This window comes from Abramis brama, assembly GCF_963993115.1.
Source record: "Abramis brama genome assembly, chromosome: 12".
Lineage (NCBI taxonomy): Eukaryota > Metazoa > Chordata > Actinopteri > Cypriniformes > Leuciscidae > Abramis > Abramis brama.
Window position 1 is genome coordinate 26,065,528 of NC_139974.1, and position 285,207 is coordinate 26,350,734.

At 38.6% G+C, this 285,207-nt stretch overlaps 6 protein-coding genes across 11 annotated transcripts; 2 read left to right on the plus strand and 4 right to left on the minus strand.

Annotated features, from left to right (window-relative positions):
• Positions 1 to 75,084: 75,084 nt before the first annotated feature.
• rnmt (RNA (guanine-7-) methyltransferase) lies at positions 75,085 to 90,232 on the minus strand. The gene is made up of 11 exons (XM_084130417.1): positions 90,167 to 90,232; positions 89,636 to 89,793; positions 87,235 to 87,373; positions 86,973 to 87,095; positions 85,752 to 85,867; positions 85,427 to 85,608; positions 83,669 to 83,833; positions 83,291 to 83,408; positions 79,825 to 79,926; positions 79,711 to 79,744; positions 75,085 to 75,836 (listed from the first exon to the last, which is right to left on the minus strand). The coding sequence occupies exons 1-11, from the start codon at positions 90,183 to 90,185 to the stop codon at positions 75,799 to 75,801; spliced, it is 1,194 nt and encodes a 397-aa protein (XP_083986543.1). The 5' UTR covers positions 90,186 to 90,232; the 3' UTR covers positions 75,085 to 75,798.
• A 435-nt stretch (positions 90,233 to 90,667) lies between these two features.
• Positions 90,668 to 95,651, plus strand: fam210aa (family with sequence similarity 210 member Aa). Of its 4 annotated transcripts, none has more exons than XM_084132066.1 (5): positions 90,668 to 90,808; positions 91,099 to 91,138; positions 91,778 to 92,209; positions 94,039 to 94,150; positions 94,487 to 95,651. In XM_084132066.1, exons 3-5 carry the CDS (start codon positions 91,848 to 91,850, stop codon positions 94,751 to 94,753), a joined length of 741 nt encoding a protein of 246 aa, XP_083988192.1. In that variant the 5' UTR covers positions 90,668 to 90,808; positions 91,099 to 91,138; positions 91,778 to 91,847; the 3' UTR covers positions 94,754 to 95,651. The 4 variants fall into 4 exon arrangements, with proteins under 4 accessions (XP_083988192.1, XP_083988193.1, XP_083988191.1 ...); XM_084132067.1 differs by having other exon boundaries at positions 90,675 to 90,808; positions 91,096 to 91,138; XM_084132065.1 differs by having other exon boundaries at positions 90,675 to 90,808; positions 91,096 to 91,138; positions 91,820 to 92,209.
• A 2,904-nt stretch (positions 95,652 to 98,555) lies between these two features.
• On the minus strand, positions 98,556 to 194,197 carry ldlrad4a (low density lipoprotein receptor class A domain containing 4a). Of its 2 annotated transcripts, XM_084132068.1 has the most exons (6): positions 194,034 to 194,197; positions 165,015 to 165,475; positions 153,734 to 153,871; positions 104,264 to 104,418; positions 103,287 to 103,340; positions 98,556 to 102,303 (listed from the first exon to the last, which is right to left on the minus strand). In XM_084132068.1, the coding sequence occupies exons 2-6, from the start codon at positions 165,052 to 165,054 to the stop codon at positions 101,773 to 101,775; spliced, it is 918 nt and encodes a 305-aa protein (XP_083988194.1). In that variant the 5' UTR covers positions 165,055 to 165,475; positions 194,034 to 194,197; the 3' UTR covers positions 98,556 to 101,772. The 2 variants fall into 2 exon arrangements, with proteins under 2 accessions (XP_083988194.1, XP_083988195.1); XM_084132069.1 differs by lacking the exons at positions 153,734 to 153,871; positions 165,015 to 165,475; positions 194,034 to 194,197 and adding an exon at positions 125,131 to 128,837.
• A 1,534-nt stretch (positions 194,198 to 195,731) lies between these two features.
• seh1l (SEH1-like) lies at positions 195,732 to 214,656 on the minus strand. Of its 2 annotated transcripts, XM_084130218.1 has the most exons (10): positions 214,382 to 214,656; positions 210,537 to 210,587; positions 209,868 to 210,014; positions 209,042 to 209,253; positions 208,860 to 208,958; positions 207,875 to 208,015; positions 206,669 to 206,826; positions 205,479 to 205,626; positions 196,151 to 196,283; positions 195,732 to 196,005 (listed from the first exon to the last, which is right to left on the minus strand). In XM_084130218.1, the coding sequence occupies exons 1-10, from the start codon at positions 214,490 to 214,492 to the stop codon at positions 195,844 to 195,846; spliced, it is 1,362 nt and encodes a 453-aa protein (XP_083986344.1). In that variant the 5' UTR covers positions 214,493 to 214,656; the 3' UTR covers positions 195,732 to 195,843. The 2 variants fall into 2 exon arrangements, with proteins under 2 accessions (XP_083986344.1, XP_083986345.1); XM_084130219.1 differs by lacking the exons at positions 195,732 to 196,005; positions 196,151 to 196,283 and adding an exon at positions 202,610 to 203,769.
• A 35,626-nt stretch (positions 214,657 to 250,282) lies between these two features.
• Positions 250,283 to 267,195, plus strand: ptpn2b (protein tyrosine phosphatase non-receptor type 2b). The gene is made up of 10 exons (XM_084130423.1): positions 250,283 to 250,491; positions 251,566 to 251,656; positions 251,768 to 251,868; positions 258,575 to 258,673; positions 259,638 to 259,775; positions 259,939 to 260,148; positions 260,370 to 260,531; positions 260,632 to 260,828; positions 262,152 to 262,253; positions 266,515 to 267,195. Exons 1-10 carry the CDS (start codon positions 250,435 to 250,437, stop codon positions 266,537 to 266,539), a joined length of 1,182 nt encoding a protein of 393 aa, XP_083986549.1. The 5' UTR covers positions 250,283 to 250,434; the 3' UTR covers positions 266,540 to 267,195.
• A 3,444-nt stretch (positions 267,196 to 270,639) lies between these two features.
• psmg2 (proteasome (prosome, macropain) assembly chaperone 2) lies at positions 270,640 to 276,322 on the minus strand. The gene is made up of 7 exons (XM_084130873.1): positions 275,963 to 276,322; positions 275,663 to 275,834; positions 275,339 to 275,397; positions 273,388 to 273,506; positions 272,856 to 273,029; positions 272,659 to 272,779; positions 270,640 to 270,870 (listed from the first exon to the last, which is right to left on the minus strand). Exons 1-7 carry the CDS (start codon positions 276,017 to 276,019, stop codon positions 270,790 to 270,792), a joined length of 783 nt encoding a protein of 260 aa, XP_083986999.1. The 5' UTR covers positions 276,020 to 276,322; the 3' UTR covers positions 270,640 to 270,789.
• Positions 276,323 to 285,207: the final 8,885 nt, after the last annotated feature.

Sequence of the window (285,207 nt, forward strand, 5' to 3'; positions counted from 1 at the left end):
CAACTTAAAATTGAAGGTGTAGCTTGCTAAGAACATGTATATATATTCATATTTTTGCAGTGCAGCAAGACCAATGGGACTCCATCAACTCCTCAAATTCAGAGTCCCCAGTGGAAGTTAAGAAAAAGAAGAGCAAGAAAAGAAAGAAGAAGAAAAGCAAGAGAAGCAAATAAAAGGGGGGGATATAATGTGTTACTTTGTTGTTTGAGTATACTGTAGAAAAGACAGTGTTTTATTAAGATGAAAAGGTGTTTTGAATTTTCTTTGTAAAATAAAAGTCAGAAATTAAATGGGATCCTTTATTGTATATTTATTGCACTTACCCTGTAACTACACAGAACAAGGGGGTAACAAGCGCCACTTTAATTTACAGCCCGCAGGAGTTGCACTTACCCTGTAACTACACAGAACAAGGGGGTAACAAGCGCCACTTTAATTTACAGCCCGCAGGAGTTACACTTACCCTGTAACTACACAGAACAAGGGGGTAACAAGCGCCACTTTAATTTACAGCCCGCAGGAGTTACACTTACCCTGTAACTACACAGAACAAGGGGGTAACAAGCACCACTTTAATTTACAGCCCGCAGGAGTTACACTTACCCTGTAACTACACAGAACAAGGGGGTAACAAGTGCCACTTTAATTTACAGCCCGCAGGAGTTGCACTTACCCTGTAACTACACAGTTGAAATGGGTAACAAACACTACTTACTATGTAACAATACGAAACAACACTATTTGCACAGTAATTACAGAGAAAGGTACTCTTATTAAAAAAAAAAAAAAAAAAAAAACGTTTTAATTACACAGTATATTTGCCCTGACATTTAAGTGTCATTGCAATACAATGTGAAAAGGTAAGTAAGTACTACATGGTACGTTCTAAATTAAAATCATAGCAGAAACAATTTTTTTTTGGCTTAACGTTAAGTAGTTTAGTACACTGTAAAAAATTTGCTGTAGTTTTGCAGCTGTTTGCCAGTAACTTACTGTACAGGGTGGGCCATTTATATGGATACACCGTAATAACATGGGAATGGTTGGTGATATTAAAGTCCTGTTTGTGGCACATTAGTATATATTAGTACACACCACCCATCTTGAGGAGTTTGCCCCCTCACATATACTAATGTGCCACAAACAGGACTTTAATATCACCAACCATTCCCATGTTATTATGGTGTATCCATATAAATGGCCCACCCTGTAGATTTAAATCGATGTTATTTACTGGCAACAGTTTGCTCAAAGTTAAATGAACATTAAACATTAACAAGTCTTTGTCTTTACAGAATAAAACTATAAAATAACAACCTAATGCAAAGCATTCTGGGAACCAGAAATCTTCATCAACCTTTTTCTGTTTTTTTCCTTCAGATTTTGGTTCCCAGATGCTTTGCATGAGGCTGTTATTTTAGTTTTATTCTGTAAAGATAAAGACTTGTTAATGTTTAATGTTCATTTAACTTTGAACAAACTGTTGCTGTCAGGGATCACAGAGACAAGATGGTAAGGTTAATGCTTTTATTGCAGATAGTGCGGAGATGCAGACAGATGGTGAGTAACAGCAACACAGAATAACAGTGGATGCATAGCTGGTTGGTAATGTCTTTCTCTTTCTTTCTCTTTGCAGAAGATATCAGGCTGAAGGCAGAACAGGATGGCAGGCAGGACGGATCGGAGAGGATGAATGGCAGGTAGGTATCCAGGTAAGTGATAGGGAGTCTGTGGGTCATGTAATGACGAGACCAGACACTGAGTGAAGGGTGACTGTGGGTTATATGGGGAGTGCTGGTGATTGGACACAGGTGACGGTGATCAGTAGTCAGGGGAGAGTGAACGGGTGACTTGATGAATGGGCGGAGAGAGAGAATGAGTGGGCGGAGGTGAAAATGAGCGTGGTGGTGGAATCCTGATAGTACCCCCCCCTCCCGAGGCGGCTCCTGACGCCGGAGAAGAGCGCTGCCGGCGGCAAGGTCGACCCCGACCTCTGGGTGCTGGACGGTCAGGATGGTCTTCGTGGAACTGGGACAACAGGGCAGGATCCAGGATGTCGTCACGAAGAACCCAAGAACGTTCCTCTGGCCCGTAGTCCTCCCAGTCCACCAGGTATTCCAGACGGGAACCTCGCCGCCGGGAGTCCAAGATGGTGTGGACGCGGTAGACTCGTTCCTCTTCTACAGGAACGGGAGGAGGAGGTACGTCCGAGGAAGAGCCATCTGAGGGAACAGGAATGACAGGGTCAGTGAAGGGTTTGAGCAAAGAGACATGGAAAGAAGGGGAAATCCGATACTGGGGAGGAAGGTTGAGCCTGTAAGTGACTTCGTTCAACTGCCTCTGGATGGTGAATGGTCCAATGAATCGAGGACTCAGCTTACGGCAAGGCAGTCGGAGGCGGATGTCTCGAGTTGATAGTCATACCTTCTGTCCAGGTTGATACTGAGGTGCATCAAGACGACGACGGTCCGCATGTTCTTTGTGCCTCCGAACAGCCTGTTGGAGGTGCACGTGAGCTGAGTCCAATACCCTCTCGCTCTGATGGAACCAGAAGTCGACAGCTGGAACCTCCGAGGGCTCACCCGACCAGGGAAAGAGTGGAGGTTGATATCCGAGGATACATTGGAAGGGGGTGAGCCCGGTGGTGTTCTGCCGCAGGGAGTTCTGAGCGTATTCTGCCCAGGGGAGGTAGCGGCTCCAGCTGTCCTGGTACTGGTGGCAGTATGAACGCAGATATCTTCCTATCTCCTGGATCTTCCGCTCAGTCTGACCATTCGTCTGAGGGTGATAACCAGAAGAGAGGCTGACAGTGACCCCGAGGAGCTTAAAGAAGGCATGCCATACCCGGGAGATGAATTGGGGTCCCCTGTCCGAGACGATGTCCTCAGGGATGCCGAAATTCCTGAAGACATGGGTGAAGAGAGCTTCGGCGGATTCGAAGGCTGTGGGAAGACCAGGTAGAGGAATTAGTTTACACCCCTTGGAGAACCGGTCCACAATGACGAATACGCAGGTGAAGCCTTCTGAATTGGGTAGATCAGTCATGAAGTCTATGCTTATATGGGACCATGGTCGCCGAGGAAGAGGTAATGGCACTAGCTTGCCTTCAGGAAGTCTCCTCGGGGTGTTGTTTATGGCACAGACTGAGCATCCGCGGACGAATCTGGACACATCCTGGGAGATGGATGGCCACCAGTACCGTTGACTAAGGAGCGAAAGGGTACGCTTGCTACCCGGATGTCCAGAGCCCGGAACGGTGTGAGCTGAGACCAGAAGGGGTGTCCGAAGATGTGGAGGTACGTAGAGTCGCCCTTCTGGACCTCCCGGCGGAGCGGGTTGGCGAGCTACCTCCTGGGTGATCTGCTGGTCGATGTCCCAAAGGATGGGACTGAGGATCATGGCTGGAGGGAGAATGGGTTCAGGATGAGGGTCGGCTTGAGATGCGTGATGAAGCCGGGAGAGTGCGTCCGCCTTACAGTTCTTGCTTCCAGGTCGGTACGACACTACAAAATCAAACCGGGTAAAGGAGAGCCCAGCGGGCCTGACGAGGGTTCAGTCTTTTGGCTTTTCTGAGGTATTCGAGGTTGCGATGGTCAGTAATTACCTCAAACTGGTGGTTAGCTCCCTCCAGCCAGTGTCTCCACTCCTCCAGGGCCAGTTTGATGGCCAGCAGTTCCCGGTTACCGATGTCATAATTCCGCTCCGCCGGGGACATCTTTTTGGAGAAGAAGGCACATGGAAGGAGTTTACGTGACTCACCCTGCCGCTGAGAGAGGACAGCTCCTACCCCGGTGGAAGAGGCGTCCACCTCAACCACAAAAGGAAGATCCGGATCTGGATGGACGAGGATAGGAGCTGTGGTGAAGGCGTCCTTCAGATGCTGGAATGCTTGAATGGCTTCGGGGGATAAGGACAGAGACTTGGGCCGGCCTTTGAGAGCAGATGTGAGAGGAGCACTGATCTGACTGTAGTTTTGGATGAATCGTCTATAGAAGTTCACGAAGCCCAGGAATCTTTGGAGGTCCTTTACTGTAGAGGGTTGTGGCCAGTTCTGAATGGTTTCCACCTTCCTCTGGTCCATTTGAATGCCGTGTTGATTGATGATGTAACCCAGGAATTGCACGGTAGAAATATGGAATTCGCACTTCTCCAACTTCAAGTATAATCGGTGCTCTCTCAGTTTCTCCAGGACTTGAATGACGTGATGACGGTGCTCAGACATGGAAGAAGAGTAGATGAGTATGTCGTCTATGTAGACCACTACGAACCGGTTGAGAAACTCACGAAGGACCTCGTTCATATAGCCCTGGAATACTGCAGGAGCGTTGGACAGTCCGAAGGGCATAACCTGGTATTCGTAGTGGCCTGAGGGGGTCACGAAGGCGGTCTTCCACTCGTCCCCTCGTCGAATACGAATCAAGTTGTAAGCACTTCGGAGATCCAATTTAGAGAAGACGCTCGCACCACGAAGCTGGGACCAGAGGAAGGGGATAACGGAACATGATGGTCTGGGAGTTCAGTTGACGATAATCGATGCACGGCCGCAAGCCTCCGTCCTTCTTGGCCACGAAGAAGAAACTCGAAGCGGCAGGGGAGGTAGATGGTCGAATGAACTGCTGCTCCATGGCTTCCTTAACGTACTCCTCCATGGCCTTCTGTTCCGGGATGGACAGAGGATAAATGCGGCCCTTGGGAAGGATGGCTCCGGGTAGCAAGTCGATTGCGCAGTCCCATGGCCGGTGAGGTGGTAACTTCGTTGCCAGGACCTTGCTGAAGACATCCTGGAACGCCCGGTACTCCACTGGGATCTCGACTTTAATCTGTGGCTCGGGGCTTTCCACCGAGGTAGAACAGACAGGGAAATTGAACTCACCCATGGATGACTTGGAACGAGCTGAAGGTCGAGTTTTCTTGATAGAACTAAGACAGGATACGTGACAATCTTCACCCCAACGAAGAACCTCTCCGGATTCCCAGTGGAGTGTTGGCTGATGTTGTATTAACCATGGGCGTCCCAGGATGATATCCGCGGTGGACTCCTCCAGCACCATAAATGATATCTCCTCTGAATGCAAACAGCCGATACGAAGAATTAAAGTGGGAGTGAAGTGACGAACACGACCTCGTCCCAGTGGCTTGCCCTGAATGGTTTGTATGGGAAGATCTTGGGCAAAGCGTCGACGGCGAACATTCAGCTTCTCGAGACACTGGGTGGAAATAAAGTTCCCCGCTGACCCGGAGTCGATGAGAGCTTGCGCTGGGAGACACACAGAAGACGTCAGGATATGTACTCTGGTACGGTTTAATGATTCAATCTTAGGGGTTGTCTGAATAGAACTTACCGCCGGACGCGGTGGACGAACAGGACAGGTACTGAGGAAGTGTTTATCCGATCCACAGTAAAGACAGAGGTGATGCAGAATTCTGCGCTGGCGTTCAGAGGATGAGAGATGCGTGGAGTCGACTTCCATGGGAATAGGTGCTGGAGGAGTGTTGGAACTGACCGTGGGCGGAGAACTTACAGTGGGTGCATACTGATCACAAGCTGAGAGACGTTGAGAGATGCGGATGGACTTCTGGATAAGATTTTCTAACCCCATGCTGTCCTCATACACGACCAGCAGATGGCGGATGTTAGGGTTCAGGCCATGTCGAAAGGCGGTGATCAGAGCGGTTTCGTTCCAACCACTGGATGCGGCAAGGGTTCTGAACTGTAAGGCAAAAGAACTCACCGATGAATTTCCTTGACGAAGATTATACAGTTGATCGTGAACAGACAGCTCAGAAACAGTTTGTCCAAAAACCTCTTTGAAATGCTGCGTGAATTCCGTTATAGATTTTACCACCGTAGATTCTGAGTTCCACAAGGACTGAGCCCACTGAAATGCTTGACCAGAGAGGAGAGAAATCATGAAGGCGACTCGGGCTGCATCGTTGCGAAACAGATGTTCGTTCATGGTGAAGTAGAGCGATGTTTGAAGAAGAAACCCACTGCAGTTCTCCGCCTCACCGGAGTAGGTCGCTGGCCGGGCCATGGGACTCGCTGAGGCAGTGAACGAAGCAGCGGGTGAATGCGGAAGTGGACGTGTTGACATGGATGGAATGGAAGTAACGGAATCCGCTGTAAAATCTGTGTATAAGTCCTCGGAAGACTCCGCTTTCTGCATGTTGGGTCTGGTCTTCTGTCAGGGATCACAGAGGATGCAGACAAGATGGTAAGGGTAATGCTTTTATTGCAGATAGTGCGGAGATGCAGACAGATGGTGAGTAACAGCAACACAGAATAACAGTGGATGCTTAGCTGGTTGGTAATGTCTTTCTCTTTCTTTCTCTTTGCAGAAGATATCAGGCTGAAGGCAGAACAGGATGGCAGGCAGGACGGATCGGAGAGGATGAATGGCAGGTAGGTATCCAGGTAAGTGATAGGGAGTCTGTGGGTCATGTAATGACGAGACCAGACACTGAGTGAAGGGTGACTGTGGGTTATATGGGGAGTGCTGGTGATGGGACACAGGTGACGGTGATCAGTAGTCAGGGGAGAGTGAACGGGTGACTTGATGAATGGGCGGAGAGAGAGAATGAGTGGGCGGAGGTGAAGATGAGCGTGGTGGTGGAGATGGAATCCTGACAGTTGCCAGTAAATAACATCAATTTAAATCTACAGTAAGTTACTGGCAAGTAGCTGCCAATAATACTGTAATTTCTACAGATTTTTTTAACAGTGTAAGAAATTATTCATAATTTTTATCATACTGTGCCTACATACAGCCATATATATACATTTATATATATATGTCAAAATTACCCTGTAACTACATTGCACAAGAACATATTTTGCTAGAAATGTGATCAAAACTTTTATATACAACAGATGTACAATTTTTGCCTGGAATATATTAACAGAATAGGTACCTGTTAGTTTAAAAATAATTACATTATAAATAATTTGCTTGTATATCTGGTTGTACCCCTTTATTACCAAAAACTTAACATATTGTTCCCTTATACCTACACGGAGGTACACTATAATTACAGAAACGTACACCGTTATTTCGGTTTACTTACGAAGTTCTTTGCAGGTTGTATATCTGCTTGTTACCCCTTTATTACCCAAAACTTATCGTTCCCTTATACCTACACGGAAGTACACTATAATTACAGAAACGTACACCGTAATTTCGGTTTACTTACGCAGTTGTTTGCTGGTCGTAATATAAAGTGTTACCCTCTCTGTCATCTGATGGCTGTGTCAGCCTGAACTACAGCAGCACACACCTTGCCTACATTTTGATCATTGTGAGCTTGCAAACGGCTCCAACTTACTGCACACCCTTGAAGGTGTGTCTCACTGTTCTAAGGGATTTTCACATCTTTACACACACTTGTCCAAGGAAATGATCCCCGACCCATAATTTCCTTTACTTGCTTCTTGTAATCATCATAAGCAATACGAGGCTAAAACGTAGAATTTTTCAGTTTCTTTCTTTATTTGTAGCCAGTCAAGTTGTTGTTTATCTTGCCAATAGTAATCAAAACCCTGACTAAACATTTTCTTAGTTTCTGCAAACCTCTTTGAAGTGAGAGCTTCAGAGCGCAGCTGCTTACAGCGTTTTCTCTCTTCTGCCTCACTATTTATTTCAGAACTGATCAAGTTACTTAATTTGTCTGCCATTTCTTAATCACGATTCAAACTCACCTGAAGTTATTGCATAAATGGAAGTGGCGATCTTTGAACACAGCTTGGCTTCTGCGTGATGAAACTGCAAAGTATACTCCAAAATACTGGATTTGGGTTGCAACTTTTTTTATTTTTCTCTCGGGATCGTTCCTGATGCATCCCTGGCAAACAAACCTATTTTTGTTAGTATTTTTGTTTTCCTAACTAATAGCTTAATCCCTAACTGCCTGATTCACTAAATTTGGGGATCTCCTATCTGAGATAGAAGAGATGGAACAGGTTTGCGGTGCCACTGGACCTACAATCCAGGGACGTACTCTGCTGGGGTGGTGCAATGCCCAGTGGGGCCCCCACAGAGCACGCTTCGGTTGCGCTGTCTGCTACCGTCAATCGTAACAAAGCTATCAGCGACTTCTTATACTCTCAGCATAATTATTTAGCACTTACTCGTGCATAGCACTGCCTGCTGCCTCTAACGACGCCATCAGCGACTTCTTATACTTTAGTATAATTAATCCTCACTTAACCCCCCCTTCGTTGACCCAATCTTTTCCATTCAGACAGCCCTAACCAAATAATAAAATCTTTTTACCTTGTTTGCTGATTTGCCAGGGGTGTCACCGAGAATAATTGCCCGCGCATCCTCCACCATTACTGTTAGGGGTTTAGGACCCAAGGACCAGATGTTTGAAAGAAGACCCAGAGTCAAAATTATAATAAATTAAATTAAAGATTTACTGAAGATAGTTTGCTTGCAGTTTCATCAGCAGAAGTCAGCTTCAAGACTCACACAGGAGTTCATAGGCCGCCCCACTTACAGTTACAAAGATCACAGCAATTATACCCTACATCCAGAGGTGGGTAGTAACGAAGTACATTTACTTTGCTACATTTACTTGAGTATTTTTTTGGTAAAATTTTTAAGAGTAGATTTAATTGTGGGTACTTTTACTTTAACTCGAGTATATTTCTAATGAAAAAACTGTACTTTTACTTAGTTATGTTGGGTGGCGTTCCTCTCGTTACTTTATTTTAATGCAATACATGTTGTTAAATGCGTAGTTTTATACCAAGCGCGCTGTATCTTTTTTCTGGGCATGAGCGATGCTAAATGAATCACTCTTTTGAGTCGATTCTGTTCAAAGACTTCATCAAACAAGCTGGCAGATCTGTCTAAATCGGTATGCGAATCAGTTTGAATGATCTGTTCAGTTTCCTGCACACACTGAATCGTCTGAAGCACTTTCAATTCACACTCGACTCGGAGTCGTAACAGGAAGATTTAAGAACATCAAGAGCGTTAGATGAAGTGGCCGTGGACCTACAGTACAGTCAAGTGAAAGCAAATCTGCAAATGCATCATATTTTTGCCAGCGATGAAGATCTTTATTAGTTGAACATCTTCGTAAGCTGTCTGTGAATGAATGATTCCACAGGACGATACATTCGATTTCATTTCATTCAGGTAATACATTTTACAACCAAACAGATTATTACACCATGATAGCACTACTACAAAGTATGACATTTTTGGACACATTAATTTATACATTAAATAAGCTACCATTGTCCACAGTTTATGAAATGAACACCTGCCATACCGCGGTAATGTGTGTGCAGTAATGTGAATGCAAAACTCTGCAGTCACTTTATTTCGATTCCATTGTCTAATAATCCAAATGTAGTTGTATAAGTTACTATTATACAAACCAAAGGACAGGCAATGATTTTCCGGCTACAGATGGCAGGAATAAAGCTTGTCTCTATCTAATCTAATTATGATAATAATAGTCATTTAAATTAAAAATATCTAAATAATATCATGTTATACACTGCTCAAAAAAATTAAAGGAACACTTTGAAAACACATCAGATCTCAATGGGGAAAAATATCATGCTGGATATTTATACTAATATGGACTGGGTAATGTGTTATGAACGAAAGGATGCCACATCGTTTGATGGAAATGAAAATAATCAACCTACAGAGGATTGAATTCAAAGACACCCCGGAAATCTAAGTGAAAAAATGATGCAGCAGGCTTGTCAATTTTGCTGAAATTTCATTGCAGCAACTCAAAATTGTTCTCAGTAGTTTGTATGGCCCCCACGTGCTTGTATGCATGCCTGACAACGTCGGGACATGCTCCTACTGAGACGACGGATGGTGTCCTGGGGTATTTCCTCCCAGATCTGGACCAGCGCATCACTGAGCTCCTGGACAGTCTGAGGTGCAACCAGGTGATGTCAGATGGACCGAAACACAATGTCCCAGAGGTGTTCTATTGGATGTAGGTCAGGTGAGCGTGGTGGCCCTTCAATGGTATTGTGGGAATACAAATGTATTAAAATGTTTCATTTAGGTTTACATTGAATTTAGCATGTTAAGGTTAGGTATAAATTATGATTATCAGAGTTTTCTAGCAAACAACTCTGGTCAGTCCTGTTTTACTGAAACTCTTGGAGTTTGTGTTTTAGCAAGAAAGTCCAGCCAGTCCTGTACTCGGGTCTCAGTGTTTGAATAGATATGCTGAGTGGATTAGGGTGGGCAATGCTCTCAGTCTAAAACCAGTTCCTAAACCTGTCTTTTTCGGTTCCTGCCCCTAAATGTATATAAACTGTAAATGTATAATGTTTGAGTTAGATCATGTTGGAAGTTTCTACAGCCGCGTACAGCAGAGTTCTCAATAAAGAATAACTTCTGTTGAACGCGATCCCGACTGTCTCACTGGTCTCTGCTTCGAACAAAGAAAACTTTACAACAGATGGTGCCGTGACCCGGATGGAGAAGGAAACTCAAAGAATTTTAAGCTCAATGAACTGAATCTTGAAACTTCAAGCTCAACAAAAGGTTTGACAAAGATTGCCAGACTGAATCTTTCCAGCTTCCTCCAGATTGAAAACTGCAAGCTCAAAGATTTCAACAAAGCTGACTGAGTTCCAGACTGAATCTTGAAACTTCAAGCTCAAAGATCTCAACAAAGCTGACTGAGTTCCAGACGAAATTTTCTGTACAACCAACGATTCGGTGAGTTTACACTCCATTCAAAGAACCAATTCAGACCAGTACAAATGTTTTCCTCTGCGCCGTTCAGAGAAGTGGTTAACAAACAGCTGTAGAGTTTGGTTAACTAAAGATGAGCCTCTAAAAAGTTTTTCTTTTAGAGATGAAATTTACCCTCTGTTGTTGACAGGGAAGATTAACAGTTACATGTTAATATTGTGTGTATGCTCTTGCTAGAGAAGACCTATCTGTGAGCTAGAGAATTAGCTTTAGAATTAGATTTAGCCTCATGTGCTAATAAGATTGTACCCTCTGTTTGCAAGACAGTAGAGATAAGTTTTTTTAGTGTTTGTTTGTGGTAACAAAAATTCACAAAATGTTTAGGAAAAGTACTAGACAGATTACACCTTTTTGGACAGATAGTGAATTCAAGTCTTTGTTATCAGAGCACATGGACTCAATCGTGACTGAGAAAGTCAGATTGAATTTAACAAAGAAATTTAGCATTGATCCAGGCAGAGTTTGGTCAATCGAAGATTGTAAGAAGGTACTAGGAGAAAGTATTCGCAAGAACAGTGTCAAAGGCATTATCTTCTGTCACAGAGAATTCGGTTTAACCCTAGCTACAGAACAGTCTAAGCGCAACTCTGAGCTAGAGAAACAGATCAAAGAGCTCCGTGCTAGAATATCTTCGTTGACTAAGAAAGTAAACCGCAACAAAGATGCAGAAAAAACTGATGTGGAAGAAGTTAGTCAGCCTGATAACAATTATCCTGACTTAAAAGCTTTCGTTGAAACAAATGTAGCCATCCAATCAGTAACTGATCAGCCTGTAGATTCAGTGCAGGTTTGTGGGGCTAGGAGAAGATCTCAGGGAACTGAAAGTGTTACTCCGAACTCTTCTGTTGTCCAAATACAAACGGTTGCCAAAACATCTTTAGGTCCTAAGGATATAGATAGACTCTCCCAGAGTTTACCCTCAGCACGTACAAATTTTTCTGAATTTAGAAGAGCATTGTTCAGCAAAATGCATCTTTACGACATGTCGTTGCCGGAAGTCACACAGCTGATGTCACAAATTCTAACTGAATCTGAATTCAACAATTTTGAGTCTGCTGTTACTTCCGAACTGCAACATGTCAGTAAAGGCGATTTGAGAGAAGGTGTTTTGAAAATCCTAAAGAATATCTTAGGACCCAAAATCGATTGGTCGAGAGTTACTAGCTGTGTACAAGAGAAAGAAGAAACTGTGAGTGAATATACTGAGAGGTTCTGTCAGGTAGCGGTAACGTACAGTGGAATAGTGGATGATTCCGAAAGTGTGTTAGCTGACAAAGGAGCTCTAATCCGAATTTGGGCAGATGGTCTTGTAGCTGAGTACAGAACAGCCTTGCCATTCCTAGATATTACGTGGGCTAAAAGAACTCTCAGAAGTAACCTAGAAAGTTTAGCTATTTGGGAAAGAAATTCTGATGTCAAAGAGAGAGTAAGAATTGCAGCAGCATCCATTAAGGTCAACTCAGAGAAGCCAAAGAAACGCAAAAGTCCTAGAGAAGCCAGTTGTTCTTACTGTGGCAAGCACGGACATTTTGGAAAAGAATGTAGAAAAAACAAAAATAACTTAAGACAAGTTAACAATGTTATGCAGCTCTTACTACATTTGTTTGCTACTTTAAAGCAGCCCCTCCCCTCCTCGTTAAACTCGTGGGGCAACTTGATACGGTGTTAACCATTTAGGCTGTGAGTGCTTAATAACTCACAACAAAGATGAAAGACTTATTTTTGTTTAATAGAACAAAAGGAAAGTGACTGTCACAGCCTTTGTTTGGGGGACATTCAGAAAACTCACAGCCTTAAATGTTATGCCATAGAATATTGCAGTCAGACAACCATCCTCTGTTAATGATGTCTAGTAGGACTGATGTTTCACTGGAGAATGGAAATGTGCCAATTTTCTCACACACTGTACAGTGTGTACACAACACAGGGACAGAATAGGACACGGACAAGTGAGGTGCCCTGGGAAGAACTGACGCAACAGGCGTTCGGGGGTGAACCCAGGGTGAAGACACTACCTCGTAGGCCTTTCCCCATTTAGTCCATCCTTACCTCACTGGTCCATAGGTGTCAAATAAATTAAGAAATAGGGAAAGAATGAAACAACAACAGCAGACTCTGAAAACGCTACAACCCTAGTGTTTAAACAAATACTGCTACAACCGTAGTGTTTTGAAGAAATACTGCTCTCTGTTTTTCTGTTTTCTGTCTTACAGTGTGCAGATAAAACTTGATGGCTTTTCCGAGATCCATATGCAACGACCGTCTCATCTGCGTATGAAGCCCCAACCTCAAGAAGACAACCAGACCCACTGCTGAACGAACTATCACAAGAGAAAATGAAAAATACACAACGCAGAGAAATTCACGGACCCTAATTGCATGTTATGTTTCTGTGTCAGCATGCAATTACAGATGAACAACACAGAGCAAGTTATATGTGCCTGTAACTTACACAAGTTACAAGAATTAACTTTTAAGTGTATAAATTTGTATTTTGTGAGAGTTTTTTTTAAGACTCTCAAAGGGGCAAGTGTGGGAATACAAATGTATTAAAATGTTTCATTTAGGTTTACATTGAATTTAGCATGTTAAGGTTAGGTATAAATTATGATTATCAGAGTTTTCTAGCAAACAACTCTGGTCAGTCCTGTTTTACTGAAACTCTTGGAGTTTGTGTTTTAGCAAGAAAGTCCAGCCAGTCCTGTACTCGGGTCTCAGTGTTTGAATAGATATGCTGAGTGGATTAGGGTGGGCAATGCTCTCAGTCTAAAACCAGTTCCTAAACCTGTCTTTTTCGGTTCCTGCCCCTAAATGTATATAAACTGTAAATGTATAATGTTTGAGTTAGATCATGTTGGAAGTTTCTACAGCCGCGTACAGCAGAGTTCTCAATAAAGAATAACTTCTGTTGAACGCGATCCCGACTGTCTCACTGGTCTCTGCTTCGAACAAGAAAAACTTTACAACAGTATCATTCCTTCATCCTCGAGGAACTGCCTGCATGCTCTCGCCACATGAGGCCGGGCATTGTTGTGCACCAGGAGGAACCCAGGACCCACTGCACCAGCATAGGGTCTGACAATGGATCCAAGGATTTCATCCCGATACCTAATGGCAGTCAGGGTGCCATTGTCTAGCCTGCAGAGGTCTGTGCGTCCCTCCATGGATATGCCTCCCCAGACCATCACTGACCCACCACCAAACCGGTCATGCTGAACGATGTTACAGGCAGCATAACATTCTCCACGGCTTCTCCAGACCCTTTCCTGTCTGTCACGTGCTCAGGGTGAACCTGCTCTCATTTGTGAAAACCACAGGGCACCAGTGGCGGACCTGCCAATTCTGGTGTTCAATGGGAAATGCCAATCGAGCTCCCTGGTGCTGGGCAGTGAGCACAGGGCCCACTAGAAGACGTTGGGCCCTCAGGCCACCCTCATGAAGTCTGTTTCTGATTGTTTGGTCAGAGACATTCACACCAGTGGCCTGCTGGAGGTCATTTTGTAGGGTTCTGGCAGTGCTCATGCTCCTGCTGATGGGTTAAGGACCTTCTACGGCCCTGTCCAGCTCTCCTAGAGTAGCTGTCTGTCTTCCTGGAATCTCCTCCATGCTCTTGAGACTGTGCTGGGAGACACAGCAAACCTTCTGGCAATGGCACGTATTGATGAGCCATCCTGAAGGAGCTGGACTGCCTGCGCAACCTCTGTAGGGTCCAGGTATCGCCTCATGCTACCAGTAGTGACACTGACCCTAGCCAAATGCAAAACTGGTGAAAAACAGTCTGAAAAGATGAGTAGGGAAAAAATGTCAGTGGCCTCCACCTGTAAAACCATTCCTGTTTTGGGGGTTGTCTCACTGTTGCCCATCTAGTGCACCTGCTGTTAATTTCATTAACACTAAAGCAGTTGAAACTGATTACCAACCCCCTCTGTTACTTAACTGACCAGATCAATATCCCAGGAGTTTAACTGACTTGATGCTATTCTCTGATTAAAAAGTGTTCCCTTTATTTTTTTTGAGCAGTGTATATATGATCCGAAGTAAAGTAACTAGCTACTTGAGTAGTTTTTTCATTGGATACTTTTTAATCTTACTCAAGTAACTATTGAAATTATTACTTTGCCAATGGTTCCTTAACCTGCAACCAAAAAGACTAACACACACACTGACACACAGCTTTTCCAAGGTTGGATTTGGCCAGGCTCTAACTATAAACAGGAGAGTCGTCTAAAAACATCAAGATAATGCCTTCTTTCTCTCAAGGAGAGCTACACTTTAGTCTAACTGGAAAGTAAGGTTTTAACAAAGAGGTGGTCACTTAAACTACAGACTTCATTGACCCCTGTGACCACAGTTGTCAGAGTACACTAGAAACACAGATGTATGTATTGACACATGTTGAAGACCTTTCTCAAACAAAACAAAACATCTTTCCATATTTCATTTCATTTCTGGAAGCTGGGCTAAATGAGCAAGCACTGTTACTGCATTCGGATATCAAATACAGACATTAGAGAATACATGAAAAGAACATTTCAGTAATCACACTGGTAACTTCTATAACAAAGTAAAATCTCACAAGCCTAGATAAGTCATTCAACTCATGTGACATTTAGAGGAAAAATATTGATGAATACCTTGATTATAATCACTTATTACATTTACATTGAAGCAGCAGTTTATTCCAAAATCCACACCCTTCAAAATCTTATGCTATGTTATGTTATGTATTTACGCATGCAAATTATAATCTTTTATGACTGCAAATAACTTTAGTGTCACATGAGCATAACTCTATTGCTGCGTTAACATGTGAAGTGAATGAATGTCGTGTTGTACAGTATGTTGGGATGGAGGCACCTGAACTGCAAAAGATAGAATGTACTAAAGCACGATAGTATGGTATCGAATCACAAACGGAATCACAAACGAACCGTTTAGTAAATCTGTAAACGCAGCCCCTAACACATTCTTTGTATTATCTACCTGAATGTTAAAATCTCAAACAATTAATGCTTTATCGACGTTGACCAATAGGTCTGAGAGAAAACCTGAAAACTCTTTTAGGAAATCAACAAAGGGCCCTGGGGGTCTATACATGGTAGCCAAAGCAAGAAATAGTAGGGATTTTTTCGTATCTGAGTGTAATATTTAGCACAAGCCCTTCAAATGATTTAAACCTGAGTCCTGTTTTCTGAGTAACATTAAGAATATCTCTATAGATAGTTGCAACACCGCTGCCACGACCACTCAGATAGGGCTCGTGTTTATAACATCAAAACTATTATCTGTGATCATTTAATTTACAATAACCGCCTTAGGTATGAGCTATCTGATGTTTAGGAGACCTAGCTTTAGAAGTTGTTTTTGTTCACTGATTTTGAGATTTTCTGGTTTAATCACGATCAGATTTTTTCTAGATCCTACAGTAGATTTATTGTTTGACCTCACTAACCGAGGAATAGACACAGTATATATAATGAACTAACTCACACTTCTATCAATTAAGTGGATAGAACAAAAACTGTGATTTGAGCTTTGACTTACTAGTCGTAGCATCTTGGAGATGTTGTCTGACAGAAGATGATCCACTCCAATTCTGCTGGGGAGCAGGCCATCAGCACGGAAGAGCCTAGGTCACTCCCAGAAAAGATTCCAATTATTTACAAAGAGCAGCTTCTGTTCATTACACCATAACATTAAACATTAATTTAGAGCAAATAATCTACTGAACCTTTCATGTCCTCATCGGTACGTGGTGGGCGGAAGATCCTTTTCCTATTTAGCACCAAAACTTTGGAATAGTCTTCCTAGCATTGTTCGAGAAGCAGACACACTCTGTCAGTTTAAATCTTTGTGTCAACTAGACTATCCCCTGTAAAGGCCTCATCGACACGACAGCCAGTGGCACTGATCCTCAACAAACCCATCTCCATACCGGCTATCGGATGACTCCGATCTTCAACCAGATGGAACTGGATAAATATTCTGAATGTTCCGATCCAATCTGACTTTTGACCTGTAATGCAGCCTGAATCATAATCATACACTGTTAGGGTGTATTCACACCAGGAAAGTCCGCTAGCCTAGTTCACTTACTTTGGTCCGGACCAAATAAAATGTTGATTTTTTTTTTTTGGTGTGGTTCGCTTTCACACGACCCTTTTTTCAAGTGAACCAAAATTTGTAAACAAAACCACACTTGTGCTAAGGTCATCCATTCATTGGACAGAAATTCTCAACAGGGAAAAGCAGTCCAAAAACAGGCAATTTATGGAGATCTTTATAGTGCAATTTTTATTATTTTACTGAGTTGGTGTCATCAGCTATGAAGCACTGTGAAGAAACTTATGTGCATCATATGATACAAAGTCATATATATACGATGTTGTAATTAGGATTTTGCAAAGACGAATATGTGCTGGAAGACGGTTGTGGTGGAGAGAGCATGCTCTTAACCGATAAAGTTAAGAGTGCAGACCAAAGTGCAGACCAAATTTCTATGAGGCTCCGCACCTCCTCACAACTCCAAGTTTGTCCGCGAGCTGCCATGCTAAAAGTGCAAACTGTCAACAAACATTTGTCCTCATCCCATAATGCACAGCGCAGCTGACTATGGCAGCTGGTTTAGTCCAAAAATGTGCAGTTCTTTGGCATTTGGGTCTGTTCGAGGTCGGATCACGTTCTCACCACAAACGAACCGCTCCAGAGTTCGTTTGAAAGTGCACCGAGACCACCTCTTTGAGGGTATGTGCACCTCTTTGAGGAGGTCTCGGTACGAACTCTAGTGCGATTCAACCGAACTAAATGAGGCAGTTGTGAAAGCACCCTTAGTTCGTTGGCCAGTTCTCCGGACTGAGCCTGGTTTCTCCCAAGGTTTTTTTTTCATTGTCATCTGATGGAGTTTTGGTTCATTGACACTGTCGCCTTTGGCTTTTGGCTTACTTAGTTGGGGACACTTAATATTCAACAATTCACCATTCAGGATTTCGGGTACCTGCGCAACAACATTAAGAACACGAGCACCAGGAAAGCAGTGACTGCGCACCTTACCTTGGCCGGACGATGGAGCCGGATGATGGAATCACAGATGAAGCACCCAGGGCCCCTGGTGTTTTGGCGCTGGAGTGAAGGAGGCCTGGAATGATCGCGTTCTGGGTGCATGGGCCCTGTGCAGAGAAACACACTGAGTAGAGGAGGTCGGAATGATAACATTACTTACCACGGACTTGTGAGCATCAGCCCGCGAGGTTTCTTGTGCTGATCGCTTTTCCATAGCTTGGCCTTCTTATCTAGTAGGTCGCATATCTGCTTCTCCACTGCATGCAGCTCGAACGTGTCCTCACCTGTACTCAAAGATAGAAACACATCCGATACTTTCACCATCATAACAGAAAAACAGTAATTTCTTGAGTGATAAGAGCAAGAACAAGACGAGCGATAGGCGAGACCATGCTAGTGATACTAGCGGGCTGAAGCTAGTATAGCGGATGTTCGGAAAGTTTGATACAAGTACCGATATCAAAACAATCCAAAGCAAAGCAAAAATTGTTGACATGTTGACCTGCACAAATAGAACCAGACAGTGTTTACACTCTTCAAATGTCAACCATATTGCTTGCTTATTAGTATCACTTATTAGTCTTATGTTACACTGGGATATGAGAAAACATGTTAATCATTTTAACATTTTAACATTTCACTTACTTTAGACTCAATTTCCATTATGTGATTTATTTTTGTCTTGGGATCTCTATTCTGGCAGGACCACTATCGTCAAATACAATTTACAATTAGCATACAGTTTGGATTGGCGGAATGGTTCCGTTCTGGGCAAGAACTCCCTGCGCATCCATGCAGCCTAGCATGGATAAGAGCAGGGAGAGCAGCAATAACCCCCTTTAGGGTAAACAGAACAGAACCAACATGAATGTACACTGTAAAAAATGTTCGTAATTTTAACAGTAAAAAACTCTAAAAAAGCAACGAAAAAAAAAAAGTTAATTCCTTAACGGTATGTACCCTTACTATATACCGGTACAGTGAAAAACTGTAATAGCTCTCACGGGACATTTCATGTAATTTTACATTAATATACTGTTAAATGTACGGATTTTGGAAGTACACTGTAAAAAAAAAACTTACGGTTGCATTTACTGTACCTTACCGTAAAAAATACGGTAGCAAATGTTTACTAATTTTACAAAGTTTTACATCATCGAACTAAAAATTACGGTGAAAAACTGGCAGCTGGTTGCCAGTACTTTACCGTAAAAAATACGGTATAAATATTTATGTTTTACGGCATTGAACTAAAGTTTACGGTAAAAAACTGGCAGCTGGTTGCAGGTGATTTACCGTAAAAAATATGGTAGTAATATTTTAGGTTTTACGGCAGTGATCTAAATATTACGGAAAAAAACTGGCAGCTGTGGTTGCCAGTACTTTACCGTAAAAAATACGGTAGAATTTTTTTTGCTTTTACGCCACTGAACTAAAGTTTACGGTAAAAAACTAGCAGCTTGAAAGTGCTTTACCGTAAAAAATACGGTAGTAATATTTTAGGTTTTATGGCATTGAACATTGAACTGAACTTTTATATAAAAAATAAAAACCTGCCAGCTGTGGTTTCCTGTAATCTAATTATTGAGAATTACCAGAGGTTCAGACGTTGATGTTTTATTGAAAATAATAAAGTTTGAAGTTACCATTATGGAGATGAGTGTTTGCTTTAGTTGGGCTCTTGACCCTTGACTTTTTAACTTTAGATTTACTCTGACTGCCTTAACTGTGTGGTAACAGTTACATAAACAATAACACAAACGTTATGGCATGAAAATCAGAGAGAAAATGTGACCAGGTGATGATGGCAGGTTAATGATGACATAATCGTCATATTGTGGCCTGATTCACTGATCTCATAAAGAGTCTTATCTCTCACTTTATGAGCAAAGTGATAATATTAATTATAATATTAAAAATAAATATTTCATATTATTGAGTATAATATCTCTGTAAGCCAGCAGCGAGCAACAGATAATCTGAAGAACTTTAAAAACACATGGTGTAAAAAAAAGGTTTTGAACTACTGCTCGATTTAAACCAACACAGACATCAAGTTTCAGCGTATGAATCTCAACAACGGTGACAATCAACACAATAATCAGATAAAACTCTGAACATCACAAAACAAGCTACTAAAAAGCTGCAACAAAAACAACATAAAAAATAAAAGCAGATATAATAATAAAAGAAAATACTAAGGCAATTCAGCATAATGTATTCCTGCTGCAATGCATGCTGGGAGATACTGATGAGTTTTGATTGGAGGCTCCATCAAGTGCACTGCACTTTTATCATCACCATTGTTGAGACTCATACGCTGATTCTTGATGTCTGTGTGTGTCTAAAAGACACCGTAGTTCAAACCTTTATTGTACACAATGTTTTAAAAATTCTTCTGATTATCACAGCAATGGATCACATGCTGTAGAATCATAGGGCTACTACAATCAATAATGTAAAATTAATAACACATATAATCAAAGATAAGACTCTATAAGAGCTCAGTGAATCAAACATGGTGATTGCCATCACTGATACACAACACTGATACCTAGCCATAATCAACATGTCTTATAAACACAGAGTTACAGCAGGCAGAGAAAAACTAATGTCAGAAAGTCAAGGGTCAAGAGCCCAACTAAAGCAGTCACTGATCTCCATCATGGTGACTTCAAATGAAACAATAAATCATCAACATCTAAACCTCTGTTAATTCTCAAACAGAACTGTAGACGTCTGACAGAAATAAAGTCAGTCTCGTTAGTAATAAGTGAAGCTGGTAATGCTGTTTGTGGAGTTGTTTAATCCTCCTCTGCTGAGATCTTCACAGATTTAATGTTTTTTATCTTCAGTTGATTTCATCTAAGGCTGTGGCTGAAGTCAGTTGTAGTTCTTGTGTTTCTGCTCGTCTCTTTTTTCTGTTCCTGTTGTTTCTCTAAATGGACATTCCCAGAATTCCCTGTGTGACACTTCACATTTGATGCTATTTCATTTAAAAAATTATGTTTCTTCTTGGTTTTTGTTATCAGTTTTATACATTTGGGGTTTATATTACATCATATATTGTTTAATGAATGTTTATGGCATTATTTGGAGTCATGTGTGTGTCACCATGATGGTGTTTTGTGTTTGTGTCACTGTGCACCTTCTAAATATTAACATGTGCCTCAGTTTGTGGAAAACTAATGGTATACTTAAATCATTGTGTGCTTTTCTTTTTTACCACTTGTGTTATTATGATGGTTATCAGTATATTACAAAGATATAAAGCAGACTTTAATACTTTAGTGAAATTTAATGATAACATTTATCGGTTTATGTAATATAACGGTTGTCCTGTGAAAACTAAAAGGTTCCTACTGTATTTTTTATGGTAAAGTACTGGGAACCACAGCTGATGTTTTTTTTTACCACACATTTAAATCCTGCTGAAGGTTTTTTTTTTTTTTTTTTTTTTTTTTAAAGTAAGGTTGCTACCATATTTTTTACGGTAAAATACTGGCAACCAAGCTGACGTTTTTTACCGTAAATTTCACAGGGGTTTTTTTACATCGTGTTTTTTTGCCCGTAAATTTAAATCCCGTAAAACATAAAAGGTTGCTACCTTATTTTTTACGGTAAAATACTGGCAACCACAGCTGCCGTTTTTTTACCGTAAATTTCACAGTTTTTTTTTAACAGTGTATTGCAGATATCATTAATTCAAGATTTTAAAGTACAACATAATTCGAGAATTTATTCTGATTCAAGAGGAATCAGAATGCCATACTGACTGACGAGAGGAGGAGCTGGGGATGTGATAAAGCTGCTGATAATACGGAAGGAGTTTATATATGAATACAGTGAGTGATAGGCGTTGTATTCCTATAGGTAGACGTGGATCAGCTGAGAGTCAGCTGATGCGAGCTTGACTAACGTGACCTGCCAGAACTGACGCAACGCATAATTATTAATTCTTGAGATTTACCTTTTTATTTTAGGATAAGCCTATTTTAGGTCATCCAGATTCATCTGATGAGTGACAGCTCAAGTCAAGTCAAGTCATCTTCATTTATATAGTGCTTTTAACAATGTAGATTGTTTCAAAGCAGCTTTTAAGAGATAAACGTATAATTTAAGGTAACAGAGATTGTTTTGGCTTTATAGCGGTTCTTTAATAAAGTTATTTTCCAGCTAAAGTTAGTTTTGATTGACTCGCTTCCGTCGCAACGATCATTTGTTATTAAATTAGGGGCCGCTAAGACGACACCATTCTCTCTACACAGACTTTAAACGCGAACCTGTGATAAACGCTGATGGCGTTCACATGAGCATTAAGAACTGGTTCAATAGTTATGTGCATTTGAATATGTGCGCAGGTTTGTAATTCCCTATAAACCAAGCCTAAACAAAGTACTGGTCTTTCCTTATAAATTTTGATACAGAATTGTATTTTATTTTATCACTTCGGGGTAGGTACGCAAAACAAATTTCCCGAAAACACTTTATCTGTAGAGTGGTAAAGGGATCCTCCATAGGGAGAGACTAGTTGGCACTTCAGCACTGCGTTGTCATCGGGTCCAGGCGAAGGTCCTTCGTCAGATCTGGATACAGCCTGGATCCAGCAGGCTGCGGGAAAACCTCGGGATAAAAAAAGACACTAAAATTACCGTAGATGCCATTCTTCTTATGATATAACGAGTACATCAGGATTTATGGGAAGTGTTCCCGGTTCTGGCTGACCTAATCTATGCAGCCTAACATTGAATTATAGAAGTCTATAATGTATTATGTGAATGCTAGCTCAAAGAGATGTGAGGATCAACATCAGAATCAAAAATGTGAGGAATATGATGATAAAGTCTATATCGATTAGAATTACATTATAAATATAATCTACCTGACATGGCTCTAAGAACACAGATAATTCATATATCATTGCAATCATGTTTATTGTCTCCAAAACATCTTTATCTGCATGTTACAGCAATCTCTGATAAGCTTTGTGTATGTCAGGGAGTTCCTGGAATGTCACCTGAAATGGCTCTTCTTCATGTGTTCCATATTATGGACTAAATGTGCGTAGGGCGCCCTCAGGCTGCTAGTGTGTATTGAAAACACAGTACATCAGAGTATCCATACAGAACCCATGACTGTTTCATAAATGGGAACAAAAGGCGCATTGAGAAAGCAGGATCAGGACGATCTGTTACCACTGCCTGAAATAAAATAAAAAATCCCATATTGTACAACTGTAGGAGACAATTACTGATGACGGAAGCTGAAACAATAGTTGTCTCTAGGGATGTTTGATTATAAACTCATATATGCATAGCACTAAATGTAGCCTAAATTGTGATTATGGTCCTCAACAGGTGTCAGCTAACGAGAAACTTGTGATGGCAGTCACAAGTTTGTTCTTTTTTAAGATTTAGAGCACCATGGGTCCATAAATAACTCCTCTTAAGAGTTGTTATTCCTTTGGGGGAAAAAATCCCCCAAATGAGAACTGTGCCTGTAAAGTAACTGCAAACATGAAACTTGTTTGGAATTTTAAGGAACAAATGTTTATGTATCACTTTCTATGAACATAAGATTGCGTTAAATAGGTTTCTCTGTGGCATATGGGTTTTTGGACCCTACACCCTTGAGGAAGTACTTTACATAATCAAAGTGGGAAGTGTGTTGGAAAAATATTTGACAAAATAACGGCTTGCAAATTGAAGGGTAAAATACAAAAACAGTGAATTGAAAAAAACTGTGCTCTTAGAAAAGAGTGTATTGCACTCTTTGCCTGTTTCTGTGTGGAGACCTCAGAAAGCTCTTTAATGTTGTGTCATGGTCTTCTGTTTGCCATCAGATTTTTTTTCCAGCGTAATGACTTAATATTGCCATATGCTGCTTACACAGAACATCTTCCCTTCAGAGATGGCATGCTAAATTGTCTTTTTTATATATCTGATAACAAAGAGGCAAAGTTTATGACAATATCATTGTTAAAATCTCTCTCAATATTCTCTGAGGCACTGAGGAAGTTATTTTTAGTGTTCCCTCGGGTGGACAGACAATTTCTTCCATCAATAACTTCCATTTCCTTTGTATTTGATTAATCCCTTCATCTCTAAGAGAGGGAACACAACATTATACACAACTAAATTACTGCATATGGTCTTTATAGATGAGATTACATAACTAATTCATGTATGATTTAATACAATATCAGTTCTGTTTTGTGATAAAATCACTGCCAATCAAATTTACTTACACTGATAAAAATGATCATTTGGAACAAATTTTTTCAACTTCTATAATTTGCTATAGACAAATGTATTAGTTGATCTTAAATTATATTTATGCCATACCATACTTAATCTATTTAAGACCTGGTTGGCTGTAGCCTGTGATGTGTCCCGTCCGGCTCCTCACCTTTCTGTTTGTTGACAGTAGCTGCAGGTATGTGCTGTTAGCAGGTAGCAGGTAGCAGTTTGCTAACTTTTTAATTACTGTTCGTGTGACATTTACTATTTGTTTGTTGCATCCTAGCCTGTCTTTTCGTCTCTCTGTGTTTCCCTCGGCTTGCTTCAGTTGTGGATTTGACGACTGCTCACCTCTCAGGTACGAGTTAAAGCTGTTTGTCACAAGAGACGGTCTAGCTTTGCAGACTTGATGTGCTTTTAGTAATGTGCAGTTCCCAGTTTAGCAGCGGGTAATTTGAATGCTGTGTACTTTTGCATGTGAAAGGATAATAGAGCAGGGCATCGTCCATTTTAGGTAAGTGTTTTCTTGCATGTTACAAATGGGGAATTCTAGCAGGTGATGCATAACTATTAGTACCATTTTGATTTTCTTTGTTTGTATTTGCCACAGGATTCTCTCTCTCGTTCTTGACGATCATTGTTCTCAGCTGTTGCTATAGTTACAGCCTTTTCTCTTCTGCCGTGCTGCAAGAATGCATTTATCTCTCAACTAAAAGGGGATTGTTGTTGCCTGGTTTCAAGTGTCTGGTCCATTTGTCTGTTTCATTTGTTTATTTTCTATTATTATTTCGAGGCTCACTCATGATAACTGGGACCTGTACCATGATGGTGGTTGAACAAACTCCGGGTTACAGGATTAGTTTTGAGTTGACAAAACCAAACCAATCCAATCAGGCTTTGTTGGTACCATGATGCTGATCATCAACTTTCTCTATCAACTCCATAGACGGTAAAAGAAATGGACACAGCGACCCCATTGGATTCAACGGAGAAAAGTGAAGTCAATTAGAAGCACTCACTTCCTGATGGCTGAGCGTACTGCGCAGACTCAAACTGAGCTTGACGACGTAGATGTGACGTGAGCAACCTGTCTGTCTTCTAGTAGCTGTGCCAAGGGAAATCTGAATCATTCCCTTCCGAAACTTGTAGAGACGGAGAGTGTGAGTAGGAGGTGTCCATGAGCTAGGAGCAGGAACAACTTTTACTAAGTATTCTGATTAATTATTTTGTCATTTTGCCTCCACGTCCCCCCGATTGTTCGCGAGCTTCTCCTCCTGTCTATACGGTAATTTATCTACTGTGCGACAGAGAGTCGCATGGTTATGATGCAATCGTTAGCCTATTTTTACAAAAACTGCTTCTACGGGGCCATAACGTAAGATACAAGGTAATGGAGCCTTTTATATATTTTCGTGTTTCTTTAGAAATAAATAATGGACAAATGGAGTCTTTAAACGCCTCAGATGTGAAGTTATTCACTGTCAAAGTGACGGCAAAATGAATGGGAGTCAATGGAATGCTAACAGCAGGTGATGGTCTGCTAATCAATGGCGGCCCCCAGGGAAGCTTCAGTTTACGGCTGATGGATTACCCCCTTGATCAATTCAGAGTTTAGGAGTTTAGGTGTGACATCAGTAGTGAACAGCCAATCACATGCTGAGAAAGAGTGAAACTGCGATTCATTTCTCGTGAGAGAAGCAGCGCGATTCACTTCTCTCTTCTGCAGAATATTACGAGATTTAAAAAAAAATTAGGAATTTAAACAAATTTACACAGCAAGAACAAAAATAGCAGTCTATGAAAGAGGACAACTAAAAGAAAAAGTCTTGCTATATCAGTGCAAGTAAAAGTTGTGAAGTTAATTTATACTGTTGATAAAGGTATAGAGAGAATTGAACTTTTAAGCTCACATGTAGTCATTTTATAGCTTAATCTATTGATTCTAAAGCGTATTTATATTACCTTTATATATTTATTCCTTTAAATTGTGCGTAAAAATAATTGATAAACTAAAATTGTACGTGTGATCGATTAATAATTACATAAATAATATCTAAATCATACAAAATTATTATTCTAAATAAGTGTTACTAAAAACCAGTTTTGTCTTTAAAAATCATTTGCTATGTAGTGACCTTTAATTTGGAGTAGAAACAGGTGGAGTTACTTTATCCTTTGCTCACAGCTGATTGGTCCAATTCCGGTTTGAGATCTCTTACCTGGAACATAATCTGCCCCGGACCAGGTTAGCCGTGGAGCACAAGTTACTATGGCAATGAACACTGCTAAAAGCCAATCCACTTTCATGGTGCCTAAAACCCAGGGTTGGCGCAAACTAAACTGAAACATACCTGGCTAGCCGGCTTCATGGTATAGGCGTCTGGTGCTGGAGCACAAACTACGTGGTTGTCACGGAACGCACACGCAAACAGGTAAGATCCAAGTGCAGCTTTATTGGGGTAATCCGTATTCGTAATCCAGTCCAGGCAAGGGTCAAAATCAGAAAACAGACAGGGTATAAATAGACAGACAGGGTATAAATAGACAGAAACTAACAAGGTGACGGGAAACAGCTATGTGCAATGATCGATGAATAGACAGAACAGGATGATGGGAAATGTAGTCAAATGAGTGAATGACACCGTGGAGGAGGAGGACCTCTAGTGTTTACCCGGGGAACACAAACCAGACACTGTGACATTACCCCCCCCTCTATGGAGCGGCTACCAGATGCTCCATAACACAAAAAACAAAACAAGAGTCCAGGAGGGAGGTGAAATGGTGGAGGATCAGGGGGAGGGATGGGGTGCCAGGTCCATGAAGGGGAACAGGAACAGGGGGTGATGGCTTAGCCGGCGGCCAGGGCAAAACAGACAGTCCATCGGGCGGCCAGGGCAAAGCAGGCTGTGCAGACGGCCAGGGCAGAAACGTCAGTCCATCGGGTGGCCAGGGCGGAGACTTTCCCTCAGGCGACCATGGTGGAGACGACCCTTTGGGCGGCCACGGCGGATCAGGCTGTCCATCGGGCGGCCACGGCGGATCAGACGGTCCATTGGGCGGCCATGGCACAGGAATCTTATCCGGAGACACAGGCCCGGCTGCGGCCATCTTGTCCGGAGACACAGGATCGGCGGCGGCCATCTTGTCCGGAGACACAGGTTCGGCGGCGGCCATCTTGTCCGGAGACACTGGCTCGGCGGCCATCTTGTCCGGAGACACTGGCTCGGCAGACATGACGTGAACAGTCTCTGGATCGGCAGACGTGACGTGAACAGACTCTGGCTCGGCAGACGTGACGTGAACAGTCTCTGGATCGGCAGACGTGACCTGAACAGTCTCTGGATCGGCAGACGTGACCTGAACAGTCTCGGGATCGGCAGACGTGACCTGAACAGTCTCAGGATCGGCAGACGTGACAGGGCGCTGGGGTGGCGCCGGCAGGGTGAGCAGCCTTGGCGGAGCCGGCAAGGCGAGCAGCTCGGGCGGGGCCGGCAGGGCGAGCAGCTCGGGAACGGCCTCCGGGACGACAGCGGGCTGTTCGGGAACGGCCTCCGGGACGACAGCGGGCTGTTCAGGAACGGCCTCCGGGACGACAGCAGGCTGCACGGGGACTGCCACCGGGACGACAGCGGGCTGCTCGGGTACCTCCGGGATGACAGCGGGCTGTTCCGGGACGGCCTCCGGCTCTTGAGGGACGGTGGACGCCTGCTTCCTCCTCCTCCTCCGTTTATGATGGCGAGGTGCAGGCTCTGGGCTGGACGGGACCCCCCGGACCACCGGGCTAAACCCTGGCTCAGACCTGGAACCGCTGGACAGCTCTGGCTCAGGGCTGAAAAAAGACCGAAGCGGAGAGTGGTGTCGGGGTCCATATCCACCACCTCCTCTGCGGCCTCCACGGGTCCCAGGAAACCTGGCCAGACGGGTTCCCTCAAAAAAATTGTCTATGGACAGGGGTGTTGACCGCCATGGTCTCCTCAGTCCTACGAGCCCACAAGGCAAAACATCCGAACAGCGTCACACGAGGCTCCGACTCTCCAGATCGAGAAATCCCACTGCTGGATCTAGACATGGTGGATTCCTTCTGTCACGGAACGCACACGCAAACAGGTAAAAAGTGCAAGTGCAGCTTTATTGGGGTAATCCGTATTCGTAATCCAGTCCAGGCAAGGGTCAAAATCATACAGGCAATCCAAAAACAAGAACGAAACAAGAACGAAACAAGAACGAAACAAGAATCTGAGTGCACGGTGGTGTGTTTGGAAGTGTGCTTTTGGATAACTAGCTCTGGTGATCACTCCTGTGGGGAACCTCAGCCCTGTAGGTTGGTGTAGTTTGTTTTGATGTGTTTCTTTTTGTGAGTATGTGTGCAAATTAGTCTCTATGTAAAGTGTATGTATTTGTTTCTTTATTATTTGATTATTTGAAACCATTTAAGCCACAAACCTTTAACAGTGAGTGTATTTTGTTGATTTTCTGTCTTTACGTTTCTGTGAACTGTACAGTTTAGTCTTTATGTATAGTTATTTTTGTGTATTGTTTATTTCTTTTTGGTACTGTTGTTGGAGAGAGCTGTGAGACGTTATACAGTATCACTGAGGACACTTTAAAGTAATTTCTTCCTCCTTTTTAAATTAACTTTTGTACCAATAAAATCTTTGTATTTGTATACATTACCCATTGATTATTTTATCATCTGTTTTTTTTTTTAGGAGACACTGCCTCCCTTGCCTCCTCGGAGGAAACGCCACTGGAATGAGGGTACATGGAGGGAGGCCATCCTCAGATGTCTGGAGAGCGTATACCCCCAGCAAACACCATCCTCCACGTCACAGAGCCCAGAGCCCAGCAAGCCTTCACCTCGCCAGAGCCCACCGCAGACAGGGAGCTCAAGTCTGCCGCAATGAACAAGCCAGTTCCAGAGGAGAGGACCGAGCCAGCCATCGCCCCAGAGTCCCTTGCACCACAGTGTGTCTGACCAGGTGTGTGAGCTGGCTACATCCGTGCCAGAGGGGATATTAGTGGAGCTGGATACAGAGTAATGGCTGATTGACTGAGAAGTAGTGCTGCCCACCCACAAACCTTCTGTACCACTGGTCCCTTCCTGCACTAATGTCTGTTTTTTCGCCGCTGGTCCCGCCCAGCTCTGAATCTTTTGTGTCTTCATCGTTGCCACTGGTCCCGTCCAGCTCTGAATCTTCTGTCTTCATCGCTGCTGATTCTGCCCAGAACAAAGCCTTTTTTGTCACTAACTGTACTAACTCTATAGTCCGTCAGCAGCTCAACTCAGATAACAACTTAAAAACTCCCAAAGTGTTTCCCATTTTGTGTGCCAATATGCATCAGAAATTCAGCTGCAATGGGTGTCTGAGGCTTGGTTCGACCCAAGGGCAGAAGAATAACATGAAAGGAGGTTAAGCAAAAAGTTATTTACTGGAGATCCCAAGTTAAGTAAAGTTAAGTAAAACAAAAAGGAAGCCAAGCTTCCACAGAAAACTACAGTACAAGAAACAAAAGCTGGCCAAAGACTTAAAGGGGACCTATTATGCCCCTTTTCACAAGATGTAAAATAAGTCTCTGATGTCCCCAGAGTGTGTATGTGAAGTTTTAGCTCAAAATACCCAACAGATCATTTTTTACAGCATGTTTAAATTGTCACTTTTTGGTGCTCAGAAAAACGTGCTGTTTTAGTGTGTGCCCTTTAAATGCAAATAAGCTGCTGCTGCACGGCACAGGGGGCGGAGCTTCATGAGCTCGCGTTCAGTCTCAGGACAATTTCATCTCACGGAATGATGATAATATCAGAAACTCTCAGTAACGGTGTTCATTTCGACCCGGAGTCGGACAATAATGCCTACAGAGTCAGAGTGCTGTATGGAGATGGAACAGGTATAGTTTAGTTTAATTACGGTTATAACGTATTTGTCATCTGCTTGTATGTATCCACTATTAATAGCCTACAAGTCTGCTGTTTCGGACCAGGTCTGAATGATGATCAAAAATATACTGATGAGTTTAATAAAGTTTATTGTACATCACACAAAAGATGAAGCGTCAGTTTTACTCCAGAAAATCACCGTAAGAGCTGAGTAAACACAGTATAAGAAGTGCGTAAGTACATAAACGAATTTCGGAAGAGTTGAGGGAGCATTTTCTTTGAAAACAAAATAATTCCACCTCATCTTCAGCGGCTGCCTCAGATTTGGGAGTAAATAGAGAGAGCTATGTGGATTAATACATCCAGTCACACAACACCTACAACGCTTGGGAGACATTCTCGTCAGTGCAGCAATGGCGGATGTGTACAACTCGCTGTGAACTCGATCAGGGCGGATCTATGTTAAAACGGCAGTGTCTGTCAACACTCGTGGGCGGGGCCTGTGGCTTTAGTGACGTCACTAAGGCCTTGTCCACACGGACATGGGTATTTTTATAACCGTGACTTTTTTTACGCGGTTCGGCCGTTCGTCCACACAGAAACGCAGTATCAGGTCACTGAAACCGAACATTTTTGAAAACCCCTTCCAGGGTGAGGATTTTCAGAAACGCCGAAAATTAGTCTAATAATTATTCAACCCCTAAATAGAATCCCTCACAACAGCACAAATCTGCAAAACTACGGTTATAAAAATACCTGTGTCCGTGTAGACTAGGCCTAAAGCCGCATTCTGAAAATAGGTTGTTGGGAGACACTGCTTATGATTTATGGGGATTAATAAAAAAGGAGTGAGTGGATTTTTATCACTATTGGGTGGTTGTGTACACACACTGCCAACACACATTTATGTCCAAACAGCATGCAAAAGTGAATTTTGCATAATAGGTCGCCTTTAACTTTCTTGGTGAAGATGATACATGCATTGTATGCTAAAGACTAAACAGAGGAATATAAGAGGCATGCTTAAATAGGCCAATACACAGGTGGTGCTAATAAACTACTGAGCAGCAACACATTGAATTCTATAGCATCTGGGGCCACCTAATGGCTGGGGAAAGACATTACAAGGCAGAAGTGTCAACACCAGCTAGTGGCTGGGAGAGACATTAAAAGTCAATTCAAGAGTCATTACAAGCTGAGGCCTTACAGGAGCCCCTCCTCCAGGAACGACTCCCAACGTAGCCCTAGCTGCATATGGTCCATGGCGGTGGAACTCCCTGATGAGATCTGGGTCTAGAATATCTCGAGCTGGCACCAAAGACTGCTCCTCAAGGCCATAACTTTCCAAATTCACAAGATACTGGATTTCCCCACTGACCTGGCAAGAGTCCAGCAGTCGGCGCAAAGTGTAGGCTGGCTGACCACCAATGATGCGAGATAGTTGAGGGGGTTTCCTGACTGGGGACAAAGGAGAATATACAACAGGTTTCAAACGAGAGATGTGAAAGGTGGGATGAAAATGCTTGGACTTGGGTAGGAGGAGGCGGAAGGAAGGCGGAAGACTCCAAGCAGTCTGGTTGTTAGAGACCAGGCATCTGAAAGTCGTTTCAGTCTCCTGGTTGACCCTCTCTTTATGGCCATTCGATTTGGGTTGGAACCCAGTCTGATGGATACCCAAATTAGGTGGCTAAAAGACTTCCAGAACCGGGAGGTGAACTGTGGTCCCCGGTCGGAGACCATATCTTGGGGGAAGCCATGGATTCTGAAGACATTTTGCATCAGTAAGTCATTATTGTTTGGGTTGGAATGTTGTCTCTGGGTCCTCTTCACTGCCGTTTTTTTGATTCCCCACTGGACTGATGCCACCACTCGCGAGCTGGGTAAGATTGGTTCAGGATTGCCCTCCACTTCTGGTGAACTAAACTGTCTTGAGAGGGCATCAGGCTTTGGGTTCTTGGAACCTGGATGGTGTGAGAGAGTAAAGTTAAAACGGTTAAAGGAGGGTTCAACGAGCCTGGCGTGAGTCTCTTGGCCTTTTGGATGTAGGTGAGGTTCCTGTGGTCTGTCCAGATGAGGAATGGGTGCTTGGCACCCTCCAGTCAATGTCTCCACTCCACAAGTACCAACTTTACCTTCAACAGCTCAAAGATACCAATGTCATAATTCCTCTCGGCTGGGGGAAGTTGATGTGAAATGTAAGGACCAAGGATGAAGCTTGCTGTCGCTCCTCACTCTCAGACAAGATCCTACCCTGACATCAAAAGCATCCACCTCCACTACAAAGGACAGAGAGTCAGAATGGGTGTGTTAATGAAAATCTGCGTGAGTCGTTTCGAGTTGCTTCTCAGTCCACTTAAATTGCATTGATGCCTTCTTGGTGACAGCGGTTAGGGATTCTGCTATAGAATTGAAGTTCCTAATGAGCATCATGTAAAAACTGTAAAGTTCAGCTTTCTCAGTGCTTATCGCAATTCTCTTTCTGCGCCGACAAAATTTGTGCCATTGTCTGAGCGCATGACTGACACCTGTCCACTTCTACTTATAAAATGCCTTAAAGCGTTATGCATGAATCAGTGTTCAAACTATCAGCTATCTCAATGTTTACTGCTCTGATTGTTAGGCAAGTGAACAACACTTCATACCTTTTTACAGTACTCCGGACCCGTTTTACATCGAAGGGTCCAAATTAATCTACGCCCACGTTCGTGAAAGGGGGTTTATCAGGTAGCAAGCGGTCTTCTGGCAAACTTGCCATTTTTTGCTCTCCAATTCTCCCATTGAATCTGCGACAAACTGAGCATTTATGTATAAGCTTCCGAATTGCTGAGTTGGCTTGCGGGATCCATCATTTTTGTCGGAGAGTAGATAGCATGTAGTTTCTACCACAATGACCACATCTTTGATGAATGTCACTTAGAATGAGAGTTGAAACCCTGGAGCCTTTTGAGAGGATTGCCGGATGTTTAGATTCCTCTGGCATGGCTGCTCTGTTGAGCCTACCACCCACTCTTAGTATCCCATCCTGAAGCACAGGATCAAGCTTGTACAGCTGACTTTTCCTCTTAACAGGAATATTTTTTCTCAAAGCCTCAATTTCATTCTGAAATTGCTGTTTTTGACTGTATTGAATGAGCTGAATTTCTGCTTGATTCAAGTCCTTCAGTTTCAGTGACTTTTTCTCTTTTTCTCTGTATTTTTGCATATGCTCCTGTAAAAGGGACGATTGTTTTTCTGGGTCTTTCTCTGATTGTGCAACGGATTCTTGAAACTGTCTTCTTGCCTTAGATAATTGCAACAGTGTTTCCTTGAGTCTTAGCATCCATGCCACTGCCTTTTTCAGATGAAACCAGCTTGAGTAGTAATGAGTTTACTTACTCAGAATGTCATTGTTTTCTTTAATGTTGAGAATATTGACCTTGAATTCATTTTTGATTTCAGGGTCTTGTTGTGCACCTTGACTCATTTGATCCGGTCTTTGAGGCCATTCTTCTTCTGGTTTCAACAAAAAGTTGGGCCCTTTAACCCACGTCATCTCTTGTATAAAGTCCTTCGCTTTAAGACTTCCTCTTATTAGTGAGATCCTGTTTGCTATGAATGTTTTGAAGCATGCACTCTCATTGTCAATGTAGCTGAGCACTGTAGTGCTGTCTGTCCAGAAAACAGATTGCTGTAGTGGAATTTGAAGCTCTTGTCTTAGTATTTTGTCTACTTTTACGGCTATGGTTGCTGCTGTCAGTTCAAGTCTAGGGACTGTGATTTGCTTGAGTGGGCTAACTCTTGACCCACCACACTTGCCCTCAATCTGTTCATCCCATCCATATCCTTGTTTGCACATATCCCTTAGAAGGAGCTTGACTGGTAGAATGAGTGGCACCAGAAACCCAAGAGGATCATAGATTGAATTAACAACCGAGAGAATACCTCTTCTACTCAACAGCTTCTCCTGTACCTTGATGTCGTATGTGAAGGTGTCTTTTTCTGTACACCACTGCATGCCAAGTGCTCTCTCAATAGGCAGAGAATCCTGATCCAAGTCCAAGTCCTTTACTCCACTGGCCCTTTGTTCTTCTGGGATGGACAATAATACTTTGCTATTATTAATTACCCACTTTGTTAAGCAGAAACCTCCTTCAGCACAAAAATTTCTAACACCCTTTGCTAAGTCAGTTGCTTCTTGTTTTGTACACATATTTCAAGCAGTCGTCCACATAAAAATTGTGCAAAACTGTTTCAACAACCTTTGGAGATGCTACATCTTTTCTGTCCTCTGCTTTTCAATGCATAAGAGGCACAGCTAGGTGATGAAGCAGCTCCGAATAAATGCACCATCATTTCTTCTAAATTGCACTAAATTCTTCTATAAGTGCATCTAGATTGCCCTCTGGCCACCAAAGAAAGCAAAGCAGATCTGCGTCCTCCTCAGGAACCCTCACCTGATAGAACATAGATTCCACATCCGCCATCATGGCTATTGGTTCTTCCCTAAATCTGGTAAGGACATCAATAAGTGTGTTTGTGACGGTTGGACCTTGTAGCAAATGACCATTCAGAGACATGCCTTGAAACGAAGCAGTACAATCAAAAACCACTCAAATGTTTGTTTGTTTTTCTTTGGGTGGTATATACCACACTCTGCTGTCGCTGCGACCAAGCTGTTCTGTGGGAACTTTAAAGGAACACGGCGACTTTTTGGGACTTTAGCTTATTCACCGTATCCTCGTTAGATAAGTTAGATAAGTCCATACATACCCTTTTCATCTCCGTGTGTGCTGTAACTCTGTCTGACGCACCCACCGTTAGCCTAGCTTAGCACAAAGACTGGAGGTAAACGGCTCCAGCTAGCATACTGGTTAGAGCCCTGCACGGGGCAAAAAATCCAGCCCTAACCGAGACCTGGCCCGTGGTGTTCAAACCCTAATCTGGCCCCAGCCGAAAACGTCTGCAATTTTTCAGCCCCAACCCGACCAGAGACCAATATCAATATCACTTTAATCTCTCTCTGATATTAATACAGACTGTCCATTACAGAGAAGCATAAGCATGTAGTAGAGAATATTATATAGCCAAATGTGATCCAACAGTAAATAAAGATTTACAGCCTACCTTTTTTTTATGTTAAGTAACTTTACTGAAGAACAACGTTTCAAAGAACTCTTCGCCAACTGGCTAACGTTAAATAATAATAAAAATATAATAAATAAAAAAAAATCTGTTGAACTGAGTAGGCTCATTCACTGTTTATTCACGAGTGTTGTGAATAAAAAGAATAGCATCCACTGTTGAAGGCTTCAGGCTCATTGTTTGTTGTGGTAATCAAATCAAAACTATTTCAAAATGCAGCTTTTCCTGAAGTATTGGGAACTTTTAGTAACTCCCCACACTCCAACTTCTCCCTGATGCTCTCCATGGTCAGCTGTCACCTAATGCATTGCACTCGCGTAATCGCATATTGCGTTGCATATTTATAATATTATCAATACAGCAATATTTCATACAGTAGCCTGCACTCTGCACGTATATTATGGGCACGATGAAAGGAGAGAAGCTAAATGAGCCCGAGTCCGACCAAAGTCCGATCTGTAAAAAAAAAAAATGGCCCGACTGCTCCCAATAAGTGACAAAATAACGCCAACATTTTCCTATTCACATGTTGTGATCTGTATAGTCACAGCGTGTACAAATAACAAGGTCACATGAGACACATCTTCTAACCGTATACATCAGGGATGGGCAACTTCGGTCCTGGAGGGCCACTGTCCTACAGAGTTTAGCTTCAACCCTAATCAAACACACCTGAACAAGCTAATCAAGGTCCTCAGGATTACTAGAAAATTACAGGCAGGTGATTTTTTCAGGGTTGGAGCTAAACTCTGTAGGACAGTGGCCCTCCAGGACCGAAGTTGCCCATCCCTGGCATACATACTGGGAACTATATTCTCAGAAGGCGAAGCACTGCTACTTGGGTGGAGTGATTTGCTCGCAGCACCTGAGAAGCCCTGTGGTGAGGAGCAGAGAGTTCGCTCAGAGTTGGAGTAAATCACTCCACAGAAGTAGCAGTGTTTCGCCTTCTGAGAATATAGTTCCCAGTATGTATACAGTTAGAAGATGGTTGTGTCTCATGTGACCTTGTTATTCATACACGCTGTGACTATACAAATCACAACATGTAAATAGGAAAATGTTGGCATTATTTTGTCACTTATTGGGAGCAGTATGCTAGCTGGAGCCATTTACTTCCAGTCTTTGTGCTAAGCTAGGCTAGCGGCGGGTGCGTCAGACAGAGTTACAGCACACACGGAGATGAAAAAGGTATGTATGGACTTATCTAACTCTGGGGGATACGGTGAATAAGCTAAAGTCCCAAAAAGTCGCCGTGTTCCTTTAACTGCGTATCCTTTCTCTATTATGCTATTCATAAAGCTACTGTAGTCTTCAAGCAAACTTGAGTTCTTTTGAAGCTTTCTCTTCAGGATAGCTGCACGCAGTTCAGCAACACTTCGATTGTTTGGCATCTTGACTGCTTCATTTCTCAATGGTAGTTTCACACAGTAATGACCATTCTCAAACTTAGCCTTTTCCTGCACTGCTTGCATGAACTCTTTGTCCTCCAGGGACATTTCCTCTTTCTCTTCATAGTGGCGCTCTGGAAAATCAGTATTGTACTGCTGAATCAACAATTGCTCTATTTCCACCACTGAGAGCCAATTAACTGAATGATATGGCAGTTTGGACTTTTCTGAAGTGTTGCTTTCTTTTTTGATGGGTCCGTTCACTACCCAGCCCAGTGCAGTCTTTACAGCATACGGTCCATCTTGTTGCCTGTTTATGATGTACCACGGTTCCATTGTCTTTGAATTGTTGGCTCCAATTAGAAGATCTACATTTGCATCGATATTAGGTATGCTTACTTTGCTTAAGTATGGCCATTTTCTGATGTCTTCTTGTTTAGGAATGTTCTCATTTTGAACAGGGATACTGCTGTGTGTGAAGACTTTAGGTAACTCAAAGTACTTTGTGTCTTTCAATGTGCACACTTCCAAGTCTGTAAGGATGAAACTGTTTCCCAATTTCTGCTCTCTTGGCTCATCTTGACACATATGGCGCTTTTCCATTACCAGTACCAGCTCAACTCGACTCGACTCGCCTCGGCTCTGCTCGCTTGTCGCTCCATTTTCCATTGCAGATAGTACCTCCACAATAGTACCTTGTCGTCATAGCGACGCCGTAGGAAACTGCCGTGACTTAATCTTTTACGCGAGACGCGCAAGACACACCCGCTACCCACACACACAGGACAATGGAGGAAATTGAGTGTATGCTGTTTTTTGGTTTTGTTTTTGCTGTTTTTTATTCAGGATACTCCGTCTGGCGCGTGCAATGATGACGCAGTGAATAGTGACGATTCTCTCTGACCAATCAGCAGTCTGCCGTGTTTTCACGTCACATTTTAGTATCGCCTCAGCTCGCTTAGAACCTCGCCGGAGGTGGTACGAAAAAGGTACAACTTTTACACAGTGGAAAACCAAACAGAGCCGAGCCGAGTCGAGTCGAGTCGAGGCGACCCGAGGCGAGCTGGTACTGTGTAGTGGAAAAGCGCCAACAGTGTTCAGTAGAATCTGAGTTGGCTTCCCTTTCAGGTTCAGTTTCCTTTGCAATTCCTCAGTACAAAATGTAGCTGTACTTCCTGGATCCAGGAAAGCATAAGTTTCTACATATCTGTCACGGTGCAAGAAACACTAAATTTGGGATGGCCTTCATTTTACTTTTCCTCTCAGATGAATGACCTGGTGAATCGTCAATCTGCTCTGTTTTCAGGTCTTTTGGCTTCTGTTGGATTCCCCTTCTTGACTTAGATTGTATGCTGCATCTGCCATCTTCTGAGTTTTCATGTTCTTTCAGTACCTTTAATTTAGCATTGCTTTCTGCAAGTGCTGTTTCTATTTCAAGTTCCTCCATTTTGGCTTGGAGTTGAATCTTTTTGATTTCAAGTTGCTGTTTTTTCTTTAGGGAAGCTGCCCTTGCTAGCAGGGCTGCACGTTTTGATCCTTCACGTGCATATGCAGATGATACAGAGGAGGAAACAGATCGACTTTCAATATCTGAATCACACTTCTTTTTAGATTCACTCTTGTTCACAGATACTTGTGAGGCACTGTCATGAGGAGAAACATTGTCATCTTGGCCTTTTTTATAACCAAAAGCAGCAATCCAGTTTTTTGTTTTATTTTCAAAAAGTCTCATGGAATCCATTTTAGGCTGAAACCAATTTTGTTGATCTGCAATCTTTTCATCTTGAGGCAAAATATCTTGAATTTGTCAATTTAAATCCGTAAATTCGGTTAGCAATTGTACAAAGTCAAATTGCATCAAATATTGTACATTCTGCAGATTGTCTTCATCAAACATCAACTTTTCAATGGCATTGATCTTACTGGTAAGAGCTGATAATTTCGCTCTTCTCTGTCCAATGAGTTCTGACAGTCCTCTTGTGTTCAAAAACTGCAACGTTATCCTCTCCTCCTTCAGCCATCTTAATTCCACCAATGCAAAAACTGCTTGCACATGATTAAAGGCACGCTAAATACCTTTCTGTATTAAACGTGTGCATTTCAGCTTCTTCAAACATGCATTTGTAAACTTAATAGCTGGTTTAAAGTCCGTTACCTCAAATAATATAACTTTGTTGAGTGACAACGGTATTTTCTGTGACGTTGTTTAAATCCACCGTAGCATAAAACACCAATGTCCACTATTCATAATCCACGATCATGAAACGTTACAATGTTCATTCACAGATGAACCTTTTTCAACGATGTCCTTGTCACGGATTCAAGTGTGTGCCGTCCGCGCACCTTCAGTTTCACTTTCCATATCCACCAAGCAAGTTTTTTGACTTTCAGTGTTATAGCAATCTATCTAGATTTTCATCTTTGTTGCTTCTTCATCTTTAGGTGAGCGTGATTTGAACTCGAATAACATACCGTAGTCCAGCAACTTCTTTAAGTAAAGTTTAATAACAAAATTAACTGGAAAATGTTACACGGTCAAAAAACTGTATCGCTCCAATATTGCATCACAAGAAAACTAACTGCCATTGCCGGAAATGACATCATCGTCAATGCGAAATATTATATTAATAATAGGGTTTATTATAGGGGTTTGCAGGGTTGGCAAACAGACTTTTACTGCAAGGTATGGACCCGACAGTAATGCCACAACGTGTAAGTAACCGTGTTAAATTCTAATGCCTAATCTGTAATCATTGATTTCACTGATAATCATTCATGTACAGTCAGATGTTCTTTGTCTCAAAATCATTTAGTGCTGTTTAGGCGTCAGTAAATCCAAGTCAGTGACTAAACAATCAACTTCACATTGTTTCTCTTAGTAAGCATGAACATGAAGTGTTATTTAAATTGTGATTGAATTATTTATAGAAAGCAATTGAAAAATGCTCCCGTTATAATTGCTGGAGCTGTAAAGTCAGTGACTGAGTTCTGGACTCTCGCCAAAACTCCTGTTATAATGACACTGTTTACACTGCACAATGATTCTCTTATTTACATTGTGTTTGAAGAGTTAGTTATGATGAAATCATTTGTGAGAGTGCAGAGTTGCTTTGACTAGATCACTGCATTCATGCACTCCACAGACATATCTCTCATCGGCTACAATTCTCATCACTGCAACATTTCATGCAATGGGAGTGGATCTAAATATAATGCTATAATCATACTTTTCACGATTAAGTAATCTTGAAAGCTGTAATAGTAAAAATATAGTAAAAGATTTTGAGAGAGTTCCACATGTAATACGTATTTCATATGCAAAGATCAATCATGGGCATTTACATTCAAGTCTCACAGCACCCTGCCAACAGAGCTTTCAAATCAGAGGGCTAAAATCAGGGTAGAAAATTGCATTTTATTTCTAAATTATGACAATGTTTTATGCAGTTCATGACCCTTTAAGCTTTGGAATAGTTAGCACCTCTGTGGATTGGGCTGGTGGCTTGAGAGGAATGGGCAACAGCTCAGAGGTGGTTGGTCACAACTAGGAAAACAGACCTGAAATACCACAATTAGTTTCCCAACGAGTCACTACCTTAGTGGTCTATATGTGAATTGTGGAGGGATAACAATGGAAGCCAGTATTAAAGGGAACTCTGGTGAATGGATCAAGAAAAACTGTATATTTTCCTTATGACAACTAATTTGGAGATGGAGGAGTGTAGTGCACTGGCTTACCAGACCAGAGCCCAGGGGTCTCCCATCCAATGTGGTTATGGTCAGGGGTTCTTGGAGAGTGATGGGCTGAACTCTCAGGTGTCTAGCTAATGCAAGAGTATATACAGTATAGTTAACAATTTTTGTGTACTGTTTGTTCACACCTAAAAACTTGTTACATGAAAGATAACGAGTTATAATCAACAAACTGACAACAACATGAACAACAAAATCAACAACAGTGTATATCAAACTAGTGAATTGTCAAACAATGTAACCATATTAATTATTCATGTTGTGGTGCATGCTGGGAAGAGTGCGAATTGGATGCATTTAGACAGGAAAGGCTTATTCATATGTTTGATAGACACAATAATCTCTACAAAATGTGTAGTTCTATTCAAGACATTTTAAAATATTGCTTACTCTTGAGAAGCAAAAATATTTTTTTAGGAATATTGTTATTTAACATGTTTTTTATTATTCACAAATTTATTTATTTTTTTAATCTGTAGCTTAAAAGCTCCTGTATGCTGGAGAAAATCTTAAAGCTTTTGTTCCAGTGGCTACTTCTTGTATATGACCTTATCATTGTGCATGTTTCTGATCATCAGTACCAACTCAAAGGAATCATTATAAATGTGGCATCAGGCACTAGATCATTAAACATGCACTGCTGTGTTGATGAAGTTTTCTGAATATAAAATAAATGAAGCAAAGCTGCTGTTGTCACACCGCATGGAATTTGTGTTCCGCTTCTTGTCAGTTGTCATGGTTATTCATTTTGATTTCATCATTATGTTCAGGTGTGTGTGTCTCGTTATCTCCCCTATTTAAGTTCAGTTCAGTTTGTGAGTGTTTGTCGAGTCTCGTCTCAGTGTAGTTGTGTTTTGGATGTAGGCCTACCTTGTTGAATTTTATTGGAAATAAAAAAAAATTGGAATTAAAGCCTGTATACCTCTCCCACACAAGCCGTGACAGCTGTCTGAACCTATGTATACATATCATGGATAGTGCTTATTAATGCTTAATGGCACACAGAGCTTAGATGTGTGATGTGTTGTGATGTGTTCTTAATCAAAAACAACAGCTCTAATGAAGTACTTAGGGTGTATGCAAAACAGGTTGTTAGATTTAATTTGCCAGACACATTAACAGTGTCTTTTGGTTCATAAAGCTGTTACCTGCAAATTCATGGAAAAGAAAACCAAATGGTCTTCTTTTTAATAATATGTGCCTGACATAAGGAAAAGGCATGAAGAGTACAACAACTTGCCAAGAGTTATTTACCTGCCCTACCAATATTTTTACTATCCTCACTACACACACACACACACACAAAAAAAAAAAATGTTTTATATATTTGCTAGACATATACTACGGAGCCCCTAAAGGGACCTTTGCAATAGTAAAAATATACAGACTTTCACGTGCTCGCAAGAAACGTATCTCGTGTGCACGAGAAACTATTTATTTATGGTAAATTTAAATATACTTTAATGTAATTTCTACTGAAACTTGTATGTCTTGTAATTACACATTTGTAGGGATGAAGCTGAAATTTTGTATATTTAAAACATTAAATTTATAGGCTATGTAATAAAAGTATAACACATGAAAATAAGTGTAATTTAAAGCACTACAAATTATTATTAAGACATAATGATTTAAAATGTACTTTTAAGTTTTAAAACTTTTAATTTTACATGATCACAAAGTGCACTTTTTAAAAGTGTACATAAATGTTTTAAGAAACCATGAAAGTGGACTCTCTTTAAGTACACTTAAATGGCCTTTTATTTCATTAAAATGTTATTATTTATTATATAATTATTTACACTAATTGCACAGTCAGTTGCAGTACAGTTACAATACAGTTGTGCAAAAATGTACATGTTCTTTACATACATACAAAAGTGTGCTTCTTTTTCACAAGGGCACCGAAAAACAGTTCTTGTTGTTGTTTTTCTCCAAAATGAATGTACAAAAAAAATTGCATGGGACCTAAAAGCAAATGACAGGTCTGTTAACTGCCAGGGTCAGTCAATATTTCCAGCAGGGTCATCCTTATTACTGAGCCCTGCCACCTAGCAATGCCCTAGTAGCCACCCAGTACACTCTGGCAAAGATATACCAACACTGCAAAAACACTCAAAACACCTTAGTAACCACATACCTCACCCTGCAACCCACACCACCGTACCACTACTCCTGCTTAATGATGATTAAGATGAACTGTAGTGAACTAGTCTATCTGAAGATCACAGCAGTCAAGTGATGTTTCTGTTTGATCTCCTTATAACAGCCTTGTTGTTTTCCAGAATGTTCAAAAAGCCCCACATTGAAAGTTAAATTGTCGTTATTTATGTTTGGATATACACATGGATCAAAAGAAATCTGTTATTTTGTATTTAATATTTATGATTAAATAAAATGTATTCAATATTTCCAAGCTACTGATGTTCTTTGCAATCCTTGCAAAATGACCATGGTTCTGAGACAACGTTTAGAACACTTTCCCAGCTAACAGGGAACGTTCCCCCATAACTTTCACTAACGTTCTTTAAAAGTTATGTAAATGTTAGGAAAATCGTTCTTAAAATAATGTTTACGGAACATTCTTACAATGTTATTAATAGTAAGTATAGTATACATTCTCGTAATTTTGAAAGAAAACGTTTGCGTGAAACTTTGTGAGAACAATTCCTTAGAGTAAGTCAAGGCACAGCACAAGATAGGTGAGGTGGAAACACAGTCCAAACAAAAGGACAGGGCACACAACAGGAGAACAGGCTGGTCGAGGACGCTTACGCAGCGATGGAGACAAGCCAGCGACTCAGGGAACCAGAGGCTTGACACTTGGTGAAGCAGCTGCAGAAGCACCAGCCTGGCTACCAGAGAGACAGCGACCAGGGAAGACACAGGAAGTAGTGTCTTCCCTGGTCTCAACCCACTCCTGTACTCCCTGTACACACACGACTGGACTGTGCAGCTACACACAGCTCCAGCGTCATCGTCAAATTCGCTGATGACACGACGGTGGTAGGCCTGATCACTGACAACGATGAAACGGCTGACAGAGAGGAGGTGCACACTCTGATAAAATGGTGTCAGGAGAACCACCTCAACATCAACAAGCCCGAGGAGCTCCTCCCTCCAGGACATCTACACCATGCGATGTATGAGGAAAGCCCGGAGGATCATCAGTGACTCAAGCCACTATATTCTATGCCATGCCATGCCCTACACACGCTGTAGCACTTTAATACACTAATCTATCTTTATCACCGAATTACCATCCAATGCACATCATACTGGATATGTGTATTAAGGGTATGTTGTATAATCTGTAATTTAGTATATTCATTGTGTATATTGTATTGTGTATAATATGTACTGGTAACTGTTAAGTATGTCAACTGTATACTATGTATTGAGTATTCTAATTGTATTTTGAGCATTGTCATCTGTATGTCTTTTAGTGTGTAATTGCATTCTGAACTGTCCGGAGCACGCACTCAAGAATTTCACTCACCACGGCACGTTGCTGTTAGTGATGTGACAATAAAAGTGATTTGATTTAATTCGAGACACACACACACGACAAGACTCAAGACAACAGGAGAGACAAAAGATAACTAAAGCAGAATAAAACTGACAACTATGACAAGAGAAAGCAAAATAATAATAAAAACTAAATTATAACTGGAGTTAGCAAAGAAAAAAAATAAAAGAAATAACAATTCTAGAAATAAATAACTGGATCTTGAAAACTAAAAGAAATAAAACAAGACTGCAACCTTGCAGGGAACTAGAGAAAAAATAAATAAAAAGAATAGATAACAAAATTCAAATCCAGAGAGAAACCAAAAATAAGGCTTGAAAGAACTGTAGAGAAATGTAGTTTTCTATATAAAAATAAATAGAATAAAAACATTTTCTCTTTCTCTATAGAGAAAAATAAAGACTGGAACTTGATAAGAATTAAAAAAAAAAAAGAGAAAAAAAAGGAACAAATAAAAACCAGAAAAAAACAAAGGAAAAAAAATACAAAGCTGGAAATGACAGAGAAAACGAAATGCAAGAAACACTTTTTGTATTGCATTGTTTTCCACATGTGTTGTTAGATTTGTGTGCCGTCTAGTTGTATGTTTGAGTTTGTGTTCTTTTTTCCCTTTAAAACTTGTTGAGATTGTGTTTTTGGTTTAGAAAATGTAAACTTTGCTCATATGACTCCATGTTTTGGACTGTGTGCTACAGCAAAATGTGAATATTAAAGTAAAGTCTTATGTTATTCTTGTCATTCAAATATTTAATGCACTTAGCAACTTTTTGTAAAATGTTAACACTCTGGAAAAATATGTCTTAACAATTTTTGGAACTTAAAAATTCACACCTGCAGCTCAATTGCTTACAATTTATCCATTTTTATCACTTGAATTTATATAAACATAGCGGGTACAGACAAGACAAGTGGGTAGCACTGTCACCTCACATTAAGAAGGTCCCCGGTTTGAGTCCCGGCTGAACCAGGAATTAGCAGGTTCTCTGTGTGTCAGTGTGGGTTTCCTCCAGGTACTCAGTTTCTTAAACACTGCTGTAATGATACAATCCGGCAGTAAAAGGGTGTTGCGCCAATTACGGAGAAAATGCGGCTAAGGTTTTTCCAGTGGTATGGGCACGTCCTATGAGCAGGCGCTGCCGTGCCTACCACATCATAGTGGATGGGAAATGGCCACATGGACGACCAAAGCAAAGATGGCAGGATATAATTGAAGCAGATATGAGGACCACCAAATTACAAAGAACGGGATGTTAGCAAAACATTCTGAGGAATAAATTGCACAATAGTTTTGTTAGCTGGGTTCACACAACACTTTAGAATTATTGAACAGAAAATTCTGTTCTTGTTTCTAATTTAACCACTTTCCTTTTTCTCTCTCTCTCTCCATTAAGTGTTTGCTGTTTTCCCAGTGCCATATGCCCTTAAACACAACAAAAGTCAATTGCACATTACAATTTTGAACTAACTTTAGATGTTTTACCCTGAGTGAGTGTTTAAAAGATAATAACCCTCACTTTTCTAAATGTAATAATTTAGTTCATATCCTAAATATAACTGAATGAATTACATTTAATGATGACAGAAGATAATGTAGTGACTGTGATCCATGAGCACAATATGAGTAACTGGCTTCACAAAGGATCCCAAAGGAAGATGATGGAATCACTTCATCATATTACAAGAGCATTAGCACAGCAGAAAATTATCAGTATAATTAATTAGTTGCCTTGCTGACCACTTAATAGAGGCTTGACAGGAATGCATGAATGCTGACGAAGGATTATAATAATTGTTGCTTTTATAAGAGCTATTTTATTTATATCTGCAGGAGAGAATGCTATTTCCCTTTCTTCTGTTTTCTGAAGTAAATTTTCTGTGAAATTTTCTTTTAAAGAGACAACAAAAGGTACCTTTGAAGCCATTCACAAAGCTGAATGTCTGGATGCATGTGTAATAAGCAGAAAATCCTTCCATAACATTCAATTAAATGGGCTGTACTGCTATACTTCATATTATTTTCATCATATGACAATCATGAGAAGAGTTGTAGAAGAGCTGTTTTTTGTTGAATAACATGCATCAGGCTATGAAAGATGCTGTCAAAAACACTTTCTTATACAATAGGGATAGTTTACCAAAAAATGAAACTTCCGTCAAAATGTATGCACTCTCATTTAAAAACTGTATGACTTTCTTTCTTCTGTGGAAAACAAAAGACGATATTTTGAAGAATTATGGAAACCAAACAGACTTCCATTTTATGAACATAAACTCAGACATTTCAAAAAATATCTTCTTTTATTTAAGTGTGACAAAACAACTTCATAGTTATAGATATTCAGAGTATGCAGATAGTTTAGATATGCAGGATCTGATCATCATATTCTGAAGCTTAATAAATGGAAGGGAACTGGGTGAAATCGTTCCCTGAGATTAATTTCACTGTAATTTGCTTGTGGCCGTTTTCTCAGGACTTAAGCTTTCATGTGTTCCCAAGGTCTCCAGTGGCCTCATCAAACCCCCATGAGAGAGTATCTCAGTCTCCCACTGCGTAACACACATTGATAAAGCCTGCAGGCAAAATCCAGACTGTGAAGGTGACTCATAACTGAGCCAGTGTAACTTCTGTCAGCTGACTGAAGATGAGGAGGAGGAGGAGGGGAAATGGAGTGCTTCTGGAGGAGGAGGAGGAGGAGGAGGAGGAGGGGAAATGGAGTGCTTCTTTTCTTTGTTGTGAAAAATGATTGAGGATTATCTGCTGTATATGCGGATCTCCAAGGAATTCATGTTAGTCCTCTGTAGAAGACGTGTTTGTGGAGTCCATACAAGCAGATTCCTGGACTCCCAGACTCCTGGTCAAAGATACCAAATGTTTTGGTATTGTATATTAGATACCAAAAGTTTGGTCATGAGAACTTCCCGTCCTTGTTTTTAAAAATTAAGCAAATGGTATTGAAAGAACAGTAGTTCTGTTGTTGTGCAGTTGTCACTTGCACTTTTTTCAGTTATTCAGAAAATGCTTAGCCTAAAGCATTGACATTTTGCCTCAAAAACCTTTGACGTCAGCCGCCAATGTAATTTAAATGTTTTCATTCAGATTATAATAGATTCAATAAAAATAGAAGATTACGAAAGCCTATGTTACTTTCATAACACCCAGACCTAGTCATTTTATGGAAGGGATGTTATAATTGTGGCAGTGAATGAAAAAGCTCTGCAACAGATTAATAGATCCGATTTACAATGTATTTACAAAACAATAAAAATAAACTGTACATGAAATATACATGCATGTAGAGTAAACTGTTTTAAAGAGGAAAACATCATGTCACAATCCTGGTTTTGTGTTTTGTTAGGCCTCTTATGTTGAAATGTGTTCTCAGTTACCATTTGTCATGTTCCCGATGTTGTGCTTTTGTAATGATTTTTAAGTTGAAGTGTTTTCTGTTTCTGTTGTTTCTGTGTTCTCCTCTTGTGTTTAGTTCCTGGTTCCCTTGTTTTGTGTTATCTTCTTTGTTTGTTTCCATAGATAGAACATTGATTAGGTCTTAATAGTCCTTCAGGTGTTTCTTGTTTCCCTGTGTGTGTATATTTAGCCCTGTGTTTTAGTCTGTCTTTGGGAGTCGTTGCCTGTGTTTTGCATTCTTGTTCCTAGCCAGTATTATGTTCCCACACCTTGGTTGGATTATCTTTGTTTATGTTTTTTCTTTAATAAACTTTTGCTGCATGTAGATCTTTGCCTCACCTCGTCTTTGCCTACACCATTGCTTCTAGACTCACTTCCTGTGTTTGGTTTCCTATTCTCTGTGTTGTTTTTTTGTTCCCATAGTTACCGTCAATTAACACACCTGCAGTTAATTGTCCCTTATTTCTCTGTGTATTTAAAGGTACACTGTGTAGGAATTTCTCCCATCTAGCAGTGAAATTGTATTTTGCATTGAAACGAATAGAGCTCTCTATAGCGCCTCGCGTTTTTTAATGCGTGTTGCAACTATGGTAGCCATTATGTACCAAGAACCTATGACAACATGTCTTCCAATAGCACTTCATCAAGTTTAACTATACATGTTCTACTGTTATGCTGCCTATATAATGAATTACACAACCAAGCAATGAAAAAAGCTTGTAATTTAGACCATAACATTGACGTACCTGTCGAGAAGAAAGCAGGCAACTTCAGCATCCCTTTCAAAGTCTTTCTCCTTCATTAGCTCTTTCCACCTGGGAAAAGCAATCCCGATATTTACCCTCGTTTTTTGAATTCGCCTGTTACGTTTCCTTTTAGATTCAATTTTTTTGCTTTTTTGGCGACGAGGATTCCTTCTCCTGTGACTCGGTATAAGTATGATCCTGCATTATGAAGTACCGTGCAGTGCAGCCTTTCAAATTTGCCGGGGCAGTGACAAGCGCCTCTCACTGATCTCCTTGTCCGTTTCAGCTGGTTTCAGTCACATGACGCTGGCTCTGAACGAAAACGCATTGAGGTAGGCTAGTGCTTTTTGTCCCTCTCTGCTATTATAGTTTTTCAAAATGGCGGAACGACATGGAAGCCTCCTTGGACTTACCCGTCCAATGTAAATAAAGATAAGAAATTCTTCGCTTACAAGGATAAGTCAGATCATTGGCAGAGGTAATTTTACACCAATGAGGATGAATAAAGACATTGATTTTAGTTAATAAAATACTTAAAAAACTACACAGTGTATCTTTAAGCTGTGGCTTTTCAGTTGTTCTTTGCTAGTTGTTGTTTTGTGGTGGATCGTTCCTAGATGTTCCTGTCTTCAACTTCTTCCAAGTCATGTGGAGTGTTGTCATTAAAAGCGTGCATGCAAGGGGATTCTCTCTCTGCCTCGTCTATCCATGACATGTCAATGATTTGCTACTAAATCAGATATGTCTCATTGGAAAGAGAGATAACTGTTTATGACCTGATTTAACAAACCCAAAACTAAACAGATCAGACATGTCTGTGATGACATCATTGTGCATTAAGGGGATCCATTTATTGACCGTTATGTATGTTTTCTCCCCAAGAGTATCAAATTATAAATTTCAATATTTTTATTACTGAGGAACCTAAATATTCTGGAACCTAAAAGTTTATTTGGTGAACGAAAAACATAATTTTTGCCTGCAGTTTCTTGCCTTGAATTTCTTACAGAGGAAGCAATAGCCATATTGGGAGTGAGCAGGCAGAGGTGAGGATCTAAGTGTGTGGAGTACGTTTAATAAACAAACAGATGTACATTCAAAAACAGAGAAACACTGGGAACCAACATGAGAAACACGAAAAAACAACTGACAAAGCACAAGAGAAATACAAGGGCTATATATACACATGACATGGGGAAGCTTAACAAGATAACGAGGTAAACTTTGTTAAACTATGGTAAACTAATCAAGGGGAAAACTACAAAGAACTGCAACATGGCACTAAAGACAGGAAAAAACAAAAAAGTCCACAAACACACACAGACACAGGGAATATAAAACAGCAATTGCTTTTCCTTCTATTTTGCCCTTTAGCTAGACATTTAATTCTTTATGATTTAAGTAATGTAATTGAGTTAATGAAAAGGTTTGTTAATGGTATGCAAGTAGAAAAAGTGTGCTGCCATAATTGTTTTTTCTGAAACTCAAGAAATGCACACATTGTAGGTAAACATGTTTTCAGGGCATGCATTTACTGGGAATCAAACCCATTACCTGTGTTGCTATTTTGTCATGCTCCTGAACTGCACATGCTTGTGAAAAAGTGTGCTTGGTTACACTTTATTTTAAGGTTACTTTTTTAGACTGTAATTATACATTTCAGTACTGAGTAATATTAAGTAACTACATGTAATTACTATATAGTTAGGATTAGGGTTTGGTTTGGTTTAGGGTTAGTTGCATGTAATTGTGCATAATTTATTGTTACTATAGGGTTAGGGCTACTATATAATAAAATAAAGTGTTACAGTGTGTTTAATTATATTGAATTTACTTTTCGTGTGTACTTCAAATCTCAAAAGTATATTTAAAATGTCCCTATTATGCTATTTTAAAGGGATACTTCACCGTTTTTTTTCATATTAAACTATGTTATTCCCTTAACTAAGACGAGTTGATACATACCTCTCTTGTCTCAGTGCGTGCACTCAATCGCTCTGGCGCGCGGCGTCACTTTGATAGCACTTAGCTTAGCCCAGTTCATTCATTAGGTACCAAACAGAGATGAAGTTAGAAGCGACCAAACACCTCCACGTTTTCCCTATTTAAATACAGTTACACGACCAAGTATGGTGAGACAAAATAAAACATGGTGCTTGCACTTGAAGTTGGAAGCACTTCGACGCGGCGCAGTAAAAAGTCACGTTGGTTCTAATGACAGAAGTGAGAGGGAGAGGATTTTTCAAGCGTGACTTTTTACTGCACCGAGTCGAAGTGCTTCCAACTTCAAGTGCTATTCCGCCACTGTCTATAACCTGTCTTAACTGGTTTGGTGACTTTCACCATTTGTCTGTATGCTGGAATTAGCATAACAGTGGTGTGTTCGGAAAGGGCAAGTGGGGGAGGGGTAAAGCTTTGTATGCCCCTCTGTGGGTTGTGTAAACCAGGTCCAAGATATTGTCCCGCTGTGTTGGAAAGTCAATACGTATGTGTTTTTGGAAACACAGACCTAGGGTCTGCATGGTTGAAATCTCCAGCTAGGAGGAGAAATCCGTCTGGACGTGCTGTCTGTTGCTTGATACAGTTGACCGAGTGCCTCGTTCCTATTGTTGTTGTTAGGGTTGGGTGGAATGTAAACAGCTACAACCATGTTCACTGTGATTTCCCTTGGAATGTAGAAAGGTCGGCACTTGATTATTATAAACTCCACTAGGAGTGAACAGTGTCTGCAGACTACTACAGTATCATGGCACCAAGCATCATTGATGTAATCACAGACCCCACCACTGCAGGTCTTACCACCCTCGAACAAGACTCAAAGTCCACTAGGTGGCATGTTAGCTGATCAAGCTGAATAGGCAAGGCAAGGCAAAGCAAGGCAAGTTTATTCATATAGTACATTTCCTACATAATGGCAATTCAAAGTGCTTTACAGAAAGGAATTAAAATCACAAAATAAAAGCAAGGAAAATTAAAACAGTTATAAAAGAAATTAAAAGAGATATATGATACAGTTATAAAATGAACTAGAAGAGTAAAAAGATGATACATAGATAAACTTCTGGCAGCTTATCTGGCAAAACACCGGTGTATCATATTTTACTCTGAGATTTTCCCATGGTGATTACACTGCGTCTAGCAGAGTCTGAATAGCAGAATAGCAGAGTCTGGAATGTTGTCTTTGAGCCACGTCTCCGTAAATATAAAAACACAGCATTCTTTGACATTCCGCTGGGTATGTGGTCCATTTTATTGGCCAAAGAGCGTACGTTGGCGAGCAAGATATCTCTAGGGATAGCTGGCTTGTGTGGGCTAGCCGCTAGCCTAGCCCAGATACCTCCGTGCTTTCCCATCTTCTGCCTCCTCTCATGCCACCTGCGGTGCCTCCTCAGCGGTTGGAGTGCAGCATTCGAGGTTGATGTTGTGATAAGCCGGAGGAGTAATCCCAAGCCCCGAAGCTCATCAGCGTACACAGAGTTTAACTCGTAAATAGAAGTTCTGTTTGTCTCTAGCAGAAACATCCGATTGTATATGCGCCTAGAGATGGACAAATGTGACAAACACTCACTCACACTTAAACACAACAGCTCACACGAAGGTAAACATGCAAACATCATACTTTTGGGAGTGAGAGGAGCCTCTGCGTCTTCACGCGCCACCGCAGCTCAGTTATTATACAGAAATCCACTTATCAGCCCACAATGGACACGCACTACGAGCAATCATAATGTTCCATGATTTGGAAGTTGAGGACTCTACCATCACAGTACTCCCAACAGACAAAATAACTTCTTCTTTCAACCTTCCCCAGACTAGATGTTTGTGTTGCGGCTTAATAACACAGTACCAACTTTGTTTGGAATCCTATCTCCATGCTGACGGTCAACACTGGAGAGTAGACTGAGGAGAGGGTCATTACTGTTTTCCTTAACAGGCTGTGAGACTTTCTCACAGTACTACTTTGTATTTTCGATCTGCTGAGTCACATACCTTAAAACATTTGAGCCTACTATCAAGTCATCATCTTAACCCTGAATAACTAAAAAGTTCACAGTTATTTTGCAGGTAACAGGTTACAGATCCACTGTCTAGAAGGGCTAAGAGTTCTACTTTTCCTTCAACTTCATCCTCATCATTCACTTTTTTATAGATCGGTTTTTGAAGGAAGCGTGAACAACTATTCTCAAAGGTACTTGCTTCACTCTCATTGCTTGCCTTTTGAGTCAGACTGTCAACAATTTTGGTCTGAACATTAACAAAATTCTCTGGTGATTTTAGTTGGCTGGTACCCGCACTGTTCTCCTCGCAGTGCAGGCTTTCTAGCTTAAAGGCCGCTCAGGATCAGAAGACCCTCTGGATGTTTCTTTATTGGTTTTCTTTTCATTGTTTGGGGCATTGTGGGCAAGCCTCTGTGTCCAGTCGTGTAGCACCTGAAACACAGCCCTAAAGCAGTGTGTCTTTGTTGTGTGATCAAGGGCCTTACAAACTCTACAGGAATCTGAATATACACTCGACTCTCCAGACATGGCTTTGACTTGCTCTGCTTTTGGCTCTTGCCCCTTCTGTGAGATTAGGATCTGTTGTAGGAGGGACACTGCTCTACCAAGAAGAGCTGGATCAAGACCACTGGAAGGACTACTGCCAGAAGCTTGCTGCTGTCATACAACAGGCACCAGAGGGCTTTTCTTCAACTTGTTATGCTTTTTCCACACTGGCTGACTGCTTACCTCTATGATGGCTGTCTATCAGCGCTTGAACCTGCCTAGCTTTCCAACTCTCCAGTGGTTTACTCCACAGGACCATATAAAGGGTAGTTTCCAGACAGTGCCTAACAAACATCTTTGTTACTTCATGACTAGGGTATTCAACTCTTTTTCCCTGTCTCTGTAGGCACTCATCAGCAAGGTCAACAGCGTTATTAAGTCTGATACAACAATCTGATTCACTTTCTGATCGCCTGGGCAAGGTCTCATAAAAGTCTCTCAAAGGAGTAGTGGAGGAAATTGCATATCCAACATGCTGTCTTAAAATAGAGAAAATGGGTCTCACATTAATCAGGGGGTTATTGCAAATGCAGGTCCTTACAAACATTTTTAGCATGGCCCATCAGCCTATCAAGAATCTCCTGGCCTTGTTCTAACACACTGAATCCCTTCCTGTTCAGATATATTTGTATTAACTTCTCCCATTAACCAATGGGGCATCTGTCTGTTTTGTCACCTCTGAATGTTGGAGGTTCTTTGATATCCTGATGTCTGATAACTAGGTTGAGATTTTACCTGTCAGGTGGCTGAACTGAGGACTGTTGGGCATTTAGATAATCTCTCTGGGCAATTTGCGCTGCTGATGACAAGCTGGCATCAATCTGGTTACCTATTTCACTACCTAACTGCTTCATTAGGTCTGCCATGGTTTGCCACTGGTTCGCTTGGTCACCTCCTACAGAGTCATGTCTTTCACTATGAAAGGCTGGTGAGTCACACCTTACACCTGACTGACTTGTGTTCTTGATGGTGGAGAGTCTACTGGGGTAGCAATCATGTCATGCTCTAGCATACTATTCAACAAAGCCCCCTGCCCTAACCCAGTTGAACTCTTGATAAACTTCAAACAACATTCAAGGCCAAGCCACAGGTGCCATTTTCATTGATCTTTAAATTTTGGCTTTTGATATGGTCAATCATTATCTTCTTCTTGATAAATTGTATTCTATTGGTTTAACTAGAAATGTTCTTCTTTGGTTCAGTGCTTATCTTCATAACAGACGTCAATGTGTTTTCCAGGGTTTTCAGTCAGATTATGTAATTGTTGAAAAAGGTGTTCCACAAGGTTCTAATCTTGGACCATTGCTTTTCTCTATTTTTATTAATGATTTACCTCAGATATGCTCAAATTGTTTGATACATCTTTATGCTGATGACACTGTTATTTACACCACTAATTCTGATTTGTTACAAATTCAGAATTCTTTACAATCTGATTTTAATTTGGTTAAAAAATGGTTTCATAACAATATGCTTATATTGAATAAGAGGAAATCTTGTTGTATGATGTTTGGGACACGTCGTTGTCATTCCTATCCTTCTGATTTGAATATTATTTTTGATAATGGCTTATCTCTTGATAATGTTGATTCATTTAAATATCTTGGCCTTTGGATTGATCCTGAACTTACTTTTAAGCCCCATATTGATTATATTGTTAATAGAACATATTATTGTTTGTGTTTACTTTATCGCTCAATCAATTGTTTTACATTTCAAGTCAGGAAAATAATTGTTTCTCAGTTAATATTACCTCTTATTGATTATGCCGATATTGTTTATCAAAATACCCATGATATTTATCTTAAGCCTCTTAATGTTGTTTACAATTCTTTGTGCAGATTTGTGTTAAGGTGTCCATATCATACTCATCATTGTCATCTGTATGAATTGCTTAATTGGTTGCTTCCTAAATCTAGAAGACAATTCCATTGGCTTCTGTTTATTTTTAAATGTGTTTATTGTGTTTGTCCTTTTTATTTGAAACAATTTTTTATTCCATATAGTTCTTCTTATTCACTTAGGCAGTATCCTTTTTTTCTTGTTCCTAAAATTTTCAGTGATGTCGGATGAAGTCATTTCAGTATAAAGCCCCTTTTGACTGGAATAATCTTACTGTTTCTTTGAGATCTACTACCTCCCTTAATCACTTTAGGCTATCTTTATTTTCTTATCTTAAAATAACTTGTTCATGAGTTTGATTTTTCTTCTCTTTTTTTGAGAATTCAAGGATTTTCAGTTATTAACTGGTCGTATATGTTGATGTTACTGATGTATGATGTTGCATTTTTGTATTTCAACTGTGGTTTGTGGGTGTGGGGGACAGGTTGAGCATTTCTTTTGTTTTGTATGTTTGTACTGTGTGTTTGTTTTGTAAGGTTGTTGTTTTTTGTGTTATATTATTCTGTTTGTGTTTTTAGGACCCCCCTTGAAAATGAGATGTTACATCTCAAGGGGCTATCCTTTCAATAAATTCAAATTCAAATTCATTCAGAGGGGTAATTTAAAGTTGACTTAAAGTTTGCTGGAATGGTCACAAAACTCAAAACATTACTGTCACGTGCCAGTGTTTGTTTGTATTTTCATAGTCACATGTCTTCCTTTGTTCTGTTTTCTTCAGCCAAGATGGCTGCCGCCTCACCGTTTGAGCCCTCAACCAAGATGGCCACCGCCTCACCGGTTGAGCCCTCAACCAAGATGGCCACCGCCTCGCCGCCTGAGCCCTCAGCCAGGATGGCCGCCGCCATGCCAAGACATGTTCCTGTTCCCCATTCTGTGCATCGACCTGTTCCTGCCCCAAGGACTATCCAAATTCCCAGACCTGTTCCAGTCCCCGTTCCAGAGTCTCGTCCCGCCGAGACCGCCCGTCCAGAGTCTCGTCCTGCCGAGACCGCCCGTCCAGAGTCTTCTGTTCCCGAGCCTGAATCTGTTCCCAAACCTGAATCTGTTCCTGAGTCTGTTCCCGAGCCTGAGCCTGTTCCTGGCCCTGTTCCTGAACTCCCACCCAGCCTCCCTCTCCCACCTCCTCCCATCATCCCTTCCTCAACCACACTGTTGCCACCTCCTGCTAGCCCCACAGCTCACCCACATTCCACCTTAAGTGAGGTGAGCTCGCGGGTCTACCAGTGTTCTGCTCCAGCATGGTCTCCACCTCAACCCGTCATTCTATCAGCTCAACCTTGGCTCCTACCTCCCTCAGCTCCACTGTGGCCCATCAGTCCACCAGCTTCGCCGGGATCCCTCGTCGCCCCGGCTCCACCTTGGTTGTTCCTCGCCCTTCCCTCGCTTCGGGACTACACTCCTCTGGCTTCGCCTCATCCCTTCATCCCTCTGGCTCCGTTGGGCTCCTCACTCCCTTGGTCCTCTGTCACTCCGGTTCCACCGCAGCCTTCTGTGTCCCCGCCTGCACCTCGGTTGCCACAGCCTGCGGCATCGCTATGTCCAGCCGGATCCTCGGTGTCGCCTGGGCTCGTCGGCTCTTTGGTGTGAGTAAAAGTTTCTGGTCTTTAAAATAAATTAATACTTTTATTCAGCAAGAACACAATAAATTGATCAAAAGTGACAGTAAATATGTTTATAATCCTAGAAAAGATTTCTGTTCTAAATAAATGCTGTTCTTTTGAACTTTCTACTCATCAAAGAATCCTATAAAAATGTAAAAATTATTGTAATAATATTAATGTTTTTACTGTATTTTTGATCACATAAATCCAGCATTAGTTGAGCATGAAAGACTTCTTTCAAAAACATTCAAAAATCTTTCACAAACTGTGTTTCCTTAAACCAGAAATTGTGTAGAACATCAATATTACATAAATTTACACCGAAAAAAAGTCTTAAGATCACTGGCCCAATTAGAGTCCACCTCCAAGTCTCTATGATATTGATCTTATTATACTGTATGGTTTAGTCTGTGTATGTAAGTCTAATATTTTTCACCCAATTTATTGTCTGCCAAATTAAAATTAAGTCCAATTGCCTAGAAATGTAATAGCACACCTCTCTTCAACCAGCTGAATGATCTGTAGCATAAACAGTGTGGGACATGTACAACTCATCCACTTTAGCTTACTGGCTTTATGAAAGCTTCATTCTTAATGGCTTTGAGAGTGGAAATGAGGTTATGTGTCTGTCTCCTCCAGCAGAGCTTCAGTTCAGAGGAGCCCGTTAGTTTTTCCCCCAGAGACCTTCAGATAATGACAGCCCCTCAGTCTTGCACCTCATTTGTCGCTCTCCTCTTGCTGATACGTTACATAACATAACATGTTACTCTGTCTCAAACCAGCATTCTGCTTGAAGCTCCCAGTGGTGACTTTTGTTATGATATCAGTGCAACCTATTATATAATACTGTAGCATTCCTAATCTGTTATCTTGTGATTTTGAGATGACTCTGACCCTCATTAGCATACAGGCTTCGTTACATTAGGACTACTGTGCACATATACGCGCGCCTGCTTCAGCACATGACTGTCAGAGGACAGCTCAGTCACAGCAGCCAACAAATACAGTGCTGCAATTGTCATTTTCATAAATGTAAACAACCCAGTTTATCATGAGGATGATAAATTACCAAACGTCAACACAGCACTTCAAGCCTTTCTAGCCTTCAAGCTCCCATCAAGTTAAATAAATAAATAAATACTTACTTAGGGTTATGGTTCAACAGAAGTTTGTTTGTTTTGTATTAGTAGGTTATAGAGACTTGTGTTTTAGAATCGATTTGTGTTCAAATTTGATGATAGATCAGTAATGTGATCCTAACTAAAGTGATAGCCTACCCTACCCATTCATGACTCAGATCTAAAGATATTCTTCGTGGAGTTGTAACACACAAACCCCCAAATGCGCACATAGATGTTTATTATAGATGTAGCACTTATGTCGCGTTTTAACTCATAACTCAATGAAGCATGCATAAATTGTGGAAAATGGCACAGTATTATTTACAGCAGATTGTTAAGATTAAAAAGAGTCCAAACTCACCATAATCCATCACTCAGATCTAAAGATATTCCTTATGGCGTTCTAACACAAAAAATACCAGAGGTGCATCTATGAAGTAGCAATAGCAGTGATGCGATGTTGTTTTGATGTGACGTTTCAGCTCATAACTCAATGAAACATGCATGGATTGTGAGAAATCGAACATCTTTATTGACAGCAGATTCAACACAACATAATCCATTGCTTTTTTAGAAGATATTCCTCACGAAGTGATGCATACTTGGCTAAGTACGCGGGAGTTTTCCTCGCTCGTTCTCATCAGTGTTTACATTCCACCGCAAGCACACGTGAGTACGGCGCTGCAACAGCTGGCTGATCTGATCACAGAAACAGAACAACAACTCTGTTCTTATCATTCTCGGAGACTTTAATCAGGCAAAACTCACACGTGAGCTGCCTAAATTCAAACAGCACATTACATGCCCCACCAGAGACAATAATATCTTGGACCATTGCTACACCACAACAAAGGATGCATATCGCTCCGTCGCCAGAGCAGCTCTAGGACTTTCCGATCACTGCCTGGTTCATCTTCTACCAACTTACAGGCAAAAACTTAAAACTGCTAAGCCAGTAATAAGGACTGTAAAGAGATGGACCAACGACACAGAGCAGGTCTTACAAGCCTGTTTTGAATGCACTGACTGGAGTGTTTTTGAAGCTGCTGCCAGCGATCTGGACGAGCTCACAGAGACTGTAACATCATACATCAGTTTCTGTGAGGATTTATGCATCCCTACCAGGACTTACTTATCATTCAACAATGATAAACCATGGTTCACACCAAAACTCAGACAGCTTCGTCTGGTCAAAGAAGATGCCTACAGGAGTGGGGATAGGATCTTGTATAATCAGGCCAGGAACACATTGACAAAGGAGATTGAAGTGGCTAAGAAGAGCTATGCCAAAAAGCTGGAAAACCAGTTTTCCTCCAACGACCCTGCATCAGTGTGGAAAGGCCTGAAAGACATTACCAACTACAAGACACCATCCCCCAGCACCGACAGCAACAAGCATCTTGCGAACGAGCTGAATGTCTTTTGCTGTAGATTTGAGACCCCCGATCAGACTCTCTACACAGCCATCAACACCTCCAGCCATCCCCCTCCCCTCCCCCCCTGCACTTCAGATCAGTGAGGATAATGTGCGTCAGATCTTCAGGAAACAGAAGAGAAGAAAAGCACCAGGCCCAGACGGTGTTTCACCAGCCTGTCTGAAAACCTGCGCTGACCAGCTGGCCTCTATCTTCTCACTGATCTTCAACAGATCACTGGAGCAGTGCAAAGTCCCTTTCTGCTTTAAACGCTCCACCATCATCCCAATCCCGAAGAAACCAAAGATCACAGGACTCAATGACTACAGACCTGTTGCCTTAACATCTGTGGCCATGAAGTCATTCGAAAGACTGGTGTTAGCATATCTGAAGGACATCACTGGACCCTTGCTGGACCCCCTGCAGTTTGCCTACAGAGCAAACCGGTCTGTGGATGATGCGGTCAATATGGGACTGCATTACACCCTGCAACATCTGGACAAACCAGGGACCTATGCAAGGATTCTGTTCGTGGACTTTAGTTCTGCCTTCAACACCATCGTCCCACCACTGCTCCAGACCAAACTGACCCAGCTCTCTGTCCCTAGCTCCGTCTGTCAATGGATCACCAGCTTTCTGACAGACAGACAACAGCTAGTCAGAATGGGCAAAATCACGTCTGACAGCCGCATCATCAGCACCGGTGCTCCACAGGGATGTGTTCTCTCACCACTGCTCTTCTCCCTGTACACAAATGACTGCACCTCTAAAGACCCCTCTGTCAAGCTCCTGAAGTTTGCGGACGACACTACTGTTATCGGACTTATCCGGAACGGTGACGAGTCTGCGTACAGACAGGAGGTGGAGCAGCTGGCTCTTTGGTGCAGTTATAACAACCTGGAGCTGAACACGCTCAAAACAGTGGAGATGATCGTGGACTTCAGGAGAAACCCCCCTGCACTCCCTTCACTCACCATCATGGACAGCACTGTGACTGCAGTAGAGTCATTCAGGTTCCTGGGCACCACCATCTCTCAGGATCTGAAGTGGGACACTCACATAGACTCTATTGTGAAGAAAGCCCAACAGAGACTGTACTTCCTGCGTCAGCTGAGAAAATTCAACCTGCCAGAGGAGCTGCTCGTACAGTTCTACTCAGCTGTCATCCAGTCCATCCTCTGCACTTCCATCACCGTCTGGTTCGGCTCTGCTACCAAAACCGACCTCCGTAGACTACAGCGGATAGTTCGGACTGCTGAGCGAATCACTGGCACTACCCTTCCCACACTTAAAGAACTGTACTCATCCAGAGTGAGTAAAAGGGCTCGCAAAATCACTCTGGACCCGTCACACCCAGCACACTTTCTGTTTGAACTGTTACCGTCTGGTCGACGCTACAGAGCACCGAGCACAAAAACAACCAGACACAGGAAAAGTTTCTTTCCCCAGGCCATCTACCTCATGAACACTTAAATGTTCCCCTACTGTGGAACAAACATGTGCAATACTTCCCTCAGACATTTCATTATAGCACCTTATAACTTTATATATATTTATAATTTATAATTTTTATTTATTTATTTTTTATTTATACCTATGTTACTTGTCACTTGTCTTGTCACTTTATATTGTATGTGTACTGGAAGCTACTGTCACCAAGACAAATTCCTTGTATGCGCAAGCATACTTGGCAATAAAGCTCTTTCTGATTCTGATTCTGATAAAAAACAAGTCTCTCATCTTTCTGGGGTGCAAAGTGTTTTCCAATTTTCCCGGAACCGTCTGTGCTCGTTTTCAAACGTGGAATAACACAAAATATGTATCATCTTAAAGCTTAGAATCTCAGCTTTTTAAAGCATCCAACCACTTCGATCAACTCAGAACAAGTGCTGGGGTGCGTTTCCCGAAAGCATCATTGGCCAACTATGGTCGCAAGTTCATCGCAATGTCCATTGAACTCTATTGGTAACGAGGGAACTTGCGACCATAGTTGGCTAACGATGCTTTCGGGAAACGCACCCCTGACTAGTCTCTCTAAACCGGAGTGAACCACCCGTGGGCGCCACCTAGCTGCGAAAATATTCATTATTATATTTTTCAAAAATATTGCCTTTATTAACACAAAATTGGTGTCATTTGAAAGCTTAGAGTCTGAACTTTACAGTGAATATAGCCAATGTGAAAAACTCCTAAGTATTGCTGAGTTATTTGCTGACATAATCTATAAAATACTTTTTTGTACTATGTACTGCAATGTGTCAAAAAGATCATACATCTCATGAAACATTCAAAATAGTTGAAAATGGCACTTTATTTTTTACACAATATTATTACAATTAAAATGAGCCCAAAATTAACTTAATCTATTGCTTTTATGACAAGATATTCTTGTAGTAACTTTTGAGTACTTTATGCGATCACCGCAAAATTTGATCCAGATGCAGCTCACATTTAGGGGAACTTCCCCCAAAAAAGAAAAACCTTATTTCCTTCCCGAGTTATTGCATGTCAAACAAGAGAGATATGCAAAATCATAATAAAAATTATATATATTTTTTTGTATTTATCAGCAGTTTCTCTGCAGGAGAATGTCCAAATGTAATGTAATTTATATTTTCAAAAAATTTGAAAAGTTTTCTATCAAACGATACCTACCTTTTGACTCTCCTTGTTATAGTTTTGGAGTTATGAGTCTTTAGTTTTGTGTGTGTCACTCAGACAAAACAACTCTAAAAATGCCCTCAGTGCTTAAGGGGCTAAACAACAATCTATGGAAGAGCGTTTCCACCACACTGTAAACATTTTTGGAGTAGGCAAATAGTAGGCAAATTTCTAAATTTCATGTTTAAAGTCTGCAAGAAATGGAAGTTCCCTTTCAGTCGTTCGACGTGACGTCGACGTGATGACGTAATTGGGATCACTTCAGGGAGCCCTATCATCTTCGAGTGTCTACAGAACGAGCCAATGAACGTTGGCGTGCGTGAATCACGTCACACGCCCCGCCCCGCAGCACGGGTATAAACAGAAAGCAGTTTAAGAAGGGGGGAGCCATTGGGCCCACCATCTGTTGTATTAATTGTTGACATCTGCAGTGCCCTTGAGGCTTGTCCTCCCTAAGTCCTCCCACTTCTTTCTGACCTCCTTCCCTGATCTTTTAATGCCCCTGGTTGCAGTTAGTTTTGTAGCAATATCCTCCCTAGATTTTTTGTTTTTATTTATTTGTATGACTGCCCTTAAACCTGCTGAATATTTGTTTCGCTCGACCTCCTCTAAAATAACATTAATTTCCTCTTTTTGAAAAATGTATTTTCTTTGTTTTTAGGTTCAGCCATTTTTGCTGGTGTCTCCACCCTATAAGTGCTTACAGTATATAGATTTTTGGCATCATAGCAAATGATAATTAAGCTAAACATTTCAAAATACAAGCGTGTGCTACAATTACGAGCCGTTCTAAGGTGACATTTCAGCACTTAAAGCACCGCTGCGTGTGATCGTGTTAAGTGCATTTTTGTGAAACACGAAAAATTAACACGAACGTTCTTAGAATTGCTCGTAGAAAACGCTCTTAAGTGCAAAGATCCAACATTATCTGGAAACGCAGCCCATGAAAGTTCACTAAGAAAAAAGGTTATTAAGGTCCATGTTGATTTCATGTTTACTCTATATAAACACAGAAAACATATACAACAGTATTAAGGACATAAAGCCATGCTGTGGAGCTCTGGTGTGGACTATATATTGATCTCCAAGCCAAGAGTGAACACCTGCTCAGGGCATAGAGTTAGATGCTAATTACTTACATTAGCATTCAAGAGGAAGGCACATGAATAATCATTGATATACCAGAAGTAGAGCTCAAAATAAACCTCCAATCTAAATACAAAATCTGAGCACAAGCAAGTCTAATATTTAGACAGTGTGTTCAAGAATCAAACCAGACCCGTCAAGGAGGCACATCTCCAACGACAGCTTGCAAAGATTGATTGAGAAGGAAAAAAGTGTCATTATTGTGGAATCAACGTTTCTCCAGGGTAGAGACAGAAAATAATTGAGATGTCACCAACGTTTCCTCTGAAACCCTACAAGCAAAGACAGGTCAGGTAAAATGTCACAGCACCTGTAATGGGATTGTGGGATCATTGAGGTTCAAGACTTTCCAATTTCGGCAACCACCTGCAAGTCTGAAAAACAAAGAGTGCATAAATCACACACTACTACAACAAAGCTTTTCTTGACTGCAGTTTTTTAAATTTCCGCTCCAACAAGCTCCATAATGGACCCTTTTCACAGACTATGATGACGCATTTCCACAGTTATCAACATCGCAAATCTAGTAAAGGTTTTCATATATATATATATATATAAATTAATATACATTTATAACGCTAGTAAATTACAAAATTTGAAAAATGTAAAAAGGATCCATTATGGTACAGGAGGGGTAAGACTATAGATGGTACAAAATCTCATTTCAAAACATTTGATGAATGGTTATGCTCTTAATTTTGTCATTTTATTGGAGTATCAACATTAATAAGATTTAGTCAGGCTCCTCACCTCTAATACAAATACATTTTAAAATAAATGTATGTAAAAAAAATGTACTGAACAATAATAATGTACAAAAGCCATATAAGCATTAGAAGTTTTCACAACAAGAAATAGACAAGCAGACAGTTCAGTCAAAACTACAAAGGCAGCGCTCAAGTATATCATTAAAGTCAAATAAATATATAAAAGGTTATGAAACCTAACTTTGCTCTTTTCACGTTTGGTTTTGGGTTTTGTACCATGTTTATGTTTTCATGTGTTCTATTTTGTAATTTTCTTAGTCACAGGCTGAATCCGAAATCACCCCCTATACCCTTAAATAGGGCATTATTTGAGGGGACATTAATTTGTAGTGGTGTCCGAAACCATAGTGGACGTTATCGAGTGCATTCATTCTATCCCACATTGCACCGCAATAACGAGTGTACAGCCGATTTACGCTCAACGGCTGTCCGAATTTGCTCACTCGTTTTCATTCACTCCTTCAAGTGAACTGTATTAGTGGACTAATGTAGGGATGAGGGTTTGGGGAGCGATTTCAGATTCAGTCACGGTTCCTGTTTTTTTCATGTGTTTCGTTTGCCCTCATGTGATCATGTCATGTGCTTCCCTTGTCTAATGTGTCATGTTCTGATTGGTTGTTTTGGTCATGCATGAGGCGTGAGGTGTTTCTCAGTTCTGTTTTCTCATTGGTTCATTGTTTTGATTGCTTTCAGGTAGGGGTGCACCGATCCGATATTAGGATCGGATATCGGCCGCGATACTGATAAAATAGCTGGATCGGGGATCGGAAAAAATAACAGATCCACGGGCCGATCCAGGTTTTTTTTTTTTTTTTGTCGTCGCAGCAGAACCTACGTCATTCAGCTTCACGTGTGTCGCATGCTAGAAGCAACATGGAGCGAGCCAGAGGCCGTTTCTCAATACCAAGTACGCAAACTTCGGACTTGCGTCCGTCCTTGGTAGTTCGGACTTGCCAAGTTCGACTTTGGAGAACGAACTCCCGAGGACGAGAGGATGCGAGTCCGGTTATTCTGCAAATGGAACAGCAGCGCTCTTGATCGCGTCACTCAGCTCGCTCTGGCTACTCCGGTCATCTCTTTATGTATATTTTAGCCAACAATAAAACGAAGTATGTTATAAAACACCACTCTGCCTCTTTTCATTTAAAAAAAAAAAATTAAACATATTAATGGCCACATAAATGTGGTTCAGGCAAACGCGTACATTGATTATCTTTACTGCATATATTTATAACAACACGAAATATAAAACACAACCCTGCTTCTTTTTGTTTTCATTTTTAAAAATATGAAACATAATGATAATTAAAACTGACATTTAAATTTGCCATTGCTAATTAGGTGAGCATTCACAGGTCATGTTTGTGATGGTGGTGTGACACTGCACTACATTACAATGTTTGGTTATTATTATTTGTATGTGTGATCAAGTTGTTGTTCGACCAACTTTTTATTTTTTTATTCTCAGGTACAGCTGCTATGTTGCATTTTAAATTCCTGTTTGCAGGACTTTGCACTTTATATTTTTACATGTTTACAATTTTTGGAAACTGTCAGATTACTATTGTATGTTTGACCAATACACTGTTTTTTTGTTTCCACTGCTACATTTTTTTTTTTTTTACATTTATTTAAAGAAGTTTGATTATATTCTATTTTCGATTTGAATGCACAATTGTTTTTTAAATAAATAAGAATTCAACACATTACATACATCTGTTATTTTGTCTTAGTTATGTTTAGTTAGTAAAGTCTGGTGCCTTTAGTCTCTTCAAGGAAGGTATAAGGTGGAAGGTATACAGTTTATTATTAATTCAACTATAGTATCGGATCGGTATCGGGTATCGACAGATACACAAAGCCCAGGCATCGGTATCGGTATCGGGACTGAAAAAGTCGGATCGGTGCACCCCTACTTTCAGGTGTGTCTTGTTTAGTCAATAGTCCTTGTGTATTTAAGCCCTCTTTTTTGCCAAGTTACCTTGTCTTGTCCATGTTGTCCATGTCCATGTCCATGTTGTCCATGTCCATGTTGTCCATGTCCATGTTGTCCATGTCCATGTTGTCCATGTCCATGTTGTCCATGTCCATGTCCATGTCCATGTCCAGTCTTTGTTTTGCTCACTTTGGATTATTTTCAATAAACTGCACATGGGTTCAATTTCATCTCGCCTTCATAGGCTAGTGACAAATGGTCAAAAAGTGCTTTAGTTTTTGAGATACCCCTACCGGAGGTAGAACTAAACCCAACAATGTTTTTCCTCATCTCTAAGGTCTCCCATATATGAAATGGATTCTTGGCTCAAAATATTTTTCTGCTAAGATTGTTAAATTAACAGATATTGTTATACACCCCAAAACCAAAAAAGGACTAAAATATAGCCTGTCCGTATGGGAGTTAAGGCATATAAACTGCTGCAGATCAGTCACACAAGCTCTGAGAGCTTTGAAACTTGGCATGTTTGTAGTCAGGAAGTTGCTTTACCTACTAGAAAAGACTGGATGTGAATATCTTGATGTATGGAATAAATAGAGACATATAAACACATACCTAAAATAAGTGGACATGCACAAAATGAAGTTTTATGTAACAAAGTTCGGGAGGAGCATGTTCAGGTAATCATCCAATCAGCACAAGAAGAAACCAGTATAAATAAAGCCTTCCCTTACGTCCTGTCTCATGACAATTTTCTCAGCATCCCGCCACCACCCCATCACCTCACATTCGGCTGGGTCTACTCATAGATACCTATAATCTATACATTCATAGGGGGGGAGTACTCTGGGGTCGGGCCGAATTCCGAGCTCGGAGCCCTCCCCCCGGACAGCAAGCCAAATACGCATTATAATTTTATATCAGATTTCATTAACATGTGAACTCGTGAATTGAATATCTTTGCAGAATGTTTTCATTTACTTTGTGGTTGCTTTGCCAGGGATTATCATAGAAACACATATGATGACTTGTTGGAAAGATGAGGTTGTGCTGAATCCAGCAATACCAAAATGTAAATATAGCACGACAAATCAGGGTGTTCTGTCACTCAATGTATGAGGTGTCTAAAATGAAAGAAAATGGAACACTGACATAATTTAGTCCAAAGCCATTATCAGTGGTGAGAAGAATGTTGAGAAATTCTAATATAAGATACATTTAATAATGAAACTTTTCATATGGCACCTTGTACTATATGGAAACAAAGATTGAAATCGAAAGATAAGACCTTACCATAGCACAAACAGGAGACCAGGAGTCAGGATTGCAGTTTGACCTTAATGAGCCATTTAAAACTATAACTTTACTTAAAGGGTTAGTTCACCCAAAAATGAAAATTCTGTCAGTAATTACTCACCCTCACGTTGTTCCAACCCCGTAAGACCTTTGTTCATCTTCGGAACACAAATTAAGATATTTTTTGATTAAATCTGAGAGCTGGCTCACTTCTCCATTGGCTTCTTAGACATTATAACTTGCTGGCCCAGAAAATGCATTAAAGGGGTGGTTGATTATGATTTCACTTTTTAAATTTTAGTTAGTGTGTAATATTGCTGTTTGGGCATAAACAACATCTGCAAAGTAACAACGCTCAAAGTTCAAAGCAAAGGCAGATATTTTCTTATAAAAAAAATGCTTTTTAAGGACTACAACAAACGGCTGGTATAGGGACTACACCACATTCCTCCTGGGTTAATGACATCACTAACCCTAGAATTTACATAAACCCCGCCCCCTGAATAAAATTGATAGATTATCATGACAGAATATGCTAATCAATGACTAGAAGATAACTACACATAAGCTACATAAATTCACCAACTAACCAGAAATTCAGAAATGTCCTGTTGCATTCTACATGTTGTCACTTCTTGAGTCTCTCCATCTTTGTCTGGTTTGAACATAAAAGGCTAAAAGTTTTTGAAATTTTCAGTGCATGTGTGTGTGAGGTAAGAGGACATGAGTTGTTTAAGCTCCGTCGTGCGGGAGCAGCAGCTCATTTGTATTTAAAGGGACAGACACAAAAACGGTGCGTTTTTGCTCACCCTCAAAAAGTGACAGTTTTAATATGCTATATAAAAATATAGCATTATTCAAAATTAGCAATATAGCAAATTTTGAGCTAAAACTTCACATACACACTCTGGGGACATCAGAGACTTATTTTACATCTTGTGAAAAGGGCATTATACCACCCCTTTAAAGACATCGTTAATATAGTCCAAGTGACTACAGTGGCTCAATCTTAAGTTTATAAAGCGACGAGAATACTTTTTGTGCGCAAAAAAACCCAAAAATAACGACTTTATTCCACTATTCATTTCCTTCTCTCTGGGCCTCGAGTTTTTTCACGTAGTGTAACAGCGCAGCACTTCTGTGTTAAATGTCACACGCATCACACACATGACCAGCGTCGGCCAATAGTGAGCCTACGTGTGACGTACAACCCAGACGCGCTGCGCAGTTATACTACGTGAAAAAACTCGAGGCCCAGAGAGAAGGAAATGAATAGTGGAATAAAGTCATTATTTTAGGGGTTTTTTTGCGCACAAAAAGTATTCTCGTCGCTTTATAAACTTAAGATTGAGCCACTGTAGTCACTTGGACTATATTAACGATGTCTTTAATGCATTTTCTGGGCCAGCAAGTTATAATGTCTTAGAAGCCTATGGATGAGTGATCCAGCTCTCAGATTTAATCAAAAATATCTTACTTTGTGTTCCGAAGATGAACGAAGGTCTTACGGGGTTGGAACAACATGAGGGTGAGTAATTACTGACAGAATTTTCATTTTTGGGTGAACTAACTAAAGTGTTTATGCACTGAGTGTTTACCTGCATGCCACGCCCTCACGGGTTGTGACACCACAGGCAGTTTGTACAGAATTGGGAAGGCCACTGCCTTCACAAGTCTGAAGACCCATCTTTGTAAGTTACAGGAAATGACCAAATTTGGGCTCTCTGGTAGCCTGGAAAAGGCTTTGCCTGTGGCAAGAAGGTGTGCCCTCCTCCTGTATGGCAAAAAGAAAAAGGTGGATGGGCATCCTTGAACCAACCTGGATGGGCATCCTTGAACCAAACCTCTTCTCTGGAACCCAGTTGGTAGAGGATGGAGGCTCAGAGAAGATGGGTGCATTGAACCTGTAATGTTCCAGAAGGCGCCAGCACCTAAAGAAGTTAGAGACATCACCCACCTCTACTGTAAAGACGAAAACTGCAACGATGCCACCAAATGCCAGTGTCTTTCAGTAGGCTTGACCTGCACAGAGTTTTGCTCTTGCCCTTTCCCAGACTGTCCAAATATGATCCACTTTGTCACTGGTGACAATGTGGATGAGTGACATTGGTGTGTTGCAGTTGTAACATCATGGGGGGGCTGACCTCAGAATGGCTACCAAAAGCAGTTCATGTTCCAAATGGTTGCTGCTAGAAAAAAAAACAGCCTGAGAAGAGAGGGCTCATTCCCCCTCAGAGTGTTTGTTTTGAAAGATTGCCATTTGTTTGATTTAAGGCAGTAATTTAATTTGTATTGTGTTAAGTAAAGTTATAGTTTTATTAAAAGGCCCATTAAGGTCAAACTGCAATCCTGACTCCTGGTCTCCTGTTTGTGCTATGGTAAGGTCTTATCTTTCGATTTCAATCTTTGTTTCCATATAGTACAAGGTGCCATATGAAAAGTTTCATTATTAAATGTATCTTATATTAGAATTTCTCAACATTCTTCTCACCACTGATAATGGGCTTTGGACTAAATTATGTCAGTGTTCCATTTTCTTTCATTTTAGACACCTCATACATTGAGTGACAGAACACCCTGATTTGTCGTGCTATATTTACATTTCGGTATTGCTGGATTCAGCACAACCCCATCTTTCCAACAAGTCATCATGTGTTTCTATGATAATCCCTGGCAAAGCAACCACAAAGTAAATGAAAACATTCTGCATAAATATTCAATTTGTGCATATCCGCTTATTTTAGGTATTTGTTTATATGTCTCTATTTATTCCATACATCAAGATATTCACATCCAGTCTTTTCTAGTAGGTAAAGCAACTTCCTGACTACAAACATGCCAAGTTTCAAAGCTCTCAGAGCTTGTGTGATTGATCTGCAGCAGTTTATATGCCTTAACTCCCATACGGACAGGCTATATTTTAGTCCTTTTTTGGTTTTGGGGTGTATAACAATATCTGTTAATTTAACAATCTTAGCAGAAAAATATTTTGAGCCAAGAATCCATTTCATATATGGGAGACCTTAGAGATGAGGAAAAACATTGTTGGGTTTAGTTCTACCTCCGGTAGGGGTATCTCAAAAATTCAGGGGCATTGTCACTAGCCTATCAGTGGACTGCTGTGACAGCCCTCAGCCAAAACGATTTGCCCAGAAATAAATAATAGATTCACAAGACCAAAAATTGCCCGTCAGATATAGCCAAAACAAATTATATAATGTTTAACCACTACAGAGACATCAAAGCCAGCGGCAAATGTCAGAAGGACTAGCCGAGACATGGCTGTTCTCTGCGGGGTACATCTTCCAGACCTCACAACTCTGAAAATGTCTGAGCAAATTTTCACATAGGTGCTATAGATATAAATAAACTGCAGATTTTAGGTTTAAACAACAACAAAAAAAAACTCTTAAAACTACATTTCGCGACACAACAAAAGAAAATTAGATGAACAGTTCCAGTGCTGATACTGGTGAAATATCAGCACTCCTCGAAAACTTCTCAGCCAATCAGATTTGAGGACCTGAACTAACTGTTGTATAATATTCAATAATTCCATGAGTTGAACCTTCAGAAAACTTTGCTATTCATTAAAACATACAGTAGTGGCCAAAAGTGATGTCAGGAGGGGATATTTGTTTTAATGACTGTACAAGTTTAATTAAACCATTGAAATATGAGGAAAATATTAGATTAGAAAATTGTTTAGATTAGAAAAAATAACCAAATTGTTGTGGCAAAAATATTCTCATTAAACAATCATCAACTGCGTAAGAGACACTCTGAATCAAATGATCATTCAAAAGTATTTATTCTTGCAAGAAGGCCTCAGTTGCCGTACAGAAGTTACAGAGTACAATCTGTGGAGCAAGTGCTGTTTTATCACACCCTTTTTATATATATATATACACACATACATATATATATATATATATATATATATATATAAAATATGAGAATAGAACAAAACACTAAACTTTGTTAAGGTAGTTATATGACAAAAAAGGCAAACTAAAGCGACAGGTTTTATTTTATTATCCAAAAAAAAAAAAATCATAGAAAAACGAAAAGAACACAGGAAAAAGCATACACTGACTACAACATAATCAGTCATAATCAATCAAATAATAAAAGCAAAGAATTTTTAAGGAATGTTACAGATGACCCTGTAACATTGCCATTTTGTCTCAGTCTGCCTAATGGCACAGACAAGTACTCTCCATCTTACTCATTGATTTATTGTAGGTTATTTAAGTCTGGAAGTGACAAGAATCGATTTTACTTTGGTTGAGGAGACTATGTGTGAACTGTCAATAACCACGGCTAACTAATCACTTTGCACCCTCACGTTTGCCAAACAAATTGACTGAACCTAAAGAGCTTAAAGGACACAAACTAGCGTTTTTTCCCCATTCACCTTCTCAACAAAAACGCGTAAGGATGAGGACATCGATTTACAGCAGCAAAGGACGCTCCTGTGGAGCAATGAGTCAGCCTCAAGATTGTCTGATGTGTGCGTCTCACATAATTACAGATTCTATAAGATGTGTATAATTACTGACTGCATCCTAAATGCTGCATTCTCTGATTATATCTAGAGGAAGGAAAGCATCAAAGAACATCCAAATCTAATATTTGTGTAATATCCTGTCTTCTACAATGCCTAGTTGATTTTTAAAGGCTGCATTGATATGATAACCTATAACATCCTGTTCATAGAGTTTGGCAGTTGGTTAAAGAAGAAAAATGCAGTGTGATGCAGAATTTAGTTTATTAATGTCCATTTATTTAATATATTTTACATTTTTGAGAACGTTCTGAGAACTTTCTTGGAATCAAAAACTAGCATTCTCAGAACGTTCTCAAAAAAATGCATGTTTAGGGTTTTGTTTTCTTTAAAGAAAGAAAGGTGCAGTTTATTTACATTCTGATAACATGACAAGAACGCTCCCCTAACCTCCTAACTTCGCCCATACGAAAATTAACCATGGTTTTATTATAGTAAAAGTGTTGTAGTGTAGTACCATCCATGTGTTTTTTTTTATTTATTTGTTATTATCATTTGCATAACTACAGATTTACCATTTGTGCTATTTGTGGTAATCACCGTTTAACTATAATAAATGTTTTTTTGGTTGTATTTGTAAAACCATTGTAATTTTTCGTATCATGTAACCTGCTGTACGTCTGTAATCATTGTGCACTCCCGCAAGCTATATTAAAAGCTCTATGGTATGGACGGATGTCAATAATCAGTACTATACAAACCATGTCGTGTTTTGGTCTGTTCAGTTAATAAAAAATAATCTGAGCACATCAACCATCTGTTTGTTTTACTGACAGAGAAACCACTTCATGATTCACAGAGAGAGCAGTAAGAATGATTGCAGAAATCAATCAGACTGCTTTGCAAGTGTTTGGTCATTTCACTGAAAAGAAAGTACCGACTCAAAAGAATGTTTAATTAACAGTCGACAGAAATATGGGACACATAATAGTAAATGCGGAAATATTTGCACGGAAAACTTTTCTCAGGTCAGTTGGATGTCCAGCTGCAGGCGCCAATGGTTTTTGGTTTTGGCTCTCTAATACTGGGTTGGGCACCCCTTCAGGTGTGGGTCTCTGCAGGTCAGAGTGCCAAAAGGTAGGGGCCGTGTCGAAAGGTCTTTACAATTGGTCGTGAAAGCTGCCTGTTCGGTCAGGGGTTAATCTTTGTTGTAGCATTATGGGGCTGCATCTGAAATCTTTGAAATCAGTGAAACACTGCCTTCAGAGGATGCATTGCAAGGTAGGAAGGCATCAAGGCATGTACGAATCCAATGTTAGCTTGCTTCACTTCCTGTTTCCTGAGATACATTTATCTGATTGATTTTTGAAGGCAGCATAGATGTATCCTTCGCTACCTTTGAAATCCCACAATCCTGTGCATTCCATTCCGTGACAGTTAAGCTAAAACAGAACGATTGCATCTGAAAGTTGTGGTTGGTGGTCAGTTTATGTGTAAATGTTTTTGACCAACGTTTTCCACTTTTGATGTCATTTCTAGCGAGTAATCACTATTGTGGTAAATAAATATTCAAACTCAGCCATCTTGAAGGACATCTCAATTCTCTAATTGCACCGCAAGGAGGCAAGGAACAAGGAAGCTTGCTGAGGAGTCATGAGCAAGGAAACACCCTCACATCCTACGGAGGTGGAGCTGAGATGCGAGGAAAGGAAGGAAACCCTGGGTGCTTCTCATTTCTAATTTGCATCCTTGTTTCCTTTCCTTGTGTCTCAGCTCCACAGCAACAATACTCAGGTAGATTATGGGGAGAATTGTCCTTAAGGCAACAAATTGTATCAGAATACATAGTAAAATTCACAATTTCAAAAGTATCACAAGATTATTTTTAACATAAGATGAAAGGATGATTTGTACAAATTTATAACTCACATTTTCATACAGAGTAATTAAAAAATACTTTAAGAATACAAGATTCACATTTATGCATGTAAATCAAGTGTATTCATGTCAACATTTGTCAACAGATGTAGATCTTAATTTGTACTTAATCTGGAAAATTCCCTTAAAGTCGACATGAAACGGAAGTTGCGACAATCCTTTCTTCCCTATTGTGACGTATATCCAAGTAATGGCTTCTTGAACAAGAAAAAATGTAGGGTGGGACTTGATTTTGTCCAAAGGGAATTGTTTATATTATTGGATCATTGTGGTTTGCTATTGCTATGATCTAATGTGAGTGATACATCATCAGAGAAGAGATGTTGTTGCAAGAGAGAGGGGAAGTTATTTAGATTAAATATTATGAGGGCACATGGAAAAAAAGATAAAGAAAAGATGAATCAATTATAGGACTGCAATATCCCAATTTGAAATGTCTATTTTGATTTCATGGAGACTTAAAACTCAGTTGGTATTAAGTGGCCTAATGCGTGACAGAACAATACTCCTCACACCACTACACCACCACCAGTCTGAACTGTTGACTCAAGAAGGATGAATCCCCTGATCTTGTTTACACATTTTGATCCTGCCATCTGCATGTCACCACAGAAAGATGCGTCAGACAGGCATCATTTCTCCAATATTCTGCTGTTATTTTTTGTGGGCTTGTCGCTAGTTTGGCCTGTTTCCTGCTCTAACCTGACAGACATAGCAATTGCATGATTATTTTAGCTACTGTCGTCAGCTTCAACCATTCTGACCTCTCATTAAAAAAAGCAATTTAGTCCACAGAACTGCCACTCACTAGTTGGTTTTCACACCATTCTCTGTAATAACATGCTTGCACGATATACACTACCAGTCAAAAGTTTGGGATCATTAAAATGTTTTTGAAAGAAGTCGTTTATGCTCAGCAAGGCTTAATTTATTTGGTCAAAATAATAAAGATGGTAATACTGTGAAATATTATAATTTAAAATAAAAAATAGAATGAACCATCAAAAATCATTCTAATATGCTGATTTGGTGCTCAAGAAACATTTATTAATAATGTTGAAAACAGTTGTGCTGCATTATTTTTGTGTAATCTGGAAAAAAATGTTTTTTGAAGATTCTTTAAATTTATTTGAAAGACAAGAATCTGTATGTAAAGACATCCGTAAATGTCTTTACTTTCACTTTTGGTCAATTTACTGCATCCTTGCTGAGTAAGAGTATTTTTTTTCTTTTATTTTTTTTAATAGAGTATCACAATTTCCTTTGGTAAAGAACTTTTTTCAACATTAATAAGAATAAATGTTTCTTGAGCACCAAATCAGCATATTAGAATGAAGGATCATGTGACACTGAAGACTAAAGTAATGGCTACTGAAAATTCAGTTTTGCCATTATAGGAATACATTATTTTAAAGTGTATTAAAATTGTAATGTTCTAATATTTTGTAACATTTTACAATTTCAGAAAACTTTGAAATTGAAGCTCTACACTCACCTAAAGGATTATTAGGAACACCTGTTCAAAATCTCATTAATGCAATTATCTAATCAACCAATCACATGGCAGTTGCTTCAATGCATTTAGGGGTGTGGTCCTGGTCAAGATAATCTCCTGAACTCCAAAGTGAATGTCAGAATGGGAAAGAAAGGTGATTTAAGCAATTAGGCAAAGCAAAAGGTCATTGAGACATTCAGATGGTAGAGTCAGAATTTGGCGTAAACAGAATGAGAACTTGGATCCATCATGCCTTGTTACCACTGTGCAGGCTGGTGGTGGTGGTGTAATGGTGTGGGGGATGTTTTCTTGGCACACTTTAGGCCCCTTAGTGCCAATTGGGCATCGTTTAAATGCCACGGCCTACCTGAGCATTGTTTCTGACCATGTCCATCCCTTTATGACCACCATGTACCCATCCTCTGATGGCTACTTCCAGCAGGATAATGCACCATGTCACAAAGCTCGAATCATTTCAAATTGGTTTCTTGAACATGACAATGAGTTCACTGTACTAAAATGGCCCCCACAGTCACCAGATCTCAACCCAATAGAGCATCTTTGGGATGTGGTGGAACGGGAGCTTCGTGCCCTGGATGTGCATCCCACAAATCTCCATCAACTGCAAGATGCTATCCTATCAATATGGGCCAACATTTCTAAAGAATGCTTTCAGCACCTTGTTGAATCAATGCCACGTAGAATTAAGGCAGTTCTGAAGGCGAAAGGGGGTCAAACACAGTATAAGTATGGTGTTCCTAATAATCTTTTAGGCGAGTGTAATAATATTGTTTAATGATAATGTAATTTCCTGCAATGACCATTAGTTTTTTGTAATGTAAGAGTGTATACAGCAAGTGTATTGTACCTTGAAAATAATCTTAATAGACACAGGGATACAATTTATGTAATTCAAGGTTTAATATTCCTATACCAGGTTTTCATTCCCTGACAAACTGCAGGACTAACACCACTCTACATACTGAAATCAGAAGGGTAAAGACAGAAATAAACATATTTTCTGGTATTCAAATACATTTGGAGAGAAACACATTGCGCCATCATTACTAAAATGACAAGAAAAAAAAAATCCAGAATTTATGGATTAAAGTTCAGAAAACAGCCCAGTCATACAATAAACATATCATCAATTAAAACTTTACAGTTTTAACTTCACATAATATTCTTGAAAAACTGACAGCTTTGTTTTGTTTGTAAAAAAAAAAAAAAAAAAAAAAACTACTCAAGACAGAGTTCAGTCAGGCTTGAAGGGAAGGGTAGACCACAATTCAAGTAAAACCCAAAGGGACTGGATGACTATAAGATCTACATGGTTAGTACATTGCTTGACTTGAAGAGAAAGGGTAGCGGGTGAAAAGGTTACAGACAAACAGAAATCTCAGAATATTGATCATTTGCATTGTATTCACTTTGTTCACAACGAACACAAGCTCAAAACACACAAACACTCACGAAAGGAAAGCTCAGTTTGTATAAAAATATTTGATAGTTTGCAGAATGGACACACTCAGCAGGCTTTTGGAAACCGAATGAATGACAATGAGATTCCACTCATCCAGATACATCAGCTCGATGGTGAATCCCTCAGACTCATGACATTTTCTCAAACACATACACCAGGTATATGCCTAAAAACAAAGAAAGAGGAAGGAGTGTTGTTTGTCAAGGTTAAGGACGAGACATCATGGTAATCACATGCAAAATGTACTAAACTATCACTTATTTTGAAATATATTAAGACCAGAAATATACTCTATGGAAGTACACAAATGTGAAAGTGAATGCTGATGATACTACTTTGTGGACTAATCATAAAACAATGCACACATCCCACCTCTCCTGAAAGGCCCGGGAGCCTCCCGCATATTGATAGCGGCTCCCTGACGCCCACAAATTACAGTGAGGAAAATAAGTATTTGAACACCCTGCTATTTTGCAAGTTCTCCCACTTAGAAATCATGGAGGGGGCTGAAATTGTCATCGTAGGTGCATGTCCACTGTGAGAGACATAATCTAAAAAAAAAAAATCCAGAAATCACAATGTATGATTTTTTAACTATTTATTTGTATGATTCAGCTGCAAATAAGTATTTGAACACCTGAGAAAATCAATGTTAATATTTGGTACAGTAGCCTTTGTTTGCAATTACAGAGGTCAAACGTTTCCTGTAGTTTTTCATCAGGTTTGCACACACTGCAGGAGGGATTTTGGCCCACTCCTCCACACAGATCTTCTCTAGATCAGTCAGGTTTCTGGGCTGTCGCTGAGAAACACGGAGTTTGAGCTCCCTCCAAAGATTCTCTATTGGGTTTAGGTCTGGAGACTGGCTAGGCCACGCCAGAACCTTGATATGCTTCTTACAGAGCCACTCCTAGGTTATCCTGGCTGTGTGCTTCGGGTCATTGTCATGTTGGAAGACCCAGCCTCGACCCATCTTCAATGCTCTAACTGAGGGAAGGAGGTTGTTCCCCAAAATCTCACAATACATGGCCCCGGTCATCCTCTCCTTAATACAGTGCAGTCACCCTGTCCCATGTGCAGAAAAACACCCCCAAAGCATGATGCTACCACCCCCATGCTTCACAGTAGGGATGGTGTTCTTGGGATGGTACTCATCATTCTTCTTCCTCCAAACACGTTTAGTGGAATTATGACCAAAAAGTTCTATTTTGGTCTCATCTGACCACATGACTTTCTCCCATGACTCCTCTGGATCATCCAAATGGTCATTGGCAAACTTAAGACGGGCCTTGACATGTGCTGGTTTAAGCAGGGGAACCTTCCGTGCCATGCATGATTTCAAAACATGACGTCTTAGTGTATTACCAACAGTAACCTTGGAAACGGTGGTCCCAGCTCTTTTCAGGTCATTGACCAGCTCCTCCCGTGTAGTTCTGGGCTGATTTCTCACCTTTCTTAGGATCACTGAGACCCCACGAGGTGAGATCTTGCATGGAGCCCCAGTCCGAGGGAGATTGACAGTCATGTTTAGCTTCTTCCATTTTCTAATGATTGCTCCAACAGTGGACCTTTTTTCACCAAGCTGCTTGGCAATTTCCCCATAGCCCTTTCCAGGTGTACAATTTTGTCTCTAGTGTCTTTGGACAGCTCTTTGGTCTTGGCCATGTTAGTAGTTGGATTCTTACTGATTGTATGGGGTGATTGTATGGGGTGAACAGGTGTCTTTATGCAGCTAACGACCTCAAACAGGTGCATCTAATTTAGGATAATAAATGGAGTGGAGGTGGACATTTTAAAGGCAGACTAACAGGTCTTTGAGGGTCAGAATTCTAGCTGATAGACAGGTGTTCAAATATTTATTTGCAGCTGTATCATACAAATAAATAGATACAAATAAAAAAATCATATATTGTGATTTCTGGATTTTATTTTTTAGATTATGTCTCTCACAGTGGACATGCACCTACGATGAAATAGCAGGGTGTTCAAATACTTATTTTCCTCACTGTATATACAATTTCCCAGAAATCGAGTGAGCAAGAAAGCCTGGCCTGGCACCTGGTATTAAGATGCGTTTCACATTCCAGCACCAGGTCGCCTATTATTTAACACGGACCACTTGCGTTCGGATTTTGTGGAGACCCACGCCTCTTTTTTTTGTCACACTCAACTACACATTCACTTTCAAAAACCCTTGTATGTGGATGAATCTAATAGTATAATATATATAATACATCGCATTTCAATTGGATCACCCAAAATTAATGTTGATACCAGGTGTAAACCAGAGTTACCTTCAATTGTGAATAAATAAATCTCAATATTTTTATTTTAAGTAAACTAATATTTACACTAAATACAACATTAAAAAAAATTCTAAATACATATACCCAATATTTCTCCATAAATAACAAAAAATGATGCACACAAACTTGAATTAAATCTTTCTTTTTTTTATCTTTTTTAAATATTTAATAAAATAAATAAAACTTTTCAAGGCTACACTACCATTCAAAAGTTTAGGGTCAAAAAGATTTTTTAATGCTTTTGAAAGAGGTCTCTTCTGCTCACAAAGGCTGTATTTATTTGATGTAAAAAAAAAAAACAGTAAAAACAGTACTATTGTGAAATATTATTCAAATTGTAAATGACTGTTTTCTATGTTAATATATTTTAAAATGTAATTTCTTCCTGTGATTTTCTAATATGCTGATTTGCTGCTAAAGAAACGCTTCTAATTATCAATATTAAATACGGTTGTGCAGCTTCATATTTTTTTTATAAACTGTGATAAAAAAAAAATTCAGGATTAGTTGATGAAAAAAATACTTTGTATAAATGTAAATGTATTAACTGTCACTTTTCATTAATTCCTTGCTTATAAAAAAAGTATTTCGTTTTTTTCAAACTTTTGAATGTTAGCGTACATAGAAACAGAGAAAGAGGACCGTTAGGAGAGTGTGTGTGTCATGAAATATTATAAACATACATTTTTGATATATACTATAGTACTGAATGCAAACCACATTCATATCCATATTATATGTGGCGCTTCAAGGAAGGTACTAGCATGACATTACTTTTGTGTTAAGCCGAGTTCAGACTGCACGATTTTCAAAGTAGTCGGGTCACTGTTCTTTTCACACTGCGTGACTATCTGGGGTAACATTCAGTTGCTGGTGTGTTCACACTGCACGATGCATCGGCGACAGGAGGTTTCACACTGCATGACTTTCAGGAGGAAGAATCGCCGACAACTTCTGTCTGGTCCGCAAACTACGTTTCACAACCAAACACACGCGAGAAGTGATAAGGAAATAGCGCAAAATCCCACGTGCGTAGACCGCAGTTCTCGCGCGAGACTGAAATTGTTATTAAAAATTATAGCCTGCAAGAAGCTTGCGATCTAAATTGTCAAAAAAAACAGCAGGATTTTGAATCGCTGACAGGTCCAGATATTTAGCATGCCAAATATCTCACGGGCGTCAGCGACTCGTCGGCGATTCTCTCAGATCGCGTCTTTGCTCTTTCACACTGGGTGATTGTCACTCGCGTGAACGAGCACCGATTTGCCTGTGATTTCGGGCATTTGTCAGCGATTTCTCAAAACCTGTCGGCGAGCCAAAATCGGGGCTAAAATCGTGCAGTCTGAACTCAGCATTAGTGAAGATGCAAGTAAGCTCTTCAAAGTTAATCATTTTTTCTTTGATGGCCAAACCATATACTGTACTTCAGTAGGAGGAAAATATTAACTACTTTATCTTTAGAAGAAAAGAGTTTTCACAGCGGGTGTCTTTAATTGCTTGGCTTATATGCGGGCAGAGCTTTCAATACAAATGAGACTTCAAGCATGTCATACTTATGAATACGAAGATCAAACAAGCCAATCATGACTTCTGTATTAATATCTTACATCTTTCTGTCATGTTTTGTGAAATCGGAAAAACCTTAGAGACAACATCTGAGATGTTTCAGAAAGTTAAAGCGTCTTTCTATATCAAAAGACACCAGTGTTTAACAGGAAGAACATCACCACGTACTTGTAGCCTCCCACTCAGACTTGCTCAAGGTTCCCTGTGGAGAACACAACAATTAACACAAAAAAAAATTTCTTTTTGTTTTTAAAGAAAAGAAAAAAACACATCAAGGCTCACCAGTGGATGTCTAACAGCAGGATTCGCAGCTATTCTCTTGGCATGGTCATATTCCCCTGGACTGTCGGACGCCAGTCGGCCCCTCTCATCCGGAGGGTATTGCTATGACAACAAGATGACACAACACTGTTTAAAAGATAAGGTGATATGGTTCTATAGGCATCATTATCTACAGATAACACTAAATGCAACAGTTTCTACTGTTCTGGGTGACTGCAAGAGAGGCAACTCCAAAGTGTGTATGATGTTCTGGTACATAGATATGGCTGCTATACATTTGCTAGGGTGCTGTACATGATTGCTATGGTGTCTGTACACCTTTACCATGGTGATATTTTCAGTCGCTTGTCTATGATAGATAGATATATAAAGCCAACTTCTATGTCTCTATGATCTTGTAGAGCTGAGATTTGACATTCACGTTGGTGTACAGTTGCTAGGATACACTATGGTTGCTAGGGCGTGGCTATACAGTTCAACGAATGATATGTAAACTGCTTGCCTGTCAAGTCAAAACAGCCCACCCCAATATATCCCCATTTAGAAATTGTATGTCTCATCGTTTAGAACAGTAATAGCAGTATTCAAGCCAGACAATTTGATACCTTATACATGACAAAATGTGCGTGATATGCCATCATTTTTACAGAAGAAAAGGAAGAGGTCTGGCTGACAGTGAAATAGGTAAAAATCAAACCAGTTTCATCAGTTTCTTTTTCTAAGCCAGTTCAAGGGCCCATTCTCCATATGTGGATTACTCAGTTATCTGGATTTTACTGTTGACAATTTGACATGATCTAGGATTGTTAGGCTAGGTTCTTTGAAGCTCATCCTGGAATTCCTGTCAAAGCAACAAGCCTGTCAGCTCAAACCTGCTCAGGATCAGATGTATAATCACATAAACAAGATTTGACTGTTTTTAAAGGTGAAAGTCTGTCTCAGCCATTGCTACTTTCTTACAAGAAATATGCTGGTAACTTTACTTAAGGCCTTTATCTATAATGCATTATAAAGGTATCCATAATGCATTTATTTGAATGGTGACAGCTATTATATGGGTGGCCTGAAGCAGTGCACAACCTACAAAATGCTGTCTGATGTTCCATTAGAAATGTCATTGACCCTTATGAAGCATAATCTACTTCACAAGTAAATTTAAATGAATTGCTCATTTAAAAAAATAAAAAAAATAAATGTAAAGCCTGTACATATAGTAGAAATGTGAATTTAAATAATCGGGAATCGTGTAACAAACATTTAGGCTACACATTTCATTTATATATTAAAACTTATGTCATTTTTCCTGCTTGGATGTTTTCTTTTTTAATTATTTGATGTCATTATGTTGATGTCTTGATACCAGCCAATCACTGCATTGCTGATCATTGCATTGCTTTGAGGATCGATATATCTGCCCTCTCAATGGACACAAGAACACAAAGTAATATCAAACTTAATCCAGATATTTTAATCAAATCTGCAAATTTGTTTAAAGAACCAAATTAGCCAGAGATCAATAATCACAATTAGAAGATATGGAATCTGTTAAATTATCACAGATGTATAAAGCGAGGTACAAAGAACGGAACCATGGAGCAGATATATTCACATTGCCACTGGCATGCTAATGTGATTACAGCAGATTGTGAGGGGGATTTCTCACAGGCAAAAGAGGTTTGAAGTGTGTTAAATGCGCTCAATTTGTGATAATTTGCAGTTATAACAACTGCATTTGATTTGAGGATGTGCGCTTCTGTGGACGCAGTCAAACTCACTGAAGACATCAGTCATGCACAAGAAAATGCATGGACACACAAACAACTAATAAAACAAAAGTATGCCATAAAATAGTTATTTTATAAACAAATTAAATTAATTAATTCGACATCACTTCAGAGTCATGAAAATGTATGTCATCAAAACAAGAAGTTAAATTAATACTAAACTTAAAATTGATAAAATGACACTAAATACAACTAACAAATGAAAAAAAGAGAACACATTCCAAACTAAATAAGTTAAAACCAGCTGCATTTAGCCCCTTAAGCCCTGAAGGCATTCTAGGCCGTATGTCCACCAAAGCGTTTTTTCCTGCGGCTAGCTTATTTTTCAAATTGTTTTCAATGGGAGAGCCGCGTTTTTAAAACGCCATGAGCGTATTGAGGCGCTGAGCGTCTATCTTTACACTGAAACGCTGAGCGCTTGGCGAGAGTTGAAGAATGTTCAACTTTAGGTAAAACGCAGCGCTCATCACTGTCACTTTATACCCAGCTGTCCAATCACAGTGGAGGAGGGGCGGGACAAAAACCACACTGACAAACCATCACATTCTGCTTGCAAAACGTCAACAGATGACAAGCATAATAACGAAACAAAAGAATTTAAAACAAGAGCCAGAGCAAATACTCTACATTGAAAAGACATATATAGAAACAATACAGAATCAAACTATCTGTGAAATGAGATACTACAAACACTTCAGCGGATATTCCGTATCATAGCAAGCAAAGCATCTCATTCTCAACTGAAACGCTCTCAAGCGCCCACAGCTAGGAGTTTTCAGCAGAGCGCCTAGCGTTTCCAGCTGGCTTTGGTGGACACGCTGCCTTAGAGTTGTTTTTTTTCTGAGTGACATACATAAAAGTAAAGACACAACTACAAAACTATAGCAAGGAGAGTCAAAACTTTTCTAAAATTTTAAAAGTGTTCTATTTGGACATTCTCATGCTGAGAAACTGCTTATAAAAAGTCAAAAAATGTATTATAATTTTACATATCTTTCTTATTTGACACGCAATAACTCATGAAAGAAATAAGGTAGGAGGAAAATTCTTTTTTGGTGAGGTTCCCCTACATGAGAGTTGCATCTGGACAGCATTTGGAACCACGGTAGCTTTTTGTTTAACCCTTGACACTCCCTAATGGGCATTATGAAAATTGTTCCTTCATGAGGAATATCTTGTGAATGATGCAATGGATTATGTTGATTTTGGACTCATTTCAATAGGGAGCATTCACTGTATGTAATGATGTGCCATCTTCTACAATCTTGTGCATATTTCATGAAGTTATGAGCGAAAGGCCACGTGAAATCTATGTTTTCAGTTAGCGCCAGTGGAGTTTTGTGTGTTGTAACTCTGTTAAGAGTTGAAAAATGTATGTGTATGTAGGCTTAAAGGGTTAAAATATCAAGACTAGAAAGAGAAAGGCAATTATAGCACACATTAAAGTATTGGTGAGCGTCAGCTCGCATGTGTACTGTGACTGGTAAGGACAGATCATATTCTGAGAAACCTGATTTCACTGACTCACTGACAGTGACAAAATGTGTAGTTACGATGTTTTGCAATAATCAAAAACATAAGAATCAGATCAAATTGTTAAGAGACTAAAGAATGAATAGATAAAATAATCTATCAACAGATTCACCAATTATGAAAAGCCAGTGACAGTCCGGCACACATACCTCCAGCGCCTGCATCCACTGCATCAGAACCCTGTTCTTCTCATCTTTAACTTTCTCCTCAAAGAATTCATTGAAGGTTTTCTTGTAAACCAGGCGCATGTTGTACTTTTTTGCCATTCTGGACAGAAAAAATAAGTAAATTAATAAAATAATAGAAATTAAAGAATTGGAAATTATTGTTTCTTCCATAACACAAAAATTACAGTTGAATAATATGTTTGTATATGAATTTTCTAGAAGCAGAAATACACTTAGAAATCAAGACTCTCTCTGACACTACAGCACACATTTATGAAGCTGTTGCACCCTCTGCTGGCACATCAGGAAAGTAACAATCATCTTGATGCAATGTGTTTTGAGATGAGATGAGACACTTACTCCTCAAACAGGGGGAAATACACCAGAAACTCTGGGACATTGACAACCCCCTCCAGGTTAAAGTCATACTGACAGCCGAACAGAGGGTATTCCCCTTTCTTCTGGAAGGTCACACTGAACACTTCATTTCCAAAGCTGTTGGAGTCTGACTCCTCCAAGCGCTTCCTATTTAAAAACAATCAGTTTGAAAGTTTTGGTTATCATGAATAAATTACTGTTTTGTTCTGCTTTAGAACATAGCTAACATGTGTGAGGTTTAATACTTGAATAAATTGCAATATCAGTTATGTGGTTGGCGTTGTGAATCTCACAATTTTTTATATTGCACACATCTCTGATTTAAACATCAATAGCGAAAATGCAGATTGTGTTGGAAAGTTCGATTCATTTCTATGAATAAGTTCAAGCCGTCCATTTCAATGAATCAGTTTAAAACAGATTGAATGATTTGTTTGCATCAAAATGCTAAAAATAAAGTTCTGTAGGCTTTAAAACATTTGAGTAAAGAATATATGTAGGTCAATAATACTTAGGATCATCATGTTGCTGTATAGAAATAGATTATTAAATATGAATAATAAATTATAAATATTTAATATAGTTTTTGCTAACTGTATTTCATGCTAGTGTACAATTACACTTACTGTTCAAAAATTTGGGGTCAGTAAGATTTAAAAACAATAATAATAATACTTTTATTCAGAAAGGATGCATTAAATTGATGCAGTAAAGACATTTATAATGTTAAAAGATTTCTCACCGTTTCTACAAAAACATTAAGCAGACACACAACCGTTTTTAACATTGCTAATAATAAATGTTTCTTGAGCAGCAAATCAGCATAATTAGAATAATTTCTGACATTTTCAGTAATGATGCTGAACATTCAGCTTTGGCATCATAGGAATAAATTAATTTAAAATGTATTAAAACAGAAAAGTTATAATAATTTTTCAAAATTTTACAGTATTTTTGTTCATGAGAAATGCAGCCTTGACAATTTTTCATTAAAAAAAAAAAAAAATCTTACCAACCTAAAATGTTTCAGTAGTAGTGTAAATATTGAAGCAGATACTAGGGATGCACCGCTAAGAAAATTTTGGTTGATACTAATTACCGATTACTCTTTATATGTGAAAGCCGATAATAGATATATTGGCAGATAAATCTAAATCCAAATTTTTATATAATTTTTTGAGAGCTTGATTTAAAAAACAAAAGAATCACCATTAAAATCCATGTCCCAAGCCCTTAAACAGAAATCAGATTTATGCAGTAGTAGCCTAGTTTGAACCAGTGCAACTTTAAAAATTAATTTTACACACTAAACATCTAAAATGAATATTACTGTTTCAAATAACAGCACTGCTGTTTGAGCTGCACGCGCAGAAGCTAAAAGCTGAATGAACACGTGTTAGCAAGCTAATTAACTCAACGAAATACCGTACATCCTATAAGAGATGAATCAGATATTTATACAACATAAACATAATATTACAACTTATTCCTGCACAAAATGACGGGAATGCACAAGTGAACTTGAACTAAGTCATGTGCTAGTCAGAATGTGCAACTCCTGTTGTGGATGCGCTCCTCCTGTTACAACGCCCTGCAACACAGCAACTAAACCCAAATAATTCACAATGTTTAAATTCAAACCTAATATACACATCACAATTAGCCCAGCCCTACAACACATTGTGCATTTAAACCGTAATAGATATAAATATCATAGTAAGAGTGTTTGTGAGAGCTTACACCAGTTCATATGCATCTGGAGTTGTTCCGATGAAGAATCCTCCAGGCCGGAGTCTCTCACAGGCGTTTCTCAGCATGGTGTCAGCCTGCTGCTCGCTCTCAAAGGAATAATGACACACAAACTGACAGCTGCACAAGTCGAACTGCATCTCAGGGTCTCGCAACTTCTCCGACAGCAGCTCCTGAGAAATACAGAGAGCATGTGACCTTGTACCATCGGGTACCGAATGATGGCTTTCATGTTTCTCCTTTTTGACAATGAGTCCCTCTAAAAAATGAAACATGGTGTAATTTTTTGCACAGCTGAAAAAACACTGGCTCGTACCCTGCTGCAGTCTGCGGTGATGAACTCGGCAGAGTACGTGCGGTCGTTTGGGTGACCCCTCCGTCTGATGTCATTATAGCGCTGCTGACACTGCTCAATGGACACAGCAGCGATATCTGTGACGTGCAAACAGAAATACAGAAGTGTGATTCCCAATATGAAGACATTTTTTAAAAAGGATGCAGTTTATACATTTACGAGCAAGTTAGGCCCTGTTTACACCTGCTGTTAACATCAGGAATTCTGGAGGGACTGAAATGTCACTGCAACGTGTCATTTACTATTAGCAAACCACTAACATGCAATAATTGTGATAAAGGGTCTTTAAAGGACAAGTTCGGTATTTTACACTTAAAGCCCTGTTTACAGATCGTTTCTGATGAAATAGAACGGTTAAGATTGAAATTTGGACACATGCTGCTGGCCCGAGAATTTTCGGTTTCTGTGGTAGCACCCCCCCCCCCCCCCCACCTCCACAATGGCTGCATAGGTGCACTGGAACAATCCTTCCTAAAACGCATTAAACTTTCGTTTACATAGACGTGAAACTCACCGAGTGGTTAGGGGTGTTCACTGATATGCTCACACAAAAATCGCTGCAAAAGATGCTTTCCAACAGGTTTTATCATAGTTTTTGTCCAACTCCATTGACTTGTATTGGATGTGCTGTGAGGTACGGTATTACTCCGCCGCTGGAAACTGGACTGGAGTGTCTATTATTCAAGCTCTCAACGGAAGAATGTACGGGTGTGAGGCGTTTGGAAAAATAGGTCCACAGTTTTACAACGAATGGTAAAACACCTGTTGGAAAGCATCTTTTGCAGCGATTTTTGTGTGAGCATATCAGTGAACACCCCTGACCACTCGGTAAACGAAAGTTTAATGCGTTTTAGGAAGGATTGTTCCAGTGCACCTATGCAGCCATTGTGGAGGTGGGGGGGTGCTACCACAGAAACCAAAAATTCTCGGGCCAGCAGCATGTGTCCAAATTTCAATCTTAACCATTCTATTTCATCAGAAACGATCTGAAAACAGGGCTTTAAGTGTAAAATACCAAACTTGTCCTTTAAACTTTGTTGGTTAGGTACGGCTTTACCATTTCGAAAAGCAAAAAAAAAAAGCCCTAGTTTTTATTTTATGGCTCACTGAGAAATCTTAATAATGGTGTAAACAGGACCATGTAACAGACACTGGAACGTATGAAGAGGATTGTGTAGTTACCTGCACAGACCAGTTTATCAATGCGTCCTTTTTTCCATTTGAGAAGATCCCCACCTTTGCCACAGCCCAGGTCCAGCACGGTTATATCTCTCCGTCTTTGCCTCAACTTATCCAAGAACTCCCCTGAGGAGACCAACACACAGACCTCGGAACAGTTAATAATTCTCATCCCTGACTCACCCAACCACAAACAAACATGTGCCATGTACCAATACCGTGCCATGAAACATGAGAGATAAAAGTAAGCCTGTGCTCTTCTCACCAATAAGAACGCTCTTCAACCAGTTGTTGAAGTTACGCATGTGGACTATCCTGCTTTTATTACGCTCCGCCAGGCCACACTCCTGAAGTTTGTTGTAATGTGTGGCCACTTTTTGACTGTGTAATGATTCCTCTGTGACCTGCAAAACATAAAGCATGTACTGAACTGAGCAGGGGAGATCAGTTGGCACACTGAGACGTTATTATTACTAGCACTTTTTCTCAGTTAAAGCCCTGCATTTCAGCCCAGCCCAACGGGCCCCGACTTATTTACGCGCCTAGGGCCGGGCTTCGGGCCAATTTTCATGTCATAGTTCACATGCGGGCCGGGCCTCGGGCCTTTTTTTGGGTTATCCTTCTTTTTATATTTTTAGACATTAATTAAAAATATGAGAAGTTGACGTCGACGATAGAAAAACAAACATAGAAAGACATTTCAAACCTCATAACTTTCATAATCTTATAATTACACTGACATATGACTGACATGACAGTCTCACGCACGCACGCAGAAGGTTTCCCGTCAGCGCGACCCACGATTCACCTCATGAGAAAATAATGGAGAATATTAAGAGAAAAATCGCAGATGGCCAACTTAAAACGCAGCAGGAAGAGTGATAGAAGAGAGGAGGACTGGGTTAAAATCTTCCACTGTGGATGCTATTCTTTTTCTCCACGATGCTCTGTAAAAGACTGTTCTAACTTTTCGTTTGATTGGACTTTATTTTCGTTCGACTGTTGGAAACTACTGATGTTTTTCGTTTGATTGGACTATTTTCGTTTAACTGTTGGAAACTACTGGAAAAAAGAATGGCCATGTTCTGTGGTGCATTTTTGAGGTAAGATAACCTGCAAGTTTGTTTTTAATTTATTTAATTTAATTTGTTTAGATTTTAGGCTATTGCTCATTTCGTTTGCGAGCGCTGTTGCGAGCAGCCTGAGCCTGCCTCAGTATTTCAAAAAAATTAGTTTTACTCACTGTGGTTTAATAAATAAACATTTATTAGACTAACTGTCTGTGTGATATGCTTGAAGTGTTTTATATCTATGGATTTTATTGTAGCCAAGTAAAGTATTAGCGTTGATTTGAGAGGCTAAATTGATCAAACATGTTTTACTCGCTGTCGGCTCGGCTGCTTGGTCGTCATTTTTTTTTTTTTTAAATGCTCCAAACATTTGTCTAAATTAATAAAGAAATGAAAAGAAACATCACTAACAAAACTAATGGCTGCAAATATGGCAGGCTGCCGCTGTGTAATGAAGAAAAAAAAAAAAAAGGAAAAAAAAAACGGGCTCGGGTCGGACTCAGGCTGATAATTCTGATGAGCTGTCGGACACGGGTCGGGCTAGGACCTGGGCGTCTCGGGCCAGGGCCGGGCTCGGGCCTAGATTTGAGGCCCGTGCAGGGCTCTATTCTCAGTAACTAGATTCAGAGTTGAATGACCAGTTGCTTGTTTTCTTTTCTTCATTTGAATACTTGGTTTTATTGTATTATTGACATGTTTTAACATCTGGCAAGGGACAACAGATGAAAATGAGCCTGTTGGGGAAAATGAGCCTTATTTACAGAGTCTGACTGACTGTTGATTGATGAGCCCTGTCCCTATCAAATAAATCAATATTTGAATCTATCAAACAATGGTTTGATATTTTGTATGTGAAATTTTCTATTGTTGATGTTTGTAACACTATACTTTATGTTATATTGCCTTGCCATTAAATAACAGAAAACTAGTTAACGCTGCTGTTTGAGCGTTTCTAATACAATGGCTGAGGGAGTGACGGCAAATGATAATGAAAAATGATAATTGTTGTAATTTCCGTTCACAGCCATAAAAGTTTACCGAACTATGATGACTTCTGCTTCTGAGGACATTTGGAAAGGGTCCATTAAACATTTTATATATTTCATGCATTTTAAATGCATATATGTTGTGGAAATAATAATAATAATTATTAACCTTAGTCAAGGTGATCATATTGAATTTTATGAAGATTGCATTAGTCTGTGATTAACAGTACCTGTCAAGACTTTGGAAACATTACACTTTTTTTTAATGTTTTTAAACAAAGCCTCTTAAATTTTCAGAACTTCTTCAGAGTTCTTGTCTTATAGTTTAGTTTTATTAGGAAACAACTGAAGGACTTGCAAGTTGTTAAACAACAGTAAAATCTATTGAAACATATTGTACTTCAGTCCCTGGCTCGTTTTTATTTCTGTCAAAAAAATATATCCTGACTGAGCACTTCAACTCAATTTTAATAAACGGTAAATATCCAGAGAAAATTCCCTGGAGTAAACAACTAGCCCAGTCTTGAGTTTATAAAGAGTCAACGTACATTACATAGAAATATACATGTCTATGGAACATTACATGTCAATTATGATGGTGCGAGCTTACCAGCTTCTTCCTGGGAGAGTGATCTTCATACCCCTCATCACCGTCCCTGTGTCTCTTCAGTGAGGATGATGATGATGAAGTCTGGGAACCATCTAAAGATCTTATGCTGTCCTGATCGTCCTTTGGATCAGCATATTTACTGTCCGCCTCAAACAATCCTGTGCATAGAAAAGCACAGCATTAGTATTTATGTTATGAATGTGCATTCGCCTTTTAAAAATAGTAATGGACCACAGTGGGGGGAAACATAAGTCATGATTTCAATTATTTAAAATGAAAGCAATGCGTATATATGAAGTTTACGTAGATAGACTAATATAAACGTAAAATTGAAGTGCGACAGTGCTGCGTTCATTACAACAGCTCATGTCAAGCGTCCGTCTCGGCACGTGTTTCATCTGCAAAGACTGATTGAGTCTAGTTGAATTTGAAATGAAACAAACATAAATCATATTAAGAGTTTATGTGCTCAACGCCATGATTGTGTAACACACAGATCACTGAAGACTGAAACAATGTTGCTGCACTCACTTGAGTTTTGCGCCATCATGTATCCAACAAACAGCGCACTTCCCGATCTTCACTGCAGTATTATATAAGAAAACCAGCGCAGCGCCGCCTAAAGGACTGGCGTCTACAACAGCAGTCGAAATGCTTCAAGTGCACTGCATACTGCCAACTTGGAATACTGTTTTAGTAGCCTACTAGTTAATGGAAGTATGTTATTCTAAACATAACTTAAGTGTAACAGCATTATAAATAGATATAGACAGATAGAGTACATACATGGTATACATTTAGAAGAGGAGGAAATAGTTTTTTCTCTTTAAATAAATTACGAAAATTTCCGTACTTGTTCCCCACATACACATACATATCACCGCATTTTAACGTATTTTTATTTATTTTGTATTTAAACACGTCCATAAGCACGTGTAAAGACTAATCATTCGCGACGTTGCCGTGCATTCTGGGAAATGTATTTCCAGAGAGAGGACATTGCTCAAGGGAGAAAAGCTCCACAGCTCGACTGTACTACATTTCCCACAACACAGTGCGAGCACAGTCACCATGTGTAATGTCGCTGCGTCTTGTGGGGAGTTGTGAATGACAGAAGGGACATGAAAGTGTTTGTGGTGTGAAAATCACATCATGCCGGATCTAGTCACTCATGTATGTAACTGTGCATATTTCTATAATATCGTTTCTGTATGTTTAGACAGGAGGACGAGTGAAACTTTGATTCGTTTAGTAGATTAACTTAGACAGTAGACATCCCTTAGCAATGCTAGCGGATTCACTTTTGGTGCCTATCGTAGGATACTTCACACATGTGAAGTTATACTAATATATCTGAGTTTTAAATACGATTTTTAGGAGGTTAGTCTGTGATTATTTCCAGAGTTTCTTTATGAATGTGATTGAGCATGTGCAGATTATGTTTTCCTTAATGTTTTCAGCAGTTCCAGCACCAGTGACGTCATTCTCGATGGGATATTGAAGGTAGAGAAAGTAATCCACGTCAAACTGATATGATACCCGATATTTTTTTTATTAATGTACAGGGTTTGCCTGTTTTCATCCAAAAAATAAGTGAAATCCCATGCTTCAATTGAATTGCAGGCGTCAACACATTGTAATGTACAGTAGAAAATATGGACAAATGTTTATTAGTATTAATACACATTATGCATGTAAATATATGTGCTTCCAATATCAGTGTAACACCAAAATAAATAAATAAAGGTAAATTATGGTAGATGCTGAGATGCTCACAGATGCAGTGGCGTCCGAAAGTCTGAAAAAAATAGTTCAAACGTTTCAATTTTAAATTACATAGATGATTAGTGTCACAAATTTCTTTAATTATATATTTTTAATAATTTTAGTAAAAATATATAATTTATTTCATGTTTCTTTTTTTTCTTTTTTTATCCTTAAAACATATTTCAGGATTTGAATCAAATAATTATAAATTCAATGTCGTCTCAAGCTTTTGCACCCTACTGTATATTGAGCATCTTTAGTACTACTGGCCATCTATTTATATTATAAAGGATCCTTTGTCGATCTGTTTTATCTGTCTAGAATTCTTTTTGGATTTTTTGTGAGATGTATTTATCCATTGTCTTGCGCCCACAGTCAGGCCCCTGTCAGACTGTCTACTTGTTTTTATGCTGACAGACCCTAGTGAGAAGAAGCTTGTTTTGCGATGCAGCGGTTCGTGTGTGCTAGTGTCTTCAGGCAGACTGCTGTCCTGCTGCAGATCTGTCCTCCGTCCTGTAGCCGGACCGCACAGAGACTGCATCCCCCGACCCAGCAGTGCTGGAAACACGCACGATGGCTCAGCAGCTCCAGTGCGCTCTGCTCTCCGGCCTCTCAGAAGAACACCAGCAGTGATCATCTGGTAAACTCAGCTCCAGTGCAGGATGAGCCAGACCCTCTGCAGGACAAATCCATCGGCCTCATTCAGAGATTCAAGAAAACCTTTAAGCAGTATGGCAAAGTCATGATCCCTGTGCACCTGTTGACGTCTACAGTGTGGTTCGGTACATTTTATTATGCTGCAATGAAGTAAGTAGATGATGGATCACAGTTATGTTAATTTAGGTTAGAGGCTAAGATGGCGTATCAGAGTTACTCACTCCACAATAATAACCTGTTAGTCAAATCCACTAACTATTAACTGAGAACCGAGACGCTAGAAAAACTGGATCATGAGCTGTTCACGTGTAAATGTACACTGTGCGGCGCTTCACTCTGAATTACACAATGCATACATTTATTTAAATCACTTTGAGAAACACACTAAGCCATATCGTGATATCTAGAGAGGATGGGGGCTAATGACCAGTTATAAAAAAAAAATTGATAAAATTTATAATATTTTAATAAAAAATACATGTAATATGATTTAAATATGTATACATATTTAAATATAAATAAACTCTTTATTAATATATCGGCCTGCCAGATATATCGGTGTGTTGTTGATGATATTTCATTCTAGTTTATTAAAGTCAAAGAAAGTAAGAAGAAATATGACCAGTATCCCACAAAGAAGCACAACATAAAGTTAAATTCTGACAAAACAAACCGATAAATTAATAAGGAATGTCTGTCAGATTTCCTCATACATTGTAAAAGTCAGTGAGGTGTTGGTTCGCAGGCGGTAATCTGTTGACCAGGTGTCTGTGGGGTTATATAGGTAATTTTCTTTTTGCCTGGTCATTCTGTCTGTATATGGCGTATGCTGGATTGAGGTAAATGGCACACTGGAATGTTTACTCTGCAATACATCTGGCTGAATGTGGGTCACCACTGTCTAGACATTTCAGAAATGTGGGAGGTGGTAATGGATGCTTGAATATGGGCTATTTCATTCACCATGACTTCACCCTGCAGAGAAGCTCTGATTTATCAGTTTGCCTTGTCATACGTTCCCCACTAATCTTCACACTTGAATATTTTAGCTGTTTAAACATTTGATTATTATGTTAAGTGTTGTATTAAGTTGATATCTTTTTTTAAATACTTTTAAAAAACAATTGTTGTTTGCTCTAAATACTTCTTTCTGTTAATACCTATTCTTCATCTGAGTTACCAGCGTTGCAATATCAATATCAAAAATGTCCACTTATTAAATTGATGTGCTTTTTGAAGCTGTTTCACTATTGTGTTTCAGGACAGGTTTTAAATGGATAGTTCACCCAAAAATGAAGATTCTGTCATCATTTACTCCTCAAGTTGTTCCAAGCCTGTATGAATTTCTCTCTTCTGCTGAACACAAAAGATATTTTAAAGAATGTCGGTAACCAAATAGTTGATGGACCCCATTGACTTCCATATACCCATAGCAGAAGAAAGAAATTCATTGAATATGAAATATGAATATTATGAAGAAATATGTTCCACGAAAAAAAGTACGATTTAAAGGTATGAATGACAGAATTTTTGGGTGAACTATCCCTTTAAGAATCTTTTTTTTCTTTTCTTTTTTCTAATGATGGTCTTAAAGAGATAATTTCACCCAGAAATGAAAAGTGTCATCATTTACTCGCCCTTGTGTCATTCATACCTGTAAAACGTACTTTTTTTCGTGGAACATAAAATATTTTTCTTTTTAGAAATGTCTTTTTTTTTTTTTTTTTTTTTTTTTTTCTCCATACAATGGAAGTCAATGCTCAGCAAAATATTCTTCAAAATATGTTTTGTCAAAAATCTTCCACAGAAGAAAGTCATACAAGTTTGGAATGACATGAGGGTGGGTGAATGACAGAATATAATTTTTTGGGTGAATTGTCCTTTTAAGAAAATTTAGACTTTTGATTTAAAAAAAAAAAAAAAATAATAATAATAATAATAATAATATGATTGCTGTCTCTCTTTGTTTGTTTGTTTAGAGGAGTGAATTTGGTGCCATTTCTTGAGTATGTTGGGTTTCCTGACAAGGTTGTGAAACTCCTGGAGAACTCTCAGAGTGGCTATGCACTGACGGCATATGCCATGTACAAGGTGGGCCAAGTTATTTTTTAATAAATAAATTGTTTAAATATAATGATTTACTGATTTACTAATAATTAATCATTTAAGTTATTAATATCACCGAGATGCAAGCAAAATTAAGACAATTTAGGTTCAGTTTTCCTGGACAATTTGTATCATAAAATTGAATAAATAAAATGCATTTTCAGACAGAATCTTTTCACCTACACGACAGCTCATCTGAATTGAACGAATTAGAATGTCATTGGCTTCAAACCTTGTGAGAGTCACTCACTACATGAACAAACTTCTTTTCAGTTCAAGTTAATGTGACGCTGGTGGTTTAATTTTCTTGATCTCCTAAAGATCGCCACACCTGCGAGGTACACCGCGACTCTAGGAGGAACGTCACTGTCCGTGAAGTACCTGAGGAAGCACGGCTACATGTCCACTCCTCCGCCCGTGAAGGAATACCTCCAGGAGAAGATGGAGGAGACCAAAGAGAGGATCTCTGGGAAAATGGAAGAGACCAAGGATCGTTTATCTGAGAGAATGGAGGAAACGAAAGACAAGTTCACCGAAAAACTTCAAGAAACCAAAGACAAAGTGTCTTTCCGAAAGAAAAAGGAATAGGTTTATATACATTTACGACTTTATCTTCCCATAATGTCATGAAGATTCACATTATTTAACAATATAATACACTTTAAGGAAAGCAACCTGTCTTTAGTATTTTTTTAAATATAATGTAGGCTGTATGCTCTACACTCACTGTTCACGTAATAGCCTAAACTATTACAAAAAATGTGGTATTATGATTCATAAATTGACAGTAGATTTTAGAAATATTACAGCACAAAAGTCTATTGAAAGGCATTGGACTTAACTTGAAATACCTTTTAACGGACGAGAGTGTGTTTTCTAAGGAGAACAGCAGGTGTAATGTGCCCAATATTATATATTTAATGCTTTGTTCCCTAACAAATAGCACTGCCTCTTTCAATTCTTGCATATGTTAAATAATGTTTAAGTTATGGATTGAAAACAGTACGGACGTGTCATACAAGTTACTGAGAATGAAATGGTCATATTGTAAAATCTTGGAAATTGATTGTAACTTTAGTTATTATGCAAAGTAGTGTTTGTCAGAAAGTTGTAAATGTACGTTAAGATGTAACACAACTTGTACCGTTGCTTATAATGCAGGGGGAAAAAAATCATAAATTGTCCTGACAGTCATTCTTCAAATCATCAACAGCCTTTACGTCCTGTTTCAAATTCAGTAGATTCCTGCCATATTCATGTTTAATTTATGCAACCTTTATTTTCAGTTGGTACTGTCACATATTTTTCAAAGCCCTGTTTTTGCTTTAAATGAAGGTTGATAATTGAGCTGATTATTCCACAGCAAAGGTCTCTGCTGGTGCAGCACTTGGACTGTTTTAAGTTTGATGGGACTTCGAGGCCTTTTTGTCTGTTGAAGGATGTTCCACCTGGCTGTCAAGAGTAACAATAAACAATAGCGTTTTGATGTGTGTATTAAACATTGAGTTTTTTTTTTTAACATGCACATTGAACACATCACTTAAAAGAACATTTATAACTCATGATGATTAATGATCACCAGTAAAATGAAAATATAAAGGTGCAGTGTTTTATATATTTTTATACTGGCAGTTTTCAGCGTGAATACTTAGTTTATTGCCAGAGCTGTTTGGAAGTGATAATCTTAGTCAAATTGTAAGGCACAACTGGTCATTGGATCTCAACAAGATGGACCCCATGAGGAGGAAGCACATTTTTCTAGGCTAGTCATCTCAGCATGTTTTTTTTTTTAAGTCTTCATCTCAACAGTTTTTTTTTTTTTTTTTTTTTTTGATAGAAGTAACCGTTAGGCCTACAGTTCATTTATTTTGACTTGAGCTGCCTTCACGTGTTATCGAAATGATCGTAAACCGTATAGACCTTATTCACAGAAGCGCCATCTTTGATGTGAATGAAAGCGAGGCTGTGAGGGACAGACATTCATATCATCAATGGGCTGACGCTGTACTGTTATTTAATGCGTTTTTGGATTGTTCTGCTCATGAAACACTAGAAAAATATCTTGAAATTTCAGTTGACAAAAAACTCCCGACAAGCTGTGGAAAATTCTAAGTAATCTAGGAGCTTTATACAGCTTTTTACAGCGGATGCCATTGAAAACACGGCAAGTCTATCCCTCACAGCCTCACTTTCAATACCTGTCATGGCGCTGCTCTGAATAAGGTCTATAGGTGCCCAGTTCCTAGGACATGAACGCCCTCTCAAGTCAAAATTCGAATGCGATGAGCTCGTAATCACGACTTCAGAAGTGGGAAGTAGGAATTTTTCAACAGCAAGTGAAGGCAGCATTAGTTGGACCAACTAACTTTTTACTATTAAATTTAGAAAATGTATGTGAAACTGGTTAATTCACTCAATTTTTTTATTTTTTTTATTTTTTTTTGAAGTGTAAAATTGTTTCACCATATTAAAAATATTTAAACGTAGATGAGTTCAGGGATTAAAGTGAAAAAATTCTTCTGACTGAATTTTTTTTTTAGGCCAAGTCATATTCCTTTACCTTTTTAAATAGTCGAGACCAATAGCGTTTTAAGGGGAGACGTTTTAAACCGCTTTAATATTGCCAGTAGGCGTATCAGTGAACAGTTGCAAAATCAAATGAATAAATAATAAACAGGTTTCTTCACCTAAGTTAGTGCTGCACGATTATTACAAAAATCATAATTGCCGATTATTCCCTTCGAATTTGTAGGCTAATTGCGATTTATTAATTATTATTAACAAGTTTACATTGAATATATATATAAACAAATTTTGTTCAAACATGTTCTAATTTGCCTATATATATACATATATATAGCCTATATATATACATATATATATATACATATACATATATATATATATATATATATATATATATATATATACATACATATACACGTATATATTATATATAGGCAAATTTTAACACGTTTTACACAAAATTTGTTAACACACACAAGTACTTTTCCCCTTTACTTAAATTGTAAGAATATGACTAATAGTAAAGACTAGTACTAATAAATAAACATTATGCTAAAGCTATTTAATAGCAGTCCCAAACTAGTTTTTGTTAATACAATGTTGGTATGAGCCACTACAGTCATTTAAAAATATTTAAAAAAAACACAAAGAAAAATAGTGGCATTTTGGGGTTAATATGGAAACGAGTTACCATGGTGAATACACAATATTAACAATAACTGTTAATGAAACATGGAAACTGCTCCTGGTGAATAGAATGAAAATCATACCGGCATTACTTTTATTTCGTGTAATTTACAACGTAACGGCGTTGCATGCTCGTAGTTTCTTTTGCACTATATACAGTGAGGCGATACAGCGCGCGCCGCCGCATTTGCGCGTGCAATTGAAGAGTGTGCGCTACGAGAACAGGATAACGGCTGACAGGACAAGAAAGTCCGTTTTTCTGAGGTGAAAAACTTTATTTCAGCGTACACTTATGTCACTGCCTGGTAGTTCCTATTGTGCTGGGTTTTCTGAAGTAGTCATTATTCGCCTCTCATAACATAACATGCTCTAAACACGCACGCAGAGTGGAAAAGGAGGAGGGGCGCGGGGAGCAAGGATCACAGCGTAAATTTGAACTATATCGATATATGCGATATGGTCTAATTCCATATCGCATTTCAAAAATATATCGATATATCGCCCAGCCCTACCTGCATTATAAGTGTGTCCATGGTAACTGAAATATAGTTCTCTACCTCAGCGCTCAACTGTAGCCTGACATGCACTTTCCGTGAGCGGTAATTGAAAACCCGGAGTGGACCATCAGCGAAGTGATTACAGAATGCTTAGAGTGGAGAGAGGAACGTGCTTTTGCTCCACTCCAGGCTTTGATCACATCCCCCTCAGCAGGGTGAATACACCTCGTCTTTCCTTAATTTAAGACCTAATCAAACTAAAATTAAGACATTTATTACACTATTTGAGAAATGAAAGCCTATTTACGGCCTTAAAATTATGAAAAGTGAATTTAAGACATTAAGGACAGACTGGAACCCTGCAATTGACGGAAATCCGTCATAGACTTGCTGCAATTAACGGAAATCCGTCGTAGCGACGGAGAACTTTAATCCCTGTGAACTGCAAACGTTGGCAAAATAATAATAATAATTTGCAAAGGGTAGCTTGACTGTTTAAACTTGAGTTTAAAATAATGTGTAGTTTCCCTGTTTGTTTGTTTTTTTACAATGCCTATTTAAATTCTGAATCATTTTTATTCATTATTGGGAAAATTACTTTTTTCACCTATAAAGGAAAGTTTCACATCGCCTTCAGGAGCATAACAGAATTGACAAACACAAAGCACAAAAGAGACTCATTCTGGTTCTTTTCCTCAACTTTAATTGCTCTCTCTAGCCATTTGATGACAGCGAAAGAACAAGCGTGGAATCGTTTCATGAGGGACTACAACAGTATCTGAGCAATAGTTTCATTGTTTAGTTTTTTTCCCCGTGTGTTTATTTTTTATGATTTTTTTTTAATCATTTTTAGTCACCTTTTTCCTGTAAAAGTATTGCAATTACCAGACCTCAAACTGAAAACCGCTGACATCACAATTAAATAGAACAATAAAAATAAAAAGGCGTAAGGACAGCAGTGTTCCTCGCTCACTGAACTGTTTTCTTGTTTAAAAAAAAAAAAAAAAGAGAAAAAAAAAGAAAGGAAAAAAAGTTTGTAGTCCAAAATTTCATAGTCCTGTGATCTCGCTCAAGGCCAATGATGAACAGTGCTGTGGATTCGTCGGAGTTCCAGATCCATGGATCGAGATGCTGAAGTCAGCCAGACAGCCACACGTCAGTCAGGTCAGTCATTCACTCGTTGATTCGTTCATTCAAGCGGGTACAGGGAATAATTACCGAGTGTTCTGGAGAGGCGGATCCTTTTGGTGCGGAGCGAGACTGCTATGCCGAGGAAAATGACAACATGAACATGCAGTAACAATCAGCTATGGGCTGGATTCTCATGTATGCATTTGATGCTCTTTTATATACCACACAACTCGATTATGTGCATTTAAAAAAAGAACAAAATGTTAACCGTACCGTCACCGATCCAATAAAGCCTCACCCTGAGCTTCTATTTGATATGAACCACTAAACCATCTCTCGGGCTGGAGAAAAGGCCTCGTGGGAGCCCAAAAGTCGGCAGTCGGTTCCGTTCGTTTCGATAACTACGGTACAATTACGTCATGCCGTGTTATTTTCTGCGATCGGTCGAGCGTGGTTAATACACGTCCAAACAGCTATAGCAGTCACAAAATAAATTTCAATAAATAAAATGACAAGCGCTGGCATAATAATTCTTTCTCTGGAAGTTACAAAAGCAGCAGCTAGTTATCCTTTATATAACTGCCTCAGAATATTTTAATCACATAACAGATTTGCATTTACTGTATAGGAAAAAAAATATAAGAAGTCTTTTTGTATTTATGTGACCACACTGTAGCATTTCTCTTTGCAAACATTACTCTGTTTTACAAAAAAGACAAAGCACAATTGAAGGCATTCACAAAACTTGATGCCACCGTGTTAAAGTTTTCTTTTTAATATTATCTATACATTATATTACAGTATTAACAATGCTTTCTTGTGGTTTTCTACCCATTGGGTAGGATATGTGCATAATATATTCAAGTTATATACAGCACCGTACAAATAAACAGAGTCCGACTACTGAAAGAAGCACCATAGGAAGTGAGGCACAACAAAGGTGGGGACTTTTGAGTGCAAGTGGGTTTCTATGTCTGCTTAAACATGACTGTTAGGCACCGAATTTGCTCATGTAAATAGTAACATGCAAACCTCTCGGCTGCAAATGTAAAAAATACATTTGGATTTGTTTTCCTAGCACGACTATGACAGCGGAAATGCACTAATGTTAACGAAGAAAACAAAAACGGTTGGTAAGCAAATATAAAGTAATGGGGAAGCGGACATAGGCCTACATACCGAACGAACAACAGCAGCAGCAGTAGCAGCGCATAGCAGCAGCAGCAATACAGTACGAACTCAAACTGCGTGGTCAGAATGAGTGACAGAAGCAGAGCCTATGACAGGAGGCCGTTTCGGAGCCAAAGCGGATGGGTGATAGTAGAATCTTGCTATCTTGCTAGGGGTAAGAAGGTTGTATAAAAGCCTATTTTTGACTTTGACTAAATATCCTTTCAAACTGGTCACTTTAATAAATAGCTAGTTAATAAATAGGTTTTCTATGGTACTTTTTTTAAGGGAAGGCCAAAGACTGATGGTTTACAAAGCTCAGATGTGATCAAAAACACAATCAACATGTCTGAAAGCATTCCAAATGTGTGCCATGTGGTGATGATTGAATACAACTTCAAATAAAGAATAAAGGAAAAAGCGGGATGTACCTCGTCATGATTGGTACACTTTTTGTTTGGATGAAAATCTCAGAACAGATAAAAGAATAAATACTGGTGTTGAATAAACAGACAAATAACAGACAAAATGTGTTCCTGTGCTGCCTTGGAATAAAACGGCATTCCAGGAGATGAAAATAAGGGATAAAATATGAGATCCATATATGATTGTGAACTAAAGTATAGTATGGATAACTGGAAAAAAAAAACTATACGCATGCTTTTTATAGTGGAAAACAAACAGTATGACACACTCATTCAGAAAGGGACAGGATGTGCATAAGACTACAGTTCCCATGATTCCCTTCCATTGGACCCCATGACAATGCTGAAGTGACGTAAGTTTAAAGTGCTACTCGACAGAATGAAAGTGGCGTATGTGTCGTGACTTCCATCTGCAGATATCCATGCCAATATCTCTCACTTGGTCAGTGGAAAAAGTGAACTGGAATTTGAACAACCCTTTTTCTTTAAATAAGTGCCATAATGCAGTTCATTTGTAGAGATTTTAGGCTGGATCAGAGTTCTACATCTCCATTTCAGGAAAACGAAAAACATAAAAAGGAAGGAAATAATTCCCAGGAACCATCAAAGACCTGTGACAGATTGACATATAAAAACTAACTAAGGGTTGCTGTTTCTACTCTTTAGAGAATAAGTGCAACATAAAGACTTTAGTTGTTGTAGTTGTTGTTGTTGTTGTTGTTGTAAGTCACATCCCCAAGATTTAAGATTTTATCATGGCACTCAATTTGGATTTTGATTGATTATGAACAGTTTTTGTGCACAAGTCCTGGAAATGCACACAAACAAATAGAAAATTTCTCAATCCTATGACCTATGTGGTCTCTCACGCAAACAATCTGTGCCAACACGCGTGTTCTTTAAATACATGAAAGCATACAAAACCGAACAAAAAAAAAAGAGATTTAGCCAAGGAGCCCAAACATCCATACAAGGCCCCGAAGTTCTAGCAAAAACTAAACAAAAAAATACAAAAAAATAAACTTTGTAAGCTTGGTTCCGCAATATTCAATTCAAATTGTGCAAGGGGAGTGGTCTAACAGTGAAGCCACTCCCCTTTAGGTCCAGGAGGAAGTACCAGAGAGCACAGATGATGGCACGCACTCTCTATGGCCCTCTCCATGCCTCCTAGTCACACGGGTTTGTCTCGCCGGCTTTCCTTAACCTTGACGAACAGGGTTGTGCTTGCGCCAGGCTGGGGGGAGCGACTGGCTGTCCTCTGGTTGGAGGGTGGTGCATTATTGCTGTGCTGGTGCAGAAAGGAGGCGGAGCCTGGGCACGTCTGACCCATCACCTCGCTATAGGTGGGCGGCGGCCCCTCCACGTGCGAGTTCGAGGCACTCTTGCCAGAGTTGCTGCTTGGGGGCCGTGGCCCGCCTCCGTGCACATAAACGTCTATCAGGTCGCTGTCGAAAATGGTCCGGTTGGGGGGCGCGCGAACGGATGCACGGCTGAGCTCGAGCTGCTGTTCGGGGTCTCTGAGCTGCAGGGTACAGGGGCCCTTGTAGGGCGGCAGCTCCTCGCCATCTGACAGGCAGATGGTGGGCGGCAAGTGGATGTCCTGCTGCAGGTATGGGTAGGTGGGCTGGAAGCGACTGAATCGGTCCCTTTGCATAAATGAAGGTGGGTTGAAGCGCTCTCCGCTCCGTGGCCCATACATCACCTGAACACAGAGAAGAATATATATTCATTAAACCTTTAGAATTTAACCTAAGAATAAATAAAAAGTTAAAAATGTTTTTGTAAACATGCAGCCAGAATAATTACACAATAAATTAACTATACAATCAATATACTATACTTGTCAAAAGGGGTTGGGGTTTGTATGATTTATTATTATTTATTTTTTTAAGAAGTCTCTTTTGGTCACCAATGCTTCATTTATTTGATCAAAAATACAGTAAAAACAGTAATACTATGAAATATGATTCATATTACTTAAAATGTTTATTTTCTATTTGGATATATTTTAAAATGTAATTTATTCCTGTGATGGCAAAGTTGAATTTTCAGCAGCCATTCTGTGTCTCCAGTGTCACAAGATCCTTTGGAAATCATTATAATACACTGATTTGGTGCTCAAGAAACATTTCTTCTTATCTTCAATGCTGAAAACAGTTGTGCAGCTTAATATTGATACATTTGTTTTTTTCAGGATTATTTAATGAATAGAAAGGTCAAAAGAACAGCATTTATTTGAAATAGAAATCTTTTGTAATATGTCTTTACTGTCACTTTTAATTAATTTAACGCATCCTTGCTGAATTAAAGTATTTATTTAAAAAAAAAAATCTTACTGACCCCCAAACTTTTGATCAGTAGTGTATATTTTGTAAAAAACGAATAAAAAAAATTACATGTAGATGTAAAAAAACACATGTAAAACAGATTTTTATTATTATGCAGTGTTATACTGTTGTATATAAATAAAAATAATACTAATGTGTTTATTTAGTGGAAAATATAGTAATTTCAGAGCAAATATTGAAATAGATTAACTGTGTTTGAAAGGGTTAACAATATTGAGCTTTTTGAGCTATTAGCTCTTAGCTATGTTGCCCAGCCCTAAACATGACAATAAAACATTAGAGTAATAAATAACATTATGCAGAAAGGCTGAATAATAGGTCGTGTCAGCTGACTAACCTCAGTGGCTCCTTGTTGCGTCACCAAACTGTCTGTTGGCCATGCACAGCCGTCCTAGTATGATGCAGAAGAGAGAGGGCCGATGTGAGTCATGCATTAAAGACATCACATTAAAAACAACTTCAATTGATGCATTAGAGTTTTGAGTTTGGCTAGAAAACCAAATTTGCTCCAGACATCAGAATACTTGATCTAAATGCACATACAGTAAATATGAGAATACAATAATATATCATGTATTATTAATTCAGGGCTGCTGGTAAATTATGTGGCCTCTGAGAATGCAGCTGTAGAAAATGTGCTGTTCTCTAAATTTATGAGCTTGTTTCTAAATTTAAGAGCTCGGTTCCTTTCATGCTCTGCATCTGTTGCTAAATCACATCGTCACCTTCTTCCTATCTTTTTACGACTCTCTCTCATGCTAGGAGGTGAAATGGACTGCAGTCTAGACGAGCTTGTCTTGGCGTTCCCAAATACAGGACGTAAATCAACATAAAGAACAACCAGGGATGTGCAGAACTACGTAATTCCAAAATCGACTAGTCTGTGGGTTGCCTGAACAACTAGTTAGACTAATAGAAACCCTATATAATTAGGTTGGTTTAGCATTGTGTCCACTTTAAGACATGTTTTATTAATGAAATATGGATAACTGCAACTTTTTCCTCACAGAAAACAGGCCTGTGGATTATAATGCACAGTAAAAAAAAAATTGACTAATGGAGCCAGTTGACCGTCATGACCCATCCCTAGGAACTGCGTTATGCATTTGTGCAGGTGTACCGACACAAAGACCCTGAAGCTGGCACGCACATCGCCGAGTCCCATATGAACACGGTCACAAAGTCACACACATGGTGATCAAACAAAAGAACAGGAACTCTACACCCACTCAGAGCTCACACAGACAGGACACACATGGCGACTGGAGAATCAAACGAACACCCACTCAGAATAAAATTCACACGCACACTTACCGGCTGCATGCCCTCCTCTCGTCTTCGGGCCTGGCTGTGGCGTGTGAGGAAGGCCCAGGCCGACAGCCGATAGTGGTTCAGCAAACAGATGATCACAACTACCATTACAGTCATCACCACAATTATGATTATTATCTGAACAAACTCCAGTTCAGCTGCAAGACAAGAAAACAGAGAGAAAATTATTTGCATATTTCACACAATTGCAAAAAGATTTTTACATTTTCAATAGAAAATGAGTAGTGTTTCCCTGTGCAAAACTCCCTGCTAGGGTGTCGTGGGTGGTTGCCAGGGCAATGCTATGCAGTTGCTAAGATGGTAATTGTCTTCTTATAAAAAAATTAAAAAAATCAAATACCTCACGCAAAACCTCAAAAATGCCCACAATTTCAGGAGATATTATTCAAACAGTGCAAGACAAGTTAGGCATTAAACTTTAGGGGTTACAGTTAATTCAAAATAGTATTAATGATTGCTCTTAATGATTTATAAGCTTTCAGGAACATCAGAGAGGCAGCGTAAAGATAGACAGTTGAATATGGATGGATACAAGTATTGACACAGCAAGCACAACATGTTCTTCATTCTTACCACCAGGGGGCAATAAAATGAACACTTCTGAGAGTATTGAGATTGGGTGTGGGGAACAGACTCAAAAAGTGACGCAACAGACTAATCCACAAAAATGTGATAACATGACATTTCAAATGGCTTTTCTGACCTACATCAAGTCAAGAAGGGAGAAAAAGAGAAAGAGATTTTGGGTCATTTTTATTATTTATAGGACAGGTCAGAGGATATGATGGGGATATGATGCAAGCTAGATTTTAACTTGCACTGCCCACATGAGCAACGCAGCTCAATATGTCAAAGCATGTGCACTTACTGCTAGGCCACAGCTATGATTTTATGAACTGATGATTATGTCATGGGTAGACCTCACACAGTCAAAGGACGGAATTAATATTTTATGTTTCTCGTCATACTTCCTCTTCACAGAGGTGCATGTATTGGGAATCCTTTGAAAGGAATGCCTGAATGAACATGACAGTCTCCTCTTAATATCCTGTTTTAGACTTCTCCAGCAAATTGCACTAGTGTAAAAAAGGGAGCAGAAATGTTGTTACAAACAGGGTAGACCTCTCTTTCAACCTCCTGCTGACCACAGCCCACCCTGCCGACACACTTTCACACACAGATGGACCCAGTCAATACAGACTTGTTCTGCAGTCACATGAAAATCATGTAGAAATGTGCCACACGTATATTCAGAGAAATCTTGTTATCCCTGCTGCCCACTGAGGAACTCCCACAATTCACTCTGACACATGAAGGTTTATGTTTTGAGACAATGGAAAAACTGCTGCAAAGCTGCGGTACTAAAGTAAACCCTTACACGAACAACATTAGCTGTCTAACACAATCTACACTGATGTTAAGGGTAATCATTTTCCAACCCTTCGACTATGACATCAGCAACGCACAATGGACTTTGGTTTACGCAGGAAAGAAGATCTGAATGAAATGGGTGCTTTGATGGCTCTCTCCAAGAAGCTACAAACTCAAATTCATCCTCTTTAAATTTAGCATGCAATGAAAACTCACCTCATCTATTTTTCAAACGCCTGTCATAGATCTTATTGTGAACAATTTGTCCACATATATTTAATGTTTAATCAAAATGTCACAGCTGGATCTTCCGGTGAAAAACATCAGACTTCTCTCTGGTGACATATGCCGGACTTCTCCAATAATTTAGTTTGCTTAAACCCGCCTCTGCAAGCTCACGTTCATCTGCCTCCACTTTTGATTGCAATGTCCACATCTCAAAATCCAATCAACAACCAATGCACAAAACCAAGTCCCTGCCCTACATTTTTTTCTTTTTTGATAATCCATTACATTTGGATGCATGTCATAAATAATGGAAAATAACATGGAAGAAAATATCTGCTTCTTTCATTGCGATTTAAAAAAAATTAAATTAAATTAAATCAATCAATCTCAATAAACTACTTGTCAGTTGTTGAACAACTAGTCATCCATCCTGAGATGTCCAGTTAATAGTTTCTATAGGTGAGCCGTTTGAAAATTGAGTTACTATCATTTCCATCATGATCACTTTCTCTCTAAAGCAGAAAGGCCGTTCCCAGGATGCAGTTGGGCCATGTAGTGGCATTGTTAAATAAGCTGCATTGGCGCTGGCTCTTTGCCATGACTCCTCTGGAGAGAGTGCTTGCAAGACAAGACCCCATCTGTTGAGGGCTTGGAGGAGAGGACCAGAGACCAGACACATCCCAGGAGTTAACCCAACATAGGAGATAAAACGGCCCAAATCTGCTGCCCATAACCGGATTACGGCCTGGACCAGATCCAAGAGACAGACAACTGGTGGTAGATTGGGGGTGGAGCAAACATGTTGTAACTGACACACCTCTGAGATATTAAGTTTGTAATCTCTGCCAACCTACAGTACCAGGCACAGCTCTAGCACCATTCCCCCATCCAGGACTGCCCACTGCCGCTGTAACACAGTGTAACAGTTTTCTCATCAGAGTAGCCTCAATCTATCCTCCTTCAAAATGGCTTATTCGGACCCAAACAACCCAATGTGCAAACAACAGATGATGGCATCTAATATGGTCAAAATAGACTAGTCAGGTTTTGAAAACAATGCTGAGTGCAGATATACAGTCCATCCAATAGGTTGTATGTCCTTTGGTCATGTCTAATTTTCAGAACTGAAATGTTTTGCTCACTCAAACTGTTTTGGAAATATACCTTTTTCAATGTTTTGCCAGCTAAACAATAGACACCTGTATAAACTGTCCATCTATCCCTCACAGTCCTGCTTTAATTTGTCAAATTAAATATGGCGTCTAACCTTACTAGGGTCCATTAAAAGCAGGTGTGTAATTAGTGCGTCGGGCCCTTATTGGTTGTAGCCAAATTAGCTACTGCTCGGATAACAATGCAACTGAATTCAATGTGACTTGTGAGTCATCAGAACAGTTTATTTTTTATCTCTTTGCCAAGAGTGCAAGTTACATAAACTTGTAATCCTTATATAAAATCATATTGCTTGAGCTTTGTTTAACCTTCCCTGTGCTAATCGGAGGGCTCAAGAGTCTAAGTCAGACGTGACGGCATCCCGGAAGATCTGTTAATGTGTTATGATTACAGACACAAACCCCAGACAGAGCAGACACAACAAACCGTCGTCAGCCTGTTTGCAACAGGGCAGAAATGTAAACAGGCTGTGATAATGTGGCAACAACTGCACAACAGCAAGCCTTAGAGCGAGGGAGAGAGGCAGCTGGGCTAATTCGGGTTAGCCTTATGTGGACTCTCTGAGATTAGACAGCTCAATCCTCTTACCACTACGTATGCTGCCCCATTGTGTTGTTATAGCTAAGAGGAGATATGCACTAACACCTGTCACAGAGCCTCTAACAGACTCTTAGGTAAACTGGAACTTCGGTGAATGTTGTTCAAGCAGTCGTCACCTCGTCTCTAAGGTCGGAAAAAGACCTGGCTGCGCAGAAGTGTGCTAAAAGCTGTGAGGCCGCTCTGTTCTGTGGAGGCCATTCCATTTCTGAGCTGAAGGAAATGGAGGAGGCATTACATAAGCCTATCTGAAACTTTTTCCCCCCTTTCTCTCTCTCTTTTTTATACTGTGCACACAAGCTGCAAAGACAACCAAGTCTGGCCTCCAGATCTATATTTCATGAAGCCATTTCCTGTTTCCTCCTCTCCGCAGTTTCATAACAGAAGGAAAACAGCTGTGCTCTCACGATCTGGGAGTAAAGAAACGGAGAGGGTGGAGGAGGAGGGGGAGAGAGAGGCTGGAGAATGGGGACTGCTGCTCACTGCCAGCCATCTGTGCTCCGTCTCCAAATGTCTCTCCGGTACAGTACTATTCTCATGGAGTCGGGCACAGTATGTGGAGATCATGTCATGAGTGATCCAACAGTTGAACTCACAGCAGTGAGGGAAAGTTCTTAGACTGGGCTTTGAATTCCTACCAAAGCACACATTACACAACAGATTTCCACGGGAAAGATTGTGTGTGTGCGCGGTGAACGACTAATTTCCAAGTGACTTCATCGACATGGCAAGACAGCGAAGATGAGAGAAAAACATTGAAAGTTTCCTTGCGTCCTCTCTAGTTTGGGCCAGCTTGTGGTGCAGTGAGTACAAACAACACTAAAAGTGAGCATCCCCAGTAGATCCCATGCAACAACTGGACATGCATAAAGCCATCAGCCACCCATGTGGGCACTTATGACTGTAGGTTGTACCGGTAACAGGAGAAAAACTGAGATGGACAGTCATAACAGCACTGCTTCATCAAGCACAAGCCTTAATGTAGTTAACCATCCATTCAGCCACGTCACAGCATTCACCAGACAACAAAGGCATTATGGGAACTTAAGAGGGGACGCATTTCCCCCTCCTCCTTTGTTATCTGAGTTGTCCCATCAGAATGCCAGACAAAAGGAAAGGGCACATGCCAGACGCACATGTGCGATGGAGACTTGAAAGACGGCAGGTTTCACCCAGAAACACAATCATAAGGGAAGCCTGAACCTGGTGCAGTAAATGTCCCTTTCTGGAACATTCCCTAGCAACATACTATGAGTCATTTTATGAGAGGCTGTGGAAGGGGCAAATTAACGAAAGAAAGCCAGAAAAGAAATGTCTGTGGAAGGACGATAGACCAAAGTATTGCTATTTCAGTAAATATTTGCAGGCTTCAACAGTGTGTGGGGCTTATTCTATTTAGAAAAGAAAGAAAGAGGCATTTAAGCATTGTGGAATTTTCCCGTTTTTCTGTTTTGGGGAAACTGAGAGAAAGGGGAGGGAGAGCTTGTGAAGTCTTTCACCAGAGCAGCCCTTTTCTTGTGTGACAGACATTTTCCATTCACACACAAGGTGTATAAAAAACGCAAGAGACGGAGTGCAAGAGAGACTGAGAGAATGTGGGAGACAGAGGAAAGAAAAGAGAGAAAGTAAGGACACTTCAATAAACTGAGTCTCATGGAACAAATGAGATCAGAGAACAACTCAAAGAGCCACCCAAAAAAACAAAGACGGGCCAAATCTACGAACTTGAGGCACACCATAATCAATCAATGAGTTAAAAATGAACCCCGCTATCTAACGCATGGTCTTTCACAGTGGGAGAGATAGCAGGAAGTGTGATGGAGAACTAGGGTGATTTAATCGTACCAGTGGCAGGAGCTGTTCATCTGTGCCTCGCTAGCAAAGCGGCACTGTCACCTAAGCAGGGCGCAAGCCACTGACCTCGCTCTCTAATCTGAGATAAAGCTCTCGTATTAAAGAGACGCCCCATTAGGGCGCCAGACACGTCTAGACTCCCCATGCCATAACACCCACTTTTCTTTAATTATTTAACCTCCTCGTAAGACTGTACAAGATAAGCTCTGCCTGGGCCCAGACGCCACCTGCTACAGAGTCCCCCTACACCCACCCCCAACCTGCAGCTCATTTCATCCCACCGGTGACGCCGACTTACCACAAATATTGTTTTACACCCCTCTCCTCCTCTTCTTCTTCAATTCGACACCCCCTTCTCTTCCTCCTCCACCTCTCACTACCGTTCGCCCAGGCAGATTGAGTCATATCCCCTTGAAACTGGACCCAGCTCTGGGTTTAGTTCTTCATCAAATAGTGTTTGGTACATGATGTTCTCTCTGTAGTTCTGACGGCATGACAGAGCTCTTCAAGCACTCTACGATGCAACAGCATGTGTACGCACAACAGACAAATGCTGCATACAACATACATTGTCCAATAGAAACTAGAGCTTCACGATTAATCGTTAAACGAATGTGATTTCAATTCAAACATCTACACGATCTTACTCCTAAATGACCATTCGGATGTCTATTAAACCTTTGACAAGTACGATCACACTGGAACATTCAATTCTGCTTTGGCACTGCTGCTGACCCAGAGCGAGCATTTGTCATGTTAAGGTATGAATCGGCTTCACAAACAGTATTTTAAACTACATAGTATCATTATTTCTGTTATAATAATTTAAATTATCACAGAAGTACTTTGATAAAAGTCTATAGTTCAGATAAATACTACGGTAGCGATCAAAATAGAGGAAATCACCTTTTGAAAGTAACTTGACGCTTCAAACAAGGGTTGTATCAATTACATCATTATACTAGTAGGTGTGTTTGAATCAAGTCATTAAATCATTCATTCAATAGATTTGTTCATAATCACTGATTTATCCAGTAATGAAACAACTGAAGTCTTTATGAATGAGTAATTAAATCATTCATTCAAACCAAAATTTTAAAAAATAATTCAAAATTATTTAAATAGTTTTTAATATAGTCTGCAGCTGTTAACATTTTGTCAGAACCTCTAGTAAATTACATGTTATTTTGTTCCGTTGTCTATTCAAAATCTCTATTTTAAACAACAACAACAACAAGAAAAGTCATGATTCTCAACTAGTCAAGAATCGTGCAGCTCTAATAGAAACATTTGGTTCCTGTGCAAACAAAGCACTGACGGACTGCACAACAATACCAGGAACATGTATTAAGAAAAAAAAAGGAAATTTTAATTTCACTTGGATTTTAAATTGGTTAACATGCTGCAGAGAAGGAAACAACACAACACAATAGCAGAAACAACACAAACACATTTGCATATTCTGAACTGCACTGATATCAATAAGCCAAACTCTCATATTTGGATCAAAAGATTAAATTGCCATAGTTACCCTCATTTTAAAAGCTCCATTTTCCTCCATTTTGTTTATCTTCTCTGAATGAACCGAACAACATAAATGATTGGAGAGCAAATGGCTTGGTGGCTCTTACAACAGACACAAGTGACACAGAGCAAATTGCTCTCAAATATGCATGTGTCACACTGCCAAACCCCAGACAAACTCTACTTTTCCAAAGAGATAATGGAAATTATCACAGAGGGAAACCATAAAGAAAGAACACTAAACCTTGCTAGCTTTAGTCCAGGCAGGGGAATGTCTTCTAAACATAGCACTGAGAGACTCATAGAATAACTGCAAACATCAAGTCAACAACATGATGATTATGACTGGGTTCAGCATGTGACTTCACTGACTGCTGTAATATGAGATGTGAAGGTAAGAGCCCATCCAATCTGAACACTGACTCACTAGATTAACACACATACAACCCCTCGGCCTCCATGCACTCCCTGAGGAACACACTACATCCAGTGCATCATCTCCTACGCAGCTGCACGGCCATACACGCACAGAGAATGAGTGGTTGATGAACAGGACCAAAAAAACCCCAAAAAAAACAAGACCTGGCAATAAAATCCAAGACAGACTAAACATCCTGACCATGCCCTTCTTGATCACAGAATGGATATAATTCTCATCTTGGATGCTGACTGGTCAATACAGCATTCCAGTCGTGCTAAAATATCTCATATAGTAACATCTATGACGTGAAACACCAGTTCATTGCGCAGCACCAAAAAAGGCCAACTATCAACCTTAGTTTTCATATTTTCATGTAAGAGACTATATCTTCCAACAGAAAAATATCACTTCATGAATTTGCTTTTTACTTTATAAAAGCAATACGTCACAAACTTGTGCTATATTGTGATTGTCATTACTTTAGGGGTTGCAGTTACTTCACAGCTCATCACGCCTTAGGAGCCATTCACACAGAGAACATTTTTCCATTCCACTGCGCTACTTTTACATTTTTTTTCAATGTAAATGTGCTAGATGGATGTCTTTAATCATTGCGCCTTGCATCTTTTGCTGCATCTCTTGCAGGACACGGCATTCTAAAAACGCGGTGCTCAAGTTGTCTTTTCTTTTTTTCTTTTTTTTTTTACTCGTCTCTGGACCTTGCATTTTTTCCATTACACTTACTTGCAACTCGTGTTTTTAACAGCAAAAATGCCTTCTGCGTGGACCAGTCCTTACAATGCTCTTTAGCTGTGACTATACTGGCATCCTATCGTACACTTTTGGTTAAGAATCCATGAGGACAAAATATATTGACAGGTAAAAACAACACATTAATTGTCTGGTCATTCACTTATGTCCCAGTGTAGAAATCGATATTAGATTCTATAACTGCATGTTACAAGCCACTTGCAGGATACTTTGTAAACAGTATTGTGTGACATGTTGGGTCAAGGAAAGTACTAAAAACAATTTACTTCTTGCTACCAGCCAAATGTAGGTGATTAGAGAACATTTGCAAGCCATTAATAGATCTTAGCTTCCATGAAACTGTGTTCTGCATTTTTTTCAACAGAAATATTTTTGTCCTTAAGACAGCTGTTAGCAGTTTTTTTCTTGTCATCAAACAGTCAGGCAGTGGTGAACCAATCTTACTCTTTCAGTAAAACTGCACCTGTCACAAAAACATGAGGACAGACAGTGAATTTGTTACTCATATATCGGCTTAATTTGAGAAATATTCTATATACATGTCACCACATGGAGTTCTGAAGGGAAATAAAAAGGTCAAATTTTAACCTGCATTTGGCAGTTGTTGAGTGTTTTTTGGACCCTGTTTATATGTAACATAACATCTAATATAACATAGGCAGCATCATATACAGTGAGGAAAATAAGTATTTGAACACCCTGCTATTTTGCAAGTTCTCCCACTTAGAAATCATGGAGGGGTCTGAAATTGTCATCGTAGGTGCATGTCCACTGTGAGAGACATAATCTAAAAAAAAAAATCCAGAAATCACAATGTATGATTTTTTAACAATTTATTTGTATGATACAGCTGCAAATAAGTATTTGAACACCTGAGAAAATCAATGTTAATATTTGGTACAGTAGCATTTGTTTGCAATTACAGAGGTCAAACGTTTCCTGTAGTTTTTCACCAGGTTTGCACACACTGCAGGAGGGATTTTGGCCCACTCCTCCACACAGATCTTCTCTAGATCAGTCAGGTTTCTGGGCTGTCGCTGAGAAACACGGAGTTTGAGCTCCCTCCAAAGATTCTCTATTGGGTTTAGGTCTGGAGACTGGCTAGGCCACGCCAGAACCTTGATATGCTTCTTACAGAGCCACTCCTTGGTTATCCTGGCTGTGTGCTTCGGGTCATTGTCATGTTGGAAGACCCAGCCTCGACCCATCTTCAATGCTCTATCTGAGGGAAGGAGGTTGTTCCCCAAAATCTCGCAATACATGGCCCCGGTCATCCTCTCCTTAATACAGTGCAGTCGCCCTGTCCCATGTGCAGAAAAACACCCCCAAAGCATGATGCTACCACCCCCATGCTTCACAGTAGGGATGGTGTTCTTGGGATGGTACTCATCATTCTTCTTCCTCCAAACACGTTTAGTGGAATTATGACCAAAAAGTTCTATTTTGGTCTCATCTGATCACATGACTTTCTCCCATGACTCCTCTGGATCATCCAAATGGTCATTGGCAAACTTAAGACGGGCCTTGACATGTGCTGGTTTAAGCAGGGGAACCTTCCGTGCCATGCATGATTTCAAACCATGACGTCTTAGTGTATTACCAACAGTAACTATTTTATTTTTCAGTAACTATTAACTATTTTTTATCTAATTCAGGATAATAAATGGAGTGGAGGTGGACATTTTAATTCAAGGCAGACTAACAGGTCTTTGAGGGTCAGAATTCTAGCTGATAGACAGGTGTTCAAATACTTATTTGCAGCTGTATCATACAAATAAATAGTAGTAAATAAATCATATATTGTGATTTCTGGATTTTTTTTTTTTAGATTATGTCTCTCACAGTGGACATGCACCTACGATGACAATTTCAGACCCCTCCATGATTTCCAAGTGGGAGAACTTGCAAAATAGCAGGGTGTTCAAATACTTATTTTCCTCACTGTATATCTAACAGTCTTGTGTGATCTGATGTCCCCAGAATGTGTGTATGTGAAGTTTTAGCTCAAACTACCACACAGATCAGTTTTTATAGCATGTCAAAATTGCCATTATAGCATGTCAAAATTGTGCAAAAAAATGTGCCGTTTTGTGTGTGTCCCTTTAAATGCAAATAAACTGCTGCTCCCGGCCCCCTTTCAAGAAGAGGGCGGAGCTTCCAGAGCTCATACCGGCAACAAAACAGGACAATCTCACGCACTGAAAATGTCAGTACCAGTGTTCGGTTCGAATTGTAGTTGGACTACAGAGCCAGATAATATATGCTGCATGGAGATATAACAGGTATAGTTTAATTACGTGGTTATAACTTATGTTGTCATCTTGCTTTTGTCCACTATTAGTAACAAGCCTGTTGTAGCGGACCCCGTCCGAATGATGGCCAAAACTGTACTGATGAGTTTTATGAAGTTAATTGTACATCACACTAAAGATGAAGCGTCCGTTTGCACTCCAGAAAATTACACAAAATTAATTACAGTAAACAAATGGAGAAAACGGCGGACTGTGTACAGCTCACTGAGGGTGGGGGTCTATGCTAATACGCCAGAGTCCATCAGCAGTATTTTGCAGTATACGTATTTTGTGACGTCATAAAAGTTAGAATCTACAAACGACTTGTTCTGAGACAGTGCTTAAGATTTATGGGGATTAAAAAAAATGGAGCGGGAGAATTTTTATCATTATTGGGTGGTTGTGTACACTCTCTGCCAACACACATTTATGTTCAAACATCATGTAAAAGTGAATTTTGCATAATAGGTCCCGTTTAAATAAAATGTAAATATTTAGATAATAGAAATGAAAGGTGAAATGTCTGTTCCTAGACAGACCAACTGCTGACTTGATCTTAATAAAATTAGGCTCCCCATTCTTAGTTTGGGGTCAGGCGCCGAAAGGGGTGACCGACATAATCAGATCCCAGACTGACTTTCAAATGGGGGTCTGGACACATCCCTCATCCAAAATACCAGCCACACGACAACAAAGCTTTAATGTGATGAAGGTTTAATGTTGCTATAAGATATATGTAAAATATATGATAAACTCTAAAATATCATGTGAAAATAAATTAATATACAGTAAATACTGCAATGCAACACACAATTGTTCTGTTTCATGTGCGAAATAAGCACAATTGTGAACATTCCAATGACTGAAATGCACATTTTATTAGGCCATTACATTGATTTGTGCATCCTCACTCAAAAATGGAAGTCACTGTTGTGATATTATTCATGTAATAAAATGTATTAAAACATTTACATAAGTAACTATTACTGTTTATTACTGAGTATCATTACATTGGTGCATATACATCATTTTTCATTGAGTTCATTTAGTGAAAATCTATGGAAAAGATTCCATGAATTGCAGAAAACTCCACAAATCCAATCACCAAGTTAATTGTGATCTGTGAAATAAACCTAAAATATTAAAATTATTGCAAAAATAATCCTTTATGTTTACGCAGGGTTCTTTTCTGGTAATTTCCAATGCAGAAAAGATTGTTTTCATATTTAAATCAGGCAGCCGGAACTCCCCGATGAATAAGAAGCTAAGAGTTACCGAAGAGACCTTCTGACCTTTCAACTCTGAGAGCAGGGGGGTGGAGGAGTGATGTCTGAGAGCAGGACCCAGTGCATGCATGCCTGATGAGAGGGGATGGGTGTGAGACACACAGTCTGATAACATCACGTCTGATCTGATTCTGTTGCGTCTGCTGTCTGCTCGGCTGTCTCTCTTGCCCGGAGCACCAATGCACCATTTTACAACAACAACAAAAAAAGGCAGCGGAAGGGAGGCCAGATGCTGTGTGTGTTATGCGGACAAATCGTTTACATTCCTGGGTAAAAACTAAACAGGGAAGCTGCTTTAGATAGGTCTGCGTTGTGCCGTGACTGTTTTGAAAACCACACTCAGGATTTCTTTTAAATGCAACGTCTATATGTCTGCATTACAAAAAAATTTAAATCTTCTATAAACTTTACTGTAAAACAAATTATGCTGTTGCTTAAATATTCTGCTTTTGCACTCAGACAATAAAAGGCTTTCGATTTACAGCTAACCATATGAAAAATATTCCTGCATATACTTGATGCTTTAATTTTTTTAATTTTTTTTTTAATTTTTTACTGAAAGCTGCCTCAAAGAAATTGCAGAAAGGTGCTCATTGTATTTAACCCACTAAAACTTATTACAGAACTTGTGATAGATCAATATATATTGACCAGGCCACTAAATCTGATAATATCTGGCCATTTAGATCGAAAACCAAAATAATTTCTTATTATTATCAATGTTGAAAAAGATTGTGCTGCTTAATTTTTCTGGTGGAAACTAATATTTGTTTGTTTTTTCATGAACCTGGTCATTTTAACTGTAGTGTACATTTAGTGAATTTTTAAGAAATTTTGTTTAAAATAGAATAGTTAAAAATAACTTCATCACTTAACATCACTTTATTAATCACTCATCACATTCTTGATGCTGTATTGGCTATTTTTAAAACCTGTATCAGTTGACCAATAGAACCTTAAGGGAGTTCAGAAATTGGCTTAATAAAATAATAATAATATGCTGAACAAGACACAACTGCCACTGTGTTTGTGTGACTGCCTAAAGGAAACGACCTCTAAAAAAAAAAAAGGCTGACATCAGACACAAGTCTGGTCCTCTGGTTACACAAAAGCCAAACACAGGCGAGAGACGTGCAACTCTTAAACTCTATCCATTATCAGCACACCCCCATCCGACAGCATGAATACATACATGGGTCTGTCCAGATACGACTCTGCCAGACCCGTACAAAACACACAACATGCCTCCCTGCAGGGCTCGTCAAACCCCCAGCATGACTACCAATCTCCTCTGAGACGAGTCCCCTGGGGCCCATGGAGAATCCCAGAAGGTGGGTGCAGGACCAGACACAAAGAAGGGGACCATGGCCAATGTCAAGGCTGGCTGACTGCTGCAGGGTGAGGCTCAGCTGCTGCTGTCAGAGGGCAAGAGTGGAGGGTGACACCCTAAAGCTGCCCTCTTTTTGTCTTCCAAAGACACCCGGAATACGGTGGTAAAATGACCCAACAACACTCACATAAACAAAAAAATGTTGGATTTGAGTCCAAGGGGTAACTATCTAAAATAGTGATGGTGACTTAAATACATGTAATTTGACAGAAGCTCAATTGTTTTCCAAAGCTTTTTCATGAATGTTTCCATTACTTTTTCCAACAAGTCATATTGTAGTGCAATAAAGGGCTATAATCAGTAATAGGGCTGGGCGATAAATCGATAACGATATGTCTCGCGATAGACACGTAATCAATATCAATAAAAAATAAGATCGATAAAACGTTCGATTATTTTTTTTTCTTCGTCGGGAGAAACCAGAGGTTGCGAAGCAAGTTTGGTTGCATGAACAAAGGCACTCACTCTCTGGTAACCTAGCAACGTAGGGAGTGACACGCTAACAGCCAGTCATGTAACAGTATCAAGTTTGGTTGCGCCATATCATTGTCTCGTGTTGGATTCTTCAGTAACAGAACCGGCGTGGAGTGATAAGTGGAAAATGAGTGCCGCAGCGAGCGAGGAAATTGTTCATAAAACAGGAAAAGTCAGCTCGCCAGTATTGCAGTTTTTTGGATTTTATAAGTCTGACCGTAGTCAGACCAATGTCGTCTGCAAATTATGCAAGACCGTCGTCGGTTTCTCTATGTTTATATTTAACACTGCACAATTGTATTACACTTTATTAAGCATTTCTTACATATTCTTTAATTTTGCACCTTAATGTTAAGAGATAATTGTTAAGTGTTCATTGTGATTTTAGACTTATGTTTACATTAATTATTTGAGTGTTTTCCATGGTTGTGTTGACATTTCTGCCTTTATAACTGAGGGGATTATAATCAGAGGAAGGTTAAGTTTAAAATAAAAATGTTTAAATGTATATATATTATCAATATCGGCCGATATGAAACACTTACATCGTGATACAGTTCCCAGCCCTAATCAGTAATCAAATGTGCTCTCTTAAAATGTCCAACAAGATGTCATGACAAAACTTAACTATTTTACAAATCAGTGGGTTGTAAGCAGATTGTATGAAACCGTATAAACAAGATTGTATAAATTGATACTAATTTTGCCGCAAATTCACCAAAACGTCAAAGTTACGAATTGCCAAGAGAGTGTTGAAATGGAAAGGTCTTGGGAAGAAATGCATTGAAAAGTCTGATTCATTCTAGTGAATCAATTTGTTGAAGTGGAAAACGGAAAGCTATGACGCTGTCTCAGACTGAGTACAGAAGCAAACTGAAATTGAGCGGAAGTACGAAGTCTGACGTAGTCAGGCTAAGAAAATAAACCTCTGATTAAATTTTTAATTATTCCATTGCATAGTTATACTGTTGAAAATACATTTTCTTTATAGAAAGCTTTAATGTAGTGACCTCATTTTTATTAGTAGATTGTAGTAACTAATTAATTACATTTTCAAAAAAGTAGCTTGTCTGTCGTTCTAAGTAGCTTCAAAGTAGCTTGTAGCTTATGAAGCTACGGTTTCAAAGTAGCTTCCTGCCAGTCACAAAGACACACATTTTTTAAGTTACACATTTCGTTAGCACAGCACTGTTATCTTGGTGGAGTGGATCTTCACTACGTTTAATGGTCTGACGGAAATTGAATGGTGCATTTTAGTAGTGTTGTAAAAATGAATCTAGTTACCCCTCAGCAGGCTGACCCACCCCCTGTGTGCCTTAAAACCCTTTTGACATGACAGAGTGCGCACACACCCTCCTAGGAGCGCGAACAGGCCATACAATGATTAGCAGGAGGGGTTGACAGCTGACCTCCGCTGTGACCTCATCACACTTGCTCACAGACGTGCACGCACACACCCCTCTGAGCTCATGCATTAGGTGCATTAGATTATTGGATGGAGCGCTGTTATGGCCAAGATGGGCCTGTAAAGTCCAGTTTTGATTGCCCTGCCCGGGGTTACTGGGGCAGGGGTGTGACCTTGAGTCTACCCTGGAGCGATGCTGGAGAGGAAGAGTATGCATATTGTATTGGATAAAGTGCTAGGGCCCATGGGGTCGCTTGACTGACACCTCTCTAACAAGGCAATTACTGATCTCACCGATGTGTTCGCACACTTCACACAACTGCTTTGCTCACAAACACTTACACACACAATGTGAATCACTACCACATTCTTGGCAACTTCACTTAGTCAAAAGCTGGTAGTAATAATGAATGTGACTAAAATGTTGCACAAAATATTGGTTATCATACTGGATATCTGGATACATATTCAATATCAGTGAATTATTGTTGTCTGATTAGGCCAAAATTTGGTGAATATACAGAAAATAATTTGCCCATTGACCTCTGTCCATGGCCTCCTAATCATCCGCATATATTTATTAGCTCTATCACTCTGTCTCCTCTCCACCAATAAGCTGGTGTGTGGTTGGCGTTCTGACGCAATATGGCTGCCGTCGCATCATCCAGGTGGAAGCTGCACATTGGTGGTGGTTGAGGAGATACCCCCCACTATGTAAAGCGCTCTGAGTACCCACAAAAGCGCTATATATAGCCTATGTAACGAATTATTAATTATTATTATTAACGATAACAAGAGTGAAGAATGCAATTTTTTCAGCCAACTGGCTTTTTTTGTAAAAAAATGTATGTACAATTGTGATTTGTACTAAACAAGCCTAAACAGACAGCCAGTCAGAGAGAGATATCGACTGAATGTGTGCGATTACCTGCGTCTATCCTTCTTCAGGTCAAGTCATATATTGGTAAAAAAAAATGTTTGCCATGTCCAGGGAAGTTAAATCTTTGTCGTAGCATCCTGTCAATGGCGTCAGCGCTGGTCAATGCATTGAATCAATGCCATTGGTCTCTATGATGTGAAGATGATCAGTCAAACAGTATATATTTAAAATAAGGGTGTAAAATTACTCACGGTTTGGTTTGTTTGTATCACGGTTTTAGGGTCACGGTTTCGGTACGGTTCGGTATGTGCTATGTTCAGGAAAAAAAGACTACTGTCAAAAAGAAATAAAGAAAATAAGAAAAAATAAATACAGTAGAGCAAAGATACAAATAAAATAAACAATGCTTTTCAGGTTTTTCAGGTAGGTCTAACATTAGTTTTCAGGTAGAGAAATTTAACAAAATAATCAAATCTAAAATAACACTGCATATAATCTACAATGTATAAATTTAATTAAGATTAATAGAACTAAAGCTAAACTTAAAAGTTATTCAATCAAGAGCAGTGAGTGATTTCTTTGTCTTTTGTTGTTTGGTGAACAGCAGGAATATTAGGCTGCTGTCACTTTAAGACATAATGCACGGATCCAACATACTGATACTGATACATATGCGTTCTTTCTCAACTATTTAGGTTCACTTAAGACATAACTGACTATGTTTGCTAGGATACTCCCCAATATGGGCATTTGACATCATTTTTGTATGAATTTGTCTGTTCAAGCGCAATAAGACTCATTAATACTTAATTTAGTATTCACGTGCTGTCTGAGATGTGGCTTTCCATGTACGCGCTTCGCATGTGTGCGGACACAAATCTTCTCTCACAGTGCGTGCAAGTTTTTCTTCTTGCACTTGCATGTTTAAATTGGTGCAAAAACAAGAGCAAATGATAAACTTCTGTGACAATGTAGCACTGGCCCAATCAGGACAGTGACTCTTTCGACAACTGTCCCAAGCGTCTTTCACGCTGGCCCCAGGCCATCAGGTAGTCCTTATTGACGAGCCCTGCCCAGCGCTTTCGTTATTGTTTTGTGCCAGTCCAAATTAGCACTGAGTGTCTGTTTAAACACAGAAGGCAATGTGTGCTGTTCTGGTCTCACCTGCGCTCGCGCACTATCAACACCTGGGTAATGACAGCATATATGAGTGTTCATATTAGAGCATATGGCACTCGCATCGAACAAAGTTTACAAAGAGTGACCGTTTATTCCCCGTTTATTTTTATTTTTTCCCCCTGATGTAACGCATTGCGAAGTCAGAATGATCCCAGACAGGATATTTATATGACAAGCAACTTGTCTCCTTCGCTTGCCATGCTGAACTGCAACACACCAACATGTGAGGAACTGTGATGTCAGCAATAAATTTACATACTAATAGTTGATTGGACTGCTCCGCTACTCTCGTGAAATCCATTGACAGAGAAATACATCAGCTGAATGTATGTTCTATGTGTTATTATAGATGCCTCGTTAGATTTGAGATTAACTGAGGTGCAAGAGTGTGCCGAACCATAGGCTAAAAACGGTAAGGTTTGATTTTTTAATAAAATTTTAGTCCAATTTTATCAGTTATAACAAAATAAGTAGAAAATTACTGATATTGGCCGAATTTGGCTATTCATGCAAAAATTGTCTTACATTATGAAAAAGTATGTCTAACAACTCAATGTTTTTCAATCCTAAAATATAATCTTATGAATAAAAGCTGACTGCATAAACTTTAATGACATTTTAAAACATGTTAAATTAACCTTAAAAACACAACATCCTCCCACGCTAAACTTTTACTACCATTTTTCTAAAGCCAGCATCTGTAATAAATAGTTAACAACACAGACAGAACCTCTGGCCTCTGACAATAAACACTCGATTCTTGTGTACCGTCTCAGGCCTCACCCTCTAGGTCTGGGCCAAGCTTCGGCCCACCAGTGGAAAATAAGAAAGGTGCCAAATTGATGCAGAGATCAGATATTGAAAAGGATGGTGTTTTTGTCCCCTGCGTATTCGTTACATACGAGCTGCAGCACACTAGTGAGATGAATGCCAGTCCAATATCCTGTTTCTCCATTCTGGAGCTTGACTTTGGCCACTGCCCCACTGGAAATGGACTACACTAACCCTGTGTGTGCAGCCATTTGTTAGTTAGAGCAAGACAGCGAGAAAGAAAGACGCATTTCTTTTTCCATGCAGCACGACTAGCTATGCAACAGTGCCGTTATACACGGCGGTCTATTAATAGCTGTGTTCTGTTTTCACTTGAAATAGCCGTATGGTGTAAGGCCTTTGTCAGATAAGATAAGCAGCCTTTAGCTCGCAAAACCTCAGATGTAGACTGTGCCTAAAACAGCAGACAGAACAATATGGGGCCGGACCAGGAAAAGACAACAGGGAAGGAAACTCCTAGAATCCAATAACGTACACACACAGAAGAATCTATTCCACTCGTTTGATGTGTGCTGAATGCTAAGGCTAATACGACACTGATTATACTGGCAAGTTTTGCATGCTGAGCCCTTGAAAGGTGTGTCATTTTTTGCATTTTGTGTGTGTCTGCTGTGTCACTGGCTCCCCCAGTTTTCCAGCCTCACTGGATCTCCGGCCCTGAATGCAGCCAGCACTGCAGTAGAATCTAAGCGCCAAGTCACCAAGCATTCCACTGTCTGCATGGCCCGTCCTGAACACCACAGCACAGACACGGAAACCACAAATGCGCTCTCACATTCATGTGCCAACACACTTATATAGGCTGTTTTGACACATATTTTTGCATTGTGACATTTTCATGACATTTAAGCAAACTGTTTTTGAAACTGTTCAAAAAACGGCTTTAATTTATGATGATTTTAATTAAACAGTCATTGTATTACAATGATTTATTTCATTGTATTATGACGTTGAGAATTACCACAGACCCTTTACAAATTTCAAAGTCATCATAGTTGTGTAAACTTCTATAGTGGTTAACGGAAACTACAACACATATCGTTTTTGATTATGAATCATGATTGTGTCTTTACAAAAGAGGAAAAAAAAATATTGAGAGATTGATTACGTTGGTAAGAAGAGATATCAAATTTGCCATCACCCCCTTAGCCACTGTATTAGAACACTCACACAGCAGCGTTAACTAGTTTTCTGTAATTTAATCCCAAGGTAATATAACACAAAGCATAGTGTTATAAATGTACACTATTTTTACAACAACAACAACAAAAAACCTCAAAAGTAAACTTCTTTTTGGATTTGTGGTAACGCAAAATGTGATGGGGGATTGTTATAGAAAAAACTGCCATGAAAATAATGCAAAATTCTAACTGGCCGATAAACAATGCAAACTTCTAAATTATGCTTAATATTCTTTACACAAAAAATATTTATTTTTTCTCTCTCTCTTATGTAGTCCTCACTAGCTGAGGGAAACTGCATCATACATCTTACAGAACAGAAATCCATTCAAGTTCATGAGCAAATGAAAAGTTTCTGGGGCAAGAAGACATCAGTGCCATCTACCAAGGGGCTTTGAGAAGAGGGACAATTCTTTCATATGAAGGTTTACTTTTAATAATTCATCCCATTTGCGGCAGAAATAGCCAGTGCGAGTACTGATTATGACAGGCCCTTTTGTCCTCTGTGGATTCAGACAGCCCAGAGTCTCAGCCAGTCTGGGCTGAAGTGGGGGAAGGGTTGACTGACTGGCTGCCCGCTCCAGACCGCAGTGAACCAATTCCCAGCAATAACGCCAGCGGACGTACACACAGCTTTAAGATTTTCAGCAACATCTTACCCTACAGCTTCTATGTTAAACAACAAGAGGCAATTACAAGAGGTTCTACAAAGTAATATCACATTAAGTAGGCCTACATGCAGTTCTCATGTATAGCATAAATGCTAATAGATTAAATAATACATTCATGGAGGGAAGAAACACATTTGGACAACTAGAGGTGTGTTTGTCTGGGAACCCGACAGAAAGGATATAGTTAAAGAATGTGTGCACTATGGCAAGCTAGTTTAACATTTGCCCATAAAATTATTTTTAAATATTACCTTTTTTTCCCCTTCAAATTTACTAGTAACTATCATTATGTACTAACACTTGTTCAAATAGTACTTAGTATCTTTTCAAAGTTACTATATAGAATTAAACATAGAAAATCTACTCCAGTTTACCTGGTGTGAATTACATAGACGATAGGACCTTTATTAGACGCTAGTGTATTCCAATTGTTACTAGAAAATGTTTTACAATAAAAAGTAAGATTTCATCCGAAATGCAAAGAATCCATTCTGACTAGTGAGAACATGGGGCATAAGTAAAAAAAAAAACAACAACTGTAACTAACGCGATAAGAAAAGCTACTAGTCACAATTTTTTTCTCATAAATCCGTGCTAGTAGCTATCTAGTAAGTACTAGTGACAAATTGAAAATACTAAATCACTATTGCATTACCTACTCATAATTAAGAAATAAGCACTTCTAACATAAAACAGACACCAGTTCGTTTTCGGGGATAAATGTTTAACGGCTTGCCATATTGTGCGCAGCCCCCACAGCAATACCAGCAATATCCAACTGATGCATTGAGTTGTGTTCCAGTGCCAAACACTCCCAGACGCCCGAGTCATCAGCAACACTCACTTGTATTATCATATTTAATTGGTCAAGCTGTTTAAAATACAACAGGGGCTTATCAAAAAGTCGTTTTTGACAAACACGTCGCATTTTGGGGGGGCTGAACGAATAGTTTAATACGCCACAGACAAATTCAATGGGTGTACAAGTCAGATAGTGGCAAATAACGGCCAAATACTGTAATAATTAGACCTGAGAATGACATTTACACTCAGATAAATCTTTAATACGTTCGCGTTTGACATTCGCACTGCTTCCATAATAACGGATTCGAAACTGCCACAGTTACATTTGATTCATTTACTAATGCAGAGCGAATTAAATTATTGAATTTAAAACTGTTACATTGCCACCAGGGTGAGTTGATAGCGGTAGGTTAAAAACATTCTATTTTCATTCGGTACACGTCCGAAAATTGATCAAATGTAACAGTTTGCGTTCCCTCCGCATTCGAAAACGGCTCAGAAAAACCCGCCCTACTTACATATATCCATTCCCTGTGGCTGGGATAGGGTGCAGTTGCAGGAGCATGTGTCATTGGAGTTGGCGGCGTTGTTGTTGTTGTTGCTGGAGCTGCTGTCCGGGACCGTGATGTTTCGCATGGGGGCTCGGGGAAGTGACGGGACGGGGGAAAGAGAGCCGCCGGCCGCGGCCCTCACATGAACTGAGGAACACTTCCACAGCAGCAGCCTGCGGTCTCGGTGCACGCGCGTCTCATGCCATTCTCACGACTCTCTCCGACGCATTTTCTGCTTCTAGACTACGGTAAATACGTTCCCCGCATCTTGACGGCCTTTTCCTCTGCTTTCATTCAGTAGAATGGCTTTCTGTGACGGTCTCAGGCTCACAGCCCACCTCCTCCTGCGCCTCCCTCCTCCGAGAGGGGAGCAGCTCCAGACAGACAGACAGGAGCGGTGGGAGGGGGGACTGGCGCTGACAATGGCGATGGTGAGAGAGAGAGAGAGAGAGAGAGAGAGAAGTTGCTCTACCCTCAATGGGACTGTGTGTGTGTAGAAGCGGTTAGAATTACACACACACACACACAGACACACACACACTCATTAGTGCCAGCCACGACCAATCAAGGCAGGCATTGAAGAGGCTTTAACCTTGGGCTGACCCCGCAGTCTAGCAGATATTCAGCAGATGTGTCAGACACCCCCCTTCTTTTCCAAACTGTCTGCGGTCTATAAATATCCGGGGTGGTTTTGGTGTGGGGAATGTCCGGCTGAGTGGGCAAAAGTGAAGTAACATCAACACCACCAAAGTATTTGGACTCTCAAGTCACTTAAATTTGTGAATACAAAATATCAAACCAAGTGTGTCATCAAACACAATTCTAGAGCTTTTATCAAAACTTATCACATAACTGATGTCGCTGATGTGCTTTTAAGTGGATGTATGAGGTCAGTTCTCCTCCAGAAGAAATTTGTGAAATAGCCTACACAAAGTTTGTCTTTTTTTTTTGTAAAATATTTTGCTTGAAAATCTTAGTTTAAAAAGAATGCCACTTGCTTTGATATTTAAAATTCATAATGTTTTTGGGCTAACTCTTAATTGTTGAATTTCACTTGTCATGCACATATTTCAGTGTCTATTATAAATTATTTAGCGGTGCTAGGGGTAATATCTCAATATTTCCTTGGATTTTATTGATAATAATTAGATATTTTTAATGCATTATATTAGATAATTTAATGGAGCTCAGAGGGGACATGAATGCATTTAACCTGCAGTTACGAATGCATAAATAATGTTGTGATTTTTTAAAAATAAAACATTAAATACTGATATTTGAAACCATTTAAAAAAATGAAAAGATACTTTAAATGTGAAATCCGCCCGTAGGTGGCAGCAAGTCACTGTTAATGAGTGAGTCATTGGGATTCAGCAGATTCATTCAAACGGCTGATTCATTCAGGAATGAACATAGACAGTAAAAGAAATGGACACAGCGACCCCATAGACTTCGACAGAGACCAGTGAAGTCAATTAGAAGCACTCACTTCCTGATGGCTGAGCATACTGCGCAGCCTCAAACTGAGCTTGACGACGCAGATGTGACGTGTGCAACCTGTCTAACGGTTGTAAGTCTTCTAGTAGCTGTGCCAAGAGAAATCTGAATCATTCCCTCCGAATCTTGCAGAGACAGAGAGCGTGAGTAGGAGCTGTCCATGAGCTAGGAGCAGGAGCAACTTTTGGCAAGTATTCTTGAATTTGTCGGACTTTATGCCTCCGTGTTCCCCCGATTGCCTGCGAGCTTCTCCTCCTGTCCATACGGTAATTTATCTACTGTGCGACAGAGTCGCGTGGTTATGACGCAATCGTTTGCCTATTTTTACAAAAACGGCTTCTACGGAGCCATAACATAAGATACAAGGTAATGGAGCCTTTTATACATTGTTGTGTTTCTTTAGAAATAAACAATGGACAAATAGAGTCTTTAAACGCCTCAGATGTAAAGTTATTCGCTGTCAAAGTGACGCCAAAATGAATGGGAGTCAATGGAATGCAAACAGCAGGTGATGGCTTGTTGGCTTGTTAGCCAATGGATGCCCCATAGAAAGTACGCTTTCCGGATGCTGGATTACCCCCTTGGGAACGAAGCACTTGACTGTATTAATGAGCGAGTCATTGAATCATTCATTCAACCAATTCGTTCAAAAAAACTGATTCATTCACTAACAAAACGCCACCGTGTGTTACTTTTACGCAAAACAGTGCTAAAACAGGCAATATTGCATCTAAAATGCAAGTCTTCTTGTTTATTGATCTGCTGTATAAAAATGAATGTCACATTTGTAATCATGATTATATTTGGAGAAAATTGTGACATTGATTAACTATATTAAATGATATAAATATAAAAGACATTCAGGAGCATTTTGTCTCCTTGTCTTGAATTTTGATTTTAATAGACTAAATCACGCAGTGAATGTGCACACGCACTAGTCTAACCTACAAGACTGCATCGCGTAGTGTATGCGTGCACTCTCTGAGTGTGTATTTATAAAGTGAGGGACAAGCTCGATAATGTCAGATCGCACATCGTTAAAACAACAATTTCGATATATTCGTAGACGATATATTGCACACCCCTAATCCGTGCACCCCTAACATAATTTTGTGTCATGTGTCCTCATTATCTTTAATCAAAATAACTTCCCCTCCCTCTTGCAGCGACATCTCTTCTGCATGGATCCTGTTTGGTAAACCCCAGAGATGGTCTTATTAGGGAGATGAGTATGAGGTTTTTTTTGGGCGTATTCAAACTGAAATAGGAGGTTTCCCACCTCTTTACCTGATTTGCTAAAATTGAGTGGCCGATTCCCAAATACATTTTTTCCCCGTCAACCCCAATATTTGATGCGGAGAAGCACAAGCACCGTCTGCTACTGAGAGATCATTAGCAGCACACATTTTTTTTTATGATTCAAGCTTTTTATTTTAGCAGCACTAATTTAATTCCATGCCTGACCCGTTTGACAAAGACCGTGACCCGAACTGTACCCACATTAAATCTACAAATAGATATTATAGAATATTTATTTTCTCATGTAACACAACCAATCTAACTCCCATTAGGCATTCTGAGTTAATGCTTTTAAGAAAATAGACATGCAGCCCAACAGCGCGAATGGCTATACTCAACGCTGCAAATCGCGTTGTAATTAGAAACATTGACGGTCTTCAGACTACAGAGCGTGAACACAAATAAGCACGAGACCATTTGAAAGCATTTGCCCAGTGGGTACAGAATTGAGTCTATTGATTCCCAACCCGCACTGCAAATGACAACATAAATATTATTCCACCCGTTACTTTTAAATATTAGAGGTTTACCCGTTGGGTACCTGTCCACGTTCAGGGTAGGACAATCTGTCGCATTACATGAAATTACAGCAATAGCAAACCACAACAATCCAATCGATTCCTGATGGACAAAATCAAGTCCCGTCCTATTTCTTTTCATTTCTTTTTGAGAAGACATTTTACTCGGATATACTGTACGTCACAATAGGAAAGAAAAGACTATTGCAACTTCTGTTTCATACTGACTTTAATTCCAAACCTTGGATCATCTTATTTTATAATGATATATTGTTAATGATATATTTGCCTTGATCATATTTTTGGGCCACTGTATGTGTAACTCTTAATTGGTGAATCTCACTTGTCATGTACATATTTCATTCCAAAATCAAAAGAAAGAAATATGAATTTATTTTTCTTTAGAGAAAGCGAAGCCAGTTTTAAAAACATTCCATTTTAAATCATTTGTGTGACATACAGTTATAACAATTTAAGCATTCGGGTACTCCACGGAAATTCTCATTACTGTAATGTGAAAATTATTATATATTATTAACACTATTTATCAGTGTTATTTTAGTATTATTTATATAATATTATATTATTTATTAATGATTTTTTATATATTTAGTTTTCATTTTCATTTAATTTCTTAATATTTCTATTTAGCTTTATTTTAGTTTAATTTCTATTTTTTTGTTTTTTTGTTTAAGTTTCATCTATTTAATTTGACCTATTTCAATTAACAAAAATTATTTGTAATATTTTTAGCTTCAGTTAACAATAACAACACTGTTATTTATATATCATAGTATTTCTCTCACTGTCTATATATACTGATTTAAATGTTTAAGTTAAATAAAAAAATATATATTGTGGCAGTCAAAAATTACTATTACAGTAATGATAATCGCTATTGAAAATGATGGGGAATGCAAAAATTCCGTTTAGACATTATTTTGAAAATGTGTAGAAGATCATTTGAAAAATCTTTTCATCTTCTTCTTGACTTTGATGTGAAATGTGACCTGGACTTGTTGTTGTGACACTCTGGCCAATGTTCTAACTCTAAATAAAGTAAACGAACACATACTAGCTGTGAATAGACAAAACAAAGAAATGTTTACGTCTCAAAAACAAAGGACATGCTGCTTCATTCAGTCGTGTTTACAAAGATGAAACGTTTACACGATTTAACTGTTGTCGTTTTTACGGAATGTTTGTCAGACTTGAGAGCTAAAATTGGCCTTGTTATGACTGAAGTTGAAAGAGATGCAGGTTTTGCTTTAGCGCCCTCTGGTGGCATCTGGGGGTCATGGCACCACTGCATTGCTTTAAATGTGGGAAGAGTGACCGGTGTTTGTGGCCTACTTTCTCCTGTGACCTCTCACTGACGGTGTGATGGTCTGAAGTGTTTCAGGCCGAGTTGCGGTAACAGATACGTGAGTGTGTGGCTGTGAGGATATTTACAACGATAAGACAATCTGTGGTGAGACGAGCTTTCCCCGTGCGACTGCGAGCCGGTCACAGTAAGGTCAGACAGATAAGAAGAGTTTATGACAACCTCTGATTTTACTGGGGTACTATTTCAATGTTATAACTATTAGTCTTAAAACACTTACACTTTATACTGTTTTGCACGACTTTGTCAGCCAGGCAAAAATAAGTCTGATAAGTAAGACAAATGATTTATGGTATCATTAATGACCATAGCACAAACAATTACACGCCAATGATTAGTAATTGTGCAAACACCTAACCTCAAATATGAGCAATAGTAATGCCTTAGTTAACACAACTGATGAAAACTGACAGGAAAGAAGAAAATAAAGTTTCCCCCTTCAAATAATGTAGCATCTTCTGTAGCATATTTAGAATTTTTGATTTTTGATATTTACTGTAAGTCATTTTTTAACGGTCATAATAAATATATAATATCATTTTTAAATATTTAAATCAGTATATAGGTGGCACAAGAAATACAATGATGATGTATAATACCAGTGTTGTTACAGAATTAAAAACTATTAGAAATCCTTTTCTTTAATTGAAATAATAATAAAATATAAATATTCAATGAAACTTAAAACAAAAACATTTAGTTGCTTTGGCAACTTACTGAAATAACAGTTAATTTATTAAAATTAACTATATAACTATATATGAAGAGTTCAAATGCAAAAGCCTCTAAGTGCCATCTGAAATTTTCTTGTAGAATGATCATTTTTATCAAGCTTGTATATATAAGTTCAGTATTCAGTCACTTAAATGACAATACATACGTAATTTTCATTGCCATTTAAGTGAAATTACTGAACTTAAATATACAAGCTTGATAAAAATGATCATTCTACAAGAAAATTTCAGATGGCACTTAGAGGCTTTTGCATCTGAACTCTTCATATATATACACATTAACATGTTTAAAAAGTTAAAATGAAAACTGAAAATATATAATAAATCATTCTATAGTTACCCAATATTAATCAACCTTTCTTACAATATCACCTCACGCCACAGACGACTCCTTTCAATTCTTGTCAGTGTCTTTAGGGATGACTCATAGCGTCTACTGCTTGAGGCCAAGCTTCTTACAGCTGAGACACAGACACATCAGTCTGCCTCCGTCACACCACCTGTGATTGCTCAGGTGGAAGTCTAAATCACACTGCCGTCAGCCATCACATCAGCAGAGATCAACATCACAGTTAGACCAAGTCTAGCCAAGTAAATGTGCCTTATATTCGTGGAAGCAGGCAGGGACTTTAGACTGATATATTGCACTATGTATTTGGACACTATAAGATGGGAATAAGAAAAATTAAACTAACTGAACCAGGATCACTTCCTCACAGCAGGATCAGAATTGTAGGATCAACACAAACTTGTACAGATTCACTAGTGAGAACCTTCCATTGACCACTAACGGTTTTTATATATTACGTTATACTGATTATAATACAACACGGAATACAGTTCATAATATATTTAATTTTATATAGGTCACTGTAAAAACATTTTTTTTTTAAACGCTACAGTATGTTAATTGGTTAACTGTAAGTTATCTTATACCACATGGTTTAACATCGAATTATGTAATTTTACTGTAAAATACTGTCAAATTTATAGTTTTGGGACTTCAAGTAGCTTGGTATAGGATCCATTAATTCTAAAATGTATTAAACAATTTTACTTATAATCAACACTTAAATAATTAAACATTTAACAGTAGCATTTTTACATTATTTTTTCAGTTCAAATTACATTTTTAGATTTAATTAAAAAGAATATTTGGGCCATTTGACAGCTGCTTGACATAATTTGACTCAATAAAACCTATAGTTTTTTTTTTTTTTTTTTTTTTTTTTGAATAATAATGATAATAATATTGAACACATGAATAGGCAACAGTATTGATTAGAAGTGATTAGAATAGCTGCAGTCAGCATGAACTAATGTAATCCTCATTAATTCTCTCTCTCTGACTAGACTATCAACTATGGTAATACCCCAAAATGAGCTACTAAAGAGTAGAAAGGAAGAAATGCCAGACACTGATAAATCAGACGGGAACAAACCAATACAAGTACAGGTACTTGTCAGTTTGCACCAAGACTGCCAAGTGTGTTTGTGTGTGTGCGTTTACCTGAGGATGGGAGATATTGATAGGCTGTAAAGTCATGGGCGTTGAGTGGCCGTTCCCCTGGGAGCTATGCAGTCTCTCACTGCTGGTGTGATGAAGTGTTTACATGAAGGGATCACCCTGAGGGGGCGGTATTCATTAACCAGACTTACAGACTCAGACTATTGACTTTTCGCTCTAGACTGAACCTCTCTCTCTCACACACACACTTTTACCTTTAACACACTTTCCACAACTTCTGTTTGAGTAGCTGCTCTTGAACATGGACTTTTGTTATTGAGCTCTGTTTCCACTTAGAGCTCCACAGCACCTCATTTTATTCATTTACAGACTTTACAGACCATACCTAAACTGCAGCTCTGGGGAGTCTTTGATGCATGAGCAATAAGAACATTTTTACATGTTACGAGGAAAATATGTTGAAATCCTCATGGAAAAACTCACTGTCAATGTGAAATGACGTTCACAAACGATTTTACTTCCATGATCTTATGTACTTCATAGTGAAACAGGATCTATCTATCTATCTATCTATCTATCTATCTATCTATCTATCTATCTATCTATCTATCTATCTATCTATCTATCCATCCATCTATCAGAAGTCGCGTTAACCTAAAATTTTCTGTCATTGGCTGAATTTTTTAGCAGAAGGCCATCTGTAATTTTGGCAGATTACACTGAGGGTGATCTATTGTAATTTGTTACAGTAATTCCCACTCCTGTCCAGTTGGTGGCAAGTGAAATCCCACACTGCAGCTGATTCTAAAGATTTCATTGGTCATGTCAGTCACTGTACTGATTGCCTACACCAAACACTGATCCCTGCACCTTGCCGTCACTGTAACATTAACCAATGAACAGAGGCGGACAGAGTACACAGCTACATTACATGAGTAAAAGTACAGATACCCCTTGCTAAATTTTACTCAAGTACAAGTAAAAGTACTACAGTCAGATGTCTACTTAAGTAAAAGTACTAAAGTACTTGTTTTTAAAAGTACTTGAGTATCAAGAGTACAAAAGTACATTTTCTAAATATTGCATTACTACTGCCACAGTGCTTACATTGGTAAACACAGCAAACACTTGTAGCGAAAACTATCATTAACTTGTTCAGAAAATTTAAATAGTCTGGCGAGGTGGGGCCAAGGGTTGGCACATTCCCGGGATGGTAGGGGAAGACTCATGAATATTCATTAGGGAAGTCATCCCTGATTGGTCTGATGACCTACCCCTAAACCTACCCATCACTGGGGGTCTTATGACCTCCCTAACCCCGCCCCTAAACCTACCTGTCACTGGGGTTAAGACCAATCAGGGATGACTTCCCTAATGAATATTCATGAGTCTTCCCCTACCATCCTGGGGAAAAAAAAATATCGCTCCCGGGATGGACCTTCTGCGTCTTCATCCATTGTTTCGTCCATGGTTTCGTCTCTTATCTAAATCTGACCATGGAGTTGACTTTGGCGGAAAGCTGAAGGTGATTGCTGATAGGCTGTCCCAATCAGTGGTGCCTGCACAATCCAATCACATTTGAGAGGGAAACAACAAATTGAGGGTTTCCGAGATGTTTCTTTTTTCCTTTAGAAGTAACGGGTACTCACAGTTATGGATAGAAATGTAGTGGAGTAAAGAGTACAATATTTGCCTCTCTAGTGAAGCCAAAACATTTCGATCAACCCAGGTGGGTATAGGTCATAAACCACACCCTCTCCGTGTAATCAAATGGGACGTGAGACACACAAAAGAAAAAAAAATCAAATTACACTTCAATTAATTTATTTCCAAAGATGGTTTCTATCATTCTGACGTCATGATTGAGAGCTGTGAGAGAAGTAGTCACTGAGGCACTTTAAGGAGCTTTAGGAGCATTAACTTTAATTTTTATACATTTCCATAACTGTTTGTTTCACACAGACATAATGAGTTGTTCTGCAGTAAACTGTATTAACCGATTCTGCGGGAGTGTGGGCGGGGCCTTGATACCACGGCTCCCCTTCACGCTCACTACTGCGCAGACTCGGGCTCCAAGATGTCAGCTCCATATTAAGACATTGGCGGCTTCACTTTTCTACAATGGAGAGTGAAGGTGAATCGTCCATCTTTTTTTACAGTCTATGGTCCAAGCCGATGCACAGATGCAAAATCTAATCTAATGACAATTGCCTCTCAATCTCCCTTAATGCATTTATCATGTTATAATAATACAATTATAATACTACTAACTAAATAATTACATAGGCCTAATTATGTTTCTACTCCAATTCGTTTTTGTTTTTTTATATAAACATTTAAATGGTGGATGTCATAAAAACTTGACTGATTTATTCAAACATACATTAAATATTGAAGAACCGTAAAAATATATATATAATGAATATGTAATATGGTGCATATATTTAGAAAAATGCTCCTATCGATAGTTAATTGTTAGTTGGGGTCAACCCTAAACATTTCACAAACTTCTGACATTCTTTGACACGGTTTTAGAATAATTCTCCATCCAAACGGCTCCAGTGTTCTGCTGCTTTTTCTCGTTCCTCACAGGACACTCATGGTAAGTAAAACTACTCATAAAAAACCGCACACAATCTACCAGGGGAAACATATGCCTATGTTTGTCCTCACTGACTGTCTCGTCTGGCTTTTAGCAACCTTTAGAGTCTCTGCTACATGACTGTCACCTCAGATCAGGACACATCTCCTTGTTTGTCATTTCTTCTGCTCTAAAGAGTGGGACAGAAAAATACTTTCTATGAAGCTCATTATTAGCCATTTCCATCTTTTTTCATGGATGGATACATTTCAATAATTTTTTTATTTAAATTGTAATTTTTCTAAGAGAAACTAGAATACAAAACAAATAAAAAATCTTTGTGGATCCTAGGGGAGTGAGTCTTTGGGTAGACAGTGAATCGCTATCATTCGATTCACAATTCAATAGTTTATGATTAATGATTAGATTCCCTGCATTTATAGGATTATTCAAATGCTGATAGTGCTGGAGTGCAGCACTTCGTTACATATTACTATACTTAAATTAGTTTTGGGGGCTTTCAATTTGGTTAGCTTTTGGATTAACAAAAGTGTATTAAACTATACACTACCGTTCAAAAGTTTTGGGTCGTTAAGATTTTAAGTTTTTAAAAAATAATTCTCCTGGTTGCATTTAGGCTACTTGATCAAAAACGCTGTAAAAACAGTAATATTGTGAAATATTATTGCAATTTAAAATACTGTTTTTTTTATTGGCTGAGGCTGAATCCCATTCAGCCAGCCACCAGAGGAAGCCCTTTCCTAAGTACTAGTCATAGGCCTGTTCTACACTGCTCATTTCCAAGGATACTTCGCGAAGTATTGCCAGTTTCACTGCACTACTGAGCGTTTACCATTGCCTGCTGTTAATGTTGCTTGTTATGATTATTGTGCCTGTTTACTGGATATCATCTCTTGGATTACTGTTTTCATTGTTTACCTGGTTGGACTTTACATGTAGTTAAAGGGCAGGATGAATATCAAATCACATCTCATTGCCTCACGATTTGGGTTTGTCTGCTCTATTTATTTTCAATAAACTGCCTCCATGTCGAGTCTGTCACAGAATACTTCGCCACCCATGAATTCAGCGGAAGTTTCTCAACTCCAGGCCACATCTGCTTACCAGAGCGAACTGCTCAAGAGATAAGGGGCAACTATCTACGAGCCACCAACAAACACCTCATTCAATATGTCTACTCTTTCCCATCTATTAAAGCTCAACAGGTAAGATTTCCTGAAAAATTTGATGGCTCCGCTGCGAAATGCAGGGGGAATCTACGCCAGTGTAGAATTTTATTTCTCTACTCAACCTGAGTCATTTGTTTAAGAATCTAAGAAGTGTGCACTCATGATATCCCTACTCACCAGAAAAGCTTTAGACTCGGCCACATCCATTTGGGAGAAAGATTCACAGTTTCAAACATCTTTTGATTACTTTGTGCAACAAGTTAAAGAGGTGTTCGAATATCCAGCTGGGGGTAAAGATGTTTCTGTTCAGCCGCTTCACTCATGCCAGGGCCATCGATCAACAGCTGAGTATGCCATCACATTCAGAACTCTAGCGGTTCAGAGCAGATGAAACAACGTGGCCTTCAAAACTGTTTTCCGAGAGGGGCTTAACCACGAGCTACAGGTCAAGCTTGCATGCAAAGGTAAGAATGCTACTGTAAGAAATTGGAATGTGGGTCTGCCTCGATTTTTAGAATGAGCTCATCCCTAAAATGGCTTAATTATCATAGAGATGAAGGAAGTGAAGTTATATTGTTTCTTCACCATTTGGGTTGATCACATCCTGAGCAAATGGTCATCATCAATTGTAGAATGGGACTGGGTGTGGGACACACAGAACCATCTCAGACAATGGGGTGTCTCAACTTCATTGACATACAGACCACAGCTGTTACAACAAGAGCAACTTCATTTACATTAAGAGTGGTAAACTGTAACAGGATAAAAGGTTTAAGGTTTGGATCTTCTGGGTTCATTCTGACACCGGTGAACCCAAGGTGCTTCGTGTTCTTTGCCACTGCTATGCTGTAATAAACTTCATTTTTGAGATCTTCAACGTCCACATCATTTTTTCTTACACTACTGTCTGAATTCATAAACACTGCTATCAAGATTGATAACTTGATTCATAACTCATCACGATCCAAAGTACGCCCCGTTTCCCAAGCCACAGTCTCTATACAAGCATGTCCCAAATCTGCAGAATGCCACGATGAAAAGCTCTGCTACTACTTTGGTAAACCCGGTCACCAGAATGCCAAATGCCCGACACTAAGGCATCAAGTTTACAAGTACTACAGATTTCCCCTCTCCTATTCACCATAGTTTTTCTCTGCCTGTTGATATCTCCTTCAATGAAGCTTCCAAATGTATTACAGTGCTAGTGGATTCAGGAGCAGCTGTTAATTTGATTCATGCAGATCTGGTTAAAGAACTCAGCAGGGATACATGGAACAGTGGGGATGCTATCAACATCACTGCTGTTAATAAAGAACCCACTGGCACTGGAATAACCCATCAAACTGTTCCAGTTACCCTGCAGTCATTTCACTGTTTGTCATTGACACTCTCAAGCAAGTATTCATCCTGGGCCATCCATGGCTAGCTGTTAATGATCCATCCATATCCTTGAACCAGGGTGAGCTCACACAATGGTCAGATTACTGTCAAGCCAATTGTCTACATGTCACCGTTTCCATGCCATGTCTCACTATTAGCATTGAGAGCCCAGAGGTCTCCAAAGAAATCAAGTTTCCCAGTGAGTACAGAGAATTGGCAGAGGTATTGAGTAAAACCAAGGCAACCCAGTTACTACCTCATCGTCCATGGGACTGCGCCATTGAACTGTTAACCAATGCAGCCCCACCTGCGAGCAGAGTATACCCTCTCTCACATCCTGAAAGCTTAGCCACGGAGAGCTACATTGAAGAGGCCCTAACATCTGGGTTCATCCGGCCCTAAACCTCACCAGCAGCAGCAGGCTTGTACTGTATTTGTGGAAAAAAGATGACGGACTCCATCCATGCATTGACAATAGAGGTTTGAACACTGTCACAGTTAAATACAGGTACCTCTTCCACTTGTCCCATCAGCAGTGGAACAACTTCATGAGGCACAAATTTACACTTAAGGAGTGCTTATAAACCTCATCAGGATCAGAGAAGGGAATGAGTAGAAAACTGCATTTATCACCATTAGGGGGCACTACGAATAACAGGTCATGTCCTATGGTCTTTCCAATGCACCAGTAGTGTTTCAGTCATTCATAAATTAGATCTTCAGAGACCTAATTAACCAATGTTTCATTGCTTATGTTGACGATATCCTTATATATTCACAGAGCAAAGCTGAGCATATCAGGCACATCAAGACAGGCCTCTCATGCCTCCAACAGCATCAACTGTATGTGAAAGCTAAGAAATGTGTTTCATACCACCCAGACTACATTTATTGACTATAACATCAGTCACCAAGGAGTTGAGATGGATGTGTCAAAAAATCCAGGCAGTAACTGAGTGGCCCAGTCGGGGCTTTGCCAATTTCTACCAGAGGTTTATCCGAAATTACAGTCTCATTGCAGATTTCGTTTCTAAAAAACTGAATGCAGCCGAATGAAACTACAACGTGGGTAATAATGAGTTACTCTCCGTGAAGGCCGCTTTAGAGGAGTGGCACCACTGGCTAGAGGGAGCTGTTCATCCATTTCAAGTAAGGCATGCTAGCCATTGTTTTTCACATGCTTCCAATTTACCGTTACTTACCGCCCTGGCAGCAAGAACAGCAAGGCCGACACTCTCTCTAGAAGGTATGATCCACCTCATGCACAACCACATAATGATCCCATTCTACTATCATCTGTCATCATTGGCCCTATCAGCTGGGACATTATGAAAGAAATCCAGAGAACACAACAGACGGACCCTGCACCACCAGAATGCCCACAGAAAAAAACACTATGTACCTCAAGTACCATGTCAGAGAACCATTCAGTGGATACACACCTCTCTCAGCACTGTACACACAGGTATTTACAGGACAGTCTCACTGGTACTTAACTTATTCTGGTGCCCATCAATGACTCATGTTGTAACTGCTTATGTAAAGTCATGCCAAGTGTGTGCAATGCACAATCCAAGACCCCCAAGGAGCTACCAGTCGGCTTGCTGCAACCATTGCCCATTCCCTAAAGATCATGCTCCCACCTGTCCGTAGACTTCATCACTGATCTGCCCAACTCCAACAGATTCACCACAATACTGGTAATCATTGATAGATTCTCTAAGTCATGCAGGTTGATACCCATGAAAGGTTTACCCACTGCAATGGAGACAATCTGATAGAGGACCCTAGTTTACTTCCAGAATCTGGCAGGCCTTCTGCAAACGACTTGATATTAACATCCGTCTCACTTCAGGGTATCATCCACAGGCTAACGGACAGGTGGAGAGACTTATCCAGGAAATCGGCAGATACCTCAGGTCCTATTGTAGTCAGGAGTAACAAAAGTGGAGCGACTTCCTCCCATGGGCTGAATATGCACCCTAACTCCCTCACTCATTCTTCAACTGGACCCACTCCATTCCAATGCGTACTGGGCTACCAACCTCCAATGTTTCCCTGGTTAGGTGAACCCTCTATGTTGCCAGCGATGGATGAATGGATCAGGCGTAGTGAGCTGGTTTGGGACTGTGCACACGTCAGTCTACAATGAGCCATACTCACCCAGAGGATTCAGGCGGATAGGTGAAGACGTCCTCACCACAACCATCAACCCGGGCAAAGGGTCTGGTTGTCCTCACGTGACCTCAAGCTCCGGCTACCCTGAGGAAGCTCAGCCCTAGGTATGTGGGTCCTTTCAAACAATGATGTCAGATTAACCGTTACATAAGTTCTAGAGCTTCCTGCTCATTATCGAATATGTCCTTCCTTTCATGTCTCCCTCATGAAACCGGTCCCCCGGGTGGTACCTGGTGGACTGGGAAAGCTATGGACCAGAGGAGAGATCATGGGTAGCTGACTATTGTTATGTCTATTGTGCTTGTTTACTGGATATTGTCTCTTGGATTACCGTTTTCATTGTGTTTGCCTGGTTGGACTGTTTCCTGTGTTTTAATCTTTGGCCTGCCTTTCGACTGTTTCATTACCTCATGATTTTGATTTGTCTGCTCTGTTTATTTTCAATAAACTTCCGCATTTAGATTCTAAACCTGTTACGTCTGTCATAATTTTCTATTGTAATATATTTTATAATGGAATTTATTCTTGTGATATCAAAGCTGGGTTTCACTTTATTTTGATGGTCCCTTTAACACATTCTGCTGACTATAAGTAAAGTTGCACCTACATGTCTATTAACTATCATTAGAGTATTAGTAGAGTATTAGTAGACTGGTTGGGTTAGGGTTAGAATAAGTTGACATGTACAGTAGTTGCAAAGATACTTATAGTCAATAGAATGTCTGTTGGAGAACCATCATGATAAATAGTTAGTAAATATTAAGCAGAAAGTCTACTAATACTCTAATGAAAGTTAGTTGACATGTAGTTGCAAAGTTACTCATAGTCAACTAAATGTTCAAAAGGGACCATTAAAATAAAGTGTTACCCAAAGCTGAATTTCAGAAGCCATTACTCCAGTCTTCAGTGTCAAATGATCCGTCAGAAATCATTCCAATATGATGATTTGCTGCTCAAAAAATATTTCTTATTATTATCTCTCTATTAGTGTTACTCGATCTTAGTGCTGCATTTGACACTATCGACCACAACATTCTTTTAAATAGACTCGAAAATTATGTTGGCATTTGTGGAATTAAATTAGCATGATTTAAATCATACTTATCTGGCCATTATCAGTTTGTAGTAGTAAACGAAGAGATGTCATATCGATCACAAGTTCAGTATGGAGTACCACAAGGCTCAGTACTAGGACCGCTGCTGTTCACTCTGTACATGCTACCCTTGGGAGATATCATTAGGAAGCATGGCATTAGTTTTCACTGTTATGCTGATGATACTCAGCTCTATATTTCTTCACGCCCTGACGAAACTTAACAATTAACGGAATGCATAGCTAATATAAAAAAAACTGTATGACTAGTAATTTCCTACTAATTAATTCTGAAAAAACAGAGATCCTAATTAGTGGACAAAAAAACTTCCTCACGTAATAAACCTAGAATACTGTCTAACACTTGAAGGATGTTCTATCAAGTCTTCGTCGTCGGTTAGGAACCTGGGTGTGCTCTTTGATACCAATCTTTCATTTGAAAGTCACGTTTCTAGTATCTGTACAACCGCATTCTTCCATCTTAAAAATATATCTAAATTACAACATATGCTCTCAATGACAAATGCGGAACAGTTAGTTCATGCGTTCATGACCTCAAGGCTTAATTATAGTAATGCTCTTATGGGTGGTTGCCCTGCACGCTTAATAAACAAACTATAGCTGGTCCAAAACGCAGCAGCTAGAGTTCTTACTAGAACCAGGAAGTATGACCATATTAGCCTCGTTCTGTCAACTCTGCATTGGCTCCCTATTAAACATCGTATAAATTTAAAAATATTGCTGATTACTTACAAAGCACTAAATGGTTTAGCTCTGCAGTACTTGAGCGAGCTCTTAACAAATTAAAGTCGTTTAAAGTCTATTGCAATCTCAAAATTCCGGCCAGTTGATCCTTTTCCTATTTAGCACCTAAAATTTGGAACAGTCTTCCTAACATTGTCCGGGAAGTAGACACACTAATCTAGTTTAAATCTAGACTAAAAAAAACACATCTCTTTGACCTAGCATACACATAACACATGATCAACTTCTATAATTCAATGTTAGGCTGCAAAGATTAGGTCAGCCGGATCCGAGAACACTTCCCATAAATCCCGATGTACTCGCTGCATCATAAGATGAATGGTGTCTACACTAATATTAGTCTCTCTGTTTATCCCGAGGTTTACCGCAGTCCGCCGGATCCAGGCCGTATCCAGATCTGATGAAGGACCTGCGCCTGGACACGACGATAACACAGCCCTGAAGTGTCAACTACTCTCCCCCCTGTGAAGGGTTCCTTCCGTTCCTTCACCTCTGTACAGATAAAACGTTGTCAAAATGATTCCAGTTCACATGGATACGAGGAAGCGACAAAAAATAATAATTCAGAATTTTTAAGGCCGGACAAGTAATTTGGTGGGGTCAATTTGTAAAGAAAGACTACACGCCTGCGCACATCTATATTCAAACGTGCATACCTATAGACTGAACTGGTAGACTGGTATGCATGTACAAACCGTCAGCGTCTTTACAGATTCACGTTTTTGAAGTTTACGCAGAGATGATAACATTTTTCAAAAATTTTCAACGCTTCCACCTTGGAACCTATTTCAAGGTTTGTGTTCTCGAGCTACCAGGCACTGTTGTGAGCAGGCCGGAGCGCATTAAGGGTTTTCTGTTAGAACGGTGTCGTGTAAGCGCCCCCCTAAGTAAATAACTAATGATCTTTGCAACAGAAGTGAATCAATCAAAACTAACTTTAGCTGGATAATAACCTTATTCTAGAGCTGCTGTAAAGCCAAAACAATCGCGGTTAGGCTACTTTAATTTCCTATTATTACTGTAAAGCTGCTTTGAAACAATCTATATTGTTAAAAGCACTATATAAATTAAGGTGACTTGACTTGACAATGTTATGCTGCTGATAACATTGATTGTTTTTCCAGGATTCTTTGATGAATACAAAGTGGAAAAGAACAGCATTTATTTGTAATATAAATCGTTTGTAATATTAAGCATTTAATTTACTTTACTGTCACTTTTTATCAATTTAATGTGTCATGTGTCCTTGCTGAATAAAAGTTTTAATTTATTTAGATTCATTTATCTAACTGGAACCATGCATCGGATAATTTTATTGATTGTGTACTGAAAGCAATCATAAACTATATCTTGTTTAGTAAGTGTATCTGATTTTACAAACTGATTTTAAAATGAATCACATATATATATATATATGCATGCATCTAAAGCAGAGGACCAACTACAATGGCTACATTCAGAAAACAGACACTTCCACCTTAGCAATAGCTGTGGAGATCCCAATCCCTTTTTCATCACTGCAAGAAATCACAGAAATCTTAACTGTAACTCAAACGTCATTTAGAAGACTAATCCCATCCGAACAGTGCTTATGGGAGATGTCTGATTTGTGGATGACAGACCACACCCAGAGATCAGCTGACAGCTGCAGGAACATTCTCATTTCTACCCCAGGAAAAACAGTCTGTCTCTTCCATCATCACAGAAAGAATGGCCGACCAGCAACTTGTTTTCTCTCGTCACTCCTCATTGCACATAAACTGCAATGTTCCACTCGCTCTTTAAAAACTTTATTCAATCTATGAAAGCATGCGGTTTTATTCATCCCATGTGAGATTAGATAACTTCCAAACAGTCACATGCTTAATCTAAAATCAGCAGTTTCGAGGCAGACTCTAGCTTTAAAATCAAGTATCTGCAGTCTGCCGTCCCTCCTGTTGCTGATGCGGTGTCTCTGACTGTTTGGGGGTTTGCTGCAGAGAGAGAGAGGGAGGTAGTGTGCACTTCACCATCGACACACTCACTTCCTTCCCCAAACACATGAACACACTCTGCGCACAACTGCCAGAGGGAGGGAGCAGAAAAATATTTAAGGGCCGACTCTACCGGACTGACAAACAACAGGCAGACATCTTGAACGCCAGTGACATAAGCACAATGAAACGTTATCATATCACAATATTTTTCTGCACCTCTCCCTACATTAAAAGAGACAAAGACAGACTGCAAATGCAAAAGAGACAATGATTTTATCTGATAATGCAGTTTTAGCTTCCCTTGTGTTCTGTGTGTCTTATATTGTCTTATAATTTTGGATTATTCTTTCAAGAGCATACAAATCCTCTTCCTATTTGCAGGCTGCACTGGTCAGGATATGAGTGTTTGTTTGTGCAGAGCAGACAGACAGACAGAACACAGCGACAGTGCTTTTCAATTCACTCCAATTACATCCCACAGACAGACTCAATGCTCTCATTCCTTTTGTGTGTCCAGGTGCCACAATGTCAGGAGATTTCCACCTCCCAAAGTTCACTATAGGATAATATGGTAAAGACTGAACATACATTGTGGAAAATTGGCAACAGATGCTCTCCTCAGCTCACACAGGGCACGTTCTTGTGTTCCATCGGCACTATTTTTCAATTGTTAGTCTACTTACACATGCGGTAGACGAACGTCTTTATTCACTGTATTGTTTTTTTCAGCATCTTGCGACATGAGTGCCACATTAAAACACCTTACCAAGTGTTATCAACCAGCAGGCTGTTAATGGGAGTTAATGCAAGTTAAAACAGCTCTCAAAATGAAAATGTAGTATGAATTTATATTAAATGCAGTTAGATGAACTTTAGTCCTTTTTTGACCCACTTAAGCAGCAGGACATAAGTACATCGTTATATAATTAGTATAATTATAAAAGGTTTTATTTTACTAAACAAAAAAATTGCATAGAAAAACAAAAAGCTCAGCAATGAAACAAGTCAAATTGTGCGAAAATAATTTTTGGCCAGGCTATCATAGAAAGAAATTATGAACACATGCAAAAACAACCAGCGAAAGATTATGTTGAAGTCAATGTATGCTTTGACTTCAATGTAATCTTTCAAAATGCATACATTGACTTCAGCATAATCTTTCGCTGGTTGTTTTTGCACGTGTTCATAAATTCTTTCTATGATAGCCTGGCCAAAAATTATTTTCGCACATTTTGACTTGTTTCATTGCTTATCACAAATAAAACAAAATGACAAATTATTAATAATATTTTAATAAAGCCCAAAGATTTTCCTAGGTCAGACAACACTTTTGGCCACTACTGTAAGTAATTTTATTTATTTTTTCTGTAGTTACTATTGTCTTTGAAATATGCTATAAATGTATTATCAAATGTACTGACAAGCATTTATGGGGTAAACTAAAATATACTTTAAATGTCACTTCTATTTAAACTTTATTTAAATACATTTGTAATTACATATTTGTAAAGATGAATTTGCAAACGAGTACATTTAAAATATATATTTACTTTAAATGTGATCTCAAATAACACAAAGGAGTTGAATTAAAACTATAATTATAAAATTATGTTAATTTAGTACTATTCACAAGCTTTGACTACATGCTGAACTATTACAGTACTTGCTTTCCTGGGTGCAGGTCATGTATTCTTCTGTTTCTCAACTGATAAAGTTGAAAGAAAACAATCACAAACTTCTGAAACACAGGGGGTATTTTTGCTAAACAAGCATGTGGATGCATACTTTAACTGAAACTGAAATAAAAATTTAACTGAAATAAAAATAAAACCATAATTACAAAAAACTGAAACTCAACAAAAAAAAATATTACAATTAATAAAAACTAACTAAAAATAATAATAATAATAATAATAATAATAATCCACAGGGATCTATTTTAGCACCAATTTTATTTTCCATTTATATACAGTGCAATGCATAAGTGAATACACCCATGCTAAAGTTGACTAAAAAGAGGAATAAAAAATCATATTTTGGAAATTGAACTTAATGCCTTAATTTAAAAAAATAGGAAAAATCCAACCTTTAAGGACACCAATTTTCTTTGTGAATGAATAATGTATCGTAAATAAATAAATGTTCTTCCTTAAAATACATGGTGCATAAGTCTGGACACCCCTATGTTAAATTCCCATAGAGGCAGGCAGATTTTTATTTTTAAGTATTTTTTTAAATTTTTTTTTAGGATACTATGCATCCTGATAAAGTTCCCTTGGCCTTTGGAATTAAAATAGCCCCACATCATCACATAGCCTTCACCATACCTAGAGATTGGCATGGTTTTATTTCAGTTAGCCTAAAAGCTAGTTTGATTTGCATTGAGAGATGATCTTATGGAAAGTACCCCATGCCAATCTCTAGGTATGGTGAAGGCTATGTGATGATGTGGGGCTATTTTAATTCCAAAGGCCAAGGGAACTTTATCAGGATGCATAGTATCCTAAAAAAAAAATAAAAAAAATACTTAAAAATAAAAATCTGCCTGCCTCTATGGGAATTTAACATAGGGGTGTACTCACTTATGCACCATGTATTTTAAGGAAGAACATTTATTTATTTACGATACATTATTCATTCACAAAGAAAATTGGTGTCCTTAAAGGTTGGATTTTTCCTATTTTTTTAAATTAAGGCATTAAGTTCAATTTCCAAAATATGATTTTTTATTCCTCTTTTTAGTCAACTTTAGCATGGGTGTATTCACTTATGCATTGCACTGTAAATGACATAGGTCATGAGATAAACACAACAAAATTAATATGCTGATGACACAATGTATCTACACAATAGCACAGTCCATGAATCAAGCCATAGAGCTATTACAAGACTCTTTTTAGTCATTGCAATTTCCATTGTTAAATTTAAAATTGGTTAAAAAAAAAAAAAAAAAACACTAAAAATATGCTCTTCTGTCGCACTAAAATATCTGTTCCAACTATTTTTACCATGGAAGGGGACTGTATAGAAAGAGTTAATTGCTTTAAATACCTGGGCATAAGGCTTGATGAAAGGCTGGGTTTTAATATACATATTGAAAATCTTTCAAAAAAAAGCTTAGACCTAAATTGGGTTCTCTCTTTCGTATAAAGAAATGTTTTCCCTTTGAAGCAAAAGAGAGAATTATCCAAAGTTGTTTCCTCTCAGTTTTGGATTATGGTGATGTGATTTATATGCATGCAAACCTATCTTTACTAAAGAAGCTGGACTGTACATATCATGCTGCAATACAATTTGTGACGAATACATCTTCACGTACCTATCATTGTACTTTGTACGAATTGGTTGGTTGGTCCTCCTTGTGCCAAAGGAGAAAAATGCATATGCTGCTGTTTATTGCCAACGCATTATTAAGTAAATTGCCAACTTATTTTTATAATCTCTTATCGTATTATACTTGTAATTATAGGACTTCTAAATCACTTTTAATTGTTCCTAAATCATATTCTGAGTTTGGCAAAGCTGCCTTTTCCTCTTATGCCCCTAGGTTATGGAATGAAATGCAGTGCATTATGATGGTCTTTATCTTTAAATATTTTTGGAAACCTTTTGGAGTCCTACCTGAAGGAAACATGTTTTATGTAATTTTTCATATGTTTGCCGGATGAGACACTGGTTTTATGTGTTTGTAATCTGTTTATGTGAAACCTTTTGTGCTGCCATTTTGGCCAGGATTCCCTGGTAGTATTATTCCTGTTAAAATAAAGGATAAATAAAATAAAATAATTTATGGTATATTAAGAATGAGGAACATTTACAGCTAAAAGTAAACACACTTAAATGTAATTAGTTAAGACATTAACTTCGGCAGCCTCAAAGTCAGAAGTAGAGACAGATCTTGCCGTCTGTATTGCGACACATTTCATATTTAAAGTGTACAAGAATTGGAATATAGCTACTGTGACAGTGACCTCTTGACCTCAAACATATATCACCGCTGGAATCCAACCACAGATAAACTGGTAGAGTGTAACGAGTACGTCGATATCACGCACATACTTCTGTGGGAAGGTCATGTTGAGCAGGAAAAAAACCTGGACTGAGTCACTGCAGATTTTCCACCTCAGCGGGCGTCAGCACATATCATCCCCTCTCACCAAGACAAGCGCGCATATACAGCTGCAATCAAAATTATTCAACCCCCCGGAGACTGTAATAATGTACAAATTTAAGATACAGTTTTTAAATAATTGCATCTATAACAGTTTAGTGGCAAACTAAAAGTGATAATGTCGATATATAATGTAATGCTTTTATGTTATAGGACTTTTTTTTGTAATACAGCCATGTCATAATTATTCAACCTCTATTCAACGCTGCTGTTTTTAAGTCACTTATTTGTATGGCATGAGACAAAATTGTGTTAAAACACAATTAATCCTTTGGGAAATCTATATCAAAACAGAATTAGCTTTTGCTGTTATACATGCATACATTTAGCCCATGCATGTGCTAAAGTTGAGTAGCAAATATGGCATAAAAGCTATCGAGAACAAATTGTTTTATTACATTAGTCTATGGCTACAAGAAGATTTCCTAGAGTTCCTAGAGACACAGCTGGCAGCCGTATTCATAAGTTTAAGTTTCATAAGTGCAAGATGACCTGATGAAAGGACGGAAAAAAACATTTCAATGCAGAGTATTAATAAGAACACTAGGCAAGCATAGCCTTCATGTTGGGACATCTGGCCAAATGCCACTCTAGACTAAGAACATAAAAGGCTGACTTGATTATGCTAAAATTCATGTGGATAGACCTGTGGAGTTCTGGAAGAATGTTTTATGGGGTGATGTGACCAAACTGGAACTTTTTGGACCCATGAATCAGCAGTATGTCTGGTGGAAAAAAGGCTAAACTTAAGAGCAGAAGAACACCATCTCCATGGTCAAACATGGAGGTGGTGAAGTCTTGTTATGAGGGTGCTTTGCTGTTGCAGGAAGTTGTATAAAGGACATCATGAATTCTTTGAAGCATCAAGCCATTTTGGCAAAGATGGTGATGCCTTAGAAGCAGAGACTGAAGCTTGATGATCAATGGACTTTTCATGCAGGACAGCCATCCCAAAGTATCCATCCAAATCTACTTAAGTTTGGTTCAGGGAACAGTCGTAAAATGTTCTTCAGTCTTCATATTTAAGTCTCATTTCTTTCTTTTTTTTCATACAATAAAAGACAATGGTCATCAAAACTCAAGTAAAGCATTATATATAGAGCGAATCTCAACTGCTTGATTGTATCATTGCAAAATGCAAACATATCGCACAGCTCTAATCTGCTAAATGCAACTATAAGGCATGAAGGTATTAAGATATTAATATTATAAACATTAGCATCATGATTTTCTGTCAAGCTGCTTTGTAACAATGTGTATTGTGACATGACTTGATCATTCTGTGTTCTACAGAAGAAAGTTTGGAAAGGCATGAGGGTGAGTAAATGATGATAGAATTTAAAAATGGGTGACATCTCATTAAGACAAAATGTCAGGGATTATGTTTAACAATTAACAATGTTGTTAACAATTGTTTTACATTGTCTGTTTCCACCTTGTGGCTCTTCAGTGAACCAAAAATCCCTGTGCTCACATCATTCTCCTGTCTGTTTGATGAGCGTATGATAACAAACATTTATTTTCTGCCTGAAAACGCTTTCATTTTCTCAACTCACAGAGTTGTGTGTGTGTATGTGTGTGTGTGTGTGTGTATGTGGGGGTGGGGTAGTGTGAAGACCCCTCTCGTACAGGGCCCCCCCTGACTCACCCAGACACCAAGTGTCTAGACCATATTCATGATCCATCTGTCTGACTGAACGCTACACTACCGCCGTAGCCATTAGAATTGAAATAATTTTTCAGTCCCCCCCCCACCCCTGTCTGTTCATCTCTCGTTTTGCCTCCTCTGCGTCTCTCTCGCTTGCTGTCTCTTTCTTGACGTGAAAATCAGCAGTCCTCAGCCTCTGAAAATTCAATCACAGCGCACACAGGTGTCTCTAAAATAGCAGCCAACCGCAGACGCTTTCATTAACATGCGGCCCAGACTGCTAAATATTTTAAGTGCAGCAGTTGGACTTGTTCCATCGGTAAAGAGTGGCCCTTGTCCTGCAGACAGCAAGGGAAAAAATAGAAAAAAAGCATGTTTAAAAAAAGCACATAAAACCAAGCGATCCCAACGTGGGGAGTGCTCATGAAGAGATGGATGCTGGGGAAGGAGAAAGAGGGAGGAAATGGACACAGCCAATAAAAGCTGAGCTGTAAAAAAAAAAAAAAAGAAAAAAAAGTTTTTACAAAAAGTTCTGTTGGTTATAGAAAACTCTGTAAAAAACAAACGCCAGAGCCATTTTAAATTTTCCTCTTCCATCTGAATTGATTTTATTTACAAATATCATGTGTGAATTCACTTCACTGAATTTTGTCAAATATGTTGATAACATCACATCTAAGTCAGTTAATGGCAGAGTTATTATCATCAACAAAATGTACAACGAAAACTAAAACGAATACATTTTCATTCCCTGAAATAAAATAAATCCATAATTACAAAAAATCGAAACTAAAATAAATTTCCAAAAGTTATACAATTATGACTTCATACCAAAAACCCTCTGCACAGCCCTTGCCATGTATTCCTTTTCATTTTCCCAACTGATATAGCTGAAAGAAAACAGTCACAAACCCTTAAAACGCGAGGAATTGTGGGTAATATTAGCTAAACTATCAAGTGGATGCATATGGAAATTCAATGAAATTAGTATCCATTATCAGCTTTTGTAGCCATGCACATGGCAGGTTTGTTATCATTAATAACTCGCAATTGCTACTTTATATCACGCCAAAAAGTCAGAATTGCGAGATGTAAACTCGCAATTGTGAGAAAAAAAATCTGAATTGTGCGATAAAAAGGTTGCAATTACCTTTTTTCATTTTATATTTTGTGGCAGAAACAAGCTTCCATAGAATACAGAGTGGATAGCATTGCTGAATAAAACCAACTAAACCCACTTATATACACTCAGTTCAAAAAAATGAACCTTGAGCACATTTGTTGAAGTTTTAAAGAGTTAACCGCCTGTATGGCCTTGAGTGAGTGACATCATGCAAGAAAAAGAGAGTGTTTATGTATGCGAGTAAAACAGAGAACTAAAGCACACACATTCATAAACAAATAGCATCCATCCACATACAAACACAGATTCAGACACCTATGAGCAACGCATTCATGCACAGGATGTAAGGGGAAGGTCATACAAACAACTATACAAACCGATTCGGCAAAAGCCCCTGTTAAACAAACACAAAAACGCAGTCTACTAGCAAAGGATAAAAAAATAAAAAAATAAATCAACCTTCAACAACAACCAGTGCAACACTGATGCAGACAGAATCAAATTAACATCAGCATAACATGACAGCTGTTCAGTACCAAACACTTTTCCAAAATGCAATATCTAATAAATTTGATGAAATCACTAATACTTGCTGATATTTTTATTTAGCAAGGATGCATTCAATTGATCAAAAGTGTCAGTAAAGACTTTTACATGGTTATGATTTCCATTTCAAATAAATGCTGTTCTCTTTTTCTCCTTCTATTCATCAAAGAATACTGAAAATTCTGTTTCCAAAGCAATATTAAGCAGCACAACTATTTTTAATATTCATAATAAGAAGAAGTGTTCCTTGAGCAGAAAATCTGCATATTAGAATAATTTCTGGAGGATCTTGTGACACTAAAGACCGGCGTAATGATGCTGAAAATTCAGCTTTGCCATCACAGGAATAGATAATATTACAGAGAGAATTACAGACCCCAAACTCTTGAAAAGTATAGTGTCATATTCTTAAATTGCAATAATTTCCAGTTAACACATCACATCAACCGAATTATTAAATGTTGCTGTCTGTGTTATACTTCAGTACTTTCTGCAACAGGAAGGGAGTGCAATCATGAAACAATATTTGTTGTTAAACGATCACATTTGGGTTTTAAATTGTCCGTAATTAAAAAATCCTATATATGCAACGCAAATCATGATGTTTTACATGATATTAACTTTAATTGAATTACAGAAAAATATTGAGTAGTGCCTTAAATGACTGAATGTTGACATTAAAGCTGGGACCGAGATGGGTCTTGTGCATGTTGCCCATTTGGGTCATACCAAGTACCAAGTGCAATCCAACATGAAATCCATCTGGGCAATTAACATGGGGCCATTATGGAACCCGCGGACAATCCTACATGGGGCCCATTTTACAGCCCATTTCAAACCCACATGGGCCCCAAATACAAATGTTGGCTGGGTTCAGAGGTGGGAATGTGTGTGTTCCAGCACATTTTTACCTTGTAAACTTGTAAACACTTACAATTGTGGTAGGGTAATTTTGGTTATTTAGAATGTTCTGTTCCTTTCACATAATATTGCAACCTTTAGCCTATATTTTAAAACAATGTATACTATACATTACATAGACTTCAATTTGAACATTGTTTGAAAGAGAACACTGATCAAATTTAAGGGTATTATTTGATTAAATCAGAATAAAGAAATTGACAGATTAATAAATTATCAAAATAATTATTAGTCGCAGTTCCAATAAATAGTTCAAACTCTCAAATCTGATTGGATAAGCCACTTTCTTTGTAAAACAGCTAACACACATCAATTAACATATCTGCAATATCATTTACAGTTATGCTTACTGTATTCCTCAGCAGAAGAATTGTTCTCAGTATATTAATATTACACTCTATATATACTACATGTTTATAGCCTAAAAGTCCTTGCACACGGAGTTTCGTATTCGTTTTTTTGTTTTCGTCATTCGGTGGCCCTGAATTGTCAAAACACCTCTCAAAATGCTTGCTACAGATGCGAAAAACACAGAAAATCGAACCCGATTAAAAAAAATGTATGACGGATGAAAGTTTCGGAGGAAGTGCCAGTGTGTAAACGTGATTGACACAACATGAGGTCGTATTTATTTTTTAACGTGCAAAAATTTTGTACAAGAATTTCGGACAAGGACCTTAACTGTGGTAAATTAAAAGTACCACACCTCTCTTGGCATTATTGTTGTTCAAAATATCAATAAAGCAAGATGGACCAGCAAAGACAACAGTAGAGAACACACAGCAAAGAGATCAAGGCGACTAAAAGGCTGTCTGTGATCTCAATCCCGTGCGAATCGGCCATGTCTGTAATTTGTAAAGTAAAAATTCCCCTGCAAATGACCTACCATATTTCGCCAAACACCGAGGTCCTGTGATAATATTAGTCCCGTGCGTATCGGCATCTCTGTGATTTGGCGGGGTCGTTTATACTTTTTTCAAGGTTTTTGTTTTCTGTGCACTTTTTTATCCATCTTTCGCGAAGAAAGGTTGGAGTGTTTTGATAGTATTTTGGGTGCTGGGTAATATCGCTATACACCATACAACTATACAATTTGCAGAAAGAGAAAGCTGAAAATCATTAAAAGAGCAAAAACAAAAAGAATGATTAGATGGAGGTGAATGACATGTATAGCAGCATGTGGTAAGGAACATTCTTCTGTTTATGATATATCATACAGCTAGACCTATAACGGCAAGACATTTCCAAGCAATAGCCTATTGACATCATATCCAGGAGATAAGTCAGTAAATTCAAGTAAAAACACAGGCTTCGCTTATCCCGTGCGAATGCGCCACACGAAATTCAGACGTGGGGGGGGGGGTATTTCTAAATCACACGAGGTCCCCAGATAATATTAGATAATAACAAATTTTTCAGTAGCACAACAGCAGTTCAGCTGTTTTCATAATAGTGCAGCTTTTCCAGTAACAAGCTATTTTTTTCCAACAAGCAGTGTTATACTGCTGTTTTTATGTCACATTAGATTACACATTCAGCTTTGCAACCAATTGTGACAGTAATCAAACACTCTGGTATTCTGTCACGCTCACGCTCCAATAGCATTGAGAAGTCTGATTCAGTTGCTTAGTTTGGACTATCATAAATATACTAGTTCAAAGAAAGAAAAATTTATTCAACAATTTTTTTTTTGTAGTGACAAATATTTAAATACTGCTGTTTAGTACTATGTTGTCAACTCAGGTGTATAAATTAGGGTAATTTTGATTTGTTTAGTGTAAATAATATGTGTATTAACACATTGATTAAATAAATGCTTTGTTAATAATGAGGATGTCTTTTTAAGCTATGAAACTTCAAAAAAAAAATCAAGGCAAATTTGATTTCTCATGTCATCATGACCCCTTTAATTTACAGACACTAACTCGCTTCAATGTAACTACTTTTGGATAGTTTACTACCGTCTGCTCTAAAAGGACAGTTAGCCGAGCATTCAATTCTGAGAAGCTTTCTACAGTAGCTTCCCAAACACTGATGCAATATCACCTGCCAGAGATGCAGATGTGGTGTTGAGACAGAAGTGGGCGGATGGACTTACACTGGATGGTGTCTGGGGGTGGAGGTACAGCATCAGGACAATGTTCCTCATCACTGTTGTCTCCACATTCATTCAGATGATTACAAATCAGCGAGAGAAGTTTCAGACATCTGCCATTGGTGCAGTGGAACTTGCACTCTGCAGTAAGACAAAGAGAAAAATGTGCCTTCAAGGGTGGATGGTTAGGATTGTTAATACACAATGCGGCACTATTATACAACTGAAGGCATCACATACCAGACAGACTGAATAATTAAGTATATGCAGGTTGATGTAATACACCACATGGAGGAAAATAACAATTATAATTTGGCTTTGGGTGGAGTGCTAAGATAAAAGAGATATTTCAAAACTTTATAGCACATGTGAAACATTTCTACCCGGTTGCTCTTTGACTAGTCTAAACCTCAGACGGTACGCCCATAGACCATTCACGGGCTGTCTGATGGATACTGCACACAAAAATGGTATGAGCTGGCTAAAACAGTAAGCTCCAATCTGACTGGCTGGTTTCTAAACAATTTATGGGATTCAGAGTCCACAGGTTTTTATTCTGATTTAACTGCTAGGCCATGATTTCAATAAGTGACAACATCTTTGACTGATAATTAAGTCTTGATAACAAATAATTATGGAATATTATTGAATATATTAATTATTTTATATATTCTAGTGTCAGCACAATAGAACAAAAATAAAATATACATTAAAATAAATGTCGGTAGCAATGGAAATATTTTAAAACATATTAAAAATGTTTACATAAACCTATTACATGCTTTATGTGAGTAACTGGCCAGAGTTATTTTAGTCCTATTTATATACCAATATTGTATTTATTAAGATTTTGAATTGGCTTTTCATTTAAAAGGTAAGTCAGGTCATTTTTGGAGAGGCTAGCAATTGAATAAACTCACCTGCCTGTAGCCTTAGTAATCCTGAAGACATTGATTAGCTAAACTCTGCAAGACAGCGGCGCTACAGGTCCGATGTTGCCTAACCCTGATTTAGGATCTGTTTCTATCAGTTTTAATGACAAAATAAAGGCAAAGAACCAGTTTATTTGTAGTGCACCGACAACATAGTTTTATATAATTTGTTTAATAATAAGGTAATAAAAACTTTTTTTTAAATAAATACTTAAAAACAAAAAACATTTGAGCTGCATATGATAACTTCACACTCGTTTGAAAGTGACCTATAACATGAAATTCATCTAAATTTAAAATATCTCATGGATGTGGCTATTGTGCTATTTGACGTAGTTCTTTTACATTTACTCGCTTTAAATGCAGATTTCCCGCTGTGCACAGTTGAGGCCAAAGTATATTTTTTACACGTACGCGAGGGTCAGCGTACAGTGCGCGTGACGCAAATGTCATCATTAGAAGAGTTTGCGCATACTATACGCGCACCGCCGGATTTTTACGCGCAGGTCGCATATGCGAATAAAACATTATTTTTTTGCAGTAATTGCTTTATCCACAAGGTTCCAACCGTAACCTGGGGGTTTCGATTCACAAGATACTTTGAAGAAAAACAGCGTAAACAGAACAGACTGGAACGCATGCAAGCTACAGCGGCAATGGAGGCCTAGATGAGAGATTGTGCGAAGTTAGAAAGTACCCTCATTTGTACAACTCTAGCATGAAAGAATACAAAGATATTTAAATGGGTTGTAACTCGTGGCGACAGATTGTACGCATACAAGTCAAATAAAGTATACTTTGCAAAGCTGTGCGTTTGACTGTGCATAAAAAAAAGGAAGTATACTTTCTGCTTTGTCCTAAAGCCACCAGGGGTGGCTGTGGCGCCAGGGCTTGGGCCCGTCAACGCTGCATGCAGCTATATTTTTAGTTTAAATCTGAGATATTTTGATGGGGTTTTTTTATATATGTTTTGTTAGGGGTTTTTTAACAATTGTATTTAGTTTTATTTTATTTTGTTTTTAACTTAAAATTATTTTATTTCAGTAGTTGCCAAGAACATTTCACATTTTCACATTTATATCAGCAATATTATTAATAGTTTTAGTTAACAATAAAATTGGACCGGCCCAAATTGAAGTCATTTTTACCTGTAAATCATGGTACTTTTATGGTAATTTTTTATTTTATTTTAAACAATATGTTCTATTTTTAGAGCTCGAAAGTGTGCAAATATGGCTTATATCATTATATAGAAAAGAGCAGCTTGGACATTCTGCAAAAAAAAAAAAATAAAAAAAAAAATAATAATAATAATAATCTGCTCGTCTTACAAGGAAGAAATCAAATAAGTTTGGAACAATACGAGGGTTAGTGAATGATGACATAATTTACATTTTTGGTTAAACGGTTCCTTTAAGGATAAGATCAACACCACTGAAAAGATAACATGTACGATAAAAATTTTCTTTCATTGTAAAATTCGTCATCATTTCTCCCTCCAGTCAACAAAAAAGAGCCTTTGTTAATCTTTTGTACAGGTGCATTTAAAAGATCCCAAGGAAGAGAACATACGAGGCAGTTGTTCAGCAGGCTGCTCGGAATAAAAGAGGTCAGGGATGCTGTGATAGAGTTTTACATGTCTCTAATCTACCCAGACTCATGATGCGTGACCTGACGCCGCACCGGATGACATAACATCTACCATAAAACATTCACTTCAGAGCCATTATAGCAGGCAGGGATTTCTGCAAGCTTGTATCAGGCTGTAAGCTGGCCGCTGTCTCGTCTGTGGTGTTAATCGCAGATTTGATCACCAGCAAGGGAAATGAGACACCATGTTTAAGACGCCAGTCTCTAAACAACGGCCAAACAAACTTGAACACATTTGAATGTCTGGTTGAGGACAGACAACCATCTATCTGTCCTGAGCAGACAGCCAGGCGTGTCACTCAATTTCAGGATGATCTAGAAATGCAGACCAAAGTCTGAGCCATGCAGACATTGCTGCTATTATCTCTGTGCATTGCAATATAAACTAGAGCCCAACCGATATATCGGCGGTAACCGATATATATTTTCCTAACTATCGGTATCGGCATTTATAATGGCCGATAAATTAATATTTAAAAAAATGCAGCGTGCAGTGATTTATGTAAGGATGACGCTGCCAATAAAGCACCTAAAAGCTGTCACAAAGAACTGGCAAAAGTGGCAAAAAAATAACGGCCGTGTCCGGTGTAGACACAGTGTTAAAGCTCATTCTGCTACGTTACAACATCAAGCAATATTTCAATAATTTATGTAATTATAACACTTCATATAGGGCCATTTTGCATTAAGAGTATCCTAGTTTCACGTTTAGTACATTTTGCTTACTACTTATTTAAAATAGTATAAAACTACTGTACATATGTAATTATAAACGTTTTCATTATGATATTATTAATTTTACTTAAAAAAGATCTGAGTTCTTCCTCCACTGGTAGATATTAGAGAAATTAAGATTAAAAATAGAAGATAAGGTTTTGTCAGTGACACTTTTGATATATTTATTGATACAAGTTATGTTTTAAATAGCGTGACTAAATTAAAAGACAAAGTCGTTAGTGAAGATTATGCAACAGTATTTAGAATATAATATAATATAAAATGCAATGCAAACTAGTTTGGTTACAGCTCAAATTCTCATTCTATCATTCACCCTGCCTCCATTACATATCTTTGTCACACAAGTGTTTGATCACCACATTTGAGTGATCATTGCAAAACGTTTATATATTTATTCTGTTTATACTGTGTATTCTATATACAGTACCCATCAAAAGTTTGTACACACCAATTGGAAAGTGTGTCCAAACTTACTGTACTATAATACACATAAATAATATTGCTACTGTATTATAATATACACATAAATAATATCGGCGGATATATCGGTATCTGGCTTTTTTTTATCGGTATCGGCGCCCAAAAATCCATATCGGTCGGGCTCTAATATAAACTAGATTTTTACAATTTCTAAACAAAATGTGAGTGGTGCTTGTTGTGTGCAAAACTCGCTGCCATAATGCTAGGGTGTTTAGGTTTGTGGCTTTCAAGTCACTTTGCAGTCACTTAGTAGAACAAACAGATCTGCATATCACAACATTTCTTTATTTTGTCTATATATTTTAATTGTGTACAGATTTCTTCAGTTTTTTTGTACAAATGTTAATGAAGACACAATATTATTTTTCCAGCCAGTCCAATTTCATATTTCAGATTTAACTTCACCAAAAAGTAAAATAAAAACAACTTGTGGTTGGTTGCTTTAACATTACGGTCAAACGCTAAAAACATCGTCAAATTTACTTGCATAGCGCTTTTCACAGTATTCATTGTTTCAAGCAGCTTTACAAAAATAAAATTTAATTCGTATAATATCTTAAGACATTCAATCCTTGTAGTTGCATTTAGCAGATTAGAGCTGTGCGATAATATTGTTTACATTTTGTGACGATAAACAAGCAGTCGAGATATGCTATACAATATGTATCGCTTTACGTGAATACTGTATAATATGTATATGAATAAAGTTGGACAAACTTGTATGTCTACTACCTTTATAAAAAGAGCTGGGCATTTATAGTTACATTTTGCAATAAAAAAAGAAAAAAGGCAGTTGTGTTGTGCTATATATTGTACATTAATTTGTGCAAGTGTATGGGGGAAAAAATTATAATTTTATAATTATAATTATAATTCCAACTTTATATAAAGAGATGTGCGATAATACAGTTTATATTTTTTGACGATATAACAATCGAGCAGTTGAGATTTGCTATAGAGTACCGCTTAATTGAATATACTGTTTGTAAGATTGGAAGCATTTATTTACAATGCTGAGCTATTTTTTCAAGTTAAATGTAAGTCTAATCACTAAAATTAAATTATTAAAGCTTTAGTCTAATCTTTTAGAAAACAGCATATCTTTACTCAAAAAACTGTATTATTTGAGGTATCAATCATGTCTGTATCAAAAATAGTGAAGGGCGAGTAACACACCAACGTTTAATACTTCAGATAAATAGTTTGTCTACTTCACTAACCCATAAGCAACAGTAATAGTGATTTTTGCTTTGAGGTGTGGTCATATTACTGAAATTTTAGCGAAATTTCATGAGCAAAAATGGACCATTATCGACTGTCAATAGTGTAGTGATGTATGTAACACAGCAGGACCAACTTGAACCTAATGTGTCACCTTCACTTTAAACTCCAGATTGAAATGTATTTCAAACGCAAGATTTCGCAGATCAAGAGTAAATGTAACCTTTAAAATGTGCCTTTAGACTGTCATTTGGTACATTGCCAGTGTGTCTGATGCAGCAGTGTTTTTGTCCTGCAGTTGAGCAGGACACTTTCTCTCGCTCGCTTTCCCCTGTCTGCTCAGCCAAACTGATGCTCTCTGACCGTTCTCCGTGTCATCGTCTGCCCATCGCACAATCGCCTGCCATTCTCATGACTCATCCGACCCTGATAAGACCTCAAACCACCCTGCGTGTCTGGGTTCTCTTCCCTGGCCCGGCTGTTGAAGTCACCTGCCCTCCACTCCCCTGAAGCAGTCAGACAAGGCCATCTGTGTGTGGCGGTGGAGATCATGGGACGGATGGGTGTGAGAGAAGCCTCAGTGCCTATATTTACCCTGCACCTGGGATTTGGAGTCCGCCAGCAAGTTCAGGCCAAGTGTGTCAGCTGTTCATGTCTGCGGTTTGTTGTCTTTTTTGTCTTAATTTTCCATTTGACATCATGAAATAGCATTCGCAACCCACTTTATTTCCACAATGTAGTCATGAAGTGAAACAGGATATTCGAAAAGAAGAAAAAAAAAACAATGAAAAGTAGGACTTGATTGGATCATGAAAAGTGGGCATTCCAGTTCGACATGGGCTACTCCCATCTTGGAGCACAGCCAACACTTACTTTTAAGACGTTTTGACGGCAAGTATCAAAATGGTAATACTTATTTTCCAAATGATTCACTATTATTGCAGTAAACTTTATAACATTATCATTTACTGACATTAAATTACTTTGTCAACTATTGTCAAGACATCAGAAAGCATGCAATGCCTACAACATTAGCCATGCACAACTTTTGTTTCAGTCGGACTGAATTCATTCCGATTGATGAATCCTAACATGGTGTTTACATGAACGCTAAACATGTGATAGGATTGATGTGCGCGTTTATATGTCACAAGCTTCAAACAGAAATAGATTTTTTGACATGCGCACACTGCACGAATATATAGAGTTTCCTGCTGTTTGTGCATAATAACTACTCTCCTACATTGGTTCTTTGTTTGTTTTAAACGGCAGACTTAAAATAGATCCATTTCTGGTCATAATTTGGAGACAAAATTGAAAGGAGTGAAAGGAGAATTTTAGAATGACGGGACACTCATTTATATGACACTTTATTGAAAAGGAAGAACCGCTTGTTCCGAGCGTCATACGTCATTTATGCTATTTCAACGTCATTGCACATGCGCAGTCCTTTCAGTTTTGTTTTTCAATCTGATCAAGTGTTTACTTTACATGTTCTCTCGATCGGATTAGAAAAGGAATAAACCACCCCTTTCAATCGGATCGAGCTCAATCGGATCAATTAAGGTGTTTACACGTAGGCTTTTCAGTCCGATTGAGCCGTCAATACGATTACAAACGGATTATTAGGTTGCATGTAAACGTAGCAAATGTCTAAACAGCTAATTGCCTATTGGTTAACACATTAACCAATAGCCTAAACAGCCTGTTGAAAGTTAGCATGAAATAGAAATTCATTCTTTCTACTTTCTAAATGCATCTAATTGATCTCATTGTAAATTATTCATCCATCCATTTTTTGAGCTTGTAATTTTTTAATCAAAAACTCGGTACTGGTCACTCGACAATGCTCTTATTAAAATATTTGACCAATTTTATAGTCTACCAATGATAAAACTGTGCTAGATGCGTTTTGCGACGGAGGGACAATGGTAGGGAGCCTTTGAGCTCCATTATGATGATAGACTGTGATTATGATCACAACTATATAGTGATTTTCAAGTTGAAATTGTGCATAACGCACAACAGTGACTGTAAAATATGTATTTTAGGTATGGGAGTGACATATTTTGAGTTTTGATATTTGGGATACGGTCATTGGCTAATTTTGTGCTATTTTTGATTGGCTATTAAACTAGTTCTGTTTTGCAGACCTGGCAACCCTGGTCCCACCCCCAAATCACATCATTGGTTGAGACAAAGTTTCTATGTGAAGCTATGTAGGATCTTCAAACAAACAGAGCAGTGTTTTGAGCCACAGAGCTTCTGTATTTACAAATCCACGTGCAAACGGCTTTACTGATAATTGTCTCTGCGTGTTAAACGGGGATAGGAGAAAGTCAAAAGGAATTACACACACTACCTTTAAAAAGATGGGAAAAAAAATACATAATTAGCCAGAATCAGATATTATGTATTTTGATACTTTGCCATCTAGTTTGGATAAGATGTCTTGCTGCATTACACAAGTCTTGTGTACTTCTCCACTGGATTTCTCCTCCAAGGCTGCGAAATGAGTTTTGTTCTTAATACCTTTAATCTTATTTGGACCTTGTCTCCCACACATCACGCTATATCTTTTGTCACTTTCAACACTCCCCTCCCTGTCTTTCTCCCTCAGTCTGTGTCTGTCGCCGCCTCCAGGTCTTGGCTCCTTTATTAAGAAAAGAAAATAAGAGCGAGGAAGCCTGCGAAAATTTTCTGCGCCAAATTCCCCAGCACATTGAGGGGGAGCAGTGTGTGTCGTGGTGAGAAGAGAATGACCTCCGCCGGCTGAGCTTGGATAATTAAGTGTGCGTGCATAGCAGAACCGAGTCAAAAAGTGCGAGACGGAGCAGCCGTCGCAATATGTTCTCACTTTATTAACATTTCTGAGTAAAATGTAAAACAGACAAGGGCTAGACGATGTACTACATATAGCTGGTGTGATGGTCTTTTTTTAAAGTTGAAAACTATTAAGCTAATTTTGTCAGACTCTGAAACGCCTTTAACTTTAGATTTAAAGTGTATGTAATTAGACGGGAGCGTTTAAATAGGTCAGTCCATCGCAATGGCTCAAAACCTATGAAAACAAGCCCAGTTTAACCTTGCAAGTATCAATTGTTTTTGTGGTCCCACAATTATTAGGTGTCTTTAACTATGTACTAACATTTAAATTAATAATTTGATACAATACACTTATTGTGTACGCGTATGTTTATACAATGTACTTATATTTTTTTTAAAATACCTGCATGTAATCACAGCTGTAATTAATCTCTATAATTACATCTGTAATTAAGCTACTCTGTTGACCCTTCCCTTACCCCTTAACCCACCCGTAAACCTACCCAAACCTGTCCCTAACTTTACCCATATCCCAGTGTTTTACAATACAAAATCAACACAATAACTACATTGTACTAATTTTTTTAAGTACATAGTAGTTAAGGACACCTAATATAAAGTGTGACCAATCTCCCCCATCCTGTTTGTTTAGTATCACCGTATTCCCCGGCATTTAGCCCACGGTAAACTCCCCCAACCTATCTGAATCTCCCTACGCAAACCTGCGTGCTGTGGGCTCACAGAATGACGGGAATCGATTTGGAAGCTGTCCACACTCAAAACGCCTCTGCCATGAAACACCAACACAATTCCTTCTTCATGAAGAATACGTGTATGTGTGTGTGTGTGTGTGTGTGTGTGTGAGAGAGAGAGGGAGAGCAAGCACAGGCATCAGTAGTTTCAGTCTCTGTTGCTAGGCAAAATCATGAGCAAATTAAATCAAATCATATTGACACAAAAACAGTGGCAGCATACATTTCTTTGATTAGGATCAAATGAACTTTAACAGATATTAAATGAAAATCGACTTGACTGAACAATGCCAGAGACGTGCATCTAACAATTTACATGATACTTGGATTGTGATTTGGTAGTATTTGTATAAAAAGATTTACTAAGCTTGTCTCCATCAAATATTTTAAAGCAATAAAATATTGTCATTCTGAATTTTAGTTAAACTTATGTTAAAGAATAGTTTACAAAAAAAATTATTCTGATACTTACTCATCCTTATGTCCTTCAAACCTAAATTTCCTTTATGCATGGAACACAAGAGAAGATGTTTGGAAGATTGTTCAAGCTGCTCTTTTCCATGCAACAAAAGTTCCCTAAAATTAATCTTTTTTAAAAATATGGCAAACTGAAGCTTTTCTATAGGTGATGTGGGTTAATGCCATGTTTGAATTGAGTGAAAAAATTAATACAGCACACAAGTAATGTGAACTACTTTTCAAGAGCAGGTCTGACATTTTGCAGAATTTCTTTCTGAGCTCCAGAGAAGTCATACAGGTTTAGAACGACATGAAGGTGAGAAAATTATGACAGAATGTCAATATATTTATGTTTATGTCAATATGTTTATATCTGAATATGTTTATTCTGAACACCTATTTATGTCTTTATATTTGTTATTTTATTCTAAAATTTGATTATGTGTCTTGTTATATTTATATGTGTATACTGGAAGCTTCAATACCAAGGTAAATTTTGTGAGTGATTTGTGAGTGAAATTTTGTCACACTTGACAATAAAGCTTTTTCTGATTCAGATTTTAGTGCAAACTTTGTTTGTGTTAAATTTTAAACCAGCTTTGTAATGTTTGTTTGGTTTTGCTAGTTTAAACGTTTCATTCTGTTGTGACTACTTTGACTGACAGGTTGCTCAAGACCGTGGGCCGGCGCTCTTCCCCCTCAGCTGGAGAGCCCATCACATGCTTTTGAACAAAATGTTCTGGTTTTTCATTTCTCTCCATGATGAATAAAGAGCAGAACAGTGTGACCCCGGCTCAGCTTGGGGGCCATCCAGTTGTTAAAACAATATCCTCTACCTCAGGTCTCTCAGGAATTTTTGGATGTATGGGTCCAAATTCCACTCCAAGTTCAAATTCCACATCTGATATTAAAAACTGGATCCTGGAGAATTTTCAGTGTCAGCACTTGGCTGGCCCCGGACAAAGACAGAAGTTTCATTTTCTGAAAACATTCTCTTTTTTGATTTTTGTGAAACATAACCTCCTAACATGATAGTGACTCCTTGCAGTTTAAAAAGATGCGATGTGCAATTTCGGAGAGGCTAACAATAGCAAGCTAGCTTTGAAAGCATAAGATCCTACCCTCCCTTCAGAGCGCTCTCTAAAGTCACGTCTCCTCCAAAACACATGAACGCGCACAGCATAAGTCAGCAAAGCATTACAAAAGATACCGTTAAATTACCTCATGTCTCAAAGCACATAACATTACAATAATAACGAACGTAAACAACTTACAGAGCTCTTACTTGTACCACCTGACTGCTACAGATTCATTTCGGCATTGATAGAGTTGACATAGAAACGCAAAAAGGACGTGAACAGCTCCGAGTAGAACGTCATGAGTTGCCATCTTGTAATTACGGTTACGTAGCATAAGCTTTTCTTTTGGTTCAGGAGGAACTGTAAAAGGTGGCTGCTGTTTGTTTGTGGCGCTCAGTGATTGTCTGTCTAAAAACTCTGCATAGCCTCATGAAACGTGCTGATGACGCAATGATTGGATGAAAAATGTTTTGGTCCTGTGACTTCCACAGAAGACATACAGTATGCACATGTGTTAATATTTAGACCACTTCTATTATTGATTGCTATCAGAGTGTGAACAGAGTTTAAACCAGTATAACAAAAAGTGTAAAAAAAAGTCATGTATTCTCAAACAATTAAAGGTGAACTAATACATTTTTTGATACTGACACCTACATCATGCACCCATGTTTTTAAAGTGGCTCACTTCTTTCCTTGACCAAGTAAATTTGCACCTGAACCGCCAGCAATCAGTATACAATTGAGTTTTATGGAAAAGCTATTTTGTTGGTATTGCATGGAAATTCTTAATTTCAAGTGAGATTAGATGATTTTCAGTTTAAAACATGATTTGCGGAAGGTGTAACTCAATTGGACCTACTTTACACATGAATGGGAGATTTCTTATTTCTTATTGTTGTTGTAGATATAAAAACAGGAAGTTGAAGTAACTGGGAAGTAACTGACTGGTTATGTGATCGTAGCAGCAACTACAAGGACTCACCTTATATAGAATAAAAGTGATAAATGATGTGGAGTCTTAATCAGAAGCAATTGTACATCAATTTTAATATTTCATATACACTATTAATTTATTTATGTGTAAAACTTTAAGGAGAAACTTAATTTACTTAGTTCACCTATCAAGGGGTAAAGTGATTCTTACCTGTGTTATTATATGTGGCTGGGTAGTCAGCTGCCTGCATACTGCCCTTGCAGTAATGCTTTTATCTGCAGCTTTAACCAGTCCAGTAGAAAGAGTGTTGCTGTGTGACCTCCATTTTGGATCCTCTGGTTCAGCTCATGTATGGCAGTTGTTCTTTAAAGTCCTCCTGGCCAGAGGAAGTGCTGGATTTGCTAAATGACCAGTTACAAAACTCACTATGGTGAAAATGCTTGCTAAACAAGGGACCCTATCCTCCAAGCCATGGATATGCAGCCATGGCCAACTGTGCAAAGTTTCACTCTAAAGCTTGGAAGTGTTCAACGTGTCTGCTAAAACTGTCTTTCTTTCCACTTTTCAGGCTTGGCATGTGAGTGACACAGATGCCCATAGGCACCGTCCTATCCAATGTGCCATGGGTTTCATCCTTCCTCAGGAGTGCTGGAGTTTCTTCTTAGGAGAAACTGTAGAGAAAAAAGAAAGAGAGAAAACTGGTTAACATGATTATATTTGAACAAGTGATTCCTGTTCCCCTTGGCTGGTTGATTTCGGAAGAGAGCCATATGGAAGACTACACTGGAGAAACAACCTTCTTTATTTGTTCAGATGCAAAAACACAGCAGGGTGGCACTTTGAAGTCTGGAGATAAATATAACTGGGGGTGGCGTGCACACCTCTGAAAGTAAAATCATCTCCACTTCAAACACTACAGGGAGAAGAGAAGCCCGCTCAACAAGAAAAGGCAAATGAAACATTGTTAGCAAAAAGTACAAATGCGTAGAAAAAAATATAAAGGATATGTGTAGGGCAGCTATGGACACAGCAGTCTGGTTTTGACTGCTCTTATCTATCAAAGCACCATGTAACAGTCAAGTCATTAGGAACCGGAGACTCTATAGCCATCTATGATAGAGGTCTGCATGGGCGTTATATTGACCCTAAAGTCTAGGAATGTGCATATTTTCAAAATCGGATGCCTTAACGACTAGTTGACTAATCATTCTTAAGAAAGCTCTGTATAATTAGGCTGTTTTTAAGTTCACTCCACCCTGACTGTACATGGTTTTAAATGGGTGCTTATATAAGGCACATTCTTACATTCAAAAACAGCTGGATGGAGGGCAGCAGAATGTAAGTGAAGTTGTGGAAGACTGGAAGAATATAAGAGGAAGATTTTAAAAGAGGAATTCTTTTTAACACGAACTCTCATGGATGCACAAAAAAACAGCACACGAAGCAATGCAATGGACAAATACATTATTCTGAATGCATAGGATTGTAACAATAATAAAAGTAATGTGAAAGGGCTTAAACCAGCCCGTAAACAAGCCCCTGTGACCTGACCGACCAAATCAGTGCTGTAAAATGTTAACACCATATTCCAATAGTCCAACTTTGAATGATTTTATCTTGAGACGTCTGCAGCACTAAGTCCAAATGTTTTCAAACAGAAGAACTATGTGAACACTCACTAAGAAACATGTCTGCTCGCTGTCTAGTCTGACTATGACCCTGAGTCTGCAAAATGACACAAAGCTCAGGGTTCAGACAACCAGCTAGTCAATTTTGAAAATATTTAGGTTTTCACATAGCAAGACCTGATCAGGAGACAGACTACTAATATGTGGATGCAGATTGGCACAGACAGTGTGTTTAACTCAAGGATGAGAATGTCTAATTTGAAAAACAGTGGATTTGATTTATAGCGATAAGGATGTGGAGGCAGTTAGGAAGGAGCGTGAGTGAAGTTTTCTTTTTGTCCCCAAGACAGAGTTTGTTCATTGTTTGACTGACAGCTCCGATATCAGCCAGCACACACAAGCCAAGACTCTCTCTCGCTCCTCTCCTCCTTGAGGACAGTTCCTCCTTGTGTCAGCATTCTATGCGACGAATATCTCTCTCTGGAGATCGGCCAGAGCGCCGCGGCGCACTGTGACGAACAGAAAATGGAAGATAGGGCCTCAGTGCAACAACTGCAGCAGATATAGAGTAATGTGAAGGACTGATCTGCATCATTTCTGTACTCATTTCTGTACTGTTTTGAGTGTTCCTGATACTTTCTGAAACTTCTTAAACTTTTTGAGAAGCTGACACCATCCAGGAATCATTGTACAGAAACCCCAGGTGTGTCTCTTTGCAGCACACAATTCATTCATATCAGTACATCTGACCATAGATCTGTTCAACAGGCCACATCTTGTTCCTCGAAACTAGGCCAAAAAAGCACATCTGAAGCTGAGGCTATCCAGGAGATATATAAATGCTTTCTGGTCATGACTGAATGATATACAAAAGGTTCTATGAGACAGGAATCTTGAGGCTTGGCTTTGACATACTATACTGACTAATCCTTGAATTCGCCCATCAATGGCTGCCCATACATTTCCATTATGACACAGCCACATGGCAGCACTCTCCTTTGAGACGAGAAACGCCATAGGGCATGTTGCTCTTCTGACATTGATTAACGATCTAACAACTTCCCACCATGCCAGATAAAGGCAGTTTGGCTGAGGGGCAAACGAAAGCACACACACAAACTGTACAGTGAAGGTGAAACCTTCACCCACACACTATTGTCGTTCCACATACAGCCATGGTGTGGAGACCAAACGCAAATTTGTGAAAACATTTCAGTGCTATTTCAACTGATCATGTGACATATAAAACTTGTACTTTGAGTAATGACTTTAAAGAATTCTAGACCTGGACAAGCAGAAACCCTCTGTTTGGAGAGATGGATGATGGAGTGTTTGAAGGTTGTAGGGGACCAGGTTATTTGCGCCACTGGGATGATGTAGCCTAGTATTAAAAGAGCTTGGTTTGTAACAAAAACATTGTACGTTAAAACTCCCTAAGAGTTGAATCATGAACTACCACATTTGTACAATCCCTTCCCAAGTTGCTACAGGTGTATTTTTAAATCACCTTGGATAGAAGAATAATCTAAATGACAAAATAGTAAATTAGACATTAGCATTGCAGGTCAGATACTTTAATGTAATTCTTGCAGTTAATGAGAGCTGAAGTACAGACCCGAGCAGAGGCTTGACATAAGAGAATTTAAGGAGGTTAAACACAGGTAAAGTTCCAGTTTTCTGGGGGGCTTTTGAAAGACGCAAGTAGGTCAGCAAGAAGTGAGTTGTATTAGCCTAGCCATGAAATAACTACTGCCTGAATGAGCAGCTTAAAAGCTTGAGCCAAGAAAAGGCAGAATTGCAGACCACATATCATTGCAAATGGCCAGTTTCCGTAAAGTGGTCAGCAAAGTCTAGGGTGACTGCTACTGTTTTAGGGAACTGGTAGATATGACTGTATGACCTTTAACTGAGATGTATTAAGGGAAGTTCTAGGCTCAGAAGAAGAGCAGATCAGGCTTGAGAATCGAGATTATTATCAAATTGAGAGAGTCTTCATCCAGTTTGATATGTTAGAAAGGCATGACGAGATCCACTCAAAAGATCATAGGTGGAGAGGCAGAGAGGAGGAAATGAGATGTGCTGAGATAAGCAAAATACTTTAAGAGAAGCAATGAATGCATTACAGTTTTGAGTGCAAATGGAGAAAAGTATGGGCCAAGTACCGAACCCTGTGGTACCCCAATGCTGAGGAGACAAACAAGACAGCGTAAAAGACGGGCCAACTTTTTACCAATGGCCGCTTGCACCTGCACACCCTTTAACAACAAATTACAGAAGTGCTCCTAGACCTTCACCAAAACCCCACGTCACTCTCATTGCAATTGTATGTTATTACATAGACACCTTATGAGCACTTCACTAGCAGCCTTCTGCACACACCTCAGAAGGTAGCTGATGAAGAAGATAAACTGAGAGCAGGGAGTCAACCTAACTTTGTCTACCAAATTAAACTCTGGTTTCACTCTCTTCAGACTAGAGGTGGGCGATATATTGTTTAGACGATAATATCCAAATTGTTGTCTGGACGATATGCAAAATTGGGATATCGAATATTTCATAATTTGTACAATCCGACCCCCCAAACATGAAAACAGCTAAAAGAAGTTAAAGAGAAAACAAGTAACGCACACTATAACCTTCTAAACAATTATATGTAGCGATTTTTAATACTGTAGGGAAGTACTATTCCCGGAAGCACCCTCCGAGTGGCCCAGCCCATGGTCCCATGTCGTCAAAAACGCACATTCATAAGTAAATTCGAAATAGTGCGCGCAGAAGCACATGCGCAAAACCGTTTTGTAAAATGATTTAAGAATCAGCAATCAGTAGCAATCAGAGGAGGACGCGCTGAAAACTGTAATGCTGTTCTCTTCCTTCATAACTCGTACTGAGAAGGTTTGAGCTGCAGAGGAATTTGTGACAGTTTCACCTGTTCAACCACATCAAAGTTTCGTAATTAGTAAGTCCGTGCTTTTTCTCTTTTTTTTTTTCTTATGTGCTGAAGGGCCGCTGTGCCTTGGTGAAACGGTGTTTGTACGTGAAGAGCTCTTTTCCAAAACGCCATAAACCTAAAAAGCTGCCTCAAAGAACCAGCAAAAGTAATGATTGAATATGTAAAATATTGCAATAAGATATTTTAATTGTTTATTAATTTCTGTGTCGGCTGCAAAGATGAAGTCGACGATAGGCTATTGACTCGCGATCTTCGCAGTAGGCTAGTGAACGCACCGGAGAAATGCACATTTATTATAGTTTTATTTTGTTTTGGATGGTTTTGTTTAGAACCAGCTTTCTGTAAATATATTTCACATTTTTTAGGCCTGTGAGGCGAGTAGGCTACGGTTCGGTTCATGATGATATAATCTCCAGTTCAAGCACTTTTGTTGTGCTAGCCTATACTTTTTATGTATGAAATCCAGGAAATTGGTTAATGAAAAAATTATTAAAATTAAGATACAATTAATACAAAACGAAATTCGTTTTAAAGAAAGGCTTTGTGCTTTCTGTTTTGAGGTCTCTGTGAAAGTTTGGAAGTCTTTTAGTGCCGCTTTCAGAGCGCTTGCGTCCACAATGGAGAACTGTCACGTGTCACGTGTTTTTTCCTCATAAATGCAAACACGAAAAATAAAAGACAAAAGACTTTTTTTTAAAGACAAACCATAAATTTTTGGGAAAAATTATGGATTTATAGCGTTTTGGGGAAAAATGGATGGATTTATAGCGTTTTGAAAATATTTTTTTTTACTCTGAATTTATCATCAACAATATTGTTGTTTGATTTAATAATCACTGTTGCAAGAGGTGCCTAGTTCCGTTTTTTTTTTTTTTTTTTTTGTAAGTGGAAAAAGTAGGGGCTACCTCAGATTCTGTTTAGTTAGCTCCTTTATTGTTTTTTTTTTCTTTCTCCTACAATAATAGGTCAAATGCAGCAAGTCAAAATACCAACTGGACCTTCTTTGCCAGTTTGCACAAGTTTCTTTGAAGGATGGCAAAAATATCTTCTGAATATCGATATCAAGATATTGGAAAAAAATATCGAGATATTCATTTTGGTCAATATCTCCCACCCCTACTTCAGACTCAAGACAAAACAGAGGAGTTCCCTCTATCCACTACTGCAAGGCTAGTGTGCTGTTGATAGTACCCTTCACTGTCAATAGGTAGTAAGGAATTTGCCAGAATTTACAGAGAATTAGTTTCCTACAAATTATCTTTTAGTTTCAGTTTCACTATGTCCCCCCCCCCCCATGACCCAAGCCTATTGAGAATCCCTAACCCTAATTCCTGACCCTAATCTTAATCTTAGATTTGCCTCTGGCCACACTTAGGATAACCTCCTCACTCACGCTCCCAACATTTTATGTAACCAGCTGTCTTATGTAACCGTGCATACTTAACAGCCAGTGTGCGAAGTACACAATGACTTCCATATATATATTTTTTTTTTAAAAGCTAAATTTCAGGATACAATCTATTGAGGTTTCACAAGTCTCAAACAAACCAAGTTGCCTTTTGGGCAATCTTGAAGACTTTTAAAATAAAACACTTTTTGTGTTTGCTTGTCATATATACATAATCTAGAGAGTCAAGGACCAACAATCTGCAACTGCAATGGGGGGCTCCATCTCGTGTCCCCAGGACTACCAAGACTCAATTTTTAAAGAGGGGGATCCCTTATTTGGCACCAGGTGAATATTCACCTTCTGAATAAATCGTAACCTAACTTTTGTGGTTACAGAAACACACTCTTAAAATATTTCCTTGTGTAATATAAAGTATGTAAATGTTTAGAATTTTGTTTACACCACCTTTGTAGAGTTCAAGCATTAAGTAGGGTCTGTCAAACCACCCCAATTCGTGCCCAGATGAAAATGTTTTAAGTAACTGTTATTAGAATCAAAAAGAATATAGACCGCTAAGCACTCATGCTGTTCAGCCATTATTTGGCATAGTTCCTGCTTCTGGTGTAGGAGTGCCCACGTAATAACCCAGCAAGAATATTTGATGAATCTTTTATCTTACGTAAGGTCCCAAAACCCATCATCGTCTCCCTATCTGCTCTCCAATGAAGGATTTCCTTCTTAGTCTCTGTTGTTCCTTATTATAAGGAGCTGTGAATCAGCCCGGATGTGCCAAGCTTAGATTTCATCCTCTCAGGCATATTCTGCCACCTAAACAGTGCTCAAACACACATTGATACGCATACACAAACCTGCAGATAACCTGCAGTACCCCATTTATAGAACATCCACCTACTCTCAAACTATCATTTTTAACATTTTTTTTTTACCACTTGTCTATTCCGAACTGGACAGACACTCATACACACCTGTTGTCCTCCGCAACCACTGATTCATTACAGTCCTGCCATGCACCCAAGTGTGACACAAGCCTTTTGCCTTCTCCATTAGATGAGTCACAGCTCAATTAAACCTCCCCTGGCAGACACACACACTTTTACCAGACTGAGCGCTCAGGGGGGTGGCATTGGCTGTAGCAGACCTGGCCTCAGGCAAACATCTCTTTCAGACTTTTAATTATGGCCATAAAGTCAGGCCCACTTTGAGCCTTGTGCGGGACTGTTTTCTTAATCTCGCTCCAGCCCCCTCCTGCTGAATTTCTGACCATTACCACACGCTCCGGCAATGTTTGTATCCACTCCCACCCGCACCTGCAAACATTGTTATAGCTTGTCGAAATTGTGAAAAAAATTGCACAAATATTAGGGCTATGCTAAATGATAAAATATTGTGATCAATTAAACTGACAAGATAAAGTAATGCTAGCACATTTGGCCAGCTTTTTATTAAAACAAAACCACAACTAGTGGAGCATAAAAACATATTTAAAAGTATGCGTAACAACACACACCTAACCATAACATTTAAATTATGTTAACCTAACAAGGCACAATATTTAATTGAATTACTTATAAAATAAATAAATATCAAATTAAATATAAAATAAATAATACTAAAAACATTAAATGTACTTAAGGATTGAATTAAATAATGAATCACTTGGCCTAGCCTGCTATGGAGGAAGAGAATGTTACTGATCGAATGCGATGAACTTCATGTGTTGACTGTTACGCGGCAAATTGCGGGACCTGCTCTGTATTTTTTGACCGCCCACTCCCACCCGCAGCAAAGGTAAAACTGCCCGCTCCCGTGAGATTTCCATTGGGATCCAAATCTCAATGCAGCCATCAACTTTGCAGCTTATCCCTAACCAGGCATTATGTGACAAAGCGACAAGCAGTAAATGTAAATCAGTTTCTATTCTAATCAGACACGACTGCAACAAGCAACTTTATCGGTTGCTCAAGGCCCCAGTATACTTACAGCAAAGTTTTGGGGGTTTTTTTGGTTCTTCGCAGTAAATGTAAATCAGTAATGTAAATCAGTAAATGTAAATCAGTTTCAATTCTAATCAGACACGACTGCAACAAGCAACTTTATCGGTTGCTCAAGGCCCCAGTATACTTGGTTCTTCGCTTAAGGGTAAAATAACATTTGAAATACCTCAACAGCGGTACACTGTTAGCAAACATCTTACTGCTGAGAGTGCCGTTTAATTGAATATGTAAAATGCAAAGTAAACGCACAAAAAAAACGACAGTGGTGAGAAAACAGCATCTGATCATAGAGATGTGGATATGTTTGCATAAACTCTGCTATTTGGCACTCCAGTCAAGTCACATTTATTTAACATTTTATACAAAAGATTGCTTTTAAAACGAGCAGTTTACAGTATTAAACAAAAGACAGTGCCAGCGTTGCTTTCAATGAGAAATACAACCTCAATTTCTACTATAAAGCAGCTCTCCAGTGTGTTTTTACTCGTGTCAGACCTCAACAAACTGAATAAAAGGGATGAACTGGAGAAGATTTCTACGTCAAAGGCGGCGGAGCCACAGAGCACACCTACCTATTACTGACTAGTTTGAAGTCGTTTATGGCCAGAAAGTTTGCTTTTCTAAGCAATTTTAAACTCCGAAAACAAAATATTTTTGGCCTGATTCTCTACACTAGTCAGTGATTTCATTTTGCTTGAAGTATATCAAAGCCTTTAGTTTCTAATTCTGTGGTGTCACACTGGGTAGCCCCACCACAATGAAATATAATTCATCCAAAAACACTCATTGTAGCAGCCCAGTACCATGTAAACATTTTATTTTTAATAACCTGAGCCCTCTGACCCCAGGAATTTATTTTGCCGGCCATTCAGAAAGCATCTTAATTATATGGCCAATATACATTAGTTTGGGGTGCCCAATCCTGCTCCTACCGATCGACTGTCCTGCACAGTTCATCTCCAACTCTAATCAAACACACCTGAGGCAACCAATTAAGGTCTTCAGGATCACTTGAAAATTAAAGTCAGGTGTGTTTGATTAGGGTTGGAGATGAACTGTGCAGGACAGTCGATCAGCAGGAGCAGGATTGGGCACCCCTGAATTAGATGATATTCCATGGGAATGTGTTGTGAAACATAAAACATGGAAAAGATTGACAGGTCTAGAAATGTTGTGTACTGTCTGTATTTGCGTCTCACATTTGGAATTTGTGTATCATTGTATTGTGCAGAGGTCTCATTATTGTCTGGGTGTGTGTGTGCACAGGGGTTCAGGGCTGAATGGTGCCAGTCTAAGAGTGTCTCTGTGGTGCCTGCCTCATCTGCCAGCCTCAAGATTGATTTATCAAGACATAGAGAACGAGGCAACACCCCCCTCACACCATCTTTCTGTCTCAAACACAAAGTCCCCAAAACAACCCCAGCACCCCACCCCCATCACAATCACATTTTCCCCTCAGACAAGTGCTTTGCAGCCAGAGCTAGACACCGTCTCACACACTCATGCAGGGTGTGGGCTGATGGGGTGGGGGATGGCTGGCACAGAGGGGAATCATAACACTTGATGGTAGCAGAGCATGTCGGATGTAAACAGCATCATTTTCTCTTTTATTTCATTTACGACAGAATAAAATATGGAAATAAAAAATGTGGGTGGATGTGTCTCCCCCTCCCTGCACAAAAACTTCCGTCTCTCGCCCGCATCATTATCCGTCTGCGTCGTTTTCAATCGGCTGGCGAGACTGAAAGCTCACGGGGAAAAGAAAAGCCAGCAGAACGTTTAATCTCTACCCTGTTCCTGACAAGAAAAAATAAAAATAATACAAAAAATAGGAATGAAAAAGCAGAGGAGAGAAGAGTTGCAGTCTGGGTGGAGTTATGACGGGGGCTTTTTTCTTTTACAAACAAAGTACTGTAGAGGTAATATATAGTACAGTTATGATATAGGAAAGTAACATCATGGTATTTTGATTTATACCATTGTACCAAATTATTACTGAACTGCATAGTTGGACATTATCAGCATCAGAAAATATTTTGTCAGTTTGGCTGATTAACAGGAGTGCTCTTTGAGTCTTTTTCCAAAATCTAATGACAGCCTTGTCAACAACTAATAAACATTTTCTGTTTTTAAATGTTTTTCATGAGTTTTGAGTAAATATTGCATAAAATAAGTGAAAATAACATTTCATTTCATGTGTATTATATCAGTTTATCTATATTAGCAGGGTCCAAAGTAAACATTGCCCAAGTGCCAAATGCAAGTAAAATTTGGCTTAGGTGAATAAATAAGTTGGCCATGTTGGCCGCTAATTTTATTGGGAACTGAAAAAATTTGTGATTTGAGTTGAACTGAAGAAAATAATTCTTACCCTCAGTGATGTAAGGAACAAGAACGATTCAAGGAGTACAAACTGTCTATCAAATAAAACATATGTAGAGACTGACTTTGAAAAAAAATTAACATAATTAAATTTGTTTGTTTTTTCTCCAGAACTTTTTTCCTTCCTGAAATATTCCTTTTATTAAAACACAAAAATGTACTGAGAAAGTCTTTACGATTTGTGACAAGGTGAGAGACTTCTTTTGTATGATGCTACAAGTGACTAAACAAACCAGCACAGTTCAACACAAAAATGAAAAATAATCGCAACATTGCTATTTTTCACATGAAAATAGCAAAATAATCCCAAAGGACAACAATGTTTAAAATTGATTTATATTATATTATATTATATTATATTATATTATATTATATTATATTATATTATATTATATTATAATTGAAAACAAATCTAAAACACTTTAAACTAACGTTTCATGTCAGATTAAAAAAATTTGCTGTATATTTTCTTCACCCATCATTGTCAAAACACTGATGTTGGACAAAATTACCATTAAAAACCATTTTTATTAAAAACTACTAAATACTTCAAAAAAACACCATGACATTACCATGATACATGTTAAAAAAACATGGTAATACACCATGATGGTACTCTTTTGGTACTTTTTTATTTAGTTACAGTTGTAATAGAAATTATTCAACCCCCATTGCAAATCAGGTTTATTGGCAGAATTTACAGACATTCAACTGTTTGCAATGAACAAATCAAACAATAGTAATTGAAATAGCTCAACACAACACAATAAATGTTTCAAGTGGTTTCCTCAAATTCAACTGAAAATGCAAATTCAAAATTAGTCTCATAATTATTCAACCCTTGAATAGAATCCCTCACAACAGCACAAATCTGCAAAACAGGTGTCGTCTCAAGCACACCTGATGCAACTAATCAAGGGCTTTATTAGTTGCATCAGGTGTGCTTGAGCTAGAACACATGAAATATCTGAACTGGCTAAGTTTGTTGAGTGTCACGTTTTACTGCATGTTAGAAATATGGCTAAGTCAAAAGAATGGTCCAAAAAGTTAAGAGAAGTTTTCATCGCCCTTTACAAACAAGGAACAGGATACAAAAAGATAGCCAAGGCAAGCAATGTTCCTAGAGACACCGTTGGAAGCATAGTTCGCAAGTTCAAAGTTAAAGGAACAGTGGTTACACTACCTGGAGGGCCAGAAAAAGGAAGCTATCAACGGCTACAACCGGATTTCTGAGAAGGCATGTTCAGAAAACCCTCGAGTGACTGCAAAAGACCTGCAGCAACACTTGGTGGCAACAGGCACTGAGGTTTCAGCTTGCACAGTAAGGCGCATACTAAACGCATAACAGAACTCCAAGACATACACCACTTCTGAAACAAAAGCACAAGAAAAGTCTGCTCCAATTTGAAAATCATATAAATAAGCTACAGATGTTTTGGGATTCTGTTCTGTGGAGCGATGAAACAAAACTGGAACTTTTTGGCCCTATGGATCAGCGGTATGTCTGGAGGAAGAATAATGAAGCATATGCTGAAAATAAAACTCTGTCTACAGTTAAGCATGGTGGGGCTCGGTGATGCTCTGGGGCTGCTTTGCATCCTCTGCCACTGGAAACCTGCAGTGTGTGGAGGGCAAAATGGATTCATTAAGTATCAGGAAATCCTAGCAGAAGCTGAAGCTTTGGCGTAATTTGACCTTCCAACAGGACAATGATCCAAAGCATACCTCAAATTTCACCAAGGCTTGGTTGCAGAAGAAGTCCTGAAAGATTCTACAGTGCCATCACAGTCACCTGGCTTGAACCCCATAGAAAATGTCTAGTGGGATTTGAAAAAGGTGGTTGCAGAACGCAAACCCCAAGAATATTACTGAACTGGAGGCCATTGCTCATGAAGAATGGGCTAAGATTCCTCAGAAACGCTGCCAGAATCTGGTAATACATCTCGTTTGCAGCAGGTCATAACAGCAAATGAGTGTTCTACTAAGTACTAAAGATGCTTGCCGTGAAAGGGTTGAATAATTTTGAGACTGCAGAAGTCATTAAAAGTTGCATTTTCAGTTGAATTTGGGGAAACCACAACCTTTGTTGTGTTAAGCTATTTCAGTTATGTTTGTTTGATTTGTTCATTGCAAACAGCTGAAAGTCTGTAAATTGCCAATAAACCAGATTTGCAATGGGGGTCTAAATCTCTCCCATATTGCAATAAAGAAAATAGACGCAATGAGTTGAAAGGTTGCTTATTATGACTCCAGAGAACTTTAAGCTCAAGACAATGAGAGTCAGATCAGTATATAAGGAGATGAATCACATATCAGATAAATGCTAATGCAGCCGTGTCAGCTTGATCCCTCATTTAAAGATTGTATCAGAATGTACTTGTTTCTAAAGGACAGGTTTAAAAAAAAAAAGAAACTGCGTCTGGTTCAGCCAGACAACACGATCTTATATATCTGCAGCAGAAACTTTCACAGATCATTGGTTGACGTTATTGGCTGGAGAAGTGCAGACCTGGGGTTCATTTCGTCCTTTCTAATTGACCTTCTATTCTTGCTGATGGGGTTATTTTATCCGTTTCTGTCTTAAAGGAATAGTCCCTCCAAATATAACAATTCTGTTTACAAGCCCTATTTATTTATTTATTTATTTATCCATTAATATATTTATTTATTTATTTTATGTGGAAACAAGGAGACGTTTTGTGGTTGTTTGATTATTGTTGTAGTTTTTCTCCCCCTTTTTGGAGTTTAACAGCCCAAATATATCTTCATTGTATGGAAAATAACAATTTTGTGTACCATTAAAAAAAAGAACGTAATTCAGGTTTGGAATGACATGGAGGTGAGTAAATGATGACAGAATATTCATGTTTGGGTGAACTACCACTTAAATCCATCTCAGAGATAAATTCAAAACAATAGCAGGTGAGATGTACTAAAATAATAGTCTAGACAGAAAATGACAGAATGCGTGTTTGTCTGGTGCATGAAGACATGAGGTGTCTGTGACCATCCTATGGCCCCCTCAGGTGTCAGCTGAGAGCCTGTCTTTAGGGGCAGCGAGAAGACAAGAGAGAGCAAGAGAGAGTGCATGGAAAGGGCACAAGCACATTATCGTCTCGTTTGGTACCGAGGGTGCCAGACTATAATGAATAAAGGAGGCGATATTAAAAAAAGAAAGAAAAAGAGGTGTGAGGATGCCAAGCCCTTGGAGAGACACAAAGGGACACGATAAACCCTGATAAAGTCAAAGAATGTTGGGAATGGAATACTAGTATGTGCTTTCTTCATACTGCACTCTATATACTGTGTGCTACCTACTATTTTAAAACAGTGTGTGAAACAATGCAGTATGCAGCAATAAACTTTTCAAGAATTTAAAGTTTAAAGGGTTAGTTCACCCAAAAATGAAAATTATGTTAGTAATTACTCACCCTCATGTTGTTCCAACCCCGTAAGACCTTCGTTCATCTTCGGAACACAAATTAAGATATTTTTGATTAAATCTGAGAGCTGGATCACTCCTCCATAGGCTTCTAAGACATTATAACTTGCTGGCCCAGAAAATGCATTAAAGACATTGTTAATATAGTCCAAGTGACTACAGTGGCTCAATCTTAAGTTTATAAAGCGACAACAATACTTTTTGTGCGCAAAAAAAACTAAAATAACGACTTTATTCCACTTTTCATTTCCTTCTCTCTGGGCCTCGAGTTATTTCACGTAGTGTTTTAGCGCAGCTCGTCTGTGTTGCACGTCACACACATGACCAGCGTCGGCCAATAGTGAGCCTACGTGTGACGTACAACACAGATGCGCTGCGCAGTTATACTACGTGAAAAAACTCAAGGCCCAGAGAGAAGGAAATGAAAAGTGGAATAAAGTCGTTATTTTTGGGGGGTTTTGCGCACAAAAAGTATTCTCGTCGCTTTATAAACTTAAGATTGAGCCACTGTAGTCACTTGGACTATATTAACGATGTCTTTAATACATTTTCTGGGCCAGCAAGTTATAATGTCTTAGAAGCCTATGGAGGAGTGATCCAGCTCTCAGATTTAATCAAAAATATCTTAATTTGTGTTCCGAAGATGAACGAATGTCTTATGGGGTTGGAACAACATGAGGGTGAGTAATTACTGACAGAATTTTCATTTTTGGGTGAACTAACCCTTTAATAGAAAATTTGTATGTCTTAAAGAGTTAGTTCACCCAAAAATGAAAATTCTGTCAGTAATTACTCACCCTCATGTTGTTCCAACCCCGTAAGACCTTCTTTTTTTTAATGGTACACAAAATTGTTATTTTCCATACAATGAAGATATATTTGGGCTGTTAAACTCCAAAAAGGGGGAGAAAAACTACAACAATAATCAAACAACCACAAAACGTCTCCTTGTTTCCACATAAAATAAATAAATAAATATATTAATGGATAAATAAATAAATAAATAAATAGGGCTTGTAAACAGAATTTTTGATGAAATCTGAGAGTTGTCTCACTCCTCCATAGGCTTTCTATGTGATTGAAACTTTTATTAGTTATTAAAAAGTTATTAAATAGACCTATAATATAGTCCAAGTGACTACAGTGGCTCAATCTTAAGTATATCAAGCGACGAGAATACTATTTGTGCGCAATAAAAATAAAAATAACGACTTTATTCCACTATTCATTTCCTTCTCTCTGGGCCTCATAGTGTTTTTGCGCAGCGCATCTGTGCCATGCATCACACACATGACCAGCGTCAGCCAATAGTGAGCCTACGTGGTGACGTGAAACACAGACGCGCTGCGCAAAAACACTACGTGAACCAGCTCGAGACCCAGAGAGAAGGAAATGAATAGTGGAATAAAGTCGTTATTTTTTTTATTTTTTTGTGCACAAAAAGTGTTCTCGTCGCTTGATATACTTAAGATTGAGCCACTGTGGTCACTTGGACTATATTAACGATCTCTTTAATAACTTTTCTGGGCCAGCAAGTTTCAGTCACATAGAAGCCTATGGAGGAGTGAGATACTCTCAAATCTAAGATTTCATCAAAAATATCTTAATTTGTGTTCCGAAGATGAACGAAGGTCTTACGGGGTTGGAACAACATGAGGGCGAGTAATTACTGACAGAATTTTAATTTTTGGGTGAACTAACCCTTTAACTCATGGCAGTTCTATCAAATAATGGATCAAAAAGAAAACAAATATGATATTGCTTTTGGTTCATTGGTCACACTGGAAATAGAAGATTGAGCGCATTGTCCAGTATCCAGTGCACCCTAGATGTATACTACAGTATTTTGCCAAATGTACTCTAGAAGGTTATCCGGTTTTCTATACTATGCACACAATACATGCTGCATACTCCAAAACTAGTTTGAGTAATATGTTCAACTATGTTCAGAATACTAGCATATTGCTTACTGTATTATACTATACTCTGTTATTACTCTAATATTCAAAACTAGCATGTGAAATAGTATGCAATATCCAATGATACTGTATGTTTCAAACGTGCTACTTGCTGCCACATCTCTATAGTTAATACTTAATTTTACATTTTTAAAGAAATTGTGTCAAAAATATTTATCGTTTGACAGCCTTCAGATTCATTCTTCAAACTGGAATAGAAGGTCACATTGTGCTTTGTCGAAGATTGCATTGTAGGATACAGTATTCCAGTGTGTTTCGGTTGAATAGCGAACATTTTGACAAATGTAGCAGCATGTAACCCAGGTATTTAGTCCATACTGAATTTAAATAAATAAAAATAACAAAATGTGCATACTGTGCTCAATACATATAGCAAATGTAAGTATTTAAGGTCATATTAAAAAAATAAAATACTTATTTTACAAATTTACAAGAAATGTGTAAAAAAAAAAGTCCAACGTTTAACAATCCAATTAATACATTACTCATTTTGACAAATGTATAATTCAGGTAATCTATGCATACTACAAACTTAAAATGTGCATACTGCGCACAATAAACATACTGCACATGTATAGTGTGTAATTATTGAAGGTCATAATAAAAATAAATAACCATTACTAAATAAATAAATAATTTAATAAATTAATAAATATTACTTCCAATTTATTCATCAAACTGAAATTGAAGGTCATATTGTGCATTGTGGAAAAGTGCATTGTGGGATACAGTATCCCACGTGGTGTGCTTCACCTGAATACTCAACATTCTGATAAATATAGCATGTATTCTGTGCATACTGAAAAAAATGTATACTACGCACAGTATACATACTGCAAATATAACGTTCTGAATATACCAAAGGTATACAGGATATATGGGCATGTTACATGCATGCCAAGTCATGGCAAGTCACAGCTGGTCATAAGGTATTACACATAAATATTCACAATGTATTACACATAAATATTCACATATTTAAATGATCATACTTAATCTATATTTAAAGGTACAGTAATATCCTTTGGGAGTGTACAGTGCATGTGATGCATATTGTCACCAGAATAGTGCACGCATGCCACTCGACTTTCACAGGTTGCACTAAAGAGAAGAAAATAAAGAGACGGAAGAACAACAACAAAATACCAAAGACTGCAACAACAACAACAGACGCCAACATTGACAAGCGCTTGTGAGAGGGGGTTATGAGATAGTCAGAACTTTTCTTTAAAAGAGTACAAAGACATTTTATCGGTCATAACTTCTTGAGAAAGATAGCGAGGACTTTGGAGAAATATGAACATTTCTAGAGTGCAAGCGTCGGCTGCCTGCATTCGTGCACGCATACAAATGGAGGATACTTTGAAAGGCTACGTGTTCGACTGTACACATACGCTAGAGTAAAAAACACGAAGTACACTTTGGGCTTTAGTACCACAGCACTCCATAGGGGACTGGGGAAAAACACCCTGGCAGGTCCCTACGGTGTGTGCGCGTTCATGGAGGTGTGGACAGCAAAAAGGCCCTGACATTAATGCCGGAGTGGAGGTGTTGGGGTCCAAACACTCTGTTGGTAGCACTCTCTCTCTCAGCAATGCTGGAAGTGTCAGCTTCCACCCAATCAATGGTTCTTACGGTAGCACTAACAGCGTCTAGACGACAGGGTCATTGACTGCTCTTCAGAACTGTGTGTGTGGGTGTGTGTGTGTGTGTGTGTGTGTGTGTTTGTCTCAGTACAGAGGTCGCACACAGGGCACGCGCTCTCTAGCAGGACAGACAAGGCATTACATTGACCGTGCATGTGGGGGGAGATTGCTATCTTGTCTCCACATACCTCGACACACACACAATCTGTTGGCAGACTAAACATTTGACTTCAAAGGCCATGTGGTGAATTAAAGCATGTCTGTTCTGTCTGCGCGTCTTCTGATGTATGAGTACACTAGAAAAACGAAACTAAATTCTAAACGTGTGTCCTAAAAGGCCCAAGTTTAGACACAAAGATGGGTGGGCCTGACATTACAAAGTCACATCTGACATTACTTTACAAAAGTTCACCAACACATACTTCATTGCTTGGTTCAAGCATTGTAAGAGCATTTTCAGTTCCTAAAATGCCTGTTGAACATCATACTTAACGTGCACTCTTGCGTTACTGTGATGTTACAAACCTCAGTGCTCAAGGGAGTAATAGTTAACTTCAAATGTCTGTCGTTAAACCCATTCAGGTAGCTATAAACATAAAACATTCTTGTTTCGGAAAGATTATCTAACAGACACTACTAAGCATAAATTGCATAATACACAAAAATGTCGGGTAAATAGGAGTTAAAATAAGAGTTGAGAGTATATTTATGATTTTAGGCGAATCACAACATTACAAATTCTGATTTAAAGCAAAAAAGTATTTAAAGGAATAGTTCACCCAAAAATTCACCAAAAAACATTACTTACTCACCCTCAAGTTGTTCCAAACCTGTTTATTTCACACAACACATTATTGAACACAAAAGAAGATATTTTGAAGAATGCTGGTAATCGATGATGGTAAACATTGACTTCCATAGGGAAAAAAATACTATGGAATTCAATGGGTGTCGTCAACTGTCGGTTACCAACATTCTTCAAAATATCTTCTTTTGTGTTCAAAAGAAGAAATAAACTCATAAAGGTTTGGAACAACTTGAGGGTGAGTAAATAATGACAGTTTTTTGGTGAATTTTTGGGTTAACTATCCCTTTAATACTTAATGGCTTTAATGCTAATATAAGGGAAAAAACTCATGAAGCATACAGTACATGTATATAAACACATAAATTATATATTTTATATATATTTTATATTATATATATATACATATATATATAAAAAACACACACACAGACACACGAGTAGGGTTTTTTTGACGATATCGATACAGTGTATTATCAAGTAGGCCTATACTGTAGGTGACTTCCTGAAAATAATTTTCAATACCTTTTTCAATACCACAGCAAAAACTATACTATTCTAAATAATGTTAAGACTAACTAATCTTCACTGTATTAATTAAAGTTACAAATTAATTAATAAATAAAAATTTAAATAATGCAGGCTGATGACTTCTACAAAAGTATTTATCATTGATTAACAATTAACAACCTCATATAGCATCACAGTAGGTTTGTCCTAATGGTTTATAAATAATCATTTTTAAAAAATCTATAATATTGTTATCTTCTATACAGGACAGCCTTAGAAATGTTTGACTTCCTGAGCAGTGTACTCACTAATAAACTAGGGTACAGACAGAGACACACCCTGGGTAGGCAGCCCACCAGGTAGTGAAAGAGAGCTCTAGTGAGGACTATCAAAACATGGGCTTATGACATGGATCATGACATCATAACATCCATCCATCCTTCAATAGACCTCTCTCATCACTTCATTTGTATAGGGGAAGAAAAAAAGGACAGCATGTACTGTCCTACATCCCATCAGGTCAAGCAAACGTCATACAATTTCTCTTAAAAACATAGAATACAAAACAGATTGTTTTATTTATTTATTTATTTATTTAGTCAAAAAGCCCCATCTGCTTAAACATGGTGAGTTTTGACATTTAAAACTCTGCCGTTCTTTTAGCTAAAGTGTTTTTAAGATTTGCCTGTTCTGTCTCTCCGTTCCTGAATGCATCTGATTGTATTCACAATGTTCCGGAGCATGCAGCCTCTTTCTAAAGACGCCCTGTGTTAACAGATGACGAGAGACACAAGCCACAGCTGTACGTGCAGTACAATCTAAAGAATGAGGGCTTGTACAGTGCTGTTCTGTTCCGTTCCGTTCGCAGACACACACACACACACACACACAGATCTCAACTGAAACCATGCCAACTGCAAACACAGTCTGCCACAGCACCAGCGAACATTTATAGCACAGTTTTCACACAGGAAAGGTGAGGTTTGTGTGTATGTGCGTATGTGCAAGAGAGAGAGACACGGGAGCATTAATGTGTGTTGGCATTTACGCATGGCTATTTAAAGATTTTGCAACAATTTTCACCCAAACGCCTCTATAAGAAGTCAGAACACATGGTTTAGAGGTCACCCCTCTCACTCAAATAAGGCAGAAGAAGAAAGTGTCTAATTTGCTGCAAACGTAAGATCAGCGCAAGTCTGCCTAGCAGCCTTGTGCGGTTCAAACTAACTAACGCCACCACATTGGCTCAACGTATAAGTCGGTCCTCTGAGAAGGCGCACCAGAGGGGTATGGCCTGGGTCATAGGCTTTGCCCCGGGAGGGGATTAAAAAAAACACTATGCAGGCCTGAAGCGTCTCCATCTGGACTTTCTATCAGAAATCATGTCCCACAGGCGCTAACTTGGGGCACGTCCATGCAATATGTTCCGCAAGAGCTAGCCAGATCTTAGCAGCACTGGCAGAAGACAGACAACGCTACGAAAAGACAAAGGCTTAATTTGTGGTATGAGACACAAAGATGGTCTGTACTGAGGGGTATAGCTAGAAATACTGAAAGCATGTAGAGCTATGCTGTGCTTCAAAATACAAGATACTTTTTTTTTTCCGGTGAATCATAAATTCAAATTTGACCACATTTAAACTACTTTTTTAAATTAGTCTCTTATGATTATCAATGCTGCAATTATTTGATCAAAAATACAGTAAAAACAGTATTTTTGTGAAATATTATCACAATTTAAAAGAAACCGTTTTCTATTTGAATACATTTTAAAGTGCCCGTATTATGGTTTTTCGAATATTCCCTTTCATGCAGTGTGTAATATAGGCCTAGCTGTTTGTGAATGTAAACGTTCTGCAAAGTTGTAAAGTCAAAAGTGCACGATAAATAAAGTTATTGTCTCTTAAAAGAAAGAATCGACTCTGAACCGCCTAAACGAGTCGTCTGTAATTTGAAACTCACTGTGTTACGGTTCTACGTCACTAGAAAATACATTTGAAAACGCACACTTATGTTGTACATTGTCCGCCAACGTAGCGTAGTTTTACTGATGACTGCTTCTCAAATCTTGGAGTTCAACTCGGGATTCACAAAATACTTGCTCTTGAAAGATGGGTCAGTACCCAGTTTATTTGGACCAGCTTGCTCCTCAGAATCACAACCTGAAAGTATGAATAATTATTGATGTATATATTTTCTACCGGGTGTTCAAAATACATAGTTTTGTGTTTTATATTGTGTTAGTTTCTAGCTAACTCACATTATTACTGTCTTACTTGAAATACTTCTGCTAATCAGCTGTGGGCCACTATTACCTAAAACTGTGTCTATTAATGCAGATTGTCTGTCGTTCTTACTACTTTGAGTAAAGATAAAGGATGGAGCAAGATTTGTTTTGCAAACTTTAATGTTACATCAGTCATTCACGTTAGTGCTCGGCTAACGAATTGCCTGTTATTGATAAGTTAATACAGTTCCCACATCTGCCCTGCAATAAATTAGACATTTTTGGGTGGACTAACCTTTTAATATAGGACCTACATGGTGAACGGTACTTCCAGAGCAGGGCTCCCTGGAGTGAATTTTGCAATTACTGCTGATAAGTACAAAACTCTTATTAGTATGGAAGAGATACCTTTTATCACATGTTGCTTCATCACTTCTTAATAGAACAGGGCTTCTCAACTCTGGCCCTCAAGGTCCACTCTCCTGCAGAGTTCAGCTCCAACCGCAATCAGACTCACCTGCCTGTAACATTCAAGTAATCCTGAAGACCTTGATTAGCTTGTTCTGGTGTGTTTGATTAGGGTCAGAGCCAAACTCGGCAGGAAATAGGATCCCGAGAGCCAGAGTTGAGAACCCATAGGACCATAGACTGTAAAAAAAGATGGACAGCGCGTCTCCACTTCCTTTCACTGTAGAAAAATGAAGCCAAAAAATCCAAGTAATGGTCATTGCTGATTACGTCATTCAGAGCCTGAGGTGGAGCCACGGCATCAAGGACCTGCACATACTCCCGCTCACGCAGACTCAATCACAAGCACAGTTGTCAATCATGACATTATGCCCTGTTTTTATAGCATCAAATATCTAACTAAAACCATACTTTTTGAAAAAACGATTAACATCTACATACCGTAATAAGAACTAGCCTACCTAAAATGTCAGAAACCATCTTTGGAAAAAAAGTATTTGAACACATTTGGCACACTTGGCTAGGACAAGGAAGCAGTAGCCCTGTCCCAAATGGCACCCTAAGCACTCGCGGTCTTCCTACAAGTCTGCACTTTTGTGATATAATGCCGCTTTTACTGTCAGGAAGAAGTCTGCAGCAGAGATCGCATCAGTGCGGGCTCGGCAAAAGTGTGCTTCGAGGGCGCATATCGACCGCAAAGGGGGGCGCTTGCGAGTACCCTTCTGAAACCTAAAATGACAAATGGGAGACCCTACGGTCTCATGGACTTAACAGACACACGCACACGACAGCTATTGTAATTCCACAAGTCCGAAAGTGCATATGAAGTTTGCCATTTGGGACAGGGCCGGTGTGATATACACCAAGTATTCAAAGACGATTTTGCGAGAAATCTTTTATGACCCCCGAAATTTTACTTAGACAGAAAAATCGTTTTAAAAAAGGCCTGGACGATTAATTTAATTTTCTTTTCTATTTCAATTTTGGCTTCCAATAGTTGTGAAAATAAGATAATCAAAATAAAACTATTATTGTGCAGCATTCTGTTTTGCAATGATGCTCTCAATTTGTGTTGTATTATAAATTCAGTGCACAGCTTTCCTTTACAGCTTGTCCCACCCTAAAAAAGCACAAACTTAACGTCCTGTTTACTTGTCTTCAATAGTTGTTCAAGGACTTTTTACTCACATTAGTTTGCCTAGTAATTTTTGCTGTGATATCTAAATGATGAAATTTGAAATTGAAATTTCACCAGCATCTAAAATGTTGGTATCATTAAAACCATTAAAAAAGGTTGGTTGATCAAAGGGTAGAAGAATAGTCTGACTCAGAAGTGTGTGTCGTGCACTACACTGTGAGACCTTTCCCCTTCAGGCCAACCGAGTTTGGCTGAACACAAGGCATGGCGCGAGTGCTGTCCCGAGAGCAGTTTGACCGCACGGTCGGAGAGGGACGTCACGCATTCCCCGCCTGTGTCAGGAAGCTTTCCTGCTATGCTGTAGGAATGCAGGCTTCTATCGGCTTTCTCTCCTCGAGCCAGGAAGAGAAGAGGGGGAGGGAGGCCGTGCGAGAGAGGGAGAGAGAGACGTGGGCAGGCTACAGGCGAGGAGCAGTCTGCCTCACCACTTATGGGCATGTTAGGTGGCAGCAGCACAAATGACCATACATGAGTCTGAAGCTGGTGGAAGGAGACGATCACGATGACTGTTGATGTCACAATGCAGTTTTGTGGCATCTGTTGCCAGGTTTGGCCATCAAGCAGTCAGAGTTAAAGTACAAGTCTCATGTCATTCCATGAACTGTAATCAGGATCCCTGACCCCAATCTTTGTCATAGCCATAGCCATGTCTCAGGTCAGCTGATGAATGCTGCACCACCACAGCTGGCTGAATGATGTCTGCATGGATCAGCAAAGTCATCTAGACTCATCACACCACAGCGATCAGATTACAGGCCTAGTCTGGCTCACTCGCTCACCAGACGAGACAGGGTTGGGAATGTTTTTATTCTATTTGTTTGTGTGGGGGATCGAACTAATGTACATGCAATTTTTTAGCTGCGACAATGCGATGCGGAACATCAGTGCTCCGTGCCCCAATTGTATATTATCTGTCCAAAGTACTGAAGTTTGCAAGGTATGTATGAATGTGCAAAACTTAAAGGTATAGTGGAGGATCTTTCCGAATTTTAGATAAGACCCGCCCTCTCCACTTTTTGAATAAGTTTGATTGATTCACCAGAATGATTGACAATTAGGAGGACCAATAGTATAGGTGATCCACCCGGAAGTAAAAAATCCTCCGCTATACCTTTAACTACATGTTTTTAAAAGTCTAAAGATTTTTAACCAGACAAACCATTTTTAAAACGCAAAAGTCATGATGAAAGATGCAATGTAAAGCCCAGTCTTAAGGCTTGTTTACAAATGACAAATATTCTGTGCAGACATTGTGTGCAACAAACACTTGAATTTGAATCAATAGTTGTTAAAGTGTACATATTTTTAACCTTTTTTCTTTTTTTTTAATCGCACAGCAAATAACTCTTGTCAACCAAAAATATTTGGCCCTTGTATACTGCTGTATTTCTGCTTTTGCATAAGCACCACCTACTGTCAGAACATGTGCATTGCTGTGAACAGGCCTTTAGGCTTTGGTCGCTGGAGCGTTGGAGCTTTTAAAGAGATTAATTTAAGCACACAGAATGTCTCAGAGTGGGTTTTAGCATGCTAGCATGGAGTGATGCAAGTGGCACAGACATTACACACTTTTTTTTTTTTGGGCTAATATTAACCACATTTGCATGAGCAATGAAAAGGAAAATGTTCTTAATTTTTATTTTTATTTATTTTTTTTCAAGAATTTGTAACTTTAAGTTCCAATTTATTTAATGCTAATGGATTAAGCTTAGAGGTTGAAAAGTTCGCAAAGGGGTCAGTGGCATAAAGACACTATTTTTTATGTGCTACATGCTACACTAATTGCATAGTATTAGAATGTGAATTGTGACATATCCAAAATTTCCAGGTCCTCTCCACTGGGGAACTGAAGAGTGGCAATGGGACGTACGAATTTAATAATTCTGGTTTAAGAGCCATTCAGCTGGAAGACATCAGAGACACGGCTGAGAACAGACTACACTTCAATGGACACAAGAGAAAGCAGGAGGGCGTTCTCAGATTTAATCTCCATGAATAAATATGTTGGCAAGCAAAGGCTAGATATGCATCAACACTCTCTCAACATATAATATTTCATTCTGATCTTTCACTCGCTCTGCATTTTGGATGTGTGATTTATTTGGATGTGGCTCCCAAAGTAAAATCTACAATAAGTATATCAAAAGAATAATATTATAACCGCAGTAAATCCGTTCAGTTAAAAGTCTTGAATTATTTTTCAAAAAATATTAAGATTAAAAACGAAAGACCTTGGCATTCTTTCCAGTGCTGTGCATCCTCACAGGCTTGAGTCAGGCCTTGAATAAAGACTTTCGAAATCAAGCTCTGTCCCAAACACTCCCTCTTCCTGCCCAATGAATTATTCCTGCAGGAAACTAATCCATCAATAAGCCTTCAAAGCAAAAAGATGCGTTGAACCAGGACTCTGATCAATATTTATGGGGCATACATGAATAAAACTGAGGTTCTTCAAAGGCAGCTAAGAGAAACCTGCAGAAAGACAGAAAAGCCCTTTTTCTCTTCCTCGCCACAGCCTTAGATGCTAAAACCTGGTGAATTTGGAGTCTTAGCCTGAGCTAGAACAGAGAGACTCCCTGGGTGGACTGGGAAGGGTGCCTAAGATGGCTAAAAATAAAGATCGAGAAGGAAGAAGAGGAAAAACAGCAGCCTGTTAGTCCCTAATCAGTCTCCCAAGCTTAGGAACAAGTACATAGATGGCTTGTTGCTAACAGGCTTGTTCCCTAATGCTCCAGCAACACAGGAGTGTAGATTTATGTACCACATCTATTATGATGTAGTGATTGTTGATGGAAAGCATGTGAATGAGTCACAATAAGCACTGCTTGCTGGCTCTGCTCGATACATTACACCCCATGAAATCAAAAGTGAAGCTTTGGTTTTAGTAGAAGTCTGGTATATATAGGCATTTAGCATATAGGCCTACACATGTTTACAATACCTACAGCCTTTCCCTTCTATGAAAATTAAACAAATCTTCATCATCATCTTTTCACAGGCATATAAAAAATGTATCTGTTGAAATGCTCTCTAAAATGAGAATGCCCCCTCTCTCTGACTAGAAATAGCAAATTATGGGCTGTTCAACAAAGTGAAACACTAGCTTGCTATTTACTGAATACTGTGCCATATTCACTGCATATTGAATACTATTCTTTAAAAATAGCAGGCAAAACAGTAGGCATTAACCTATCGAGAGCATTTCAAACAGTAGTATGCCACACGTAGTTATACAGTTTTTAATTAATTTTGTGTATACATTTTGTAGCTTTTGTTAGTCCAATTAATGGACAAGTCAAAACAAAAGAAATGTTAAAAATTACAGCTGTAATCACTCATATCACACAAAAAAAATAAAAGACCATTCAATTCACACACATTGCATTTGATAGACATTCAGGCTATTGCCTAAAAACCAAATTTTTCTGTTTCAAATATAAAACACATCAACAGTAGAAAGAAAACTGAATTTGCAAACCATTTCATTGCATCTTCAACATGAAATTAAAGACAAAATCCTGCTACAAATAAACCATCAGCCATATTATATCTGTATCAAGCATGAATGGACTGCATAAATACACTGAAGGAGTGAGTCATGCTATCAACATATTTGTGGTAGGATTAAAAAGATTACTGTGTATATTTGCTCCAAACTGGACTGCATTTTTATCAGCTGTTTTTCAGTGGACAATGGCAACAATATAAGGTCACTGGCAAAATACTGTGATGTAAAAACAAACTCATGCAAAAGAGAACAACAAAAACTGCAGCACCCAGCATAAACAGCTGGGCCAACTTCAGACAGGTCAACAAAAAACAAACCTTCAGGGAGGACAACTTTATTTTTCATATCCTCTCAGCACTATCTTTATACAGTCATATCAGAGCAGAAGACTCTCTAGAGCAACATTAGCTGCAGGAAGTGATCCAGGCTTCGCTCGTGCACAGGCTCAGATGGAATTTCAGGAATTTATTCCCCAATTTTGAGTGAAAAACTGTGTAATTATGATCACACTAGACTTTGAGCATGCAAAATTTCACTGGAAACTGCAAAGAACGAGAATGACGCCTTTTTAAAAACACAAATTTGACATAAATAATAAAAACACAAACTGTACAAAATTCCAGTGTCCTGCATTTGCATATGTATTAATAGAAGGCAATGGATTGAAAAGTGTAGTGTGAACACCCCCTTTATGTGTTTGAGGCGGTTTCACAAACAAGACTTAGATTAAGCCAGGATTAGGCCTTAGTTCAATTTGGACATTTAAGTAGCTTTTATAAACGTGCCTTAGAAAAAAAAAAAAAAACATTACTGGTGTGCACCTTGAGACAAAACAATGGCACTGACATGTTTTAAGATATGTACAAACATGAATTTTAGTCTGGGACTAGACTTAAGCCTTGTCTATGAAAACGGGGGAAAATTTTTAAACTGATTCTTACTTTTAGCTGAGAGCGTTATCCAAATATTCAAAATATTCAATAAATGAATATTTTCTGTTAAAAAATTATTATTTTTTGTCATTAATTACTTACCCTCATGTCATTCTAAACCCATAATTCCTTCGTTCAACTTCAGAACACAAATCAAGATCCTTTTGATGAAATCCGAGACCTTTCTGACCAATTTTTGACCCAAGCTTTCCAAATTTTCTGAAGAGACACGATTGCTTTACATGATGAGATTGAATTTAGGCTTTTATTCACAAATAAACATTCATCAACTCACACATGAGTTCTGGTAAATGCATGACCGCTTGACGTGCGAGAAACAATGAGGTTCATTCCCGTTTGTTACGCAACACATTTGAGCTTCCGCAAGAACCAATGAAGATCGTTCTCATGAGTAAAGCAGGTTCGGTTGAGCTTCTGTTTATGTTCGCTGATCAATGTTTAAATGTGAATAAAAGCCTAAATTCAATCTGTTAATCATATAAAGCGATCAAGTCTCTTCAGAAAATGTGGACTAAACCGCTCAATTCATATGGATTAGTTTTATGATCTCTTTATAAACTTTTTGAAGCGTCAAATTGGTAGTTGTGTAGCTGTCAATGGAGGGACAGAAAGCTCTCAGATTTCATCAAAAATACCTTAATTTGTGTTCCAAAGATGAATGAAAGTCTTGCAGGTTTGGAATGACATGAGTATGAGCGATTAATGACAGTATTTTCAGTTTTGGGTGACCTAACACTTTAATGTTGTTTTTGGGTGGGGTAAAATTAAGTGAACATTTTGTTCACGTACCCCCTCTGTCACCTCACGTACCCGAGTTTAGGAACCACTGCTCTACAGGACTAAACAAGACCAAGAGTTTCCATGATGTACTTTTTGCTGGGTGTTTAACAGAGGTGGAATGAAATGGACATTGAGTGAGACAGAAAGTAGAGGGGTCAGGAGTATCGCTTAATTTGGCAGCTTAAAGGGAAAGCACAGGCTCTGTTCCAAAACCTATTGAGCCGTCTTGCTGTCTACTGCCTACAAAGGCAACTGCCTTCTAAGGCAGCATCTGAAATGGAACATCACTTTTTGTACCAGCAGTGTTCCCATGATGCTTTAAAATAGTGCCTACTCAGGCAGCTCACTAGTTTTCGGAACAAAGCCACATCCGTGTTATGGCGCTGGACTGTGTGCATCACTAGGAACAAATGAGGGAATCTGGGGCCTGGGGCTCCACATAATGCCACTTTATGTTACTTCAGCCATGCAAAATGACCCCAGGAAAGAGACAGAGGAAGTTTTTTCAAGAATTACTGTCTAGCCACATTTTAAGGTACCAGTATGGGCTGAATTATGCATCTTTGTGAGACTGAAAGAGGTTGCAGCCATGGTCTCTGATTCACCTCTCTCAGACATGATGAATTATGAGTCTTCAAACTGGCCCCTGAGGATGTTATATACGCCTATAAGGGAATAACAGTGCAAGAGCGCCATTACATGCCAAAAAGACACAACCCTGCAATAAAAAATAAATAAACATTTTGAAAGCTTCAGGATTTATCTTATTGTGTGTGTGTGTGTGTGTGTGTGTGTGTGTGTGTGTGTGTGTGTGTGTGTGTGTGTCAGTGTTTTTGTCGCATAACATGAAACATTGCATAAAAGCCTTATTGCCCCTCTTACAACAAATCTATAAAAATAATGCAGAGACAGCATCCTGATATGTCTATTGCATAATACAAACTGACGTTAAACTGTCACAGAGAACTTATATTTCTAAGTGCATACTGTGTTTACCTTCTCTACAGAAACTTTTAATTAGACGAGGATACTAAAGTCCTGACTTTGCAGCAAATAAAAATAAAAACTTGATATTAGACCAGAAAGTTTAGAATGGCACAGCCCCGTTATTTACCGCGCATTTAACCTAAGAACACCGCAGTAGTGCGAGGTGGAATACTGAACATTTATGCAGCATTAATTAATAAGCGACGGTCCCTTTAAGAACATGAACGCGTCTTTTCCATTGCGACTGTCTGCAACAACTTCAATTGCTTTTTCCTTGCAGAAATGCAGCACATTTACTCCCTCGAACCACTCCGGGCCATCATCAAATAACTCCATATGATAGATAGAAATGGCTTACGTTTGTAAATGTGTCGTCGTGATGGGGACAGAGCCGCAGAGGGAAGTGTCTCTCCTCCAGACGAGGCTGTCAAGAGCGTCTAGACTGACTGTCTCACTCTCATGGCCAAAACTCAGCAGAGCACAAACTCCCGTTGTGTTCCAGTCAGTCCAGCCCTCTGTCTCGCTCTATGAGTAATTTGCAACACACTAGAGCGACATCTGCAGGACAGGAGTACCAATGAGCGCACACGAACGTCATTAACAATGTGTCCTAGGATGGATGGATGGATGGATGGATAGATGGATAAACTTAAAAAGTAAGTTTCCTGGTTGTCTTAAAATTTTGAGTTCATTGAAATTAAACATTTTAGTTAATACAATGAAGGAGATTGAATTAATGAATAGAAACTCAAAATATTATGTTATCTGAACCACATAAATTATCTAAGTTGATTTGACAAAAGATAAAAAATTGTGATGATAATTTTTTACAGTGTTTAGATAGATAGATGATGGATAGATTAGATGGATGGACGGACGGACTAGAGTGTATATGTGTATAACAGACAATAATGAGGATGAAAAAGAAGGTATTTATTCAGCAACCTGTACAGCAATGTCTGCCTGTGTGTGAAGACTGAAGGCCAGACATCACCACCTGGAGTGAGTTTAACTGCATGAGTCCTCTGAGTCTGTAAGTCTGTCTGGAGGGATGAGACAGCATTAGGAAGGGGAAAGGGAGGTGCTAATTTTGCAGAGGTGTTGTGTCATTTACCCTCTTAAAAACTAATTTACCAAAACATGACTGAACCCCCTGGCAGGGATTTAACAAGTGTGTTTGCCATTACTGTATGGTTGTGTATGAGAGAGTCCTTGCCAGCCCAATGCAGACATGGCCACAGGGTTGGCAGGTGTGCAATCAGGCCACAATATTATGTTCTCTTGATTAACACACTCTCAGCAGCCTGAGGGCCAAAGCCCTGACCAGTTACATCTGCCACAGACAGAAGAGGAAAAAAATAAATAAACCCAGAACTACTGTGACCCAAATTGTTAGATCCGCTCAGTATGGATGGCTAAAGCAGGGCTTAAAAAACAAAATCACAATCTGATATATAGACACTATTCAATTTGTAACTTCACTGAAAGAACAAATTCATATATAAATCGGTTTTAACCTCACAAAATGCACAGTACAAAATTATTTCTTTGACAGTGTTTTTATTATTATTATTATTATTATGAGACAAACATTTGGATCATATGTGAGGAATAATTTCAAGGACATGCCTCAAAATGTACTTTCCTAAAACAATGCCCATTTTAGAACTATGATTTTTGTTTTGTTGTTGTTGCATTGTTCCATTTTCATAAAAAAGGACAATTCTCTAAATCTACAACGCAAAAAATCGAATTCTTATAACTAGAAGATAAAAATATTTTAATACAAAAAATATTTGAAATTATTTATGCAGTACATCACAGTAGCGTCTGTGTTTACTGCCCTTAATGATTATTTGAATAAAAAACATTTAATAACTGCATTTTTTTTACTGTAACCCAAACTCAAAAATATTACAGTAAGGTATTACATTACACTAAGAATGTAAAAAATATCAGATATAAATATTATTATATATGGTTTAAAAAATGTTTTTCATGCTTGTTCAGTGAACCATAACTAATTATTGCACATGCACCTGAAGAGTCCATGACACTAACGGTTTACAGGCAGTAGACAATAAAGGTCACAGTTACAATAACTTTGAACACTAAAAAGACCCTTATACTAACTCTGATATATACCAGAAGATGCTCAGGGTCCCGGATCACCTGTGTGAACATGCCATATTCCTTCTGCAGGAGGACTGCAGATGTGGACCGAGTTTGAAATGTAAGATGCCCAAGACAGTGCTATAGGGAGACAGGAAGGATAGCTGATTGTCCTTGCAGTACCAAACCCCCAGACGTGTTCGAGAACTTGCAAGTGTCTTGGTGGAAGAGTGGAGAAAAATCTTGTTTATGTCTCAGTTGTTGAATCTTTTTATTGGGGGATGGGGTGAATATGATGTGGACATAAAGACATTACTGATCATTTAAAAGGAAAATGTCAGTGGGTTGACTGGCGGATTTCACCATGTGTCGATGACGTAGCTGAGGTGCATGGTTGGGATCAGGCTCATTCATTTGTTCGATGAGAGAGGGAGGAGGCAGGAGGTGGCCCAGTCGGGATCCAGCTCTGGGGGAGTCCAAATGAGGGAAGAAGTACCTGTAGGAACAGAATGGGAATGAAGCCCAACAAGCAACAGAAACGAGAAACGCCCACAACACAGACACATAAGAACAACAGAAAAATGGACATTGAGGAAAAACAAAGAAACAAAGGTGAATGATGATGAATGAAGCCGGAACAGGTACGCATCACCCAAGATCAGGAGGAGAAATGTTCCAGTTTCAATGCAATGAAGGTTTATCTGCAGAATCTGAGACATGATGTTAATAAATTACCACAAAAGTTAATTTCAGCTCATCCTTCAGTTTGTAAAAACCACAATCATGTTTATCGACATGCTTTTACAATGGAAGCCTATGGGGCAAGCCAAAACAGAACCAGAAACTTTTTTTAAAAAGGAGATACTTAACTATAAGAGCAATTTTAGTCCACATGATTTAATAGGGTTTATCGTTTTCATAATTTCATTAACCAAAAATTGGGACATTTGCATCCACCAAAATTTGTAATTAATAGTCTACAAACTAGTTTTCTGTGATTTTGTCATTTTCCACTTCTAAATATTTTAATTAAAAAGACTAAAATAATACAATTAAAAATGATTTAATAAACATTTAGCCTAAATTAAGTTGCCTCTCAGTATGTGACTACCTAGTTTGGGAATACATTTTAATAAAATGGAATAAAAGGTTTTCAGTTGCTGCTAAACTAGACAATAAAGAAGAAATGACTTGTTCAGTAACTTTTAATAGAAAAACTGCAGGACTGAATGTTCGAGCCTGCAGTCAACAGTGATTTGTGTAAAAAATTAGTCTGTGCTTTAAATGTATAGGGGTCATGTCATCTGACTGGGACTGAATCAGGATTTTGTTCACAGTGAAATTTTTTTTTATTAAAGGGATAGTTCCAAAAAATGAAAATTATCTAATAATTTACTCACCCTTAAGCCATCCTAGGTGTATACGACTTTCTTCTTTCAGACGAACACAATCGGACTTTTGTTAAAAATATATAATTGCTCTTCCAAGCTTTATAATGGGAGTGAATGGCGGTCCTGATTTTGAAGTCCAAAAAAGCACATCCATCCAAGCTTTGATGCCTCTTGCGGTTCAAACAAACAGGACTGGGCAACAAACTCAAGCTCCTCTTCTCTTATACCAAAAATCCTCTGACATTTCTCTTTAAAAATGATCGTTTTAGACTTCTTATTTGTGACCGGTGTTTTGTTTTGCTTTGCCTTCTTCGTTTTCGCATTCGTCAATACGTCATGCGTCAGGTCAGGTACTCTTTCGCGAATAACAATGCTTACAGCCATCTGTCAGAAGCTAGTTATTTTGGCTTATAAAGTTATAAATATGGATTTTTTTTTCTTACACTAACGCATCGCTTCGCTTCGCTTCAGAAGGCCTTTATTAACCCCGAGCCATGTGGAACACTTTTATGATTGATGGATGCACTTTTTTGGCCTTCAAAATTTCTAAACTTGATCGATTGCTCCTGTCTTCCTTGCTGCTGGTTTGCGTCTGTATGCTCCGTATAGCTTTCTGTTTTGAATCTCTATTTACTATCATTCCTTTTTGTTTATATTGCTAAATATATCTTACTCGTCATCAGCATATATTAGATGTAGTCTAATATTGCCACATTATCACATTAATCTGACATCGCTAGCTTTTATCTAAATCGTTATCGCTAGCACAACACGCTAGTATCTCGCTAGCCTGTTAACCTTCCATTCGTGCTTGCCGTCCTTTTTTTTTTTCTCGCGCGCACTCACGCTTTTTACGAGTCTATCAAACAACTGTGGTAAGTAGGATCAGTCAACAAACACAGTGAGTAATGTCTTCTCCTGTTATTGTCACTTGCACTTTGTGTCACATAAATAGCATAGCCTTCTCTGTCAGCACAGAGGGCTTTTCATGTGATAAATGCAGGGAGATAGTCAGGCTGACGGAGAAGATTTCTGAACTAGAGACACGCATCCAAACTTTAATCGATGATAATAAGCATGCAAGGGCTTTAGATACTGCTTTGGATGTGACTAGCTTAGTGAACTCTGTACATTGTTCGGTTCTGACTGTAGAGCCCGTGCAGCAGGGCAACTGGGTGACCGTGAGACGCTGTAGTCGCGGGACAAAACACTGCTCTTCTGTTCTGATTACCATAACAAATAGATTCTCCCCACTCAGTGAAACACCCTCTGAAAATCCTGTTGAAAGTGCCCTAGTTATTAGCGATTCTATTACACGGAACGACACCAGCCACCATAGTCACATGTTTGCTGGGAGCCAGAGCGCCTGACATCAAAGCAAATTTAAAAGTGCTGGCTAATGCTAATCGTAAATTCTCTAAGATTATTATTTGCGTCGGCACTAATGATGTTCGACTTCGCCAGTCGGAGATCACTAAAATTAATGTTAAAGAGGTGTGTGAACTTGCAAGTACGATGTCAGGCACTGTAATTTGCTCTGGCCCCCTTCCTGTTCGCCGGAGTGATGAGAGACTGTCCTCACTCAATGGCTGGCTGTCTAAGTGGTGTCCACAAAATAATATAGAATTCATAGTCAATAGAAAAGTTTTTGGGGCAGACCTGACCTGTTGAAAAGAGATGGTATTCATCCCTCCTGGGATGGTGCTGCTCTTCTCTCTAGTAATATGGCACATAGTCTTAGAGCTCAAACTTGAATTGGGGCTCAGGTCAGGAAGCAGACAGACTGACTAAACCGACCGTCTGCTAGCTGTCTCACGTCACTGAGGTCAGATAAATCCCATCACATAGAGACTCTATCACCTAGATGTCATCATATACAGACTGTGTCTGTTCCCCGAATTAGGAAATACAAACAACTCCCAAACCCATTTAAGGGTAAAAATGTAATTGATGTTCAACAAATATAAAAAAAGATATAATACAAATGAACAAATGATAAAGCTTGGGTTGCTGAATATTCGATCCCTTACTTCAAAAGCACTTATTGCTAATGATATGATCACAGGTTATAACCTAGATGTGCTGTGTTTGACAGAAACCTGACTAAAACCAGACGATTACATTACTTTAAATGAGTCCACCCCCCAAGATTATTGTTATAAACATGAGCCTCATCTGAAAGGCAAGGGGGAGGTGTTGCTGTCATTTATAGTAATATCTTCAGAATTACTGAGAAGTCTTGCTTCAAATATAATTCTTTTGAAGTGTTGGTGCTTATCTAATAAATAAATTAGACTATCTAGTGTAAATGATAAATCACGTTTGAGATTTGTGCTGGCTACTGTATACAGGCCACGAGGGCACCATACAGACTTTATCAAAGAATTTGCTAATTTTCTATCAGAGTTAGTACTGGCTGCAGATAAAGCCCTAATTGTTGGTGATTTAAATATAGAGACACGTAAGTAATCATACTCTAGATCTAATATTATCACATGGAATCAATGTTGATGCTGTTGAAATTCTGCAGCAGAGTGATGACATCTCAGATCATTATCTAATCTCATGTATACTCCATTTAGCCAAGGCTGCAAAGCCGACTCCGTGTTACAAATATGTTAGACCTATCACTTCTGTTACTAAAGATTGCTTTATTAATAACATTCCTGATCAGTTTCATCTCCTCAGCAACCCAGATAGCTTAGAAGAACTCGATATTGCGACAGAAACTTTTGACTCTCTCTTTTCTAGCACTTTAGACAGTTGCTCCTTTGCGCTTAAAGAAACTTAAAGAAAATAGTCCAACGCCGTGGTACAACGAGCACACTCAGACCCTTAAGAGAGCAGCCAAAAAAATGGAGCGCAACTGGAAGAAAACAGTTTTTTTCCCGCATTTCATGGAAAGAGAGCACGATTGCGTACCGAGAGGCCTTAAAAACAGCTAGATCTGCTCATTTTTCAACCCTATTAGAAGAAAATAAACAAAACCCTAGGTATTTATATGAAACAGTGGCTAAATTAACGAAAAATAAAGCTTCAACCCCAGACGTTTCCAAGCAGCATAGCAGTAATGACTTTATGCACTTCTTTACTTACAAGATTGATAATATCAGGGAGAAAATTATAACTATGCAACCATCTACTACAGTATCGCATCAGACATTGCATTGTAGTCTCCCTGAGAAAAATTCGATTCATTCATTGCTATAGGAGAGGAAGAATTTTCTAAACTCGTTAAATCATCTAAATCGACAACATGTATGTTAGACCCTATACCGACTAAGCTACTGAAAGAGATTCTTCCAGAGGTCATAGATCCTCTTCGTAATATCATTAATTCATCTTTGTCATTAGGATACATACCTAAAACTTTTTAGCTGGCTATGATTAAACAGCTTGTTAAAACAAAACGCAACTTGATCCTACAGATTTAGTCAGTTACAGGCTGATCTCGAATCTAATCTTTTTAGAAAAAAATGGTATCTGTGAGGATTTCCAGTCAGGATTTAGACCGTACCATATTACTGAGACAGAGTCACATCTCATTAGAGAGTCACAAATGAATTGCTCTCATCATCCGATCGTGGTTGTATCTCTCTATTAGTGTTACTCGATCTTAGTGCTGCATTTGATTCTATTGACCACAACATTCTTTTAAATAGACTTGAAAATTATGTTGGCATTAGTGGAATTGAATTAGCATGGTTTAAATCATACTTATCTGACCGTTATCAGTTTGTAGCAGTAAATGAAGAGATGTCTTATTGATCACAAGTTCAGTATGGAGTACCACAAGGCTCAGTTCTAGGACCATTGCTGTTCACTCTGTACATGCTACCCTTGGGAGATATCATGGCATGGCAGGAAGCATGGCATTAGTTTTCACTGTTATGCTGATGATACTCAGCTTTATATTTCTTCAAGCCCCAACAAAACTTGCCAATTCACAAAATTAATGGAATGCATAGCTGATATAAAAAACTGGATGACTAATAATTTGCTAGTACTCAACTCTGAAAAAACATAGATTTTAATTATTGGACAAAAAAAACATCCTCAAGTAATAATCTAGAATACTGTCTAACACTTGATGGCTGTTCTGTCAAACCTTCGTCGTCGGTTAGGAACCTGGGTGTGCTCTTTGATACCAATCTTTCATTTGAAAGTCACGTTAGTATCTGTAAAACCGCATTCTTCAATCTTAAAAATATATCTAAATTACGTCATATGCTCTTAATGACAAATGCGGAACAATTAGTTCATGTGTTTATGACATCAAGGCTAGATTATGGTAATGCTCTTATGGGTGGTTGCCCTGCATGCTTAATAAATAAACTACATCTGGTCCAAAACGCATCAGCTAGTTCTTACTAGAACCAGGAAGTATGACCATATTAGCCCGGTTCTATCAACACTGCATTGGCTCCCTATTAAAAATCATATTAATTTTTAAATATTGCTGATTGCTTACAAAGCACTAAATGGTTTAGCTCCCCAGTACTTGAGCGAGCTCTTAACGCATTATAGTCCTTCACGTCTATTGCGATCTCAAAATTCCGGCCAGTTGATAATACCTAGAATATCAAAATCGACTGCTGGTGGTAGATCCTTTACCTATTTAGCACCAAAACTCTGGAACAGTCTTCCTAACATTGTCCGGGAAGCAGAAACACTCTTGTCAGTTCAAATCTAGACTAAAAACACATCTCTTTGACATAGCATACACATAACACATTATAACCTTCTATAATTCAATGTTAGGCTGCATAGATTAGGTCAGCCGGAACCGGGAACACTCCCCATAAATCCTGATGTACTCGTTACATCATAAGAAAAATGGCGTCTACGCTATTAGTCTCTCTTTTTATCCCGAGGTTGACCGCAGTCCGCCAGATCTAGGCTGTATCCAGATCTGATGAAGGACCTGCGCCTGGACACGACGACAACGCAGACCTGAAGTGTCAACTAGTCTCTCCCCTGTGAAGGCCTCCTTCCCTTCCCTTTACCTCTGTACAGTTCAAACTTTGTCAAAATAGTTCCGGTTCACATGGCTACTCGGAAGTGATAAATAATTCCGCGAATGAGCAGGCCGGAGCACATTAAGGGTTTTCTGTTAGAAAGGTGTCGTGTAAGCAGCCCCTAAGTTAATAACTAATGATCTTTGCAACGGAAGAAAATTTACTAACTTTAGCTGGACAATAACTTTATTCTAGAGCTGCTGTAAAACCAAAACAATCTCTCTTACTTTAATTACCTATTAATTTCTTATAAATTTTACTATAAAGCTGCTTTGAAACAGTCCATATTGTTAAAAGCACTATATAAATGAAGGTGACTTGACTTAAGATATTATTTTATTTCTTTTAAATGTCTTTTCAGACCAACTTCCTCTTATAAGGGGTCTTTAAATGAGGACCACACAACTCAGAGAAACCTCAGAAAGGTTTTTATTACATAAATCAGAACTGAAAAACAAACTTTATTTTACACCAAAAAAAAAAAGACAGTTGCATTAGTCTCTAGAACTGTTTCAATTTTCTCTTTTTGAATTCCCAATTGAAGAGGCAGCACTACAAAGAATGTCATGGATGGATATTGCCAATATACAGAGTTAAATATCAGATGCCAGCTTTTCATTTATTCATGCACCAAAATTGTGAATTGAAAAAACTTTTGGTGATGGTTTATTAACGGAAGCGTTTAGCAGGTCAAATGTTTCTTCATTGAATATTAGGCTTTTTAGAGCTGCAAAACGTTCCTTGTTTCAGCACAAACAATCTGTGCCTACACCCTAAAATACTTACTGAAATACAATAATACAGTTAGTTTGACAAATTAAATGTAATATGCTAGTAATTCCAAAGGCATATTTGGAGACAGAACTGGGCTGAATGATACAATGCCTCCCTCTACTGTCCACACCACAGAATACATGGTGATCAGCTTCAAACTAACAGCGCAAACATGTGTAGTGTTCTTTTGAGAGCCTGAAGTCCATTTACTCACCTTCATGCTATTCCAAGTGTGAATTATTTTATTTCATTTTTTTAAAATGAGGTTTTAGAATGTTTCCTTTTGTGCATCACAGAAGAAACTCAGTTGTAAAAGTTCTGGAACAACATGAAGGCAAATAAACAATGACAGAATTTTGAGTTATCTGTTCCTTTAAAAGCAACTATAACAGTTTTTGGATATAGTCAGTGGAAATGGGTGCAGACAATTATGCTTTGAAACTTCAAAATGACCTAAATGTAAGTATTAAAATAAATAATTAATACTGCATCACATCACAACAATTAATAAGAATGTCAATATTGGAATCATGTTTAGTGTAATTTGTTAAATAATAAAAAAAATGCTCAATGTCAGGTGAGTGCCACTGAAGAGAACACACAAGCACAGTTCCTTTAACAGCCACACAACAGATCGTGCCGTCAGCACACGCTTCTGTCAGATTAGTAGCTAGAAGAGTGTGCAGGTATCACACCGTGCAGAGGAGGGGTCAATGAGGTCTCTGTCCAATCCTGTGCATGCAGCAAGCAGCCAATCAGCATGTTACGCCATTAGCCTGGCATCAGCTGAGCTTTTTTTCTGTTAAAATTAAGACATTTAATTATGAATAAACCACAAACTTGCAATGCAAAATGCAAATGCAGTCAAATGCATATATAATAAGATTTTTAAAAAAATCTTGGCTTTAAAAAGTCAGAACTCATTAAAGGGATACTCCACTTTAGAGTTAAACAGTTGAGTTTTACCGTTTTCGAATCCATTCAGCCGAACTCTGGGTCTGGCGGTACCACTTTTAGCATAGCTTAGCATAGATCATTGAATCGGACAGGTCCATTAGCATCTCTCTCAAAAAAATAACCAAAGAGTTTCGATATTTTTCCTATTTAAAACGTGACTCTTCTGTAGTTACATTGTGTACTAAGACCGACGGAAGTTGCGATTTTCTAGGCTGATATGGCTAGGAACTATACTCCCATTCCTGCGTAATAATCAAGAAACTTTGCTGCCGTACCATGAGTCCAGCAGGCGTAATGATATGACGCAGCGCCTGAAAATAGTCCCCAGCTCGGTAACTTCCAACGTGACCGGGACTAAGTTTGTCTAACCTATTAGACCTATTTTCAGGTGCTGTGTCATATCATTACGCCTGCTGCACCCATGGTACGGCAGCAAAGTTTCTTGATTATTACGCAGGAATGGGAGTATAGTTCCTAGCCATATCAGCCTAGAAAATCGCAACTTTGCATTTTCTGTCGGTCTTAGTACACAATGTAACTACAGAAGAGTCAAGTTTTAAATAGGAAAAATATCAAAACTCTTTGGTCATTTTTTTGAGAGATGCTAATGGTCCCGTCCGATTCAATGCTCTATGCTAAGCTATGCTAAAAGTGGTACCGCCAGACCCGGAGTTCGGCTGAATGGATTCGAAAACGGTAAAACTCAACTGTTTAACTCTGGGGGAATTGTAAAATGAGCCTATTTCCAAAAAAAGTGGAGTATCCCTTTAACACTTTCCCCGCCATTGATGGAAATTTCTGGCTTTCCCTGTTTTCACTGTTATCACTGTAGGGGGCACTATTACGCATCTTACGCTAGTACTGAATATCTTGATCAAAACACAGGCGAAGGAGTAGCAGAAATAAGCGATATCATATTTAAGCAAATGGATATGTAAAATAATGCGATCATTAAACAGAATATAAATCAAAACTGCCTAATGTTACCGAATGAAATATCACCCAGGATGAGCTATAGGACTGTACAGCTTACGGGGTGTTGATGGACTCAATCAACCCCATATATGTTTTGATCATCATTCTGAATCAGATCCATACGTAGTCTTTGACAAAAACGTGATTTTCTCAGATTTTCGCTCAAAATGTTGCTTTTTTAATGAATCATACCCACATTCAAGTTATGATAAAGGTAGGCATGAAGCCAGAATAAAACTTTTTTTGTTTGTTTGTTTTTTAAAGCTGAGGGTCTGTTCTTCATACGGCAAAATATTCTGGAGGCCATGAACCTTTTGTGAAAATGATCAAATGCTGGCGTTGGCTGGCAACTTTTTTCAAAAACACTGGCGGGGAAAGAGTTAAGTAATGTGAAGCAGTAGTTTTTGTACCTAAAAAAAAATAAAAAAATCTAATGAATATACCAGACCTATTCATTTGTGATGAATACTTATCTAAATTCTATCAACTTTCATATTGTAATTTAATATTTTAACCGTTTTAAGCAAAAATAACTATATCGAGGGTCATACTCTACATCACAGCACTGCCACATACCTGCCAGCAGAAGCTGCCCCAACAACCATCTGAGCAGCTCCAGGGACGCCCACAGTGCTCAGAGCAGCAGTGAGTCCAGAGGAGCCGTTCACTGGGCTCCCGTCTCCTCTCAGGATCCCTGTGCACTTCCAGTTGTCCATATAATTAGCTGCAGACAAGATGAACCAGAATGCACAGCATAATTTACATTATGTGATGTATATCATTAAACATGTTAGTCTGGGATATTATTAGCCCATATAATTTCCCCCCGCCTGAGCAGCCTTATTGTCAGCAGAAATTAAAAGTAGTTTTAGAGGTTAAAGTTTAAAAGGGCTGGGTTTATGAAGTCGTTTTTTATCATAAGATTGGGTTATGATATTAAGGTACAATTTAAAAAAAAAAAAAAACATGCATGTATAAATCGTTCACAAAAAGATACATCATATAACATGTATGTAGAATATTGAGGTGAATTTTCATTTTATGCTGACTTTAAAGTAGAGTTTTTTTTTTTTTTATAAATTTCATGATCTCGATTCAAAACACCCAGGCGATCTTATTTCTAAATGACAACGATGTCTTTTAAATATTTGATTAAAAAAAAAAAAACAATCACAGCAAAACATTCAGATCACTGCCTCTGACCCAGAGAGAACAGGTGTCATGTATAGGTATGAAACAGCTTCACAAACAATCTTTTCAACCTCACAGTATTATTATTTCTGAGTTTTTCTAAAAGTTTATATAAACACTGATGTCTAAGGTAGCGATCAAAATAGAGCGAATCACCTTTTCAAAGTAACTTGGTGCTTCAAATAACAAATGGTATCAATTACATCACTATTAACTGTTAAAAAATTGATTTGTCATTGAATCATTCATTCATTCAAGAGATTTGTTCAAATACGCTGATTCATCCAGTAATGAAACAAGAAGTATTTATGAGCGAGTGATTCTCAATTTATCCAGAATCGTGCAGCTCTACTTTAAAGTTAAAACATTTTGATGTAAGCTAAAACCTATTTGTAATATTATATTACAATTTTCATAATAAATGAAAAGTAACACTGGCATTTATAATTATAAAAAAAAAACATTAAAAGAGTTGGACTGTAAAGAATATCTAAAGCAATGATAAAGAGTTATTAATTGAGAAATGTTTTTCAAAAGATTCACTCAGCAGGAAGTAGATTGAGTTGACGGCTGACCTTTCCAGAGTCGCACACAGCCATCGTCTCCAGAGGAGGCCAGGAGAGTACTGGTGATGTTCCAACTCACGCGCCACACCTGAGAGTTATGACTGTCAAACTGAGCCATCACTTGCACCTCAAACTTAGTGGGACCAGAGCTGTTGGCACTCTCTCTCCTGTCAGACACATAACATGAATCAACTGTTCCAAAAAGATTCTTACCGTCAGAGTAAAACATGAGTGGCGTTTACCCATATAAAACTCAGCACAGTGAAGCTAGGGCGTTGACAGGTGGTGGCTTAGAAGTACTGAGATGTTAACTCATCGTTATTGTGAGTGGTGCTTACTAGGGCTGCACAATATTGTAAAAAACTGCCATTTGTTTTTCTGAAATATAAATAAATGTGTGTATGTATATATATATATATATATATATATATATATATATATATATATATATATATATATATATATATATATATATATATATATATATATATACCTTCTGCCATTAATTGTTATAATCCAGTGAAATATTTGTATCCACAAGGAGTCTGACAACAGCCGATATGCTCCACACAGAGATCTGATCTCAACGTCAGAGTACATTTGGGATTACATGAAAAAAAAAAAAAAAAAACTTGACTAAATCCAGAAGAACTGCAGCAACATTTTCAAGGCACTTGAAGAAACCTACCTGCACCTATGACAAAAGCCGTTTTAAACGAAATAGGTGGTCACACCAAATATTGATTTGATTTAGTTAATAGAAGTTAATTGATAAATAAAATCTATTTATGACATTATTTTTGAAAGCATCCTCACTTTATAGCATTTTTACACAGGTGCCTAAACCTTTTCACAGTACTGTAGCTTTGCAGGTAGGCTTCTTCAAGCGTCTTGGAGACGTTTCTGCAGTTCTTCTGAATTTAGTCTAAATGTAAAATTACATAATATTTAAGTTTCTTTATTTTCTTTCATTTCTTTATTTTCAAACCTAAAACCATTAAGATTTAACACTGAAACAAAAGACGCATCATGAGCTGTATGCATATAAATGAACACAGTGCTGAAGATCTGACTGAAGATCATGTTCCACAGAAGATCAAGAGTGATACATGTTTGAAACAAAATTTATTTCAGAATTTACTTTTTGGGTGAACAATTAAGATGACCAATTTGACTGCTTAGCTTTCTTACTACCGAGAATGATATCATATTTACCTCAATGGTATGAGTTTGAAAATGCGGACGTCTTTGGTCGCTATCGCCAGCACATGGAAGGATCTCCCAAGATTAGGAGCAAAGGCGATGTCATGTACTGGGTCAGTCACAGTCATCAATGTCTCTGCTTTGGCATACTTCCTGAAAGTCAACATAAACCCATTAGAAACATGATTATAACAGAAAAATAGATATTAAAGACCTGGGCCCATATTCTTAAAGCTTCTAAGAATCCTCCCAGAAAGCTCCTAATTTATCTTAAGAAATCCTAAGAAATTTTAAGTATAGGGTCTATTCTAAGCCTTCACTTTGAAATTACAAGTGTAATTTTTCCTATTTTACCATACTCTCTGACACACACACGTATTATATATATGCATGTATATTCTTTTTTTTTTATTAACCATGCTGTTAATGTTGTAACGTATAGGAAATGAACAGCCACACAAGGTTCTGAAAGTGCTGTAACTGTTTGTGCGATCACTTTGCTTATAGAAGGTTGTAACAGACATAAATCATTGCTACATAGTTGCATTTTTCCAGTTGCCAAATATGATAATGTAGTTAATATAGTGATTACTTACATTTCTGCCGCTATGGCATTTCTGTGCTGTGTCGGAGATGTTTGCGTGTCTCTAATAAGATCAGTCACAAACATGATCCCTCCACGACCTAATGTGTAGCGTCTTAACAACTCACTGACATGCATTATGTGCAACACATTTATTCTCCCTTGTTTCGCCCATTTTCTCCGCTGCTAAAGAAACTCTTAAGCCTTTTAAAAGTCCTTGTCCGTACTCCTAAAAATGTTGGACCTTAAGACCTCTTTTAAGGGTTATGATGCTTTCTGAATGACTTATTTCTTTACTAGGATATTTCCTTTAACTTTGAGGAAACGGCCACATTTCTAAAAAACTTCTAAGAATTGTCACTAGAAGCAACTCTTTGCAGTAAGACGTGAAATTCCATGAAGCGAAACTCATACCTTGTATTTTCATTATACTCATAGATTTGCACTTTGCCACTGTATGTGACATTGCTGTCGTCACTGCCCACAGCTATCATTGGAGGATGAGCTCGAGAACTAAAAGGCAGAACAAACAGTTGTGACAATCAAGAATACTTCTTTCATATTCATATGTTATTGTGTGTAGATGGCGTTCAGACCTGGATGGGTTCCATGAGATGCAGGAGCATGAGAGCTTGCAGGAGATCTCGTGCTGCAGTGACCATTGGCTGAGGTTCATCACATCAGGGGCCTCGTAGATGCGCACCACACCGTCTGCAGAGCAGGTGGTCAACATCAGGCCCATGTGCTTTGGTGCAAACTTCACATCAGTCACTGATGTCCGACTGTCCACAAGTGTGGTTCTCTTAATCTGGAGAAGCACAGAAGAAATGAATAGAAGATCTATGACACTGCTTCAGATTTGCACAAAAACATGATTGGTTACCAACTTATTTTTAGAAAATTCATAAGTTACCCTCAAAAGCAACTCTGAAATCAATGTATACTCTTGAATTATACCATAATTTTCACTTCATTTGATTCCCTGGGAATCAAACCCATTGCTAGCACCATGCTCTATTCTTTGAGCAACAGGAAAAGCAAGTAGTAAGGGCCTATGACATGAAAATTGGCAAAATCCAGTCAAAAAGAAAATTGTCTATGTTTTAATTTAAACAGTAAACCTCTATTATGCAGAACTTTCTTTGCAAAAAAGGAATTTAATGTTATGAATTTATTTGATTACATTTTAAGAGACTAATTCAATTGTTGAAGTTTTATGCATTCATTTGATTACCATCATTTTTTTTAAATCATAAAACACAGAATCCAGAAAACAGACAACACAAAATTTCTGAAAAGATAAAACATTTAATAGGGCACTATTATTGTTAAAACTTTAATGAACACAGAATTTGGCCTAAAAATAAAAGTGATTTTATAGGGCTGTAAATAACTTGTAAATAAATAATTAATAATACATACCCAGTGACTCTGACCACGCTGTTTATCATTGGATTCACCGACTATCTCCTCCCATACAGCCGCAGTGCGGTCAAACGAACAAGATGCCAACACTTGACCAAACTCAGGGTGCGCCCATGTCACCCTCCAAACAGAACCACTATGGGTCTAAAACAGACAGAAAACAAACCGTTTTAGGAATTCCTCAAATAAGGTGTCTTTGATCAAATTAATTAATTATTTTCACATTTAGTGTGCTACTTTTTATTTTAGAGGTACAGAAAACTTTCCCCCAGTTTCAGAGACAAGGTTTAAGCCTAGTCCTAGATTAAAATGAATGTTTGAGAATATTTTAAAATATGTCAGTGGCATTGTTTTGTTTCAAGATGCACACCAGTAATGTTTTTTTTCTAAGGCACGTTTATAAAAGCTACTTAGATGTCCTTATTGAACTAAAACCTAATCCTGGCTTAATCTAAGCCCTGTCTGTGAAACCAGACCTTTAACTTTAAAATGTTTGTTTGGCAAAATAAAAAAAGCGCTATAATGAATTAAGTATCTACTTGTATCCCACCTTTTTAACCAAGGTATGAATGAGGGTGAAAACTAAAGTCAGTTATGCAGTTTAGGGTTACATGAAGATTTACCCCAAAGCACATAAAAGTTTAAAAAAAAAAGTAAAAATCATACCTTCCAACTAGCAGTGCAGTGCCATTCTCCATCATCACCTTTGTCCCAGACCTAGAACAGTTCACAACAGCCAAACGTTTGTCAACAATATAAATAAGCGTGCAAATAAGCTAAAGAACCACAGCCTTAACCTCAGCTCTTATCTGAAGCTGCTATCAATTGAATCCCCAAGCTCTAAATCTGTCAGTCCATATCATGTGATGAACAGATGCTGCTTGATCATTTTTGGTTTTCCTAATTTTTGTTTACCCATGTATGAACACTATCCGTTTCTTTTTTTCTTTTCACTTTATTTAACCCTAAATTTTGAGAGTTCTTGATCATTACATTTGAAGTCAAATTTTAAGTCTAAGGTACAAGAAATTGTTTCAATACCTTTAAATTTGATCTCAGTTTGTTTGTTTCAAGCAGTTTAGACCATTCCGAGCTGAAATATTATTGAGGTTTCCGTAAACATCTGTATAACCAAAATTTGTTGTGGGCCATGACACAAAGATGGCTGTCACGGTTAAAGTCTAAAATGGAAGTAGCAAAAGTTTTTTATTCCCTATTGTGATATACAGTTATAATCTAAATTATTCAACCCCCATTGCAAATCAGGTTTATTGGCAAAATGACAAAACAACATTTTCAGCTGTTTGCAATGAACAAATCAAAGTAATTAAAATAGCAGTTTAACAACAAATGTTTCAAGTGGTTTCCCAAAATTCTACTGAAAATGCAACTTTTAATGACTTCTGTAGTCTCAAAATTATTCAACCCCTTCATGGCAAGCATCTTTAGTACTTAGTAGAACACTCATTTGCTGTTATGACCTGCTGCAAATGAGATATATAACCAGAAACCAGCTTCTGGCAGCGTTTCTGAGGAATCTTAGCCCTTTCCTCATGAGCAATGACCTCCAGTTCAGTAATATTCTTTGGTTTTGCTGCAACCACCTTCTAAAGGGGTACAAGTCAGGTGACTGTGATGGCCACTGTAGAATCTTCCTGGACACATTTTCCCTTAGGACTTCCTGATACTTCAATGAATCCATCTTGCCCTCCACACGCTGCAGGTTTCCAGTGGCAGAGGATGTAAAGCAGCCCCAGAGCATCACCGAGCCCCACCATGCTTAACTGTAGACAGAGTGTTTTTTTCAGGATATGCTTCGTTCTTCTTCCTCCAGACATACCGCTGATCCATAGGGCCAAAAAGTTCCAGTTTTGTTTCATCGCTCCACAGAACAGAATCCCAAAAACTCTGTGGTTTAAATATATGATTTTGAGCAAATTGGAGCAGTCTTTTCTTGTGCTTTTGGGTCAGTAGGGGTAGTAGTTCTAGCATGTGTTTAGTATGCGCCTTACTGTGCAAGCTGAAACCTCAGGGGCTGAAACCTCAGTGCCTGTTACCACCAAGTGTTGCTGCAGGTCTTTTGCAGTCACTCAAGGGTTTTCTGAACCTGCCTTCCCAGAAATCTGGTTGCTGTTGTTGATAGCTTCCTTTTTCTGCCCCGTCCAGGTAGTGTAACCACTGTTCCTTTAACTTTGACCTTGCAAACTATGCCTCCAACAGTGTCTCTAGGAAGATTTAGTGTCTTCGCTATCTTTTTGTATCCTGTTCCTTGTTTGTAAAGGGTGATGATATCTTAAAGGTCCCGTTCTTCGTGATCCCATGTTTCAAACTTTAGTTAGTGTGTAATGTTGTTGTTAGAGTATAAATAATATCTGTAAAATTATAAAGCTCAAAGTTCAATGCCAAGCGAGATATTTTATTTAACAGAAGTCGCCTACATCGAACGGCCCGTTTGGACTACATCCCTCTACTTCCTTCTTTAATGACGTCAGTAGGACAGTTTTTTGACTAACCTCCGCCCACAGGAATGCTCCCTCAACTCTACCGAAATTCGTTTATGTACTTGCGCACTTCTTATAACTTACTGTGTTTACTCAGAAGTAAAACTGACGCTTCATCTTTTGTGTGATGTACAATAAACTTTATTAAACTCATCAGTATATGTTTGATCATCATTCGGACCTGGTCCGAAACAGCAGACTTGTAGGCTATTAATAAATAATGGATAGGCTACATACAAGCAGATGACAAATATGTTATAATAACCGTAATTAAACTACTAAACTATACATTTTCCATCTCTATACAGCACTCTGACTCTGTAGGCATTATTGTCCGACTCGAAATGAACACCGTTACTGAGAGTTTCTGATATTATCATCATTCCGTGAGATGAAATTGTCCTGAGAGACTGAGCGCGAGCTCATGAAGCTCCGCCCCCTGGGTCGTCCAGCAGCAGCTTATTTGCATTTAAAGGGCACACACTAAAACAGCGCGTTTTTCTGAGCCCCAAAAAATGACAATTTAAACATGCTGTAAAAAATGATCTGTTGGGTATTTTGAGCTGAAACTTCACATACACACTCTGGGGACATCAGAGACTTATTTTACATCTTGTGAAAAGGGGCATAATACGGGACCTTTAACTTTTTGGACCATTCTTTCGACTTAGCCATATTTCTAACATGCAGTCAAACTTGACACTCAACAAACCTAGCCAGTTCAGATATTTCATGTGTTCTAGCTCAAGCACACCTGATGCAACTAATGAAGCCCTTGATTAGTTGCATCAGGTGTGCTTGAGATGACCCCTGTTTTGCAGATTTGTGCTGTTGTGAGGGATTCTATTCAGAGGGTTGTATAATTTTGAGACTGCAGAAGTCATTAAAAGATACATTTGAATTTGCAGAAACCACTTGAAACATTTATTGTGTTGCGCTATTTTAATTACTTTTGTTTGATTTGTTCATTGCGAACAGCTGAAAGTTTGCCAATGATACTGTTTTGCAATAGGGGTTGAATAATTTCATTCTCAACTATATATCACAGTGAAACTGATTCTTGAACAAGAAATATTGTAGGGTGGGACTTGATTTTATCCATCGGAATTGATTGGGTCGTTGTGGTTTGCTATTACTGTGATGTAATGTGATGTGACTGACAGTTGTCCCACCCTCATGCCAGTAAACACTGTCATAAGAGATTAGATGTTGCAAGAGGAAGGGGACGTTATTTTGATTTAAGATTATGAGGGCATACAAATTAAAATAATAATAATTAATAACGTGCACAGATAAATCAATTATTATAAATACTGCAACATTATATCAAAATAAGAATTTTCAATTTTGATTTCATTGTGACTTTAAACCGATTTAAAAAAAAAAAAGTGGTTGGCATCACCAAAACAGAGGTAATCACTCAAAAAAAGGAAAATTAAAAAATGGTCAAGAAACCAACTTTACCATTTTTGGAACATATTTTACTACTGAATTAGGCTACATACAATGTAATGGAGATTAACAGACACAGATGTCTCCAATACAATCGATCAATCAACTATTTAATACACCAAATTTCATAGAATCTAACCTATACCCTCTCATAAAGTATACTCTGGAAATACAAAAAAATATATATAACGTTAGGCATATATAACAATAACATGATGGTTTATACAATCACATTTAACAGAAATGGAAAGGCGCTATATAAATAAAACATTATTATTATTATTATTTACTTACAGAACACCGTTTTTTTAAGGGATAGTATTCCCAAACCAATGCACAGCTGCAGGAAAGCCCATTCAATCACTTATAAAGTTTCTGTCAAATGTATAGCTATGTCTCAAAACATGGTAAGCTGCCCGTCTAGAGTAGACCGCATTTTTGGGTGTCACAGGCACGTGCAGGATTTACTTTCTAGGTAGGCAGCTCAATATAAGTTTGGACAACATCTCTATAAAGTCCTGTGCAGTTAAACAGATCACACAAAAGAGTGTTTCTTGCCTTGACGCTCTGATCACTGGAGCAGGTCGCCATCCTGCGACCATGAAAGTCATAAGAAACATCGTGAATCAGATCTTTATGATCCGCTGCGATGCTCTTCGCCACAAACATCTTCTAGTAAAACTACTTCTTGACGCCACCAAGAAAATATCTCGCACAATTCACTAAATGAAACAGCAGATAGGCGTTTAGTCAAACTTCAGCAGAAATTTTTAACTCTACCGGTGCCATGTTTTTTTTAACATGAAAACGTTGCTCGCTGCTTTTTTGGAGATGAAAATCATCTGAGAGCGGATTACTGCCACCTACTGCACTAGCGGAGTTACTGCTGCCACTATTAACCACACCACCGAGGTGCCGAATGAACGAGTTACCAACAATTAGGCAATTTTACCACATCTAAAACAAAACAAGCATCTAATGTTTTGATATATTAAATACATGTTATAAAATTCTTGAATCTTAAATATCGACATGTTCAGCTCAATATTACATTTTAAATAGAAGGGTGAATAGAAAGGTTATTTTTTATTTAGAAATTTAGATTAAATAAGATCACATTTTATGAATTATTTATTTAGGTAAACCAAAATATGAAGACACTTTTTGCCTGGGGGGGTCCGGGACCTCCCATAAGCATCAAGGGTCTCCCCCATAAGGCCCGAAAAATTAAAACTAAAATAATAGAAACATAATTTATTAGGTAATATATATTTTTTAATCAAAGTATTGCGCTGCCGCTCCCATTAGAAATTAATTCAAATTAGATTTGCGTCTGAAAAGACGCTCAAGTGCGCCACACGCTGTTTTCTGAAGGAATTTACAGACTGTTGAATTCATAAACAGATACATTCTATTTATCGTGCCATTTATACGCCAACATTTTTTTATTTATTTATTTTTTTGCGTGTAAATGATACGCACTGCAAACCGCTTGGGTAGGATTGGGGGTGTGGTGTACGTGCGTATTACGCCATAAAGTGCGTATCATATGCATTATTTTGGCGAATAAATGGTACGAGAAATAAATTTCGTGCTATAGATAAGCACTTTCACGAGAGTCTGGCAGAGTGGATTCTCATTTTCACCTCACGATGACGGTAAGATAGGCCTAATATTTCTTTCTTTTATGATTGTTTGGTAATTTACAGATCTGAATAGAATTTCGACATTAACGCTTGTCCGGGACACGTGCGTGTGTTTTTTAAGGGACAAGTGAAAGAGAATTGTACTTGCCCAACCGGACAAATGCCCTGATTAAAACAATTTTCAATATAAAAAAAAAAAAAAAAGAAATAACGTACTCGGTTACTAACGTAACCTCAGTTCCCTGAGAGTAGGGAAAGAGTATAGAGAGTAAAAATTAGGGAAAGAAATGCCCTTTATAAATTAAGCTAAAAAAAAATTATTCTGATGAGTGTTTTCCAACAGTGATGTAATGAAACACTGACAGTGACTACGTTTACAAGCTGTCAAATATCGGGTTATGGTCGGGTTAAGGTCACTATTTGGGTTAAAAATAAAAAAGAACCCTTCTATTTAAAATGTAATATTGAGCTGAACATGTCGATATTTAAGATTCAAGAATTTTATATATTTAACATGTATTTAATATATCAAAACATTAGATGCTTGTTTTGTTTTAGATGTGCTGCTGTTGTTGTTGTCTTTTGAACGGGTTATTGGCTGCATGTAAACGTAGTACGTTTACATGCAGCCAATAACCCGTTCAAAACCGGAATATTATACAGCACATAAGTCAATAAAACGTTTCGGTCATGAGACCTTAATCAGGAATTATTTTTGAGGTGTCATGACGAAAATTTTAGGTAATGGACACAAAAAGAAAGATGTGAACCTGAGGGGACAAATTGACATTACAGGCAGAGGTGGACAGTAAAAAAGTACATTTACTTGAGTACTGTACTTAAGTAGCCTACACTTTTTGAGTATCTGTACTTTACTTGAGTAGCCTATTATCTTTTCTGGAAACTTTTTACTTTAACTTCACTACATCTGAAAGACAATTATCATACTTAAATATGATAAATGATCTGTGCCATGGCTAGTCAAATGGCAGCCCCCAGATCATCTTTATCTGGCCCTCCAACTGGTTTTTGATGTTTAAAACCTCTCGCAATCTGATATCAAAGTGCCCTCTGCGCAAAGGTTTAGCGCGTTCATAGGCAACTGCATTCAGCGGTGAGTTTAACAACGCACATGGTGAGCAACAGCATTCAGCGATGAATTTAACAACGCTCATTGTGGTGAGCAACAGCATTCAGCGATGAGTTTAACAACGCTCATTGTGGTGAGCAACAGCATTCAGCGGTGAGTTTAACAACGCTCATTGTGGTGAGCAACAGCATTCAGCGGTGAGTTTAACAACGCTCATTGTGGTGACCAACAGCATTCAGCGGTGAGTTTAACAACGCTCATTGTGGTGAGCAACAGCATTCAGCGATGAGTTTAACAACGCTCATTGTGGTGAGCAACAGCATTCAGCGGTGAGTTTAACAACGCTCATTGTGGTGAGCAACAACATTCAGCGGTGAGTTTAACAACGCAGGTATAACGGCATTCAGCGGTGAGTTTAACAACGCAGGTATAACGGCATTCAGAGGTGAGTTTAACCAAAACAACGCTCAGCTGCAGGTAAAACGGCATTCAAAGGTGAGTGTAACAACACTCCATGGCGCGTTCAAGTAAGCATTTAAGCGTTTTCTTGTCATAGATAACGTTAAGTGACACTGTTTTAACTAGAGCATGCTGGATAACGTATTTTTATCGGAGGTTTGTTGATGTTAATAAATATATATAATATGCTACGATTGTGTTCAGTTAATCAAAGTTTTGTTTATTTATTTATTTATATTTATTAAATCCTCTTAATTAATAACGCTGACGTCACTGTATGGGGCGATCCCAAGGTCCATTGCGATTTTCCACTCGGTAAGTAGAAGAGTTAATTAATGGATACTATTCTTAAATGTACACATCAAAAACTTTTGAATCAGGACAATAAGTTGTGTTTAGAACCTTTAGACGTGTAAGGTGGCAATTTTTTCCATGACAGTAAATGATAGAAGACATTATTAAAACATATAGATTGCTACACCAAATGTGCAGGCTAGCAAAGTTAGCTAATCAAATACTTAAAGTTAATTTTTGTCGCATATAATCATGCAAGGTACAATTATAGGGGAATATAAGATTTCCAGTATTACATTAGCCACAGCTATCCAACATTATAAATGTTCAGATGAAGAACGGTGTTGCCACACAAAATTATATAATAAACACCCAAATAAATCTATAATAAACAATACAGATTACTTCAGAACTACAACCTTGTGGCTCATCACAAGTTTTCAATATGAAATAAAACAATGAATGTGTATAATTAATGTAATAAGTAATGCTGTCATAACTTATTGACTGATTCATATGTATATATATTTTTTAAAAGTTCTGCTGTGGCTTTGGCTTTTTTTGGCGAAATAGAGCAAAACTTACATTATTAATTTTTTTGGTCTAAAATGTAATTAACAATATTAAAGGCACAATATGTAACTTTTTTGCTTTAAAAATAGCAAAAATCACTATATCTATGTTATATTTTTTGTTGTTGTTGTTGTTGTTTACTTACATTATCCCGACTGTTTCCAACAACTTTCAAGCCAGGAGAAATTTGTAATTTAATTCGAGAAACGTCCCGTTTCTTTATTTCCGTTTTGTCGCAGTCAATGGCGTCATATCCGCGTTGTCCCTGGTTTCCGCTTGTACTGCCATGGTAACCAGAGCTATGAACTAGAGTAGAGCCCTCTGATAGTAACCAAGACGACAGACGTGGACCACTGTAGTTCGCAATGTCTATCTGCACGCTGTTGTTGTTTCGTTCAAACATTATGGACCATGGCAAGCAGACTTTGGATAAAAAAGGAGAACTAAAACGAGAATCAATATCAGCGCAGTGTTTTCGAGATGCCGAGAGCTCCACGTCCGAGACTTCGACCGCTCCTACATGTACTTTATTAAACAGGTGAGCACATTTACATAAAACTAATCAATGTTATATAGTTCAACAATGATAAAATGTCAGAATATGATCTGTATGTTATTCTCATGTTGATCTAGCTTACTGCTAGTCTCATACAGACAAACTAACACATACATTTCAACACATTCAAATGCAGTTTAGTGTGATAGTGTAATGTTAGACCAAGTGAAACAGCACTGCGTTACCTCACAAGTTTAATTTGTCTAATAAACTGACCTGTGAGTAGTAATTCTGCACTCGCGTGTAGTTCGGTAGAATGAAATGTCCATATTCCTTTTATATCCGCGGGACTCGCGTCGCGTGTGGAGCTGATAGCTGTCTCTTAGCAATCCCGAACTGCTTCATATCACAGTCATGATAAAAACATCGATGTATTCAGTCATCCATAAACATTATTAGATCGGTCGGCTTGACGTTGACGACAAGATCCATAATTCTTAGCAAATGTTGCGTCATCAAACTACGCCTTTGTTATTGTAAAGAGGTTAGCGACCCCTAGTGGAGAAAAAATTCCATACTGTACGTTTAACTTCTTGTTTATTGAACTGTATAAAATCAATATCACATACACTCTAGCCCATTCTGGCAACACAGGAAGAGGAGGCAGCAGCACCAGTAAAGACACCTGAGCCGAGGGTGGAATGGAGAAAAAGAGACATTACTGGAAATATTGTCTATGCGAGGCCAAGATCTATGGGGCGCCATTTGTAAAGCGGCTCGCGCTGAAAATAACAGCAACATTTTGTCACATTTAGCTTCAAACAATGTTTAAAAAAACTGGTATGAATTTTTGACGGTCACTTTTTAGCACATTTACAACAATATTTGTCAACGTAGAGATATTTTAAATAGTTAAATCTAAATATTAAATGTTACACCTTAATATTAAATGTTAAATCTAAATGCTAAATCTAAATCTAAATGTTAAATCTAAATCTAAATGTTAAATCTAAATGTTAAATCTAAATCTAAATGTTAAATCTAAATATTAAATCTAAATCTAAATCTAAATGTTAAATCTAAATCTAAATGTTAAATCTAAATGTTAAATCTAAATCTAAATATTAAATCTAAATCTAAATGTTAAATCTAAATGTTAAATCTAAATCTAAATGTTAAATCTAAATGTTAAATCTAAATATTAAATCTAAATCTAAATGTTAAATCTAAATCTAAATGTCAAATCTAAATGTTTAATCTAAATCTAAATATTAAATCTAAATCTAAATCTAAATGTTAAATCTAAATCTAAATCTAAATGTTGAATCTAAATCCGATTACCGCCATTTTGAATTTGCATATTTGTTAAATATTTAGTTTCACCCGAAACATTTAGATTTAACATTTAGATTTAGATTTAACATTTAGATTCAACATTTAGATTTAGATATAACATTTAGATTTAACATTTAGATTTAGATTTAGATATAACATTTAGATTTACCATTTAGATTTAATATTTAGATTTAACATTAAGATTTAGATTTAGATTTAACATTTAGATTTAATATTTAGATTTAACATTTAGATTTAGATTTAATATTTAGATTTAACATTTAGATTTAGATTTAATATTTAGATTTAACATTTAGATTTAACATTTAGATTTAACATTTAGATTTAGATTTAACATTTAGATTTAACATTTAGATTTAGATTTAATATTTAGATTTAACATTTAGATTTAACATTTAGATTTAACATTTAGATTTAGATTTAACATTTAGATTTAACATTTAGATTTAGCATTTAGATTTAACATTTAACATTTAGGTGTAACATTTAATATTTAGATTTAACATTTAACATTTAGGTGTAACATTTAATATTTAGATTTAACTATTTAAAATATCTCTACGTTGACAAATATTGTTGTAAATGTGCTAAAAAGTGACCGTCAAAAAATTCATACCAGTTTTTTAAACATTGTTTGAAGATAAATGTGACAAAATGTTGCTGTTATTTTCAGTGTGAGCCGCTTTACAAACGGCGCCCCATAATGATCAAGCAGGAATCAGTCAAATAAGGGTCAGTATTGTTTTTCATTCAAGATATTTTGAAGATTTACATTGTTTAGGCACTTACTGTATGAGTGTATAAAATCAAGGAATATATGTATAGCTTGATATGTCAGGAAAACAATCAAACCAGAACCAATCATTTGATTTTTTTTTACATAAAAAGTAGATTTATTAAATATGTCACAAGTCTTGGAACTAGAATCACTGTCAGTTATGATGTAGAAAAATCTGTTTCTTAACTGAGACAGAAACCGGAGGATTTCTGCTTAGAGGTGATTGAAAAAATATCTGGCAGAGGTATTTAAATATACTGAAATATGATGTAAAAATACAGTGCTTAAAAATGATTACTGAATTCATATATCAATTGCAGCAGAGAGGACTAAAACAGAAAAATTAGTTTTTGATTTAAGAGGTAAGTGACAGGAGACTCATTTACTCCTCAAACTAAATTAACACATCTCAGATCGTGATATGATATTGATAATTCAGTGTTTTAAATTGTAAACATACCATACATTTATGAAATGTAAGACAAAAATAATGTTTTCGGACATGAAAGCATAGATGTTATCTTTTGTTTTGCTCTAAATTAATCACTAACACTAAACTGACAATAATGTAAGCCACTGGGAGACCATACGGTTGTCATTCACTGTATTGCATTAATAAAAAGCCAAGTAATATAAAGATTTAATACAAAGTATTTTTCCAAAATTAATTTTTAATAGTATTTTCGTGCCATGACCGTGGGGGGCGGGAACATGTGTGAAGTAGCCATGCGCAATAGAGTGGAGTGGTGCAGGTATGACATCACTTTGTAGGCCAAAACGTGGAAGCAGGTTAGCATTTTAGCACTTCCAGTTCCATCTTGCCGAAGTCAATAGTTTTTTTGAATTGGGTTTTGGTTAAATGGCTTAAATAAGGTCTGTGGGTCAATCTTATTGGGTTTTTGTCGAGGGAACCAGTGTAATGCTAACTGCCGGTTGGCCTACAAAGTGACGTCTTAAATGCACCCCTCTATATTGCTTTTTTTTAAAAAAAATTTATACTTTGACAACTTATTTTATTTACTTGCTGGTTTTTTAATCATTCAAATTTGGCTGGGTGGTTAATAACACATTTTTCTATGGTGTGACAAACTCATAACACATTTAATATTGCTTTACACATAAGACATGAAATCAGCTTCATGGGGTACATTCGTGCCTCACTGCCTGCAAGTCAGCTGCCTAAGCTTTCGGACACATCCATAAGGTGTGTTCGACATCGGCTGCAGCTGGATGTAACCGATCGGCGAGAGCTGCCACGTGCAGGCTGGGAGGAGCTGAAAATGGAGACGTGAAGTCGGACACTTTCTGCTTCCCGTAGTAACACTCTCGCTGTGTTTGCATACTTTACCACAGCTGAAATTAAAGAAATGCAATATTTGTCAAACACAGATGTTTCAGAGACATTTTCAGTCAATAATTTCTGTACTGCTCACATCGTCTGTTTGTACAAGTTCAACATTAGTATATACTATTTAAATACAAATGTAGTGGGGTCTACGTTTTTTTAATCATTTTTATTTTGATAAATATGACACAATATAATATTGTGACATGAAGAGATTTTACTATTATAAATTAGTGCCGTCTCAAGTCAGACAGAATTTCTAACCAGCATACACTGCTTCAAGTCAGCCGCCGATCGGTCTGCGCAGAGCGCATGAAGTCGAACAAGCCTACTTCAAATAAGCCTCAAGGACTTAATTGGCTGGATCAGGCAGAGGTGGACAAAGTACACAACTTCCTTACTTGAGTGAAAGTACAGATAGGCCTACTACTAGTCAAATATTACTCCGTTACAAGTAAAAGTTGTAAAGACCGATTTTTACTTAAGTAAAAGTACAGAAGTACTTGTTTTTAAAAGTATTTAAGTATCTAAAGTAAATGTCAATGCATTGTTTTATTATTGTTGCATTGTTCTATGTAATACTTACAGTACCTTATGCCTCTGAATCTATGCCTGCCTACACTCATATCAATATCAAATTTATTTCTAGAACACAGTTCCAGTAGTAGGATTTAATGTGAGATTGAATAAGTGCACTCAATAATGTCCACAATGGTTTCAGACATCCAAATGGCTGTTCCCTCAAATAGTGTCCTATTTAAAGTTTTTTGGCTTTTAGTATGAATATATCTTAGCCTTACTGTTATCTATAAGCTAGTGTGCTCCAAAACAATGACAAAATTCACATTTAGAAGACCAAACCCAATGTTGAAAATGAAAATCAGGTTGATGTCAGAATCCAACGTCAGATTGACGTTAAAGGATAACTGTCGCCAAAATGCAACCTAGGGTCTTTTTGTTAATCTACCTGAGGCAAACTTTCGTTTAAAAGCATCATTAGGATGGAAACGCCACTTTTAAGTTTGACCATATTTTCGTTTTCGGTCAAATTGCCTTTTAAATGTGTCAAGCCTTTTAGTGTTTTAAAAATAGTGATTTTTGATGCTATTGTTGTAAACTTTTTCAGCAAAACCAGGAGATGTTTGGGATACGTTCAAGAAGTTATATTCTTTATTGAGGACGTTGCTGCATTTCTTCCAAACAGTCTGACTAACTTAACTTTACATGGTTTCTTATAGGCATTTCAGTGGGCTGTCCTTAATGGTGCTGACCATGCACACAGCCTTAGTTAGGGATGACCACTAAATCTAATCATCTAAAGACAATAGAGGCAATTGCCCCCAACTGAGATAATGGTACCCCCCCCCCAAATGGTATAAACAACAAATGGTCACGAGACCTAAGACTATGTAACATTCACACACAGTTCAACTCTTAGTTGGAAGATCAAAGACTAACAAAACCCCTGACTATTACAATGTTTAGACAGCTGACTTACAGCTGACTTCTGATCAGTAAATTGATGCCATCATGTTCACCTTGAATGCCCAATACAGTGTAATTTACCTTAGTTTTTCATGTGATGTTATGTAAGGAAGTAGGATCAGCAGATCTAAAACATATTCTTAAATTTGAATCCTTCAGTCCCCTCTTTGAGAGTTCTTAAAAACTCTCACAAAAATACAAATTTAGACACTTAAAAGTTCATTCTTGTAACTTGAAAAAGTTACAGGCACAAGCATGATCTGTGTTGTTCATCTGTAATTGCATGCTGACACAGAAACAAAACATGCAATTTAGGGTCCGTGAATTTTCTGCGTTGTGTATTTTTCATTTTCTTTGGTGATAGTTCGTTCAGCAGTGGGTCTGGTTGTCTTCTTGAGGTTGGGGCTTCATACGCAGATGAGACGGTCGTTGCATATGGATCTCGGAAAAGCCATCAAGTTTTATCTGCACACTGTAAGACAGAAAACAGAAAAACAGAGAGCAGTATTTCTTCAAAACACTACGGTTGTAGCAGTTTAAACACTATGGTTCTATCGTTTTCAGAGTCTACTGTTGTCGTTTCATTCTTTCCCTATTTCTTGATTTATTTGACACCTATGGACCAGTGAGGTAAGGATGGACTAAATCGGGAAAGGCCTATGAGGTAGTGTCTTCACCCTGGGTTCACCCCCGAAGCCTGTTGCGTTCAGTTCTTCCCAGGGCACCTCACTTGTCCGTGTCCTATTCTGTCCCTGTGTTGTGTACACACTGTACAGTGTGTGAGAAAATTGGCACATTTCCATTCTCCAGTGAAACATCAGTCCTAGTAGACATCATTAACAGAGGATGGTTGTCTGACTGCAATATTCTGTGGCATAACATTTAAGGCTGTGAGTATACTGAATGTCCCCCAAACAAAGGCTGAGACAGTCACTTTCCTTTTGTTCTATTAAACAAAAATAAGTCTTTTATCTTTGTTGTGAGTTACTGGGGAAATTAAGCACTCACAGCCAAAATGGTTAACACCGTATCAAGTTGCCCCACGAGTTTAACGAGGAGGGGAGGGGCTGCTTCAGAATAGCAAGCAGGCTAAGCAGAAGCTGATTAACCTTGTTAACTTCTTTAAAGTTCTTTTTGTTTGCTTTTCCAAAATGTCCGTGCTTGCCACAGTAAGAACAACTGGCTTCTCTAGGACATTTGCGTTTCTTTTTCTTCTCTGAGTTGACCATAACAGAAACTGCTGCAATTCTTACTCTCTCTTTGACATCAGAGTCTCTTTCCCAAGTAACTAAACTGTCCAAGTTGTCTTGCAGGGTTCTTGTACACCATGTGATGTTTAAGTAAGGCAACGCCGTTCTGTGTTCTGGCAAAAGACAATGAAACCATGTGCGAACCAAAGGGCCATTATCACCTAACACCTTCTCTGGCGTGTCTGCAATTCCACTGTACACTGCAGCTGACTGACAGAATCGTTCTGTGTACTCACAAACAGTTTCACCCTTCTTCTGTACACAATTGGTAATTTTCGACCAATCGATTTTGGGTCCTAAGATATTCTTTAGGATTTTCAAAACACCTTCTCTCAAATCGCCTTTACTGACATTTTGAAACTCAGAATTGTTTACAGCACTTTCAAAATCATTGAATTCTGACTCAGTCAAGATCTGTGATATTAGCTGGGTGATTTCAGATAGAGACATTTCATAGAGCCGCATCTTTTTGGACAACTCTCTTCTAAACTCAGAAAAATTTCTTTGCACTGATGGCAAACTTCCAGCAAGTCTCTCGATATCTTTAGGACCTAAAGATGTTTTGACTGCTTGTGGCTGCAATATGGGGGTTGCAAATGAAACTGTATCAACACCTTTTCCCTGAGGCTTTTGTCTAGCTACACACACTTCAACTGCATTTACATCTGCATTGACATTGTCCTCTATACTATCAAAAGACTGTAAATCAGGATAGCTTTCATCTGACTGTTGGTCTTCTAAATCACATTTGGTTGAGGCTTTGTTATGGCCCACCTTTGTCTTGAGACAGGACATGTGAGTCTGCAATTGTTTGTTCTGATCGTTTAACGTAGCAATACAACGAGCTTGTTCTTGTGCAATGGATAAGCTAAATTATCTGTGACAACAGATAATGCATTTCTTCCTGATACATGCACCCAACACTTTCTTGCAATCTTCAATTGACCATACTTTGTCTGCCTCAATGCCAAATTTCTTTGTTAAATTCAATCTGACTTTCTCAGTCACGATGGAGTCCATGTGCTCTGATAACAAAGACTTGAATTCACTATCTATCCAAAAAGGTGTAATCTGTCTAGTACTTTTCCTAAACATTTTGTGAATTTCTGTTACCACAAACAAACACTAAAAAAAACTTTTCTCTACTGTCTTACAAACAGAGGGTACAATCTTATTAGCACATGACGCTAAATTTCTCTAGCTTACAGATAGGTCTTCTCTACATACACACAATATTAACATGTAACTGTTAATCTTCCCTGCCAACAACAGGGGATAAATTTCATCTCTAAAAGAAAACTTTTTTAGAGGCTTATCTTTAGTTGACCAAACTCTACAGCTGTTTGTTAACTACTTCTCTGAACGACGCAGAGGAAAAAACAATTTTGTACTGGTCTACAAAGGTTCTTTGAATGGAGTGAAACTCACCGAATCGTTGGTTGTACAGAAAAAATTCGTCTGGAACCAGGGCCGGAGTGGGGCCACTTTTCAGCCCGGGAGTTTCAGGCCCAAGACCGGCCCTCTTTTTCCATGGTGGAATTCCAAATGAGCACTTTTTCCAAATTGGATAAATGAAGCAACAGTTCAGCTCTTACCATTGTGTAGTTTTTATTAATAACATGGTTCAACAAATAATGTAAAGGTTAAATAATAATTCACTTAAGCTGAGAAGTTAACAAAAAATGTTCCACTATTCCACAAGGATAGGTTGATAAATTAACAAAAGCAGAAAGAAAGAAAGAAAGAAAGAAAGAAAGAAAGAAAGAAAGAAAGAATTTGAAATGTATCCCACTCTTCCACAAAGAGGCATATTGAACTAATGTTTACAGATTTATTTGTATTCAAAAATATTCAAAAATAATGCTTTTTTAATAAAAAAACGTGATACCTAATGACATTTGAGGTTATTAAAACAGTAAGTCCCGCCCATCGACTGCCAAAAATAAAAGTGTTCGAGCGAGCAAAAGCAGGAGATCACGAGCGTGGGGAATGATCATGCGCGCGGGAGGGCTTGTATTGCGTGCAGAGGAGATGTCATGCGCGCGCGCAGGGTTGAATGAGCTCGCGAGTTCCCGTTTCCTCACTTGTGGATCTGTTATCCTCTCGCGAATGTCATTTACTGCGCGCGCCAAGCATCAGTTGTGCGCTCCGTTAATTTTGTCATTAATTTGCCGCCATAGGGCCGGCCCAGCTATCGGTAGGCGCCGGCGGTGCCGCGGTAGCCTACCTGAGAAAACGTTTTGGAAAAGATGGGCTATGGACCCAACCAACTCTATGGGAGGGGAGGGGAGAACTCCCTCTCATGGTACAACCCATGCAGAGGCTGTGCGCTGCGGTGTCAGAATGCGGAACGTGTGTAGCCTAATATAACTAACGTGACAAATGTAAAAAAAAAATATAAAAAAATAAATCCTCGACCGGCCCAAAAGTGAAGCGGCCCACCGGGAATTCTCCCGATTCTCCCGATTACCCACCCCGGGCCTGTCTGGAACTCAGTCAGCTTTGTTGAGATCTTTGAGCTTGAAGTTTCAAGATTCAGTCTGGAACTCAGTCAGGCATTGAGATCTTTTTGGAGCTTGAAGTTTTCAATCTGGAGGAAGCTGGAAAAATTCAGTCTGGCAATCTTTGTCAGATCTTTTGTTGAGCTTGAAGTTTCAAGATTCAGTTCTTTGAGCTTAAAATTCTTTGAGTTTCCTTCTTCTCCATCCACCATCTGTTGTAAACTTTTTCAGCAAAACCAGGAGACGTTTGGGATACGTTCAAGAAGTTATATTCTTTATTGAGGACGTTGCTGCATTTCTTCCAAACAGTCTGACTAACTTAACTTTACATGGTTTCTTATAGGCATTTCAGTGGGCTGTCCTTAATGGTGCTGACCATGCACACAGCCTTAGTTAGGGATGACCACTAAATCTAATCATCTAAAGACAATAGAGGCAATTGCCCCCAACTGAGATAATGGTTATGGACTATGTAACATTCACACACAGTTCAACTCTTAGTTGGAAGATCAAAGACTAACAAAACCCCTGACTATTACAATGTTTAGACAGCTGACTTACAGCTGACTTCTGATCAGTAAATTGATGCCATCATGTTCACCTTGAATGCCCAATACAGTGTAATTTACCTTAGTTTTTCATGTGATGTTATGTAAGGAAGTAGGATCAGCAGATCTAAAACATATTCTTAAATTTGAATCCTTCACTATCATAGTAATGCCCCAAGCACTCACATTTAAAAGGCAATTTGACCAAAAACGAAAATACGGTCAATCTTAAAAGTGGCGTTTCCATCCTAATGATGCTTTTAAACGAAAGTTTGCCTCGGGTAGATTAACAAAAAGACCCTAGGTTGCATTTTGGCGGTAGTTATCCTTTAATCAACAACGTTGGACAGACGTTGTATTGGGGTTGAAAATGAAAATCAGGTTGACGTCAGAAACCAACATCTGTCGGGTTCTGACGTCAACCCAACTTTCATTTCCAACCCAAATGCAACCCCTGCAACCAAAATCATCCCCTGACTGACGTCACTACTTTCTACTCAAGGACCTTGACAGAATTGTATTGGAGTAAAAAGTACGATATTTGTCTTTCAAATGTAGGGAAGTTAAAGTAAAAAGTTTCCAGAAAAAATAATACTCAAGTAAAGTACAGATACTCAAAAAGTGTACTTAAGTACAGTACTCAAGTAAATGTACTTTGTTACTGTCCACCTCTGGGATCAGGTGCATTTAATTAGGGTTGAAGCTAAGCTCCAGAGTTTTGCACCCCTGGATTAGATCCAACCCTAATCAAACATGACTGAATCTAAGGTTTTTGGTTGAATTCAAATCAGAGACAAAACTCTGTACTTTTTACTATATTAAACTTTCTTGGCTGCAATGACTGTTGGTTTAAATGACGGTTCTCTAAAAATACACTCATAATGCATTTGGTTCTTTTTTGACCCAGATCAGATGCAGCTTTTAGTACATCAAAAAACTTTTCAAAACAGCCAAGACTATCAAAATACGTATTATTATTATTATTATTATTATTATTATTATTTTCAATAAAGTTTAAGTAATGCAATCATTAAAAAGAGAAACTACTCTGGTTCATTTTAACTCTGGTATCATCTGAAAATTTGTTACAGGTCAAATATATTTGTCACACCTCGGTTGTATAAATCACAGGAAGATGAGGATGAGGGTCAGGGTCAGGGTCAGAAGGCTTTAATGGTCCACATAGAAGGAAATCCAAACCAGGCAGGCAAACAAACAACCGCAATACATTGACGTAACCAGACAAAGGAGAAGAATAAACACAGGAACTTAAATAGAAAGGCAAACAAGGGTAATGATGACACACAGCTGAACAGACTGAATAATCATAATCAGTAACCATAGTGATTAAAGTGTGGTGGGGAACTAGAACAAAGGAGACATGTGACTGAAGATAAAAACTAAAAGTCCAAACATAACATAACTGTGACAATATTTTACTAAAGCATTAAGAAGAAAAAAAAAATATATATATATACACTATATTGCCAAAAGTATTGGGACACCCCTCCAAATCATTGAATTCAGGTGTTCCAATCACTTCCATGGCCACAGTTGTATAAAATCAAGCACTAGGCATGCAGACTGCTTTACAAACATTTTTGAAAGAATGTGTCACTCTCAGGAGCTCAGTGATTCAAGTGTGGTACAGTGATAGGTTGCCACCTGTGCAAGAAGTCCATTCATGAAATTTCCTCACTACTAAATACTCCACAGTCAATTGTTAGTGGTATTATAACAAAGTGGAAGCAATTGGGAACAACAGCAACTCAGCCACGATGTGGTAGGCCATGTAAAATCACAGAGCTGAGTCAGCACATGCTGAGGCCCACAGTGCGCAGAAGTCGCCAACTTTCTGCAGAGTCAATAGCTACAGACCTCCAAACTTTGTGTGGCCTTCATATTAGCTCAAGAACAGTGCGTAGAGAGCTTCATGGAATGGGATTCCATGGCCAGGCAGTTGCATCCAAGCCTTACATCACCAAGTGCAATGCAAAGCGTCAGATGCAGTGGTGTAAAGCATGCCGCCACTGGACTCTAGAGGAGTGGAGACATGTTCTCTGGAGTGACGAATCACCCTTCTCTGTCTGGCAAACCGATCGATGAGTCTGAGTTTGGCGGTTGCCAGGAGAACGGTACATGCCTGACTGCATTGTGCCAAGTATAAAGTTTGGTGGAGGGGGGATTATGGTGTGGGGTTGTTTTTCAGGGATTGGGCTTAGCCCCTTAGTTCCAGTGAAAGGAACTCTTAATGCTTCAGCATACCAAGACATTTTGGACAATTTCATGTTTCCAACTTTGTGGGAACAGTTTGGGGATGGCCCCTTCCTGTTCCAACATGACTGCGCACCAGTGCACAAATCAAAGGTCCATAAAGACATGGATGAGTGAGTTTGGTGTGGAGGAACTTGACTGGCCTGCACAGAGTCCTGATCTAAACCTGATATAACACCTTTGGGATGAATTATAGCGGAGACTGTGAACAAAGCCTTCTCGTCTAACATCAGTGCCTGACCTCACAAATGCGCTTCTAGAAGAATGGTCAAAAATTCCCATAAACACACTCCTAAACCTTGTGGAAAGCCTTTCCAGAAGAGATGAAGCTGTTGTAGCTGCAAAGGGTGGGCCAACTCCATATTAAATCCTACGGATTAAGAATGGGATGTCATTGAAGTTCATGTGCATGTAAAGGCAGACTTTGGCAGTATAGTGTAGATCCATATATCCTGTTTTGTTAAGAAAAAAATGTAAGATTCATAAATGTGCACTGTTTTAAGTAGACTTTTAAGTTGATAAGTTGAGATAAACCCGTTTGATTTCACTGCTCTCTCAGCTGCTCAGACTATGGGTCCACGGCCCTCCACTGCAGCGGCTGCAGCTTCTGCCCCTCAAGTTCGCGACGTGCCTCAGTACAAATATGCACCCAGTGTCCGCAACCCTCAGCACATGAACACACAGCCTCAGGTTACTATGCAGCAGGTAAGACTCTGCGCAACATGTATCCCTTCACATATGAAAGATGTGATTTTTGAGTTTAATCTTCTGATTGACTCTCTTGGTTAGCCTGCAGTGCACGTGCAAGGACAGGAACCGCTGACAGCCTCCATGCTCGCCGCTGCTCCTCCACAGGAACAGAAGCAGATGCTGGGTAAAGATCGTGAAGTTGTCTGATTATTTGTTCCTACCACCACACTATAAAAGGAGGTTAATGCTTGATTTTCCTCTCGCAGGTGAGCGTCTCTTCCCACTTATCCAGAATATGCATCCCAGCCTGGCTGGCAAGATCACTGGAATGCTGCTGGAAATCGACAACTCTGAGCTTCTCCACATGCTGGAGTCTCCGGAGTTTCTGCGCTCCAAGGTTGGGGGGTTTCTGAATGGTTGTTTTTGTATGGAAACTGTATGGAATGAAGTGTTTGAAAAGCATAAATGTTTTGTCTGACAGGTTGACGAGGTGGTGGCCTTCAGGATCACCATGCTAAAGAAGCCGCTCAAAAAACTGTAACCAACTCTTACTGGCGTGCCAAGCGTTTAAGCCAAAGTAACTGTAAGAAAAAATGATGTGGACGATGAAGATCTCAAAGATGAAGTTTATTACAACATAGCAGTGGCAAAGTACACAAAGCACCTTGGGTTCACCGGCGTCAGAATGAACCCAGAACATCAAAATCTACAGGTTACCACTCTTAATGTAAATTAAGTTGCTCCTGTTGTAAACCTTTAAATCTCCTTTGTAAAAGCTTTAAGAGGCATAAATAGTCCTCGCTTTAGATGAGCTCACAAAAATAGTTAACTGAAAACTACTAAATATTTTATTAACCTGAATTAATCATGAATTACAGTAGGAATACATGTTAATAAAGCATTTATTAACACACTGAGTAACTATTACTATATGTCTAAATAATATGTATAAATGTACATTTAAATAGTTTATTAATCATTTACTTACACTTTCTAAATGATCTTATGAACCACTGACAATTCCTAAATAACTGGTTTGTAAATAATGTAATACTTAATTTAGAAATGTTAAATTGATCATGAATAATGTATGAATCAAGAATAACGCAGCTGTATTTATAAACTGCTTATTAATGTCTACTAATAATTTATAAATTATGAATTAACTAATTACTAATGCTAAACTAATGATTCATAGCATGCCGTTATTAAAGTGTAACCCAAACATTTTATTGAGTGTGGGTGAGAAAACATTCAAGAACCATCACAGCCAGTAGGAGTGTCCTAAAATGATTGTTAAGTTATCTGCAATTTGACGTTTAAACGTAGAACATAATGCATTGGCAAATAATAAGGAAGATACTTAAAACTGTGTTTTAAGTTTGCCTTTAAGGCATAGACGGAAGTGTTAGATTCAGTATTGTAACACTGCATTTTTCAGGCTCTGTGTGTGATTATTGGGTGGAACAAGAGATGGGTGCCAGAAAGGGAGTATAACTGCCACAAAAAAGGACAAAACTGCATTGAAACTTAATGTGAGCAAAGATTTGAGAAGTGACTTTTTTATTTTTTACAGTTCTGTTGTAAAGGAATAAAGTGAGCATATATGAAATAAGGGCGATGGGATAATGGAACAATGTATGTGAAACTTGATACCACATGTCCATTTGAGTAATAGCTCATATTTTGTTTTTTCAGTCTTGGTTTGGGTGATCATTTATGATGCCTTGTGTCAAGAATTCTGAGAGGAAGGACCCAGATGCAGAATAAGCAAGGGGTGTTATTGACAAAATAACAGCAAAGATAGGTGAGGTAGGAACACAGTCCAAACAATAGGGCAGGGCAGGGGGGCCAAGGGCACACAACTAGAGAACAGGTTGGTTGGAGATGAGACAGCAAAGATGTGACGGCCAAAGATGGAGACAAGGCACCGGCTCAGGGAACCAGAGGCTTGACAGTTGGTGATGAGACCGGACATAGAATCAGACTAGCTGCAAGACCAGGAGAATCAACGGCTAGGATACGGGACAGGAACCAACATGAGACAACACAAGACAAGACTCAACAGGCCAAGGCAACAAGAAATAAAAGCAAAATAAAACTGATAACTAAAACTAGAAAAAATCAAATAAAGAAACTAAATACTGTAATAACCGGATCTAGCAAAATAAATAATTAAACAAACAAAAAGGTCAAAAGAAATAAATAACTGGAAAATTGCAAAAATAAATAAAACAACACTGCATTGAACTTCGATAACAAATATGATACAAGCATAATTCTGTTTAAGAATTATGACATGACATGCTTGTAATTTAAAAAAAAAAGTATATATATAATACCTTATAATATTATTAATATATATATATATAATATTTCCCATTATACCTTATTGCTTAATAACAATTAATTAATGTCGTAAAACATGCGTAAAAATGCAATTTCTTTCACTTAAACTATATAAATAATCAGGATAAAAACAGGATAAGAACAGCTCAGGCATAGGCTACTGCTGGGGTCCTAAGCTGGGTAAGTGAAAGCAATGTGTTAATGGTAATCCATGTCGAATGTGTTTTAGTAGTAGGCTAATGTGTGTTTTAACGCGTCAATGGTTCAGGCGTTCAGCTCCGTTTCACGTGGAAGACGACGCTCAACACCCACAAAGTTATCATGATCAAATTGATAGCATGAGCACGACAGTCATAGTAATAAATATATCTATAACAAGATTAGGTGGTTATTTGGAATATTATCTTACTTTTCAGACAAACTCTGGGAGCCGAAGCTTGAAACAGACAGTGGAGGAGGTTGAGAGAGTGGAGAGCGCCAAGCTATATATGTCTTTTTCATAGCTGAATCGAACGACAATAATATCGCAAATGAAAAAAAGATGACACATGAGCATATTCAAGCAATGGCCAGCATATATTAGTTCTGTGAAACAAAGCTAAACAATGTTACTCAGCTATCGAGAAGAAATAAAGCAACGTCGGCGTCCGATGTCAGGCCTTTCCGCTCCTTGAGTTCTCTCCAGCGCTGGTAAGCTTCTCCGATATTTTTCGGAGACTTTTTCATTTTAAGTTCTGCAGACATTTTCCTCTTTTGTTTTGCATCTGCCATCTCTCTTTTTATGTAGTCGTTCGGCTAACGTCAGTGCTGTGTGCACTGAGCGCTCTCTCCTCCCCATCATTAGTAGACACGCCCCTTACTGCTGATTGGTTACAAGTGTGTTTTGGTAGTCGATCTGACACAGTTCCCTATCAAGGCTACGGAACTTCGACATTACGGATGTCGTATATGGGAACTCCTCTCATCCTTCACTTCCGCTGAAATCTTATAGGCTAACGCCAGCAGAGCTGGCCAATTGATGCAAAATATGCAAATACTGAACCTTGTTGCAGTATAAAGCAAGTGCAGCGTCAATTCCATTCAGAATCGAACAAAAAACGCTTAAATCAAGCGAACACGGCGGCGAGCGTAATGTCTCGTTCCTTGCCTTTCAGGGAACCGAGGTTACGAAAGTAACCGGAGACGTTCCCTATCAAGGCTACGGAACTTCGACATTACGGATGTCGTATATGGGAACTGTATAGAATCCCGCCGTGGCAGCATAACAAACCACTGACAACAGAACTCAATACCAAGACCTGGCCAATTGACGCAAAATATGCAAATACTGAACCTTGTTGCAGTATAAAGCAAGTGCAGCGTCAATTCCATTCAGAATCTCTCTCTTCACGCTCAAATCGTGTGCTAGAAAGCTGATACTACTCAAACAAACTCAGCAGCGGGGATTGGGCCTACCGCCGCCTCCGAGCCGCTGGTAGCCCCCCCCAACCGCGGAGTCGAGGTTCGATCTCCGGTGAGCTTCCCCGACCCCACCTTTCACCCCCCCCGCGAGGTCGCTGACTTCGTGTCCTTCGAGGCGAGTGAGGAAGATGACTCCATGTCTCTGTCTGCCTCCGAGAACAACTGGGGTGCGGAGCAGGCCGCACCGCTGGAGGCCGCGGAGCAAGAGACCCCGGCGGACCTGCAGGACGAGCTCTTTCGCATCCTCTCTAAGGCCGTCGAGGAATTGGACCTCTCGTGGAAGGCTCCCGATGAGCCGTCGAAGAGCAAACTCGACACGTGGTTCCTCCAATCGAGCCGCCGTCAGGCCGCTTCGAGAAGAGGAACCCCATTTTTTCCTGATGTGCATGCGCACGTGGTGAAGTCGTGGGCGGCCCCGCAATCGGCGCGCACCCTCACTTCCACCCAGGCCATGTTTGCCCCCGTGGACGAGGCGGGGGACCACGGCTACCTCCGCATCCCCCCGTCGAGGAGACCGTCGCCGCGCATCTCTGCCCGTCGGCTCCCGCTCTGGGCTCGGACCACAGCCTGCTGTCCCGAGCTTGCAGATTCACGGCCCACCAAGATAACAAAGCCTACGGTGCGGCGGCGGAGGCGGTATCTGCGCTACACGCCATGGCTGTGCTACAAGTGCTGCAGGCTAAGCAGCTGAAGTCCCTGGATGGCGCCGCCTCTATGGGATGGCTGACGCCATTCAGGATCTTCGTTCGGCCACGGACCTCGCGCTCCTGGCCACGAAGCGTTCGGCCCAGGCGATTGGCCGTTCGATGGGGTTCTTGGTGGTCCTCCACAGACACCTGTGGCTCACCCTGTCGGACGTGCAGGAGGCTGACAGGAAAACGCTGTTGAACGCGCCTATCTCCCCTGCAGGCCTGTTCGGAGACGCCGTCGAGAAGGTCACCGAGCGTTTTTCTGAGACCCAGAAAAAGGCGAAGGCAATGAGACATGTTATTCCGCGGAAGGTGCCCCCTGCCGCCGCCGCCGCCTCGCTCTCGTTCGTCTTCCGCCTCGGGCCGTCAACCTCAGGCTGTGGCCAGACAGCAGTCAGCGCCCCGCCCGGGACCGGATGCCCGCAGAGGCCGAAGCGGCCAGTGGCAGGGAGCGGGTAGCAAGAGGACGGCTCGGAGGAGCCTGCGCAGAAAACCCGCCGCGTCCCCTGCGAGGCCCAAGCAATCCTCCTGACCGCTCGGGCAAGAGGAGAAGAGAGCACCAGGTTGGCCCCGCGCCCAAGCGACGCGCTCAAGAGCACTTAGTCCCTCAACGTTCTGTGAGCGACACGTGCAGTTATGTTGTGAATGTTGTAAATGTTGTTTCTTGTGCAATAAAACAAACTACCACTTCACAAACAAAGCTCTTTTCCCCTCTTGCACCACACACTGTGTTACCCGCCCTGCCCTCGAGCAGCGCAGAGTCACGGTCATTAAACATAAATGTTCCCAGCCCTTATATAGCGGCGATGACCGCAGCGGCGATGACCGCAGGTTTAGATCGGCCCACGCTCAGTTGTTTTCAGGCAGCGTGGGAAGCTATTCCGGGCATTTCACCATGGGTGTTAAATATAGTTTGGCACGGGTACACACTTCAGTTCAAACGCAGACCACCCCACTTCCGCGGCGTAATCCAGTCATTAACTCTGCCCCAAAACGCTCATGTGCTGAGGCAGGAAGTGTGCAGTTTGCTCGAGAAGAAAGCGATAGAACCGGTTCCCTCGAGCGAGCGAGAGAGCGGGTTCTACGGCCGCTACTTCGTTGTGCCGAAGAAGGGAGGGGGTCTCCGCCCCATACTGGATCTGAGACCCGTCAACAGAGTGCTTCACAAGCGCGCATTCAGGATGACTACTCTGAAACAGATCCTGGCGCAAATTCGCCCCGGGGATTGGTTCGCTTCAGTAGATTTGAAGGACGCTTACTTTCATATCCAGATAGTAAAGCGTCACAGGAGATTCCTGAGGTTTGCGTTCGAAAATTCGGTGTACCAATACACGGTGCTTCCGTTTGGACTAGCCCTGGCTCCCCGAACATTTTCAAAATGTGTAGACGCGGCACTTTCACCCCTCAGGTCGAGCGGGATGCGCGTCTTGAACTATCTGGACGACTGGCTGGTTCTCGCGCAGTTGAGAGAGACACTGGTCAGCCATGTGGAAGCCCTCCTTTGACACTTGGAGATGCTCGGTTTGAGGGTGAACGTTCAGAAAAGTGTGCTCACACCGAGTCAGACTACCACATTCCTGGGAGTATGTTTGGATTCGGTGAGAATGAGAGCGCGCCTCACCCCCGAGCGAGCGGAGGCTCTGAGCTCTTCTCTCGGTCGCTTCAGACCTGGCAGGCTCGTCCAACTGAAAGAGTTTCAGAGGCTACTGGGACGGATGGCAGCGGCTTCTTCAGTGTGTCATCTGGGGTTACTGCATATGAGACCGCTTCAGCACTGGCTGAAAGCGTGCGTCCCCCCGAGTGCGTGGTATTCCGGCCACAAGCGCATTATGGTCACTCACGGATGCGCCCGCGCCCTGGCCCCGTGGAAGAACCCGGATCCTTTCAGCTCAGGTGTTCCTATCGGCATAGTGGCACGGCGCGTGGAGGTCCTGACAGACGCTTTGTCCACCGGATGGGGAGCGGTCTGCTTGGGCAAGCCCGCCTCGGGTCGGTGGTCAGAGAAGCAAATGGAGTGGCACATAAATCGCTTAGAGCTGGAAGCGGTCTCTCTAGCTCTCAAAGCTTTCCGGTCTCGGCTGGAGCAGCGGCATGTGTTGATTTGGACCGACAACACTTCCGTGGTCTCGTACATAAATCGTCAAGGCGGTGTACATTCCAGAGCCCTATTCAAGCAGGCGGAATCCCTTCTGCTGTGGGCAGACCGGTTTTTCCTCTCGGTGAGAGCGGCACACATCCCCGGTGTTCTAAATCGCGGGGCGGATATGCTCTCGAGGAGCGGGATTCCTCAAGGGGAATGGAGGCTTCACCCCGGGACGGTTCAGCTGATATGGAATCGTTTCGGCAGAGCGGAGGTCGACCTCTTTGCAACGAGCGTCAGATGTTCTTCTCGCTGTCCCGTTCCCCCCGGGAGATGGATGCGCTAACGGCGCGATGGCCGAAAGTCTGTCTCTATGACTTTCCACCACTGAAAATTTTGCCCATGGTGTTGTGCAAAATCAGGGAGGAGAAGGCGGCGGTGACTCTGGTAGCCGCGTACTGGCCGAATCAGCCTTGGTTCGCGGATTTGATAGAGTTACTGGCAGGGCAGCCTTGGGAGATTCCGCTCAGGAAGGACTTGCTGTCTCAGGCGAGCGGATCGATCTGGCATCCCAGCCCCGGGCTGTGGAGCTTACATGTGTGGCCGCTGCAGGGTCGCTGAGCGGGCTGGATGCGCTGCATTCGCGAGCTTTGAATACCATCGCGGAAGCGCGAACCCCGTCCACTAGGCGCCTGTATGCTCTGAAATGGGGTGTTTTCTCAAAATGGTGTCAGGATGTCGATATAGACCCAACGAGCTGCTCTGTGTCGGATATTCTATGCTTCCTTCAGTACAGGATGGATGAAGGGAGCCTACCATCCACTCTGAAGGTATATGTGGCCGCTATTGCCGCGTTTCACACCCCTGTTGACGATCAGTCTATCGGTAGACATGCGTCGGTGACACGGTTCCTCAGGGGAGCTAGGAGATTATGCCCTGCACGGCCGCCTTCGGTGCCGCCGTGGGATTTGGCTTTGGTCTTGGAGGCTTTGTCACGACCGCCTTTTGAACCCTTGGCTTCGATCGCCATGAAGGAGCTTTCGGTTAAAACGGCGCTGCTTCTCGCTTCGGCGAAGCGGGTTGGGGATTTACAGGCTTTCTCTGTAAGTGAAGATTGTATTCGCTTTGGACCGGGAAACTGTAATGTGACGCTCAGACCGAGGCCGGGTTACGTCCCTAAGTCGCTCAATACCCCGTTCAGAGCGCAGATTGTTTCTCTGCCTGCCCTGTCCGCTGAGGCATCAACCTCTCAGGGTTCGGATGCTCAGAGTGTTATTTGCCCAGTCAGAGCGCTCCGGGAATACATTTCTCGCTCGGCCGCTTTTCGTCAATCGGACCAGCTATTTGTGTGCTTTGGTGGGTGCAATAAGGGACGGGGGGTCTCTAAACAGGCTTGCTCACTGGATTGTGGACGCTATTGTTTTGGCTTATGAATGCCTGGGGCAGGAATGCCCCCTTAACGTCAAGGCCCATTCGACTAGGGCGATCGCCTCCTCGTGGGCCTGGACTAAGGGTATGTCTATTCAGGATTTATGTCTTGCGGCTGGCTGGTCTTCTCAGAACACGTTCGCCAGGTTTTACAAATTGGATTTGCCCTCTGTAGCGTCTCGAGTGCTTTCGGTGAGTTGATTGCATTACACAGCATTGAGAGAGCTGCTCTGCGCTTTGCTCATGAGTTGTTCTATGTGCTATTTGTGTGTTTTTAGACTGTGTCACCGCAATGCATTGGCCTTCTCTTACTGTTATTGCCCTGTTGCTCTAAAACAGTGCTAACTTTCCCCGGTTATACTGCTCTGGATATGCAAATTCTGGCAGTGTGTTGTGAGCTTGTGATTGGTTCCTTTGGACCTATCGGAGGTTAGAGGTTCGCCATTGGTCAATCTCGGCCTATCAGATGCTCGCATGCTAGGGGGGCGGTCTTGGTATTGGGTTCTGTTGTCAGTGGTTTGTTATGCTGCCACGGCGGGATTCTATACAGTTCCCATATACGACATCCGTAATGTCGAAGTTCCGTAGCCTTGATAGGGAACGTCTCCGGTTACTTTCGTAACCTCGGTTCCCTGAAAGGCAAGGAACGAGACATTACGCTCGCCGCCGTGTTCGCTTGATTTAAGCGTTTTTTGTTCGATTCTGAATGGAATTGACGCTGCACTTGCTTTATACTGCAACAAGGTTCAGTATTTGCATATTTTGCATCAATTGGCCAGCTCTGCTGGCGTTAGCCTATAAGATTTCAGCGGAAGTGAAGGATGAGAGGAGTTCCCATATACGACATCCGTAATGTCGAAGTTCCGTAGCCTTGATAGGGAACTGTGTCAGATCGACTACCAAAACACACTTGTAACCAATCAGCAGTAAGGGGCGTGTCTACTAATGATGGGGAGGAGAGAGCGCTCAGTGCACACAGCACTGACGTTAGCCGAACGACTACATAAAAAGAGAGATGGCAGATGCAAAACAAAAGAGGAAAATGTCTGCAGAACTTAAAATGAAAAAGTCTCCGAAAAATATCGGAGAAGCTTACCAGCGCTGGAGAGAACTCAAGGAGCGGAAAGGCCTGACATCGGACGCCGACGTTGCTTTATTTCTTCTCGATAGCTGAGTAACATTGTTTAGCTTTGTTTCACAGAACTAATATATGCTGGCCATTGCTTGAATATGCTCATGTGTCATCTTTTTTTCATTTGCGATATTATTGTCGTTCGATTCAGCTATGAAAAAGACATATATAGCTTGGCGCTCTCCACTCTCTCAACCTCCTCCACTGTCTGTTTCAAGCTTCGGCTCCCAGAGTTTGTCTGAAAAGTAAGATAATATTCCAAATAACCACCTAATCTTGTTATAGATATATTTATTACTATGACTGTCGTGCTCGTGCTATCAATTTGATCATGATAACTTTGTGGGTGTTGAGCGTCGTCTTCCACGTGAAACGGAGCTGAACGCCTGAACCATTGACGCGTTAAAACACACATTAGCCTACTACTAAAACACATTCGACATGGATTACCATTAACACATTGCTTTCACTTACCCAGCTTAGGACCCCAGCAGTAGCCTATGCCTGAGCTGTTCTTATCCTGTTTTTATCCTGATTATTTATATAGTTTAAGTGAAAGAAATTGCATTTTTACGCATGTTTTACGACATTAATTAATTGTTATTAAGCAATAAGGTATAATGGGAAATATTATATATATATATATTAATAATATTATAAGGTATTATATATATATACTTTTTTTTTTTAATTACAAGCATGTCATGTCATAATTCTTAAACAGAATTATGCTTGTATCATATTTGTTATCGAAGTTCAATGTAGTGTTGTTTTATTTATTTTTGCAATTTTCCAGTTATTTATTTCTTTTGACTTTTTTGTTTGTTTACTTATTTATTTTGCTAGATCCGGTTATTACAGTATTTAGTTTCTTTATTTTCGTTAGCCTATAAGATTTCAGCGGAAGTGAAGGATGAGAGGAGTTCCCATATACGACATCCGTAATGTCTCGTTCCTTGCCTTTTAGGGAACCGAGGTTACGAAAGTAACCGGAGACGTTTTCAAAAGTGTTTTTTTTTTTTTACTCACCTTTAACCTATTGCAAGGATTATAAAAATGTATTACCTTTTGATTCGTATTCATCACTCAATTTTATAATCCTATGTATTTTCATTTTTAATAAATATAGCCACCCCTCCACCATTACCTGTCTGTCTATCCCTTCTAATACCAGTATATCCTTGTATAACAAAGTCTAAATGAGATTGTATAACACAAGGTTTATATTCCTTATCTTCTATTACCTTTTTAAACTCTTGCCCATTTGTGATTAAACTTCATGCATTCCACTGTAATACTATAATACCATTAAGAGCCTCCACGTGTTGCCTGTGCTGTGAATCTACTACTTGACCCTTCAGTTTTTCATTTACTTGTTCCAGAGTGATTCCCTCAAACTGTAGATGTTTTTCAGCTGCCTCAATTATGATGCTCTTAGTTCTGCTTTCAGTTTGTGCTGCAAACCTCATTTATTAGCCTACCTCAGCTAAAAATGTCATGAAGTCAACTTTTCCAACTTTTAAGAAGTCTTAATCTGTTGCGATGACAGTTTACTATTCTGGTCATGAAGTCTGTAGTTCCTTTCCTTGATCATCTTTCATCCGTTTCACCTTTTTAACTGCCTCTGCATATGATATTCCCTCTTGAATCCTGACGTTCTGGATTTTTACAGCATCCCATATGCACCACGCATCCCTCAAGCCAGCACTGTGTTCGCGTGCTGGCTTGGCAGGCCTTCCAGCTTGCATTGTCAAACCTCTGCAACTGATCCAGAATGCTGCAGCAAGAGTGGTCTTTAACAAGCTCAAGTCACACCTCTTCTCACAAAATTGCACTGGTTGCCAATTGCCGCTCACATCAAATTCAAGGCACTGATGCTTGCCTACAGAACAACCACTGCTCCTTTTTACCGAAACGCATTACTCCAGACTTACATACCTTCCAAAAGCTTGCATTCGGCAAGTGAATGTCGCTTCGTGGTGCCATCTCAAAGAGGTACAAAATCACACTCACAGACCTTCACCTTGACTGTTCCCTGCTGGCAGAGATGGGCATAAATACATGGAAATGTATTTAAAATACAAATACAAAATACTGTGTGGAAAAATGTATTTAAATACAAATACAAAATACTGTGTGAAAAAATGTATTTAAATACAAATACAGTATTTTGTATTTTGAAAATACACAAAATACATGTGAAATTGGCCATCCAGTGCAGGTACAGGTCACAGTGAAGAAGAAACTACATAGGCCTACTGACTTTACATTCCTAACCACATCTCTGCCCTTTCTTTCTTTCTTTCTTTCTTTCTTTCTTTCTTTCTTTCTTTCTTTCTTTCTGGCAATTACAAATAAATCTATGCAAAATAGCAGCCATTTATATACTTATTTCTGACTACAATGTAGCCTATTACCTGTGGTGAACACTATTAAAAAATTCATACTGTATGTAAAACTGTGGGAACCTTTTCTGCTATCTAGCAAAGAATATGGATGGGCGATATGACAAAAATCTCAATATTATTTCACAGTAATGATATCATGTTTTCACAATTCTCAATATCAGTTTTGATTCCACAGCATAAACTGAATTTCAAACTCTTTTGAGGTTTTTTATTTTAATTTATTTTTTGCAGGTAGTCTCAATGCTTTTTAAGTAATTTTATGTTTATTTTATGTAAAGTTTATTTGTTTCTATAAGTTTATTAAAATTAGAAAGTGTATCTAAAATTTTAAATTAGAATTAATTTAGATTTATTTGAAACTATTTACCCCTTTTTTATTATTATTTTTATGTACAATAAAACTAAAAGCTTTTTGCGATGTATCATTCATCAGTGTTTGTTTTTCCACTCCAACGTTCCAATAATTCCTGCCCACTAAAAGCTGCACGGATATTTGCTTACCCCACAAATAGGCCCATCTATGTAAACGATTTAGAAAAAGTTCCATCAATTCATACTTTATATCATCGCTATGATATGTAGGGCCCTATTTTAACGATCTAAAATGCAAGTATCAAGCGCAAAACGCAAGTACCTTTGTGGGCGGGTCTTGGGCGCTGTTGCTATTATACCGGCGGGATAAACGACTCTTGCGCCCGACGCAAATCTAAAATGGGTTGGTCTGAAGTAGCTTCATTACTCATAGGTGTGGTTTGGGCGTAACGTGAAATAAACCAATCAGAGCGTCATCTCACATTCCCTTTAAGAGCAGGCACGCTTGTTCTATAGCGGATTCCTATTATAACGGCGGATTTGCCAGGCACGCGCCAGGAGCGGTTCACAGCCGAGGAGATCTATCTATCTATCGTAATAATGTATGATTTGCAAAAATGAAAACTGCTGCTTCTGTGTAGATGAGAGAATCAAAGTGTATGCGCGTTGTGCACACGCTACATTGATTATGGCCAAGTATGCGCCCTTAAAATAGCATATGAATAACATGCGCAACGCACCACTGACTTTAAACTAGGTTTTTTCGGTCAGTGGCGGAATTGTTTTCTAAACCTGCAAAATAGCATGAGGGAACGTTTGCGCCAGAACACGCCTCTTCTTTGCGCTGAACCGCCCCGGGGAGCGCAAGTGTATTTCTTAGTTAACCGACGTGCGTCTGTGGAGGGAAAAGTGCAAAATAGGAATGATACATGCGTTGGTGTAAAAAGTCAATTGCGCTGGGTGCAAGATAGGACCCGTAGTGTCATATCACCCAGCCCTAACATGCAGTAATGCTTTAAAGGTTGTATCAGTGATTTCAGGCCCAAACATAAATGATCACATTCATCTAATCTTTCCTAACGATCCGCTAGCTGCCTGTCCCATAAGCAGGCCGTCAAAAAAACGCGTCTCTGTAGGCAGCCTAGGCTCTGAGATCTGCACACAAAAACAATTGGGTTCACCAACCACTCAAAACCAAAATAAATAGTGTTCCAACCAATCACCGACAGGGGTGGGTGTTGTGAGGTTTTGGTGTTCTCCGACTTCGCGTGCAGCCGTGCGCGAGCACAAAACCTCACAACACCAACCCCTGTCGGTGCTTGGTTGGAACACTATTTATTTTGAGTGGTGGTGAAACCATTTGTTTTTGTGTGCAGATCTCAGAGCCTAGGCTGCCTACAGAGACGCGTTTTTTTGACGGCATGCTTATGGGACGGGCAGCTAGCGGATCGTTAGGAAAGATTAGATGAATGTGATCATTTATGTTTGGGCCTGAAATCACTGATACAACTTTTAAACACATTTGACAAGCTAGTTGATAAAAATCAACTACCGGTCAAGAAGAATGATTGGCTAGCGCTATTTTCCCACTTGTCTGTGCTCTTTTATTCTTTCATGTTAACTGAAGTGAATAATGCACTATTTTAACTTTAATCAACAAGTAGAATTGATCATGACATTCTCACCTAATTCCAAAAGAAATCGCTGATCCAATGCTGAGCTAGTGAATGTCTGAACTAGTAGATGCACAAAATCAATACCCCGATAAGGAGGTTGACTGGCAAAAAAGTATTTTATGTATTTTGAAAATACAAAAATACTCATCTTAAATGTATTTAAATACAAATACAAAATACTGTGTGGAAAAATGTATTTAAATACAAATACAAAATAGTATTTTGTATTTCAAATACGTATTTTAAATACATGTATCTGAAATACTGCCCATCCCTGCCTGCTGGTGGAATGACCTAACTCAACCCAAGCTGCTGAATCCATAGCCATTTTCAAGAAATGGCTGAAGACGCATATTTTTCGCCAACTAATGATCAGCAACTTGATCCATTAATACTAGCACATTCTTTTCTTTTCTCTCATATTCTATATCAATTTGGGGGAAAAAATAAGTATACCAAACTGGGAAGGGTCACAGCACTTGCATATTGTTATCCTATTGTTAGTTTAATTGCTTATATTGCTCTCCTCATTTGTAAGTTGCTTTGGATAAAAGCGTCTGCTAAATGATTAAATGATTAAATGTAAATGTACCCCCGTATGTGTTGCTCTTTACTGTATCAGTGGATACTTCAATTGAAATTCCAACGATTACTCCCCTTAAACATGCTCTCTTACTCTGCACTGTACAACTCACTGATTTTCCAAGCAAAGTGTGCCACTTTCTGCTGTTTTTATCACCTACTGCTTTTTTTAATGCCTTGGTAAGTTTTAGTGAATTGATCACATTACTATCCACAAACTTCATTAGTACCTTAAAATCCTCCTTGCTTGTCCATGTCGGCATCCTGCCTTTTTCAGTTCCTGATTAATTTCTACAAGTTTTCTTTCTCTTGCGATGGGCAATTTTACTCCAATCATTTCTTCTGTATTCATACCGCTAGAATCTTCCTCCATCTCCGGATCATTTCCGGTGCTTGACCTTATGTTGGGGCCCTGCCAACGCTACAAATGACCTCAACTAGAACATCATGGAGTAGCACAAAATACACAAAAATTAAAATATGCTTTGACGTTCCTAGAACAATATGCAACATGCCTAGCCTAGTCAAAGTTTAGAGGTAATATTAGAAATTGTACAATAAAATACAGGATGTGCTCTCTCGGTTGAGAGAAGATAAAACCCCTGAAATAACACTGAGCAATAAAGCCTCTTATGTCAGATTATTACATTTAATCAATGAATTCATTCAGAATAAAAAAAAACACTATGCCTCAATCAAATAAAAACAGTATCAACAAAATCTATCTTTGTATTTACACTTAATGCATCTCAGGCACAGCATGAATGGATTTACATTGCACTTATAATTGCATAATGTGTTAACTAATTAATTAGTTACTGTTCCTCCAAAAAGTAAAGTAAGGAATTACTTAATTTTTCTTTAATTTAATTACAGTTACATCCGATGTAATTCCTGTATAGACCATATATAACAATTCTATATAACATTATAGATTTATCATCAAAATTTTACATATTATGTTAAAATGTAATGTCTTTTCCCCTTTCAGTTCAATAATAATTTATGCAATTTTATATTATTTATTTGAAATAATTAAAAGAACAGTTTCATGTCTATCTTTGCTTTGTTCAACTGTTCGAGGCTGATATGGGATTTAGAAAATGGCGAGTAATGGAATTATTAAAAAAAGTAATGGAATAATTTTGAGCCAGAGTGATTAGTAGTAATCTAATTACATTGAAGATGTAATTATAGCTAGTAATTAGGGGTTGCACGACTACAGATTTCTGCTAGTCGATTTCTTATCAAAACAATATTCGAGTTACTCGACTAGGCTACTCGTGGTTCATGCGACTGTAAATGAAAATACATTCATTTTAATTAGCCCAATTCATAGCCTAATGCAACAATTGTATATATAAACTCTTAAAACATTATAATTATGAGTAGGCTAGCCTATGACATTACATATTTTAATTTTCATGTAGCCTAACACAGAGTAAAGCCAAATAAATAACCGTTTTTGCCTTTCATTTCAGACGCAATGTTCGCTTTTAGGGGCCGTTCACATATCGCGTCTTTTGCGCGCTAAAGTTTATTATTTCAAATGTAGGCGTGCGGCAGGCGCGTTATGGAAGCGACGCGCTCGTTTTTCCAGGCGCGCAAAACTTTTCAGAATGCTGCAAGCGGCGCAGGTCATGAGACAAAAACCAACCGATAAGCTTGCATTTCCGTAACAACATCGAAAGCTCGGCCGAACAGCTGATCATAGCTGTACAGGGCGGGTTTTTATTTCTCATCTCCATAAATATATCTAGTGGTAAAGCTAATGCAAGGGCTATAAATCATTAATCCTTTGCTGATACTTCCTCTTCATCATCATAGACAGTAAAAGAAATCATGGAGAGCGCAGTTCATGGTTGCATACCAACGACAGACGCCATGGGAGCGCAAGCACTTGTGGAAAGAAGGAGAGCGTTTTAGACGCGATATGTGAACGGCTCCTTACAGAGTTGGCAAATTACGATATTTTTGTCATCCTTGATGAAATACTTCCACATATCTGATGTGTGGTGTCCATTTTGAATTCATATGGTTAATGGGCGCTCGAGTAGTCGATTGTTTCCGACAGCGCCGAATAGTGGTTGAAGTAGTCGATCTCTCGACTACTCGACTAGTCTGTGCAAGCCTAGGCTACTAGCAAGTCTTTTTTTTTTTGAGAGAGAGAGAGAGAAACTTACCCAACACTATGCATAAATTATGTTAAGAGATTAATGTTTTAACAATTTTAATGTAGAAATATTAATTGATTGAAAAATAAAATAATAGCCGACTTTTTATAATAAGAAACTAAAACCTGGGAACTTACCTTATTTCTACTATATCAGTTTAATATTCAGGGATGGGGAGGAATGTTTGGGAAACTTGTTTAGAACAGTCAGTAGCCTATTTCATTTTGTGCCATAGTGTGAAAGTGTGTGTTTGCTGCTTATGGAGCTGCTTAGATTGTTCAGAGTTCTCACTCAGTGGGGTCGTGACATAATAGTGGAGATTCCGTCATGGCAACTGTAAACGACAGCTCTGACTCTGGTCTGCTGTTGGTGTGTTAGGAGTGAATAGATCGAAAGACTTTCAAGACTTTCTGCAGATATCGACGATATTGAATTCAATTGCAGCATTCTGTGTCCATAATGGCTCTGTTTAGCAGTGTATTTAGACAACTGTTTGAGTGTTTTGGTCACTTCGTGCGCAGAGAGTGGACACCTCAGAGAGCACAGCAGTGTGCAGCGCAAGAATTAGCGGCAGTTGAGAAACTTCCAGAGGAGTGTGAGGCCTTCGACACCACTGCCAATGACAGAAAGTGCAGGAGGAGACGCTGCAAGGTAGTCCACAGTCTGGAAAAGTTAATGGAGGTAGGAAGTGAGCTTAGGGAAGCTAGAGAAAAGAAAAGGAAGGAGAGAAAACGTAAGGAACGGAAGATGCCAATACCAATGCCACTTCTTGTGGAGGTCAAACCTCTGCCTACTACAGTCAGATGTTCCTTCCTAAAGCCAATAGAGGGAGAACCACCAACGGTTACAAGTGTCTCCGGACACCTCGCTCTACCAGCCGCTCGCTTCAAACTTAAACTTAAAAATTATCCGGTGTAAAATGTTCACTGCAGTGCAGAGGCGGGTGTTGGTGGGGATTCTCAGCTCTCCATCAAGGCTCTACACAAAATGAATCCACCTCGTCTTAATATCATTGTTTTTAGGAGATTTAAAGAAGGAGAGCGAGCTGTTTTGTAAATTATCACAACCAGGTAATATGCAGTTATGTGACGAAGGCATATGCTAGCCAGCAGGCTGTATCTAAAGTTAATGACAGTAACTCGCGATTGAGCAGGCGAACCACTGATGCTAATGTGCTCTATTATTATAGTGTTAGGGAAGGGGCCCTGCTCAGTGGCTCCAGTGCTTCATTGAGCTGATTTCAGACCCGCACAAAAGAGGCTTGCACCTTGGAACCTATTTCAAGATTTGCGTTCTCGAGCCACCAGGCACTGTTGTTGTAGGATGAGCGATAATTAAGGGTTTTCTGTTAGAACGGTGTCGTGTAAGCGGCCCCTAAGTTAATAACTATTAACTAATGATCTTTGCAACAGAAGATAACTTTAGCTGGACAATATATTTATTCTAGAGCTGCTGTAAAGCCAAAACAATCTCTGTTACTTTAATTTCCTATTATCACTGTAAAGCTGCTTTGAAACAATCTATATTGTTAAAAGTGCTATATAAATGAAGGTGACTTGACTTGATTTGTGAGGGTTGGATCCTGGATGGGGTCTCTATCTCATATGTCACAGGGCCCACCTTCTGCTTTATTTTATAGGGGCCCTGCCACCTAGCCAACAGTTTATGCTTACTCGTTGGTAACAACAACAAGACCTTCTCATCTGTATGGGATCTGGCTGTTCGGTCGTACCACTCTTTTTGGCGTGCTTGAGACTGCAGGAGGTTTACTCGTCCAAGGGTTGTTGTCTTCTGCCTATGCTCTTTCATCTTTAGCACATAGGAGATAATGTTTTTGTTGCCTGGTTTATCAGTGGCCTCCCAATTCTCCCTCAGTACATCCAGTACATGGAGAGCATATAGCAGTTCAAATGGCAAGAACCATGTAGAGACCTGAGGCCTCTCCCTATATGCAAACAAGAGGAATGGAAGCCGCTTATCACAGTCCTTTCCTTGGAAACATACTTCCTCAGCATGGTTTTCAAGGTCTGGTTGATGTGTGTGTAGATGCTGTTACTGGGAGGTGGAGTGGAGTGGGTGTCATGATGTAGATATTTCAGTGTCATATGAGAGCATTAGTAAGGGACGGGATAATGAGTGTAGATTTCGATATAATACCGAATCCTGGAGCTTGGACTGCCCTTCCTCCGGTTACTTATTCTGTCACAATAACAAACAGACTAAACTCCTTGTAGAGCATAGCTCCTCTAGAATAGGCGTGTATGAGGATCAAAGTGCAGGAATTCTGTCCTCTTCATGTTTCTGACACAGTAAACCCTCCTCCACAGAGTACAGTCCACATTCATTCAGCCTCTCTGTCTGGGTGTTTAGGATTGGCTTTCCATTTATCTGTTCAGTCTACTTTGTAAGAAGTTCAATAGATGATTCAGACATTCTGCAGGAAATAGCACAAGTGCAAGGTCCATGATAAATTACGATTCTCCATGATAAATTCAAAATTTTTCATTTTTGAATTTGTTAAATACTATAGCTAATTTTGGTTGTTCAGCTTTTTCTGCAATAGCAGTGAATAACTGGAATAATATGCCAACCACTATCAGACGGTGTCCTACTTTTGCACATTTTAAGGTACATTCGAAAATATGGTTAAAGATGAGTCAAACATGTAATCATTGAACATCTTGTGTTTTAGTTATTGGTTATATAATCTCTGTAGGGTTTTTTTTTTCTTATTTTTTTATCATTTATTCATTAGGGTAATGTCTTTGAAAGTATTAATGTACTATATTATTTGGAATGTATGTTCATTTGTTAGGTGAGAATTTTTTTGTATGTTATTGCTGATGAATGTTTTAGTTTTGTCCTGCCCAGGGACTGCAGATGAAATTTAGCTCTGTAGCTAATTCGGGGGCTGTCATTGACTGTCCATTGTCCCTGTTAAATAAAATGTAAATAAATAAAATAAAACATCTGTGGAGATATCTATTTATACAGTAAGTTCTATTATACTGTATATTCAGAACATCTTCGTGTCTGAAATATCTGGTATTCAGCAGTTACATGTTCATCTCACTTCAAACTGAACTGACACTTATCTAAGCACATGCATATCTTTGCATGCATAAGTAGCCTACACATTTAAAATATATTTTCATATTATATTATTATATTATGTTATTTTATATATTGTTTGTTTTGTTTAAAATATAATTGAGTAGTGAGCATCAGACATATATTTAAAAAAAATGTATATATGAAAAAAATGTCCAACAAATGTAAAAATGTTCGACATGTTCGCCATGCTCTGAAATTTTGGAAGCTGGCTTTCAATGCGCATGAGCAGACCAGCGCCGCTCTCCTCGCCGCGCATGCGCAGAGAACTGAGCTTCTCGTCGCAAATGTCAGCGACACGGACAAACACTGACAGACTCTCTGACGGTTCAGTGTGAAGACGAGAAATGAGTGATTTCCTAAGTTGTGACGTTCATTCTTAATAAAAAAAAACAACCTTAAAGCGGAAGGAATTGACGGAGATATGGAGCAGGAGTTTGAGGACATAGATTCAGAGGGCCGCTGGCAGAACCTTTATTTAGTAAGTGAAGCTAAGTCAGCTAGCATGCTAATGAGCCACGCAATCTACCGTTAGCCGTTAGAGAAATGTCATTTTATATCTTTTATCTGTCTCTTTTTTAACTTCATTTCAGTGTGCTCTCACTGTTCTTCGTTTTTACTGTTGTTGAAATGGGGATAAAATGAAAGTGAAGCTGCAAAACCAGGATGTTATGGTGGTTGTTCAGATGTAAACTTAAGTGTTACTTATGAGTGAAACTGTAACTTAGCTGTATCTCAGAATCCAGTAAACTGCCTATCTAGACATCATGTTTGGGAACTGAGTCTGTTTAAATTGTTTTGTTTTTTTACATTTTTTACATTTTTTTATTAATATACTTGTTAATCTGTCATAACAACAGAAAAACACAGTGTAGGCTGAGATTGAAATCAAAACGTTCTAACATGTCTTGACGACAAAAATGCTGTCTTGTTAGGGAACATAAGGTTTTGGGACAGACATCTAATGACAACAATGTAACATTCCCACCGTGAATGTTATACGAATAACAGCTGTTAGCTATTTCTGACCTAAACACGTTTATTTACTGTAAACAGCAACTGTTACGTTTTCCTAATATCATTGACTAAATGTCATCCATAAACATAAAAAACAGTACAGTCTGTTAAATCCAACTGCCCTGTATTATTCTTCACATACATTAGTATCCTATACACTCTTGAACAAAGAAGTATTAAAAACTTTTAACTGGATTTCTAAACTTTCACTCTTGTAGTGCTAAATAAACAAGCATATTTTTATAGGCCTCATAAATGTAGGTTGGTGTTGAGGGAGTTTGTCTTAACTAAACAAACTTGTTGCTTCCTTGATTGACGTTTCCAGTAATATTATGTTACTATTTCTGGAAGTAGTCAAAATCGACATGATCAGCTAATTTCTTTTAAACGTGCTTTTCCTGTCCTGTGTTTCCCGACATGGGCAGTTGACTTGGGAAATGAACTGAAATGAAACTTGATGAATCTAATTAGTAATTAATCAGTAATGATGACCTAATTTAACTGTTGTTTTGAAGCTTTGCATTTATTTCTTTTTCAGGAAATACGCAATCAGTCACACGAGTGTGCTTTCAAAGTGGCCAAGTATCCAGAGAATCGCAATAGAAACAGATACAGAGACGTGAGCCCATGTAAGTAATGTCAGGTTCGCCTTAGTTCTAGGCACGATGCTTCTCATCATGTAATGTAATGACTTTAATATTGCATTCGACATTGTTTCCCTTTTTTTCCAAACATATTAGTTGACCACAGTCGGGTGAAATTAGAAAACACAGAAAATGACTACATCAATGCCAGCCTGGTGGTTATGGAAGAAGCCCAGAGAAGATACATACTTACCCAGGTAAGTAAACTCCACCCAGACCATTAAATTTACTCTTGGAGCTCCAAACATGCGGAGCTGACAAGGTTCCCGTGGGTCCTTAAAAAGTCTTCAGTTCAGTTTTATCAAATTTAAGGCTGTTAATGTATTACATATTCTAAATGGTGTAACAAAAGTCATTTTTTTAAGAGGTTTTAAATTTAGGGACAGAACAGAAGAACAGGAATCATGAAATGGCCTAATGTTATTATTACATTTCATGAAGCTGTTACTGAAGTAAATAAATTTAAGCAACGGTTAACAATCAAGCAATAAGGCACATTTCAGTATCAGACTGTTTTGTTCAGTGCTATGGTTTTTCACTGTCAGTCTGTATTAAAATACAGTTGTATCCAGAAACTTTGCTATGTGTAGTTAGTTAGCCACATGAAATATATATATATACAGAAAAAGTGAGCAAAGATCACTGTCAATTACAATGCGAGGTACACACAGCTGCACTCATGCGAACACTCCTGTTATAATCAATAAAGCTGTGCAATGAACCTCTTATTGACATTGTGTTTATACTTTGTTGGTTATAATAAAAGGATACGTGAGAATGCTGAACAAAAAAAGCAGCCGTTTGAGTGGATTCTGACTAAATTAAACAACTGGCCATTGCGTTTATGCACACAACAGATATGTCTGTGATTGGTTACATTACACAATGTAATTAGAAACCTTTATAACACTGTTCACAGAGCACTTAACACTCGCGGGATCATTTTAAAGCATCCGGCTATCAGCGGGTACTGGTACTGCAGAACGCCAGGTATCGTCACATTAAGTTATCAAATAAATCTTTGGCAGGAAAAAGATTCATTTTGGCAACCGCCTAAATATTTTCAATCCAGGAAACCCCTGATTATGCATAATTTTAGAATTTTTGTTACACAAACTGCATCTGGCATGTAATTTAACGTAAACTCTTGTAGCTCATAGGAAAGTAAGACAAAGTACATTATTTAACACATTCATTATATAGATTTTACAATTGAGTATTGACAAAATAATCTGTTTATTGTCTTTCTTTAAACACATTGTTATTGTATCAACAAAGTTCACTATCCTCTAATTCATATGTATTGATTTTTTAGTACATAAACCAATTTGAATACATGTGTATATATTGAGTATATATTGTAAAACATGCCATGAGTATTTTAAACTTGCATGTAACCTGTTATGCAGCTGAAGGTGTGCCACCCCAGTTTAATTACGTAAAGAATCTGAATTTGAGATATAGGATTTATTGTTAATTGTCTGGCTTTGTTCTCTATGGTATTCATCTTATTTGTGCAGGTCATAAAATAGGTCTTAAAGTCTTTTTAAAAACTCTTCACAATAATATATTTCATTCTATTTTGTGAACAACAGCTAGATTGATTTGAATGAATGATTCAATGACTCACTCATAAATACTTCACTTGTTTTATTACTAGATGAATCAGCGTTTTTGAACAAATCTCTTGAATGAATAATTCAATGTTAAAGGGATACTCCACTTTTTTTGGAAATAGGCTCATTTTACAACTCCCCCAGAGTTAAACAGTTGAGTTTTACCGTTTTCTAATCCATTCATCTCCGGGTCTGGCGGTACCACTTTTAGCATAGCTTAGCATAGATCATTGAATCGGACAAGACCATTAGCATCTCTCTCAAAAAAATTAACAAAGAGTTTCGATATTTTTTTCCTATTTAAAACTTGACTCTTCTGTAGTTACATTGGCCCTCATTTATCAAAAGTGCGTACACCCAAAACCACGGTGACTTTTGAGATTTATCAATATAGACGTTGGCATACGGCACGCTCAAATCCTACGCCAGCTCAGGAGGTGGTGTACGCACGTTTTGAGTTAGTGCGGAAATTCCTAACACCACAAAACGCACTGACAAACTAAAAGATATGATATATTATGACCCACTGTAAAAAAACAACAGCATAGTAATTATAAACTTCAGTGTTTATTTTTGTGCAACATGGACTTCAATGTTTAATTTGTGTGACTTTACCAAAGCATTTGATTTGTAGGCATATGTATTCCTTCAGTTGCGAGCCTGTGCGCTTTACCTGACGTTTCAAGCCTTGTTTATACTTTCTCCACAGACTGTGCGCGCACCTCCCCAAACGACGAGGCGTTTATACTCGACGCGCTCGCCGTTGTACTATTCTTTGAAACGATGGTTAGGCCAGGGTTAGGCCCGGCAGGTGCGCACGGACTGGGTTCAGTAATGAAAGGCTTTCAATGACCAAAAAATAATTCGGACTGACAAAATAATAAAAATGACATTCTTCTTCTTTTAAATAATAATAATAATAATAATAATACAAATAATAATAATAACGACATTCTTCTTCTAAATAACAATAAGCATCATTAATAATAAAAATCATAATAAGAAGAAGAAGAATATTACACATTGTCATGCAATTATTAATGTGAATGAATGGTACTCCACATCACATCATCATCACTATTGTACACCCCAATACATGTGACGTGATACGAAATTAAATGCTAATTGTTTCAAAACAAAATAATGCTGTAAAATAATGCATTGTGATAGGTCATTTGCTCATCCAAGTTTCTCTTCTTTGCCGTCTTCCGTGTGTCCATGGCGTAAAATGAGGGCGTGGGGGAAGCGGAGACTTGAATATATAGGGGCGTGTTATTCTAATGACGATCGTTTTCAGCCGCGGCATTTATCAAGGGCAGGTATTGCGTACACCTGGATTTCAAAGGTACGCACAGCTTCATAAATCAGGCGGTGAGAGGAGTGTAAGCATAATCTTACGCCAACATATACGTCCGTTTCTACACAAGAATGATAAATGAGGGCCATCGTGTACTAAGACCGACGGAAAATGTAAAGTTACGATTTTCTAGGCTGATATGGCTAGGAACTATACTCCCATTCCTGCGTAATCCCTTTGCTGCCGTACCATGAGTCCAGCAGGCGTAATGATATGACGCAGCGCCTGAAAATAGTCCCCAGCTCTGTAACTTCCAACGTGACCGGGACTAAGTTTGTCTAACCTATTAGACCTATTTTCAGGTGCTGCGTCATATCATTACGCCTGCTGGACTCATGGTACGGCAGCAAAGGGATTACGCAGGAATGGGAGTATAGTTCCTAGCCTTATCAGCCTAGAAAATCGCAACTTTACATTTTCCGTCGGTCTTAGCACACGATGTAACTACAGAAGAGTCAAGTTTTAAATAGGAAAAAAATATCGAAACTCTTTGTTAATTTTTTTGAGAGAGATGCTAATGGTCCTGTCCGATTCAATGATCTATGCTAAGCTATGCTAAAAGTGGTACCGCCAGACCCGGAGATCGGCTGAATGGATTCGAAAACGGTAAAACTCAACTGTTTAACTCTGGGGGAGTTGTAAAATGAGCCTATTTCCAAAAAAAAGTAGAGTATCCCTTTAAACAATACACTTTTTAAGTCACTTGTTGCCACCTAGTGTCAACGATGTGATCGATGCAATCAATATCAAGTTACCTTTAAAATGTGATTTGTTCTATCTTGATCTCTCTCTCTGGTCGACATTTGTTCTACCATAGACAGCAGTGTTTTATTTTTTATTTTTTATCTGAACTATAAACTTTTATTCCAGTACTTCTCTGATCATGTGAATATTTGTAACAGAAATAATGATACTGTGTGGTTGAAAAGACTGTTGGTGAAGCTCTTTCATACCTATACGTGACAAATGCTTTTTCTGGGTAACAGCAGTGCCAACGCAGATCTGGATGTTCTGGTGTGATTTTGTCGAAGGTTTAATAGGCATCTTGCTGAATCGTTGTCATTTAGAAATAAGAGTGTTTAAATCAAGATCGCAAACTTTTTATGATTAATCGTGCCGCTCTAGTTTTCAATATTAGAAAGCTTTTGCTTTTAGGTTGGATTAAGTTGTCTTAAGCAGGCACTTTTTGTCTAAAGTTATTTCGGTAGACTAATTGCAGGGACGATCCCTGGAGAATCCTGTGGTGAAATGGCTTTTCTCAGGCTCACAAAATAGCAGTTCTTAGTAAAAAACCTGTGTGTTACTCCTCTAGATTCAACACCATTGGCTATCTTCACTCCACTGGCAGTTGCTTTACATTGATGTTACTACTGGATGATGTAGGCAGGTGGTAGGTTTTACGCACGTCTATTACCAACCAATATGTGTGGGTAGCTTTTCAAAGGTCACAAGTTCTAAAATACATTAGTCAGCCATTTGAGATTCGGTTTTGTTTTTTGTTTTTTTTTAACAAATGTGTAGGTGTGCCAGACTTTTTGGCATTTAGTGATTTTGCATTGCTAACAACTAGAGGTTAGTGCTGGGCAGTTTGACCAAAAATCTGTATCACGGTATTTTTTAAGATTCTGTTGGTTTCACAGTATATCCTTTTCTTTCTTTTTTTTTTCTTTTTTTTGGTGGTTTATTTTACTGTCAGGAGTACAGAGAATATAAAAACATTGTAAGGACAAATACAAATTTACTTTGTAATGGTGGTAATCAAATCAATTTATAAAACTAACAATTTAGCAATCAAATGAAAATGTAATAATTCCTTTAATTTTTTGGCAGTTTTACTGTTTAAATTAAAACACGTATGAAAACTTGTGTGATATTCCCTTGAAATAATGTTTTAATAGATTTGATTATTATTACTTTAAAGGGGCTATATGCTTTTTTCTGAAATTTAAACTCGCGACTGACACCTGTGGCCAAAAAACGGAACTGCTCTTCCTTTCTGCTCGCTCTCGTACGTGCACACTTCACAAGTCATCCGCTGCAAAGAAGTCAACATTATGTTTACAGAGGTAAGAACAGTCAAATACATATATTGTTTGAGAAACTAAGTTTGTTTGCTGACTAGCGGTGGTGGCAGAGTGATCTGAAACGTTTAACATGAACGCGCTTGACGTCACATCCGCAGACAGCGCGCGAAAAATCCGACCCGACAGAAAATAGGAAAAATAGGATACAGGCTTATAGGTGCACCCACTGTGAGCTGACAAGGTGTCAGTATGCTCATCAGGAGATGTTTGAGTCATACATGGTCAAATAAAAAGGCTATTGTTACGTTTATTTTGGGGAAACAGTTGCATATAGCCCCTTTAAGTACATTTTACTGTGCAATTTCTTTCATAATTTCTTCAAGTTAGACTGAACTTTTATTTTGCCAGGTTGTAATGAAGACCTTTATGGTTCTGTGTTTTATTAAACTGTATTATTATTATTACTTGAAGAATACTCTACTGTGCATGCTGTGTGTAATATGTTTCTGTTGTAATTTCTTCAAGTTATACCCAACTTTTATTTTGACAGGTTGTTGTGAAGACCTTTGAGATTGTGTGTATATGATATGACGAATGGCGATAGTTTTATCAAATGAAATGCTTGTGAAGTGACTCTCAAAGCAGCTCTGCCGATGAAGTTCATGTGTCCATGTCCTTGTATAGTGAGATGGCAGATGCTGAAACAATAGATCCATGGAGCTATTCATACAAGCGCAATCAATCTCAGCGCAACAAAGCAAGATTTTCTTTTTCGACCAGTGTGCCGATTTTTGTTTTTCCCCATCGCCCCATAATGAAACACTGAAATGAGAAATGCTGTTCAGTGTATTATAAAACACTACACATTTTTTTTAATCAAAATCCACTTTAGATCGCAGTCGGAAGTTATTACACGCACTCCATGATGGTTTCTGTGTAGTACCAAATTTTATTTATTTTAATTTACTGTTGTGTGTTGTGCAGCGGACAAGGTTAAAACCAAATGGGAAAACATACGAGATGCATACATGAGGAAAAATATATTCTCAGTCAGCCCCACCTATTGTGCAGGCGTGAATTAGCTGAAGGCAATCAATCGTTTCGCGTTCAGTGTGAAAGCTCTGTTCGCCTACGATTCACGTAGCTTCAACGCATCGCGTTCAGTTGTGAAAGGACCTTAAGTTCCATTTGTAACTGGATTCCATGATTCCATCCTCATTGCGGAAATCATAGGTCTCTACATGGTTTTTGCAATATTAAAGATAGTTTTCTATGTTATTTATTGTTGTTTTAAAATTATAAGTTATTAGTAAGAAGGGTGTGCAGTTAATAGAGGTCCACTCTCAATACACTCTATATATCGCTCTTTGTGGCCATTGTATCGATACAGCAATTATTTCAGCTGCACAGCAGTATGGCGGTATTTGAAATGTCATCTTAAGAAAGCCCTGAAAAAATATAAAGTTGGGTTCATATTGCTTAAAGGGATAGTTCACCAAAAAATGAAAATTTGGTCATTCTTTCCTCACCCTCAAGTTGTTTCAAACTTGTATGAATTTCTTTATGTGGAACCTAAAAAGGATATTTTGAAAAATGTCTAAAACCAAACAGTTTATGGGCCCCATTGACTTCCCCCATTGTATCTTTTTCCCCCATACTATGGAAGTCAATGGGGTCCATCAACTGTTTGGTTACCGAAGTTCTTTAAAATATCATCTTTTTTGTTCAACAGAAGAAAGAAATTCATACAGGTTTGGAACAACTTGAGGGTGAGTAAATGATGATGGAATTTTCATTTTTGGGTGAACTATACCTTTAAGGAGCTATTACATAAACCATATTCTTGTGGCCATTGTGGCCCATCCCTTCTTATTGTCAAACTTTGTGTGTGTTTCTCTATTTTCAGGGTCCTCTGAGAAACACCTGTGGTCACTTTTGGCTGATGATCTGGGAGCAGAAGACCAAAGCAGTTATCATGCTCAACAGAGTAATAGAAAAAGGCTCGGTAAACATCATTGATCTGAACTTTTTCTCTTTGAAAGCACCATGATTTCAGCCTCCACACTCATTCATACAACAATAAAATGTTAAATCTTAATTCATATTAGAAAGTAAGTAGTATCTTAAAGAACTAAGACAATGAAGATACTGTAGAAAATATAGCGCTGTTAAGACTATTAAAACTAGTTTTCTAAAATTGAAATAAAACATAAATATTAGATGAAAAAATGTAATAAAAAATTAGAAATGTTGCCTTGACAACCAACAACCAAATAATGTTACAGCTGAATTGCCATCCTGTTTATTTTTGTATGACATTGAGATATTTTAAATAACACTTTATTAGAAATGAGTCTATGTGCAGTTTGAGTGGGTTGGTGGCATTTTAAACATGTAGTGTTTTCCTTTTATACTATTAATATGTATATTTCACAATAGGATAATATGACAGATATTTTGGAAAGGCCTAACTTTAAGTATCTTTAGTTTTTTGCCCCAGATCTGGTCATTTACTAAAACTATTTTAAAAAAATGCAATTCATAGATTTAATTACCATGATTTAATGGCTAAATGATTAACTGATTTAAAATGAACTTTTTTTCTACTTTTTGAATGCAAAGATTATGCTTGCACATTTTTTTTATACATCAAATAGTAGATACATTTTAACTAGATTTTTATCTTCGACTCATATCATTTTTATTTGTCATTGCCCTAATAATCACTATATTATGTGATAAATGCTGTTAGTACTCTTTATACATGGCAAATCCTAATTTTGGACCATTCTAATTTTGGCCAGTTAACTCAAATAACTATCATGTTCATTTGTTTTTGGACATAGTAGACACTCTTTTAGGTTTTAAAAAAAAATTATATCAGGAAGTTTTTAACACTTGATTTAAATAAAAGAAATGTTCTAAATCTGCTTCTACATTTCATTATTTCCACACGTTCCGTAATGCAGGAAAAGTGTGCACAATATTGGCCGACACAAGAAGAACGAGAGATGTCCTTCCGTGACACACGCTTTGTGGTAACACTAGTGTCAGAGGACGTCAAGTCATATTACACCACCAGAGTGCTGGAACTCCAGAATGCAAATGTAAGTTTCTCACATTGACCACTGAAAATCACATTCATGCTCACAGAATGCTTTTTCTATCAGATTCTTTGGCAGATTTTAATTGCAATTCTATGCTTTTAGCAATTCTAATATCTTATACTTTTCTTGTCTGTGTTTTTTTTTTTTTATTGTATCCACTTAGACGGGGGAGAGAAGAGAGATTTATCACTTTCATTATACCACATGGCCTGATTTTGGCGTCCCAGAATCCCCAGCCAGCTTTCTGAATTTCCTGCTTAAGGTGAGAGAGTCTGGTTCCCTCGGGATGGACCATGGTCCAGCAGTGGTCCACTGCAGTGCAGGAATTGGGCGATCTGGAACGTTCTCTCTGGTAGACACTTGTCTTGTCTTGGTGAGTTGGATCTCTAAAACTAGGAGCCTACAGGATTTAAATTATCACGTTTTTTTGTGAGTCATGATTAGACAACCTATACGCGATGGTGGTGCCACATCATAAGTTATACTCTTATATTCTCATGAGTTTGGAGTATATATTGTTCTTTTTTCCATTTGTCTCCCACTCAGATTAGAGTTAATTAACCACTGCTTTTCCTCTATCAATGATGTGTTCAGATGGACAAGAGAAAAGACGCATTGGAGGTGGACATCAAAAAGATTCTTTTAGAAATGAGGAAGTATCGGATGGGTTTGATTCAGACCCCCGACCAGCTGCGTTTCTCATACATGGCTGTGCTGGAAGGTGCCAAGTACATTATGGGAGACTCCTCTGTGCAGGCATGTCATCACCAGTATTTTAAACGGAATCACCAGTAACTGGTCCCTGGACTAGACTTACTGTGTTTGTGTTTATGACTTTTTTTATGGCTGTGTGCAGAAACAATGGCGAGAGCTCTCTAGAGAGGACCAGGAGCCCCTATCTGAGTCTCCCCCGCCGCCTCAGCCTCCTAAATGCACAGAACGCTACAATGGCAGCAAGCTGTCTCGTCTGGAGGATGGGGTGGACTCAAAAACAAGCAAGAAAACAGGCCTAGAGACCCCCAATAAAGAACCAGACAGAGATGCTCGAACAATGTATGTAACAAGACATTGTATATTTTTGATTTAACGAAGTTTTTCCAAAACTGCATGTGGCCAAAAAGAAATCAGCAAGCATGATTTCAGATTCTGGATTTGGTTGCCAAATGAATCCCAGGATTATTGTACCATTTTAATGTTTTAGAATGGTTGGATTACTGATTTCCTTGTATAATTGGATAAAGCTTACAAAATCAAGAACATGTCAAGGTCATATTTCACCCCAAAAAAGGACTAAGAAATATAATTTAGCTTTAAGAAAACAAGGAAAACCATTTACTTTTTTGCGTTGTTCGTGTTTGTTTGTTTTTTTCAAGACAAGCACATTTCCTGCCAAACTTTAATTTGATTTTAACTATAATTTGAAAAATATTTATTTTATTAAAACCATTTATACATTGCGGTATTACTTAAAAATAATACCACGTTATTACTTATTGTAATAACGTTATTACTTTAAATCAATGTAATACAATTATTTTAATTTACTGTAAGAATGTTTAGTGTAAAACTTTCATACTAAAAACTGTAAATTACAGTATCTGGAGGCATTTGCAAAATGTGCTTATTCAAACAGATTTGGCATACCATGTAAAAAAAAAATGCCTGGGCCAGTGCAGATGCGTTGGATGGGTTTATTATTAGCGAGACGTTCGCATTCGCTCTAGACAGTGTTATTAGCATACTCAATTGCTTACTCATGACACATGGCAATACAGCTAAAAGTATTCCTAACATTTTATTGAAAGTAGTCTATACCTGTTGAGAGATGCCTTCACAAACACCTGTAAAGAGCTGTATTTGTGATGTTTGAGAGTTGGGGAGGCTGCTTTTTCGTAATTCCGCAAGGTGCCACTGGTGTCGCAGAAACTACATATTCACCTTGAATTTTCTTAGTGCTAAATATTTTTCTTATTTATTTATTTTGGGGTAAATTGTGAACTGGACTCGATTTCCATGAGATTCACCAAATTTGTGTCCTAAATTAATAGATTGAAACTTAAGGAGAACTCCATGAAGTCTTATCTCTTCCCTGTCCATATTTAGGTTTTGTCCAAACAACATGCAGCCACAAGCAACATGCAACAAGTCATTGTCACTTGCTCTGTTTTACTTTTTCATTTCTGTTGTCGTGCTGGGGAGCCCTGCCTACTGGGGAATGCCATTAGTCTAAAATCTCACTCCACATAGTTCTAGTTTAAACGTCTATTATATTCTGATAGGCTGTGAATAGAACTGGAAATGAGACTTGCCTAGTACCTAAATGCTGTTAAAACACTACACTCATGTCATGTTATATTCACTCTTTTCTCTCTTCAGTGGTCACAAAAGACCAAGAGATGAGAAAATGTCCAACCCCATCCAGAAGACTCAGAAACAGACAAAACCCAGGATCAACGACCCTGATAAGAAAAGAAAAAGGTGAAACTGTCTGTCTGGAAGGAATGTGATTTTTATTATGCTCTGCTTTTCACTGACTTCCTGAACAATTTCAGCATGTCTGATCATGTGTATGTAATGTCATATAATCCCACAGATCTTCAACCCACTCAGTTCTCATAATGTCATTTGGTATTTAGTGTCTCAGATGCAGGTGGCCTTACTAGACTTTTAAGTTACTATTTAGTCGTTTGGGACATTCAGAGACCAAGCCTTTTGCAGACTCATGTCACAAAATATCTCTGTTGTATTGTGATTTAACAGCACCTGCAGAAGCTGCGCAGTTACACCAGTGCGGATCAGTGTACAGCTGTTCTTTACTCTGTTTGATATGTGGCATCTGCCCAGGAGAGATTTGAGTGGTGATTTTGTGTGCCTTTGTAATGTCTGTGTGTGCCAGAACTTACTGGCATCACTGATAATACTATTATATTTATAATATCTTCATATAATATAATAATAAATTGTATAGACGTGTTGGCCAATATGATAGCAGATAATTATTTTGGATTATTTATTTTGTACAAGTTTATAATATCCACCATCATAAATTGGTGAGTAGGACAGATCTCTTGACAGAAGACGGCAAGATTTCAGATTTGAGTAGGCTAGTGGGTTGCTGATGGAATCAGACTGAGCTAATCTGATGGCCTATTTAAAAAAAACTAAGATTTTTTTGCATTGTGACATTTTCATGACAAGCAGATTCTCCCTTAAATGCTCATTATTGTAATACACTGTAATACAATGTTTTCGTGTAATAAAATTAATTTCAGTATAACAAATACTACTATGATCTTTACTTACAACTGTACTTTACAAATGTATTATTGCGTTTAAAATACATCATTACTTACATGTTAAAGTTAGATTATTTTACATTACACTAATGATAATTTTGGGGGAAATGTAAAAATACAAGAAACTGGTTTTAAAAATAGTCTTAATTTTCTTTAGTTAACATGTCATTTCTCATTTTTAGATTCAGCCTTCAGCAATTTTGTAAGTGTAAAGAGGTCATATGGGGTCAGGTCAGCGTTGTGTTGAGGCTTGTTTGTGTCTTATATTATGGTTTCAGTCTGGGCTGTATTTGCTGTACGTGACACAGCGAGTGCTGCCCTGTTGGGAAACAATGAGGCAGCAATGGCGCATCTGCAGGATATTTGTACAAAACAAGCTTGACCGGGCTCCTCAAATTCCCCAGGCTGTACGTGAGAGCCAGACACGAGCCTTGTGTGCTGTGACATGCTGGTTTGGAGCTTGCTGCTGTTCTTATGGCCGTGGCTGTTGGCGTTTTAAGACTGAGCTTCAGCATGGTGTGATGTTTTTGCTTTTTTCCTCAGATTTAGACATTGGCCTTTACTACTTGAATGAGATTTAAACAAAATGTAAACAAAAACTTAAGTCTTTTGAGGGCCATAGATTTGTGTTGAGCTTAAACCTGATGGTTCTTCCATATTGAAATGTGGCAGAGTTCTTTAGTTCTTCGCAGAGCTTCAGTGCAATATTTCTCAAATTTTGTGGGTGTGTGGTTTGCGTGCAGCACTGGTATGTTTCTGCAGACTGAGCTGAGAGTGTGTTTTGCTTGGTTAATTGTGTGTCACTAAAGTAGAATTTATTTCTTTACTTTTCATGTATATTTTTGTTTAATTCTGCCATTCCGAGTCTGACCAAAAAAGATGCATGTATAACAATAATAAAACTTCCCTCACTCACATGCCCCCCTTTATCACACTCAGGTTTGCAATATTTTGTTGATCACATCATTGGAATTGCAACAGCTGTGAAATGAACCCACTAATTATTTGTCATTGGATGGATAAATAAATACCAGTGGATAAATATTTGTATCAGTCAGATGGCTAAAGATAGACCAAATAGTCTTAACCAGTGATTCTCAACCAGGGGACAACTTTCCTTGAAAAAAATATTTAAATGTAGTTATATTAATATAATATTTATTAAAATGTTTAAAAACGCTCAAAGATAAAGTTGGACAACAATAACATAATTTTGAGTTATTTTTTAGCAAAAGGGGTGAAGAAGGAGCAGGGAACAATATACCCATATTGAATGTAATTTTGTCACAGTAATAAGAGCTTGGTCCTGGTTGTTAATGCCCCTGCTGCATGTTTGGATATTAACTACCATTTATTTCCTAATAGACTGTCAATCAGTGAAAGATATTGCATATATATTGAATGTGCTATTTAAAGGGATCACCCAAAAAATGAAAATTCTGTAATTTACTCTTGCAGCAGAAATGTATTGCCACAAGAATTTATATCATGGAACACATTTTAAGGTTAGCCGCGGAATGCATGCAAATATTATGTCAGTCTGATGTCGTATTTCATTTACATGTATTTTCATTTTCATGATAAAAGCCGCATAGTCACACCTAAGGTTGCGTTTACACTGCAAGTCTTAATGCACAGATTTAGATCTTTTGACCATATCCGAATTTTATTTTGGTCCCGGTATTTTGGTATTCACTTTAGATATGACTGGTATCCGATATCTGTGTTTACATTAATCCCCGCCAAAAATGATTCTGTTGTTGTTGATAGTTTTACTATGAGACATGATTGACCCTCAGCTTTTGAATGGCCATGCTATTAAAATTATTTATATAATTCATGTCGGGTAGTACCATGATTATTTGCCAGCATGGGTAAGTTAAAAGCTGTCATAGATGTTTGTAGTAAAAAATCTGACTGAATGGATATAGACCGGAAAATAACGGTAATTAAAAATGGAAAAGATCTAGAATTCTGACGTGAAATAAAGTAGGGGGGTAAGATTACATTTATTATCAAATTAATTAACAAGAGAGAGAGATTGAGTGTGAATTACCTGCGTCTGTACAGCATCTCAATGGCCCTGGTATTAAGATGTGTTTTGGTCGATCAGATCACAAGTGGACAACGCTAAATACAGGTGTAAAGGGGGTCTAGAACGTTTTGAGCTTGAAAACTTTCGACAACTTCCAGAGGTAGTCGAAAACGCATTAGACTGGATTGCTTTTGTAGTTTAGATGTTCATGTGGTTAAATGCAGCCATAAAAGTCCACATGCTCTCCGTCTACTGACCTAATGTGTAAACATTACAGGAAGCGCGCTAACCAGACGTGATTTAAACTTTGTCGGCTGAAGAGCCAAGTTGGGTTTGAAGACGAAAAATGTATCTAGCACAATGTTCTCTCACCATTCCTGATTTCTAACACGCACTCACAGCATTCAGCGTGATCTTGTGGCTATCAGAGCAGTCTTAATGTTTTTCCATCGTCTCCTTCGTGTTCATGTGTAAATTAGGTGAGCTTATTATATCGATCTATTCTATCTAAATAAGCCCATACATTTAACCACCCTTAGACCCTCCCCTCGATGAAATCAGGACAGAAGTGGTCGAAAGTGGACAAAAGAGACGGATTAAGACACCACGTGTAAACGGGAAACGCTCTCCCTCGTCTACTTGTGATCTGATCGACCAAAACGCATCTTAATACCAGGTGTAAACAGGGCGTATGTAATAGAGAATCTGTGAGTTTAATTACAAAAACAGTGAAGTTATCATCGTGTTGCTGAGAAATATAATGTAGCTTTCAGTAGCGAAAGTGCTTTATTTCTAAAATTCACAGGGCAGTTTCTATGCTCCTGAATATTTCTGTGTGTGTGCAATTTTTTAAATATATATAAACTTTCCACCTCAATAAAAAAGCAGTTTAGAGGCACGTCTGCTTCATATTATGACATTAAAAAGCTATCGTTGTGGGCAAATGTGTCGCCTTCGCCTTGTGGTGGCTTGAAATTCCAAGGAGAATCGGATATACGTGTTTAGACGTAGGTCATATGTCCAGAACGAATGCGAAAAAAGCACATCTCGTGCGGATTTTTGTGTTTATACGTGTCTGATATGTATCAGAAAAAATCTGTTTTTGTTTTTTTTGTGCCAGTGTAATCACAGCCTAATACTGGGTTGTAAAACCTGCTTCAGATATTAGATATTATTCAGATAGTTATGTCGTTTGACCTTCTGGTATTTTTGGAACTTCCCATTAGGGAACAAGAAGAACTCTGCTGAAGTTCTTCTTTGTGTTCCATAGATGAAAGTCATGCAGGTTTAGAACAAAATGAGGGAGAGTAAATGTTTCATTTTCATTTTTGGGTGAAGAAACCCTTTTTAACATTGTGATTTGAAATATAATATATTTGACTTTGCATTCTGTGATTTTTATTGACAGAGCGAGAACAACCAGTGACATCTAACTCCATGGCAACCTCTGCAAAAAATCTCCATCCCATAATCCTTCCCCATCCACCCCTATGTTTTTAAAAGCTGTTTACAGCATGAACTCCTCAAGAAGGTTTCTCCACTCCGAACAACAGCACACACCAGCACTATATCAGTGGATGAAGCTCAATAATATCAAGAGGACAGCGCATCGCCATGGTTTGGATTTGGTTTTAATTTCATTGGACCTATTATGTGTCTCTTTTTTTTTTTAGCTTTTTGTTTTGTTGGAAAAAGCAGCAGGATCTGAAATTGTTCTATGCATTTCTAATGCTGTTCACACATTGTATTTTTAGACAACTTTTTTTCAGAGGCAAAATGAAAAGCTCTATTTTTTTATATGAAATTACTTGAAATTTCCTATCATATATACAGGGCTGAATGCTCAAATTCAGTTTGTGAGATTGTTAGATGACGTCTTATGCTGAAGAGTGTTCACATTGTGTACATAGTGTACCTTATGAGATGTAAAAAAAAAAAAAAAAAAAATTTGATTGTACAAAATGAGGATACATTGCATTTGGTTAAAACAAACAGACCAAACCAGCATTGTCTGATGTTGAAGAGTCTTAATTTTCTTTATCCAAGAGTAGCATCCATGAATAAAACTGCTATCATTTAGTTTCTGTAACGATGTGTTGCTTCATTCACTTTTTCCAGGCTGTCAACCACTGAGCTAATATTATTGCTCTTCTCTCTATAGACTTACGCTGGCCATATTTTACAATAATATTCTGTTTTCCCTTATTGGTAGATCACTTTGTGTTTAGTGTGAAGGTGGATCTCATGAAGAAAGTCCAGTTCATAATTCACCCTGAAATAAAAATGTAGCCTTTTTAAGACCATTAACTTTTTCACATGGTGACATTTTAGCATGTTTTCCCCCAAATCCTCAATACTGTAATGTAGGAAAATATGCTATTGTTATTACTGTAAAATATTTAGGGGCCAAGCACCGAAGGTGCGGAGGCACCTATTGTATCTGTTCCCGTTCTTCTTATTATTCTTCCGCTTCTTCTTCTTCTTCCGCTCAGGGAGTCTATGGCAGCCCATAGAACCGCTTGCGGGAAAGTTATGAAATTTGGCACACTGATAGAGGACAGTCTGAAAAGTTACCATAGCAAATTTGGTGTCTTAAAACCAATCCCTCTAGCGCCACCAACTGTCCAAAGTTTCACTCATGTTTATGCTAATAACTTTTGAACCGCACGGCCTATCAACAAAATTCTTTTGTCTTCTTATTCCCTAGCTCATGACGATTCGATTGCACCCTATGACGTCATTTTCCGTCATGGAAATTTTTCCGCCATTTTGAATTTTCCAAAAAAAACTACTTTTTCGAACTCCTCCTAGGCCGTTGCTCCGATTTTCACGAAAATTGAACCAGATCATCTCCAGACAAGGCCGACAAAAAGTTATGGAATTCAAGTTGATTCGTCAAACCGTTTTCGATAAACCCACGAACAAATTTTAAGTAGCGCTTGCAAAAACAGATGTAAGGCTGTATCTCCACAACGCTTTATCGGATTCAGACCAAACTTGGTACATATCGTCACAAGCATGACCTGAGGCTACATGCTGCGTTTCGGCGCAGCGCCACCTACTGGTCTGGAGATATGAAAATGGCTATTTTTGCTTATAACTTCTGAACAGTTTGTCCAAAAATCATAAAATTGGTCTTGTTAGATTCAGGGCAACATGCCGAGTCGACTGATATCCAATTTTACCATATCGGCCATTTTGACTGTCGGCCATTTTGAATTTTGTGCTAAAATGCTGTATTTTAAGAACGCATGAACGGATTGTTACGAAACTTGGTATGGGTCATCAACACAATGTCTTGAAGGAGCGTGAGAAGTTTCGAAACAGTGCCACCTAGTGGTGAATTTTATTTTTCAAATGCTTATAACTTTGGGTGTGGTCGACTTATTTTCACGAGACTCATCTAATTAGACTCCTGAAACCTTAAAAAACATTTGGCTATATCTTCGAAACCGCTTGTCCGATCGAGACGAAACCACCGTCAGAAGTTTGGAAACATAGGTCGATAGCTATATGCCAATGCCCAAATGCGAAAATATTGATAGTAAGGGGTAGTAAAATTCAATCAAAGTCATGTGTCAGTCATTTTTTACGTGTTTTTTCATATAAATGTCTATAACTCTGAAGTGAATTGAGATATTTTCACCAAAATTGACACACATATGTATGGGCTCACTCTGAGGACACATAAAAAAAATGGTGGGACTGAGCCTCTTGGTGGCGCTATAATAGAACAAAACATAAAATTCCCATTGACTTCAATACAGTTTTGTGAAATAAAATGCTATACTAAACAAATGCTTTGGTGTAATATTACAAAACTCAGAATGTGCCATCAGCACCATCCCCTGAAGGTGCCCAAAATATTTCGAGACAGCGCCACCTAGTGGTCAAAAGTTATAACAAAATTTCCAAAAAGGCTAATAACTTTTGAATAAATCTGTCTATTGAAATGCCACTGGTCTTAATAGATTCCTTGGGTCAAGCCAAGAACATAGATACCAAGCTTTCCTTATTTGGCCAAACTTCCTGTCCGCCATCTTGATTTTCATTCAAAACCTACTTTTTCAAACTCCTCCTAGACCGTTTGTCCGATTTTCACCAAAATCGAATCGTATCATCTCCAGACTGTGCTGACTGAAAGTTATGGATTTCGTGTCGATAGACCAAACCGTTTTCGTATACCGCAGCAGGAAAGTTGAGTCATGATGCCAAAAGGACTATTCAGACTTTATCTCTGCAATGCCTTGACATATTGACACCAAACTTTGTGTGTGTCATTGTCACTCTGACCACATCACATCAGTTTTGTAACTGTGCCACCAATTGGTCGAAAGTGATAATCAATTATATCATATTTTTATTTACTGTTTCTATGATTTTTCAGGCATTTTGCCTAAAATCCTCTTTAAATGTCTTTAATTGCTCATTGTTGCAGTTGGTCTGACACTTTCAGACATGTTCGCATGTCTTGTTTTCTTATTCTGCTTGGCCCTGATAATTGCTGCTTGCAGCTATATTTGTTTTTTACTTAAACCAACAAATTCAGTAAAATATTCCTGTGAATATTCTTGAAAATGCCCGTTTTCCACTTTCACATTACTATAATATGCTTAATTTAGAAAATTTCACAATGAGAGGAATCTTAATTGTAATTAAATAGACTTTAACATGATTAACATTTCTTGTTTATGAGTGAAATACACTCTTTTAATGTTTTTGAAAGAAGTCTCTTATGCTCACCAAGTCTGCATTTATTTGATTAAAAAAAAAGTAATATTGTGAATTATTACAATTTAAAATAACTTTTTGAATATATTTTAAAACATAATTTTCAGCAGCCATTACTCCAGTCACATCATGATCCTTCAGAAATCATTTTAATATGTGATTTGCTGCTCAAGAAACATTTATCAATGTTGAAAACCGTTGTGCTGCTTCATAATTGTGTGTAAACCGTGATAATTTTTTTTTTCAGGATTAGTTGATGAATAGAAAGTACAAAAGAACAGCATTTATTTTAAATAGAAATCTTTTATAACCATGTCTTTCCTGTCACTTTTGATCAATTTCATAAAAGTTTTTTTTTTTTCTTTAAAGTAAAACTCTTACTTCCCCCAAACAGTAGTACCGGTATATGACCTGGATATCTCTTGACCATTTTTGTTAGATTAAACCCATAATATTTCATTTCCATCACTGTGTTCTGTGAAGGTTTAAGACAGCAATGATGGGACATGACTTGACACTTTTACCATGGTAATTCTTGGTGCACCAACAATGAAAGCACTGTCAAACTATGTAGAAAGGGCCTTTAAATGTTTTCACTTTCTTCCCAGAAGAACAGTATGTCACACACACGACTGGTCACAGCAGGTTTAGAACTGCGTCACATTACAAGAACTGCTACACTGCTGGGAAAATCAAGTGGAAGAGAGCCAGACCTATGCTGTCATCAACTGATGGGTGGAGAGATGAAAACAAAGTATCAGCATGACTAGCAATATAAGAAAAAACAACACGGGACACACAATTTGGCAAAAATAATGTTCCGGGTTATTATTTCTGTTCTATTTCACTTATTTACAAGCAAAATGTGTATTTAACGCTTTGCGCAGTTTGACAGTTCAACATCAGTGATTCTCTGATTCATGTTATAAATGGATGATGTTTCAGCCACGCTTCAGAAGAGAAGAGGTGGGATCCCGCTGCCGAACAGCAGCTTCCATGAGGGAGGAACCCGCCACTGCACTGAGCCCTGCGTCTAAGAGAAAACATCACATTAACAAAACGGCAACAATATCTATGCGGAAAAAAAACTTTCACTTCTGAAATTCTGAAACCACATCCTTCTAAGGTAATGTTTCATGCTCAACAAGTATTGAAAATTCATCCAATGGTCCTTCTGCATGTTTTTCTTTTAGAATAACCGGATCCCATTTCCTCAAAGGTCCTTAAAGTCTCAAACTAAGTCATCAAATTAAAGGCCATAAAAAGTCTTAAATATGTTAAATGGTATAATAAAAGTCTTATAATTTCAAGAGGTCTTTAATTTGGCGAAATGGCTTAATGTGAGTTCTGCATATTTCAAAGTATACAGCCTTGCGGTTCGCGATCAATGAATAACCCACATTTATGCCAAGCGACTGTTTATGGTTTACTGTTGATTAATTATGACAAGATTTACTTTTATGGTGTTTATGGTGCAAACTTTTCACCTTACTGGCAGAGAATACATTTTCATTATGCTGTTTTTGTTCAGATCAATGCAAAAATTACGCAGCATACACGCACGGTAATAAATGTTAACTGGTTGATCGATGAGAATCTAACATGGATTCTAAAAAATCAGGATAAGGTGTGTTTGTGAGTGTAACATCCCTGTTCCTTAAGGGTTAGTTTACCCCCAAATTTTTATTATTCCATGATTTACTCACCCTCAAGCCATCCTAGGTGTATATGAGGTGTATCTTCTTTCAGACGAACACAATTGGGAGTTACATAAAAAAATATCATTGCTCTTCCAAGCTTTATAATGGTAGTGAATGGCACTCCTGATTTTAAAGTCCAAAAAAAGCACATCCATCCATCATAAAAGTAATCCATACGACTCCAGGGGGTTAATAAAGGCCTTCTGAAGCGAAGCGATGAGTTTTCGTAAAAAGAAATATCCATATTTAAAACTATATAAACTAAAATAACTAGCTTCCGGCAGACGCCCTACGCAAGTCAACTCAAGCCAAAAGAGTAACTTCTGACGCGATGTGTGACGTATGATGTAGGAGTAGCGTAAGCTTTGACGCCTCTCGCGGTTCAAACTAATTGGGCTGGGCAACAAACTTAAGCTTTCTCTTATATCAAAAATCCTCAGACATTTCTCTTTAAAAATTCTCCTTTTAGACTTTAATTCTTGACCGGTGTTTTGTTTTGCTCTATCTTCCGCGTTCATCAATACGTCATGCGTCAGGTCAGGTACTCTCTCGCCGGCTGTCGGAAGCTATTTATAGTTATAAATATGGATTTTTTTTAATACAAACGCATTGCTTCGCTTCAGAAGGCTTTTATTAACCCTCCTGGAGTCGTATGGATTACTTTTATGATGGATGGATGCTCTTTTTTTTTTTTTGGACTTCTAAATCAAAACCACCATTCACTACCATTATAAAGCTTGGAAAAGAAATGATATTTTTTAACATCTCCGACTGTGTTCGTCTGAAAGAAGATCGTCATATAGGACGGCTTGAGGGTGAGTAAATCATGGGATAACTTTCATTTTTGGTCTAGGTTTGATTTAGGTTCATTATTTTATAAAACTTTTTGTTTTCGTCAAAACCTATTTGAACTGTAAAGTTGGGTTTACAGCTTGTGTTTTTTACAGTCATTTTAGGGTTTCATATTTTACCATAGACATTGCCCTACTCCACTCATACAGTAATTTATTTGTGCAGGTCTTAAAAAAAGTCTTAATAAGCCTTAATTTACCTGATTTACCAGATACCCTGTTTGTTTCATCAGCATTATTCAGATTCACTATATTTTCTCACAGACTTACAGGTTTTTCCAGCAGATGGAGCCAGTCATTGAGATGGTTGATGAGAGCAAAAGCATCAGGGACGTTGTCCCCTTCTGAGCAGAAGATCAGCACTACTGCCATAGGGATGTCCTCTGTGCAGCTGAAAGACAACAAACTCCATTGGCCGAATTCACGATTGTAGATCTGATCATTTTACGATTTTTGACAGTTTTTACCAGTCTGTGTAAAGGGCTTTGGTCACTCCTCCTCCAGGAATGTAGAGCCGCTGCTCTGAGTCGGAGATCTCAGGGAACACACTGATTCTCTCCATCTCCCTCCAGCCCAACTCCTCCACCCGCTGGCCCTCCTCCTTCTGCAGAGACGGGCTCAGCAGGTACCGCAGAGGAGTGCTGCTCAACAAGAAGACACAAGCATTTAAATACGACCGATACAAAAACATCTGGTGTTTTTGGTGACTTTTAGTGGATGTCTGAAGTCAGTTCTCCTGAGGTTCACACAGGTGTAAAGAATTATCTTCTAAAGTCTGAAGCACAATACATTTGTACAGTATATCATTTCAAAATTTAAAACATGTTTTCATTGAAAAATAAAAAAGTGTGTGTGTGCTAACTTAAAATGCATGGCGTGAGGTTTGAAAATTGTTATCTAATATAATGATATCAAAGATAAGAAAATTAATTTACTAATACAATGACATTTATACGATTTTGTGTACATTCTATCTATCTGTCCTCACTGTTTCATTACCCATGAAGCTGTTGGTCGTCTCTCTGATAAGCGTGACTGCTGGAAAGCAGCACACTTCTGAGGAATCCACTACTCTTGATCCAGGAAACAATCAGCTTTCGGAATGACCTGACCTTTGTCTAAAATGAACAGTAAACAGCAAAGAGTCATATGCAAGTGAAATAAAAATAAAAAATTATCTGTGATATATCGGCCAACATTTGGCATTTTATAATTGGCGACATCAGCTGAAAAAACTTATTTTTGGCCAATAACTGTTAGAATCAGGACTCTTATTTTGACAGCATTAGGATTTTTTTGACAGCACTGAGATGGCACAGGAGCTCTGGTTCTCCGTCTGCAGAAGTTTACTGTCTTTGTTTAACAGTTCAGTCTGATAAATTATTAAACAGAAATAATTTATTAGAAAGAATGTTAAAGTAAACAGTATATGAAAACCTGTTCAAGTACAAATTATTTTCATATTGCTTTATTTTCAAATTATTTCAAATTATATACATGATTAAACTGAATAAACAGTTGATTAAAAGTATAAACCTATTATATATATAATTATATATAACTAAGAGGCGGCAAAACCGGTTGTATGATTGGTAAATCATTTTATGTATGCCGATGATCTGGCTATTGTTTCCCCTAGCAGTGCTGGATTTCAACAGTTGCTGAATATATGTTCTGATTATGGGCTCAAATATGATGTGCAGTATAATGCTAAGAAGAGTGTTGTCATGATATGCAGAACAAAAGGGGAAAAAGACCTCAACTTTCCAGTTTTTTATCTGTCAGGCAAAGTGCTAGGTATTTGTAATAAAACAAAATACCTGGGGCACTTCCTCACAGATCAATTGTCTGATGATGATGACATGTATAGGCAGTGTCGTATGCTTTACATGTTAGCAAGAAAATTCTATATGTGTTCAGACAATGTTAAGATAAGGCTCTTTCAAGCCTACTGTACTCCACTCTACACTGCCCCATTGTGGGCCAAGTTTAAAAAGACAACCATACATAAGCTTCAGGTGGCCTATAATGACTGTATGCGGATATTGCTTCAAAAACCTAGGTGGTGTAGTGCAAGTGAATTGTTTTGTAAGGCAAGAGTCAACACTTTTCAGGCTTTATTGAGAAATCTGATGTACAAATTTATTGGTCGACTGAATGGTTCTCAGAATGGTATTAAGTTACTGGCAAATCCTAGTGAAAGTGTTGTGCGATACCAGTCACATCTGTGGAAGCACTGGTATAACTGTCTTTTATAATTGGTAATTGTTTTTTTGTTGTTGTTTTTTTAGGGAGGGGTTGGGTGTCTGTAATGTTGGATGGTTTTCTAATGGACCCTGAGTCTGTCAATAAAGTTGAACTGAACTGATATATATATATATCTATATATATATATATATCTATATATATATATATATATACACCATAGCTTATATATTTCTAAATTTATATATATCTAATAAATTATATATTATTATAGAATAGAATATATAGAATATAATAGAATTATAATTATAATTATAATAAATTATATATATATATATATATATATATACATATATATATATATATATATATATATACATACATACATACATACATACATATATATATATATATATATATATATATATGTATATATATATAATATGTATATGTGTGTGTGTATATATATATATATATATATATATATATATATATATATATATATATATATATATATATATAAAATTCACAGTATTAATGGGGTCTTTATACATGAAAATATATAGCTGCGTTTTAAATTTTAGGATTGGGTCCCTCGCACAAAGATAGTAATACTTGGGGGTCCGTGGCATCTGAAACTCTGCTCTAAGATACTGGCATCAGTCATCAAAAACTCCATATCAGATGACCACTAAATTGTAAACCTTCAACAAAGTGTAAACTTGTATAAATGCACACCACTAACCTGGATGATGGGTGTTCTTATCTGCAGGACAGCCAGCTTTAAGTCACTGTGGGAGTAAACTGCACAGACACATTCACAACATCAGACACTGTACATGCAAGAGTTGGTGGCAGGGGCGTAGTTTGTGGGGGGGTTGGGGGGGAGATAACCCCCCCAATATTTAAATCTATGCATTACAACCCCCCCAATATTTGTACCATGATCACATGAAAAGGAGGCATACCCAAACTTCAACCCCCCCAATGTTCAAACCAAATCTACACCCATGGTTGGTGGTGTAAGAAAATATGATTCTCATGAATTAAAGCTATGATATCCCATTACCCTCTGCGCTGGTGCTGAGCTGTGCAGCATCCTCAGTGGAAGTGGCATACGGGTTGTTCCCAACCATGGGAATCAGACAGTCCGTGTGGAAGTATCCCACTCTGGGCATATTTAATGTTGAGATGAGGAGATCCACGGCGAGCTGTCCCACGTTTCCAACAGATACTGCAGGCTATGCACAAGAGAAACAATTATAAGTAGCTCAGTGTTTGATAAGTGCAGCATACAGAGGATCACATGTGTTTGTTTGTGTGATGATGATGAAGCTGAAATACTAATGAAGGCAAATACTTTACTTACCATTATCAACGTAAAGCCTTTAAAAGATGGAGCTACATCCCCCGCCGAAATGAACATTTTTAAAACGTTTATATCTAATTTAGAAGATAAATTCAGATGAATTACAGTGGATCTGTAGAGATTTTTACTTTCAATTTCTTGCGCTGTGAAAAAGGACCTGACATTACTGCGTCATGCCTCACCAGGACACCCTGATGCCTGAACAAAAACAATCAAAACTACTCATTTGCGCGACGTGTATTTTTTGAGTGACTTTTTTATAGTTTTAAGGACGTAAAAAAATGTAACATATAATGATATCAAACATTTTATCAGACCTTAAGAGACATTCATTTGTCTGTTACAATCATTTATTGTGACAGAAACATGTCAAAATAAAAGTCTTTAGCCAACAAATTTGCCAGCTAAACAATATTTCTTATCTTATTATTATTATTATTATTATTGTTGTTGTTGTTAATTAGCACATAAACTGCGGTTTATTTACACTGCTCATTTGAAAGATGTAATTTTATTTTCGAATATATTAATAAAAAATACAATTACGCTAAATACTATACTAAAATAGTGAAAAATTAAGATTTCTTTTAAAAATATAAAAATACGGGGTATTAGGGGGAGTAATAGCCTATACTAGAACATATAGTTTTATCAGAAACTCACTGCTGAAGCTCTGTTCAACATGAATGACCAGAAGATGACGCTAGACTCTTATAGAAATTAGAGGGGAAAAAATAATTTGCCATGTCCTGTGTTAGTCTTATGAGTATGATGCTGGATCATGAAATTCAAATAAAATTCAGAAGAACATTGTGTGTCAGTCACTTTAAGTCATTGGCAAACAGACACTCTGTAAAAACAACAGAGATGAAATAGCAGAGAAGAAAAAAACTGATAGTTGAAAAAAAAAAATCTATTTCAGTAAACTCAATATAATATCAGGCTGAAGATGGTAGGCCTACTCGTGATAATGCAGTATCCTTGAGCCAAGGGCTATGAAACTTACAAAACACAATAACAGTGACTTTTCTGCAGGGATATTCAAAAATATGATGTTTCACACATGACAATGCAAGAAATCAATACTATTTCTACAATAGTGCCTGATGGCCAATTTTAACAGATTTTTATGTAAGATCTATTTTTTTTACTGTAGAAATGACTTTAGAGAAGTATAGAGCACACTTTGTGAACATCTTAAAGAACCATTTAATTCATATATATTTTAATTTATCAGTTATTTTATTATAAAGTTTAAGTTTTAGTATTTTGCAGTGTTATTTAACATCATTGCAATATGCCTACTGTTTTTTATATATGTTTTGAAATAGTTTTAATTTTTGTATTTTCTTGTATTATTCTAATTAGTTAAAGTTTTAGTAACTGTGTTGTGTTTTTGTCATCTTTGTTGCTTTTTAGAAAAATATGTCTGTTTAGTTTTCATTAATTTTTTACCTGAGTTTTAGTTATTTTAGTACATCAAGTTAAGCTATATGAAAATAAGAAATGCTGCTTTGGCAAATACCTGAAATTAAAGTTTTTTTAATCTTTTATTTTATTTCAGTTAACATTTCTATTATTTTAAGCCACGAAAATATTTTAACCCTGGTATTTTTTGACAAAACAGTTTAGTATATTTTTTTTTTTACTGTTTCCCATAGATGGAAAATAGATTTCACTGAAGCTACTTCAGTGTATTTTGTAGTTTACCACAACTGGAATGCTGTATTGATAAATGAGCTTTCACTGAAAGCCTTGCAGGATCAGAACTATCAGTTTCACAAAGATTAGTCTTAATGCAAATTCTTGTTTAAACTAAGCAGCAGCTTTTTCAGGGTGTGTACTGTACATCTCCAAGGGTCAGGAGCACTAGAGCTGATTATCTGCATGATGAAAATAGTGCGCCTGCCAGTTAACCTCATTTAGGGTCACCAGCACGATGTGGTCGAACTTTCAAATGCTCAGTTTTATGATTTTATATATATTCTCTGCTTGTGTGTGTGTGTGCGTGCGTGCGTGCATGCGTGCGTGCGTGCGTGGGCACGCGTGTGTGTGTGTGTGTGTGTGTGTGTGTGTGTGTGTTCAAGGACTTTAACAGCAGACTTCACCTGTGAGCTATCTATAGATCATTAGATAATGACCAGACTTAAAACAAAACCCCTCTGTTCACATGCACTGCAGTCGTAACACAGCATTTAATTATTTCATTATACCAAAGTCACGATGTCCAGCACAATAATTCAATCAGTGTTCAGAGACCACAAACACACACATTCAAATAATTTTTGCTGTAACCTGTCAGAAATATAAATGCCAGGTTTAATTCGACTGATTTAGCCAAAAGTTTGAAATTGTGATTTGAGAATTGTGAATGGCTGTGTAAAACTTTTCCCAAAAACACTAAAAAGTATAGCTAATGGTACTTTTTAGGTCTTTAAATGTCTAACTAACTTAACTAACATTTAAATGAATCATCTGATACTTTTTGTGACACTTAATGCGTTTTAAACACGTTTTACACTGTACTTATATTTAAGAAATCCCTGCATGTAATTACAGCTGTAATATCTGTAATTACACTGCTGACCCTTACCTTACCCTTTAACCCACCCTTAAACCAACCCATACCACCTGTCCCTAACTTAACCTTAATATTGAGAAAAAGTATTTTGCATGAACACAGTTAGCACATTGTACCTAACAATTAATATTTCTTTTTTAGTGTGTGTATGTATGTATGTGTGTAATTTATTAATTTATTAAGTTATTCATTCATTCATTCATTCATTCATTCATTCATTCATTATTTATTCAACCAGGTTAAAAACTCATTGAGATTAAAATCCCTTTTACAAGAGTGACCTGGTCAAGAAAGCAGCAACAATATATAAACATACAAATGCACATCAAAACAGAAAAACACAATCAAAGATCACAGCAGCAATTTACCAAAGGATAAAACACATAGTGTTTATTTTAACGATCTAAGCACATGGCCTAAAGCGCAGGGCGCAAGTGCACTTAGAGCGTGTCCGAATCCACTTTTGCTAGTTTAATGACGGGAAAAATGGTTGGTGCCCGGTGCATGGTCTAAAAGGGTTGTCCCTATTCTCTTAATGAGGAATAGGTAGTGGTGGAACGGATCACAAAATTCACGGTTCGGATCATTTACAGTTTTTGAACCACGGATCAGTTAAAAAAAAACAAAAAAACTATATATATATATATATATATATATATATACATCTATATATATAGAGAGGGTCTCTAGCTGGAGCTTGTGGCAGGAGAGTTTGGCTAGTTAGCTTTAGCAGTTTGCCCCTGCTTATGGCAAAATACATGTTTCTTCATTAAAGGTCATTCAAAAGTACCCTTTTTTCCACAGACACATTGCATTTATGGGGTGATTGGCTCAAGAAAATGTGCCCATAAGCAAAGATAGCACATGTAAGTCATGTAGGCCTACTGGGTGACACTTCCACTGAAATGAATAGGGAAGATATTTCTTAGTATTACAGACAGGTGGATCTCTGGACCCGGTTTTTACATCAGACAATTGGTGACCCAACACAAAATTGTGAATTTTATAAAGGTAAACAAAATGTCTTAAATATATAGGCTACATGAAGTTCCAAGTGCCCACTTATCACCAGTCTATGGTTCAAACTAATGAAGTCAATTGAACATCAATTTATGAAGTCAGCTTATGATGTTCTCTCAAATTTTTAATTTGTATTGACAATTCAACATTCAAGATAACTTGAGTGAAATGAGTGAATGCAACTAGAGAAAGACAATTGCAAAAGTGGAGGAAATGGGCGAAAAGTCTATTAAGCCCCGCCTCTTTGAAACAAAATTTTGAACATGGCTTAATCCAGAGTTTAGATTTCTGTTGGAGATGTATACAAATTAGTGCATATTTAATTAGATAATGCCTAATTTACTCAGAAAACATTTCAGAAAACATTTTACTAATACAACAAATGTTTGCAATTCTATGTAATCAATCAACTGGGCAAGTATGTATGAAGGACTAAAAATGACAGAACGAAAAATAAATAAATAAATAAATAAAAGTAGAAATAAATAAATAAATGCAGAAATAATAGTGAAAATAAATACATTTTGGTATTATAAATGGCTATTTCTGTATTTTTACATGTATTTATTTATTTATTTATGCATTTTTATATGTATTTATTTATGTATTTATACATTTATTTATATATTTATGTATTTATATATTTATTTATTTATTTATATATTTATATATGTATTTATTTATACATTTATTTATTCCTACATTTATTTATTTCTGTATTTCCACATTTCTACATTTATTTATTTCTGTATTTCCACATTTCTACATTTATTTTTCCCTGCGCATGTATGCTAATTGACCAATGGCTAACCACGCCCCCTCCACTCACTCGGACAAACAGTCAACATTCGGTAACAGGCGCTTTGGCAGCTGTTACAGTAGGAGACATTTCACAGGAGTCAATTGATGATTTTTTGGAGACAGAAAGATTATATATCATCTCGATGTCACCAAAAGGGCCTTAAATATGCATTGGAGGGTTATATTAATAATTTTATAGTTGAGAAGGTCGATAAGCTTCAGCTCCAGAACAAAGATTTACAGTTCACAGTGTAAACGTTATAGTTTGGTGCTATTTCGCTTCAAACGCTCGCTTTATACGCGTGTCCTATTCGCTTTGGATTCAAAATGTTCAAGCGTCGAACTAGACGCGGATACGCGCGAATTTGACGCTCTATTCGCGTTTGGTGTGAGCGCAGAATAATGAACAGGCTGCGATGTCAAGATTGCATTGCTGGAATGTGTGTGTGTGTTTGTGTGTGTCTGTGTGTGTGTGTGTGTCAGAGAGCGGGCGTGATCGAACAGTGGAAACATAAAAACATACTCCATTTTGTTCATACAGGACATAATTAAAACTGCAAAGTGTTTAGCCTACTTATATTTGTGTAACACACAACATTGTGCTTTTGTCAAACTGTAAACTCTTGTCAAACTGTAACCTACAACTGTCACCCAACCAAAATCAAACACACACGCTGTTTAAAGCCAAAATGACAAGAAAAAACATAAAAACGAATGAAAACCGATAACCGCAATGCATTGCAATGGACGAGGAAGCAAGCAGAGAATGTCCGTGTATTGGGTTAGCTATGCGTACTGTGATTGGCTCATCGCGTTTGGGGGCGTGGCTTAGCCATTGGTCAATTAGCATACATGCGCAGGGAAAAATAAATGTAGAAATGTGGAAATACAGAAATAAATAAATGTAGAAATGTGGAAATACAGAAATAAATAAATGTAGGAATAAATAAATGTATAAATAAATACATATATAAATATATAAATAAATAAATATATAAATACATAAATATATAAATAAATGTATAAATACATAAATAAATACATATAGAAATGCATAAATAAATAAATAAATACATGTAAAAATACAGAAATAGCCGTTTATATTACCAAAATGTATTTATTTTCACTATTATTTCTGCATTTATTTATTTATTTCTACTTTTATTTATTTATTTATTTATTTTTCGTTCTGTCATTTTTAGTCCTTCATAAGTATGGTGATATCTATTAGTTAATTATTTTTTGTTACCCTGTTCACCCAGGGTGCTTGCCTTAAGCGGACTTCTTTTTAACAAGAGGAGCCTAGATCTGTTTCTGAATAGCTCCACCTGTCTGCTTACACACAACCTGCAAGCATCACTTGGGTCACACAACCTAATAATGCACAATTGTGTGCCTTTTTTTGGCAGCTATATCTCTTTCTGGCTATTAGCCTGGAGCTCAGCATGCAGTAGCAGTGACCTTCGACTACAGTGCAATGTTCTTTTTACTGATTCGTCTTATTTTTGCATCTGTCTCAAAAGTGTGATGATCAAAACATTGATTGACATTTTTAAGAATTACATTTTGGGGTGTTACAGATGTGATTACAGATGGAGATATATATATATATATATAATGTGCGAAGTTGGTGGGTGCTAAAGTGTTTTTTTGCCACTATTTGCTTGTTTTGATTCTCTGTTGGACATTTCTTTGCAGAATCATGGGGCATGTAGTTTTATTTTGGGAACCCGTTTGTTGCACTCTAATGGCCCAGGTCGAAAAAAACTACCTGCATGTTTCTATGACATTCTGTTCTCTGGATAAGGCTCAGGTCCCTCTTTCAGTGTAAGCCTATGTGACTTTTTATCCATTTTATCCATTGCTTAGAAAAATAATAGTACAAATCTCATCATGATTTGAGGTATCATTCATGTTTCTAGAACGTTCCTCTTTGGTACTTTAATAGTAATACTTTAAAAGTAAAAGTACTGCAAAGGATTTTCCTTTGGCTTTTAGATTATTGCAGAAAATAAGCTCTGTGACCAATTCAAGTTTATGGTTATTACACTATTATTTTGTTCATCGTGATAATCTTCACAAATGAACACAACATTTATGAATTTTGAAGACTAAATACAATCACCAGAAGTAAAAACCTAAACAAAGGCTATAAACAATCTACATGCACGGTCGGTTGACTTCAACATCCCCATTAAGCTTTTAAATTTCCATTAAGCACCATTAAACTCTTTCAGTTTTTATTTAAAAACATTTTCCCTGAAAGTTTGATTTAGAATAGTTTGCAAGAAACACGAAGAGACTGTGGAAGTGGACTAGTAAGTATGAGTTTATTTGTTCGTCATGATGACGTTTAATGTCCCAGACAGCCCCTGTAGTCTCATTTAGACACTTTTTAGCAACTGCATTTATAAGTAAAAGCTTTAAAAATATATATCATACGTATTACTGATGTATTTTATGTTGTAGAATAAAACGTGAAAATGTCTTGAGCTTGAGTTAGCCACAGACCTTATTTCAGGTCTTTAAAACCACTTCAGGGCGATGGAGATAGATGTGCTAAAACCTAATTTCTCGGTTTTAGCCTATGAAAATATACCATCCCTGCAGCACTCCATCCTGTAAAATGCGCTAGAAAATAGAAATGCTCTATTTGTACCCTATAGATGAAACATTTAGGGCTACAACACCATCTATAAATGAGAACCACATTCTGAGTTCATTGTGAATCACCTCTGCAGCACCATCACCTTTTTGCTGACATTGCAAGACCCACATGAACTGATGTCTACCAATGTCTTCACAGGATAAACCCTCTAAAGCCTTGTCTTTGGAACAAAGTGAGTAAAGGACAAGCCTGCACACACACACACACACATACACACACACACACAGCATTGGATAGCTGGAGAGCGTTGGATAGCTACTATTCACCTTCTGACTGAAATAGCAGCTCCTCACGCCTGTGGGGTGTAAGCAGGTGGTTAGGTAACAGATAATCATTGAGAGCTCTGCCCTCCCATACAGCTCTCATTATCCACGCTAAAGCTGACGTTATCTAAAGATAAGAGCCCGTGGCAGTGCATGGACTGGCTGATAGAGCTGCCGGCTCAGAGCCAACTGGTGCCCGAACACTGGGAGAACATTACAGGATAGATAAGGCCAGTTTTTATCCAGCGAACATCATCCTATTAGCTGGAGAATTATCTGCTCACATGAAAGAAAACTCACAAATGAGATCTCTTAATATAATATATCCATTGTGTTAAGGCGGTGAGATTAAATACAGGAGGCTCCTGCTTTTGTCCTGATTAAAAAGGTTTTCTCACATGTGTTTCCTCTAGAGATTCATTGCCTTAAATGAGATGCAGTGGAGATCAAATGGAAATTTTGCATCAGTCACCTGCTTCTGTTTTTTTTTTCTCCAGAGAAACTCTCAATATGAACTTAAACAGTTCTGTAACCTTTATGTAAACTTGTAACCTTGTAATGTAACCTTTTTAATACCTCAGTTGGTTATCCTAGACACTAATGTGATGTAATGGAGGTCAATGGTGGTCATGTGGCAACAATTGCACATGTATTCTCCCAGCAAGCAATAGCCGTCATTTCACCGTCTAGGTTAACTATGAGTAACCCACTTCTAGACAAAATAACCTTTTGTTAGTTTTTACATTTACATTTAGTCATTTAGCAGACGCTTTTGTCCAAAGCGACTTACAATTTTATCTTGAAGAGGCAAAAACAATGCAAGACGTGCTCAAAATACGAAGTTCAGGCATTGTTCAGAGTAGCATAAGCCCAATAAGGGAGGATTAAAGAAAAAAAAAAAAAATTATTATTAAGTGCTCATGGAAGAGATGAGTTTTCAGTTGTCTTTTGAATGTTGTCAGGGATTCTGCATTCCGGATGAGGGTGGGGAGAGCGTTCCACCAGCATGGATCCGTGAATGAGAATGTTCTGGAAAGTGATTTTGTGGCTCTCTGTGATGGAACCACGAGCCGTCCCTCGTTGACCGATCGTAGGCTTCTGGTAGGGATGTAGACTCGTAGGAGTGAGTGAAAGTAGGAGGGAGCTGAGCCTGTGATAGATCTGTAAGCAAGCGTCAATGCCTTGAACTTGATGCGAGCAGCGAGTGGTAGCCAGTGCAGAGAGACAGAGGAGTGACGTGGGCCCTTTCTAGCTCGTTGAATACAAGACGAGCTGCAGCATTTTTAATCATTTGTAGAGGTTTAGTTGCACATGACGGAAGTCCAGCCAGAAGAGCATTGCAGTAATCAAGCCTAGATATGACCAGGGCCTGGACGAGAAGTTGTGCTGCATGCTCAGTTAGGAAAGGCCTGATCTTCCTGATGTTGTGCAGTGCAAACCTGCATGATCGAGCTGTCTTTGAAATGTGGTCTGTGAAGGTCAGCTGGTCATCCAATATTACTCCAAGAATTCTGACCGACCTTGATGGGGTGATTGATGCTGAATCTAGCTGGATAGTGAAGTCGTGCTGTAGAGACGGATTGGCAGGGAGGCAGAGAAGCTCAGTCTTTGCCAGGTTGAGCTGCAGGTGATGTTCCTTCATCCATGTCGAAGGAACATCACCTGCAGCTCAACCTGGCAAAGACTGAGCTTTTCTGCCTCCCTGCCAATCCGTTTTTGCCAAAATAATTTGCGAGATATATGATATTCCATCATGTAAGCAAAGTAAACAGTGATTACAAGGTGTTTCGTTTCATTTCTTCACTCATTTCATTTATTTGTTATCTAATTGATGACTAGTCTATTCTTAGGCGATGGTTTAGACGTCTATTCAATTTTCAATGACAGCCCAAATTCTGCCTTGTTTTAGCCT

Excerpts from the sequence above, each read along its gene's own strand:
- rnmt (XM_084130417.1), bottom strand. Across the intron at positions 87,096-87,234 it reads GTTGAAGAGCGTTCTTATTG|GGGAGTTCTTGGATAAGTTG; the intron begins GTGAGAAGAGCA and ends TGGTCTCCTCAG. Across the intron at positions 83,834-85,426 it reads CCAGATGCATATGAACTGGT|GAAGCGCTTGGAGGAGTCAG; the intron begins GTAAGCTCTCAC and ends GTTTTTAAATAG.
- fam210aa (XM_084132066.1), top strand. The coding sequence starts at position 91,848 with ATGCAGCGGTTCGTGTGTGCTAGTGTCTTCAGGCAGACTGCTGTCCTG. Across the intron at positions 92,210-94,038 it reads TTTTATTATGCTGCAATGAA|AGGAGTGAATTTGGTGCCAT; the intron begins GTAAGTAGATGA and ends TTGTTTGTTTAG. Across the intron at positions 94,151-94,486 it reads CGGCATATGCCATGTACAAG|ATCGCCACACCTGCGAGGTA; the intron begins GTGGGCCAAGTT and ends GATCTCCTAAAG.
- ldlrad4a (XM_084132068.1), bottom strand. The coding sequence starts at position 165,054 with ATGCAGGCAGCTGACTACCCAGCCACATATAATAACACAG. Across the intron at positions 153,872-165,014 it reads AGCCACATATAATAACACAG|AGTGCAAGTTCCACTGCACC; the intron begins GTAAGAATCACT and ends GTCTTACTGCAG. Across the intron at positions 102,304-103,286 it reads CGCAACAAGGAGCCACTGAG|GTGATGTATGGGCCACGGAG; the intron begins GTTAGTCAGCTG and ends CTCTGTGTTCAG.
- seh1l (XM_084130218.1), bottom strand. The coding sequence starts at position 214,492 with ATGTTTGTGGCGAAGAGCATCGCAGCGGATCATAAAGATCTGATTCAC. Across the intron at positions 210,015-210,536 it reads ACTGCACTGCTAGTTGGAAG|ACCCATAGTGGTTCTGTTTG; the intron begins GTATGATTTTTA and ends TGTCTGTTTTAG. Across the intron at positions 209,254-209,867 it reads AGCGTGGTCAGAGTCACTGG|ATTAAGAGAACCACACTTGT; the intron begins GTATGTATTATT and ends GTGCTTCTCCAG.
- ptpn2b (XM_084130423.1), top strand. The coding sequence starts at position 250,435 with ATGGAGCAGGAGTTTGAGGACATAGATTCAGAGGGCCGCTGGCAGAAC. Across the intron at positions 260,149-260,369 it reads TAGACACTTGTCTTGTCTTG|ATGGACAAGAGAAAAGACGC; the intron begins GTGAGTTGGATC and ends TGATGTGTTCAG. Across the intron at positions 262,254-266,514 it reads CCTGATAAGAAAAGAAAAAG|AGCGAGAACAACCAGTGACA; the intron begins GTGAAACTGTCT and ends TTTTATTGACAG.
- psmg2 (XM_084130873.1), bottom strand. The coding sequence starts at position 276,019 with ATGTTCATTTCGGCGGGGGATGTAGCTCCATCTTTTAAAGGCTTTACG. Across the intron at positions 273,030-273,387 it reads GACGACCAACAGCTTCATGG|CACTCCTCTGCGGTACCTGC; the intron begins GTAATGAAACAG and ends CTTGTTGAGCAG. Across the intron at positions 270,871-272,658 it reads TCCATCTGCTGGAAAAACCT|ACGCAGGGCTCAGTGCAGTG; the intron begins GTAAGTCTGTGA and ends GTTTTCTCTTAG.